Raw genomic sequence first — 247,631 nt, 5'->3', positions numbered from 1 at the left:
CATCAAATTACCAACCAACTCCATCTTCCTTAATTTCTCTGGATCAACTAGGTGTTATTATTTATCTAGACTTTTATGGGGCAAAATTCTTTTAAAATCTATTTCATCATGTCACTAAGAATTGGTCGTAGGTAGGTAGCCCAGCTTAATATTATATTACAAACGTAACCTTTCTAGATTTTACTGGGGGCATTGTAAGCAAATAACTACATTTGACATCTTTGATGAGAGCCTTTAATTGATTATTGTTTTTGGTCAAAAGATTTTGCAGAAACTGGGTAATCAACACAAGGTTTTCAAAATAACTCCTACTGTTGGTATGCTATTTTTCTTCTGGCTTCTAAATTGATTCAAATTCCTGTTGTTATTTATTTATAGCATTTCTGAGCTGTTCCTCGTTAAAGGACATTCTGAAGCAATTTATTTTTCCATTGTTTTTAAATAAGTGCAGCTTTCTTTGGACCAGTGGTATTTTAAAATGTGGAAAATGACTTTGGCTGAAAAATGAATGCAGCAGCAAAAGCTTTGAAGAATGATCATTATTAGCTATAGGAACAAAGTTATTCCTAATAGACCACCTTCTTCTTTGCAAATGTTGTTCTGGGTAAAAATATTGAACGTGCATGTTTAAAATATTTATATTTTTCCTTAAGATCATATATTGTATGTCTTCTTGTGCATTATATATTATGCATATATACATATGTATATATTATGCATATATATTATGCATATTTTGTTGAGGACATCCCTGCTTATTGTTCTTTATTTTCCTTTTAAATTCTCATACTGATAGAAGCAGAGATGTGCGGTGAGATTCAGGGCCGGTCAGGCAAGCGTGAAATCCCCGCCGAAGCCCCGGCGCCGCATCCGCCATAGAGCGGGACCTGGACCCACTATATGGTGGATGCGGCGCTGGGACTTTAAAGCCCTGCCGCCGGGGCTTTAAAGTGCCGGCAGGGCCCTGAAGTGGAGGCCTGCTCATCTTGCCAGCCGGCATGCGCATGCTCCATGAGGGAGAAGAAGGTGAGCGCTCAGGTCCTCCCCGGGGAGCGGCTGTGGCGACTCCTGCACTCCCCTGGCTGAGGAAGCGCTCACTTGGCTGTGGTCGCGGCGGCAGCTCTTGGCACCCGTTGGCCGAGCGAGAGGGGAAGGAAGTTTGGGAAGCGTGGCCTCTTCCCTAGCATGGCCCTCCAGCTGCATGAGGCGGGGGCAGGGAGGAGGGTAGGTGGGAGACTGCCACTCTGGGCTCTCCTCCACCTGCACTCACTCACTTACACACTCCCTCACTCCCTCACACACACACACACACACACACACATCGAGCACACCCAAAAAACCCAGGCGTGCACCTCTGGCTGCCCTCAGTCATCCCAGTTTCTCACTTTCGCACTCCACGCAAGCAGGCAGGCAGGCAGGCAGGCAAGCAAGCAGGCAGGCAGCCCCTCCCTCCCTCCCTGCCCTTTGCGGTAGGCAGCCACGCCATCCAAGCGCCTACAGAGGGCCACCCACAACTTGACACGTGCCTGAGGGCCAAAAAGGCAGCACGCCATTCCCTCCGGCCAGCACTCCACTTACCTTCCGCTCGGGCGGTGGGGAGGATGCTGCATTTTCAGCCCCGAGAGTCAAAGCCCTGTTGCTCCGAAGCCTCCAGGAGCGCCGGCTCCTTTGCAAAAAAATAAACCGAGCGGCGTGAGGGAAGGCGGTCCCTCGAGCCTGAAGTTTGCTCAAAGAACTGATTCCTCCCGGACTCGGCTCTCATGCGGCCTCTTCTGACAAGAGCGAGCATCTTCCTTCTCCCCCACTCCTCTCTCCTCTGAAGCGCGCCCTCCGAAATAACCCACCCAACGTAAGCATGCTCAACTGCAAGGCATGATTCGCTGCTCCCAGATGAGGAGGCGGGAGAATCACGTGCCTCCTTTGCATACGAAATTTTTCACTTTTTAACCCTTGCTTAACTCTTAAAAGGCGAAAAATTCCTTATGCAAAGGAGGCCCGTAGTTCTCTCACCTCCTCCTATAGTTAATACTAAGCAGACTCCAAGTCACTGTGACTTGGAGTCTGGCAGCAACTACCTTGGCTTTAATTATTTTTAAAAAAATATTTAAAATTCTTTCCTTTTTTTCAGGAGACTGGTGAGGCCCTGCCTCCCTACCTCTAGTGACTGCACGTCCCTGGATAGAAGAGAATATTTGTAGCTCATGATTGAACTGTGAGGTTCTTGGTGCTCTGCCCTGTTCTATTTTTGTCTTGATGTATTTTCAATATGTTTTACAAATATTTTCAAAGTTTGCAAATGGACGAATATCCAATCACATTGCACTTGTGTCAGAAGCACTGAGGTGCTTCTGGTAGAAAGGATTAGCCAGTGACATCACCATTGCCCAGAGAATACCCAATAGGGGGCTCTTTTCATGTCCCCTGCAGGAGCTGGAGCAAAGTATGGGAACTCAACCCTGCTTCATCATGGCAGCATTCATGTCTCGAACACAGTCTTGCTAACCTCCAACTCAGTCTCCTAGTCATGTGAGCCACTGTGCTCGTACAAATTTCCAGTGAATGGCAAATGCAACATACAAGCATATATGTAGTACAATTTAGTTCCAGAATTTTATTTCTGCAATTGATTAATTGATTATCACTTTTCCTCTCCAGAAGCCCAAAATGATGGATGACATATATCCTTTGGGGTTAAAATCCCTCCCCCCCCAGGAGATGCACAGGCTGAGTCTGAGGGAGGGGTGAAAGATGTCATAAGTCATGAGTCACTGAGTGTCCACAATAGATCTAAGTCCAGCCCACCTTGAATGACTTCTTATCTCCCACTCATTCCCTTGACTGTTAGTTGGTCGGATTCTTGTAGAGAGCTTAAGCTTGCAATACATCTTTATACTCATTTGAACTGCCTGAATTTCCTGATTTCCCCAGCACTTGACACCCCATGCTCTGCATTATAGATGATTATTGCCCCCTTTTACATTTGAGCCATTGAATTGTACAGTGATTTATCACATTGAGTCCAAGACTGAACAGGGATTAAAACCCAATTCTCTCAAGTGCCTCAATAAAACTGATATTTAATTGCAGTCTGTTTGAAATGTGCCTGTTGTGTTTGCAGCCCGTCTTTCTTCCGAGCAACTGTTAGTTTGCCAAGAAACTATGTGAAGCAGTCTTTCCCAAGCTTCGCAGAACTCCTAGCTGCCATGAAAATACTTCCTGTACATCATGGCTGGGGCTGGGTGGTTAGGTTAGGAAAGGACTAATACAAACAATTGACTTGGATATGAATATGTGTGTGTTGTCTGAGAGCAGTCTTAGTCAGTACCATCTTAAGGCAAAAGCTGTACACACACTGTTGTTGCTGCCCTGCCTGTGGTTTTCAAATGAGCCTTGCAATGAATGCCTTCTTCTTCCTTTTCTCCTGGTTGGACTCACTGTTTACTAGTCAAGGAGTCCAGGATTGCCTGTTTGTTTGTCTGCTAAGGTGGCACTAAATGCTCTTTTAGGCTGCTGGCCCATCAACAACAGAGCTGTTGTTTCATGCTTGAGCTTGCCTACTGCAATGTGCTGCACACCCTAGAAGATATTCAGTTGCTTACATCAAGATTGCAGTTCTGTAACTTGCTCCTCATGGCCCTTCTTTTTTTTAACAATTATTTGGAAGCTTCTATTATCTTCAAAGCTCCAACTGCTTGTGTGGGGAGGACCAGAGGATCAGAGCACGTCAAATATATTCTTTACCAGCAAAAGCCGTGTTGATTGGCTTTCTTAATTCTCTTTAGGGTGCTGTGGTTACATTTAAAAATTAATCTCTACAGCTAAATTGATTGCTGGGTACATGTCTTTTCATATACATCTAGATGTACAGTCATGCATGCACTCCCTGCTTCCATCCTGCAAAAGTTGGTTCTCACACTGATAAGAAGCCTAGTAGACAAATATCTCCTGCTTTATGTTAAAAGGAAAAACCTTCCCAACCTAAATTGCTTACATGTAGGTTTCTCATTTGAAAGCACAGTGCTTTCTGGAATTCTGCTGCTGCTAGTTGAGCTGTCTTCCTAATAAATATTACTAACCAGAGCTTTGAGAGACCTATTTTTTTTTAGGATTACCGTATATACTCGAGTATAAGCCGAGTTTTTCAGCCCACTTTTTGGGCTGAAAAAAGCCGGCTCGGCTTATACTCGAGTCTACAACTGGATCCGGCAGTGCTGTTGCCTGTTGGAGGAGGAGGGGATTCCTTCCTGCGAGACCCCGTCCAGAAAAATGCGGGGAGCGGCAGCGGAGCCCCGGGGCTGCTTCTGCTCCATCCGCTGGACTGTTTCCTCGCCTGCCCGCCCGCCCGCTCATTCATTCCGTTTCCTAGCCTGCCTGGCCACTTATTCGTTTCGTTTCCCTCCCCTGCCTGCCCCCTCGTTCATTCCATTTCCTAGCCTGCCAGGGGAAGGATACTATGAAATCCCCCAAATCCTCCCCACTCCAGGGGAAGGATACTATGAAATCTACATTTCCTTCCCACTCCAGGGGAAGGATACTATGAAATCCCCCAAATCCTCCCCACTCCAGGGGAAGGATACTATGAAATCTACATTTCCTCCCCACTCCAGGGGAAGGATACTATGAAATCCCCCAAATCCTCCCCACTCCAGGGATAGGATACTATGAAATCCACATTCCCTCCCCACTCCAGGGGAAGGATACTATGAAATCCCCCAAATCCTCCCCACTCCAGGGGAAGGATACTATGAAATCCACATTCCCTCCCCACTCCAGGGGAAGGATACTATGAAATCCCCCAAATCCTCCCCACTCCAGGGATAGGATACTATGAAATCCACATTCCCTCCCCACTCCAGGGGAAGGATACTATGAAATCCCCCAAATCCTCCCCACTCCAGGGGAAGGATACTATGAAATCCCCCAAATCCTCCCCACTCCAGGGGAAGGATACTATGAAATCCACATTCCCTCCCCACTCCAGGGGTAGGATACTATGAAATCCCCCAAATCCTCCCCACTCCAGGGGAAGGATACTATGAAATCCACATTCCCTCCCCACTCCAGGGGTAGGATACTATGAAATCCCCCAAATCCTCCCCACTCCAGGGGTAGGATACTATGAAATCCCCCAAATCCTCCCCACTCCAGGGGAAGGATACTATGAAATCCACATTCCCTCCCCACTCCAGGGGTAGGATACTATGAAATCCCCCAAATCCTCCCCACTCCAGGGGAAGGATACTATGAAATCCACATTCCCTCCCCACTCCAGGGGTAGGATACTATGAAATCCCCCAAATCCTCCCCACTCCAGGGGTAGGATACTATGAAATCCACATTCCCTCCCCACTCCAGGGGTAGGATACTATGAAATCCCCCAAATCCTCCCCACTCCAGGGGAAGGATACTATGAAATCCACATTCCCTCCCCACTACAGGGGTAGGATACTATGAAATCCCCCAAATCCTCCCCACTCCAGGGGAAGGATACTATGAAATCCCCCAAATCCTCCCCACTCCAGGGGAAGGATACTATGAAATCCCCCAAATCCTCCCCACTCCAGGGGAAGGATACTATGAAATCCACATTCCCTCCCCACTCCAGGGGTAGGATACTATGAAATCCCCCAAATCCTCCCCACTCCAGGGGAAGGATACTATGAAATCCACATTCCCTCCCCACTCCAGGGGTAGGATACTATGAAATCCCCCAAATCCTCCCCACTCCAGGGGTAGGATACTATGAAATCCACATTCCCTCCCCACTCCAGGGGTAGGATACTATGAAATCCCCCAAATCCTCCCCACTCCAGGGGAAGGATACTATGAAATCCACATTCCCTCCCCACTACAGGGGTAGGATACTATGAAATCCCCCAAATCCTCCCCACTCCAGGGATAGGATACTATGAAATCTACATTTCCTCCCCACTCCAGGGGTAGGATACTGCAAAATCCCCAATTCCTCCCCACTCCAGGGGAGGAAATAAATATTCAAAAACATTATTGGTATCTATTTTTATTTTTGAAATTTACCGGTAGCTGCTGCATTTCCCATCCTAGGCTTATACTCGAGTCAATAACTTTTCCAGGTTTTTGTGGTAAAATTAGGTGCCTCGGCTTATATTCGGGTCGGCCTATACTCGAGTATATACGGTAGCTGTTTCCAGTCCAAGCTGCTGCAAAAGAAATCTTGTGCACTCCCCTCTGGTGCTTTTGAACAAGACCCCTGGGAGGAAGGAGAAAACAACAAGGCTCCATTCCTCCTAGGATCTGCCTTGGCACATCACTGATTCTGATCAGCAGAAAAGCAATTGAGACATGTTGCAATACTTACGTGAACATGTATGAATTCTAGAATCAGTTGCAGAAGGCCTGTTCATAGATTTGCTACTAAATTCCTCAGCATTCTCCGAACAAGGGTATCTTTATGATGGCATTAGTAGCATGATGATGAGTTTTGCAAGATAGCAAAGAGATCCAAACACATGGAGGGGGAGTATTGCAGCAATACGGAGAAACTTTATGTTTGCAGCTACGGAAACCTTTCTAATTTTATCGCTGCATTCGGATACAGAATTATTAGGAAAAGGGATATCAGTTCCCCCTCTATTTGGAAGCGGGCAAAATGTAAAAACTATGAAAATAGACCATACACTATGAACCACTACCAAATTGAAATACAACTGAGGAATCTCAGATTTGCACGACTCAGCCATTATTGGCGCATTGACAGCGGTTACTGCATTGATAGAACAATTGTTTCCCAGTCAAAAGAAAGGATTGTTCTATTCAATTCTCTGGTCAGAACTTAGTGCCAAAATGCATATTGCATTTTTTAGAAGGTACAGGCAAATGGGAAGTGTTCAGAGAGAACTTGAAATATCAGGTATATGGAAAACAGATCCTATTGGAAAAGTAAGGAGTCATTGGAAAGGCTTAGCTTATAAAAGACTATGAAATGATGAATATTAGAGGAACCTTCTTGACTGTAAATATTTTTCAATGGTGGGGAGTAAACACTGTGTGTTGATGGCTTTCCTTCATTGGAAGTCTATGGGCAGAGTTTGGATAGCCACCTGTGGAGTTTGTTCTAATTCAGAACTAGTTTTTACTAGAGGGGAGAATCAACTGTGATTCTCCAAACAGGCTACATCCTACAGGGGAATAAGATCCCTGTGGACCAAGCAAATCTTCCTTCCCAAACTGTCAGGCCTATGAAGCATTTTGCTTGTTTTCTGTTCTAGTTGTGCAAGCAAAATAGGAATGACATCTCGAAAGGCGAATGCCTTGATGATGTGAGGGTGGCTTGAGGGTGTGCTTTCTCGTTTCTGAAAATGAGATGTTTACAGCATTTTTAGACCCGAAACAATCTCAGTTTACAAAAAGGCCACCTGGACAGGATGTCATCATTGTTCTGGGATTTAAGCAGAAACATAACACAACCCCAAAAACGAACGTTTATTCATTTGAATATTTGTTTTTTTGCAGTAGCTTTGTTGAACACATTGTCAAATGCTTTGGGTTTTTGTTTCTCCTGAGTGCTTGTACTTTACTTTGATTCCCTTGCTGGTGATGATGAAACACTGGCTCCTCCTGGGTAAGTAATTGTATTCTCAGAGAATGAAACTTGTTAACATTTTAATAAGGTACTCCATCTATTTATAGAATGGTGAAGGTAAGCAAGAAAACAAAAACAATAGTTAGACTGCATCAAAATATTTCATCTTGACTGTAGTAGCTTCAGAGTTCCTAGGCTTCTATAGCCTCCCCTCAAAACAAAAGTATGTAAAGAATACACAGTGGGTATATAAGAGTTCTCATTAGTATTCATGTTTTTTGGTGAGCAACTGAAATAAAGATATTTCGCCACTTGCTGTAAGCAATTAGTTCTTCAGTTGCTCCTGATCCATTGATCTAGACATGATGAAGCAAGGTTTCAGCCTCTATTCTGCCCTGAACTTTAGCAAAAGGACCAAAGGCAGTCTGCTTAAATAAGAATAGATTACAGAAAGTCAAGTGGTAAGTCTTCTCACATTAGAGAAAAAGCTTCCAAAAAGGAAGCTTTTGTTAGTCTCTCCAGAGTAAAAAGTTATGATGCTGAACTGGTTATGTTGCCACTTAAGCTCTGCCTTCACCATCTTAGTGTCACGCCTGCAGCCATATTTTCTTATGGATCTCAGGCCTTCTATTATTCTACTATGCATTTTCTATTGTAGAGAAAATGGGAGGGGGAGATTGTACGGAGTTAGTGATATGTAGTCATAACAAAATTCTTTCTAGAAAGCCAAGGTCATCCTTTGTCTCTGCACCCGAACAGAACTGGATAGGTGGAAGCTGCCAGCATGGCAGCAGAAGATTGTACCATGTGATGGACTTGTGAGTGTGCGGGCAAGATCTTGAACTTTCAAGGTTTTCCCAGATGTGCCAACCTGGCTGTTTTAATAAATTGGAATTTTGAGCAATGCTTTGCCTTGGACTCTGATTTATTTTTAGATGCTATTTGGAACCCTGACACTTAGCATGCCCTGGAATTTGCAGTCAATAAGGATCCAATAATCACTCCAGCTAAACTAAGAATTAAATTACAGCTCTCTTTGTTGCAAAGTTTCCTTTGCAACAAACAATAGAGAAACACATCCCTAGTCATCTTTGGAAGGGTTTGAAGGTTTAAACCATAATTATCAAGTTTTGTAAGACCAGAATCTATTTTGGATATCCATTACTTGACATATGGGAATTGTTTTTAAAGAAAGGGAAGGCTAAGGCATTGGTTCCCAATCTTTTCTTCACCACGGACCCCCTTCAAATATCTTTTGTAGCCATGGGCCGTGGGCATGGACCCCCAAGACTTAAGATTTAAGTCATAACATTTCTTCAAGCCTTTGAGGACCCTCCTGTGACAACATTGTGCCCCCCCCCCCAGTGGTCTGCAGATCACATTTTGAGAACTACTGAGCTAGTGGATTTAAATGTCTGTGGAGGTTCTCAGGCCTCAGCCAGGATAGAGAGGACCATTGGTTTGAACGAGGTGTAAAAGGATCCATATATGTTAGAGTTGAACATCCATCCTTCAACAGAGGGGGAGGAATAAGACACCATCTACAGAATCTCCAGTCTAAAATGTAGTCTTTGCAGCAGTTCTAAGAAGATTCCATAAGCAATTGCACCCTGATTCAAGTGACCCTGAGGGCACAGATAAACCCACATGGTCTCAATAACTCTCAGAAAGAGTTCTAACAACCAGATGACTGCAAAGAAATACAATCCTACCACCACCACACCACCCATCATGTCAAAAACCTATCCTTCCATTTTCTCACCATCACAACAAGCAGGAGTTCATGGCTTCCATGACAGCCATGGGCTTGGCCCAAGTAATCCGGGGCCCGACTCACTCGGCGGGTCACACGCTCGACCTCGTATTCCTCTCGGAGCAGTGGAGTTGTGATCTTGGTTTGAGGGGTAGGGAAATCTTACCCTGTCATGGTCGGACCACTACCTACTGAGGCTTGACTTTCGGAGACCACACCCTCACTGTAGGGAGGAGGAACCGATTAGGTGGTTCCACCCCAGGCGCCTTATGGACCCTTTGGCTTTCAGACGGCGCTTGGCGTTGTCCCTGATACCCTCGCCCACAGTCCAGCGGAGACTCTGGTTGCTGCTTGGAATTCAGCAGCGTCAGAGGCTCTTAACCGGATTGCGCCTTTACGGCCGATCCGAGGCAGTGGATCCAGGAGGGCTCCTTGGTTTACTGAGGAACTCCGGGAGATGAAGTGCCAAAAGAGATGCCTAGAGCAACGATGGAGATCCAGTAAGTCCGAGTCAGACCGAGCACTATTAAGATCCTGCATCAGAGTCTACCTTCAGGCAATCAGGACGTCAAAAAGAACACACATTGCCACTCTGATAGCTTCCGCTGAGTCGTGCCCAGCCGCCTTGTTCGGGATAACCCGTTCCCTCCTGAACAGGAGGGATACGAGCGATCCTTTGCAAGGCAGAGCTGAGGAATACGTCCAATTTCTCACGGATAAAGTTGCTCGGCTTCGGGCGGACCTGGACTCTAATTGCGCAGAGCCAGCCAAGGCACCAGGGGAGAATCTGGAGCGACATCTCTGGATTGATTTTCAACTTGTTACTCCTGAGGAAGTGGACAAGGCCATGGGAGCTGTGAGTGCCTCCACATGTGTGCTGGACCCGTGCCCCTCCTTGCTGGTGGCTAACAGCAGGGAGGTGACACGGGGCTGGATCCAGGTGGTTGTTATCGCCTCTCTTCGGGAGGGGTTCTTTCCCCCCGCTTTAAAGGTGGCGGTGGTGAGACCCCTCCTGAAGAAGTCATCTTTGGATCCAGCCGTTTTAAATAACTACCGTCCAGTCTCCAACCTCTCCTTTGTGGGGAAGGTTGTTGAGAAGGTGGTGGCCTCTCAGCTCCGGCGGTCCTTGGAGGAAACCGATTATCTAGATCCCTCTCAGTAGGGATTTAGGCCTGACTACAGCACGGAAACCGCTTTGGTTGCGCTGACCGATGATCTCTGGAGAGCCAGGGACGGGGGTCATGCCTCTGTCCTAGTGCTCCTTGACCTCTCAGCGGCCTTCGATACCATCGACCATGGTATCCTTCTGCAACGACTGCGAGAGGTGGGGGTGGGAGGCACCGTCCTACGGTGGTTCTCCTCTTACCTCTCAGACAGGTTGCAGTCGGCGTTGGTCGGAGGGCAGAGATCGACCCCTAGGCCCCTGAATTATGGGGTGCCGCAGGGTTCGGTCCTGTCCCCCCTCCTGTTTAATATGTACATGAAGCCGCTGGGTGAGATCATTCGAGGGCACGGGATAAAATATCATCAGTATGCGGACGATACGCAATTGTATCTGTCCGCCCCGTGCCAAGTCAGCGAAGCGGTTGACGTGATGTGTCAGTGCCTCGAGGCTGTTAGGGTCTGGATGGGGGTTAACAAGCTTGCACTCAATCCGGATAAGACCGAGTGGCTGGTGTGTTTCCCTCCCACTAATTGGCCAAGTATTCCATCTCTCAGGCTGGGGGGCCGAACAGTACGCCCCTCAGACAGGGTTCGCAATTTGGGAGTCCTCCTGGACCCACAGCTGACTTTTGAACATCATTTGTCGGCTGTGACCAGGGGGGCATTTGCCCAGGTTCGCCTGGTGCACCAGTTGCGTCCCTACCTGAACCGGGAGGCTCTCACAACAGTCACTCGTGCCCTTGTGACCTCAAGACTGGACTACTGCAACGTGCTCTACATGGGGCAGCCCTTGAAGAGCATTCGGAGACTTCAGCTTGTCCAGAATGCAGCCGCGCGAGTTATTGTGGGTGTACCTCGGTACACCCACGTTACACCTATCCTCCGCGAGCTGCACTGGCTGCCTATTGGTCTTCGGATACACTTCAAGGCGCTAGTCGTCACTTATAAAGCCCTTCATGGTATTGGACCTGGGTACTTGAGAGACCGCCTACTGCCAATTACCTCCAATAGACCGATTAGATCCCACAGATTAGGCCTCCTCCGAATTCCATCTACTGGCCAATGCCGACTGGCGACCACTCGGAGGAGGGCCTTCTCTGTGGCTGCTTCGGCCCTTTGGAACGAGCTCCCCGTGGAGATTCGGACCCTCGCCACCCTCCAGGCCTTCCGCAAAGCCCTTAAAACCTGGCTGTTCCGACAGGCCTGGGGCTAATGAGTTTTTTGTCCCCTCTCGAATGGTATGGTTGTTGAGTGTTTTAAATTGTAGTATTGTTTTGTTCGTGTTCTTTTTTCTTATTTGTACCCCTCCCTGACTTGGTTGTGAGCCACCCTGAGTCCCCTCCGAGGAATAGGGCGGCATAGAAATATAATAAACTCAACTCAACTCAACAACTGATGACGTTCCCAGGATGAGAAGCAAAATGTTTTCTTCTTCCTCCTTTCGAAAAAAGCATCTTTGAGACAACAAAGAGATTTAAATGACAGAAAGGTAACAAGTGAATGTTAGGAAAAAGCATCCTGAAAGTGGGAACTATCTAAGAATTCCCTAGAAAGATTGTGGATACATTTAATCAATGTATTGGTTAAATACATTTAACCAATGTATTCAAGTAACATCAGGCAGCCATTAACCTTAGGAATTTGGATTCAGGTGTTGAATCTGATAGCTGAAATATTCCTATGCAAATTTTTGACTCTATTCTATGAAGTTTTTCAAGTTTGACTCTCCTGTGATTTCTGTTGAGAAATGCACTGGAATGGGAAATTTAACAATTCTTGAAGATGCCATCCAAAACATCTGAAAATTGTGGAAGAGCTTGTGTTGGACTCCACCGCCCAGCATTTAGTCAACCTTGTGATGTAGCAGGAGTTGAATCTGATACTTGGCCAAACAGGCTGGTGTATGGAAGAACTATGTGTATCCAATGTTTTTCTTTCTTTTTCATTTTAAGGGGATATCCAGCCAGAGAGGTCAAGTTTTATGAAGAAGGCTATAGTCTGCTTGGATGATGATGTTATACAAATGATTATTGGCTTTGGTTTTTGCAGCGGTTGTAAAAATAGAAACAGCCTGTATATGGTAATTCTAGAGTTCCAGCAAATGTTCAGGAATTAAATTAAATTAAAGCTCTCTTTAAATGACTGCTGGCAGTGTTGACTTTAGCAACCATGTTAGTTGCCACTTTCTGGCACACACACCACACACTCAAAAAAGGGCCAGGTTGTATCAGAACCTGATGTGGGTTGAAATGTTCTTCTATAGCAACATGTACACAGAAAACTCACCACAGGCTGAAAAACAGCATGGCCTAGCTGACTAATTACAAGTTCCCTGCATAGAAGTGGGTCATGTAACTAAGCCCACATTTCTCATGATTTTTAAGAGAGGAAAACATCTGTACTCAATTTAGGGTGAAGAGAAAGAATGTAACTGAGATGATCGTTGTTAAATGTGTGTGTTTGTTATTATTCAAGCAATAATGGGATCACACATACTAAACTATGGTTTGATTCACCATGTTTTATTGAGTAAAGCAAAATAGCCTGGCTTTGTACCACATGGAAAACCATGAATAGAATAGAATTCTTTATTGGCCAAGTGTGATTGGACACACAAGAAATTTGTCTTTGGTACATATGCTCTCAGTGTACATAAAGAAAAATAAAATAGAATACATTCATCAAGAATCATAAGATACAACACTTAGTGATAGTCATAGGTTGCTAATAAGTAATCAAATTTTACTAGGAAACAAATAAAATAATATAAAATTTAAAGATACAAGCAACTTGGTTATAGTCATAAGTGGAAAGAGATAGGTACTAGGAAAGAGATGGGTACCAGGAAGGAAGAGAAGAATAATAGTAATACAGTCTTAGTAATTTGACAGTGTTGTAGGGATTAGTTGTTAAGCAGAGTGATGGCATTCAGGAAAAAACTGTCATTGTGTCTAGTTGTCCTGGTGTGCAGTGCCCTATAGCGTTATTTTGAGGGTAGAAGTTGAAACAATTTATGTCCAGGATATGAGGGGTCAGTAGATATTTTCTCAGCCCTCTTTTTGACTTGTGCAATATACAGGTTCTTGATGGAAGGCAGGTTAGTAGCAATTTTTCTGCAGTTCTAATGATCCATTGAAGTCTGGGTCTGTCTTGTTTGGTTGTGTCTGTCTTGTTTGGTGAATGTGGCTAGGTTAATCCAAAGTATTAACTTAGAACAAAACAAACCACATTATGTTTTGTAAATCAAAAGAACATGTTGTGTCCCTATGCTTAAAAGGTAAAGGTTCCCCTTGCACATATGTGCTAGTCGTTCCTGACTCTAGGGGGCGGTGCTCATCTCTGTTTCAAAGCCAAAGAACCAGCATTGTCTGAAGATGTCTCTGTGGTCATGTGGCCAGCATGACTAAACGTCGAAGGCGCACAGAACACTGTTACCTCCCTATCAAATAGGTGCCTATTTTTCTACTTGCATTTTTCCGTGCTTTCGAACTGCTAGGTTAACAGAAGCTGGGACATGTAACAGGAGCTCACTCTGTTACATGGCACTAGGGATTCAAACCGCCCGAACTGCCAACCTTTCTGATCGACAAGCTCAGTGTTTTAGCTACTGAGCCACTGCGTCCCTATGCTTAGACCATTACACTCTTGTTCTTCTCTCAGCCTTTGTCTTTCCCCCTCCCTCCCACTAACTTGAGAGAGAGAGAAAGAGGATAAAAAGAGATTTGGTTGGGCAACAAAAGGCAGAGTATTTTTATTTGTGATGGCAGAATTGCCTTAAGGATATGTTAGAATGTTAGCTATGTAAAATCTCAATGATTGCAGTGGAGTGTCTTGGTTCTACAGACCCTCTGTATATCTTGTCATGCTCACTTATCTCCTTTTACTCCTGGGTATTTCCAGCACAGCTTGTTGTCAAGTTTCAGTTATTATGAAGCGAAATACAAGCTAATACCTGGGGAAGAAATGGTGAATTGAAGCGGAGGTGACAACCGCACTGAAGTAGATGGATGAGTGCTTCAGGATTCTCTCTGGACACACCCACAAGTGCCCCCACAAGTGCCCCAGATAGTTGTTTCTTGAGAGGAGTGGTGACTGCAAGACAGTGATTTTTGGAAGTTTTAGAGCTCTGGGAGATGAGGAAATGCCATCTTAGCCCAAATAGCACTCCGGGCTTTTATGGACCTAGGATTTGCATGCTTTCTTTTCTAATCACGTTTCAGAATTGCTTATTAACTGCTTAACTGAACCTTTGGACCATCCGATTTTACATACTGCATGAGTTTCCTTCAGTCAATGAAAAAATTTTTAAATACAAATTGAAGAACTTATCTCTCTCTCCCCCCCCCCCCCTGCAATAAACAGCAAAAGAAGTCTACCTACAAGAATCTCTGGAATAGCCAGATTTTAATGGCTTAAAAAAAAGTATAGGCTGGCTGCTACTTTGATCTCAATAGAAATGCTGTTCCAGAGAAGACGAAAACTGCAGCTGTAAAGGCCATTCTCCACCGTCCCAGGAGATGACATTCCTAAATGGAAGGAATATACAGAAAAACAACCTTCCTGATCTTATTGTATGGGCAGAAACCCCTTTCGGAAGGAGATCTGGGAGTAATCCAGATCCTAAGCCACAAAGGGCTCTAGAGGTTATAATCAACACCTTGAATTGTACCCAGTTAATGGCTCACTTTAGTTTCTGTTGCTTTCTGATATCTGAGCAGTTGCTTATCCATAAGTCATGTCCTTTAATCAGTTGCAAGAAGTGAACAAACCACCTCTAGCTGATCTACTGTATATGATAGAGAAGATAAATATTTGCTTCTGATTTCTTCACTGATCCATGCAATGTGATCTATGTAATATGTATTCAAAACATAACTGTGTTAAATTACCATCAATTTCCCTGCTGTATAATTTAGACTGAGGTTTAAACAATAACAAAATGGTGCCATCTGCTGGGTACTGCAGCAGACTTTTAATTGTTTAATTGTTTCTGAGATGTTTTTGATGAGTACAGACGCACTGCAGCAACCCAGAATATTCAAAAAAGGAGACAGACTGCCTAACCAACATTTCTCAACAAAATAGATACCTACACAACTTTATCAAAAATTATTTGATCACTGAACTCAATATGGTACAACCAACACAAGCTATGAAAGGGATTTATTGATTGATCAATTAAACCAACTTATATAGCCACCCAACTCACACATAAGTGGTTCTGGGCAGCTTACAACATTTAAAAATCCACCATATAATGGAAACCCATAAAAAAAATCAACTCATCCCTGGCAGCAACAATACAATCAAATCATGACTTGATTGTTCCATATCCATTTGTAGACTCCAGGCCCACTGATGAAACCACATTTTAGGGTCTTCTGGAAAAGCAATAGGGTAGGGTCTAATTGTACTGTACTGTACCTCGTGGGAATGATGTTCCATAGAAAAGGGCCACCCTATTAGATGTACATTCTTAACTGATGGGACTGTAACATACTGTTAAAATAACATGACCATATATCAACAGTGTCTCAGAAACAACCAACATACTATTACAACCAAGTGGCATTATCATAGCACACAAACTTAATAAAGTCCTCCAAAACATATATATCTCATATATTTATAATTACCAAGGAGGAAACTACATCCCCACCAAAACTAGCAGGACAAGCTATTGTACATAAACAAGGAGCAAAGCTCACACTCACTCGTAGTAATGATGTTACTTAGTTGAATAATAAAACATCTGCAAATAAACAACCAAGCTCAGACTCCACAGTTCAACCCCTAGCTATAAATATTATCTTCTATTGTAATATGGATTGTCTCTAATTGTAGTATCTTTCTCCCCTTAAAATATGCAAGCCACTATGCGATTTCTAATGAGCCCTTCTCTCGTAAAATTAAATTCAGATAAAGTGTGAAATGCTTTCACCATATTTATTAATGTGAACATGCACTATGCCTAAATGTTACAGTTTGTTTTGGGCTGCAACTATAGTGGTGTTTACCACAACAGTGCCATCCAAGACTTGATCCTTGTACTTTTTTATATATTTCATTATCTATTTATATGGGAGGATTTTGCTAGGTAGGGTAGTAATTTGGATAGAAGAAAATATTTTTGCTCCAGGTATGGGGTCTTTGGTGCTCTCTGAGCTTGGTGGTGGGTTTTTTGGGGGGACATTTCATTACCAAACTAGGTAACACCATAGTGTTAGAAGGGAGTGGAGGCTTGCTCTCATTTTATATGCTAGTGGCTTGTCCTATCAGTGTTAATGAGATAGTTGGTAGTTCCTTCATTAGGATGTTGTTAACTGTTAGCTTGTTTGTTCTGTGTTTGATGGTTCCTTGATTGGGGTTTTCTTTACTTCTTGATTGTTGTTCTGTTGTTAATGTTGGTGCTGATCTCTGCTCAACTGGATGTTGATTGCTAGTGAGGTGATGATTTGATCTTTTTGTTTCCTTTTTGGCTTTCTGATTGTCTCTTTTGAGTACTATGTAGAAGTTGTTTATCTCTGTGTGCCTGTTAATGGGAAATTAGAGTGGCAGGCTTCCAGGAATTCTCTAGCGTTTTTGGACCTGCTTTTGTCTAGAATGCTCACAGTTTCCCCGTTTCACAGCACATGAACATGCTTAAACATAGTTTTCAAATGTAGTCCCACGGCAACTGGAGGAGGGCAGATTGGGCAATCCTAGACTAGAAGATACTGCAATATCATTACTAATTTGTTCCACAAAATAGCTCAATAGGGCAAATGAACCCAGTAATAGCAGAACATTTACTTTCTGGCTAAGAAGACTTGAATTCAGAACCGTTTTATCAATATAAATCAATTATTTATTCTGTGCAGGATGTGCTAACAAATGTGGCCTCAGGGAGGCTCACTAAGAAAAGAAATGCTGCCATGTAGGAAGAAATCAGGCAGTTCTTGCTAGGTTAGTGATAAGCCTGCAAATGAAGTTGCAGGCAAAAATACCAGTTAAATAGACTATGTATTTGTCACAGTTGTACCCGCCAAGGACTGAATTATTTCAGACAAACAAAGCCAGCTGTTTCTTTTTCATTGCAAACCGGTTGGGTCTCCAGAATAGTTGTAGAGCCAGTGTATGTATTATTGCACCAACTGGATCATCATTGCTTGGGGAAAAAGAAAAAAGCCCAGTTATGCACTGCTAATTCATAGAGATTTATGTTGTACTGTACACTATATGCACATGGCTGATTTCCTATAGCAGAAGAAAGGAGAGAGAGAGAGACAGAGAGAGAGAGAGAGAGAGAGAGAGAAAAGAAAGAAAGAAAGAAAGAAAGAAGAAAGACAGAAAGAAAGAAGAGAGGGAGAGAGAAGGAGGGTACACACGAGAACCCCAAATCATTTGGGTTTTCCTGATGAATAAATGGTGAAAGAGGTGAGACTTTTGGAAAAGGGGCAGACTTTGTGAATGTTTCTTCATGTGGCTGTCATTGTAGGGCTGATACAAAAAATTACCATATGAGCTGAAATTGTGTTCCTGTGGACAAGGGACCATTGGAACAATAGCTCACATCTTACTATACAGCATCTTCTATAGGACTCACGGACCTGATTCATAATCCCTTAACCAATAAAATATCTGGGAAATACTTTTTTTTAATGTGCAACTACTGTTATCAAATCAGTATGAAGTAGTTTCTCTGAATGTGGCCAAATTCCGCTATGCTGTATGTAAAATTAGGCAAACTGGTTAATTCACCACCAAACACAAATATTATTCTGTCTGTCTTTTATTTTTATTTTTTACTGCTATTATTACGTTTTATTGCTTTTATCTGCTGGTCTGTGACTGCAATAAAAATTGACTGCAGGAAATAACAGGAGGAATATCTGCTAGATCTACAACCCTGAGTTTCCGAAGGAAAGACCAACCAGAATCTAACAAATAAATAAATAAACTACAGCAAGGTCAAACCAAACTATTTACAGACTAGATGACAAACATCTATTGGTCTTCAGGCTAATAGTTTCCCACCCCTGGATATATAAATGTTTGAGAAATTGCCAAAAGATCAATATAACCATTAGTTAAATAAGATTAGAGTTTTTTTAGGATTTGTTTTTATCTTGTTACTATCCTGGTCTAAAATGTTTTGCCCTGTTTTTTTTTTTTAAATAGCTGACGCCATAGTTGATATTCATCATCCCCAGGGTGGCTGTTGGCCAGGAAAGCACTAAAACATCCCATGTTTTGTTTTGAATTTTTGATTTAGTCTCTTTCTGCTTTTCAGCTAAGAATCAGAGAAAGCAAGTGTGATCTATCATGTTTGGTGGGTGATGGGAAAAGCATTCTGCATATTGATCACTCATCCTTTCAAGGAATTGCATTTCATTGTCATTACTCATCCAGAAAACAATATAGCCAAAGTGTCCTTGAAATGTTTCCTGATTTAATTCAAGCTGCTTTATGAAGTTTATCAGAAACACGGTAATCAAAATAAAAAGATAAATACATGTTCATTATTTATCTCTTGGAGCAAGAGGCAGGAGAGATTGAAAGCCTGGATTGGTTTGATCCATCTGTTGCTACTACCTTGCTTGCAAAGCTGATTCTATGAGAGAGTGTTCAGATTAATGCTGGATTTTAGATATACAAGCATTGGAAAAAAACAACCGACTCTGAGATACATTATCATGCGCTTAGGATGGCATCAGTTTGGACGTGGCCGGCAGTGCTGACCTTTTGTAATTTGATTTAAACAGCTTATCAGCGGTGGATTTATTCCTTCCATGCTTTCTGCTTTGTCAATTTCTCGCACTTTAAACACTGAGAAGATTTCTGCTTTAATAATTAATGCCGCTTATCGGTGAAAGTCATTGGATGGTATAAGTGACTGACTATGGACGGAGATTCCAGAAGGCAGGCGAGTCTCGAAGTATTTTGTATAAGTAAGTGGAAATTGTTCATGAAGCTGTGTGTGGCCAAATTATACCTCCTGCTACCTACATGGTCTGCTCCTGAAAGCCACTCTCTGCCCACACAACTCATGCTGTCTTGCTTCACCTGGATCAGAAGTGTCAAACTCAATTTCATTGAGGGCCACATCAGGCCCTTGTGTTTGACCTCGGGAGAGCAAGGTGGGTGTGAACAGGGTCAGCATGGCCAGCTTGACATCATTCGTGTCGGGGACAGCCCATCCCAGGTTCAGTTTTTGGCACCCTGTCAGCAAAAACAGAGCCTGGGAGGGCTGCACGTGCAGCCCTCCTGAACTCTGTTTTTGCTGGCAGAGTGCTGCAGGAGGCTATTGCAGCCAAACATGGAGCTCAATAGGGCTGTGCATGGCCCACCAGAGCCCCATTTTCACTGGCAGAGCCACCATGGGCCAATCCTTCACTGTTTCCAGGGTAGCCAGATCTAAGCACCCCATAGGTAAGGTGACTAGATTTTCAGATTGGTAAAAAGGGACACCATTGACCCCGGGGGAGGGGGGGGCTGACTAAAAATTTTATATTTTGTCAAAAGCTCACAAAAGGCGATTAATGACCCCAGGACACTGAAACCATCATAAATACGAATCTGTTGCCAAACAAAATTTTGATCACGTGACCATTAGGATGCTGCAATGGTTGCTAAGTGTGAAAAATGGTCGCAACGGTCGCTAAGTGTGAAAAATGGTCATCAGTCACTTTTTTCAATGCCATTGTAACTTTGGTCACTAAACGTTTTCCCCCTCCTTGAGACATCTCACTTCTTCCTTCCTTCATTCCTCTTGCTTATCTACCTTCACCTTATCCGTCTTCTGCTCTTTCCCTCTCTTCCTTCCTTTCTCCTTCCATCCTCTCTTCTTTCCTCACTCACTCCCTTTCTCCTTTTCTCTTCCTTCCTCCTTCCATTCTTTCAGCTTCCTTTCTTTTGCCTATCTACCTTCTCTGTCTTTCTGCTCTTTCCATCTCTCTCTTCCCCTTCGCTTCTGTTCCTTCCTCCTTCCATCCTTTCACCTTCCCTCCTTCCTATTTCTTCCTTCTTCCTTCCTTCTGCCTATCTACCTTCACCTTCTCTGTCTTCCTGCTCTTCCCCTGTCTTCCCCTTTCATCCCTCCCTCCCTTCTTTCCTTTCTAGTTCCATCTTTTCTTCTTTCCTCTCTCCCTCCCTTTTTCTTTCTTCCTTCCTTCCTCCTTCCTCTTGCCTATCAACTTCATCCTCTTTGTCTTTCTGCTCTCTCCCTCTCTTCCCCTTCTCTTCCTACCTCCTTCCCTCTTTTCTCCCTCCCTTCTTCTTTTTCTTCCTTCCTTTCTTCTTCCATCTTCCTCCTTCTCCTTCCTCCTTCTTCCTTCTATTCTTTCTCCTTCCTTCCATCTTTTCTCCTTCCATCTCCCCCCTTCCTCTTTTCCTTCCCCCCTCCCTCCTTCCTCTCCTTCCCACTCTCTCCTTGGGAGGGGACAAAACCCAAGGGCTAACGGGATTGGGGGCGGGGGGCGGGCAACAGAGACCAAATAAAGTCAGAAAATTTTATTAAAACTTTCCTATTTGTTGGATCGCATTGCTGCGAACTTATAAACCAAATCAGGGGAATTTTTTGCAACCGAGGGTACTGCAAGGAAAGCGGGGAGGGAGGCAGCCCTGCCATTTCCCCAGTTTTGCAAGGAATGAGAAACGGTGCTTTAATCCGAAGCAAAGGATGACTGCAATCGGAACCGCAGACAGGGAAAGAAAGGAAGAAAGATCCTTGTAGCACAAAACCCACCTTTGCATAGTTGTGAGAACATAGGTAAAACAAAACAAAAAAGCACAGCGTCCCTCCGCCCTCTGAATGGGACTCAGCGTGACTCCGATTTGAATACAAGGACTCGGAGCCGGGCAGGGAGATAAGCACCTTCATTTGCATTCTCTGCGACCATGATGCTTTGCGAGGAACAATCTCAACGGCTCCCCGTGACTTTTTGCAGATTTTTCCTTTTGTGCTTTAAAAAAAACGGGACTTTTTAAAAATGCCACAGAATGAACTGTCAGCCTGACAAAATGCAACCCCTTCCTTCGTCCTCCTCCTCCTCCGACACTAACAGCTGTGGGCTCAGAAATCGGAGCGAAAAGCCAGTCCTCCATCTCTTCCCTCTTCCTGGATTCACTCCAAAGTTTTTAAAATCCCCCTTCTGTGCATAAATACTCCTTCAGCTTCTCTCTCTCTCCCTCCCTCCCTCCCTCTCTCTCTCTGTCATTCTCTCTGTGTGTCTGTCTCTCTCTGTCTCTCTCTCTGTCTCCTCCTTCCCTGTATGTGTGTGTGTTTCTCACTCTGTGTGTGTGTGTGTCTCTGTCTCTGTCTGTAAGCCGCTGTCGCGCCTGTCGTCCTGGATCAGGCTGAGCTGCCTGTCCTTCAACACCTCCCGGGGGTGCACATCCATCGTAAAATCCATTGGGTCGTTCAAAGTAGCGGGGCTCAGCAGGACCTTGGCTGAATGCATGCAAATGCTCAAGTCCGCTGCTTGCCGCTCCTCAACTAGTTGCAAAGTTCTCTCCAGAGATTCTGGCAGGCGGAGGCAGCACTTGCCTCTCGAGCTTTGGCGAAGGGGATTTTTTCTGCGGGACGGAGCCTGGGCGGCAGGGAATTTCCCCGCCGAAGTAGAAGGCGAGGCTTTCAAACTAGTCTGATCCTGAGAGAAAAAGAAAAAAACCAAAAAACCCCCCACACAGTGGCTCCTCACTTGTGATAAACAAGTATAAATAATTTCTTTATCTTTTCACTTCTTCCTAATTAACAGGTATAAAATTCTCCATCCCACATCTCAACTCTTAACTACTGTATAGGCAAATCAAATAAGTAGCCTCCTATCCAAACATCACAAATAGTTAAAAAGAGCCCCAAAATAATAGCATTAATTAATAAATGTAAAACTTATCATTCCACATCTCATCTCTTACCTGTAAAGTATAAACTAATTCACAAGGCATTAAATGGTCCCGGCATCCTATTATAAACAAAAGGCTAAATTGAACACGATTAAAGGGACAATATCTCATTTAAAGAGAGCAAGCTCACAAAAATCCCTTACTTTAAAAAAAAAGACAATTAGATACTAAACCAATTTAGATGCTGTCAGATTAGGATACATAAAGTAAATGCAGGGGAAAAGGCTTAAATGCTATATCACCTATTGGCAAATCCAATACACAATATTTTTCCAGATCAGATGTCAACAAGATGTCATCCAAAAATTGCTTAACTTATTATGCTCCCAATACTGAATTTTTGTTTCTTTCCCACAAAACATTTTTTATTTTTGCTCTCAAAGTCTATTAAGCTACTAGCTAAAATCAAATATTCAGCTACTAGCTAAAATCAAATGTTTTCAGAGTCCTTAATCTGTTTAAACTTTCTATAAACTTTGTCTTGCTTTTTCCTGTTTATTTTAAATTCTTAAAGCTTTTTACAGAAACTTTCATTTTCTTATATTAAGGTTTAAGGATACTCCCTACAGTGTCTCCAGCCTTGCCATTTTGAGGGTATCTAACCTCTTTGAAGTAGTTAATAGGCAATTTCAGAAAAGTGATTAGTGAAGAAAGTACAAACTTGGTGTCCTTTGAAAGACTCTGGTTGCAGCTGGATATCATATAGCAGTGGCAAATTCTCTCAGTTCCCAGTTCTCCCACCTTCTGGTAACTGTCTTACAATCTTCTCTTGAGGAACAGCCATATGGGGCATATCCTGGGCAATGTCATGTCCTCTCTTTGCCCAGAAAAGGTTGAAGGAGCCAATCTGTTCATCAGCTCCCTGTTCTTAACTGTAATTGTTGGCTTTACTTATGTGGAGCTGTCTTCAATCTGCTATTCTTCCCTGGAAGAACCATTGCTGTTTTTAGAGCCATTGCAAAGATGCTTTCCATATTGTCTTGTTGCCACTTTTGCATAAAACCCATATGCACAATGACTCAGAATTAAAGCTTCTTTCCAAATAGAAGATCAAGGCATCAAGGCAAGGCTGCATTCAGAAGGTACCTCCTGGGAATTCCTGTGTTGCTGACTATTAAGCCACAAAGCATCAAATAAAAAAAAAGGAGATTCTTTGGGTAAATCTAGTTCCCCATATTGAGGGAAGTGGGCCTAGTGCCTAGGGAGGTTGGTTGTTCCCTTACCTCCCCCCCCTCTTTTTTCTTAGTTGAATGTTGACTGAAATTCAGGATCACAGATAAGTCTAAATTGGTTTTTAAATATAGTATTCATATACACACAGAGGTCTGCTCATGCATGCTAAATTGGAGAGTGAAGAGATTTTAGGGCTGTGACTTAGCACGTCATGCTGAGTATTAGCATCATGCGGAAACCAGGTCATTATGACTTCTTTTCAACCAAAAATGGCTGTCCAAATCTGGCTGCAATGCAGCAAAACATTCCCATGGGTATCTATTTCTCCATCAGATTTTTCACAGAATTCTCTGCTAAAGAAGCAAAGTTACCTTTCTACCTTTTATAACCCAGTCCCAGCATAGCTCATTTCCCTCGCTGTTAACCGATAGCATCTTCTAGACCAGTGGTTCTCAACCTTCCCAATGCTGTGACCCTTTAATACAGTTCCACATGTTGTGGTGACCCCCATCCATCAAATAGGTGTCTTGGTTCCTAAGACCATCAAAAATATGTGTTTTCTGAAGGTCTTAGGCGACCCCTATGAAAGGGTCATTCGACCCCCAAAGGGGTCCCGACCCACAGGTTGAAAACCACTGTTCTAGAGACCTCCAACCATCGGTGTGCCAAAATAGCATGAATGAGAAACAGGCTTTAGATCACATCAACAATACAGTGAAGATGCTCTAAGTCACTAGAAGAAAAATGGCCTTTAGACTAGTGGTGATGCCTCTCGGCTATCACAAGCTTAACAGCTGCTTCCAAGACAGGAACTATCATTCTGAACCCTCAAAAGAAATAGAGACCATACATCATATTAATACTGTACCAGGTTTAATAACATAGTAGTTTATCAGGTAATCAGTCAGAAGCCCATTCCTAAGATCCCCTTCTTCTGTACAGGGTGAAAGAAAGTGAAATAAGTGGCCAGAACAGAGGATAGACAGTATATGATGTCTTATAATATATTTGGGAGATTTCTTTTACCTCTGAAGAGCTCAGGGCATTTCTTGTCCAGATAACCATTCTGTGAAGTAGTTGAGGTCAAAATGTCAAGTTGGTGAGCTCAAGGAGAGACAAGCAGTTGGAGTAAAGAGTTTTCTGACAAAGTAAAATTTCAGCTGTGATCTTCTCAGTCTTAGGTGATTGCTCTAAAAAGTGCAACACAATGGGATTAGTTAGAGGAGCTGAGTTTACAGTACATGTGTGCAGTGCACTCTTGAGTGCTATAAAAACACTGCATGATTCCTCCTGATGGAAACTGTTTAAGGATGATGATGATGATGATGATGATGATGACGACGACGACGACGATGATATCCATTCAGTTGTGTCCAACTCTTGGCGATTCTATGAGCCAGGTCTTTCCACATCTTCCGATTTTGTACTGCTTCTTTGAGTTTTTCTAATGCTCTGGCTGGTCTCAACTTTGATGATGTCACAATGTCAGACTACCATTCTCAATCAAGTCTCTTTCATAAGTTTGGTACAGAATAGACAGGAGGATTCTGATGCATCTGGATCATCAGAAAGGACTAATTGCTGTGTATTCATTTATTTTCACAGTTGATTAACTGAAGAATTGAAGAAGTGTTCACTGGCATCCTTATATTTTTGGTATGACATACATACAGTATAAGCATCTTGGGAGGTGGGATGTTAACTCTAAAATACTGTTGAAAAGATGAGCACAAGAGGCTCAGTCAGCTGGTGTATTAAGGAGACTTGGACAAAGTTCTTAAGTCTCCTTCAACTAGTCTTGACTTCTGATGATTTCATAGACATGTCTGTGTAGTTTCCCAGTAGCAATGCAAAAAAGGTTTACTAATAACATGTTACTGGATAGTTTCTCAACTTCCCAGTGTAGTCTATAGTCCTGGGATTGCCCGTGAGGCTCACATCCAAGGGCTAATCAGGTCTAACTTGCTTAGATTTCAAGTCCAGATTAGTTCAGCCAGGTATTAACACCTGCTGAGATATCAGTGCATTTAGACCATAAAATACAGAATAACAGAGTTGGAAGGAACTTTGGAGGTCTTCTACTCCAACCGCTGCTGAAGCAGGAGACCCTATATCATTTATATTGATTGACAGCAGTGCATTTTCTGATTGACAGTAATGCTTTAGAGCAGTGTTTCTCAAGCTTGGCAACTTTAAGATGTGTAGATTTCAGCTCCTAAAATGCTGCATGGGGAATTCTAGGAGCTGAAATTCACATATCTTAAAGTTGAGAAATATTGCCTTAGAGATTTAGACAAAATTTATCCAATAATCTACTTCCTTACTGTTTCTACAGGGGATCTTCTTGTGGAATTTTCTTGAGGGAAAGCAAGTGTTCTGCTCTCTAGCCTTTCCCCCAATGGAGGTACGCACAAGCACACACATGTACATCTATGTGTGTGTATTGCAAAGTTTGAATTCCTATATGGATTACTATTTTCTGACTGTGATGGAGAGTTCTATAGCAAAACTTTTATCTGAAAGTTCACTTGATTGAAATCGGCAAGGTGTATATATATATATGTATGTATGTATGTAGGTGTGTATGTGTATGTGTACGTGTACATTTACGTGTACGTGTACGTGTACGTGTATGTGTATGTGTGTGTGTATATATATATATATATATATATATATATCTATATATATCAAGATAATGGCCATGACAGTAGTTGAAGCTCCCTCTGTTTTTTTTTAAAGTGTGATGCAAATAAAACCTTTGATCACACTGTTGTGGTTATCATCTTGGCTTTTTTTGAGCAGAGCCTGTAGATGCTCTTGGAAATGATATTATAGAATATGATGGTCATAAAAAAGAGGAGTTTTAATGGATTTGCCATAGACCAGAGCCAGTTCAGTGTAGTGGTAAAGGCCAGGAGTGGGCTTCAAAAATTTTAGCCAGGGGTTCCCTGCCACGTTGCTGGGCATGGCCATGATGGGTGTGGCCTAGTCGGCCTCCTGTAGCACAACAGGGGAGGGTTTGCCCTTCCTGGGCTCTGGAGGTTTTCTTTGAGCCTCCTGGAGGATGAAAGCCAGCCTCCCCAGGCTCCGGAGGGCCTCTGGAGGCTGGAAACAGGTCTGTTTCCGGCCTTCCTGAACTTCCAGTAGGGCCATTTTTTGCCATCCCTGAGCCTCTGCGTGCAGCCTGCACTTACCTGCATCCAAAACGGGTTGCATGGGGACTCCTGGGAGGGCTGGGTGGGCGGGGCCAGCCAGAAGTGGGATTTGGGAGTTCTCCAAACTGCACAGAATCTTAGCTAGAGGTTCTCCTGAATCCCTGAAAACCCCCAGCAGCTGACTCCTGGTGAAGGCCCCAATGAATGAATTCTAGTCCTTCTTTGGACATTGTCTGTTTTGCAAGATAGTCTAGGCAAGAAGCACATCCACAAATGCAACTTCTAACTTTATTGCAAGATTACATTAACAGCGTCTGAAAATAACCCTTTCTCCTTGTTTTTACAATCCAAACTAGAGAGGGTCCCTTCTGAGAAGTTTGTCAACCCTTATTCCTTCTGTGGCTCACCTGACATTTCTCTAACTGTTGTCTGTTATGTCTGTTCATCCTGCATCCTGATGTGATTCCTACATATCACTACAGGCATGAAGCCAGCTGTTCCTCTCCCTCAGCCCTAGGAAGCAGGCAATGGCAAACCACTTCTGAAATATTGCCAATAAAACTACAGAGACTTGTGCAAACAGTCACCAGGCACACAGGACTGTGAAAGACAAGATGACCTTTCAAGAATCTAGGAAATGGATATACTGTATTTATTGATTCACTCATTTATTAAATGTTTTTCAGTCTAGACAGATTCCATTAACCGGATACCCATCATATGTAATTGTCAACATTCAGCTCAAGAATTTCAAATAAAATTCCAGGTTCATTCAGGTTGCGAAAATCTTACGCTTTATTGAATACACTGCATGGTAACATTACAGCAAAACTAACTCCGAGGTTCCCGAACACCAGTTCATAGAATTCATAATAATTTCCCCAGCCCAACCCCCAACCTCTGATATAGTCCATGTAATCAAGTTCACTTTGTTATGGGAACCGTCTGCTTCTGTTCCACACCTATTATGATGTCCTTGAAAAGGTTTCAGGTCTTCAGTGGAATTGTAGAGGTTTTGTTTCTCTATTTAACTCATTCTAAAGCAACCTCCCCCTACTCTAATGGCAAGTTGAAACAAAAGGCATGTAGCTGCCAAATTTCACTCTTGACAGTAATAAACTACTTTGCTCCTGATGCATAGCCATACCTGTCCCCTGGACCTTTATAAAACATTCCCTTGCCATTCAGAAAAACTCCACAGACAGACATTGTGGAAACACAATAGTGTTGGAGAAACACACTTCCTTTGCTGCCTTCAATAATAATGTGATTGCCTTGCTCAGTCTTATTCATATCTCTGCACTCATGACAGTGTTTGATTTTGCCACTTCAAAATTATTAGCACCTGCCACTAGAGTGGTAAATGACTCTCAGATAAGCCAATCTTTCCCAGCCTGGCACCCTCTAGATCTATTGGGTTATCCTCCCACCATCTTCCCTCAGTATAATAATTCTAAGAGCAGCAGTTTCAACGAATATGAAGGTTGCCAGGTTGAAGAAGGCTGGCATTCATCATTTTCTAGCTAATCTTTTTTTGAATGCACATGGCACTAAATTCTGGAAGAGTGAGTGTTAATAGAGAAAAATCTGGTTGCCTTTACTGATAACAGATACAAAACTAGAGTGGTTGGTGTCAGCTGAAGAACTGATGGATATGGAATCAGAAGGACAGGTCAATGCTTAGATGATATGTCTAAGACTGCTACAGAGAGATCCTTGATCCATAAAGCTCTCAGAATCGATATTATATTATTACAATGAACCTCATCTTCAGCTTGATTTCTTTACTTTTAATCAGAAGCCCACTTTGTCATTGTTGGAACATTAGTTCAGCTGTCACATCTAAAGAAACCTGGCTGCAAACCAGATTGGCCCATGGATCAACTTCTTTGATGTGACCTCAGCACTTCCAAAGGTACCTTCGAGGTTGCTTACAGTAGCTCCTTCATGTGCTTTATCTTCCAGTAAATTGCATTGCTTCATAAGGTACAGACTAGATTGGTGTAAATGGATGATTGTGACTGATCAGGTCACAGCTGTCATGTCCAATGCCAAACTAAAATTGGAGAATCAGGGGGAAAAATATGCGGTTGCTCATTTGCTCTGCTATTCCTCTGTGTATATTTGTAGAGTGAATATATTGCTTTATGGAGACAAGCATTTCATCAAAACACAGGATCTGGAAAAGACCTGTGATTTCAGGGTCTTATTTTAAGATTAATTATGAACATCAAGATAAGGGTAAGTAACTAACTAACTATGTAGTGTCCAAAATTTGCTTTCATTTTATTTGAAAGGACAAGAGCTGTAGTGGATGAAGCAATGATAAATAGTGGCATTGTCTATGTTAGGCATATAGTTGGGCTCATGGTTTTCTTTTATTCTCCATGGATTTTTTTGGGAGAAGTTGTTAGCTTTAACTTCTTTTTAACATCTACATCCCAGCTTATTTTAGGGCATTCAATGACTTCTTGAATGATTCTGTCTCAAAATTCTGTACTACCCAGACTTATTCTGTGAGATGTATGGCATCTAATTTCAACAAATAAAATAAATAAAAATAAAATAAAAAAATGGGACGTTATAGAGCTGATTTTCACCAACTATATTTGAAATGGTTTCCAAAGGTGCAAAGGGAAATGGTCTCAAAATCTGCTAATCTATGATGTCATTAATCATCAACAGACTGAAAAGTGGGAATTGGATTCAGTTTTGCTTTATTGAGAACCGAGGGCTGGTCTTTTATCAGAAATCAAGCCGTCACATGAGAATAATTTCAATTTATTTTATAGATAAGTGGCTGTGCATACGTCTTTAGTCTTTTCTGTGTGTGGAATCCAGGTACCCTTTTGTCGAGGCAGTATTTCAGGTTAATTTTTTCCTCAACAGTTCTTCCACAACTTTGGGTTGTGGCATGAACAATATGTAGAAAATATGGCTCTACAAGCAGCATATCAACCTTTGGATAATCCTAACAGCATCTTTGGAGAGGAACAAAGTCCTCTTCCTGTTCCCATTTAGCCTCACTTCCAAACTTTTAACAGGCATACAGAAATTTTATGTCCTTTATTTTTTTCCACAGTGTTCTTTCACTTAGAATGCCATTATAAAACCACTCAAAATATTGCATAAAAATGCTCTCTTTTCCTGCAGTCTAAGGTTACCTTTCAATAGTAAACTTCAGATTTGGAGGCGGGGTCTGATTAATTTCATGGGTCCTTGGTTTCTATCCTCCACAGTAAGGATTTATTCTGAGTTTAGATGAACAAAAAGGAAGGAGCCAAGAAAATCATAGGTAATACAAGCAATAATAATACAAGCTATAATATCTAATAGATATTAGGTACAAATGTTACCTTCTGTTCTAAAAACATCCCACCTTCAACACCTTTAATAGTCTTTGATGGACTCTACTACTTGGTTGTTAGTAAGACTAGTGAAGGGGTCAGTATTAAAGCTTGAAAATACTATATGCAGCAGCCGGGATTCAGAAGGAGTGACTTCTGATTGCTACACCATGGAAGGCCTGGATGGTCAAGGAAGACGAGTGCTGTCATAAACCCTTTCTAGCTAGGATGCTGTGCAGCCCCTATCTCCCTTTCGCCAGCACACACAGTTCCCTTTACCTGCATTGATTCTACTCAATTTCACACCATAATCAGGCAGAAAACATAGAAACTAAAAAGAGGCTTAACAAAATTACAAAGCAAAGGGAAGCACACTCCTTCCAAAACCCAGCAAACTAGAGAAAATCCTGTCTCTTTTGCATGCATGATTTTCATTTATTTACTTCCTTATTTCAACATATTGCTCCATTCAACATATTACTTATTGCTCCATTTTCAAAACACGATATTGAAGATATAACACAGTAGGGCTAATGTTAATAGGACGTGTATCATTTGGGGGAAAGCATATAATAATCAATAGTCCCCAAGTGGTTTCTTTCTTGGCTCTTTGAAAATGCAGTTGAGAGGTGGAGTAGGCTGTTTCAAAGAGGGAGGGGGACATCACTTGACTACAGGGTCTCCATAAATGACATTTCCTTAGCAATGGGATCCTCAATAATCTTTCTATCACAGATTTAACTAGATGGGCAGATTCAACTCAGAGAGGTGGCCATAGAAATCTTGGCACTGAGTCATATTGAGCTGATAGGTGATAACCAGCATCTTAAATTGCACTTGGAAGCCAACTGCAGGTTGTTCAGCTGTTGGATGTGTCTTATTAGATATGCAAACTTTGGTATATACCTAGCTGTTGTGGCCCAGCAGGAGCCGTTAGAGCTGCCGCCAGACTCCGACAGTGAGGGGTCTTATGAGTTGACCTTGGAGGAGGTGGGGGTCAGAACACCTAGCTATCTGGGTTATTGCATGCTGAACTTTTTGAATAGCCTATTAAGGCAACCTCATATCAAACAAATTGCCCCATGCTAAGCTGACTAAGCTGAGTTGCAGTGTGTAAAACCAGACCTGATCCAGGAATGACTGTGTGCAACTTATGTACAAGATATGCTTGTGCAAAGGCCTTTTTGGCCACAACCATACTGCTTAGCCAGAAGTCCAAGTGGACATCCAGATTGTAGGCTAGCTCCACTCAGTAGAGAATAAACCCATGCTGACTAAAATGGCATCTCTCTGGACAAAGTAGACTTCCAAACCCACAACACTTTATGTTGCTAACATTCAATCTAAGTTTGTGTTTCTCATCCAGGTGGCTCCATTTTCACATGTTCAGCTCATGATGGAGATCTATAGCAATACAGTATCACCAGCATATTGATAGTGCCTCACCCCATGCTGATAGATGATCTTGCCCAGTAGATAGTTAAGAGCAGTAGGGAGAGAACTGAAGCTTGTGGCACCCTATACCACAAAGCTGAAGGGCTTGACATCTTGTTGCGATGTTGAGACTCTAGAAAGTGTGCAGAGAAGAGCAACAAAGATGATTAGGGGACTGGAGGCTAAAACATATGAAGAACGGTTGCAGGAACTGGTTATGTCTAGTCCTAATGAAAAGAAGGACTAGGGGAGACATGATAGCAGTGTTCCAATATCTCAGGAGTGGCCACAAAGAAGAGGGAGTCAGGCTATTCTCCAAAGCACCCGAGGACAAGAAGCATTGGGTAGAAACTAATCAAGGGGGTTGTACTAGAAGACCTCCAAGGTTTCTTCCGACTATTCTATTCTATTCTATTCTATTCTATTCTATTCTATTCTATTCTATTCTATTCTATTCTATTCTATTCTTTATACCCATAACGTGGCAGTCAAGAGTAGGCACACAGGAAGGAGAGCCATTACTAAGTAGTTATACCCTCAACCCACAACTATTTCAACCAGTGCACAAAGATATCACACTTAATGGTATTGAAAGCAAACGAGAGGTCCAGCAGGATCAGAAGTATTGCATTTCTCCATCCCATTCCTATCAAAGGCCAGCAAAAAAGTGACCAGTAGGTATGGTCCCATACTTAGGCCTGAATCTTAATTGAAAAGGGCTCAAATAATCCATTTCATCCAGGGCTCTCTGCAGCTGCAGTCCAACCACTGTCTCAGCAAAGTTTCCTAAAATGGGGAGATTTGAGTCTGGCCAGTAATTATCCAAAGTAGCTGGGTTGAGTAATAGCTTCTTGAGAAGTGAGCAGACCATTGCTTCTTTCAAGGCAGAGGCCAGTACCCCTCACTCAGGAGCTGAAATATAATCTGTGGGTGACATTCCAAACAGCACAATGAATCCTGTCAATTTCCTCAAACTAATGTTAGATAATCTTGTAAATCTAGTCCTGAGATACCTCAGCTGGACCTGTCAGCCAGTGTTCAGCTGTGACTGAATATGAGAGAATATTTCTTCAAATGCCAAGCATGTTTTTCATCATAATCTTCCAGTTCGGTTTTACCCTAGGACTTTAAACATGACCCTATCCTACTACTAAAGGCATATTACGGCCAAAAAAGGCATCATAACTCTAACTTACAGCCTGAGTGGACAGCTTTTTTTGTGCCTGAGGGCTTTATTTGTTCTTTCTCTTTTAAACTTGAGAGTTGCACTCTACCATTATAACATTGTAGTGAAAGCTCCATCTCAGTGGGTGAGGCACTGGTGCAATCATGCACATGGCTAGGGGAAAAATAAATCTAAAGGAAGACAGCCTCCAAAAACACATCAAAAGAGTCACGTTAAAAAAATGTTCTTAGAAATTCTAAAATGTGTACAGTAGGGGGAAAAAAAACCTCTCCTTAACCTGAGGATAAACTGGGTCACCAGAATTTGGCAGTCTAAGGAGATGGGCAGGAGAAGCTTGCTGACAGCCCAGCCCTCCTTACCAGACAGTTCTTTGTAGCTGTTCTTCCAGCGGTGGTATTCAGCCAGTTCTGACAGGTTCTGGAGAACCGGTAGCGGAAATTTTGAGTAGTTCGGAGAACTGGCAAATAGTCTGGCCCCACCCCCGCTCCCTCCCAGCTGATCTTTTGTTGCCCTGAACAGGAGAACGGAGCTGAAAGCAGGTTAGTGGGGTGGGGAGGGAATGGGGATTTTGCAGTAACCTTCCCCTGCCATTCCCACAAAGCCACACCCACAAAGCCACGACCACAGAACCTGTAGTAATTTTTTTTTAATCCCACCACTGTTTTCTTCAGAGGTTTCATTGCTAGAGTGCCTTCTGCTGTCTATACAGTAGGAAAAGCAGCTTCTGAATCTCCCCACTGTCTAATTCAATTACATTTCCTTTTCTATAAGAGCTACAGGTTAGAAAGGCTAATCAGATTACCTGCCAGAAGCACCACCCTCATTCATTTGGAAGGATGATTTGGTAGAATGAATTAGGCATAGTCATGAATGAGACCACTTTATGGCAACTCTTTTCCCTTCCCAAACTCCCATTTATTATTTTATAATAAGCAATTACAGATCTGTGAAAAGATGTTAAAGTTGTACTTTTCCTCCAATGAACTGAGAGATCATTTTTTTTTTTTGGTCATTATGCCCCACAGCCTGGAATTCTTTTCAGGGGCAGCAATTGTCCTACACCCCACAAACCTGCAATTTCTTTGGAGTCCATCTAAAGTCTGGCTCAGTTTTTGGCTAAGAAACCAAATCCCCCTAATCAGTTGGGTTGATACCTTTTATTCAAAGCATCAAAACTAAGGAAAATTAAGTACCATTTCAATGTTTTGGACTGTTAACTTTAATGAAAAGAAAGAATGGAAAGTTTAAGATACTCAGGCACTGAGGAGAATTCAACAGGAACTTTATTGTAAAACCAAAAGTATTGTAGAACAACGAACAGGGACGGTGCCCGCCTGACAGCTTTATACTTGACAGCTGTCAGGTGGGGAACCAATCAGCGTCACACAATTCTCCCACCGGCCGGCAGCCGCGTCAGAGCCAATCAGCTGGCTTCTGGCTCTAGCCGCGGCTGCCAGCTGTGTCGGGAGGACACAACACTACTTTCCCCCAGATTGCGCATGCGTAATCATCTGGATACTGAGGTCTTCTGCGCACACGCTGGGAACGCCTTGGTAGAGGAGTGTCCGTCGTTGTCATCGGAGGTCTGTTGCTGTGACGCAGCAGCGATGTAGGTCCGGCCCCCGGACAAGTGCGAATGTTCAAAGGTAAGTATTCCTCCGGGATGACTGGGAGGTGCGCAGCGGGAAAAACGGTTTGAGACTGGTGAGCCGCGTTTGGCTGTGATTGGTGAGTTGAGGGGCTATCTGACGGGCAGGCCCCAGCTGTGGGGGTGGTGATGGCGAGGCTGACCGTGAAACACCCGCGGGGCGGCACCATGGGTGTTTCATGGTGGCGTAGCTGGTTTATATTGTGCCGCCATAGTCTTCCGTCGTTGAGCTGGACCCTGTAAGAGCCGGGCCCAGTTAGTTCTGTTATGACCCCCGGCAGCCACCTAGGGTCTCCGGAGTAATTTTGTGTGAAGACCCCCTCACCCACCAGAAAAGACCTAGGGGGCCCGGGGCAGGCGGCAGGGGCAAAGGAGGGATGCAGGCAGTTGAGGGTTGTGCGGAGGATTTCGGCCGGACATTTGCCGGAGGCCGGAGGCCTGTGCAGGGAGGTATGTCCGGAGATGGGCCGGCCAAGGAAGGTGGGAGAGATGGGCAAGGGCCTCCTTGGCCGAGCGTACGGCGCGCTCCGCCATGCCATTGCCCGCAGGGTGGTAGGGGGCCACCAGGGCATGGCGAATGCCCAGGCTGGCGAGGTATGAGTGGAAGGGAGTAGAGGTGAATTGAGGACTGTTGTCCGTGACGATGACGTCTGGGATGCCGTGGGTTGTAAAAAGGGCATCTAGAATTTGGATGGTGGAGCCGGACATGGTGGACTGCATGGGGAAGATGTCAACCCATTTAGAAAGCACGTCCACCACGAGGAGGAAGGTATGGCTGTCAACGGGGCCGAAAAAGTCAAGGTGGAGGCGGCTCCACGGGGCAGAAGGGGCTTCCCATTCCCAGGCCGGGAGGGAGGAGCCGGGTGGACAGCCTGGCATGGCGGGCACCGCTGGACCCAGGCAGCAATGTTGGCATCCATGGAGGGCCACCAGACGTAGCTGCGACTGAGACCTTTCATTCACACTATGCCAGGGTGACCCTCATGGAGGCGGCGGAGCACTTGCTGGCGAAGGGCCGTGGGGATGACGACCCTGGAGCCCCAGAGTAGGCAGTCCTGAAGGATGGAGAGTTCATCCCGGCGGCAGAAAAATGGCAGGAACTCGGCAAGGTGAGTGTCCGCCGTCCAGCCCCAGCGAACAGCATCCAGGACTCTCTGGAGGAGGGAGTCAGACCAGGAAGCATGGGCGATGTCTGACGAGGAGAGAGGAAGGGCGAGCTCATCGGTCAGCGAGACAACAGTGGCTGCAGGAGCGGGATCCAAGACAGGAATGGGCAGCGGGCAGCGGCTAAGGGTGTCCGCATGACCCATGTGTTTGCTGGGGAGGTAGAGAAGGGAGTAGGTGTAGGAGGCGAGGAACTCCGACCATCGGCCCATGCGGGGCGAGAGGATAGGAGGGGTGGGCCGGTCCCCACAAAGAATGCCCAGAAGGGGCTTGTGGCCAATCAGAAGGGTGAAGGGGCGGCCGTAAAGGTAGTGATGGAAGCGTTTTACCCCTGCAACGGCCGCAAGGGCCTCCTTGTCCAGCTGGCTGTAGTTGCGCTCAGTCCTGGACAAGGTGCGGGAGTAAAAGGCAATTGGGGCTTCAGAGCCGTCAGGATACGAGTGGCTCAGGACAGCCCTGACACCGAAAGGGGAGACGTTGCAGGCGAGGAGTAGGGGAAGGTGCTTGTCATATTGGATGAGCACGGGGGCAGCTGTCAAGAGGGATTTGATAGCCGCGAGCGCATGCGCCTCACGGTCCATCCAAATCCAAGGGGCGGAGGCATCCAGCAGCCGTGAAGGGGCTCTGCAATGGAAGCCTTATGAGGGGGGGAAGGAGGTGTAAAAGTTAAGGAGACCCAGGAATGCCTGGAGCGCCACCTTGGAGGAAGGGGTGGGGGCGGAGACAATGGTGTCGATTTTGGCAGGAGTAGGGTGGATTCCTTTGGAATCTATGAGGTAACCTAAGAATTCTACAGAGGGTATGCCCAGCTGACACTTAGAGCGCTTTAAGTGGAGGCCAGCGGCTTGGAAACATTTTAGCACCCCCTGCAGGGTTTTGACGAGTCCTGATTGATCAGCTGTGGCAATCAGGACATCGTCAAAATAGGGCGCGACCCCAGGGATGCCATGGAGCAAGCACTTGAGAGTGTCCCAGGACATTATCGAGCGGGCAGAGCCAGTGTTCAGTTCCATCGTGCATGGCCGGCCAGCGAGGAAGGCACGGAGATGCATCTTACCCCGGCCCCCAAAAGAAGAGGAAGCAGAGTCGAGCAGCCAGTCAGTAAGCGGACCCTCCAGGTCAGAGATGGCGTAGCACCCCAGGCGGGTGGCTGAAGAAACCGAGGCAGGTCGGCGGCCAGCAGCAGCAGCAGGAGAGGAGGAGGAGCCCTCAGGTTTCGAGGGTCGGCAGGAACCGAGAGGCAGATGGCCGCAATGTGGCCCTTCTTCCTGCACTTGTGGCAAAGGGCTGCGTGGAAGTGGCAAGAGGCTCGTGAGTGGCGGCCGCCGCAGCTGAGGCAAGCACCGGCATCCCGAAGGGCCAGCATCTTGAGGCGGTTGACTGAGGGCTCGAATTCAACTCGGAAGTCGTCAGCCGCCATCTGGCAGTGGACAGCGGAGTGAGGCAGCGAGGGCAAAGCAGACGGGGGAAACCTCCGAACATCCGGGGTGGACTGGCCAGCCATCTCGTAGGCGCGGGCTTTGTCCACTGCGATCTTCATGGTCAGCTCGGCGTGGGACAGGAAATCTGAACCCACGCCAGAAATGTTATTTGAAAAAACATACCAGAATTGAGCCTCCCTAATTCTCTGGAATCTAAAGCAGGGAGGTGGAAAACGTTCAGACTTCCAAGATTCTTGTTACTGTTATAATAAAAAATAATATTAGTGATCCTGATATTGGCTTGTTGGTCTATACTACTTGAAGGGTTGACACTCTGAGGCCAGTGGTATGCTGGTAAATGTTTAAGAACTGGCTCTGTCTACTTCATGATTGCCACACTCCATTGATGCCATGCTGCTTGCCCAAGAACAATTGATTGGCATGGTAGACATAAAGGATCAGTTTTGCTCTTCTCTCAACCTATCCATGAAATTCCGGAAAAATTAACAAATCACTTGCATGGATTAGTGTGAGCTGTCTCTAGCATACTGCTGGTTCACAGTAGTTTATTGATTTTCTATTCTTTGATTGACTTTCTTTATCTATCTATCTATCTATCTATCTATCTATCTATCTATCTATCTATCTATCATCTATCTATCTATCTATCTATCTATCTATCTATCATCTATCTATCTATCTATCTATCTATCTGTCTATCATCTATCTACTCTGTGTGTGTGTGTGTGTGTGTGTGTATCTTGTATCTAATATCCAGATAAAATGTCAAAGAATAGAAAATCAATAAATGACTCTGAACCAGCAGTATGCTAGAGCCAGCTCACACTGATTTATGCAAGTAATATGCCAGTCGTCTTCTTTTTATGTTCTGATTTTATAGCATTTTAATCTTTTCTTTAAAATTTTCTAATTTGTTGATATTTTATTATGTTTTACAGTAAATCTATTTGCCCATAAGGGGAAAAAAAAATAAAGACCAGAAAAAAACCCCTCACTTCCTTTTGGTTATTACAATAAATACAATCAAATCAAATCAAATCAAATATTACAGCAACCATTTTGCAGAGACGTATGGTGTTCCGAGCAAAATCTGTTTTCTCTTTCGTTGTGTAGAATTTATTCTCCATTCAGCCAGTTGAATTCAACAGTGTACAGATGGAGATACTCATTCTCATTCTGCTCATCTAGGACTTATAAGCTTCAGTGGTTTGTTAGAAAATATTTTTCTCACAGATGTCCCTGATTTCCAATTTGGTATAATGTCCATATGTGACCAAACTACCTGCTGCTATGCTGTTTATCTACCATGGTGCAGCCATTCCTGATATTGAACTAATGCAATTCTTCCCAAGGTATTAGCCTAGCATTTACTGGGCTAGTTGTCCTCTCTTTTTTTTTTTTCTCGTCAAAGATTCTTTTATTACATTTTCATTTTCCTTTATACAATCACTTAAATACTGTGCAGTTTAAAAAAAAAGAAGAAGCAATAAACAACTCATAACACTTCTATCCTACATACACCCTTCCTTCTACCCCTCCAACTTTCATTTCTCCCTTCCAACAATCCCCTCTTCTACTTCCCCTCCCCCTCAGCCATTCCTTTCTCCCCTTCCCACCATCTCACCCTCCTTACATTCCCTTCTCACTCCCTCTTAATTCCCCCCTCTTCTTTCCCTCTACACCTTGCTTCGGTGTATTTCTAGTATTCATTGGTCTATTTGTTTTGTACTAAAACAAAAGAAAAATAAAAGGAAAAGAAAGAAGAAAAGAAAAAAAAAGGAAAAAAAAGCAACAGTATCCAAGTGCATTCATTATTCTGAAAATTGAGTCTATATTTCCACCCTCCCCCCCCCACCCCCTGAACCCCCCTCCCTGACCCCCTTCCGACTTCCCAGGTCCCATTCCCGGCATCGTTCTTTATCAAGCAAAGTCTGGAGTATATTGAAACCAAATAGATTAGAAGTTACAAAATAATAATAATAATAAAAAAATAAAGAACAAAAAAGAAAAGAATAATAAAAAGAAAAAAAAGGGGGGAAACCCCCCCCCAAGAAAGAGAAGTCAATATACTCTCTAACATTAAACTCAGCTTCTCATTATTTTTAAAATCTTAAACAATGTCTTTACCTGCTTCCGCATATAAATTCTAAACCTCCCATCCTGCCTTTACCCGTGTCCGCATATATATTTTATCCTCATCCATTGCTCCTCTCATATTTACTCCACCCTCGTGTAGACTCTCCAGATAATCTTTCTTAACCTTGTATTCAAATAACAATTTATACAAAAATCAGCTTACATTCTGGATCAAGGTAATCTAATTGAACTTTCACTACCCTTCCATCTACCCCACGCCACCCGACTCCATTCATCCCAAACCACAATCCAAGAAAACTATGATCTCCGCTCTCCTCGCCCCAAAGAATAGATCATGCGCAGTTTAAATTAAGATTCAAACAAGTCTTATATAAGTCCCATACAATATATGTCCAAATTCAGCACTGCTTCTTTCAGTCTCAATATCTCTTCATCGGTATACAGCTTTGTCATTTTATACCAGACAGGAGTCCTGAAATTTTATTCAAATTAAAGATTTAAGAAGTATTTTAAAGGCATAGCTGGATCTTTATTCTTTACTCTTCTGCCCTTCCGGAAGGGGAAAGCAACACCCTCCGCCTTGTAGCCACGTGTCCCGCTGCTTATCTTCTCCTTCTCCTTGTCTTTCTCCAAGTCCGGGTGAATCAGGAAGTCCCGCCTTCAGAGTTTTGTAGTAAAAATCTCGGGCTTCGCAAACAGAATTGAGACGATATTTTTGGTTCTCAAATGTGACTGTGATACCAGATGGCACTTCCCATTTATATTGTATCTGAGAATCTCTGAGTTTTTCAGTTAAGAAAGTGTAGTCTCTCCTTGCTCTTAATATTTGAGATGGTATTTCTTTAAAAACAATCAAGTCCTGTCCATCGATTCGCAGCCTGTTATTGTAGAACTTCTGTATTATCGCATTTCTGGATTCTCTTGTGGTGAAATATATAATTATGTCCCTTGGAAGCTGTTGTTGTTTTGCTACACACGAGTTCTGGCAATAAATTTTTTGAATCTGCCAATCAAAGTTAAATCCCGGACTTCCCACCGAACGTCTGAAAGCCTCAAAAAAGGTCTGTTTCAAATTCTCCTGTTCCTTTTCACACAATCCTCTGACTCTTATTGCAAACGCAGTCTTATTGTAATTTATCATAACGAGTTGTTTTTGAGCATTTTCAACTTCCTGTTGTAACGTTTGAATTTTAGATGTCAAATTAGAATTAGTTTTTTCCAAAAGTTCCAATTTGTCCTCCATTTCAGAAACATAGTCTGTCATAACAGTCATAACTCTGATCGTATCTTCCCTTGTTTGAGCAATCTTGGCGTCCAGTTTATCATATAAGTCTGATAAAAGTTGTTTAATTTCCTGTCTGAACTCTTTAAGGGTTTCAAAAAGAAATTCTTGCGTTAAGAGATCTCCAGTAGAGGGCGTGGGAGGCAAGGGCAGCGATTTTGTAACAATTTCTTGAGATGTATTATTAAGGAAACGCTTAGACTGCTTCGATTTGGGAGCCATTATAAAAAACGCACAAACAAATAAGCAAACAAACAAAGTCTCTGCTCCCCTCGGTTTTAAATGGGATACTATTTATAGACTTTTAACAGTTAATAAGGAGAAGTCTTCAGGAGAATAGAGCTGATTGAGTGTGTCATATATCAAACGCAGAAGCTATAAAATCGCCATCTTGTAACGCAGCTGGATAAGAAAGCCTTTTACAAAATTGAAGCTGGTATTTTGAATAGTAATAAGAAAAAAATTTACAACTTCAAGTTAATATTTGGTTTTGAGGCCATTTCAAAATTTATCTGCCTGCAGTTAATAAAACTCTATTGCCTGAATATGCAGCTTTAAGTAAAGAGGCTGAGTTCCCCTTTTATTTTGAAGTTAAGGCTTGGCAAAACTTTCAGTGAGTAAACATTGTAACAAGACCGTTCAGCAGATTCATCACCATTTAACTTCCAGATAAGCAAAGTTAATGAAGGAGTAAAATTTTTGTAGAAATGAAACTAATTAAAAAGCTTCTGCTGGCCTATTGTGAAACCAAAACATATGATAAGCAATCTCTTTTGTTTTGAATTCTTGTGAATTCTTGTGAGAATTAACAAAAAGTGTTCATTATTACCGGAGAAACCAGCCTGCTCGGCGCCATTTTAAAAGCCTCTAAGTAAATAATTTTTCGGAGGAGAAAAAGAAAAGAAGCTAAAATGTTGATAAACAATTATTGTCCACGGAAAGGGATTCAGCTCGTGATAAGATTAAATCAAACAAAACTTTGAACTGAGTGGGGGAGACCTACTTTGTCCTGCACAAGGCAGTTTGAAATTCCCAGCACGGACAGCCGTTCTGCCTTGGGCTAGCCCCCCTTTCCCTGCAAGCACAAAAGCTGCAAAAATCAAAGAGCATTTGCCAGCAAAACAATTTCTTCTTTCCTTCTTGCCTGAAGGATAAGAAAACCTGATAAGACGTCAGATGGAAGATCCTCTAAACAGGTACGTAGCCAGGAATTCGGAGGCAGCTGATTTTTTTGCTGCCACCACCAGCAGGCTCCTCCCAGGAAGTCCGCTAGTTGTCCTCTCTTGTTATCAACTTTGTAGGCTAGGCTGAGTAAGAATAAGAAAACCAGAGAGTAATTTTCTGGATCTCGTCCATAAGTTGCTCCTAGTAGCTAGCTAGCTGTCAGGGAGTCTTCAGACCCAAGACCTACATCTGTTACAGTCCTAGATATGAGAGATTTAACATCACTCTTCTGGGGCCAAATCTCTGCAGTGACTCCGTTCAAACAAAATGAAGAAGAAATGACCCATGCACAAATCAAATAACACCTTAAGTCAGTATTTCTCAACCTTGGCAATTTTAAGATGTGTGGACTTCAAGTATGACTGGTAGGGAATTTAGGGAGTTGAAATCCACAACATGTTAAACTTGCTAAGGTTGAGAAACATTGCCTAAGTAAACCACAGAAAAGTATATTGCTAATTTAAAGAAAAACACACACACACACACACACACACACATATTATATATATATATATATATATATATATATATATATATATATATATATATATATATATATATATATATATATAATTAAAAAGAAATTATGAAGTAATTTGTGTAGATTCCAAAAGAGCATAATCACAGGATACCCATCAAACAGTTGTTCCTGTAATTATTAGCTAGATACAAAGTCAAGTCTCATAACATCACTTAGTAGAAACTAATTAATCACTTAGCTTTTCTAGCATACTGTTTTGAGCTACAACAATTATTAGGTGCAGATTTTTAAAAACATATAATTTGTTGTTACTTAGTACTGCGGAAAAAATGAACTCGTGTCTTCACTGATGAAGAATATTGATTTTCAACAAGGGACCAGATCTGTTTCCCATTCAGTAAAAGTAACATCTTCAGACAATGTTCATGAAGATAATGAGGAAGCTTTTAAATACATGAATTACTAAACTTGCATGTAGATGCAAATGAACAGATTTTAAAGCATGAATCAATCGTATTTATTAGAAAAGATTATGAAAATAATTCAAGAATATTAACATCTTCCACCATAAAATATGCTATGTCTTTTTTTGACTGCTTTTTGACAATGATGTAATTGCTAAGAGAATTTTGGCAGAAGGCACTGTTGAAGAAAATCTGAGCAGGTGGAGAAATTCCATCCCTCGGAGGACCGTTTCGGACTTCTGCAAGCAAAAAGTCCTGTTTAAAATGTCAAGGTGGCATGTGCGGCTGATCAAAACTTCATCTTGCGTATTTGTGATATTGATGCATGTAAAAAGCAGAGATACTTGATTGCATGGTTCTAACTTTCAATCTTGGCTTTCAGAACCTTCCCTTGGATCCAAATGTTATGCAAGTAGATAGCATGATAGTTTGATCTGGATTGTTCTCCTAACTTCTCTTCCATTTGAATTCTGGTAAACCACAACAAACACAAGGAAGAAGTGTGTATTCTTTTAAGGGTTTAAACACCCCTTTTAAGCATTTAAACATTATTTCATGTTCATCTTGCCATAAGAAGGTTTGTGGAAGCTTCCATTTCCATGTTCGGGCTTATGCAAATGGTAATATTTGGATTCTCACATGTAGCCAATTAAGTTGCTTTCAAGTCACATTTTAGCTGACTTGCATTAATAAGCCATAATTAAAATTATTTTGCAATTTCCAGAAAGTGAACTTTTTTTTAACCCAAATGAATTTCCCATAATTTGGGGATTTTTAACCTACTGGAGGCAATATTAGTAGACTCTCTTCAATACTCTTACCTCTGGGCAGATTTATTCCTATAGAAATCATATGGTTCTTCTTTGATCTCCTGGGGGGGGGGGTCGTGTTAAGCTTGTTCCTTTGTGAAAACACCTTTTTATCCCAGCATTCGAATGCATCTATTTAACATCTGGATCTTGATCCTGCTGCTTCAGCAGTAGAATCTCAAATTCTTCTGATAGATTATGAAACCCAGGTCTAAATTATCACCTGTAAAAGCTGGTGCTAAATAGCAGCCTGTATTAGGGTAAATCTCATAGCAAGAGCATGCTGACATTGTTACAATTAATGGCCCAGTGCTTTACAATGCACTGGAAATTAATGTATTAATTGAGCTGTTGAAGAGATTGAAGGAGGTGGAGTTTATTATTCTGGAACATTCTGGAGCAGACATCTCCTTTATAGAAGGATTACATTCTCACATTAGAAGCGGAAGCCATGCTAGTTCTTTATACTTTAAAGATTTCTTTTGTTCAAGCAGTTCTCAGATGCATACATACAGGTATGTATGACTGACAACCATTTGATTAGTGAACATTCAGAGTTGAACTGAAAAAAACCCCCAGTTTTTACACTTATGACTGTTGCAGAATCCCCATGATCTTGTGATCAAAATTCAGGTGCTTGGCAACTGGCATATAATTATGACAGCTGCACCGTCTGGGGTCATATGGGGTTGTGTTTTGTAATCTTCCCAGCCAGCCTTTGACAAGCAAAGTCAACAAGGGAAGCCAGATTCACTTAACAGCGGCAAGATTCACTTAACAACTGCAATGATGTGCTTAATGACTGTGGCAAAGAGGTCATAAAATTGGGCAAAACTCATTTAACAACTGCCTCAATTAGCAATGGACATTTTGGGCTCAGCTGTGGTCATAATTCAAAAACTACCTGTACCAATGCGCTTATTTTGGGTAGAAAAGCAGAAAGGGGGAGGGGAATCTCGAGACATTTGTATGTTGCAGCAGAAAAAGAAGATCATGTTATGGTATGTATCTACTGTGAGGCATTGGTATTCCTCCTGCACTTTAAGCTCAAGGTCACTATCCTTCCTTTCTTCCAGTCTCTTTTCTCTACTGCCTTGAATGCCATTTTGCTCCAGTAAACAAAAAAAGGGACACAATTATATTAATATACTGCCAAAATCATACACATAAGGCAACAGGCAAGTTATCAAAGTACAGCTTGTCGATCAGAAAGGTCGGCAATTTGGTGGTTCAAATCCCTAGTACAGGTCTCCTACATGAGCAGGGGGTTGGACTAAATGACCTCCAAGGCGCCTTTCAACTCTTTTACTGTTATTATTATCTTATTTTCCACCTTGGCTGGAGAAAAGTGGATGAAGAATACAAGAAACTAAAGTTTTGCCTCAATATCTCTTCCTGAACTGAGGGCTGAGGCGTTTCAGATTGCTGCATATCTTGCGCTGATGGCCAATGAAAAGGACTCAGACAGACTCCAAGCAGCATGATTATCCTTCTTTACAGCTATAAGGATCAGTAGATTAGGCACCGTTTTTTTGAATCTGAAATGTTTAGACTTCAAAATGGAGTTGCTTTGCATTTGAAAGAGATGTTTCTGACACACCAGAAACGTTCTGAAACTGTTCTGGTCACTCTGAAAATATTCCTCCCCCCCCCTTCCCATTTTGGATTTGAATCAATGGTGAAATTCAAATTTGTTTACTATTTGTTCTGTGGGTGTGGCTTGGTGGGCGTGATGTGGCTTGGTGGGTGTGGCTTGGTGGGTGTGGCAAGGGAAGGATACTGCAAAATCTCCATTCCCACCCCACTCTGGGGCGAACCAGAGGTGGCATTTGCTAGTTCTCCGAACTACTCAAAATTTCCACTACCGGTTCTCCAGAACCTGGCAGAACCTGTGGGATTTTACCCCTGATCTTAATCTATGTTTTTGATCTAAGGCAACATTTTAAAATTTAAAGCAAAGTGCTCTTAAGAGTTTTGAAATTGGAATATCTGGGACACCACTGTTACTTAATAGATCCACCACCTTACTCTGCTTTGGAGATCAAAATCTCTCTCTCACTCCATATTATTCGTCTTAATATTATTGTTACAGAATGTTTCTTAAAATCTCCTTTCTACTACTCTTTGCATCATCATCATCATCATCATCATCATCATCATCATCATCATCATTATTATACAATTGTACCACAGCGGCCAGTTGTTTCGCCGGATTTGGCATTGGTTACTAGTCGGGCCCCACCCAGGGGCCTAGGACGTCGTAACGTATTTTTGTAATATGCATGCAGATCCAAGCAGTGCGGCTTTTTGCATTTGACTGATGGTGATTTTGTCAATTTTTAACTGTTTTAAATGTAATTCCAGTGCTTTTGGAATAGCACCCAGTGTGCCAATTACCACTGGAATTACCACTGCTGGTTTGTGCCATAGTCGTTGAATTTCGATTTTTAAGTCCTGGTATTTTGCTATTTTTTCATGTTCCTTCTCGGCGACCCTGCTATCACCTGGTATTGCAATGTCTATGATTGTGACCTTGTTTTTCTCAACCAGTGTGATGTCTGGTGTATTATGCGCCAGTATTTTGTCTGTTTGTATGTGAAAATCCCACAAGATCTTGACCATCTGATTTTCGGTGACTTTTTCAGGCTGATGTTCCCACCAGTTTGTTGCTGTTTTAATATTATAATTTTTGCACAAATTCCAATGGATCATTTGTGCTACTGAATTGTGCCGCAATTTATAATCAGTCTGTGTGATTTTTTTACAACAGCTGAGTATGTGATCAACAGTTTCATCAGCTTCTTTGTAAAGTCTGCATTTGGTATCATCAGAGGATTTTTCGATTTTGGCCTTAATGGCATTTGTGCGGATAGCTTGTTCTTGCGCAGCCAGGATTAGTGACTCTGTTTCTTTCTTTAATGTATCTGTTGTTAACCATAACCAAGTTTGTTCACTGTCCACTTTATCTTTTATTTTTTTCCAGAAATTGGCCATGCAGTGCTTTGTTCTGCCAACTCTCCATTCTTGATTTTATCACATCTTTTCTGTATTCTTGTTTCATCTGTTGGGCCTTCAGTAGTTTTTTGTTCTTTACTTCAATTAATAGATGTTCTTGACTTTCTTTTAAATAATCAGTCAGTGCATGTTTTTCTTCTTCAACTGTTTGCTTCACTTGTAATAATCCTCTGCCCCCTGATTTTCGGGGCAGTATAGTCTATCAGTATCACCACGTGGATGTAAACTGTAGTGCATTGTCATTAGTTTCCTGGTTTTTCGGTCCAAAATGTCCAAATCAGCTTGTGTCCAGTTAACTATACCAGCTGTGTATCTTATAACTGGTATTGCCCAGGTATTTATGGCCTTGATTGTATTTCCACCATTCAATTTAGATTTCAAAATTTTCCTAACTCTGTTGGTGTACTCTCGCCTGACAATAGTTTTTACTTCTCCATGCTTGATATTATCCAACTGCAGAATGCCTAAGTATTTGTAGGCTTCATTTTAATTGCATTTAATTAGTTGGCCATTGGGCATTTCAATTCCCTCACATGCAGTGATTTTGCCTCTTTTTATGGATACAGTGGCACATTTTTCCATGCCAAACTGCATTGAAATATCAGTGCTGAATACTCAGACTGTGTTTGTCAATGATTGGATTTCTATTTCTGACTTTCCATAGAGTTTCAAATCATCCATATATAGTAAATGCGAAATTTTTTCAGCTTCTTTGGCTGTTTGGTAGCCTAATTTAATTTTTTTTAAGATTACTGATAGTGGGATCATTGCGATGATGAAGAGAAGAGGTGAAAGTGAATCACCCTGGAAAATTCCTCGCTTGATATTAACCATTCCGTAGATCTCATTCCCTACTGCCAACTCAGTTCTCCATTGTTTTATCGCCTTTTCAGTAAAGGATGTAATATTTTTGCTAATGCCAGTTGTTTCTAAGCATTTTATGATCCAACTATGTGGCAGTGAGTCAAATGCCTTTTTGTAATCAATCCAGACCATATTCAAGTTCGTTTTTCTGTTCTTACAATTTTCTAATATCATTTTATCAATTAGGAGCTGATCTTTTGTGCCCCTTCCTTCTTTTGTTGCCTTTTTGCTCTACTGGCAAGATGTTGTTTGTTTCCAAATAATTCATCATGTTATCTGCAATAATGCCTTGAAGGTTGTTGGCAAGCATGTTATTGGTCTGTAGTTTTCAGGTGTTGTTCCTTTAGTTGCATCTTTCTGAATCAAGTATGTTTTCCAGTTGTCAACCATTCATCAATTTGGCCCTTTTGTAAAATTTCATTCAGTTGCCTGGCCAATATTGCATGTAAACTGGTCAGATATTTGAACCAGAAACCATGTAATTGGTCCTTTCCAGGTGCTCTCCAATTCTTTACCTTTTTTACTCGATTTTTGACCATCTCAGTTGTTATTTCTAATACTTGCATTTGTTTGTTGCCAATGCTTTTCTCAAAGTTATGTATCCACTTTGCTTCCTTATTGTAGTCCTTTGCATTTTCCCACAATTCTCTCCAGAATTCAACTGTGGCCTGCTTTTCTGTTTTTTCACTTTTGGTGTCACCATTCACATTAAGACTTTGATAAAAACGCCGTTGGTCTGATCGAAATTGCTGATTTTGTTTATATTGGATGATTCGTGCCTCATATCTTTCAATTTTTCTAGCTGTTGCTGTTATCTGCTGTTTTACAATCTCTACAGCTTCATTGATGTTTCTTGTATCCAATCTATATCTTCTGATTAGCCGATCTATGATTTTGTTGTTTTTAAGCCGTTGCTCATGCATGTTCTTTAAGTTACTAGCATCTGCCCTTAATTTTTGATTTTTTGTTCTAAACGGATTTTCCACTTTGGCTTTGATGCTTTTTCTGTTGTGTGACTAGGTACTTTAATTTTAATGCCTAGTTCATTAGTGACTATTACAGCTGCGCTGTACATTAACTGGTTTGTTTCCAAGATGGATCCCGGTTCAATTGTTGAAAACACTGCATTAACCATTTTCATGACAGGGGCCAAAATTTTCTTAGGCACAGTTTTTAGTGATGGTAAACGTTGCCTTTCCTCATTAAGCAGAAAATGCTCCATGATCTTATCCTTCAATTCTTTTTGTTTTTGAGTTAGTTCATCAGTTGGTTCAGTGATAACTGGTTCTAGTGGTGGTGGTGTTATTTCCTCCCCGAGAGCTTCTTCTGGGAGTTCTACTATAATGTCTTTAGTTGTGTCTTGAATATCAGTTATTTCTGCTTGTGATATTGTTTTTTTTGGTTTTGCAATTTGCCTAAATTTCCTCAAGTTCAACTTCACTAAACACTTTATTCTATATAATAAATCGCCTTTGATCTGCTAGTCGTTGTTCACTAATATTTGAATCTGGATATTGTTCTTTCCATAATTTATACATTCGCTTTAAATAACCTCTTTTTTCTGGCTCTGAGTTGTAGTAACAGGCCATTATGGCACGGTTTTCATCTGCACTATATTTTTGTCGTTTTGTTGGCTGGTCCACTTGTAGCCCACTTGTCGACGGATGTCCAGGGACCCCAACATCCGCCGTGGCCCTTGTTAACCCGCGCGACGACTGATGCAGTATAAGATTTTTATTCATTTCTTTCACCATATTGTATGGGTTGGCAGGGTTTTTTTTATGGGGCCAGTTGCCAACCTGACCCCAACCCTCCTCCTTTCTCATCCGGGCTTGGGACCAGCAATGGCGGAGTTGTTGTTGTTGTTGTTGTTGTTGTTGTTATTATTATTATTTTGTAATCCAGTCTTAATTTGATTTTGAAGTCAGGATTGATCTTTTTCATCGCTTTGGCTTGGTTGCAGATATAGGAAATTGAGTTGTTGGTAATTTGGAACCTTTCTCTGTGTCATTTATCATTTTTTAATTCTTGCGCACCTGTCTTATACTTGGCATAAAGTAGTAATCACTGGTTTGGCTAATGGGGTGTCCATCACAAGTGAATCAGTCGCCAAGTATGCTGCTAATGATGTTTCCTCAAGCCAGTTATTAGGCTGCTCTAATAAAAGACTGGTCTCAGCACTGTCCTTCTCTCAGATAGCTTGAGGCTTGATTTTTGCTAATAGTCACAGATATTTGGGACTAGTTTGAAGCCTATGTGTTGGAGCAGCTGTGCTAGCCTGCCTTAAACAGAATGCATCTTAAATACATTGTCTGAAGCTCTCTAATCTTATCTTACAGCTTCTGTGACAGTTAAGAGGGTGGAACAGGGTAGTGAGTCATTGGAATTCCAGATAGGTAGTCTTGGAGTAAAGATAGTTAACCATGTTGATGAATTTTTGCCCTTCCCATTGACCAGGAGTCTGATGTTTGCTCATATGTTGAGGTGGCAAGGCTAAAGTTCAGGCCTCAGCAGGCCATGAAAAGTTCCTAAGGAAACCACTAGCTTATGGTTTAGGCATGTTACCAGAACTGCAGAAGGTGTGCTTGACTATATTTATAATTTCTATATGTCTATATCTTATCCGTTGTGTACCAGCTTCCTCTTATGAAACTAAGTGAAAGCAAAGAAATGTATAAATATCTGCTTCACACTGTGTTCAGAGTTACTCCATCTTTTGGAGGACCAGCTTTTGTTCAGATGAATAAACACATTTTTTTTGATAATCAAGGTAAACCTAGACTCTGTCTTTTATTTTACAGAGCCACACCTTTCAATCTGCACGACACTCCTAATTTGCTTCTTGTCAATCCTGGATTTATTTTTAAATAGAATAGAATAGAATAGAATTCTTTATTGGCCAAGTGTGATTGGACACACAAGGAATTTGTCTTTGGTAAATATGCTCTCAGTGTACATAAAAAAACAAGATACGTTCGTCAAGAATCATAAGGTACAACACTTAATGATAGTCATGGGGTACAAATAAGCAATCAGGAAACTTTCAGTATCAATATAAATCATAAGGATAAAAGCAACAAAGTTACAGTCATGCAGCCATAAATGGGAGGAGCTGGGTGACAGGAACAATGAGAAAACTAATAGTAATAATAATGCAGCCTTAGTGAATATTATTATCAAATAAGCCATTTTTTTGTACAACTCTCACACCATACAGAACAAGGGAATGTGATTGCTATTTGTGACCTTCCCAGCCAGCTTTAACAAACAAAACCAATGGGGGAAGCTGGATGTGCTTAATGACCACATAATTCATTTAAAAACTGCAGTGATTTGCTTAAGAACTGTAACAAAAGGGTTGCAAAAATCAGTTCCTCTGCTCTGATTTAAAAAACTAGCTTGGGAGTAACAGTTGCATGAAAAAAAATGAAGTTATTTTTTTTTAAAAGAAACTTTTCTTCAAATGGTTCTCCAATCAATATCATATTGAAAGAAATGTCAGTGTAGCACTTAGTGTTATTTATGTTATAAAAACCAAGTTAAGTTATTTTAGCAATATCTAGGTTCCACTTTGTATTTCTTTTCAAACCACAAATTGGGAAAGCTGATGTAAGATTCCACTCAAAACGAAGGCTAGTCCTCGACTTACAACAGTTCATTTAGAGACGCTTCAAAGTTACAGTGGCACTTGAAAAATTGACTTATGACCATTTTTCGCATGTGACTAACATTTGGGTGCTTAGCAACTGGTTCATATTTATGACAGTTGCAGCATCTCCATAGTCATGTGATCAAAATTTGGACACTTGCAACTGACTCATATTTATGATAGTTGCAGTTTCCTGAATCATCTGATCTCCTTTTGCGACCTTCTGACAAGTAAAGTTAATGGGGAAGCCAGATTCACTTAACAACCATGTTACTAGCTTAACAACTGCAGTGATTCACTTAACAACTGTGGCAAGAAAATGGGGCAAAAGTCATTTAACAACTGTTTAGCTGAGCAACAGACATTTTAGATTCGATTGTGGTTGTAAGTTAATGACTACCTGTACTTTCTAACTATTCTTCTCATCCTCCATTCATTCTATCTATCTTGGATTGATAGGTGTCCTTCCTTTCTAAGGCAAGGAAAACTATAGCAGTCACCTCCTACTCATAGCAATGTAACTTTTAATTGCCCCATCATCTTTGAAACAAATTGCATGAAGCTGAACATGGACATAAGAGACCCAAATTGATTTTAAGTTTCTGAAAGAAGCTGGCTGCTTTATTCAGCAGGCTCAACAAGGGTTGAATGACCCAATCAAAGAAGATGCTAATACCATTAGTTTAATTTCCTGCATTCTTTTATTGTCTGATTTCAGAAGACCTTTCCTTTCCATAATTTGATTCAGGTGTCAACATGATAAATGTCAAATATGACCTCATATCATTTCAATTTTTATTCTCTTCATGATTACTTCCTTTCTCATCCTATCTATTCATGTACTCTATTTCAGTTCCTTCTCCTCTGTTTTACAGCCAAATGAGCTTCTTCAGCCTTCCCATAATTTCATAAACCCTCTCCTTTTCTTGTACGGCCATGTTTTTGTTTTACAGCTAAGACACTCATTTGTACTTGAGAATCACTTTGCATAGGGCTGTTTTTCTAAAAGGAAACAGACATTTCTCTTTCTGCTTTTTAAAGAACATAGTTCACTTTCAGGTAGCATTGAAGAAGTTACTTAGCTTGGGTTATGAAACATCTGCACCAGGAATCCCTCATTGTGTATCTTTAAAAAAAAATCTATGAAGCTTCTTCTTAGAACATTTTATATGTTTTGTACAATTCTCTTTATTGCTCATACTCCTCCTTGGTTCTTGGTTTAAGATTATTAGCTTTGAATATTTTTAGTCCTAAGCTGGTGAGTCAGTTATACTGGAAATATGTGCTGGCAACAGAGGTAGCTAGTGAACAAAGAAGTTATCCAGAAAATTCTGGACTCATGGTCACAATTCAGGTTATCTCTGGTCTCAAGACCCCATTATCAGTCTTCATAATGAGCCACTGTGTAAAAAAAATCTGTTATAGAGATAGTGGTTAGTGAAAGGTTCTTCCTTCTACTCTCGTAAAATTAATGTTTGGGAATGAATCAGTCTTGCTGAATAGTGAGCAATTCAGATCAAACGAGAGCAAGCTCTTTCTTACACAGCCATAGCTAAGCTATAGGATTTGCTATGACAAGAAGACCACCCATTTAGATCACTTTAAAAGAGAAATTCATTAGTTCAACCAATCTATGGAAGATAAAGTTATCAAAGGCTTCTAATCGTAGTGCCAGCATTAGGGACATCAGATCCAAACAGCAAAAATATAGATGTCGGTGGATGGTAGCAAAGATATTTAGAAATTCTGCTGCCATCTAGTGGTCACCTGAAATTTTCCTGCCAGATATGGATGGGTTAATCCAATGTTGGAAACAGTTACCTCTAGAAATCTTTCTTAACTCCATCTAGAGGCGTTTGGGGACTGAACCTAAGGCCTTTCATGTGCAAGTCAGATGCTCTTTCACAGAGCTACAGCTTCTCTTCCCCTGATATCTAAAGCAGGGCTTGAAAAGTAATACATTCTTTTTTTGTTCACAATAACTTTCCCTGCAATGAATGAATCCTTCTACTCTTCTCTTCTTCTCCCTAAACACTCTGCTAACTCTGGCAGCTTCTTGCCAGCTTGCTTCATACAATTAAATCCAGCCCTCACTGAATTAAATTCTCTGCGCCACTGAATTATATTAACTGGGCTTAAAAGCTGAAAAATCCAGTACTCCTTCCCACTGGTATGCATGAAATGAAAGTAAACTTAGATCAGGTTGTTTGAATTAGAAACCTGTTCCATTTTTATTTTGGTAGGTGCATTAGTCCAGGTGGTAACAGTTCCTAGCCTAAAGTATTAAGATGGATATTGCATAGATCGGAAGATCTGAACATGACCCTGGTCCTATAGCGCAACTCTTTTAAAGTATAAAAAAGAGACCAATGTCTTTCATACACTTGCTTCGACTGGTATTTGAAAAATATCTGCGCTTTATTACTGACTGTTCTTTGAAAATCCAAGAGCCTGATGGAATAATCCTCCCACTGGGAACCGTGTGATACAAAAGTGGAGAACTAGCAGGGCAGAACAGAAGAATTGTCTTGCTGGTTGGCTTTCATCACCTCCCCCTCCTTCCCATTGCAAGCAAAGGGATGAGGAATTAATTGTGTACAGCAATTCCATGGCTAGGAGAAGTTTTCTTCCATGTGGGAAGAGTCTGCCAAAAGAATTCTTCCCCTCTCGGCTCTCTTTTTGCTCTGACATCAGAAAAGCAGAAGGTCCAGGGAGACATGGGACAAAAATCCTAAAAGATGATGATTCCGCGTATCCCTTGTTTAGGCTTAGCATGGTATCTATAGGGAAATGATGGTTAACCTTTTCGACACTGAGTGCTGAAACTGGAGTGTGCGCGCATGCCGGCGCCATAGCCCCGGGACCCAGAAGAGAGCAGCTGTCCAGTGTGCATGCGCATGGCAGCCAGCTACATTTCCACGTTCCGCACATGTATGTGCGCCAGCCAGCTGGTCTTCATGCAAAGACAGCTGGCTGGCATGCATGCACGCGATGGAACCTGGAAGAGCAGCTGCTGACAGCATGCATGCCCACAGAGAGGGCTCTGCATGCCACTTCTGGCTATAGGGCTTGAAAGAAACAGCTCCAGATCAAAGCAATTGGACAATAAATATGCAGGCCAGCAATAATACTCATAAACATATAATACTGTTAGAATTTATGGCCCAACTCACTATAGTTAAAGCAGTGAAGCCATATTAATAAATAGCAACTCATAAATGCTACAGAGTAATATTCTATCTAATGAAAGGTGACCAGACATCCCGATTTTGGTGGGACAGTCACAATTTATAACAATTTGTCCCGTGTCCTGGGGTGTTTTAAAAAAGTCCCGATTTTCTGGCTTCATGTTGAAAGCCCAGTGGATTTGCTTAAGAAATCCTAACCGGGGCAAGACAAAAGACACTCTGTCTAACCTCTCTCTATGTCTCAGTACTTTCATTGAAGATAAAACGTTAAAGCAAGAAAATGGACCCCCCCGCCCATTTTACTTACTTTTATAAGAAAAGATGACCCAGTACCATAGAGCTCCAGGAAATACTTGGCTAGAGAAGTAGCGAGTGTTCCTTCCTGGATTTCCCAGAGGGGAGGGGCACGGAGGTTGGAGGTCGGCTCGTGTGGGAAAAATGGTGAAATATTTTTCTTTTATTTTTTTAATGTATTTTAAACTAATATTTTATTTATTGTGCATAGGATTTTTTAAAATAGTTTTATTCTGTGTGGATTCTTTTTTAAAATTGTCTTAGACTATTTAAAAAAAGATTCTATCCAAAATAAATTGAAGTGAAACCATTTTTAAAATTCTATGCACAATACTTTGAAATATATTGTGCATAGAATTTTTAAAAATAGTTTTACTTCAATTTATTCTGTGTGGAATAGTTTGACATGTTTTACTTCAATTTATTCTGTGTGGATTCTTTTTTTAAATTGTCTTAGACTATTTAAAAAAAGATTCTATCCAAAATACAAAATACCAGCTGCAGTTATTCACTTAAGAACTGTGGCAAAAAAGGTGGTATAGTGACCAAAGTTACAATGGCATTGAAAAAAGTGACTGATGACCATTTTTCACACTTAGTGACCATTTTCACACTTAGCAACCGTTGCAGCATCCTCATGGTCACGTGATCAAAATTTTGATGCTTGGCAACAGTTACAATTTATATTTGTAAATTGTAGTTATGTTGAAATAAAAAAATATTACAATACTATTTTTGCGTTGTATGAAAATTTTTGTTGCTCCATATAAATTTTTAATCACCCCCCCCCCCGGGTCAAAGGTGTCCCTCTTTACCAATCTGAAAATCTGGTCACCTTAATCTAATGAGATATTGCATTGATCTATAGCAGCAAATTGCACTTTTTATTGTTAAGTAATACTGTGCTTTTGCGTTTGTGAAGTAATTTAAAACTTCCAGAGATTTTTCTAATGCTGATTGAACAGAAGCAGTTTTGAACTGAAGTTTTAGTTATTTAGCATATCCATTGGGAACATTGTTCTGTGGAGTCCTTGGTGCTCTCTGAGCTTAGTTGTTTGCTTGCACACATTTAATTGCCCAATTAGGTAACATTATCAGTGCTAGTGAGTGTAGGGTTTGCTCCTTGTTTGCATAGATTAGTATGCTTTGCCAATGTCAATGGGGATTGTGGTTTTCTCCTTGGTAGCTCCTTGATTAGGGTATTGTTTTCTGCTTGCTTGTTTGATATTAATCTCTGCTTATTTGGGTGTTGGCTGCTCAAGAGTTTGTGTTTTGGTTTGTATGTTTCCTTGGTTTTTTGTTATTTCTGTTGAATAGTGTGTAAATGTGGTTTATCTCTATATATCTATTGATGGCTGTTTTATCTGAGTACCTAGCTTCCAGGAATTCCTTAGTGTTTTTGGATTTAGCTTGGTCTAGCATGATCACAGTTTCCTAGTCAAAACTATGATTGAGTGAAATTATGCGCTACAAAATTAAGGAGTTTTCATCATGTCTTTTGCCTTCTAGTTGATATTCATGGAGGCACTCTACTAGTGTTTTGCGTATCTCTCCATGCAGACTGGTTGTATGTTGTAGAGCAACAGTCTTCAATTGTTTCAGTGGAGTTGGGGGGAGGAGAGGGAATGGCTGCCCACAAGCAATGGGTAAGCACATGTGTGTCCTCACCTGCCCGCTGTAATTGGGCCAACTGCAGCTGCGGCCCAGTTCTGAATGGATTACGGCCTGGTAGTAGTCCATGGCCCAGAGGTTGGGGACCCCTGTTGTAGAAAAGACTTATTTTTTCTTCTTGGGCTACTAGACATTTTGACTTACTTAAGATATTTTGTAGGGCTTTAATTGGTTTGTGTGCTAGAGTGATGCTCTATGGTTGTAATATTCTTTTAGTTTATGAGATTTTTTAAATGTATGGGCCTGTTATAATTTCACAGCTTATGTTGGTTCTGCTGTAGTGGGTTGATGGTTAGATAGTTTTTGATAAAATTACATGGGTGTCCATTTTGTGGTTTAGACCTCTCTGACAGGTTGCAGTCGGTGTTGGTCAGGCGACAGAGGTCGACCCCTAGGCCCCTTAAATGTGGGGTGCCGCAGGGTTCGGTCCTGTCCCCCCTCCTATTTAACCTCTACATAAAGCCGCTGGGTGAGATCATTCGACAGCACGGGGTTAAGTAGCATCAGTATGCTGATGATACACAATTTTATCTCTCTGCCCCATGCCAGCTCAGAATAGTGGCTGACGTGATGCGCCGGTGCCTGGAGGCTGTTAGGATCTGGATGGGGGTAAACAAACTCGTGCTCAATCCTGACAAGACTGAGTGACTGTGGATATTCCCCCTGAAAAACAGCCCAGATAGTCCATCCTTGATCCTGGGGGGCAAAAACTTATACCCCTCAGAGAGGGCACGCAATTTGGGGGTCCTCCTGGATTCACAGCTGACACTGGAATGCCATCTGTCGGCTGTGACCAGGGGAGCCTTTGCCCAGGTTCGCCTGGTGCATCAATTGCGGCCCTACGTGGATCGGGAGGCATTCCAGACTGTCACTCACGCCCTAGTCACCTCAAGGCTGGATTACTACCACGCGCTCTACATGGGACTACCCTTGAAAAGCATTCGGAGACTGCAACTAGTCCAGAATGCAGCCACGCAAGCGATATTGGGTGTACCTAGGTACACCCATGTTACACCTATCCTCCATGAGCTGCACTGGCTACCTATTGGTCTCTGGATGCAATTCAAGGTGTTGGTTATTACCTTTAAAGCCCTGCATGGCTTAGGACCAGCATACCTGTGAGACTGCCTACTGCCACACTCCTCCCAATGGCCGGTAAGATCCCACAGGGTGGGCCTCCCTCAGATGCCGTCAGCCAGACAATGTCGGCTGGCGGCTCCCTGGAGGAGAGCCTTCTCTGTGGTTGCCCCGACCCTTTGGAACGAACTACCCTCAGAAATCCGGACCTCACCCATTCTCGTGGCCTTCAGAAAAGCTGTCAAAACCTGGCTATTCCGGCAGGCTTGGGGCTGTTGACCTCATTGTTGAGGTCCAGCCCCGACTGAAATGAATGTATCTGTGTTGTTTTTTTAACTTGTCTATTTTATTTTTTCTTTTCTTTTCTTTTCTTTCCTCTTTCTGTAAGCCACCCAGAGTCCTCCGGGATTGGGCGGCCTATAAATAAAATTAAACTTGAAACTTGTAACTAGACAGTCTGTCTCCTCTTTATGGGGTTGTGGCTTGTTGCAGTGCATTCTAAGTTATTTGTTCATTGTTTCCCTTTGGCTTTGTTTCATTGAATATTGCCAACATAGGTTCAATCACGGCTCCAGGTCCATAAAAATAGGCACAACTGTTTGAATTAGAATATGTTTTGCCAATAGGGCTATGTTTGTCCAGGGTGGGATGGAAGTAAGTAAGTAAGTAAGTAAGTAAGTAAGTAAGTTCCAGAGTTGAGTGGGTTTAGCTTTATTACAATTCATATGCAACCACCTTTGAATGTCTTCATAATTCAGATCAATATATTTTAATAAGATATATATTTATATTTAACGTGTAATTTTTAAAAATATATGCCTCTGACTTCTAATGTATCTGTCAACAAATTAATTTTCATGCGTACCTTGTACTTTGTCCTGTTCCTACCTAATTTTTGGAATATAATTCCTGACACACCAGTCAAACCTCAACTGTCCTTTGTTGGATGACATCTCTTTAGTGCCAGCATAGACCCTCATTCATAGAAGAGGAGGTCAGTGGGGTTCATCAGTGCTCATCCTGACCTACACCCTATATAGTTCTATGCTTGCTAAATAGTGGGAGGGAGGGAGGTTCTCCTTCTTTAGCCACTGAAACTTGCTAAGTGAATTTGGGTCAGTTCAGTCTGCCTCAGAAGGTGTTCTGGTAAGGAGAAGGTAGAGGAAAAACTAGTCCTTAAGGAAAAGAAAGTTTAAATCTATTAATAAAGAATGGCACTACATCAATAAGTTCATTCAAACAGGGCAAAGGCCTAGTGTACATACATACACAAATGTTTGCACAGGTTTAAGGGTCATCAACCTTTGGTTGGCTAAGTCTAAACTTATGATTTGGGCAGAGATCAACAGCTGCAAAGTGTAGAGGGTGCTCCATGTCAGAACTCAATAATAACCAGGATTGAACGCAAACATTCAAGGGACAAGTCTTTCCGAGTTCTGATTAACAAATATATTTTTTAAAATTGAATTGATTACCAAAATTTTTTAATGAGTATAGTTATTTTGAAATATAAAGATAATACAACTGTTAATTATTTGTTGCTTTGCAGTGATCTTCTGCAATCTTTTTTGACAGTCCAGATATGGTACTCCTCATCTAGTGATTCATTTCACTCTCTGAACACTGTAAATTTAGATTGTCTAGACCAGTGATGGTGAACCTTTTCGGCACCGAGTGCCCAAACCGGAAAGTGTGTGTACATGTGCGCATGCACCAGAATGCACCAGAATGCTGAAAATCCAAAGATAAGCTGGCCAGTGTGCATGCATGGGCCAGCCACCTGGTCTTCAGGTTTCCAGTGTGCACATGTGCACAAGCCAGCTGGTCTTCACATGCACCAGAGTGCTGGAAACCCAAAAAACCAGGTCGCTGCTGCATGCATGCTGGAATACCAAAAGATCAGGTGGCTGGCATACACATGTGCACTGTCCAGCTGATCTTTGGGTTTCCAGTGCTCTGGCGCATGCAAAGACCAGCTGTGCATGTGCCGGAAACCAGAAGAGCAGCTGGCAACAGCGCATGTGCCTATAGAGAGGGCTCTGCGTGCCACCTTTGGCACGTGTGCCATAGGTTCACCATCACGGGTCTAGATACTTAATCCTATATTCAAGAAACTACTTACACCAGAAGCTCACAGACACAAAATGCCAATAAAGTTGCTTTACTATGGATAATACAATTGTATACAAACAAAACATCTCCCTAATGATGGTAGATAGATAGATAGATAGATAGATAGATAGATAGATAGATAGATAGATAGATAGATAGATAGATAGATAGATGATAGATAGATAGATGGATGGATGGATGGATGGATGGATGGATGGATGGATGGATGGATAGATGATAGATGGATAGGTAGATAATAGTTAAGGTTTTTAATCCTTTTTCTTCTATCCTTTTTTTTATTCAATGGGTATTTTCTTCCCAGATTCGAAACTGGGAACATCTGATCAACACCTGATCATTTCTTACCGGAGGGAATGTTTTAACATGAGATTTGCTGTGTCCCACCCAGCCCACCAGCTCCATCCTTGCCTCTAAACATTAGAGCTCTGTTTACGATGTTCCTCATACAAACCTGCATGAATATTAAACTCTGGTTGGTGCGGGTTCCTGCTTTAGATCCTGTTTACAAGGAGGGTGTCAGTTGCACTGGAGTATGAAATCTACTCTCTTTGGTAGTGTTAGTTGAGTGAACATCGATCTAAGTTGACTTATTTCCATATATGCCTCTCTATTTTCAGGAAGAAAAGCAAGACTTTAAATCATGGCATTTGCAGAAATGTGATTTTCTGCAATATTTCTTTTCATGGAGAAAGAAGAAATCACATTTAATCCTGATCCACACTTTTTATTTAAACATTGCAGAAACACATTTGTAATAAACATAAAGTGACCTCTAGGTGGCAGCAGCTTAATATGAATGTTAGGATTTGCAAAATGGGAGAAAACAAAGCTGTTTTCCTTCAAGTGAAGTTCTGATTTTTTTTTTCTGTCCTGAGGAGGGTAGGGATGTGTGTTTATGAAGTTTCAAGATTTCTAATGTAGGATCTCAGATAATAAAGAAGAGAAGCCATAGGTATATGAGGGTTTCTAAATGTGATGAGCCCTGTTACAAATTTCAGGTTGGAGGCCCCAAAGGGGGTGGGGGGAGAACAAGTTCATAGCAAAGTTTTTGTTACAGTGAATTAAACTGCAAAACAAAATTTGCACCAAAACAGTCCCTTTAAACACTTGTTTGTTATTTTGCAATTGACAAAATAAATAGATGGGAGAAAGATAGTAGAGGTACTGTTTGGAGCTCTTTTACATTACAGAACTTGAAGTGAGCGGTTTCTTAACATGTTGGATTAGTACCCAGTTGCTGATTGTTTGTCATGCTAGTTGTGAGTTATGGGAGATGTGCTTTGAAACCTCTGCCTTATAATGCATTGAATATCTCTGGATAAGGCCATGAAATGGGTATGGGGAATTTTTTTTTTAATCATTCATTCCTGCTTTCCTTTAAAATGTACACATTTCCTCCTTAGCAATGACACCAGTATTAGGGAATGAAATAGCACTAGAACAGCTATTTGGAGATGGGTTGAACCAAAAAATAAATAAATAAGTTGCATCTACAAGCTCTTCCAACATACAATGAGAATGTCCTACCAAACCCCTCTTTACAGCTCCTATCATAGAAGAAATTATGAGAAGGGTTGCAATGAGTCTTCTACCATCACACTGGGGGAGGGGGAAACCCCTATTCACAGAGCATCTCTCTGGTCATAAAGAGAGAGGCCAAGAATCCAACAGTCATGGATAAGATTGCTCAGTTAAAAAAAGAATTCATTGGATCTTGCTATGAATCCCATACTCTAGCCTTGAATAATCTTGTGACAGATACTTCTGCAAATCTATATCAATGCAATCTTGTTTATTTTTAAGCAAAATATTAGGAATATTTACTATGCACATCTATTGAATAAAAATTAGTTTGAGTTGAATTCATTTGCTGACTGATGACTACCTGGATAGAGCCAAGTTGTTTTCTTTGGTAAAAATACAAATGTGTTTTACCATAGTTTTGTTCGATGAGATCTTTTTAAGCTTCCCAGCCATGGGATTCTCTGTTGCTTTTCCATCCAAGTACCTGCCAAGCCAAACCCTGCTTAGATTTTTTTTTAAACTAATGTGGCTAGAAGCTGCCATCAAAGGTTGTTTATGCAGAATGCACAAAGTCCCTAAGCCTGTTAAATTGTTATAATGATAGTGACATAAACCAGAGTTTAATCTTATATACATTACATGCAAAGATAGAAACAGAGCTGGAACAGTGTCCCTGCACCTTTTCTATTCCGCAGTAATGTTTAATAATGCACGGGAGAGCAGAGTATGAAAATCTGCAGCATTTTGCACTACTAAACGTAATGAGAGAGGAAAAGATAGAAGAACAGAGGCAGAAGACATAGGACTGATGTTTTCAGTCACCAGATCCAGTCATGTCTTTAGAACCGGATTTTACTACATTTCTACAGCATCTGGCAGCATACAGATGAGAGTGGTAGTCACCAATCTATCGCCTTGTTATATGGCCAACTTAATACCTTAAAATCCAATTCATGTGTTAATTTTCTAATGGGAAGTGACTTCCAGTTATCTTCATCTGTCAAAATTCTATGCAAGAGACAATCATACTTAATTAATATCCATATGACTCTCCTGCTGTCTTGGACAAACTGATGTATCCCCAAAAACTGGGCAGGGAAGGCATTTGAAGACTATTCGGCTCATGTAATAATAGTTTATGTGCCTTTCCTCCTCAAAAGCAACCTATCAAAATTTGGGGATAATATTAAGAAAATGCACAAGTGAACTCACTGTTTCTCTGTGCTATGAACCAGTCAGTTATAAATAGAATTTTCCAATTACCCTGGTAAGATCCATACATTTTGATACCTTCCTTTTTAGCAGTTCTTCTTCGCCTTTGGAATAAAGACACTTAAGAAGAATTTTAGACCTGAAACTTACAATAATGTTTGTAAGTTCTCTGACTGGCAGCCAATAAATATTACTTCTACTTGCATTCTAAAGCTTGTTGTGTAGAACATTGTGGGCTGATTTATTTTATCAGCAGCTTTCTTCCTTTCCTCTGCCACTTCAACTAATTCTTATTAAATAGGCACTTACAGGTTAATCCTCCCAATTGCATAGAATCAGCCTTAGGGGACACAGAAATGTATTTATCGTATCAGTGTAGCAGGTTTTCTACAATAATGCTGGGGTTATTCTATTTTAACTTCTGCCTTCTGATAATCACTTGCCTAAAGACCTTCATAGCGAGGTAAAATATGAATAGAGGGAGCTCTTCTTGATCCAAGCATGATGTTTTGTCCACTATCAACACTTGACCTCAAGAGACAGTAGTTGTGTGGCAGGGAGAAAGCCAATGCTCTCTCTCTTCAGAAAGGCACAAATGACGCTTTTCGATTGGCTATTTATTCACCTTAGAAATTTAATCATTGATTCTGCTGAAAATCTCTAATTAAAATCTGCACAGTGTCTTTGCATTCTGGGCTTAACTCACCTTTAATGTCCTCATAGGCTTGGATTAGAGCATGATCTTGGCACTCAAATGTGACAGATGTACATTGCTTTGTGGCACTGTTATAAAAAGGCTCAACAATCAGGTATAATCAGCTAGGTTGGAGGTTAACCTCTCTGCTCTAATTGAAGTCATTCTTGTAATGAATAGAAAGGTTTCTTCTCATCATTACCACAGGACCTAGAGAAAAGGGAGAAATCATTCCATGCCCCCTCTACTTTTGAGGGAAGAAGCTACTTTCCTTCTAGTAAAGCCTGTTTAAATCAGCAGTTAATTGAAAGATTATCTTCCTTTTGAAAATGGGAATGGTGTTCATATAAAAACCCTGTATAATAATAGCTTTGCTGCAGTGACTCATGTGTGTCACAGAGGAGGGAGGGATAGGAATTGTAGCTGTTGAATTCACGCTGGCTCAGAAGTATCTTCAGAACAAGAAGAGGGAGAATGACGCTTCTTCTGTCTTATGTTTTTCTGGGAAGATCAGAAAAACTTCCAGGATCGATCTGTCTCTATTCTGGCTTGCTACCATAACAGGATCCCACATCACATATGAGGCAGGCATTCTTTTCTGGCATCTGAAGGAGGTTGCAGAGGGTGGACCTGCAGTATGCCTAAACCAGATTAAAGTTCCTGCAAGGTTTCCATTTTAGACGAGATTACAGACATGCATTCTCTGAGATGCCAAATACTTAGAGCAGAGATGGTCCACCCACAACCTACGAGTCCCTCCCCAGTGCCCTGTAATTATGCCACTAAAATTAATCAGGAAAATGAATAAATTTAAGGAGTACAATTCAGGAGAGTTTAGAGTGGGGGTGATCTCACATTTTCATTTCCACCATAAAGTATTGTAGGGAAGAGGCAAAACTTGTCCCTGCCCCCGACATCATTAAGTCCAGATCTTTATTGTTCTCTTCGCCAAGGTCAGGAAGCTGTGTTGCAGCCCCCAGTTGCCTAGTTCTATAAAGTGTTGCTCAACACTGCTATAAGCTGCATAATTATCCATCATCTGTGTTGCTTCTAGTTCTTTCTTATGACCCAATGGTTTAAACTGCTCCAGAAAACTAAAAAGAAAAATATGTATCCCTATAAATATTCCTGGCTCATTGGCTTTTTGCCTTTTGTTTTCCTTTGGTTTAGATTTCTTTTCAGTTGGAGGCTAACGGCTTGATCTCACTGTGGCCTTGGTGCCAACTTCATAAGGATGGATTTGGCAATCATCACAGTTAGTGCCATTTTCCTTAATTTTGTTCAACCAAAGAAAAATGAATATTTTGTCCCTGCCTCAAAGATTGGAGTAAGAATTGACATTTACTTTTCAGTCCAATGAAGGTAAAGGACATTTCCCTGATTTAATTCAACATTTTTTTCTGTTTATTTCAGTATTTTAGTGACTTTCAAGAGAACCCTGAAACTATTTAGGCTATTGAAACCTACCTCTTATACAGTTCAGGAATCCAAATTAAAGCATCCTTGATAAATTGATAAATATCTACCATCTTTGAAGACAACCAAGGAACAATTAATTATGCAATTATGCTCAAGTAAATGTTGGGACTTTTGGATAAAAGCCATGGTATGCTAAACATCCCTTTTGCAGCAGGATTGCATTATGATAGAGATCAACATGAGATGCAAGATCTTGCTCACCAAAATTCTCTACAGAGTAAGGAGAGATGCTGAGACAGCCCCTGTGTAGTCAACACAGCTGTTTCTTATGAGAAGACTGCAGGAACTGCTGTTTTACAGTAAACGTATGAACTGGATATCTGGGAGTTGAGGGAAGGACCTTCTTTGCTCACAGTCACGAACACAGCCTTTTTTAAGACATAAACTTGGCCAAGCTTCACTTGTTAATCACTTTCTATTAAGACCCTTTGGAATATCAAGTATTATTGCAGTCACCAGATGAGTCGCCTTCTCCTTAGAGAAAATAATTTTAAATAGTATTTTAAAAATTGGGAGAAATATTATTTTTTTGATTAAAAAGTGAAAGAATGCCTAGAATATTGATTTTTGAAAGTTAATAATGGTTTAAAATCCTAGATGGAGTTGAAGCCATATGGTAATTTTAAATTAATTAGAAGGTTTTTTCCCATAGGAAATTGTAATTGTTTGGGTTTGTTTAAGTGAAAACAAGATAGACTGAGACTTGAAAGTTGGATATTAGAGGAAACTAGAGGACTAATTGTATTAAAGAGGACAATTGAATAAACAATGAAGCAAATCAATTCTTGGGACTATTTGAAGGGCTTAAGGAGCATCATTCTTAAAAGTACAGAGAAGGAATGTACATTGGCTTATTTGATCAAGGTTAAGATTGATAATTAGTTATCCTTACTGAGCTTTTCTTGATAAGGATTGAATGGTGTGGTATTTGGATTCTGTTTTTGGTTTACAAATGAAATATGGGATGAAGAGAATGTATGTTGTAACTTAAGGGACGGTGATAAATTACTTAAATTGTACTTATTGTGATAAGGGAGAAGTTATTTCTGTCTCTCTTTTCTTTTTTACCATCTCTTTTCTTGAGGCATGCTTGACAATTGAGAAAGCCAAAGCAGGTTAAGAAGTAAGCCTCAAGACATACTTTCTAAAAAAGGAAAAGTGTCACATAAGGGAAGAGATGGGAAAAAGAAGAAAAATAAAATAAGTTACAATTTCATATCATAATAAGCTAGGATGGAAGCACTTCAGGTAACACGACAGTATGGCTGCCAGTCAGGTAACATTTGGGAAGAACCAAAGGCAGTCATTCTCTCAAGAGAACAAAATCTCTTGTCATATTTTAGGCATTTTTATTACCTACATTTTGCTGGATTCTTTCTGCTCCTGTGGAATCTAAATCTATAGTTAAATCTGTCACCTGCATTCATGTCAAATATTAGCTTACCTTGTCAATGTTGATTGAGCTATTGTCAGTATTAATGATTGTTCCATAAGAATGCAAAATTTCTGCTTGCCTGTCTCCTACTAATCCAGTTGCATAATTTCGTATATGGAATCTCTGGAGGTTGTCTTTGCTTCAGAAGGAATAGGAGACAATTAAAAGATAATTTCCCCCTATGTGTCACTTTTTCTTTTTCAGAAAGTTTATTTCAAGGCTTTCTTCCTAACCTCTAAGGTCCCTCTGAGGACCTTATTCATTGTTTTTCAGTAATGGAAAAAAGTGGGTGGACAGAAGGATGAGATTTCTGAGGTTAGGTTCCCCACCCCTCTCCCCTCAAGATTGGAGCTTTTGCTTTGAGATTGATCCCAAAAAATGGGATACATTTCATATATATAGATCAAGGGCAAATGTTGAAGTCCGATATAAATGCATTGTGGGGTTCACTATAGCAGTGTGCTACTTTCTCATTCTGGAGTTTACGCAGCAGGATTAGTCAAAATGGTGGAAATGGAAACCTAAGCAGGGATTCAGTCATGACTTCCAAGTACTCACAGGAGCTCAGCCCCAGGCCAGATGGCTTGATACAACCAAGCTTTCAGTCACAATGTGTACCTCAGACTGCTCCAAATAAAAGCCAGAAAGTATGGAAACAAGATTCAGAGATTGTTTCAGTAAAAAATCTCCTACCCAGAGATTTCAAATAGGCTGCAATTCTGTCCAGATGGCTAGCAACACTCTCTCCATAATTCTGGCTTAATTTCCATGCCAAATTTTGTTAGAGTTTATACTGATGGCATGGGAGGGGGAATTGAATCAATAAATAAAAGGGTAAGAATAGTTATAGTTCATACTAATTTATTGTAGGAACTTATCAAGAGCTAATGAATGACATCATCAGAATAACCTATCAAGACTGATGTGTCACAAACATCAGAAAACCTACTGGATATAGTAGTAGGTCCTAAGTCATGAGAAAAGACATTATTAGGTCATGGAGCTCTGCTGAATATGACCACATTTTGATGTTTCACTTTGATGAAAACCACTGATCAACTCTTATTTTAACTTAATACTATATACTATAATTACAGTCATGGTTGCTACACCTGGGTGTTCATTTAGAGTAAACTCTCCCTACTCTGATGTTTCCTCACAGTTTATTGCAAAGGATCGCAATTGCAGGCTTATGACAAATGGTGACATCATTACTTCTCAGTAGTTTAGAGCCAACAGCTGGCTTCTTCATTAAACATATAAATAGTTTATTTGGAGGTTGTTCTTTGAGAGGAGATTTTGAAGAGCAAAAAAAAAAAAAAAGCAGAGATTGTGGGCTCCCTGTTCAACTCACATATCTGGGTTCATTCTTCTGTTGTGTGGATTGGAATAAAACATATGTCTACTATATAGCAGATTAGAATGATTGTGAATTATGTCGGGCCGCAGGGCAGTTTGATAAAGGTGTGGTGATTTTAAATCAGCCAGGGCCAGGAACCTTCTTCCTTTCATTTTACCCATTGCATTTTGTTTATGGGCCTTCACTTTGTTAGATAATTCTGCCCCCTCCTCAGAATTTATATCTTAACACCGCTACCTTCTCCTGGTCTAATAATCTCTCCAATAACTTCTATAGCAATATTTATCTCTTTTGTTCTTCCTATTATAATCAGTTGCTCCTGCCTGTGGTAATTTTTAAATCTTTTCAGGGCACGTTTGCTTAACCAGCTGGCAGCTACTTGGCTTTTGCTGTGAGAATATAGACTTCTAAAATGGCAGTTTCCCAAATCATGCCATTCACTAGCAGTCTTTTGTACCATTTGCCCCCCCCCCCCAATTATGGACAGTGACCCTTGTGTGTTTGTGTGAAGTAAATCAGTCTGATGAAAGCAATCTTATATCACTGCACCATTAAGTCCCATGGCTTGAGATGTTCCATACACACCTACAAGGGCAAACTTACAACATAATAGGTTCAGGCTGCTTTTGTCATTTTGATGAAAGCAGCAATAGCCTACCAGTAGGATATTTGTCTATTTTAACAGTTGTTGTCTATCCCAACAACTCTGGGCAGTGCATAAGTTAAAAATGAAGCCACTATAATAAAACAGATAAAGATGATAGTGTTCAGGGGCCAACTTTACCCAACTCATTAATGCAATTTCACTTCAAGGCACATATCTTACCTAATTAGACTCTCAAAAAAACCAGCCTTGGTCTTTAAGACCTGTTTTCAGCGCAGCAGAATCAGGTTGAACCTCCAGTGGGGTACCTGCCCTTTTCTAGAGGGTGGGTACTGGCAACAGAGAATGCAAGATTCAAGGGAGCCATCAGATGATACTGTTGAATTGTTGTACTATGAGGCGTATAGCTTTTACAGATGGACAGAGTCAAGAAGACAGGTGTTCTCTTAATAGTCAGTCTAAAGTCATGAAGGACTTTGCAGATACAACAAGTATACTGAATTGCACCCAAGCTTACTACTAATCAATGTAGCTTGCTCAGCCAAGTTGCTATATAACTGCTCATGCTTCTATCTTCTGGACCAGATGCAGTTCCTGAGTAGTCTTCAATGACATCCCCCTATAGAGTTGACTGCAATAGTCCATGGATGGCTTAACCAAGACATTAATGACTGCGAGAAAGGATTCTCAGTCACTGAAGGAGTACAGTTATATCAGCTGAACATGGCAAAAGGCCCTCGTGACCATAGCTGCCATCTCTTCTTTGAGAGGAACTCTGAGTCCAGGAAGTCCTACTAATTATATATCAGTTCTGTCCTGGGAAATATAACTCTATTTAGAACTACAGATAGGATTCTGACAGACCTTCCTTGGGGGTACCTAAGACCTGATTCGAAGTCTCAACAGTCACCCCCTCCCCTCACATGACTACACTTCAGGCATTCAGCAGCTAGGTTGCCTTTACGACCTATTGCCATCATGTCATCATGTAACCACCTTTTTCAATGGGTTTTTGGCAAAATTCCACCCACAGTGAACTATTGATTCATTTAATGATTGCAGCAATTGCTTTACACGATCACATTTTTAAAAGAGGCAACACTGATGGAAAATCAACCATGGAATTAGATTTGTCCTTTCTCACCTTCATCTTGCAACTTCATTCCTGCATATGATCTCAAATTCTGTTCTGAAGGTTGGCAGGAACCTTCAGAGTAGATGATGATGATGATGATGATGATGATGATGATGATGATGATGATGATGTGAAAGGCTACAAAAATGATAGAAGAAGAGTAGAAATTATTCCTGCCATCAAACCATACCATTGGATTCTGTCCCACGTTTTTATCCGTTGTGTGACATCACTGTCATTGTTCTGTTTGTGGAATTTTGGATACAGCTCAGTAGAAGCTTCCATTCCATGGACTGGAACAATAAGCGCTGTTGCCTCTGTCTTATATTTTCACCCAACCCACTCTACTCAGACAGCAAAATTCTCTTTTACAAACTTAGTTGCTGCATAGAAGAATATTTGTGTCCACAATACTGAATATAAGCATTTGAGTTAATTGATGCATTGACCATTTTTACCAGCAAAGGTAAATGCTATTGTTGTATTAGATCAAACAATATTAATACAATAAATTGCTGTCATTTTTAAAATAAATAATTGGAAATTGAAACCATCACTCTTTTGATGATACCATACTTTTTAAAAATAGTGATGAGGCACAACTGAGTTAATGGTAAAAAGCACAATTGCCTTTGCTTGCTGCAATCAGTGCTTTATTCATAATTTTACAATAGGTGTATTTTTTATTGTTTGTTAGAAAGGGGTAAGAAATTGAACATCAAGAAAATTACTTAAGAATTGGCTACAATCTCTAACGTAATAATAACTGGCTGAAGGATCAACCATTTGGGAGAGAAGTAAGTAACATATACAATATAAAAAGGGCCAGGGTTTAAAAAGGAAGGAAAAAAATAAGTCTGCAACTAGGAATCTACTGTGCCATATGAACAAATTGACTGTAAGGTGAGGGATAAAAAATGAAGGCTTAGAACAAAAGCTTCAGAAAAAAATAAAGTGTCTGGCCTTCCATTTTGCCTGTAAGAAACAAAAATAAAGTGAACAAAATTATAACTATATGAATAATAGAACACCAGAGATTTAATTGAGTATAAATTCTGCTACAGTTATATGAATTATATCAACAGGAATATTACATTCTAAATGCACTGAATAAGCCCAAGAAATCAGCACACACAAAGAACACACAGAGGCATCTAGTAAAGTGTATCCCTTTTGAAGCCTCTGAAAGTCATTGTACATCCAAAACCATGCCTAAAATTTGGTTCCTGACCCGTCAGTGTTTTTTACTGTTGTTTTTGGTTTCATTTTAGTAGGGAGATGAAGTGATAGAGGGCATAATTAAGATGTTTCAATGACTCTACAGTAGGGGTGTCAAACTCATGGTGTCACATTGTCATCATATAAAGTATTGTGCCTTTCCCCCCCTTTGCTAAAATGGGGGGGGGGGCGTGGCCGGTGTGTGATCCATCTGGGCCATGGGGCATGAGTTTGATACCCCTGCTCTAGAGGGACCTTAAATGCACACAAATTTGATCATATGAAATAGCCAGCGCAAATGTATATGAGGCTTAGGGCAGAAGGACAAAGATGCATTAGAACAGTGGTTCCTAACGTGGGTCTCACGCCCCACAGGGGGGAAATTTGAACTTAATGGTCTTTTGAAGTTAATGGCCTTTTAAGGCTTCCTCCACTTGAGTAAAGTTCACTTTTTGAGTAAAGTAAGAATTATATGTCATTGGGGGGGGGGGGACACCAGGATTTTAGAGATGGCTTGATGGGGCATGGCCATAAAAGGGTTGGGAACCACTGCATTAGAATGAGTAAGATTAGACTAGTACGTTTGGACAAGTGGGATTACTAGAGAGTATTTCATTTTGGTTTAGTCACTAGGAAAAGATGTGAAATTGGGAAATTTTGTCTTGGATCTGTTTTTGTTTAGTGCACTATGTTTTTTTTAGATAGGCACAGAAGGAAGACACAGCTGCACCATGAATTTAAATAGATTCCCTCCCCCCCCCAATTAGATTCCATAATAATGCTACATCATGGTGCAAAGTCTGTTTTGTAAATGATAGGGAAGAAACACATGTTGGAGAGATAATGGAAGTGGATTCTTAGGCATCAACTACAAATTCAGCTCAGCCATCACATCATTTGTCCATGAACAATATCTGTCCCTCCTTATCTCAAAACTATACAATGTGTGTGCCTTCTCGTTGTATTTGCAGGTTAAAAAAAAACCACACTCAATCTGGCTGCCATTATTTCTCATCTTCACCGCTAGCCCCTGTTGTGGGTTGATGGACGTCATGATGGATTATTACAAAGTTTTGGACATTCCCCAAAGTGCCTCCACGAATGATATTAAACGAGCGTAAGATAAGTCCTTCAAATCATCTTTTTCCTCACACAATCCCAGCTAACCAAACATGACATTTCTTGCTTCCTTGTGAATTTGGCTCATGGGACCAAATAACAGTAACTGGTTCCTTTTTGAAGTTTTGTTCTCGTTATTTGTCATTTATGTCTATGGCAATGATGGGAAAAAGAACATTACAGTGATAGGTTTTTTCCATGGATAATTTAGTCAGAAATCTGATCATAGTCTCACCCCTATTATTAGGAGTTATTCTCTCTCTCATGTGAATAATGAGAAGCTGTCTGGAATAATGATATAAAAAATATTATTTGTTTCCAATATATGTGGATGTTTGTATGGAGGGCTGGATCAGTACAAACCAATATATTTCATTGTCTGCCTTGGAAAAACAATATTCATTCTGGAAATTTTTGGTATGGATTCTTAAAAACAGGAAAAAATTATTACTTAGATTTACTGTCATCTAGCATTCATAGCTATTGTATGCCTCATCTCCTGATTTATGTAATTCTTAATGCAAATAGCCTGAAAACCTTTTTTTAAAATGTCTTTTACCCATTTTCCAATCTTTTTTGTGTATATTTATTCAATGCAAGCTTTTCAATGCAAAATTTCCCAATCTGCATTCTTTTTCTATTCCTGTGCTACTTGTGTCATGACAAAATTCAGTGGAAATATTCAAATTTGCTCCCAACATAATTCATGATGGAATTTTTGTATATCCTAGCTGGTTGATTGCTAACATTGTTGCAGTTCTTTAGTTGATTGGTAATTAAAACTTGTTATACTTACGTGAAACTATGCAGGTACCGGAGTAAAGTGCTCAGATGGCATCCAGATAAGAATCCGGAGAACAGAAAAGAAGCTGAGCAGAAATTCAAGGAGATTGTTGAAGCTTACAAAGTCCTTTCAGATAGTAAGAACCTTAGTTCCTCTCTGATGCCCTTCTCTTTTTGGGTCTTTGAAGAGATTCAGCAGCTCACTCTAATTTATTTTTGATCAACTAATCCAAATACAAAACATCTAGGGCAGGGGTCCCCAAAGTTGGCAACTTTAAGACTTGTGGACTTCAACTGCCAGAACTGTCTGGAGAATTTTAGGAGTTGAAGTCCTCAAGTTTGAAGACCTCTGATCTAGGGCATAGATGGTGACTGACACTGGAATGAATTTAGATGAAAATAGAAATAAAAAATAGAAATATATACCCCCCTCCAACATTACATTCATTACATCAGTGAAGACTCAATCATCCAGGCCAAAGGTGTCTAAAGGTTGAATGATGGCAACTGGACGATGATTGGCAACACATTTGTGGGATAAAACCCTGAAATTGTATAGCAAGAATTAGTACAAATCTGTAGAGATTCTCAGTCATCCAGGTCATGGTTGTCTCAAAGGTGTTTTTTCAGGAGGCAACTGACTTCCTTGTTTTCCCTTGAAGATGTTTAGCTTCTCATCCAAGAAGCTTCTTCAGCTCTGACTGGATCCTTCTTTTCCCCACCATCCTTCCATTTCCCACCATCCAGTCAGAGCTGAAGAAGCTTCTTGGATGAGAAGTGAAACGTATCATCCAAAAACAAGAAAGTCCAGTTGCCTCCTGAAAAAGCACCTTTAGAACAAGAGTTGGTACATTCCAACAACACTCTGACTCTCGGCCTAACTAATTTTGCTCTGACTGAAGTTACTTGGATGAGCAATGAAGTGTCTCAAGATTAACAAAGTTTGGTCCAGTTGCCATGATTCAGCCTTTAGACATTCCATAAATTAGTTCTCCTCCTAATTCTATATAGTGCAACTTTGATTCTGTATGATGCAACTTTGATTTCCTCTAAATGCATATGAATAGCTGACTTTCTGTTCATGTAATCAAGATGCTTCAAAGACAAAGGATCTGTTTCTTCCGTTTATATTCTGCACGTATTGTAGGCTTGTTGACCCATTTGATCTCTCTTGGTTTTCCTTTTAATGGATTAAATAAGCGAGCTTCCATCAGTGGAATATAATTCTCTTGTTTCTTTCCTTCCCTTTGTAACTCTTTGCATGGCTTCCAGATTAGCTCTGGAGGCTCGGTTGGAGGTGGAATGAGGTGGGCAGTTCCCTCAGAACAATTTTTAGTGCAGGCTGCACAGGGAAGAGAAAAAAATTGTACCGGCTCCATTCTGCCATTATTGGAAGTATGCAATTGAATTTTACTCTTACGAGGTCTTTTTTTGTGTAGCTGTCTATCTGAAACATGCATCTGCTATTACTGGTTTTATAAGCCTTCTTATATTATTTCTTTATGGCATATCATTTGAGCTATTATTTAAAGGTGGGGATCAGAAGCAATAACCTTGAAATTATTCAAACCTAGTGATATGGAGTCAGATTTAAATTCCCATAGGTTGATGTCTCTTTATTCCAGAAAATACTCGTATCCATGTGATGGAAATAGCAAAGATACTCCAAAGGAACAAGTAAGTAACCTAGAGAAAGACATAAGGGTCTTTTAAATCAACTCAATTATTTCATCAAGGGCTTGATACTTTTCATAATAATGAATATACACCATTGACTTCTTATACCTATGATATTCAGTAAGAAAATAGAGACTAGATGGTTTAAAAGACTTCGGAGCAGTGGTGAAATTCAATTTTTTTGTGCTACCAGTTCCGTGGGCATGGCGTGGTGGGCATGGCAGGGAAAGGATACTGCAAATCCCTATTCCCTCCTACTCCCGGGGAAGGATACTGTAAAATCTCCATTCCCACCCCACTCTGGGGTCAGCCAGAGGTGGTATTTGCTGGTTCTCCGAACTACTCAAAATTTCCGTTACTGGTTCTCCAGAACCTGTCAGAACCTGCTGAATTTCACCTCTGCTTCAGAGGGAACCAAAATCTGTTCCCCCCTATTTAAATGTGAACTACTATCACTTATAAAACAGCAATAAGAAAAAAAAATATGTGTGCACTCTAGCTAGGAATTTTGAAGATTACCACCTGATAGATGAGATATCAGCTTGGAGCAAGGCCTGTGTTAGAAGTGGGGGTCATCCAAATTATGGCTTAATATTTGAAATTGACAGATAAATTGATACTTTTGATTCAAAGCAGTAAAACAAGTAGTTAAGATATAATCCCAATAGTTTGTTTGCTCAATATTGGGCTCAATGTTTGTTCCTCAATATTGGCAAACATGGTAGTAGAGAATGTATAGCTGAGTTTTATTTAGTTTAATTTTTAATCTAAGCAAGAGTAGACTGGAGGGTTCCCCCCCCCACTCCACTGCTTTGCAAACATGATTATCAAAAACGAGCTATTCTGCGCAAATGGAAGGAATCAATCTCTGAGCAAAGATCTCTACTGATTGCTTTTCTTAATATCCACATAGATCATTGAAAAAGAAAATGCAACAGTTTGGATGATATTATTTCTCGTTAAAGTCATTTTTTTTCACCCAGCCCTCACTGTATACATACGTAATGGTGTCATTTTGTCTTATTTTCTCTCCTTAGAAAAAATGAGAATGAGAAACATTTATTTGATCAGGATGGCATCAAATATTCTTCACAAGACAGCGTTCTTCTTCTGGTAATATTACATGTAAACCCAATCTACCCCCCCCCTTTTCACAATTAATTTGGAATACTCAACTTTATACTTCTTTCCACAGTAAATTAGTCAGACCTTCTTTTTTAATAGCCAAATTTGAAGGATTTTGACTGAACTGGAAATGTAGTTTAACAGAAAACAAAACAGATATAATGATATAAAATAAAAATAAATATTTTCCATCATGTGTAGACAAAGTTTTATGTTGGTTTCCTGGTTGATGAATTTGGCCATTGGGCATTTAATTCTTTATTAGTAAATTTATATCATGATTCCATCTTAACTAAATAACACTGGATGGCTTATAAAACACTTAAATAAAACTCGGTGTCAAAGCCATAGGAACACCAATTAAAATAATTGAGGCTCTTCCCATAACTGTCTAATTACACAACAATAAAACATATATACAGGCTCCACTAATCTCCTGTTCCAGGGGTCTTCACGCTTGTAAGAGATGAAAGAGATGCCTAGAGCGATTCTGGAGGGCTAGTAACTCCGAATCCGACTGAACACAACTAAGAGCCTTTATTAGGACTTATTTAGTGGCGATACGGGTGGCAAAATGTGCTCATTTTTCCGGTCTTATTGCGTCCGCAGAATCTCGCCCAGCTGCCCTGTTTAGGATAACCCGCTCCCTCCTGAAAGGGAGGGACGTGGGGGAACCTTATAGGGAAGGGCTGAGGGAATTTGCTCAGTTTCTGTCGGACAACGTCACTCAGATTCGGACGGACTTGACTCCACTTGGACAGTACCAGCGGAGATGCTGAGGGAGGGTCTTGATCAGATTTCTTGGAGTGAGTTCCAGCTTGTCACTCCTGAGGAAGTGGACAAGGCCATGGAGCAATGAGTGCCTCCACCTGCTTGCTGGACCCGTGCCCCTCCTGGTTGGTCTCAACCAGCAGGGAGGTAACACGAAGCTGGCTCCAGAGGATTGCGAAACACCTCTCTGCAGGAGGGATCTTTCCAGCAACCTTTGAAGGAAGCGGTGGTAAAGACCCCTCCTTAAGAAGACTTCTCTGGACCCAGCTATCCTCAAAACTATCATCCAGTCTCCAACCTCCCTTTTTTAGGGAAGGGTGTTGAGAAGGTGGTGGCCTTCCAACTCCGATGGACCTTGGATGAAGCAGATTATCTAGATCCCTTTCAGTCTGGCTTCAGGCCTGGTTATTGCACCGAAACCACCTTGGTTCGGTCTCAAAAACTATCATCCAAGTCTCCAACCTCCCTTTTTTAGGGAAGGTTTGTTGAGAAGGTGATGGCCTTCCAACTCCGATGGACCTTGGATGAAGGAGATTATCTAGATCCCTTCAGTCTGGTTTCAGGCCTGGTTATTGCAACCGAAACAGCCTTGGTCGTGCTGACCAATGATCTCTGGCGGGCCAGGGATAGAGGACATTCCTCTATCCTGGTGCTCCTTGACCTCTCAGCGGCCTTCGATACCATCGACCATGGTATCCTTCTGCGACGGCTAGGAGAGGTGGGAGTGGGAGGCACCATGTACGGAGGTTCTCCTCTTACCTCTCAGGCAGGTCACAGTCGGTGTTTGTTGGAGGACAGAGGTCGACCCCTAGGCCCCTTAAATATGGGGTGCCACAGGGCTCGGTCTTGTCCTCCCTCCTATTTAATATCTACATGAAGCCGCTGGGTGAGATCATTCACTGGCACGGGATTAAATACCATCAATATGTGGATGATACCCAGTGTATCTCTCCGCCACGTGCCAACTCAGTGTAGCAGTGGAAGTGATGTGCCAGTGCTGGAAGCTGTCAAGGCCTGGATGGGAGGTGAACAAGCTTGCACTTGGATGTGTGCCCCCCCAAGGATAGTCCAGATACTCCATCTTTAAGCCTGGGGGTGAAACTTTACACCCCTCAGAGAGGGTCCACAACTTGGGTGTCCTCCTGGACCCGCAGCTGACACTAGAACATCATTTGTCCAGCTGTGACCAGGGGGACTTTTGCCCAGGTTCGCCTGGTGCACCAGTTGCAGCCTACCTGGACCGGGAGGCATTCAAATGGTCACCCATGCTCTCGTCACCTCAAGACTTGAGTACTGTAACACGCTCTACATGGCGCTGCCCCTGAAAAGTGTTCGGAGACTACAACTGGTCCAGAATGCAGCCACGCAAGCGATATTGGATGTAGCGAGATACACCCATGTTACACCTATCCTCCGCAAGCTGCACTGGCTCCCTATCGGTCTCCGAACGTACTTCAAGGTGATGGTTATCACTTTTAAAGCCCTACATGGCCTAGGACCCAGATATCTACGAGACCGCTTCTGCCACATACCTCCCAGCGGCCGATAAGATCACACAGGATGGGCCTTCTCCACGTGCCATCGACCAGACAATGTCGTCTGGCAGTTCCTCGGGGGAGGGCCTTCTCTGTAGCTGCCCCGGCCCTATGGAACAATCTACCCCCAGAGATCCGGGACCCTTCCCCTTTCTTGGCCTTCTGAAAGGCCACTAAAACCTGGCTATTCCGGCAGGCCTGGGCTGTTGACCTCATGAATGAGGTCCAGCCCCGCCTAGATTGAGTGCATGATGTGTTTTTTTTAAACCTGCTTTTCTTCTCTTTTTTTAAAATTTTTTTATTCTTATAGAGATTATTTCTGTAAACTGCCCGGAGTCCTTCGGGATTGGGCGGCATATAAATTCATTAAATTTGAATTTGAATTTATATGATGAGATACCATGGCAACAGAAATAAAATGGAGGGAATCAGATTATTTTACTGGGCCACCAGAAGGAAAGCAGAATGGAAAATAATTCTAATCTTCATTTATTTAATGGTGGGAGAAAATAGACAAAACAAATAGAGAAGTCTGCAGGACAAAGAATTTGTGAAGATGTTTGGACCTTGATGGTAATAGCATTGTTTAAAGAGAAAAGCAAATGCATTTAGAAATTATTCATCATACAAATATGCCCTCTCTGTTTCAGATTTTTCTGTATCATTCTTCAGTGCTCCTAAAAGATTCCATCACTTTTCTATCATGACCGCTGTCATCAATGGCAAAAAGATCACAACCAAAAGGTAAGATGCCAAAAGTAGATGCCTTTCTATGATTCCTTCACCTGATACTTAGATCTCTCTGTACAGAAATGTTAATGTCTTATTCCTGTCTGAAAAACTTTATACACCAACAGTCTAATACAAAATTAGGACTGATGGAGAAGATCTGCATTTCCTTCGACCAGTTATCATTCATTTTGATAAAAAGAGAACTAAGAAACGTTTCAACGGGGAACAAAATTTTGGATAATTTTTTCTCCTTAGATATCAATGATTTTAATTAACAGCCTTGCCAAGAGAATAATATGTGGGTGAAGGTATTGCCTTTTATTGTACAGTTAGCATTTCAGTTATCGATAGCTCCATTGGTTTCCCATGTTTCAAGGGAAGCCCAAGGGAGGACTTCATGGAGACTCCCAAACTGGGCATTTTTCAGTTGTGATGCCACTGCTTCTTCGAGAAATATGTAGAAATGTCTGCCCCATTTCTCCACTTGAAAGCTGGGTAAGAATTTGTGTCCAAAACTACTTCCCCCCTGATATACATCTTGATAGTAGTCAAATAACAGATATTGTCTTCTACACATTGTGAAATGTGAAAAGTGGTGCTATATCGATAAGCACTTTTATTTTCTTTTGTCATTTTAATAGTTATATTAATTCACTGTACATCTAGCTTCTCTCTTTTTCCTTGTAGAATGGGGGCAAAAAAGTTAGAGTTGTGAAGTCTGAGAATTTGATTTTAAAATATTGAGAGGGAATATTATTGATATATTTGAGACAACAAATATGGGTTAGCAACATTACTTCTCAGTCACACTTATGCCAAAACAATTTAATACTTTTTAAAAAATGCAGGATTAGATTTTTAGGAAAGCACCCACTTGCAGAAAAGTTTTAACATTACAATTCTAATGGGGATTTTTTGAAGGATCATTATCTTCTTCCCAAATAAACTGGAACTTAAAAGAAATTCTTGAAGTGTGGATGTTCAAATCTTTCCTGAGGAGAATTCTTGTATATAGTTAAATTGTTGCTATATAGACATACCAGGAGCTCACATTCTGGAGGAAAATTGATTTTAAGTAAAGGTTTCTTTGAGTTAAATTCAACCATTGTTGACATTTGGATGTATCCTATAACCCTTATATTCTTTGCTAGTTTCCCATCAAAGTATACTAACAGGTCTGCCCCTGCCTGCCTTCTCAAAATCAGCCAAGATCTGTTAGATCAGTGATTCCTAGTAAACAGTTAATAACTCAGACTGTCAAACTGCATAACAAACAAGACCTATTAAGTTACTTTGAAGTATAAGCAAGAAATTATAAGTGCCTTTCCTAGAGCATTATATAAGAATATAATGAAGTAACTGACTAATACCTCTCCTTTCAGGCATCTTGAGAATGAAAGCAAGTACTTGGAAGTTGAAGAAAATGGGAAGACAGTATCTATCCATGTTAATGGTAATTTTGAATGGATCAGATGACACTTTCTTCTTTCCCCTGTGAAATATTGTTTTTAGAGTTCATGAGAATTCTTGAAGGCACCTGATTTTTCAAGAAAGCACTTTGTGTGCCTTAATAAAAATTGTGACCTCAAGACATTTCTGTCTCAGGGAGGGCAGAGAGGTAGGCAGGCAGATAACAAACAAATGTCAGCCATCTCTTCCTATAGAATTCAAGATGAATTGGAGGAACTTAGCTTTCTTTTTTCTGCATTGTAGGCCTGAAGGGATCCAAACAGCCAACAACTAAAATAGGTGAATAGAATTCTCCCCAAAGAAAGTAAAATCCAGAGGGAAAAACACTAGAAATGAAAAAAGAACCAATTTGCACTGGGTTTTATACTCTAAATGTATCCTATTGCAACATTACGCTGTATTTCCAATTTGTCTGCGACAGCAGAAATCAAGAAAGAAGGTTAATCAAAGGCACTGTTTATAATGAAATGAACTGCTTTCTGCAATACAAGCAAAAGTAATTGGTTAAATATTATTATACCACTTTCAATGAAAGGCATTAATTCTTATTATCTGTCCTACAGCTCTTTTAATGGTCTGTCTGTTAGGTTTTGTTTTGGAGCATTGTACAAATCCAGTTAATGTGGCTTGTGTACCATAAATTATGGCTTAGTAAATTGTGGACATTTAGCAAATTGTAATTTATTAAACGAACTATGGTTAAATATGGTCTCAAGGGTCCAGGGCTGGACCTGAGTAGTACTGAAGCAACCACGCTTAGGAACTGTTAAGCCAACAGAACTTTTATTCAGTCCGAAACTTGGTACTCAATGAGTTCGATGCAAAGTCTGTTGTAAAGTCTGTTGTATACCCTGTAGTGTTAGCCAAACTAACCATTAAGAGTTTTCTTTTTCTCTTACTGAATTTTAGCTATATGCATCCATATTTCATCTATATGGAATAGATTCTAGAAGTTATAAGACTATAATATAAATGATTCAACATTGATTTTGGGGGAAATTCTCTTCATTTGAGTAGCATTACTACCCTCTTGTATGTGTGGTTTGATTCAGCAACTGACATTAGTAGCTTACTGGGTATTTTGACAACCATTGACCAACCATTGGCTGAACAGCTGCTAGTTATTTATATCTTATAAAATATGTTAAATTTTGATGTTAACATAATAGGAGTTTTGCTGCAAATTATTTATGCCAGCTGTTATAAACACAGACTGTTATGCCTACATACTGATGGACAGTAAATTCTACTAAGTAGAAATTATTATTTTAAGAGATGTAATTGTAACCTAAGGGAACCTGATTATGAATATACATACTTGCTCCAGAGTGTTGTCATGTGTGAGGGAATAAATAAGAACATAATAGAACTAGATCAAGATATTTGGCTTGGTTGTCCAATATACAAGACATGATTCATTTGCTTACCATTTACAGATGCTAATTTGATTCCCCAGGAGAATAACTTCTCAGTACTAGAGTATGAGAGCATCTTCCACAGCATCTGATCATTCTCTCTTTCTGGGGAAAAGGGGCCAATCATGTGCACATACTATTAGCTCTTTGAATGCTAATATGTTCTGCAAGTAGTGTTCCGAGTGATATTGGCTTGTCACCAACTGTTAGTCAAGGCTACCTTACAAGTCTGTAGGGAGGATAAAGACCAGACATGCCACTTAGAGCTCCTCAAAGCAGGAAGAACAAATTATAAAACAAAATACAAACAGAATGGATCATTTTATGATTTTCAAATTACCTTTTTCCTGATGTTTCCAGCAGAAAGCGTAAATAAAATAAGCTAGACATTCATTTTTTCCTCTCAATCAGTGACTAGAAAGTTTAAAAAAATCTTCTATCCACAAATACTGAGTCATGAATTAAGGACGAGGTCTTAATCATACACCTATTTCTATAGCTGAGTAATTGAATTCTGCTTCTTGCAGGGATTCCAGTTTATGACAGAGAATTTAATGGATCAGTAGGAAGCTTGGCTTCGGATTGCAGGCTGGACAAGGGACGCTATCGTCCACACAGGCGACGTTTCTGGACTTATGAAAAACGGCAGTGGGCCGATGAATGGCGGCAGTGGGCAAGTAAATGGCGGGACTGGGCTGAAGAGTGCCGTGATTGGGCTGAAGGAAAGAACAAGGCAAAAATCAGGATAATACTGAGCATCACCAGGCAAATGCAACAGAACATCCAAAAGCTAGTCAAGAGCATTTCAAGTCAGACAAGAATTGTCCTAGGCCCGGAGGAAACCTTCATGGATTTCCCATGCCAGGGGAGGGGAAATGTGATTCAAAGAAGGCCATAGCAAAACAAATAAACGGTTGCCTCAATCAGAAGAGGAACACTTCAAGCCAGATACAGGATACTTTGTTTTTCCAAAACCAGGTGAGAAAAATCCTCAGATGGATGAAGGGCGTCCTAAGTCAAGCAAGAGGCAACCCAAAGCAGAGGAAGGGAACATTGTGCGAAATGTTGATATTGCAAAGTCAGGGGATGGACCTGCAAATCAGGATGAGGGACATCACAGAACAAAATATGGGAAAGCCAAGGTCAGAAGATGGTCAGGCTAGGCCAGGGAAGGGCATCTTGGATTACAGAAGTCAGACCAGGAATGTCCTAGTCCTAAAAATTCAGATCCCAAGGGCAATGCCCCTCCTAGGAAACACATTTCTGAATGCAATTCTCAGGCTGAGACAGGTGAACCCCACTCTGAGAAACAAGAGCCACAGTCTGAAGGTAACAAGAGCCATGCTGTGAACCTTGAAAAGAAAAATCTAAAGGATGACAAATTGGAAGTGGAAGTCCAGAAAGATGGGATTCCATTAGAGTCTGAATCAGAGAAGAGAATCAAACTAATATTCAAGAGATAAAGTATTCTCTTGATCCCAACAGGCTTGTGAAGGACAAATGTATGGCTATAGTGCCACAAGGTTGTCCATGAAAAGGAAAGAGCTCCAAATTCAGACAAGAAAACTATATGTCAAAAGAAACAAGCCTCAGGCTAGGACCAAAATATCCTACAGCTTTAGGAGGAACAAATCTCAGGGAGGAAAACAAAGGATTCCTGATGGGTATAATAGAAGAGAGTTGGATGGAAGATTCTACTTTAATGAACACATAGAGACAATTCCGGTTGGAAAGAAGTCACCTGCAGCTAATAGATATCTTTTCACAAGTAGAAAGAAAGCCCCCTTACCACCCCTCCCAAAAGGTGAAACTCCTTCCCAGGCAAAAAAGAGGCTGCCAAGAAGAAGGGCATATCCATTATCTGAATGCAGAGTGAAAAGCTCCATTCTACCTCTGAAGCCAGACAGCCTTCGAGCACACATGGCCAACAGCAAAGGAAGATGACGAAATTGCATTGGGTCTGTGGACATCTTCCAAGTATTCAGGGTCGGAAGTTTGGAACGAATCAGTTCCCAATTATGAGTCGTTGACCATTTGATGGATGCAATCAAGCTAGCACTGAACAAGGGCGATTTCTATGGCTCACAACTTGTGAATATCCAGTTTTCTGCATTCCTACCAGGTGATGCAGAATACTACATTGTTGGGCTTCAACAGAAGGGAGAGTTCTGAGAGTTCATGGTCAGTGAAGGAGGTATTTTTCCCCCAATAAGGAATTTAACATACTTCTTATTGTTCTCTAATATGTGTATGATATTGGATGAGATACAGGAATTACTCTGGATATATTTATTCAGACCAAATTTGCTCTAGATTTCTGCATTCAGTCTTTTGTATCAACATTCCAAAATCAAAATATATTTTGACTTCTTATGCTTTTGTTCAGTTTACATTGCCTGATGTATCCCTAAGCAAAATACCTGTTTGTATGTTTTAGAGGAGAAAGACAGGAATTTACATGCTATGCCTATCTGAAGCTTCAGTGCAACTGTAATTCAAATTTAATCTTTGGACCAAATCCTTGGATATATCAAATTGAGTCAGAGGTGTTCAAATAAAAAACAAATGGACTTTGATCCAATTGTAAATTTGAGTCAACTTGGTTTTGAATCAACTTACATATTTGAAGTGTACTGGGCATTGGTTGATTTAGATATTACTAATAAGGTGACCATAAATTATGTTTTTCTAACAATGGATTGAATACATAGTATATCCTGAATGTATCCCACTAGATCTATTGAGATTGACTCATGTCATTACCACATAGCTTTCCAGTAGAAGCCACAATGATGTCATAAGCATGACTACTATATCACTTAATAACTCAGGTTATGTTGTTTACATCTGTTTGCATATGTTGTTATGTTGATCTTGATGACATGGCATAGATGATGTCATAGCATAGATGATGTATAGTATGCACAATGATGTCATGGTGTGCATGACGTCTTGCTCCCCTTTAGATACACATGAATCGTTATGAAGCCTAATTATGAAATACAGTATATGTCCTCATTGCATAACCAATGCAGTTTATCTGCAACTCAGCTAGATATCATTAAAATATAGAATATCTATGTATTCTACACTTAAAAAGTTAGGAAGATTTTTTTTTTGCTTGAGAATGCCTTATTAAATCATATCTTGGCTAAAATTTAGCAGTGCTTCATAAATATATTGTTTTTCAGGCTGAATTAAGTTCCTAAGCTATCAGTTGCAATCCCCAGAATAACTAATACAATAAGATCAATAGAATATTTCATTTCAAATGAGTTTGATGCATTGGATATATCATCCATTTTCCTGGCAATTACATGGAAGGTTCTTTTTGCCTTTTATCTCTGTCATTTAAAAACCTGCTATTTGGTAATGATTTCTACTCAAATACTAATCAGGTCAAACCTTGCTAAAAATAAATAAATTAGATAAGATGATGTAGATGCTGGCATTTGGCCAATATCAGTATTAAGATAAATGTGGTAGTATGTAAGAACAACCATGTCTTTCAATGATCATACATAAAAGGCTTTTTGAAATGTGAGCCAGTTAAATTTAAGAGCTTTTATTTGCTAAGTAATTTTTTGCTATGCAAATGCCTCATGATTTGTAGCAGCGTTTCTCATTTCTGCTTTAATGCTCTATATCACCATCACATGATTACATAAAAACATTATAAATGAGATGCAGCAAACCAGTTTAAAAATGTAATGCTTGTCAGCAGTCTTGCTTGCTATATATTATGCCTTGAACTTTTATGTGAAATTCACATTTCCTTTGGAGCAAGCAATGTTATCCAAAAAACAACAAGGAAGAGGGAGCAAAAAAAAGCTACAAGACAAGAGAAAAGGAAATATAGATAAATCTTATTTACACAAACACAATTTCTCTATACTTCTCCATATAGCAATAGCAATAGCAGTAGACTTATATACCGCTTCATAGGGCTTTCAGCCCTCTCTAAGCGGTTTACAGAGAGTCAGCATATTGCCCCCAACAATCTGGGTCCTCATTTTACCCACCTCGGAAGGATGGAAGGCTGAGTCAACCCTGAGCAGGTGAGATTTGAACCGCTGAACTGCTGATCTAGCAGTAGCCTGCAATGCTGCATTTAACCACTGCGCCACCTTGGCTCTTGAATATCTTGACTACACATTATCCATATTTCTATCATATCTACAAAGGGTTTTTTATTCTTAAACTTCTCACTTCTTACTTTTTAAGAATCTCATTAACTCCATCGAACCATGACTTTCTTAGTCCTCCCCTTTCTCTCAACCCATTTACTTTTCCTTTATATATTTGTTCTGTAATTTGATTCTCCTACTTTCTATTTGCCAAAACTCCTCAACATTTTTCTATACTGATCCCTCAATTTTTGTTCAATCCCAATTCAATGAGTACCCATTCATTCTTGATTCTGTTTCTTCTAGTTTTAACACCTACTGCATTCAGCTTACTGTTTTTCATGAGAAATAGTTTTAACTTCCATATAACAAAGAAGGCAATGGTATAATAAAATATTGCTTATAAAATATATAAACTTTTCTGTATAAATGATGAACACATTATTGCCAAAATATATAAACATTTACTGAAATTTGAAATAGAAGAACAAAAGAATGTATGATTAAATGGACTAAAAAGTTGGTTACAATATACAAATTGAACAATGGGAAGATATGGGGTTGAAAGGATTGAAATTTTCTTTTATAACATTATAGAGACATTTTATAAAATGATGTATCAGTGATATATGTCTTGATTCTATTACATTTATTTATTATTTATTGTTTTTTTATTTATGCTTTTGAGTCATTGTTGACTCCCTCCAATTTTCTTAATAAAGTTTTTCAGAAGTGATTTGCCATTACCTGCTTCCTAGGGCTGATGGGGAATGTCCGGCCCATGGCCACTCAGATAGCTCTTTGTGCATGAGACAGGACTAGAACTCATTGTATCCCAGTTCTAGACTAGTACCTTAATCACTACACTAAACTGGTGTAATTTAGTAGCTGGCAGAAATAAGAAAGGAGGGCAGAGGAGAAAGTTTGCAGAATGAGTTAGATCAGATACTAATAATTGAAAATGTTAGTTAGAATTATAACAGACTCAGAGGTATTTTTCAGCCTTAACATTATGCTGTCTGCTTTAGGAATCTCCCTGAATAACTCTGTTGCACTGCATATTTATACATAATTATTTATATTGAATATTTAAAATTAAATACAATATACATATAATGTACTGGACTACAATGTGCTTTATCTTTCACACACACACACAATCCTCAGGAAAAGAGGCAATTCCTGAAATTTCATACTCAGAAGAATACAGAATGAGCTTCACTTTGTATCTTACAGTGGAGGTTAACTGTCCTTATCTAAGTGCTATTGTACTATCAGGAGGAGGAGGAGAGAGGGAAGTGGAGAAAAAAGAATCTTAAAAGAATACCAAGATCCTAGCACTAGTCAATCTCATGAGAATTTCACAGCAATTTTGAGACATTTTTGAGGAATATACTAATATTCCACTTCTTTCATGATATAGGCATTATTTCACATCATCTATCTGATATCACGTAGACTTGTCATCTACTTGACATCATTATTGAGTAATAGTTTTATATGTAATTTATTCCTTAATTTTAAGCAAGTGTGGTTATTCCAAGGTTCTTCCTGTTGCATTGTATTATGCTACATTGAATGTGAAAAGCCGATTTGGGGACCATTATTTCTATTTTCTTCTAATATCTTATTTAGTTTAGGGGTAGAATAGAATAGAACAGAACAGAACAGAATAGAATAACAAAGTTGGAAGGACCATTGGGGTTTTCTAGTCCACCCCCCTGCCTAGGCAGGAAACCCTACACCATTTCAGACTAATGGTTATCCAATCTCTTCTTAAAAACTTCCAGTGTTGGAGCATTCACAGCTTCTGGAGGCAAGTTGATCCACTGATTAATTTCTCTTCAGTTCAAAGTTGCTTTTCTCCTTGATTAGTTTCCACCAATTGCTTTTCCCCTCAGGTGCTTTGGAGAATAGTTTGATTCCCTCTTCTTTGTGGCAACCCCTGAGATATTGGAACATTACTATCATGTCTCCCCTAGTCCTTCTTTCATTAACACTGGACATACCCAGTTCTTGCAACCATTCTTCATATGTTTATCTTTAATGATTTGTTTATTCGTTCGTTATTAAGACATCACTTTTTAAAGGTCTTAATATAATAATCAATATTATTATTGCCACAGAGAAGGCCCTCGGGGGAGGCTGCTCCGGCCCTCTGGAACGATCTCCCCGTGGAGATTCGGACCCTCACCACCCTTCAGGCTTTCCGCAAAGCTATCAAGACCTGGCTGTTCCGGCAGGCCTGAGGCTGATGAGTTCCCAGTCCCACTTGAATTGTTGTGACTGTTGCGTTGTTTTTAAGCTGTTTTTTGTCTTTGTCTTTGTCGGTTTTTTGTATTTCCCCCCTCCCCACCTTGTTTGTTAGCCGCCCTGAGTCCCTCGGGAATAGGGCAGCATACAAGTGTAATAAACATTGAACATTGAACCACAAACCTATCTGGCTTATTAAGTGGATGGTTGAGCAGGGGATTATTAAATGGACAAAACTCACATTCCAGATGAAGCTATACATTTGCTTTTACCTGTCACAAATCAGTTAATGATAATTTATTTGTTTTTTGTGGGTTTCTCCCCCTCCTTCTAGCATGGAAAGTATAAGAAATTTGCCCTTGCTGTTCTTCTGATGTTATTACATTTTATTATATGGAGTAAATAAATATTAATGCAGGCACATTATTAAAACTTATTATGTAGAGTAAATAACTTTTTAAATGTGAGTAAATAAGTCTTAATATAGATGCTTTTAGATATCTTCAGAGTCCTCTTTTCCTTTTTTTTTCCAAAATGCAAACAGGACAAAAGAATTGATATCTTAGTACAGAGAATAAATTTTGTTTGAGTTTCTAAATACAAGTGCTCCAGGAAAGAAATGGCGAACCAAAGAGGATTTTCATAAGCGGAGCTGATGAAAAGGGTGGAATAAAGAGCTAGTGAGTCAACTGGCTCTTCATAATTCCTCTCCAGACAAAGAAAAGTATTAAAATGGCCCATAAATGTTACAGACTGTTGCTCCTCGTGAGGCAACCATAAGACAGAGTCTCTGGAGGATTTAGAACTCTGAAGATGAGGACGTACCCGTAGTTATCTTGGCCAAATTGCACTTGGGACCTTTAAGGTCATTGGGCTTGCATATTTTGAAAGTAGTTACAGTTTCAAAAATTGCTTGTTTTCAGCTACAGGGATTTTTGGATCAACATAAAATTGGGTGAATTTGAATCCTTAGTGACTTGGATAATTTTCTCATATTCTCCATTTTATCTAGCAACTTCATCAAAAAGGATCTGATCACAATAGGGGAAATAATATAAGGTAAGCCGTATCGATTGATAATTGCTCTTAGAAAGAACAGGAAGCTCCTGTTCGTATTGTATTGTGTAAATGTGGTGTACGCCTAAGTTTTGTGTGTGTGTATTTTACATGTTTGTTAATAAAAACAAAAAACAAAAAAGGGTCTGATCATTCAGCCTAATATAGCACAACCAACACAAGCTGTGCAAAGGATAACAGTAACCTACATCAAAAGCAAGCTATTACAACCACAAGGCATCACCATAGCATACAAATCAATTAAAACCCTCCAAAACATCCTAAGTAAACTAAAAGACCCAGCAGCTCCAGAAGAAAAAACAGGAGCCCTCTACAACATGCAGTGTAAAACTGCAGCAGCCATTGTGTAGAACAAATAGGCAGAAGACCAACAGAACACATAGATGAACACCAACTAGCAGTCAGAAGATATGATGAAAACTAATTTCACAACACATGGACAGACTCAACCATAGTTTCAATTGGGAAACTCTGACCAGCCTAGATCAAGTCATGTCCAAAAATGTTGAAGAATTCCTGGAAGCCTGGCACTCTGACAAATCGTATCAACAGGCATATAGCATAAACAACTTCTATATACTATTCAAAAGAAACAATATCATAACACATCTTACCAGAAATCAACACCATGATGAGCAGAGATTAGCACCAAGAACAACATTAGACTAACAATGAAAAAGCAAAGTAATACCCCAATCAAGGAAGTGACAAACAAGCTAACAGTAAACAACCCAACCAAAGAATCTCCAAGATCACTCCCAACCACTCAGAGAGGGCAAGACACTAGAATATAAAATGAGAGGAAATTTCACTCCCTTCTAGCACTGATAATGTTACTTAGCTTGGGTAATGAAACATCTATAAGAAAGCAACCAAGCTCAGACAGCAGCAAGGACTCCTCAATTCTATGATAATACATAAATGTAATTAGCAACAAATTAAAATTATGCAATGTTATGGTAGTTTCACAAATGTATGATCCCCCCCGCAATTATCTAGTCACTGGGATACTATGAAGCTATTTTAATAGTCTTACTATGTTTGGGAAGTATTTTGGGCGAGGACATTCAACAGGAAAAGAATTAACTTTCCCTTCTCCTAGAACTTTCGCTGGAAATGTTCCACTGTTAAGTGGGGGATATTTAAAACATTCCGATTGGAGTCTAGAGAAGGAGAAAAGTACAATATATATATTAAAAGTGTGGAAACTGTGGCCTTTCAAACTTTCTTGAAGATCAATTGTCAACATCCTTTATCATTGGTAACCTGGGGCAGCTAAAGGTTCTGGTTTAACAACATCTGAAGAATCACATCTTCTCGTACCTGATCTATAGAATTTACTCTGAAATGATTTCTCTTATGTTTAATAGTGAAACAGTAAAAAAATTTTAATGCAGTCTTTGATAAAACCATTGTTTATCTTTAAAATTGCAGTTCTCCTCCCCATTCAACTTTCCCTTTAGCGTGGTATCTGATTTTCCTTTTGCAGTCCTTTATTGATTGTGCCAAGGTGCTTTGTATTTAAAAATGGCTTAAATGTGTGTAGTGTTACTAAATAAAAAGCAGTAAAAGGAAAACAAATTGAAAAGGTGGAAACATAGTCTATTTTGTTACATGAACTTTAAACAATATTCAAAAGTAATAGCTCAAACTTGCTAAATCGATTTTATGTTTTAAGGTCAGAAAGAAGCCTGACTGTTCTTTTTTAAATAAAGGTTCTTTTGGCAATTATAATTGTGTTGAATTTTTATCAGGGAAAAACACAAACTGAACAACAATAAGAACATTACCATCATTACTGTAACAGTAATAATGAGAGCAATGCCATTGATACCAATAACCATATTAATTCCCAGGTCAACATAAAAAATGTAGAATTCTAAAATAATATAATCTGACTTTACCAAGTCTTAACAGTTTTTCTTACCGTTTGTTACAATGTAGTTTTGTAATAGAATAACTCTGAGAGAACCCAATTTAATAATAATAACACCCCACACTTAACTATAGGATGCAACTTCAGTGCAAGTCCAAAACATCTGAGCATCATTTGAACACTATCGGACTGACAAAATCACCATCAGTCAATTGCATAAGGCAGCTTTACTTGAACTGTTTACATCCTTTGACGATACCATCTAACAACAATAATTACTACAATTGTAGTTTACAGTGTTACACCAGTGACCAGAACAAATAAAAGCACTCAGTATATATACATTTAAAACTTCTTGTATAAAATAATAATAACAGCTAAAATCTATAATAAAAATTCAGTGTCAATTATACATGGTCTGACTATGCGATAGTTGCAATCTCTAAATTCTGTGGCCCATTGTGGCTCAATGCTAAAAGGGAAGTGACTAAGCAGTGCAAAGGGTTTGCCACAATTGTTATGTAACATCGCTATGGTGGGGGAGACATGTGTTTGCGACTTGTGTAACAAAAACATCCCCCTATTCCAAATTCTTGAGAAGGATTCACTAAGTGGATAAAAATGCCAAGGAGCAATCGTGTGACAATATGAAAGTCAAGTGGACCACAGCCTGGTGTCCATCCTTCATTTTTTGGACTGTTTTGTGAAATGGAGCCAACAAAATGAAATGTGTCAAAGTTTAGAAGTTCTACAGAATTCAATAAACTAAGACTTCATTGAATATTAAAATTCATGAAATTCATATGAATTTCATTCATATTTCTGATTTGTTTATCATATTACAAAATCATTCATGGATAAAATATCCATTTAAAGTATAAGACGGACACTTATTTTAATGTAACCGAATATGAAAAATTAATTGATATTTCAGCTTGTACGTACCAAGTAACTTATAAGAAACTGCCACTTTTGGTATATTATCAAAGAAGAATATCCACAATGATCTGAAAAGGCTGTCAAAATACTCTCCTTTTTCCAGGTAATATCTATGTAAAGGCAGACTGTATTCTTCAGTTAAAGTCAGAGGTGGGTTCCTCCTGGTTTGGCTGAATTAGTAGTGGTGGCAGCAGGAGGCTCCACCCACCCACCCACCCAGATGCTTCTGTGCATGGGCATTGCAAAGGAGCGAACCGGTAATAAAACCGGTACAAACTCACTACTGGCTAAAGTAACATATTGCAATAGATCAAAAGCAGATATGAGAATTCAACCATCTTCTATTAAGCAGATATTGAAGATGTTTGCAAAAATATAAAGCGATGTAGAATGGATTTCATGTTACAAATAAACAAGCCAATGTAATTGGTAACTCGCTTTGCTTTTTTTTTTTTTTTATAAAAAAAAACTTTTTGATTCCCTCCCTCTAGTACTGAATGTGAGACAAAAAGAGAATGTTGAGTTGAGTGGCTTTAGATAATGTAGAAAAATTTCAAAGTAGTGAAAAATTGGCAGAAACAACAACTCAAACAGTGTTTTGGAATTACTTGCAATAGTTGCTGAAAGCTATTAAAAATAAAATGTTTGAAATATGCTGCTGTTTAAGAGTATCATCTGTGATCCATCAGACATCATTTTTTTGTTATATTTCACTATACTGTATTATTCATATTTATATCTCTCCCTGTTAGCCCTGAAACATTTTCCTAACCACCTTCTTAAATTTTGAAACTAATAGTGTCTATCCAGAGGGCAAATGGCATCATATGCATCAAGGCATTATTGCAGAAGTGTTGTCATTTTTGTGTTTGCAACAGCTACATCCCCAACTGTGCCACAATAAGATGATTTCATTCTGGCTTGTTCTGGATCCCTATGGTGCCACCATTTTTCTACTCCCCATTAGGTTTACTTTGTACTATGTCATAATATGGTTTGCTTTTTAAAAAATTATTATGCTATATGACTCCAGCTACTGCAGATTATAAATCATAATTTTATGACTTAGTACGACATGTAAACTCATCCAGCTTTATATCATGTGTTTCCCCAGTAAATTGTGGTTGTTAAATAAGCCACTGTTTAGCATTGTATGATCCTGGCCATTGTGTCAGCCCTTCATCTGAAGGAGAAGGGATGATAAGTAGCCTTAGAAACGATAATTTGATAGGCATTGAGTTGAAGCCAAGATGACATCCCATTTATATCATGACCTCACTGTGCAAATTATGCAAGTAATGTAATAAAATTAGCAACCTCATGATATTATCTTGGAAATAAAATTTGTATCATTTGTCTTATGACATCATGACACTGTTTCCCCACCCATGGACAGTCATGAGTAACTTATAAGACTACACATAATCTTATATTAAGGTGACCAGATTTTCAGATTGGTAAAGAGGGACACCATTGACCGGTGGGGGGGGGGGGGGCTTGATTAAAAATTTTATATTTTGTCGAAAGGTCACAAAAGGCAATTACATGACCCCAGGACACTGAAACCATCATAAATACGAATCTGTTGCCAAACATCAAAATTTTGATCACGTGACCATGAGATTAGATTAGATTAGATTGCTTTTATTTATAGGCCGCCCTTTTCCCTGAGGGGACTCAGGGCGGCTTACAACCTATAGGGAGGGGATACACGTAATGACATATACAGACAATACACAATTAAAATAGAAGCAACATTCATTCATCATTCGGGTGGGGACGGATCCCAATCTTTAATCCCAGGCCTGGCGGGATAGCCAGATCTTAAGGGCTGTGCGGAAGGTCTGGAGGGTGGTGAGGGTACGAATCTCCATGGGGAGGTCGTTCCAAAGGGTCGGAGCTACTACTGAAAAGGCTCTCCTCCGCATAGTTGCCAGTCGGCACTGGCTGGCAGATGGAACTCGGAGGAGGCCTAATCTGTGTGATCTAATCGGTCACGAGGAGGTAATTGGCAGGAGGCGGTCTCTCAAGTACCCAGATCCACTACCATGAAGGGCTTTATGGGTGGTAAGTAGCACCTTGAAGCGCACCCGGAGATCAACAGGTAGCCAGCGCAGCTCGCGGAGGATAGGTGTTATGTGGGCGAACCGAGGAGCACCCACAATCACTCGCGCGGCCGCATTCTGGACTAGCTGAAGTTGCCGGATGCTCTTCAAGGGCAGCCCCATGTAGAGCATGTTGCAGTATTCCAGCCTAGAGGTCACAAGGGCACGAGTGACTGTTGTGAGAGCCTCCTGGTTCAGGTAGGGTCGCAACTGGCGCACCAGGCGAACCTGGGCAAATGCCCCCCTGGTCACAGCCGACAGATGGTGATCGAAGGTCAGCTGTGGGTCCAGGAGGACTCCCAAGTTGCGAACCCTGTCTGAGGGATATAATATTTGGCCCCCCAGCCTGAGTGATGGAACACTAGCCAAATTATTGGGAGGGAAACACAACAGCCACTCGGTCTTCTCCGGGTTGAGTACAAGCTTGTTAGTCCTCATCCAGTCCCTAACGGCTTCAAGACCCCGGTTCATCACGTCCATCGCTTCACTGAGTTGGCACGGGGCGGACAAATACAACTGCGTATCGTCCGCGTATTGGTGGTATCTTATCCCGTGCCTCCGAATGATCTTGCCTAACGGTTTCATGTAGATGTTAAATAGTAGGGGGGACAGGACCGACCCCTGCGGCACCCCATATGTTAGGGGCCTAGGGGTCGATCTCTGCCCCCCAATCAACACCGACTGCGACCTGTCCGAGAGGTAGGAGGAGAACCACTGCAAAACAGTGCCTCCCACCCCCACCTCCCGCAGTCGTCGCAGAAGGATACCATGGTCGATGGTATCAAAAGCCGCCGAGAGGTCAAGGAGAACCAAGATGGAGGCATGGCCTCCATCCCTGGCTCTCCAGAGATCATCGGTCAATGCGACCAAAGCGGTTTCTGTGCTGTAACCAGGCCTGAAGCCGGACTGGAATGGGTCAAGTTAACTTGCTTCCTCCAAGGACCGCTGAAGCTGGGAGGCCACCACCTTCTCAACAACCTTCCCAACAAAGGGGAGGTTGGAGACTGGATGATAATTGTTAAGATTAGGTGGATACTGCAACGGTCGCTAAGTGTGAAAATGGTCGCTAAGTGTGAAAAATGGTCATCAGTCACTTTTTTCATTGCCATTGTAACTTTGGTCACTAAATGAACTGTTTGAAAGTTAAGGCTAGCTTGCATTATAATGCCTTATGCTAGCTTACATTTTCAAGAGAGAGAAGCTAAACTCCTTGTTAGAATTGAAATAGAAATGAGTAGAGTAGAGTAGAGTAAAGTAGAATAGAATAGTTTATTAGCCAAGTGTGATTGGACACACAAGGAATTTGTCTTTGGTAAATATGCTCTCAGTGTACATAAAGAAAAATAAAATAGTAGGATAGTGGGATCCTTGCTGCACCAAGCTCAGAAAGCAGGAGATCCCACCATCTCCCAAGCTGGGAGGAGGTGTGTGAGGTGAGGGATCCTAGGTGCACCAAGCTCTTTCTGAAAGAGGAGGTGTGTGAGGTGGGATCCTAGGTGCACCAAGCTCTTTCTGAAAGAGGAGGTGTGTGAGGTGGGGAATCCTAGGTGCACCAAGCTCTTTCTGAAAGAGGAGGTGGGGGATCCTAGGTGCACCAAGCTCTTTCTGAAAGAGGAGGTGTGTGAGGTGGGGAATCCTAGGTGCACCAAGCTCTTTCTGAAAGAGGAGGTGTGTGAGGTGGGATCCTAGGTGCACCAAGCTCTTTCTGAAAGAGGAGGTGTGTGAGGTGGGATCCTAAGTGCACCAAGCTCTTTCTGAAAGAGGAGGTGTGTGAGGTGGGATCCTAGGCAGATGTCACACAAGGGCCCTTCAAAGACTAAATGTTTTTTTTTTACTGGTGGGGAATTAAAACTCCCCTTTTCCTCAATGGGAAATCATATTCAGACAAAGAAAATTATTAAAAATATCCTTTCCTTTCTGAAGCCTGGCTCTTTCTCTGCACCTATATTGGGAGGGGGGGGAATAGGGGAAATGCAAGCAGTGAGGCCAGCCTGCCCCCTTCCTGTCTCCAACCCACCCCCTTCCCAACGGGACAAGAAGGTTGAGGGCTGGTCTTGCAAATGGGGATCAGCGCACTCGCTGCCTCCCCCTCCCCCGGGAGGAGCTCTGTAGTGGGACAGACGAATGGAGGGGAGATCACCCCTTCCTCCTCCAAGCCCCCAAACCCCATCTTCCCTGGTCTGCACCCCTGTGCCCAGGCTCCTTTGGGTTTGGGGGTAATCCGAATGGGTGGACCCGGGGTGGAGGCCTCCCGGTGCAGCAATGATCTTCCGCAGCTCCGGAGCAAACCTTTGCCTTCCCCGCCCAGGATTGCAAGGCAGCAGCCACCCCCACTCCCAGCCGGCCAACCCTCGCCCATACCATGAGCGGCGGGACCCACGCAGTTCCTCTCCTCCTCGGCACCATCCTGTGGGTGTGCGAGTGCTGGGTGCAAACTCTGAATGGCCGGCAGGCCTGGAAGGCTGCTGGCAGGGCTCGGCCGCCATTCAGCGACACATGTTTCGCTGAATGGCGGCCGAGGGGCACGCTAAACTGCCGGCATGACTTTGAAGGGCTGGCTTGCCTTCCGCGTGGGCCGACATGGAAGGCAAGCCAGGCCTTCAAAGTCATGCCGGCACTTTAGCATGCCCCTCAGCCGCCATTCAGTGAAACATGTTTCGCTGAATGGCGGCCGACTTCTAAACTGCTGGCATGACTTTGAAGGGCTGGCTTGCCTTCTGCGCGGGCCGACGTGAAGGCAAGCCAGCCCTTCAAAGTTATGCTGGCACTTTAGCATGCCGGCAGGCAGGGCTGGAGCGAGCGAGTGAGCGTGCTCCGTCCCGGTGGGTGCATGAGTGGAGCACTTTTCCAGCGCTCCTGTGTCTGGAGAGCTCCGTCTTCATATGAGCTCAAGATCCGCCGCTTGCGCTCCCTTGCTCTGCCCCGCCACCCGCCTTCCCTATCTAGGGGCTCCTCCAGCAGAAGTAGCAGAGTCGCATCGAGCGCTGCTCTGCCTTCCTCTGCGCTCTTCCCGCCCGGACGCCCAAAGCCTCCTAGCCTGCCCGGCCCGGGGCGAGTCAGCTGCAGTGCAGTGGGCGGCGATCCCACCACCATCCGCCCGCTCACTTGCCCTGCCCGTCCCTTACTCTGAGTTTGGAGAAGAAGCGGCGGCCCCAGGTGGCTCTTTTCATGGAGGCTTTTCCACGGCTTGTCCGGAAGTGGGGCTGGAAAGGCGAGCTTGCTCCCCCGCCCATCCACCCACTCACTCGCTACGCTACACCGCCTATGCGAGCAGCAGCAGATGGACGGGGGAGCGAGTCGAAGAAGGCGCCAAAATTAAGCAGGATCTTTTGGGAATGGCCCAGGACGCGGGAAAAATTATGAGAAGGCATGCCTGTCCCGCCAAATGTGGGACGTCTGGTCACCCTAGAGAAGGCGTGCCTGTCCCGCCAAATGCGGGATGTCTGGTCACCCTATCTTATATTTGTCCCTTGTTTCTGCTTGTCTCTTGATCTGGACAAGATTTCTCAAATGTGAATAGGTGATAATGTTTGCAAATAACAGTAGATAGTGTCTTATTTAGAAACAGGAATAGGAGATAGTACATTTGGACAGAAAGAAGTTTCTTTTTCTGTCACGTGGACTTACTAAATGTCTGCTTCCCAGCAGGTGATTCTTGGAGTGATGCAGTGATTCATTCATTCAAGCTGAAGCAATTTGGACAATTTAAACCAAGTAGTGAGCTAGGCCTAATTAAGCTACCCAGATGTAAACCCATCCCTATTTAAACACTACAACCACTGTAACTAATGCATTTTTAAAGTGCCTTTCTTAGAAACAGCATTTAAAAAAGCTTTGATCAATAGACTACTCTTAAATCTAAATGGTAACTCTCTAGGCTTTTTCAGAAATTGCTAGAGAAGCTAAGAATAAATAACTTCAGTTAATCGTATGGTTAAATACTCTAGCTGAGGAAAGGACAGTTGAATGGAATGAGCACACACGCATCCAGAGGTTGCATGTGGGTTTTTTTTAGGTCACTAGAAGTAAAATATTAACAAGTCTTGGAACAGAGACAGTCAGGATGTCTAAGAGAAAAATCTTATTTTGGAAGCCCCCACAGCTGGATTTGCAAGGTGCAAAGGAAATTATAGAAATGTCCGAGAAGGAAAGCAGAGCAAAGAAAGGAAAGCAGAAGAAAGAGGTGAGTACCAGTAATTTGGATCCATTATCCTCACCACTGTCTGTTCTATCTATAATCTGATGTGTGTCTTTTTTTTAAACAAAGGACTGTATTTGAGGAACACTGAATCCTTTCCTGGCATGTGATCCAATCATGGACTCCTTAGAAAAATAAATAAAAGCACACAGGTCTCCAGACCACTGCGGTCTTCCAAGCCTCATTTGTGCATGTTAAGTGTTTGTACGGGTGAGAAAATGGCTGAGATGAATTTTTCAGGAGACAGAAAAGGACTTTAAAGGAGGTAGAGAAACAGATAAAATGTTTCTGGGCAGACCCACAACTTGAGTAAAGAAGGAAAGGATATTGGCAACAGCCACTGAGATTTTCTTTCCACCATCTGATAATTTTGTGGCACTAATTGAGGGCACATTGAGCATTGTACATTTGACTGCATAACTTTTTCTGTGTTGAGAGTCACATTGGCTTTGGATTCTACTCTGACAGCCAGACCTCCAAAATTAGTTAGTGAGTCTAGGACTAAAAGTAAACTTGATTTCATTTTATTTATACCTTATGCCTAATTGACCTTAAATAAAATTAACATACAATTATTCTCTTGTAACATTGAATAATATGCTCCTCCTTATCCCATTAAACATGAGAGCATGGTAATCTAAATTTGAAAGTCTTTGAGGACTGCATCTAATGTCTGGGGGTGGGTGGGTGTTGGCTGTCTATCTCTGCCTCACAGCCATCCAATGCCCAGCTAGATTTTAGTATTTAAATTATTTCCTTTTCCCTTAGTTCCTTATTATTATTACTATAATTCCTCATCTCTTTGCTTGTTAAATAAATCCTAATGTTTGTACTTCATATTGTCTTGCGTGCTTTCTCTCATCAGTTTTTAAAGGAGCTGGAGCAATGTGTGTTATTTTGGGCACAAAAGTCCCTTCCTATTATTGTGAAATTGCAACAGGTAGCTGGCAGGAAGAGTTACATAAATATTTCTTATTTTTACTTCTGTGGTATAAATTAATATCTACAAAGTCTATGCTAACCTTTCAGTGCCTATAATTTTATCAAATAAGATTGCTCATTTCCTATACAGTAAAAGGGCTGAATGTAACACACATTCTTCATCTATGTAAGTGACTTTTACCACTGAAAATTAAAGTTTGCATATGATTATGGTCAAACTCTTATATCCACCATGAAGTATTGGATTATGTTATACGTGGATACAATGGAAATATAAAACACATTGCTTTGGATCAACAGGAAAAAAAAGAACTTTGAGTCAGTCATCTCATTTCGATTTTAAATGTCATAGTGATTTTTGATGCAACCTGTTGGCTAGATGTGACATTTTAGCTGAGTTCTGTATTCCTGAGGTTATTTTAAGATTCTATTTAATTTTATACTCCAATTAAATATTTTTAGTCCCATTAATGGGCTTACTCCCATATAGGAGCTAATTATGAAATTTGTTTCTATCCTTTCAAAATGAGTTGCTGTTCAGTAATGTTTCCACATAAAAATGCTAACAATACTGTTTGTTTTTTTAAAAAAGGGGAATTAAAAAGGGAAAAGTTAGTTCAATATTGTTCAATTCTTCTGCTGCTGGGACTTCCTGGGAGGAGCCTACTGGTGGTGGCAGCAAAAAATCAGCTGCCTCCGAATTCCTGGCTACGTACCTGTTTAGAGGATCTTCCATCTGACGTCTTATCAGGTTTTCTTATCCTTCAGGCAAGAAGGAAAGAAGAAACTGTTTTGCTGGCAAATGCTCTTCGATTTTTGCAGCTTTTGTGCTTGCAAGGAAAGGGGGGCTAGCCCAAGGCAGAACGGCTGTCCGTGCTGGGAACTTCAAACTGCCTTGTGCAGGACAAAGTAGGTCTCCCCCACTCTGCTCAAAGTTTTGTTTGATTTAACCTTATCACGAGCTGAATCCGTTTACTGCGTGGACAATAATTGTTTATCAACATTTTAGCTTCTTTTCTTTTTCTCCTCCGAAAAATTATTTACTCAGAGGCTTTTAAAATGGCGCCGAGCAGGCTGGTTTCTCCAGTAATAACGAACACTTTTTGCTAATCCTCACAAGAATTCAAAACAAAAGAGATTGCTTATCATATGTTTTGGTTTCACAATAGAAGAATTTTACTCCTTCATTAACCTTGCTTATCTGGAAGTTAAATGGTGATGAATCTGCTGAACGGTCTTGTTACAATGTTTACTCACTGAAAGTTTTGCCAAGCCTTAAACTTCAAATAAAAGCCTCTTTACTTAAAGCTGTATATTCAGGCAATAGAGTTTTATTAACTGCAGGCAGATAAATTTTGAAATGGCCTCAAAACCAAATATTAACTTGAAGTCGTCACCCTCTACTTCCAGGGGCACATTCTCAGTGCCTGGCACAAAGCTGCAGCCTCCGCTTCCTACGCCCCCTGCTGGGGATGTGTTAACGAAAGAATTTTTCCTGAGTAATCTAAGCGAGGCTCTTAATGCACAGACAATTAAAATGGAAGATAAATTTAGAGATAATAGAGAGGAGAGAAAAGAGGAAATAAAAGAAATGAAAGAAGAAATTAAAAGTGAAATAAAGGACTTAAACAGGAGCTGTATGAGAAATTGAGGCTAAGGTTGATAAAATTAGAGACGATATGCTGAGTCTTGTAACTGTATTAACAGAACATATTTCTGGAGTGGAAGATACTCTAGAGGTTCTTAATGATGCCAATGCTAACTTGACATTGAAAACAGAGGTGGTGGAACAAAAAGTGGAAAATGCTGAAAAAGAAATTATTATGATACAGTACCGACAAATGGAGTTCGCATTAAGAGTAAGGGGGCTGCGTGAGGAGAAACAGGAGAACCTGAAACAGATCCTATCGGAAGCTTTTGACCGCCTGATGGGAAGACCAGGGACCAACCAAGACTGGCAAATTGACAAAGCTTACCGCGTTAACTCCTGGCTGGCAAAGCAGAAGCAGCTTCCTCGAGACATCGTTATATATTTTACTACAAGAGAGCTTAGAAATATGGTACTGCAAGCGTCTTATAACACTAAGCTTCAAATTGGCGGTCAAGACCTGGCTGTTTTGAAAGAGATACCACCTCAAATGTTAAGAGCCAGGAGAGACTACGCTTTTTTGGTCGAAGAACTCAGAAATCGTCAGATACAGTATAGATGGGATGCACCATTCGGCATCATATTTACATTTGACAAGCAAAGGTACCGCCTCAACTCTGTATGGAAAGCCCGAGATTTTTATTATAATATATTGAAGGCCGGACACCCTGCACCATCTGGACCTAGAGAAAGACCACAAGAAGGACAGGATAGACAGCAAACTACACAACCACCAGACAAGATGGAGCATCTCTCTTCTCTAGAAGTGCACGGTGCTATGGAACCAAGACCTAGCCGCATGACTACTAGACGTATGGAGAAACAAGCTAAAAAGCAACAGCATCAACAATCATCGGCTATCGATCAAGGAACTACAATAACAAATCTGGAAGCAGTGGGAGGAGCTAGACCTAAGGTTAAACAGGCCGTGCAGGAAGCTCTAAAAATGCTTCAACCAACCAAAGATGACAACTAAGATTTTAACATGGAATGTCAACGGACTGAACTCTCCACAGAAGAGGAAGAAAATATTTCATTATCTCAAACAGTTTAAGAACGATGTAATTTGTTTGCAAGAAACTCATATCAAGTCAACTGATCAAAAATATTTGATCAACTCAAAACTTGGTCAACATTTTGCAGCTTCTGCTATGGAAAAGAAGAATGGTATAGTTGTATACTTAAGAAAAGATATGAAAGCTGAATTAATAGAAGCAGATCCCTTCGGAAGATATATTGCTTTAGACTTAATCTTAGAAGGGAAAAAGACATTACTTTTGGGAATTTATGCTCCCAATCAACAGCAAGATAGATTCTATAGAAATCTTCATGCTAAATTAGTACAGTGGGACTATAGTTCCTGTATACTATTGGGTGACTGGAATGGAGTGATAGACACTAAGAGAGATAAGAAGATTTCCCGCCTAAATACCAAGATGCGAGCAAAGTTACCCAAATCTTTCTTTGACATTATGGATGATTTTGAATTGAGAGATATTTGGCGAGAAAGAAATGCAGAGGAATATGACTTCACTTTCTTCTCGGACAGGCATCAATCCCTCTCAAGGATTGATTTTATTCTAACCACTAATGATTGCTTTCTAGGGTCAAGAAAACAAAGATTGCAGCTAGGGTCCTTTCGGACCATAACCCAGTTTGGATGGAGTTGGGAAGGGTAGTGCAGGCAAGAAGGTCTTGGAGATTGAATGAAAACTTATTTAGATATGAAAAGTATATTAATGATTGTAAAAAATTACTATCTGAATATTTTGTTTTGAATATGAATAAGGGTACATCTATGGAATTTGTATGGGACGCAAGCAAAGCGTATATGAGAGGAGTTTTGATGAATATAAATAAAACACATAGAAATAAGCAAGGGTTAAACGAACAGAACTGGAAGAGGAAATTAAGAGAAAAGAGCTGGAGTTAACAATGAACCCAGACGATACAAAGGTTAAGGAAGCTATTAACATATTAAAATCTCAATTTGACATGTTGATCTCTGACCAGGTAGCTACTAATTTATTATATGCAAAACACAATACTTTTTGTAATGCAAACAAACCTGGCAGATGGTTAGCTTATCAGATTAGGAAAAAAAGGAAAACTCGAAATATATCTAAACTGATTTACAGAGGGAAGGAGGTGTTTCAACAGGAAGAGATTCAAAAGGCTTTCTGGGAATTTTTTACAGAACTGTATAAAGGGGATAAAATTAATGGTTTAGACATAGATAAATATTTAGACAAAGAGAAAATACCTTCAGTTAGAGAAGAACACAGGCAAAAATTGAATCAACCAATAACCTCGGGGGAAATCCTGCAGGTAATTAAGCAATTAAAGTCAGGGAAAGCACCAGGTACAGATGGCTTGACAGCGGTTTACTATAAAAACTTACAGTTAGAAATGGTAGAACCTCTTAGAGAATTATTTAATATGATTCAAACGGAAGGTAAAGTCCCTCCATCTTGGAAGACAGCGTTTATATCTTTGATACCCAAAGAAGATCAAGATACTACTCAACCCAAAAATTATAGACCTATTTCATTACTGAATGTAGATTATAAATTTTTACTAAAATATTAGCAAATAGGTTAATGTTGGTCACTCAACAATTGATACATACGGACCAAACAGGTTTTATACAAGGGAGACAGATGAAAAGTAATGTTAGATTAATTATTAATGCATTAGAATATTTGGGAAAGAACAACCAGATCCCTGCTGCGTTTATATTTTGGATGCTGAGAAGGCCTTTGATCGAGTTAACTGGCAATTTCTGTTGAAGATACTGCAAAAAATGCAGATAGGAGATAATTTTTTACAGTCAATTAAAGCAATATACCAACAGCAAACAGCACAAATCATAGTCAATGGAAGTTTAACAGACTCTTTTCAAATTGGAAAAGGTACAAGACAGGGCTGTCCTTTGTCCCCATTATTGTTTATTATAACTTTGGAAGTATTGTTGAATAAAATACGGGGCTTGGATGGTTTAAAAGGGATCAAGATTAGGCAGCAAGAATATAGAGTCCGCGCTTTTGCGGATGATTTGGTCATAATATTGGAACAACCGCAGGAATCCAGTATGGTTTTAATGAATACGATTAATCAATATGGTCAAGTGTCGGGCTTTAAAATAAACTTAGGAAAAACCAAAATATTAGCTATAAATATGAATATTAAACAAAAGGAAGAATTAGGAGTGATGCTAGGATGTGAGGTAGTTAAAAAAGTCAAATATCTTGGAGTTAACATTTTAACTTCAAATGGGAAATTATATAAGCATAATTATGAACCACTTTGGCATAGCATACAGACAGAGATGAAAAAATGGGAGAAATTGCACTTATCTTTGCTGGGTAGGATAGCGGCAGTGAAAATGAACATTTTACCAAAATTTTTATTTCTTTTCCAAATGTTACCTATACTTAAAAAAGATGCGAACCTTTTAGAATGGCAGAAGGGTATCAACAAATTTGTGTGGGCAGGAAAGAAGCCGAGGGTAAAGATGAAAATAATGCAAGATGTACGTGAGAGAGGAGGATTGAAACTACCTAATTTAAAACTATATTATGATGCAGTGGCATTATCTGTAATTAGTGATTGGATTCATTTAAACCAATGATAGAATATTGAATATTGAGGGACACGATCTGGTATTTGGTTGGCATGCTTACCTGTTATTCAACAAAAAATTGGATAAGAATTTTAAAAGTCATATTTTAAGAAATGCTTTATTGCGGGTTTGGAAGAAATACCAATATAAATTAAATGACAAGATACCCATGTGGGCAATTCCTAGACACGCAATTGAAAATATGAATACAGCACAAAAACAGGACAGAATTACTTACAGACAGCTTCTTACCTCGGAAAGGGGGGTATTACAATTAAAATCTTTAGAGGTATTAAAAGAGGAGAAGGTAGTTCAAACATGGTTCCAGTATGGGCAATTACAGGCTAGGTGGAAAATAGATCAAAAAATTGGTTTTATTCAAGTTGAGGATAATCTGTTTAAACAAATAAGAGATCAAAGCTTAATGCATATAAAGAGGATATATAATGTATTAATACAGATGGATTCGGAAACAGAATTAGTTAAAGATTGTATGATAAAATGGGCTCAAAATATTGAGGAACCAATAATGTTGGATACATGGGAAAGAATCTGGGTAAGAAATGTGAAATTTACACAAGCTCAAAATCTGAGAGAAAATTTTTACAAGATGTTCTATAGATGGCATTTAGATCCTAAAAAGCTGGCTTCTATGTATCCGAATGTACAGCCTAAATGTTGGAGGTGTGGTTCTCTCTATTATAACTGAAAAAAACCAAGCAGGTCCTTTAAAACACTGTAACCTTTATTCAGTAGCTGAAGGAGTGTAACAAAACTCGCAACAATGTATTAAATGAAAGCCGGCTAGGCGGCTGCAGGAACAGCTGAAACAATATAGCAATCAGCAAGGTTGTTGCTCTAACAAGACAGTTAACTGTTTAAACGGCTTGCCTTTTATACTGCAAGCACCTGGCTCGTGTTACAGCTCGCGCGGATGACAGCTCGGCAACTGACAGGCGCGTCTGATTGGCTAAGACGCGCCTGGCTGCTTCCGAGCTGTCATTCGTAACAGCGAGGACTTTCTTCAATACACAACACTTCTTCCCCCCCAGCTGTGCGCAAGCACGCGTAGTCTTTTAAATAAGCAGGGGAACGACGGATTCGCTCAGACTGCCTTAATTCTATTGCAGGCGGATCCTGGCAACGATGTCCTTGTGGTAATTGTGGAGGAATTGCATAACTAAAAGGTGAAGTGTGTGGATGAGACATGGTGGCAGATGATGCTGGAGGGGCATGAGGCTGGTAGTCTGCCTCTGAGGGGTTTGGGCTATGTATATAAGGATCTGGAACCCTTGGAATGGGAGGAGCATTTACACCGGCTAGATTTTGTTGAACTTGCAGTTGAAACCCTTGAACATCCGCTTGAGAAGCTACGGCTGCTGTCTTCCGTTTCCTCAATTGATCCAGGTGTCTTCGCCATGAGGATCCATCGGATAAGTCAACCCTATAGGAAACGGGTCCTGTTATTTGTGATATAACTGCTGGAACCCATCTCAAGTCCCCTCCATAATTTCTAGCCCAAACTAGATCCCCCAGTTGGAAAGAACGGGATGGGGTTGGAGGCCCCAGGTTGCCAGACTGAATTCCTGAATAGACGGGATGCAATCTATCCAGGGTGGTCCGCAGGCGCCTGCCATCAACATCTCCGCGGGGCTCTTCTGTGTCAGAGGGCAAGGTGTGGAATGCTGTGCCAATAAGTAAGCATCCACCCTAGCCTGCCAGTCACCACGGTTTAGCCGGCCCAAAGCCTCCTTGGCCGATCTAACCGCCCTTTCCGCTCGGCCATTGCTTGCCGGGTGGTAAGGGGCAACCAGCGCATGTCGTACCCCTAGTTCGGCCAGGAAAGTTTGAAAAGTTGTGGCTGTAAATTGCGGGCCGTTGTCAGACACCACTGTGTCTGGCAACCCATGGGTTGCGAACAACCGTCGCAAAGCTCGCACCGTGCTGTCAGATGTGGTGGAGTGCATTAGCAATACTTCCACCCATCGAGAGTACGCATCCACAACTATAAGGAAAACCTGCCCATGGAATGGACCAGCGAAATCAATATGTAACCTAGACCAAAGCCCTCGAGGCATCTCCCATTCCCGGGAGGGAGAGGAAGGAGGAGAAGGCCGGGACTGTTGGCATGTCTCACATTTGGCAACCCAGGCTTCAATGTCGGCATCTAACCCTGGCCACCAAACAAAACTGCGAGCAAGAGCTTTCATTCTACTGACCCCAGGATGACTTTCATGAAGGCGTTGCAAAATCTGTTGTTGCAGGACCGTTGGGATGACCACACGGTCGCCCCACAACAGGCAGCCGGAATGAATTGAAAGCTCTGCTTGTCTGTTTTTAAAATGTTTGAATTGAGGTGGTAATGTACCAGAAGGCCAACCTCTCAGGACCCAATTAAGAAGTTTTGCCAAAGTAGGGTCAGACCGAGAGTGGGCTGCTATGTCTGTAGCAGACAAAGGCAATTCTAGCTCTGCAATTGCCAAAACTGAAAGGCAAGGAACTGGTTTAACTTCCTTCAATGGAAGTGGGCAGCGACTCAGGGCATCTGCATGCCCTATCTGCTTGCCCGGACGGTATCGTAAGGCGTAGGAGTACGCCGCTAAGAATTCCGTCCATCGTGTCATTCTTGGGGATAGAATAGGAGGGGTCAGCTTATCACCTGCCAAAAGCCCAAGGAGTGGCTTATGGTCTGTAAACAAGGTGAAATGCCGCCCGTATAAGTAATCGTGGAATTTTTTAATTCCTGACACTGCAGCTAGAGCCTCCTTGTCAAGTTGGCTGTAATTCCTTTCTGCTGATGACAGTGTCCGGGAGTAAAAAGCTATGGGAGCTTCTGAACCATTGGGCAGGACATGGCTCAGAACGGCTCCCAAACCCACGGGCGAGGCATCACATGCTAGAGTCAGAGGCATCTTGTCACTGTATTGGACTAAGACTGCATCTGACGTCAGCAGGGATTTGACAGCTGCGAACGCTTGTGCTTCGCGGCTGCCCCATTGCCAAGGCGCTGATCGGTCCAGCAACCGATGCAGGGGCTCGGCCAGTGATGCCTTGTGTGGAATGAAAGGTGCATAAAAATTTAAAAGCCCCAGGAACGATTGTAGCTGCGCCTTGGAAGTTGGAGCAGGTGCGTCCCTGATAGCTGCCAATTTTGAAGGGGTAGGGTGAATTCCCTGGGCGTCAATTGTGAAGCCCAGAAATTCCACTTGGGGAACAGCAAAGAAACACTTGCTGCGTTTCAATTTAAGTCCCGCGCCCCTGAAACGGTCGAGGACTTTCCTTAGAACTTTGATGAGGTCTGATCGGCTGTTTGCAGCGATCAGGACGTCATCAAAATATGGTACCACTCCTGGAAGCCCATGGAGCAACCGCTCCATGAGACTCTGGAAAATCCCCGGGGCAACGGATACGCCAAATTGTAGGTGGCGACAACGGAAAGCCCCCCGGTGGGTGACGATGGTTTGGGCAGCCGCCGCATCATCATCCACAGGAAGCTGCTGGTAGGCTTGCGCCATATCCAGTTTGGCAAAAATACAACCCTGCCCCAGGGAATGGAGCAGATGTTGTACAACAGGGACTGGATATGGGTTTGCTTGCAAGGCGAGGTTGATGGTGGATTTGTAGTCGGCACAGACCCTAATGGAGCTGTCGGGCTTCACTGGAATGACAATTGGGGTCTCCCACGGTGAATGGTCGACTGGCTCCAGTATGCCTTGTGCCACGAGCTTGTCGAGCTCGGCTTCAACCTTGGGCCTTAAAGCAAAAGGCACCCTGCGGGCCTTCAGTCTGATGGGAGCAACCTGGGGATCCAAGTTGAGAGAGATAGGGTTACCCTTGTACCGGCCCAGTTGGCCATCAAAAATGTCAGCGTAATCTGACAAAACTAATGCCACATCAGCAGAAGTGTTTGTCATGGAATGAATTCCATGTATTGAGAGACCCAGTGGGCTGAACCAATCCAAACCTAGAATGGATGGCAAGGGCTTAAGCACAATTAAAACAGGCAAAGTTGTACAATGCTGCCCATAAGAAACTCTGACATTATAGGAACCAACAATAGAAATGCTAGACCCCTGATAGTCCTTTAAGATAGAGTCAGGAGGAGAAAGGTGACAGCGTTTAACATGGGGGCACAAAAGAGAAAATTTGTCCCAAGATAACAAGGATTTGGAAGCTCCAGAGTCTACTTCCATGTTGCAAGGTTGACCTTCGATCAATGGAGTGACAATTATCTTGTTCGTACCCTCTGAGGAAGAATTGATGGAGACATCAGGAAGCAGCAGGCCAGCTTGCTTGACGTTGAAGCAATTATCCTGTCGCTGAGCAGACGCGCGGGGCTGAGGACTTCTGTTTGAAGCAGCTGTCCCATAAGGAGGTGGAGGAGCAGACGATGCAGCTGTAGCAGGCTGAGCAGCTCTACAAACTTTGGCCAAATGTCCTTTTTTTCCGCAACGGCGGCACTCTGCAGCCTTAAAGGGGCAGGCAGCCCTGGCATGCGGACCACCGCAGCTAAAACAGGCATTTGAATTAGAAAGTGGACGGCTGATAGACTGCTGCTGACGCGGTTGCTGTCTGCGGGGCTGTGCCCCAATCCTGTCCACCTGTAAATTAAGTAAATAGTCTGGAAGAGGGGCAAGCTCATCAATTAAATGGTGATGTACGTTGGCTGTTGTAGTGGAGGAGGAACCAAGGCAGTGAGGCTTGACCCGTTGGTAAACTGCCAGCAACTGTCATCTGCGCGAGGTAACGTTCTATCTCGCTGGATGACGAATCTGCCAACTCCGCAGCGCGAGCCTCATCTATGGCATAAACTAACGTGACTTTAGGCTTGCCCAAAAGCCGGCGTCTGAGGAAAATGTCTTTTAATCCACAGACAAATTGTTCTGCAAGATTAGCCTCTAAGTCAGGAAAATCGCACTGTGCTGCAGCAACTCTTAAAGCTTGCAAAAACTGGTTGACATTCTCTGCAGGCTTTTGGACGCGCCTGCGGTAAGCAAAACGTCTTGCTATTTGGGAGGGGGTAGGGGCATAGTAAGCCTGAAGCCCATCTGTGAGCTCTTGCCAGGAGAGGTCATAAACCGCTCTTGGGGCGGCAAAAGACCTTGCGGTGGCAAACATTTCCGGACCGCAAGCTGTAAGAAAAAATCCGCACTTTCGCGCTTGAGAATAACCCTGGCGGTTATTTGCGATCAGAAAGCACTCAAACCTTTCCAGGAATGCTTCCCAAGTCTCACCTCCGACTCCAAAAGGTGCAAAAGTAGGCATACCAGCCATGACGGTGAGGAGAACTCTAAACAACTGAGAGACAGCTCGGCAACTGACAGGCGCGTCTGATTGGCTAAGACGTGCCTGGCTGCTTCCGAGCGGTCATTCGTAACAGCGAGGACTTTCTTCAATACACAACACTTCTTCCCCCCCAGCTGTGCGCAAGCACGCGTAGTCTTTAAATAAGCAGGGGAACGACGGATTCGCTCAGACTGCCTTAATTCTATTGCAGGCGGATCCTGGCAACGATGTCCTTGTGGTAATTGTGGAGGAATTGCATAACTAAAAGGTGAAGTGTGTGGATGAGACATGGTGGCAGATGATGCTGGAGGGGCATGAGGCTGGTAGTCTGCCTCTGAGGGGTTTGGGCTATGTATATAAGGATCTGGAACCCTTGGAATGGGAGGAGCATTTACACCGGCTAGATTTTGTTGAACTTGCAGTTGAAACCCTTGAACATCCGCTTGAGAAGCTACGGCTGCTGTCTTCCGTTTCCTCAATTGATCCAGGTGTCTTCGCCATGAGGATCCATCGGATAAGTCAACCTATAGGAAACGGGTCCTGTATTTGTGATATAACTGCTGGAACCCATCTCAAGTCCCCTCCATAATTTCTAGCCCAAACTAGATCCCCCAGTTGGAAAGAACGGGATGGGGTTGGAGGCGCGTCTGATTGGCTAAGACGCGCCTGGCTGCTTCCGAGCTGTCATTCGTAACAGCGAGGACTTTCTTCAATACACAACACTCTCGATGCTACATATTATCATATATGGTGGACCTGCCAAAAGGTTAAGGCATTTTGGATAAAAATATGGTGGTCATGCAAAATGTTTTTAAAAGAAGGATAAAGTTTAGTCCTCAGTTATTTTACTAGGTATATGTACTGACTTTACAGTGGTAGAGACCAATTTGATTCTGCACCTGATAACTGCAGCAAGACTGTTGGTGGCGCAATATTGGAAGAAGGAAGACTTGCCTACAATCCAAGAATGGACATTGAAAGTAACAAACTTAGCTGAAATGGCTAAAATATCGGCATATCTCAAGATCATTCAAATGAGATATATAAACGAGACTGGAAAAAATGGATTGACTATATACAAAATAAATACGGGACTAAGAAATTCCAGTTAGCCTATGCTTAAGATCAGAAATGATTTAAACTGTTAAAAGTCAGTCAGTAAGAAGAAGCTAAGGTCAATCTAGAATGTCATTAATTCTTTATTTCTTTTTTCTCAATAGATTTTAGACTGTGTTAGTTAAAAATCCATACCGTGTACGGGTTCTGGGAAGTCGGGGGGGGGGAAAGGAGGAGGGGGGGTGGGGGGTGGAGGGAGGGAGGGGTACACACAACAAAAAAAATTGTACTTCAATGTTTTAATGATTGACAAATGATGACATATTTGTGTTTTTTTTTTTAAAGAAAAATAAAAAAGTTCTGTTCAATTCTTCTGCTGCTGGGCCATTTTAAATATACATTATTTAGCCAGGTTTCATTTCCTTTGGAATGCGATAACTGGTGGTTTATTAACACTCCATAATGTGCAAATGTAAATACAAAGTGTGCATTAAGCACTTTGCTCTGTATCAGACCTTCTACTGCAGGGGTGTCAAACTTGTGGCCTGCGGGCCGGATGCATCACGAGCAGGCCACACCCATGCCTGGTTTAGCGAAGGGGAAAAAGTCATGAAACGTCACGTGACTTTGCCGTGACGACGCAAGTTTGATGCCCCTGTTCTATTTGAAACAAGGGCCTTCCAGTAAGCTCCTTCCCTGTTTGTCTGCATAATTCTAAATTACTCTTCAAACATAGGCATTTGGATTTTCCAGGAATAGATGATGTCTAATTGGGTCACCCTCTGCTATTCAGCCATTAATAATTGCCACTGCATAAACAGAAGAAATATGTCAGCTTTAAATTTTGCAAAACCAATGTGACTATTTTAACAAAAGGTACACATTTGTTGCAGTAATACAGGAAATCATCCATAATGGTACAATACAAAATTTAAAGAAACCGTGTAACATTCTTTGTCTAAATTTTTAGAGCCTTCCTTGCTATTCATGGGGAGAAAAAAACTAACCCAATAATGTCATCAAGTAATCTAATTCATCAATCAAAATGTATTTACAGTAAAGTGACCAGATTTTAAAATTGGTTAAGTGGGACACCATTGACCGGGGGGAGGCGGTGAATTCTTGATTAAAAATTTTGCTGCCCGGTGCTGTGGCTGAGGTGAAGCTGCCAAAACTCCCGCTGGCACCCCCGCCCATGGCAGCGGCAATGCCGCCTCCCTCCCCCTCCACTCAGACACCTGAGCTGAGCACCGCGTTACCCCTGCCGCAGCCTCCTCCTCCTCTGCCGTGCTTTTGAGAAGCCATGGGGCCTTTTTTTTTCTGCTCACGCCACCTCCGCAACCTTCCTACTGGCTCCCGCGGCCTCATGGCTCCTCAAAAGCACGGTGGAGGAGGAGGAGGAAGCAGGGGTAATGCGGTGCCCAGCTCAGGTACTCCGAGTGGAGGGGGAGGCGCCGCTGTCACGGGCGGGGGTGCCAGCGGGAGCTTGGCGCCTTCACCTCAGCCGCAGCACCAGGTGGCAAAAATTTTAATCACTAACACCCCCCTCCCATTCCATTCCCAGGCAGAATAAGAGAGCTTGGCCAGTCATCAGAAGGCGTTTTGAGAAGGAGAAAAGCAGGCAAGGAAAACTTCTCAAGAAATTCCAGAAGTAGCTGCTTCTCCTCTGAGCTGGAGGGAGGGGAGGAGAAGGAAGGAAGGAAGGAGAGAAGGTGGAAGGAGGAAGAGAGGGAGAAAAGGAAGGAAGAAAGGAAGGAAAGATGGGAGGGAAGGAAAGAGAGGAGGGAGGTGAAAGGGAGGAAGGGGAAAGGGAGGAAGGGAAGAGAAGGGCACCTTTTATTGTCCTCATCTTGTAAAAGCCCTGCAGGCTGCGACCCCGGGCTCGGCTCCTTCCCCAGCCATGGCCCACCTGCTCTGACAGCCCCGCTTCCTTCCGAAGCAAAGCTCCCAGGCGTCGGCTGCCTCTTTGTCGGAAGATGAGGCAGAGCTGCCCTGATCAAAGCCGTTTCAAGCAGGGCAGGGGGAGCAGGACGGGGGAAGCCAGCGGGCTTGTTGCAATTGCCGTGGCGGGCTGCAATGCCCTACCTTGTGCAGGGACCTCTGCTCCAGGTGCGTACGTGCAAAGTGTGGGGCCCGAGCTGGGAGGGGCATCGCATCAGGGCCAAGAGCACTCAACCCACCTCCCAATCTGCACCCCCTCGGGGATGGAGCAGCCACAAAAACCAAAGTCACCCTTACTTTACAGTGCAAACCAAACACAATAAAGGAACTTGCAAATTGTTCAATACAATTTGAATACAATACAATACAATAACTATAAAAAGAATTTTAAAGTTGCAGCTAACCAGTGGTGGGTTCGAACAAGTCTGAACCGGTAGAGGTTAGTGGCCTGGGTTGCTGGAACTGGCAGCGACCAGACCTGCCATGCCCTGAACTGGTTCTCCAGTGCTATGGTGCACCATCTTGTTTTTTGCTTTGCACATGCGCAGAACAATTTTTATTGCACTGCACATGTGTGCGCCGTGGCACGGCATGGCCACAAGCAAACCAGCAGTAGTGACTGCCGGAACCCACCCCTGCAGCTAACAATAGCAAGGGGGAGAAGCCCAGACATTATCTTTCTTCTGGTTGATACCTTTCCAGAAACTTCTAGGAAAGTAACATCATTCTTATTGATAGATATAATTATTGGGAAATGTTAAGAGATGGGGGAAAAAATGGCCGAAAGCTGGTTTTTGGGTGGCAGGGGAGTGGAGGAAAGTCAGGTATATAATAGCAGATAGGATGAAATATACATTTGCCACAGATCTGCATCCAATATATATGTACAAGAAATGTAACTTGCCAGCAACTATAACTACTAAAATCACCTCTTCCACACTATTTATTAAAAGTACAGGAGTCCAGTTTAGTTTTATCTTCTAATGTCAACACAACATCTGCATAAGTGTAATTCTAGACACCAGATTTCACTGAAACTTTTCAAATTTAAAACCAGTATAATTGCCCTTTTCAACCTTTCAATAACCCAAAAATGTTCTAGTTTCTGTACTGAAGTCTAATATATGCTAATAATCTACTACTTGGAAACAATGTGCAAGTTCATTTATAAAATCGTGCCTTCCTTTGTGCAATCTAATTTACCATTGCACACATTACTGCAGTCAGTTATAGTAGATTAAATATAAAGCATAGAAACTGACCTCACATTTTTAAAACAAAAACATAATGTGCCACACTATGACATATAATATTAATAAAGCATACTAAGATAATTCTAGATAGGTGGAATGTTCATTGCTCACATTAAAAAGATCAGCATACAAATACTATAAATCTGAAAACAACATATAATACTACCTGTCTATTATGAAATCCCAAATGGGGCATAAATTTCTACCAAGATTGAGTGCCTTAATTGTGCTAAACAATAGACAATGTATAAATCAAGCAATGGCACAAATCTATGCCGCTGCTGGAAATGCCGAATTTTTAATCTAATAGGAGATATGAAATATAGAATTCAAATTCTGGGCCTAAAATTCCTTAGAAGCATGGGTGAAATTGAGCAGGTTCTGACAGGTTTCTGGAGCACAGGTAACAGAAATTTTGAGTAGTTCGGAGAACCGGTAGTGGAAATTTTGAGTAGTTCAGAGAACTGGCAAATGCCACCTCTGGCTGGTACCAGAGTGAGGTGGGAATGAAGATTTTGCAGTATCCTTCCCCTGGAGTAGGGTGACCAGACGTCCCGCGTTTGGTGGGACAGGCACGCCTTTTCATAAATTTTCCCGCGTCCCACGCCGTTCTTAAAAAAAACACGCTTTTTTGGCGCTCGCAGCTCCCTCGCTCCCCCGCCTATCAGCTGCTAGCTCGCTGGGCTGGCTCATCATTCCGTTATATCCTACAAATTTAGCCAGCCCAGCCTGCCGCTCACTGATTGGATTGGCCTGGACTGCAGCCAATCAGTGAGATGGCTGGGATGGAAAATTTTCAACACGCTGCATGCTGAAAATTTTCCATCCCAACCAGCTCACTGATTGGCTGGACTCCGCTTAGCTGAGCACGCCTGCGCGAGTCTCCATTTTCATTTCATCTTTGGGGGGTTGCAGCTGTGCTTACTCACTGGTGAGTAATCATGTTATAGATTGGTACCGGTGGGAATCGGGAGGCGCTGGGGGGGGAGACAGCCCTCCTCTCCTCCTTCTCCCCCTTTGCGGAGTTCATTTCACCTACCTCGCGTCACAGCCAGCCCCTGTGCTGCGCTGCCACGGGCGGCAGAAGCTCTGGAACCGAGTGGAAGTTCTCTGCACGAGTGAAACAGCTGCGCCACTCGCGCATAGAACTTCCACTCGGTCACAGAACTCACGGAGCTTCTGCCGGCGTGGTGGCGCCTGTGCTGCACGGTTCCCAGCAACCACGCTGCGAGTCCGCGAGGCGTGGTCGTGTCCCGCCACCCTCCCCTGCGGTCTCCTGCGGCAGCGGCTGTTTCAGTCGTGCAGAGATCTTCACTCGGTCCGGGGCTTCTGCCGCCTGGAACAGAGTGGAAGTTTCTCTGCGCGAGTGTGAAACGGGCGCCCGCCGCGGCATCCATTTCAGTCACGCAGAGAACTTCCACTCCGCCCAGCAGAAGCCCCGGACCCGAGTGGAAGTTTTCTGCGCGAGGTGAAAGGGCGCCCTCCCGCCTCGATCTCCTGCCGCGGCGCCCGTTTCAGTCGTGCAGAGAAATTCCACTCCGTTCCGGGGCTGCCGCAGCCCGGCAGAAGCCCGAACCAAGTGGAAGTTCTCTGCACGAAGTGAAACGGCACGCCGCCGCCTGCTCTCCTGCCGCAGCGTCCGTTTCAGCTCGCTTCCCTCGTCCGGCTCGATTGCTGGAAGCAGAGTAACAAATGGGTGCGTCGCTCCGCCATCAGGCCCTGACAGCCACCCCAGCCGGTGGCTACCGGGCCTCGCTGGAGTCAATTGCAAAACGCGTTCAGCGCTCTGAGGGACTGAGGCATCTTGGGAAATGCAGTTTCCTATCAGAAAGAATTGAGTAGCTGCGAATTTGTAACAACAACAGAAGATAATAACTTGTGCTTCGCAGGTTACAAAAATCTCGTTTGATTTGCACACTGTTTTTTAAAAGTTAGATAAAGAAATTATGCTGTGAAAAGCGACTAGAAAGCCCCCTCCCCTTCCTGTGTGCGAGAAAGGGAAGGAGAGGAAGGAAGGAGGGAGGGGGGAAGGAAAGAAGAAGGGAGGGGGGGAGAGAAGATGGAAGGAGAAAGAGGATGGAAGGAGAAAGACTGGAAGGAGAAGGAGGAAGATGGAAGAAGAAAGGAAGAAAAAGAAGAAGGGAGGGAGAGAAAAGAGGGAAGGATAGATAGGAAGACAAAGAAGAAGGGAGGGAAAGAGCAGAAAGACAAAGAGGATGAAGTTGATAGGCAAGAGGAAGAGGAAGGAAGGAAAAAGGAAAAGAGGGAGAGTGGGAAAGAAGAAAAGATGGAACTAGAAAGGAAAGAAGGGAGGGAGGGAGGAAAGGGGAAGACAGGGAAAGAGCAGAAAGACAGAGAAGGTGAAGGTAGATAGGCAGAAGGAAGGAAGAAGGAAGAAATAGGAAAGGAAGGAAAGGAGGAAGGAACAGAAGCGAAAAGGAGAGAGAAATGGAAAGAGCAGAAAGACAGAGAAGGTAGATAGGCAAAAGAAATGAAGCTGAAAGAATGGAAGGAGGAAGAGAAAAGGAGGAAGGAGGAGTGTGTGAGGAAAGAAGAGAGGATGGAAGGAGAAGGAAGAAGAGAGGGGAAAGAGCAGGAAGACGGATAAGGTGAGGTAGATAAGCAAGAGGAATGAAAAGGAAGAAGTGAGGTGTCTTGAGGAGGGGGGAAAACATTAGTGACCAAAGTTACAATGGTATTGAAAAAATGTGACTGATGACCATTTTTCACACTTAGCGACCGTTGCGACCATTTTTCACACTTAGTGATCGTTTGCAGGCATCCTCATGGTCACGTGATCAAAATTTTGTTTGGCAACAGATTCGTATTATGCTGGTTTCAGTGTCCTGGGGTGACCTTTTGACAAAAAATCAAAAATTTAATCAAGCCCCCCCCCTAAGGTTTTTTTAACTTACGATCACAATTGAGCCAAATTTCTGTTGCTAAATGTGACAGTTGTTAAATGAGTTTTCCCCGATTTTACCACTCGTCTTGCCACAGTTGTTAAATGAATCACTGTAATTGTTGAGACAGTAACATGTTGTCTCTGGCTTCCCCATTGATTTTCTGGTCAGAAGGATTGCAAAAAAGGATCATATTACCGCAGGACACTGCTACTGCCATAAATATGAACCAGTTTTCAAGCATCTGAATTTTGTTCATGTGACCCTGGGAATGCTGCAATGGTCGTAAGTGTGAAAAATGTTATAAAGTCACTTTTTTCAGTGCCGTTGTAACTTTGAACACTGAACAAAAGGTTGTAAGTCAAGGACTTTTGTAAATAAATAGCACAGAATTATTACCAGAATTCAAGAGACTAGAAATTAAACTCCTATTCGAGTTGCAAGTATGAGTCCTAACATGATGCACGATTGTTCTTTTGACTTTTTTCAAAACTCAACATGGTAAAAAATCCCGACAGAAGTCATTGACCTGAAGGGATATTTTTTCCCCCTCTAGGACTATCTTCCATGTAGATTGAATTTGTCTTCTACAATTAAAGTGGTTGGAAAAAATATAATTTTAGCAAGGCTGAAGAAAAGGGACTCAACACATGTTTCTACTGAAAACGGTCCTGGCAATACCACATTCAGCATATTCATGGCATCAATAAGAATAAAATGCAGAATTTGGAATACGTCACCTCCATATTCTATAGGAGCATATTTGGACTCCACCAGCACTTTTGCCTTATAAATCTTAAATATGGCAAAGACATAGTATTCCCTCTACTGTGGAAACTGTTATTGTATTTTCTAGACACAATAACACAAGGGCTATTCAATGCTCCTTTTCCAATCAATGTTTGGAAGATTACCAAACATTCTAAGAACTTTAGTTATTCAATTGGATTCACATTTATAGGGATCTCCTTTATATTTTTTGATTTCCCACTCCCCACCAAAACCTTATTTTTTTAAAAAAGTAGTTTGCACTTAGATGTTCAACTTCTCAATAGATACTTAGCTTTTGCTGTGATCTTTTGTATTCATTGATGCTATGAAGAAGATAGCTACCATCATGAGTCCAGTAAAACACGAACCTGGGTCTGCTGACTAGCACAAAGCAAATAGTGATCTGGATCAATAAGCCATTTCTTTAAAAATTGAAGTTATAAATGAAAAATAAAATTACTACAGAGTAACCGAAAAACAGAGTTGGGAGGACATTGGAGGTCTTCTAGTGTAACCCTCTGCTCAAGTAGGAAGTCTACATCATTTCAGACAAATGATTGTCCAATCTCTTTCTAAAAACCTCCAGTGTTGGAGCATCCACAACTTCTGGAAGCAAGTCGTTTCACTGATTAATTGTTCTGACTGTCTGGAGATTTCTCCTTAATTCTACGTTGCTTCTCTCCTTGATTAGTTTCCATGAATTGCTTTTTGTCCTGCCTTCAAGTGCTTTGGAGAATAAGTTGACTCCCTCTTCTTTGTGGCAGATGCTCCTTCATTACCCATTTCTATATGGGGTGAATCTGAAAGAAGTCCTGTCAATGGGAGTGACTCTTAAGTAATGGTTTCATGGAACCAATGAATCACCAATAATATGGGACAGGTCAATGGAAACTAATTCAAGTTTCTTCCAAAATCTGAGGATCATAATGAAAGCTATTTTGAAATTAACAAATACTGCAAAGAGAATCCTAATACTATCCTTATTAAAAGAAAAATCTCTTTTAATAAGGTGATGCCTAACTGACAACCCGAAGTTGCTTAATCTGTCGCTCTCCCCAACTGTTTGTTCACTTGCTGAAATACATTCATTATCTACTCGATGTAGAAATGTGCAATAGGAATGTACAATTATGCTATAATTAGTTTTGGGTCTGTATTATGCTGGTTCATCTCGTCTCTTCTTTGTGTAAAATTGAATCATTAGTGCCTTTTATTGACTGATATAGGTCAGAGATGCTGCCAGGGCAGATGCATGCCAATTCATATGGCCTACTGATAGTTTGTGAGGTGGATGGAAGACAATATCTCAAAATCTATTTAAGCAATGGTACCGAAATGCCAATCAAGAAGCTCACCTGAACCAACCCCAGCATGTGCAGCCCGAATCCTCCACATAAATAGATCAGAAGTGTATCTCCACTTATATTAAAGTGTATTAAAGCTTGGCATTGGTCAAAAGCCTGAGCAAAAATCTGTCATTATTGTGGAATGGAGTTGGAGAAGATCTAAATTTCTGAAATTTCCTTTCTAGCGCTCAAGGATGTAATTTTAATAACTACACAAATATAACTCTAATAATCTTGGGACATGAGTACCACCAAAACAAATCTTGAACTCATCCTACATGCTACCTGAGCACGTAGTAGACAAGCTTGACATTTCATAACTGCCTGAGTGGGATAAATAGAAAGGTTATATGATGTACATATTGCTACAATTGTCTATCATTACTTTGCCCGCTCACTTGATGCCTGCCTAATCAGCAGTGTGTGCAGGAGGTTGCTGCTTTCATCAGCATGACAAACGCAATGCCAGGGCAATTTATGCCACTTTTGTAGACATGACTTTAGTTTGATTTCCTTGAATATAGAATAGAAACTTCTATGAGGGAATTTCTGTTGCTAAAAAGATGGGCTATTGCACAAGATAGGGCAGTGATGTTTGTTCCTTTTTTGGGAGGACTTCTGTGTTGGTAGAAAGGAAGAGAATTCTGGCCATGCCCAATCTGCTTTCAAAGACAGGGATAAAAACAAATGATATATGGAAGTTTTCAGGATATCAGCATTAGTATACTCATCCGTTATTCAATGCTTCCTGTAATCTTTCAATAGTTCTGCCCCAGACAAATTTCTAGAACCACAGCAAGGGTTTCTAGGCCCAAATGTTAAGAATGCTGCATTTAGTTTGTTGAAGAAAACTCTTGGGAGAAATCCTGGAATAGTATTTTTAAATCAAAAATCCCGAGTTTGGGTCCCATATTAATTGTAAATTCATCAGCCAAGACAATCTCAATCTTACATGGGAAAAGACCCGAATACAACAAGACCAGCATACCTACACCTGGTGAAAATCTACAGAAACATACATACACACACACACACACACTATATATATATATATATATATAATATATATATATATATATATAGATATATATATATATTATATATCCATATATGTATATATCCATATATATATGGAGATAGATAGATGATAGATGATAGATGCTAGATGATAGATAGATGATAGATGATAGATGATAGATGATAGATGATAGATGATAGATGATAGATGAGATAGATGATAGATAGATGATAGATAGATAGATAGATAGATAGATAGATAGAATGTTGAGTTGAGAAGGACTGTTTTAGATAATTCAAAACATACTTCATTCATCCCCCCCCCCCTGAAAATAGTCATAACTCCATAAAGAGATTTGCAGATATGAACTGGAATCAAAATATAAGGCCATTCTGAAGCCATATGTTAAATTTAACACTAAAATAACCCACCAATTCCTTGCATTTCTGCATTGCAATACACAACCTGTGGCACCTCTGGCAGTGATAGGGTCAAGAATGCAATTTTTTAACTAGAAATGCCTACACTAATGTTCTAGTATAGTCAATGATTTAACACTAGCTTTAGTGGTATGATATTCTTTTCCAAGAGGCTAATCAAGTAGGCATTGCTAGCTATTTATTATGTATTTATTTATGTATGTATGTATGTATGTATGTATGTATTTATTTATTTATTATTTATTTATTTAATTTATTTATTTATTTATTTATTTTTATTTTAATGTACCCCATCTCACTGATACAGTGACTCCAGGCAGTTTACAATATCATAAAGAGTTAAAAGTAGTACATGAAAATGAAAATTTGAAGAATTAAATAGAAAAAGCTATTACCCAAGTTGATATGCAAGCATGGGATGAGGATCTTCTGTATCTTGTTAGACACCCCTAACATAGCAGTTTTCCATCAGGGACAAGCTGTTTCCCAGGCTGTTCTGGAAGGCCCGGAGTGTGAGAGCAGATCTCACCAATGAGAGTATATTCCCAGAGTGTGGGGGTGAAGGCCATAGCAGAAAAGGCTTTGCTCTAGAATCCCACCAGCAGAAATTCTTTGTCAGATGGCATACGAAATAGGCCATTTCTGCTGGAGCCAGTGGGACAGGCTAGTCCCATCGGAGTGAGACAGCTCCTCAAATACCTCCCCCAATAAGCTATTAATAACAGCTTATTGACCCATGGAAATTTATCCCCCATGTTCTGTGACCGGAATTGTTTTATTAAAAACACGAGGAACTGAAGGATTTAGGGCTTCTGTCTCTCCCATGCTCCTTCCTGTTTGTTTGTTTTCTATCTTTTCCCCTTGTTGGTCATGATAATAATGATGAGGAAAGGTGAATCAATCAACAATTATTTTTTTCAGGGCAAGCAAAAATGAAAGACGAGGTGATCATCAAAGCTGCATGAAAGCATAGACAAGGATATCCTATGTTGAAAGGAATGGAGGACTGACCAGCTTCCGGAATTTTCTCTGAAATACTGTAGCCAGGTTTTCTTTACTCAGATTATAGCCTATTGAGAATAATACCTTTAGGTGGAATATATTTCCTTCCCCATGCAGCACAGCTGCACTGTCTTTCAGAAGCACCCACAAAACATAAAGAGAGTGACAACAATTTATCTCTGCAAGGGCTCTTGAAGAGAGTCATTTTCTACTCTAGTTGCAGCATAGGTGCTTTTAATGAGAAGAAGCTATAATTAAAAGAGATTAGAGAAGAATACAAGAAGCTCTTTGTATTTTATATTGTAAATATTGGACAGAGTTGGTGAGATCTGGAGATGTGGACATAGAACAGGAAAAAAAAACTTCACAATGCATCTTTGCTCAGAGATCTAATGATTTTTTTTTTTAGGTAGTGGTGTGGTTTGGTTCAGCCAGCTCCTTTTAAATAGACAGAGAAAGTCTTTGCTCCCTAGCAGCTAAGCCTACCATTAGCAAAAAGACGGCCTAAAGATAACATGTTCCCACATCTAATTATAACTTGTGCGTTGCAAATTATCATGGAGGATGCAGTTTGATTGACATGACCTGAGCATACGAGATCACTTGAAGTATGTTTATAGTGATACAAAAATTGCACAAATGTTGCTCAGAGGGGTTGGGGGGGGGGAGAGAGCCCTGGTGATTTTGCTGATTTAAGGACCGCTTGCCTCCATTCAAATTAATTTTGCTCCTCGTCATTCAAAGTAAGATCATCTGCCTGCCTCAGCATGACCGAAAGGTGCCAATCAGGGTTAACATAAAACTGACTAAACTCCAAACCTCATAGTTGGATGTCTTCCCAGCCAACTCACCATGACAGCAAGGAGTTATATGAGACATATTTTTTTTTAAAAAGAAAACAATAGCAGGATGGACCTCTCTGAGAAAGGAGACCCTAAGAAGGCTTTATTCCTTCTGTTTCTGCAGGATCTGATCCTCCAAAAAGCATTAGCCCTCCTGAGAAAATATCTTCGGTATGTATCTGGTGGGCTTTGTTTTCATTATTTCTTTTAACTTCAGGAAAATGTCTGCTATTTTGTCACTGCGGTGTCCTGGACTCAGAATTAACTAGAATTGATATTAGCATTAAAATTAAGGATGAATGTTTCCTTGATTAATCTATTAAAAAGAAATCTTTTTTTTAATGTAAAAAAAAGTGAAGGTGGGGAAATAGAATTGGGGACTTCTTTGGAATAATCGCTCTACTGCCAAAAAATTGCACTTTAGAAATTTGCATTCTAGACATTTTCAGATGGGAAATACATTCCAAGAATTCTAATTTTTTTTGAAGTATGAAAGAGCTCTAGAGGGGAAAGTTGATGAGATCCTAAGTCATTATATTCCACAGTGGAAAATCCAACCCCAGACAGCTGCACCACAGAGGCATTTTAAGTTAGTGCTACGTTCATATTTTTGCTGCTGTCATTAATGGTGTTTGTTTTTTGAGGTTGAATTTTCAGACCTTTCTAAATCCTGATTATGAAAAAATGAATAGCTTTAGCCTTAAGGTATATTTGTATTAGTCTTGATCCAGCACCAATAATTTGATATTGTGCCTTCAGATAGTGAAGGAGCAATTTATGGAAGCTTCTTCTAACCTGTACCCCAATACCTTTGGAGGATATGAAGCGGGGGAAGACTAATTTATACATAGCTGCAAGAAGGAGAAAGGGAACAGAGTTGCGGTTATGGAATGATGATTCCCCAGTAAAAGAAATAACTATGTAAAGGAGATTTCCTTTTCAAACAATAGAGAAGGGAATAGCTATAACCTTTAAAGAAACAAATAAAATAAATGTTAAATAGATTTGTAAAAAGCAAAAAGGTTGAGAAGAGATAGGGCATTGTTTCAGATAGAGAAGGAATAAGCTGGCTGATTTCAGTCTTAATTAAAATGGGATGCAGTTCTCAGTGAAAGTTTATAGCCTGAAGTAGTATAGCAGGGAACCATTCTGCCTCTCAATTAAAAACATTAATAATATTTAAAAACTGTAATATTTTAAAGGGGAAAAAACCTGGTAGGCAAAGAAGCATTCTCATGCCAAGGAGTTTTAATTGTTCTGGGAAAATGCAAATAACTCCTAAATGTGTGCTTCACAGAAGAAATTGAGTGCTGCCCAGTTTTGTGTAATAAATGAGTAGCTTTAGCTACTCATTGTACCTACAAATGAATATTTTTAAAAACCCTTAATTTAAAGCTTGATTAGATCAAGCTTTTTCATTCCACATAGTTTGTTAGTTGCATCTTTATGGATTAATGGAGGAAAGCATTAAATCAGCTATTGGTGTGAATATGTGGATCAATGCTGGAATTATCTCAAAGAATAGATAATCAAGTGTTTGTACTGCTTTTCCTAAGACCAATATCCATGGTCTATTGAAAGACACCATAAACTAAGAATAATTGCATTATTGAAACAATATTTAACTGCTATTTTCTCACATTAAAGTTTCCCCCTCTAATTCTCTTTATGAATGAGACTACAATGCACATCCATACATGCATGTAATAATATTTGTGAATAAAGTCAAATATATGTAATGGTTGAATGGCTTGTGAGGTTTCTTATCAGTTATGAAATGCTCAAAAAAATTGTACTGCAATTTTTACTTCAATGTTGTATTTGAAACCTCTGCCAAATGTGATTATTCCATAAAACAGGTATGCCAGAGGAACTAGTGGAAATAAAAATGGGCAAGCAAGCCAAGACACTGCAATCTTCCAGCGTTGCAAGCAAAATCAGAGAGCAATTCTGTACCAGAATCATAAGAATGCCTTTTGCAAATTAATAAAGCAAGAATAATTTTCAATCAAGAGTATAGCAATATTCTGGATTATTAGGATTTTTTTCCTGTTATTACAAGTCTGTCTTCTCAGTCCTGTATTTAATCTGTAATCAGAGCTAAGAGAAAGCAATGCCAAAGGATATATAAAAGGACCCTTCCTACAGCTTCTTTACCAACTCATTATTTTCTTTACACGAAGAATTTGTAATTGGACTTTGAAATGTAATTGCTTTATGGAGCGGTTTCCTCATCTGAGGTATGAATGCTTTGTTTGATTAGGAGAAATCCATTCAGCTTGTCCGTCCAGTTTTTATTTTCAGTTCTATTTTTCATGCTTCTAAATCCCACTGTCATTCTGAACTTCATGCTTCACGCATTACTGTATAGTTAATACATTTTGTAAGCTAAAGCTAAAATGGATGGACATGTCAAAAAGGATATATATGTAAAACAGAAATTGAATAAAGATACAAAAACAGGAAATAAATATTAAACAAATCAAGCTTTTCCATGATGCTTGAGAAGCATCTGCATATTTGGGGGAGGAACAGGGCTTGAGGAACTAAAGGTATGATGTTAGCAATAATTCAGAACTTGGCTATAAAGGAAAATCTTACCTATCAAATAGAACAATACTTTGTCTACATCTGACAGTATGGCAGCATTGGGACCATTAATTACTATAGAAAACATAACACAATAACACATGTATGACTATCTCAGTGTTACCCAGTTGCTAGTTTTAACCTGGGATGTTTTTATATCTCCCTTCTAATTTTATTGATGGCAAAGTATTAAAACCCATAGTAAAATTTATCCAGTGACTATAAAGGATATGCTGTTTTCTATGTTAATGTACTGTATGTAAGCAAAACTATACAGATTTTCAGGTTGAAATAATATTATTATTCAGTCGATTTTTAAAAAGATGAAATGAGCCCAAATAGGATGCCAAATGGGAGTTAGGGTTCAGCAGCTAGCTATGATATGAAACAATCTTAACATTGCATTCATCCAATATCATTCAGTTTTGATAGCATAATAGTACGCAACCTATAATACAAATAGTCTTTATAGATGCTCTAATGAATGTGTGGAAGAGAATAACTTTGTAGCAGCAAATTCCAGCCTCTGAATCTTCATAATTTGACGTGTATGCAACTGATATGGAAAACAGGAGTGGGTAGGAAATATCTTTCATTTCCATTTCACTGAAGACTTACACAATTCACATCTCCCAAATTAACCTATGAAGCAAAACTCAATTATATTTTGATAGGATATGCAATACAATACTCCAGCCATAAAACTTGGAAAAATGTGTATACGTTACTGAACAGAATATATAGTACACTATCTGGTTTGAAATTATTTCCTCAAATATTTATATTGGAAAAATTTGTATATAAATGGCATGTATGAGAAATGCATAATACACATGGCCATGTGTGCGGTGTGTGTGCGCGTGCATGTGTGTGTGTGAGAGAGTGTCTGTCTGTCTGTCTGTTTGTCTGTTTGTGTATACATTAATATGTTTGTAAGCTGGTGAGGAAATGGAGTAAAAGAAGCTAAGATGAGAAATGAAACAAAGAAACTTGAAATGGACAGGTTCATCAATCCCTAATGGAGAGCTTGTATCGACATATGTAGGTGTCCTTTCATATATGCTCAAGATCTCTAATCCTCCCTCACTTGCCAACCAGGTTTCCTGAATGCACAGAAAGAGTCAGATTGGCATGTGCATTGTATATTTGGCATTCTCTATGTACAATCAAATCCATTTAGGTTGAAACAGACTTTTGATGCTATGAGTCACCTTCCTCAACTCACCCATGTCCCTGTTCCTTCAGAGAAGTGTCCTTGAGTTACTCTAAGAGGCCTATCGTGTTTCTTCAGGGGGTTTTTTGTTGACAAATTGTAAATGTATATCTGACTCCCCTTTAAATAACCCCTTCGTGGCAGTCTCATCTCTTCTTGGCACTGGAAGACTGAGAATTTCTCACTGTCAAATGGGTTTTTCTCTCTTTGCAGATTCTGTTGCTCCTGCATGTCACGGGGTGGCACTGCAAAAATGTTGTGGAAGTGCACTAGGGAAAGTGTCAGGCTGCTTTGTTTTCTTATAGTGCAGTGAAGCCTCACAAATGTGAGGGCAAAATGAAGGCTGGACTGTGAAAGCAATAATATGGCCATTATGTACTTAAGCATGCGGTTAGCCTTTGGTGTTTGATGCTCGGATCCTCCTGACACTGAAATTGTTAGATTCCTGTTTCCCATATTTTCTCTGCTGACACAATTACTCTGCACATGCTGGAGGAAGAAAAATAACACCCCTGAGGGGATTTGTTTCTTGATTACACCAAAAACCTCGATTAATCATAGAAATTTTATAGAAACCTGTGGACATTCACTAAGCTCATCCAAGTCACAAAAAACTTTTTTATCTATAGCTTTGGATGAGAAAACAATTATGTTTTGCCTTTATATATTTGCTTTTTCTATTTACTTTTAAAATTCTATTTGATACTGTTTATATACCTACTGTCAGTGGTGGGTTCCGGCTGGTACACCCTGGTACGGGTACCGGTGCCTGCTGGGAGCTGCAGGCAACATTCCAGCCCACCCGCCCGCTCTCCTTATCTCTGTTTGAGCTGACTGGGGCATTTGCGCATGCGCATGCAGCCTACGGCACCTGTGCAACACTCCACCAGGCAGCTGGAGTGTCGCAAGTCGGTGGTGTGCATGCGTGCGCAGCGCGCACGCAGGTGGTGACCTCCCGGCCTCGTTGCAGCATACAGGTTGCGACGGGATCTGGAACCCACAACTGCATACTGTATATGTGTGCGTGTATTTATATGCTTACATACATACACAGACGAACATATGTAATATTTGTATAATATTTTCAAGCTTCTTAAATTCTATTTGACATTGACTTAATGTGCTGAATTTCACTCTTTGAAGCATGAGTTTACTGACATTTTAAGTGTTTTCTTGAACTATTTGTTCACAGGCATACTTGTCTTTTTTCATTTTGTTGTACAAATAGATGTTTTGGTTTCAAAACCTGCTTTCTATGAGCACCGTTGTACCAACTGTGCAAATGATGAAGTGACACACATATATAGTACATAACCCAACCTCTTTCTGCTTGGCTTCTTTAGGGAATATGTGGCACCCACTATCCTCTCAGCATCGCTTTCATTGTAGTGAATGAATTTTGTGAGCGTTTCTCCTACTATGGAATGAAAGGTAGGTTTTTACAGCCTTTGCTCAGATGCTTTTTCCATTTATTTAGATGGAAGAAAAGCAGGGAGCAATTAATGGTTGGAAATGGAGGGTGGGGGAGAATGTTTTGCTTGATTTCTCACCCAAGATCTCAGTCAGATTTATAAATCTTAATGGTCTGTGCTAAATGTAAATGCTAATGTAATAGACAGAAGGATCATAAATATAGAATGTTGGCGGCAAAATAAAGGTTGTTTTAAAGAATGCCCTGCAGAAGATGGAAACAGAACTGAGGTCTGAGGAAAAAACTGTTGGCCTAGCCAGACTTTCTCAACCATGACCTTTTCCAGATGTTGGGTATTCAGTTCCCAGAAGTCTTCAGCCATCATATTATTGCTCAGAATTCTGGGCATGAAAATCCCCTTATCTAGTGCTACCAGATCTAGATTGCAAAAATGCAGAAGATTACCAGATGGTTAAAAGGCATTAGAATTTTCTATATCTGTTTGCTCTCATCTAATGGTTGTCCAGAGAGTCCAAACCGGCTGACCCATCACACATCTGGAAGGATGCCTGGACTGAGAAAGCTGTCTTAATAACTAATTTCCCCAACTTTTCTCCTGTGGCAGGCTCTATGATGTTATCTTTGGGATGATGGCCAACATTCAGAAGGGGCACTTTGTTCATCACTCTATTTTTCTGACACTGATAAACTTTGTTTCTTCTGTTACTGTTAAAGGCACAAAGGTATTACCGAGTGGCAATAGATAGAGAATCATAGACATAACCCTGGAGAAAACCTGTGGCAGTTAGCAAAACATGACTTAAGTGCAGAAAAGAAAGAACATGTCAGAAACAAACTTGAATGGAGTCCGATTTAACTCTTTTTGATGTAAGACAAATGGAGGAACAGTTAGGTCAGATTTTTGAGATTTTACTACTATATCAATAAAGTAGATTTCTACTGTTTCCTGTAGAATCTGTTTGCTGATGTAGTGTACCTGAAAGTGTGGACACAATACTAGCAACAACCTGCTATAGTATTGTAAACTGGACCTAAATACTATCATACATTTTGGAGGCCTGGATGGACATAGAAAGGAGAAATCCACTCTCTGAAATATCCCTATGTGTGTTTTATGCGTGGTATCAGTTAAGAGCCCAGGGCAGAGATGGTGGGGAAGCTATGCTCAACCAGGATACTCTGATGACATTCAGAAGCACTGCTTCAGAAAACTGAATGTGAGACCTTGTTTATAAAGTTGAGCTCTCAGGAACCCTTGGGACTCTTACTACTGTACTAGTTTCTTTGTTAAATTGCAATATCCCTGTCTGAACTCCTTGAATGTGACTAGATAGGTGGTGGAGTTCTCCAGGCTTAAGATTGTATGGGATTCCTCCCAGATTTACAGCACCTATTTGAGGAACAGGTAGTAATCATGATCAAGAGTGCTTTTGTACAACTTTTGTTGTATGCAGTTGTGCCCTTTCTTGGACCAAGATGTACTGCTCATGGTCACTCATAGTTGAATTGCCTCTCAAGAAGACTACTGCAATATGTTCCATGTGGGAGCTCTCCTTGAAGAACATACAGAAGCTACAACTGGTCCAGAATTCATTGGCATCAGGATGCCCTGTTGCATCTCTGTTCCATGAGATGTATTAACTTCCAGTGTGATTTAAAGTGCAAATTAAGGTGGTAGTTGTCACCTATCATGCCTTTCATGTCAAAAGGCCAGGGTATTTTTGTCTGTGTGTTCAACTAAATCAGAGAAGTTTGCTTTGAGTTCCAGGCAAAGAAAGTTATCTAGCAGGATCCAGATAATAGACCATTTCTGCCATAATGTGGAATCCTATACCCTTTAGATTGACTCTGACCTGACCAACTTTTCAGAAAGGTCTAAATATTTGGATGTGTTTCTGGCTTAGAGGTCAAGCAGTTGTTCAAAGCCAATGAGATTTTACTTTGTTGTTGATTGACCATTGTCCTTAGTTGCTACTGTAGGCCTTTTGTGCTGTTATTCATTTATGTTTACTTTGTATTGTGTTTTTATGCATTGTTAGTCTCCTGGAGTCATTTCAAGAAGATGCTCAATTATATAAATATTTGAATAAATATTTGTGATATCCATTATCTTGTATTTTTCTTATTTGTTTCTTCCTGCAGCTGTCCTAACTTTGTATTTTCTCTACTTCCTGCATTGGGATGAAACAACTTCTACATCTGTATACCATGCTTTCTCAAGTCTGTGTTACTTCACACCAGTCATTGGTGCCTTCATTGCTGACTCCTGGCTGGGAAAATACAAGTAAGAATAAAATATGCTGTCTATGCATATAGATTTTCCCTTTCTTATAGGCTATACAATTGTCAAAAATTCAGGATTAATCATGAGGGAAGAGAAACTGCCAATCTGAAGAGGAACCATACATAAAAGTTCCCGGGGGTGGGATTCAATTTTTTTTACTATTGGTTCTGTGGGCTTGGCTTGGAAGGCGTGGCTTGGTGGGGTTAAGTGACCGAGTGGGCATGGCCAACTCGACATCACAGAACCGGCAGAAAAGGCAGCTACTGTGGCCTATCCCTTCATGATTGTCCCTGGGCTCTGGGCCCTGAACCAAGGCAAAGGGTGAGCGGGTGGCATGATTACCTTTGGTGAGCTTAGCATAGCGGCCGAGGTGCGGAGGCAACTGGCAAGGTGATTAGCTGGGCCGCATGGCAAAGGCAACATATATAGGGCTGGGATGGGCAGGGCGAGTGTTGAGTGGGTGGTTGGGGTGAGCATTGAGTGGGGGTTGGGGAGATGAGCGGGGGTTGGAGCGAGCATCGAGTGGGCGGGCAAGGCCAGGGGCAGCTAGAGGTCATTACTGGTTCAGCGAACCAGGTCAAATGTCCCCTACTGGTTCTCCTGGAAACCAGCTGAATACCACCTCTGGAACTGTAGTGCTTTACCTCACACTTCTGGTTAGCAATAGCTCTTTTCTCCAACATTTAGAAGACTAACAGAGAAAAAAGGGTTGTAATTTTGGTAGATATCCCAGCAGCAGAAAAATGCTTGTCTCTTCCCTATCAGGAACCACAGACATGTTTTTGGCTTTCTGATTATAAATGCACCTGCCTTTGGCTGATAATGTTTACCCACTTTTCTTTTTCTTTTTCCTCTGCAGAACAATCATTTATCTCTCCATTGTTTACGTTATTGGGCATGTGATCAAATCAGTGGGGGCAATACCAAGTGTGGGAAACCAGATTGCTCATGTGTAAGTAATGAGAAAATGGGCCTGCTGTGTTTTGATAATGTTACTATTAATTAACTTGTATTAATGAGTGGCGCATTCAAATGTACCTTGTTGTGAGCATTGTATGACTCTGTCAGACCCTTTTGCTATCTGGGAATAATAGGTTTTATCTCTGTGAGGTCTGGATATCATAGGCTTGACAGCTGCAGGTGCCTACCTTTTGAAAATTTGACAGTCTTGATTCTTAGGATGCAAAGTTTTTTCCAGACTTGACTTCATGTGCTTCAATGGTGAGAGCACTGCTTGGAATTCACCACTCTGCTGCTGATTAGTCTCTATCTATGACTGAGGGACCCTTGACCATTGCCATTCTGCATGATAAGGGTAATTTTGTTTACTGTTGCAGAGCAAACACATACAAATATAAAGTGAACCACAGTGTTTTCAAGTGTGCTCATTTCTCAGAAATGAAGAGTCTGTGCAGTCACCTTAGGATTCTATAAATCCAGCTTTGTAATGTTGCTGCAAAATTAGTTGTGTTATATTTTGATTCTTGCCCTACTAATCAGGTTGCCTCTAAATATTTGACTAGAGTCACCTAATCTCTTGCCATTGGCCATTTTGGCTGAGATTGATAGAAACTGAAGTCCAAAGTACTTGGACACAACAGGTAGCTTAATACTATTTGAGTTGGAGAAATCAATGCAAGGAGTTTTTGTTCTTGCAATTGATGAAAAATCATAAACATGGAAAGCTATATTGAAATAAATGTTCTTTATGTGATGTGAAGTGCACATTTTATCATGGAGATCATGATCTGGCTGGTGAGCATATGGCATAAAGTGCTACACAGACCAACTTTTGATTATTTATTATAAATACATTACACAAAAAAGATGTTGGAACTTTGAAAAAAGTGCAAAGAAAGCATCTAAGATAATTAAAGCCAGAAGACTAAAACATGAAGAACGGTTCAGGATTTAGAAAATAAGGACTATGGGTGACATGATAGCAGTATTCCAGTATTTGAGAGGCTGCCACAAAGAGGAGTGGACCAACTTATTTTCCAAAGCACCAGAAGGCAAGAAACAATGGATGGAAACTGATCAAGGAGAGAAGCAACATAGGAATAAGGAGGAATTTCCCGACAGTGGGAACAATTAATGGAACGGCTTTCCTCCAGAAGTTGTGGGTGCTTAATCACTGGAGGGATTTTAAGAAGGAACTGGACAGCCACTGTCTGAAATGGTAAAGGATCTCCTGCTTGAGCAGGGAGTTGGTCTAGAAGATTTCCAAGGTGCTTTCCAGCTCTATTCTGATCGTCTTATTGTTGGAACTTATATACAATCCCAAGACAATATAAAAAGTATTTTCCATAAATGTTTGAATTGGCTATATTCAAAATGAATGCTAGGTAACCTAGGTGTGGAATCACAAAGCAGAATATTCTCTGGTATCAAAAAGTTCTACCTAACAATGCTAAAAGAACCTGCGGAAAAATGTTATTTCTGATGTATTGAACTTGTTTTCCGCAGACATGAAGCTATAGTCATAAAGAATTCATAGTCCTAAGGGAACGGAATTATTTCAACCCAAATCTCAACAACCTCAGATCTTGCCATCTTAGCTTCATCAACATGCCACACCCCTCTATAAAGGTTCTTTGCATTGAGGAATAGGTGGGGTTTTTTTGAGTAAAACAAGAGATTGCAACAATAAGGCAATAAAAAACCTTAAATGGCACAGACAGCTTGGCAATTTTTGTTTTCTCAGATGTATTATTTCCCAGATTAATTCTTTATTCAAGGAAACATAAGAATCAATCAATCAATTCTAATCACATTTATTTGATATTATTGTTATATATTTTATAATTTTTAATTGTCTACACCATTCAGATAGTTTCAATTATTGGGCAGTTTAAGATACAAATAAGTGATAAAAAAATTATATAGCAATAACACGAATTCAAATCCCACCTAATAAGTTAACCTAGTTAATAACTTCAGCTTTCAAAAGGTTGTGTAAAGAAATAAAAAATATACAGCTTCCTTAAACTCATTGAAAAGCACATATTTCTTAGCAATTGTGTTCCATAGTCTTATTCCAGAATGATTAAGTGTGATTTTGCTGCATTGAGCTGGGAATTTATTTGCATTTCATATTTGCTAGTGAGAAGGAAGTTCCAGATGATTTAGTCCTGGATTCACTTTCAAATTCCCAATAACCATTCTTCTAGAATGTTGAGAATCTAGAATATTGCTCTTGAATATGCTATACATATTGGTACTGGTACACAATATCTGGGGGCATTTGTTAGCACTCACTGCCCCATCAGCATTGCCAGAGCAGATATCTTTTTCACAACCCCTGTCTCCACCCCCACCAATACTACTGGGCCTCATTGGTGATACAGTTACAACAGCCAGCCATTCCTTTGCATACCTTTGAGAGGAGTGTACGTAATGCCAAATGCAGCATAAAAGTCAAATTGTAGTTAGATCATGGTCTATTCCTGCAGAGTTTGCAGCCTACTCACTGGGAGGAGATACAACAACGCTGGAGATTCTGTCATTTCCCCTTTTTAATAGAAAAATGTCTCCTATTGTCATTAGCTGGTGATGCCATCATAATGAGTCATAAACTGAGTCTACGCTTCAAGAATTTACACCTGAGTGGAGTAGCTCAGTGCTATGATACAAAAGGCAATAAGCTACAGATCCAACCAAAATTGTGATCTCATTTCAACTTCTCTTCTGACATGTTTTTGAGACTAAAGATTTATAAGACATCACTGATCCATCTTATAAGACATTACTGATCCAACTTGATTTTTGCTTATTTTTTGGTCCGTTAGATAGAAATGGGAAAGGATAACTTCCCTGCATGGTTCCTAGTGCAGGATTTGGGCTTGTCACAGCATGCTGCTTAAGAGTCCTTACAAACATGCTTCAAAAGACTCTGTTATGGCAGCTCTGCCCCCCAAGACTTCCCCTGCTCTTCTCCCAAGTCTTTTTATGGTGTTGAAACTTTCTCCTATTTGAAGGGTTTTGTCAATGACGGCCTCTCTCTGATTGCTCTTGGAACGGGAGGAATCAAACCCTGTGTGGCAGCATTCGGTGGAGACCAGTTTGAAGAAAAACATGTAAGAATTGTGTTTCTTTTCTTCCATGCCATTTCTTTATCTTTACGTGGCACTATATGTATTTTACATCTTTTTTTTTTTTGCAATGAAATGATCAATGGACCAGAGTTTCCATGTCAAGGGTAATTTGGAAAGTTCATTTAGAAACATTTGCTCATCCTCCTTTGTATGTGCAAAAGATACAAAAGCAGTTGTCTTATTCAGTCTTGATGCCTTGTACAGTCTTGATGTCCTGTTGATAGATAATAGAAAGATAAACAAATACCTTACACTTCTATCCATTATTGGACAAAACTGGTAGCAATTCTACTAATACCACTTGGAGGCTCAAACTGCAACAGACTATGTAGACTCTGGTAGTTGCCAGTAGGAAGGTGTTACACCTGTTTTTTGGCTTTTTGGTGCAATTTAATGTGCTGGTATTAATCTGTAGGGCTGGCACCAAATTACCTCCAGGATTATGTGAATGTCCCTGTTTAAATTTATATCAAATGTAAAGAAACCAAGAAACACTATGCAGGCAAAAACGAGCGCTTGAACTAAGCAAATCAGCAGCTTCCTAAGCTTTTAAGCCTTGCTTTTTTCTTGGCACATATCTATTGAATAGCAATAGCTTTTCAGAAATAGCTTTTCTATCACTCCAGTAGTTCTTCACATAGGAGAAGAATTCTAGATAGCCTGTCCCTCCCCTTTCTTTCTCTGTTTCTGTGCATGCCTAAACAATTTGTACAGCCATCTATCTCAAGTATTCACACATAAACATTTATACATATATGTCCACGAGTATATATGTATATGTTTACATATCAGAGGTGGTATTCAGCAGGTTCTGGTCAGTTCTGGAGAACCAGTAGCAGAAATTTTGAGTAGTTCAGAGAACTGGTAAATACCACCTCTGACTGGCCTCGCCCCCATCTATTCTCTGCCTCCCGAGTCTCAGCTGATCAGGAGGGAATGGAGATTTTACAATATCCTTCCCCTGCCACACCCACCAAGGCATGCCCACCAAGCCACACCCACCAAGCCATACCATGCCCACCAAGCCATGCTCACAGATCCAGTAGTAAAATTTTTTTAATCTCATCACTGATACACAAGTGTTCCTGTGCATGTTTTCATTGCACCCAAGTCCAAAATATCTTAAGGAGTGTACAATAATAGGATAAAAAACACAAAGAGACTCCAAACTCAGAAAATCCAGATCTCAAGATATTAAAGGAGCAACTCAGTTATAAACAGTAGCCGTTACTGTTACATCTCATAAATAACCTTAAAATTAAATTCAAAGTTTGAACAAGCTGCATGGAAGATCAATAAAAATCCAGGTGTACTAGCATATATTTTTATCTTGCCTTTATCATTTTTATAAATAATTCAAGGCAGAGAAGATACCTAATACATCCCTTCCTCTTCCTATTTTCACAATATCAACCCAGTGAGATGGGATTGGGAGCTGAGAGAGAGTGTGACTGGCCCAAAGTCACCCAGCTGGCTTTCATGCCTAAAGTAGAACTAGAACTACTAGTCTCTTGGTTTTAATCTAGTTCCCTTAACCACTAGACATCAAATGCTGGAATTACTCTAGTGCAAACTTCTCAAGATGTGCAAGAAAACCAGATAATTATCCTTAAGAGTAACTCTTTAGTATCTTTTTAGAAAACCTCTAAAGTGGAGAACCCACAAAACTCCACTATTGGGTGCCTTCAAGAAACCTTTTCCTTATATTTAAAACTATATAATCTATATTATATATATATATATATATATATATATATATATATATATATATATATATATTATATATATATATATATATATATATATATATATATATTCTGGTCCTAATGTTCTGTGGCAATACAAATATAAATCTGACCATCCTCCATATGACACTGTTTTATAGCTATCTCTGAACAGGAAATTCAGAAGAAAGTGTTAAAAAGAAAGCATGTTAGACAAATTAGGAACCTTGTATTAATTACGCACAGTAACAACACCTGAGGGTTGAATCATTCTCATAAGTGTAACATTTATGAACAATAATATTATTTTTGTAATCATCCTTTAATTAATACATAATTGGATGTGATTATAATAGCAACAGCTCTTTTTTTTAAATGCTTCACAAATTTCCTTCACGTTATCACTGATCTTCTCTGAGTGGTTAAATATTACCTTTTTTGACTATGCAGTTTGCTAATTGATTGCTAAAAGCTAATCCTTAAGCAGCCTCATAGACCTTTGAATGTTTTCAACCAAATTCCCAAACTCTGAGTGAAGAAACAGTTCCCCTTTTGGCAGATCAATATCATATTGCCCCTGCCCGAACCAACTATTCTTAACTAAAATGCACCAAGTTTAATCTTTTTATATTGGCAAAAAGATTACAAGGAATTTATATTTTTTTTGTTTAGAAATTAGAACGTGGTGGTACCCTTTCTTACTAGAATACTAAAATGTAATATTAATTCAATTTATTAGTCAGAAAATTTACGATATTACCAGGGTCATTCTAATTCTCTTCAGGTCAAGAAATGTAAGTGCATTAGATAAATATGAAGGCTCTACCCTGGAGAAGAGGAGACATTTGTCACTCATCCAATTTCTACAAATATAGTAAGATTAGAATGAATTGGGAAGCATCCTTCCCTGAGTTGGTTCCCAAGACAAGTTGTGTTAAAATGAAGGCATTTCATATGGGTAGTTCACCTTTCTCCAACCTTCTAAATTAGATTGCAAGAAAGGGAAGCCAATATATGTGAAAGTCACAATTGGGGAAAGGCTCTAAGGGTTGCATGACATCTAGAGACAACCTAGTTAAGAAAGGCTGTTGATACAGAAGGAGAGTGATCTAAAGCAGTTACCCATAACCCAATATCTGGCTTTGGCTGTCCTAGCTAATGCCTTCAAGATGTATTGTATTTCAATTCTCACAATCCATATAATGCAGTCTGAGATTTTATGGAAATCAGCCAAGAAGGTACCAGAAAAAAAAGCAGCGAGGGATAAAGAAATGAAAACTGAAATAATAGTATAACAGCAAGATAACTATCTTTTCCAAACTCCTGTCTCCATCCCTACACATCTTGCTAGGGGACGATAAAAATTCAGTTGAGTAAATTCAAAGGACACCCAATTGGATAAATTTTAATATGGGTTGCATATGGTTAACATTAGCTTCAATTGCTGACCTGGTCTTTATGCAGATGAGCGGAATCATCACATGGAATTTTAACTCTCCTTGTTTCAGAGAATATGGGGATAAATTTAAACTTTATATGCCAAGTCATCATTCATCCTGTTATTCATATGGAGAGTCATGTGAAACTTCTATGCATTTGTTCCTGTTCACTCCAGCTTGGTCAGATAATTTAAATATAAATCTATGACTCCCCTGCTCTATGCAAATGATTAAATGCAAACCACTCACTGAAGCATGAGAATATCACATCATATTCTTGCATGCACAACAATAACTATTTGTGCAGCATTAGGATTATTTTCCATGGCACAATATAGCCTCAATTTAATTCAGTTAGGCAAACAACTACAAAAATCCAGCGAACATTTCTTCTGACATCACTTTTAGTATGCTCAATTTTTTTCCCAAGAGGTATATCAGATATTTATAATTCAACTCCTACAGTCCAAAAAGATTCATACATGTAGGGAAGCAAAATGAAGGTTGGTACTAGGGCAACTGAAAGTGACTTCAGTGTAATTACATCTGCTTAGAAATGCATACTGGAAATGTCTAATATCCGCACTCATTTGAAGCTTAATGAGATGCCTAGCAAATCAACAAGACAGTGCAGCAAGAATCACCCTTTCAAAAGTTCAGTAGTTATTGTTGAAGTTACAGGTTCCTTCATGTTGTGTGGACCTCAAGCACAAGCATCTTCAAGCAGCTACATTCTAAGAATCTGAAGGGATTTGATAATCCCTTGAGTCAGCCTTAGAAAACAGGTAAGCAAGGAAAGCATATAATTAAAACTTTAGGAGATAACCGAAAGCAAGTATAAATCCCGTGAATTGCCGTCAGTCAGCTTAGTCTCAACCACCATGGGGCAGCTGCTAAAAAATAACAACTGCAAACGGTGTTTACCCAGGCATGAGTATGAATGTAAGCAACCACTGCCTGACTATTCATAAGGTGTTTAGAATCCTGACTTTGGGGTTGACCTGTGTGGTGCTATCAGTGGTACCTTTTTGGGCATCATCTACCTGGAAGGGCTAAATCAGGGCTGTCAAACTCCCGGCCCATGGGCCGGATGCGTTATGCACTGGCCATGCCCATGCCCAGTTTTGCGAAGGGGAAAAATGTCCCGATACGTTTCATGATGCCGCCATGAAGCCGTGAGTTGACACCCCTGGGCTAAAGGATAGGTGAACTGTAGGTAAAATGTTGAAACCAGACAGATTCTGGAAAAAGATATTAGCAATAGTATTTGCTTCCTAGCATCAGAGAATCACAATGAGACAAACACTTTTTAGAGTACTTCAGTTTATTTTCTTCCTATACTTGTCTATTTCTTCATGTACATGTAGTAAACCCCAACCAAATAAAACTAAATTATACTTGCTATATTTAGTTAGGCACTAAAGTTACAGTATACACTAATTATGGTCTATGCCTCTGACAGCTGGTCCCTCCCCCACCACTATATTTGAGCTAGTCACAGCACACTTAGTTTTCAAGCTTATTTGTTCTTCCAAAAGGAAATTGGTCTAATTTGGAGATCTCCATTTCTAACCGGCTCATTTCTTTTGGACAAAGACAGGCTGTATACCCAATAATACTTCTGCAAACCACAGAAGTATTGGTTGGTATTTTAGATGAACAAGTAAGAGCAGCAGTAAAATGTGGCAATTTAGCCTTGCTTTCTAATGACAGTCTCTTGCTCTAGGTTTTGGAGACTAAGACAACCATATTTTCCAGCAAGGGACCAGGAGAGCATTCTACTCCTGCCCCTCCAGTCTCTCATCGCTTATTGTCAAAATGGCATTCATAGCTGCTGAATATGCTTACTCCACATTTTGATTGTTTTTTTTCACCGGGTCTTAAAGAAATAATTGCATTTTGCTGATGCCAGCATTCCTCTGTGCTAGCTAATAGCTTACACTTGTACCTAATGACCCTGTTTTGGTTCCAGTCTTGTAGCACTCCTCTCCCCAAGTATGACATTGAAGTCAGTGATTGTAATGAAAGTAGCCTGTTAATATCATAATGTAAAAATAGTTGTAAATTTATTCAGTAAAAGAAGAAGTAGCAACAAACCCACTTTAATAAGAACCATTCAGTTTCTTTCTAAAATCATCCAATGAAGGAACCTGCTAGGGAAACAACAAAAAAGGATTCTATAGGCTGTACTGGTGATTAATATCCTTGTAACTAGGTACAGGTGTAGCAGAAAGAGAAGGAAGAGAATTTGAGTAAGAAAGTTATCATTAGTCAGTTCATGTCACATGAACACAGGTAGTTCTTCAACTTTTGCTGATCAGTTCTACTGGAAAGTCTACTTTGTACTCCCAAAATGCTACAGATCAGTGATGGTGAAGCTTTTCAGCACCGAGTGCCCAAACTGGAATGCACATGCATGTGTGAACACCGGAGCATCAGAAATCCGGAGACCAGCTGGCCAGTGTGTGCATGCCTGTTTTTTGGCTGTTTTTAGGCCGTTTTCAGGTCCATTTTCTGGCTGTTTTGGGGGCCATTTTCAGTCCATTTTTGGCTGTTGTCAGGCTGTTTTCGGATTAGGGTTTGGGTTAGGGAAAACAGCATGAAAACACCCTGAAAAATGGTCTGAAAATTGCTTGACAGCGATTTATACTAGAGCTGTCAAGCAGGGCAACCAATAAGATCACAGAAACAGCCCGCGCTCAACCAGCTGCTCCTTAACCAATCAGCGTGGCTCAGCTGTTGCCGGCTGTCAGTCGTATGTTGAGGACTTGCGGCCAGTTGTAAGTTGATGACTTAAGACCGATCACAAGTCGAGGGACATAACACTCCTCCCCCCCAGTGAGGGTGCATGCGTGAATATGGCGCAAGCGAAGTCACTTAAGTAGGCGGACCGATGTTGGACCTGCCCAGAATGCCGCATTAGTGGTGGTGCAGGTGAAGAGGCAGGACATGCCTGTGGTAGCTCCTCCCCCATGGGAGTGGTGCTCTGGGTGACCCTCCCCAACAGGCGGTGGCGGCTGAAAGGGTACGTCCAATAACAGTGGCGGCTCGGCTTAAGGCTGGTAGCTGGCTGGTGGTCGGCAGGCGGCAGCATCATAGAAGAGGCCTGACTTGGGGAAGGCCTCGGTTGTTAGGCGGCACCTCAGTTGGTCCACGTGTTGCCGCCATTCATGCTCATCCGGAAGCTGACCCTATAATAACAGGGGCCAGTTATTTGGGTGATGGTGGCAGGCACCCACCTAGGGTCCCCAATGTAGTTCCTTGCATAGACTAAATCCCCCTCCTGGAAAATTCTAGGAGGGCCCCATGCTCCTCAGGATGTGGGCAACATATTGGGGATGTAACCTGTCAAGGGTAGTCCGTAGGCGGTGGCCCATCAACAGCTCTGCAGGGCTTTTGTGGGAGATGAGGCAGAAGGTTGAATGCTGACCTAGGAGGCAGGCCATGACCTTGTCTGGCCAACCCCCATGGCCCATTCCACCCAAATGTGCAGACCACACATTTACCCGGCCATTACAGGCTGGATGGTAGGGTGCGGTGAGGGCATGGTGGATGCCCAAGCCGGCCAGAATTCCTGGAAGGTTTGCGGCTGTGAATTGGGTGCCCTTGTTGGACACTACTGTGTCCGGAATGCCATGGGTGGGTGGCAAAAAGGTGCTGCAGCTTCCAGATACTGGCCTCGGCGGTGGTGGATGACATGATGAAGAGCTATACTCACTTTGAGTAGACATCCACCTCCGTCAAAGGAGGATGCGCATGTGCGGGATGGAATATGGCTGCCAAGCGTTACCGCTTAGGCATTCGAAATAACAAACGAACACAAATGCAAGGGCTTGAGACTTTAGTTACTGTAATAGGAGACATGGGGAGGAGATCAACTATCCGACATCGCAGAGAAGTGGTCAACTGGGAGGGGGTTGCTCTCGGGCAGCCCCTGGGTGGCAACTTCAGCCTCAGCGTTCCTGCACCAGCTGGTGGTAGCGACGGCGGCGGCACTGTACAGGCAACAATGACAACAGCAGTGTTACGAGGGCGGTGAGCGAGCGTCTTACTTTCATTTTTGCTGTCGGCTTTTGCTGCCGAGGGGAGATGCCTGGATTACATCTCGCCCGAAGAAGGGAGTGGTGAGCATGGGATAATAGGTATTGGGACTGGGCTTCCTGCCGCCGCCGCAGTTCCCTTAGATTCCCCCCCTCTCCCTCTTTTCAGACTTCTCTCGCTGTGCTGTTCCCGCTTGCAAGGTTTTATTCCACCTATTTCCTTGTCTGGTGTGTGGCGACCGGCGCGCCCAGTATCATCTGTAGTTTCCTTGGAGGTGCCCTTTCTGACAGCCCCATCTTTCCAACCGCCCTACCCCCGGCATTGAAAATTTGGATGGACGGTGCACCTGGGGGTTGGAACTTTCCCCTCAGCGACCGCCATTTTCGGCCCCGATTTATTTCACCTTCTCCTCTCCTGGTTTGCCTCTCAAAAAATACCATCATTGCAATGATCATAAAGACTATCCTGCATGCTGGCAACCCTATAGCCTGTTGTGTTGTGCGCATAACGATGAGAGGAAGCGCGAGAAGCGGGGAGGACGCAGCTGTGACTTTAACCACCTTCTTGAACTGGCTTGAACTGGTGTTTACATTCTCCCCCCCCCCCACTGGATCAGCTTTGGCCACTCTCAGACTCTGGACCTCCTGCCCCCCTCCCCTTTTGCATTTTACACTTTCCGGACCTACGAGGGAGGAGAGGGACTGGAAATCCCCCCCTCCCATACCAACACCAGCTTTGGCTCCGACCTGCACAAATCCGCTTGGGCGGAAACTAAGAACTGTGCAATTTTACCGGGATGAAGTATGTGTGTATGGTATGAATGATGATGAATGTGCCCACTTTTAATTTAAATTAATTAATTTTATATATTATGTTTGTAACTTTGTAATTTTTAAATGATCATAGTGGGGTTTGAATGAGAGAATGGTTGTAGTATATATGAGAGGGCCAGGAACACAGCCTGGGGCCCCTTCCACTGAGTGCATAAGCAGAAGTGGTAGGGGGCCCAGGGTTACTCCTGGCCCTAGAATGACTGATAGGTGTGGCCTGCCGAGGAATACGGGGGCCATGGGAGGGAGAGGGGGGTCTACGGGAATGGGGATTGGTTGGAGCATCCCGGTCATGGTTGGGAAAGGCAGGTATGACAGGGGCTACAGGGCTAGCCATTCCCAGGGAAGAAGGGCTCGCTACGTTACAGGGATCCCTTGTTCCAGCCCTGTAAGCTCAACTCCAGGACCTGGTGACAGAGAAGCCAGGTTGTTGCTGCTAAATGCCAGATCTGTGATCCATAAAGTTCCCCTCATCCGGGACTTAATACTTGACAAGGGGGCAGACCTTGCATGTATACTGAAACCTGGCTGGGCCATGAGGGAGGAGTTCCCCCTCTCAGAAATGTGCCCAGAAGGGTTCCAGGTGCTCCATCAATCCTGACGTCAGAAAGGGGTGGGGGAGTGGCAGTTATTATCCAAAGATCATTAGTTCCTCGCAGGATCCCTGCTCCAGAGACTGTGGGGTGTGAGTCTCTGCTCTTGAAGTTGGACCTAGAGGTTCAAGTGGGCTTGTTTTTGACGTACCTACCTCCCAGCTGCGTCTCAACAGCCCTGCCTGCCCTCCTAGAGTCAGTAGCCAAGTTGGCAGTTGAGTTCCCCAAACTGATAGTACTGGGGGACTTCAACTTGCCATCACTGGGCGAATGCTCAGTGCGCATGAGTTCATGGCTTCCATGACAACCATGGACTTGACCCAAGTAATTCAGGGTCCAACCCATAGAGCGGGGCACACACTTGACGTTGTGTTTCTCTCGGGGCAGTGGAAATGTGATCTTGAATTAAGGGGGATAGAGACCTTACCCTTGTCATGGTCAGATCACTTCCTGTTGAGGCTTGATTTTTGGAAGCTACTCCCCCTCCGCAAGGAGATGGAGCCAATTAAATGGTTCCGCCCCAGGCGCCTGATGGACCCATTGAGGTTTCAGACGGAGCTTGGGGAGATACCCAACTCTCTTGCCCACACTCCAACAGAAGCCTTGGTTGCCAGCTGGAATGCATCGGCGACTAGGGCTCTGGATCAGATTGCGCCTTTGCGGCCTCTCTGTGGCAGTGGATCCAGGAGGGCACCTTGGTTCACCGAGGAACTCCGGGAGATGAAGCGCCAAAAGAGACGCCTAGAGCGACGTTGGAGGGCTAGCAACTCCAAATCCAACCAAACACTACTAAGAGCCTTTATTAGGACTTATTTAGTTGAGATACAGGAGGCAAAATGTGCACATTTTTCCGCTCTTATTGCGTCCGCAGAATCATGCCCAGCCTCCCTGTTTAGGATAACCCACTCCCTCCTAAAAGGGAGGATATGGGGAATCCTTACAGGGACGGGCTGAGGAGTTTGTCCAGTTTCTGTCGGACAAAATCACTCGGATTCGGACAGACCTAGACTCCAGTTGGACAGTACCAATTGAAGTACCAAGGGAAGGTCTTGCTCAGATTTCCTGGAATGAGTTCCAGCTTGTCACCCCTGAGGAAATGGACAAGGCCATGGGAGCGATGAGTGCCTCCACCTGTTTGCTGGATCCGTGCCCCTCCTCTCGACCAGCCGGGAGGTAACGCAAGGCTGGCTCCAGAGAATTACCAACTCGTCTCTGCAGGAGGGATTTTTCCCTCACTCCTTGAAGGAAGCAGTGGTAAGACCCCTCCTTAAGAAGGCATCTCTGGACCCAGCCATTCTCAACAACTATCGGCCGGTCTCCAACCTCCCTTTTTAGGGAAGTTTGTTGAGAAGGTGGTGGCCCTGCAACTCCGACGGATCTTGGATGAAGCAGATTATCTGGATCCCTTTCAGTCTGGATTCAGGCATGGATACTCCACTGAAACCACTTTGGTCGCACTGATCGATGATCTCTGGCAGGCCAGGATGGAGGACATTCCTCTATCCTTGTGCTCCTTGAACTCTCAGCGGCCTTTGATACCATTGACCATGGTATCCTTCTGCGATGGCTGGAAGAGGTGGGAATGGGAGGCACCATCTTGCGGTGGTTCTCCTCTTACCTCTCCGACAGGTTGCAGTCAGTGTTGGTTGGGGGACAGAGGTCTACCCCTAAGCCCCTTAAAAATGGGGTGACACAGGGCTTGGTCTTGTCCCCCCTCCTATTTAACATCTACATGAAGCTACTGGGTGAGATAATTCGTCGCACGGGATCAAATACCACCAATATGCGGACGATACCCAGTTGTCTCTGTCTGCCCCATGCCAACTCAGTGTAGCGGTAGAAGTGATGTGCCAGTGCCTGGAAGCTGTTAGGATCTGGATGGGGGGTGAACAAACTCGCACTCAATCCTGACAAGACCGAGTGCCTATGGATGTTGCCTCCCAAGGACAGTTCGATCAGTCCATTCGATATGCCTAGGGGGGGGAAATCTACTCCCCTTAGCGAAGGCCCGCAACTTGGGAGTCCTCCTGGACCCACAGCTGACATTAGAGCATCATCTGTCGGCTGTGACCAGGAGGGCCTTTGCCCAGGTTTGCCTGGTGCAACCGGTTGCGGCCCTACTGGATCGGGAGGCACTTCACACGGTCATTCACGCCCTTGTTACCTCGAGGCTTGACTACTGTGACGCGCTCTACATGGGGCTGCTCCTGAAAAGTGTTCAGAGACTACAATTAGTCCAGAATGCAGCTGCGTGAGCAATATTGGGTGTACCAATGTACACCCATATCACACCTATCCTCCGTGAGCTGCACTGGCTTCCCATTGGTCTCCGGACGCAATTCAAGGTGCTGGTTATCACCTTTAAAGCCCTACATGGCCTAGGACCCAGATACCTGCGGGACCGTCTTCTGCCACATACTTCCCAATGACCGATAAGATCGCACAGGGAAGGCCTTCTCTGGCTGCCGTCAGCCAGACAATGTCGACTGGCAACTGCCTGGGGGAGGGCCTCCTCTGTTGCCGCTCTGACCCTCTGGAATAAACTGCCCCCAGAGATCCGGATCCTACCCACTGTCATGGCCTTCTGTAAGGCTCTTAAAACCTGGCTATTCTGGCAGGCCCGGGCTGTTGAACTCATGTTTGAGTTCTGGCCCCGATTAGACTGGGTGTATGTTGTGGTCTTTTTAACTATGTTTTTGTGTTTTTAAACTTCTATTTTTATTGTATTGTTGTAAGCCACCCGGAGTCCTCCGGGATTGGCCTATAAATTTATTAAACATTAAACATTCAAACATCAGGAAATTCTGGCCATGGAAAGGCTCAGCCAAATCTACATGGAGCCTAGACCAGGGTCCCCGGGGTAGGTCCCACTCTCTAACAGGCACCATGGGGGGGGGGGGGGGCTGGGCGGGACTCTTGACAACTGGTACAGTGACCGACCCAGGTCGCTATAGCCTCATCCAACTTGGGTCAGCAGACATAGCTACGCGCTAAAGCCTTCATATGAACTATGCCTGGGTGGCCCTGGTGGAGGCACTCCGAAACCTGGGTTTGCAAGGAGGGGGAATTATAACATGGTCTTCCCAGAGTAGACACTTGCCCTGGAGGGAGAGCTCCAGCTGGCGCATCTTAAAAGGCCAGCTTCCCCTGGGATCCAGCTTCCCCAATGGCCACCCCCTCTGCACCCAGGTGAGGACCTGGGAGAGAGTGGGGTCCGTCAGTGAGTGGGACATGACATCAGAGGCCGAGAGCGGCAGGTCTAGTGACTATGGCTAAAACAGTGGAGGTCAGAGAGGGGTCCGTGACAGGGAGAGGTAACGGGCAGCAGCTAAGGGCATCAGCATGTCCTAGCTGCTTCCCTGGGTGGTAATAAGAATATGCCACCAAGAATTCATCCATCTGGACATCCAAGGGGAAAGGATGGGTGTGGTTGGATGATAACCGGCCAGAAGCCCAAGGAGAGGCTTGTGGTCGGTAATCAAGGTGAAGTACCACCCGTAAAGGTAATCATGGAACTTTTAAATCCTGGACACTGCAGCCAGAGCCTCCTTGTTGATCTGGCTGTAATTCTGTTGGGTGGAAGGGAGTGTCCTGGAGTAAAAAGCAATGGGGGCTTCTGAGTCATCGGGGAGACATGGCTCAGGACAGCCCCCACACCATAGGGGGAGGCATCACAAGCCAACGTCAGCAACAGCCTGTCATTGTACTGAACTAGGACAGCTGCTGATGTAAGCATGGCTTTGACAGCCACAAGCACATGCGCTTCACAGCTGCCCCAGCACCAGTCTGTCGATCGGTCGAGCAACTGATGGAGCGGCTGGGCAAGTGATGCCTTGTGGGGAATGAAAGGGGCATAGAAATGGAGTAGGCCGAGGAATGCCTGCAGCTCCTCCTTACAGGTAGGAGTGGGGACGTCCCTAATTGCGGCAAGTTTGGAGGGGGTGGGGTGGATGCCCTGGGCATCCACTAAGAAGCCCAGGAATTCCACCAAAAACACATTTGCTGCGTTTCAATTTGAGGCCCCCGCCCCTAAAATGGAGTAGGACCTTCTGAAGTAGTTTGATGAGCCTTGATCAACTGCTAGCAGCAATCAGGACATCATTGAAGTATGGAACCACACCCGGGAGCCCATGGAGCAGCTGCTCCATCAGGCTCTGGAAGATCCCCGCCGAATTGTAATCTATGGCAGTGGAAAGCACCCCTGTGGGTGACGATGGTCTGGGCTGTGGCTGTCTCATCATCCACTGGGAGCTGTTGATAGGCTTGGGCCATATCCAGTTTGATGAAGATGCAGCCCTGCCCCATGGAATGGAGCAGGTGCTGCACTACTGGAACTGGATATGGGTTTGCCTGGAGGCCTCTATTGATCATTGACTTATAGTCGGCACAGATCCTTATAGAGCCATCGGCCTTAATGGGGACCCCATTTAGCATGGTCAACGGGCTCAAGGATGCCCTGCGCCAACAATTTGTCGAGCTCCGCATCAATGAGAGGCCTCAAGGCAAACGACAGCCGCTAGGCCTTGAGCCTAATGGGGGCAACCCAGGGAAGTGATTTAGTCCATGACAATTATAGCGAAGATAGTGGGAGAGAGAAGGCTACCCCACCAAAATCCCTGCAAGGAGCTCCAAATGAAGGGAAAATGGCACTGCAAGCAAGCCCAGTTTTCTCATCCCCAAACTGAGCCCAAGGTCTATTAGGGGGGGGAGGAGGCCAGAGAAACCACCTGGGGGAAGAGGGAGACCGCATGAAGGCATTGGAGGTTCGTCCCAAATTCCGTCCTGCCCCAGTGGGAGAGGAATCATCCTCTTCGTTGGAGGAAAGTGAAACCGAAACACATGACAATCGTCTAGTAAGCTCCCGATTGGGGCCCATGACTATCCCAGTGAATCTTAAAGTGCCCTCTACTGGAAAATATGCTGGCTCTTTTAGATTCGGGTTGCACACATTGCATCGTTAGCCCCAAAGTAGTGGAAAAATTGGGCCTAAGACTAAAAACCTTGAAGGTCCCTATTGCTTTTTGCCAGTTGGATGGCTCGATAGCTGGAGGGAGTCCGGCCCATTTTGTGACTGAGCCAATAGACATGTGGATGGGAACTCACCAAGAGTCAATAAGTTTTATTGTGGCCCCAGGAATGGATCGGCCTCTTATATTGGGCTTACCCTGGCTGCGTAAATGGAATCCACACATCAATTGGAAGAAAGGGTGGATACGCATCCGATCTGCTACACCCCCTGAAGGAGAGGGGGAGGGTCCCAAGTGGAGTAAAGGAAAGGGGGAGGCTCTCAAGTGGAGTAACTGTTCTGCTACACCCCCTAAAGGAGAGGGGGGCTCCCAAACAGTGTAACGTTGACTCCAAACTAGCAGCCAGGGAACAAGAAAAAATTGAAGGGGAGGAGAAAATCCCAAAAGAATATTAGGACCTGAAAGATGTTTTCAGTGAAAAATTATCTGATAAATTGCCCTCCCACCGTGCCACTGATTGCAGCATTGATATCCTTCCCGGAGTCAAACTTCCAAAACCTCAGATTTATTCAATGACCCCTCGTGAAATGGATGAGTTAAGAAAGTTTATTGACAAAAATTTGCAGAGAGGTTTCATTGAGCCTGCTAGGCCCCGGGTGGCTGCCCCTGTTACGTTCAGAAAAAAGAAAGATGGCTCCTTCTGCTTGGTGGCCAATTATAAAAATCTGAACGCTAACTCTATTCAGAATCTCTACCCGTTGCCACTAATGAAGGACATGCTAGCCTAGTTGAGTAAAGGAAGAATTTTCACAAAATTAGACCTGCGAGAAGCCTATTACAGAGTCAGAATTAAGGAGGGTGATGAGTGGAAGACTGCGTTCAACTGCCCTCTTGGTTGTTTTCAATTCCAGGTACTGCCATTTGGTCTACAGAGGGCGCCATCTGTTTTCATGCAATTGATTAATGATGTTTTGCATGACCACCTCTACAAAGGCATGATGGTCTATCTTGATGACATCCTTATTTACACAGAAACACATGAAGAACACGTGAAACTGGTCCGCTCAGTGCTAAAAAAACTCAGGGCAGCAGAGCTATATGCAAAATTGTCTTAAGTGTGAATTTCATCAGGAAAAAATTGACTACCTTGGGTATCGCATCTCCCACGATGGCATCGAGATGGACCCCGCAAAGGTCCAAGCTGTCACTGAGTGGGCACCCTCCCCGCACCCGCAAACAATTGCAAAATTTTTGGGGATTTGCGAATTTTTATCGTCAATTTATTTCCTCGTTCGCCAGCATCACCCTCCCTATTACGAACCTCCTGAAATCAAAAGGGGAGGCCAAACCTAGACCAGGAAAGCCCTTAAATGGACTATGGAGTGTCAAGCCTCATTTGAAAAACTTAAACGACTATTTGCAGCTGAACCTGTTTTGAAACACCCAGACATGGATTCGCCATTTGTGGTCCAGGCGGATGCAAGTGACATTGCAGTGGGGGCAGTATTGCTACAAACAAATGCTGATGGAAAGCTACAACATTGTGCTTACACCTCTCGAAAGCAGACTGAGACAGAGAGACGATGGGCTATATGGGAAAAGGAGGCTTTTGCAGTCAGGTGGGCTTTGATGACCTGGCGACATTTCTTGGAGGGAGCAAAACACCCTTTTGAAGTGTGGACTGACCATAAGAATTTGGAGGCATTAAAGATCCCCCCGAAAATTATCCCCCAAACAGATGAGATGGGCACAACATTTTAACAGGTTCAATTTCACTTTAAAGTATATCCCAGGGGGGAAGAACTTTATGGCAGATGCTCTATCTAGACTCCCTCAATACAACAGCTCAAAGCTCAGAGTAGTTCACCCAGTCATCCCAGCAAAGAATCTCGCTGCTCCGGTGGTCACCAGAAGCCACAGCAGTTCAAATTTTGAGGTCACGAAGGACCTTGTCTCCAAATTCAAGGAAAACCTTGAGTCCGATGAGTGGTTTAAACAGCATTCCAATGAGTGTACCATGAAAGACGGTCTACCTTGGATAGGGGCTAAATTGTATGTTCCTGCTGCCATTAGAACTTTGGTTCTGCAACAGGCCCATGACTCACGCATGGCAGGCCATTTTGGATTTGTGAAAACTCTGCATCTCATTAAAAGACCATTTCGGTGGCCGTCATTGAAGAAGGACATTGAGTCCTATGTGGCCAGTTGCCCCACATGTGCTGCTGCGAAGCGCCCACCAGGGCCTCCTCCAGGGCGTGGCCCATCTGGAGGCACCATGGAAAGAAATATCTATAGATTTCATTGTTGAATTACCTGAAAGTCAAGGAAATACTGTGATTTGGGTCATTACAGACTTGTTTTCCAAACAAGTTCATTTTGTTCCATGTTTCAAAATCCCGTTGGCTAAATCGTTGGCTAAAATATTTATTACACATGTATATCGCCTGCATGGTGTACCAGACCGCATTATCTCTGATAGGGGGGTTCAGTTCACCTCCTTATTTTGGAAGGAGTTTTTAAAGTTGATTGGCTCCGCCCAGGGGCTAAGCTCTGCCCACCATCCGCAGACTAACGGAGCTTGTGAAAGGACTAATTCTGTTTTGGAACAGTACCTCTGGTGTTTCATTAATTATCAGCAAGATAATTGGGTTGAGTTGTTACCTCATGCTGAAGTGGCCTACAACAACTCGGTGCACAGCAGCACTGGTTTTACACGATTTAAAGTAGTGTTTGGCCATGATTTTGTACCTATTCCAGAGGTGCCACGAGAAAAACCACAAGTCCCCTTCAGAATGGAGTGACCAACTCTGCAAAATCTGGCCTTTGGCTTACAAGGCATTGGATGCTGCTCATTGGGCACACAAGAAACAACCTGACAAGAAGAGGACTAAGCAAAGGGAATTAAATATTGGAGACCATGTGTATTTGTCTACCAAATTTCTCCAAACCACCCAGAAGTCTAAGAAACTGGGTCCTAAGTACGTTGATCCATTTCCTATTGTAAAGATTATCAACCCTGTCTCGGTGCGACTGGAACTGCCAAAATACCTTCACCGTGTTTACCCAGTGTTTCATGTCAACCTTTTGAAGCCGGAACACACTTCCTCTCTGCGAGTTCCTCTACCTGCACCACCTGCCCCTCTTTTCATTGAGGGAGAGCAACATTTTGAGGTTAAGGAGATATTGGACTCTCAGAAACATAGAAATCGAATTCAGTATCTCGTTTCCTGGAAGCATTTCCCCCCCTCTCATGCTGAATGGGTCGATAAGTCCCACGTGAGGGCTCTTCGCCCTTAGCAGAAATTCTATTCTGCCTATCCCGACAAGCCTTGACCTGGATTGGCGTGGACATTTTTCACCTTCCCTTGTTCCTGTTTTCTGTTGTTTGTGTGTTAGTTTGTTCTTTTTTCTGCAGGGATGATTTCCTTTCCTGATGGAGGGCCGGATGTCAGCAGCCCATCCCTAGGGGGCCATAACAAAAAAATTCTGGTAATTCTTCTGTTCCTGACCTTGATATGTATTCAGTATTCAAATTTTTTGCACCTCTTTTTTCTTCCTAACCCCACATAACCGATTGGGGCTCACTTTTGGGCACAAAAGGATCAGTTTCCATTTCTACCTTATTTTCGCAATAATCAGATTTGCTACCTTGTTTTTCAGTGACTGTGTGAAAACTAACTCTCATAATCCTCTCACATTCTCAAGGCAGAGTATCAACAAGCTCCCCCGCCCTCCGGTTAGTTGATAGGCATGGCATTTTCATTTCATTCTGCATGGTTTCATTACTAAGATTAAATGTATGTGGATCCTGTTTAAGGATTATATATTTACCTATTGGTAGGTCTTAGTCTGAAGGAATGCCTCCACCCCAAAATTGTCACTGACTTGTAATGCAAATTTTTAATAAACGACTTTCTTAACTCTCCATTTCTTCTGTTCCTCCTCATTTTTTTCAAGCATGGATTAGCATAACAATTTCTTTAATTTTCCCCATTTCCAAAAAGATCAAAAAATGTGAGTGGTATGAAAACCATATTTTCTTTTCAGGAAGGAGCAGAGCACATAAAGCAATCTACTTACACATTGCCTAGTAATCAGATCTTTTCTATATAATAGAAGCTGGTGTGCATTAATATAATTCAAACTATTTTACAGTGTCAATGGATTTCTGGTGTGATAAACCACAATGAGTGTTTAATTCCTTTATGCTATTTAAATAATTAGGTAATTCTATTCATCTTCATTCAGACAAGGAACATATTCCATGTGGAAAAATAAGAATAAGCCATTTGGCCTTGCTTTCTGATTCCTTCTAAATTAACTAAGTAAATCATTGGAACTGTCTTTCCTCAACTGTGCTGCTGAATTGATCAGTCCATATTATAAACTGAGATACCTCATAAAAATCTGGCTATTTTCATCATCATTATTCTATTGGTGCAAAATCAATATCTTATTTATATTTCATCACAAGTTGTTCAAATGCAACTCATATTTTCATTGGTAGTACTTTCATCTTACAGTTTACATATTCCATCCTGAAGATGACCAAAAGGAAATTAATGAAAGGGCTACTGTCCATACATTCCTTCACACTTAGAACAAACTCCCCTTTGAGTCTAAAACATTTTGTAGCTAAAATAGCATCATCCATAAATAGAAGATGAAATTATGAAGCTCCAAGGAATTACAATATTTCTAATTCAAATATTTAAAGGAAAATGCTTATAGCATTTCCTTCATCTTCAAATACTACTAAGGATCTTTAATGGGATGGAATTTTACTAGCTCCTTATCTTTCTTCCTTCTGATGAATTCAAGGAGCTATGGTATGTCAGACTTGTTTCATTGATATTTTATTTTTACAACTGAACAGAATGTTGGATGTGTATGTGTATGTATGTGTGTGTATGTATGTGTATCCTCAGAATATCTATGTGTCCATCAAAAGATTAAAATTAAACAGAATTGGACCAAATTTAATAAGGTGGGAAAAGCTAGCAAAAGACTATCAGGTTCAAAAATGATGAAAGAAAATGATGAAAACAATAAAAAAAGAAAGAAAAAAAGATGAAGAGTGCTAACGACCAGATGATTGCAAAGAAATACAATCCTTCGCCCCCCCTTCTTATCAGATCCTTCCATTCCCCCCACCATCCAGTCTCAATTGTCAGTACCTATCCTTCTACACATACACCCCACCAGCAGAACTAATGAAGCTTTTTGGATCAGAAGCAAAACATTTTCTTCTTCTTCGTCAAGAAAAAAACAGTCCAGCTGCCCTTTGAAGAAAAAAAAAGCACCTTTGAGACAACCATGATCTGGATGACTGAGAATCTCTACAAAGAGATGAAGAGAAAAACATTCCCGGTAGAAAAAAATACATCTATGGGAAAGGAATTGGGCAATGGCTTGTAATACTGCAAATAATTCGATTTTAAGCCTGCCTTGCTACTCTATCCTGGTTACATGACCCAAGACAGATCCCTTATGAAGAAATCCAGCAGTCCCATTCTGCAGATTTTCTCATTCTTATTTGCTTACAGAAAGGTGTGGCTTTGCAGCTTCCACTCAAAGTGAAGAGGGATATTTTTCTCTCTCTTTTCTGCATGAAAACATCTGCAATGAAATAATGATAAAGCTGGAGGGCAGAGAACTGATTGACAGATGATTTTTGTACATGCCCCTTGGTCAACTAGTAGGGACATTGTCAGTTCATGCAAAAGACTGAGCATTGAAAGACAGCAGTGTTGATGGGGGTGCAAAAATGCTGGAAGGTTTGTGGGTGATGCCAGTGGTTGTGCGAAAGTGCTTTAAATGTCACAAAAAGGATACAGAAATGAAAAGAAAATTAGAACTGAGAGGGTATAAAATTTGGTATTCTAAAAGAGAACCTTGCCAGTCAGTCTACTGACTAACCAGCTCAAACACATATACATTGAATACAATAAAATAATAAAATAAAATAATATTGCACATAGCAATTAAAATGATTACAACACAGTATAATAAAATACAATAGAAATTGAATAAAATACAACTGCACCCAACAGGACAGATATGGTGCAATATTTTGATGTTGCAGATTCCAACTATTAATTAACACATTAGCAATATTTCTTCTTCCTCCTGATAGTATAACTAAAAACAAATTAATCCTTTAAATGCCTCTGGCAAAAATAGTGTTTGTTTTCACAAGTTCCACTGAAATAAATGAACTGAATTGAAATAATAATTCCATGCAAATGGATTTATGAATGAGATGTTATTGATTCAAAATAGCCAGTCCACTATTCAAGAGATTACAGCTGTGGTTGATAATGTCTTATCAATTATAGTTTCCCAGCAACAGTTGATTTTTTTTTCTTATTACTATATTTATGAAGATATAATGAGTTCTCAAGGACTGACAGGTTAGACTGATTCAATTAAAAAACATGCACTTGAATGAGTAGCTCTTAATCTCCTTGCAAATCCATTCACCATGCAGCATTGCTTCTAGTTACTTCTGTGTGTGTGTGTGTGTGTGTGTGCTTGTGTGTGTATGAATATCTACATATACACATACACATGTTGAATATCCAGCCCCACGGTAACTATGAATGTTGATGTATTTTAAATTGTTGTTTGTCTTATTTATTCCCTTTCCCCTTTTTATTGTAAGCCGCCCGGAGTCTCCGGGAGTGGGCGGCATACAAGACTAATAAACAAACAACATACACATTTACATACATATGTACCCATGCCTCTATCTTAACTCAGCTTTTAAAAATGTAATCAGTGGTGGGATTCAATTTTTTTTACTGCTGGTTCTGTGAGCGTGCCTTAGTGGGTGTGGCATGGCTTGGTGGGCATGGCATGGTTTGGTGGGCATGGCTCGAAGGGCATGGCAGGGGGAGGATACTGTAAAATCTCCATTCCCACACCACTCTAGAGGAAGGATACTGAAAAATCCCCATTCCCTCCTGATCAGCTGGGAGTCAGCAGAGAATAGATGGGGGCAGTCAGAAGTAGTATTTACTGGTTCTCCGAACTACTCAAAATTTCCACTGGTCCGAATCTGATGAATACCACCTCTGAACATAATATCATGTTAATTTTAAATATTTTTAATTTTATGTCAATTTTTGAGATGTTAGTATTTCATATCATTTCCATGATTCAATGTGACTGTTGGAATCCTTTTTTTATGAAACCCATGCTTATCTTTTAAGATGTGCTATAATATCAGACTGTTGTGATCTTGTCTTGTTTTAGGTCCAGGAAAGAAACAAGTTCTTCTCTGTTTTCTATCTTGCCATCAATGCAGGAAGCTTGATCTCCACTTTCATTACTCCTGTGCTAAGAGGTCAGTGTCAGTTTACAATGACCATGGGAAATGGAATTTAAAATTCACTCTTGGGAAACAAGATCAACTAAAATGCCACAGATGCGTTGAGCTCATAATGATTAGATGCATCCCCACAGCGCCCATCTGCTTCTAACTTCTAACTTCTCTTCTGAGTAAAGAAATTAAATGCTCTTTTGGAATAGCTTCACTAAACCATCTCAATTATCCCTAATTGTTTCCGAAGAACAGCATTTGTTATAAAAATTTTTTTTTAGAAAATTGTAATTTTGGAATATATTCAGGAATATAACATCAACATACAACTTCCATCATTTTAAAAGGGAATGATTGCCACTGGAATCGTGGTATTTTGATGGTTGTACTTGTCTTTTTCCTCTTTCATCAACCTTAAGAAAATAATACAGAAGTTATCAGGCTCTCTTTCAAGCAACAACCCAACTCCAGATGAACATAGTATGTTCATGGTCTAAAATCCCAAGAATAAAGTTTACCTTTATACTTCACAGAGCAGTTCAACAACATGTGTATAAATATATTTTTATTATTTTCCCTGTGAACCTCTTTAACAGCAGGATGGAAGACCTGAGGGCCTACTAGCCTTTTGTGTTTGTTCTAGTATACAGTAGAAAAAACAGAGCTATTCAGCTGGGCTAATATGGATTGGCTTTTTGTTCCACACATTATGGTGGGGGGAGGAGGAATACAGGCTTCTTACATCTACATAGATCATTGTTGAGAAAAATAAAAACAGTGGCATATTTTGGGTGGAATGAAGACATAGGATTTTAAAATGTCTTTCTAAAAGAAAAAGAAAAAGAAAATAACCCTTATTTTCTCAGAAATTTGGCAGTGGTATGTGACCTTTCAGGTTTCAGTACCGAGCAGCTTCAAATACCTCCTGCTGTGTAGATCAGAAGTAAACTGTTTGTAGAGCAGAACACTTCCTGCTTTGACTGTAAAATTTTTGGCTCATCTTCTGGAAATAAAAATAAAAAAGCTCATATCAGGCATAAAACTGAACTTCAGACAGAGATGCTACACAGTAATCGTGATCAATATTTTATTAGCAATATTCTACCCGGTTGGTTGTGCAGCTGCGTCAGGATTTTGTTTTCATTTCTACTATTTTCTGTTGTGCAGAATATTTAATGGGGGTGGTAAAATCCAAGCTTTGTGGCGAATATGCCTCAATACAGCCTGGGTGTGTGCATGTGCATGCATGTATTGTACCATACTGCACAAGTAAAGACCAGCATGTGGGATTATTTCAGGCCATTTTCTCGTAGCTTGCAAAACAGGCTCCAACTTCAAAGCCTAATTTAGCTGTTCTTCCCCTTTTCCACCTCACAAATCCCTTTAGTAAAGTATATCCATGCGCCCAGTGTTGCTATTAGGTAAGCCTTCCTATAAACAAAATTGTGGTGCTTTCAGATCAAGTAGAGTCTTAGTGTTGGCTCAAATTTGGATGTCATTTTCCAGCAGCATAATTTACTTTCTTGACTCATTTCCCTGCCCTGTGTTCCGATACTTGCAGAATTGGATTGTATTTTTCAAAAATTACTGGACTAAGTCTTGCTTGATATAAGATATCAGGATTTTCAAAATGGAGATCCACCAGCAGGAAGATGAAGATAGAGTAGGTGTCAAAGAACAGCACTTGCTCTCCCCTGGATCCGGTCATATCACACAGAATATTCAGAGTGAATTTGTAACCTATTGTCAGGTGATCAAAGAATTATTCCAATTCTTCCAAAGAATTCAAATTCCAATTCTCTTCATCCTAGTCTGGCTCCTTAGTCTGATAAAATTTTTTCTGTTCTCAGATTTTATTTAATTACACCTTTTGTCAGTGCCTCCTATAATGCAATAGTCTAATTTGCTGAGAACATGGCAAGAGCCGTGATTAGACTGCAGTATTGCAGCCTAACTCACTGCTTACTTCCAGGAGTTTGATTCTGATTCAGCCTTCCATCCTTCCAAGGTGGGTAAAATGAGGACCCAGATTTTTGGGGCCAATATGCTGACTCTGTAAACTGTTTAGAGAGGGTTGTAAAGCACTATGAAGCAGTACATAAATCAAAGTGTTATTGCTAAGTGCTAGAGAAATCTGTGCACAGTCCAGAATAATAATCTAAAGAATCATCATCATCATCCATTGTATGCTGCAATGGTATTTTGAAATTACTTCAATTGCAGGTTCAACAGCAAGAATCTTTAAATCACTAATATTTACAACAGGTTCCATAAAAGTCAAAGAAGTTAAATTCAGGATGCCACTTGGTATGGTCAAAGCTGAAATCAGTTCCAGTTGCATAGCGGTGGATTAATAGGAGAGTGCCAAAATGTGCACTGTGCGTCGTACATCCAAACACTTCCTCTTTGTACAATATAGCAGTGGAGGGAAACGATGGAACAATCTTAATGTGTTTAAAGAATAACTTGTTTCTCATTTTCTTAGGGGGTGTGCAATGCTTTGGAGGGGACTGCTACGCTCTGGCTTTCGGGGTTCCCGCTGCTTTAATGATCGTAGCTCTTGGTGAGTAGCAGGTATAAAAGAGAGTCTGAAAGAGCCAAGAAAGGGAAGGGTGATCACTGGTCCTGCAAACAACTTAAAAGAGACAATGTTTCTTCTGTGTACCAAGGAACAAATCTATGTGACATCCCCCCCTCCCCCAAAAGCTCCCTTTGTTTGTTTCTCCTGTACTGGAATTGCAAGGCAGAAATAAGGAGCCCAGAAGCTCTTTGTCTTCAAACAGCAGGGAAGTTCAATAGAAGTCCAATCGTTTCCATTCTGAAGAGGCCTTTCTACAGATCTGTGATATATTTGGTCCCCACGAGTAACCACACATTTTTAACACACCCCAAAGGGGCTGCTTTTATTGGCAGCTTCAAAATAGATCTGGGTTAACAGCTTATTTTATAAAATGAAAATTACTTTTCCATCTTGTTCAAAGCATTGTCCAAAGACAAAGAAGGGCAGCATATGGGTTACAGGCCACATACAGTTTCCTGGTTATATTTTCCTCGCCTGCCAAGATCATGTCATTGAAATTCATCAATAAAAATTCAGCATGATTTTAAGGTTGTTTTTTAAAGACCCGCTCCCCAAACAGAGGCATAAATGAACCTATTTCAGTGAAAATATACGCATGAATGCTCTCATAAATGAAAAAAGTCCAATATTTTGTCTTTATGGTGTAACTTTTTGTTTTTGAGTATTTTAGTAACGTTTTTATAAGATAATAATACAAAAAGAAACAAAAGTTAGAAAGGCAAAAGAAGGAAGAGTGGTGCAGAAAGAAAGAAAGAAAGAAAGAAAGAGGAAGGAAGGAAGGAAGGAAGGAAGGAAAGAAGGAAGGAGAAAAACAGAGTAGTGTTTTCCAATTTTTTTCAGCACAGTAGAGTACACTCCTTAGTCTGAGAAATTTTTTTTCTGTTCTCAGATTTTATTTAATTACACGTTTTGTCAGTGTCTCCTATAATGCAATAGTCTGATTTGCTGAGAACATGGCAAGAGCCGTGATTAGACTGCAGTATTGCAGCCTAACTCATTGCTCACTTCCAGGAGTCTGATTCTGATTCAGCCTTCCATCCTTCCAAGGTGGGTAAAATGAGGACCCAGATTGTTGGGGCCAGAAAGTTACAGCCACAACCTTTTGCTTTACATTTTTAAACATTGCAAGCATCTCAATAACAACAAAATCATTCTAATCCCTAAAACTTAAAATCAAAGTTTTAGTTTTCAGTTTTGAGCAAACTGTCCAGAAGTGGTTTCCAAGTAGAAACAAAGCTACACAGGTTCTTCTCTTTAATTAAAACAGTCGGTGTTGCCATGTCTGCCAACTACATCATCTTTACCGCCCATTCTTCCATTGTGAGAATTACTGTGTCGCTGATCTTTATGCTGTATCTCCAGATCATCCCGTAGCTCATGCAGCCTTCTTAAACTAGCATTTTGAGGCCGAAGACAACATAAAACAAAAATCCCATAGGGAATAAAAGGCTGATCATTGACTTACATGGCTTGAAAATAATTTCTCACTGGGGTTTTTCCAGTTCTAATTACAGTAAATATGATACAGTTTATTTAGTTTTTTTAAAAAAAACATGCTGCCTTTGTCTCTGTTAAAGAACTCATTTTCCCCCCATCCATGAGCTCATGTGGAGCACTTCTTTTCAAGCCACTCCTGGATCAGCTCCATACACCTGTGACCTCCATGCCAATGTTTCTCTTGGAAAGCTGAGCCGATTTACTTCCTGCTGAACTGCAGTGCAGGACAAACTGCTCTGAAGGTGGTTTTCAGCTCAGTGTGCTGGAGCTTGGGAAGGCTTCATTTCTCTTGCCAGCTCTTGAGCTTCAAATATCCTAGCAGGGAATGCCTCTTGCTGCTAATGACAGACCTGAGATACATTATGTCTTGGCAGGGGCATTCTGTGTCTATATAGGTACACTGGCTAGTGCCAATCCTAGCATAATGGAAGCAAAGTTGCATCATTTAGGAAGCAATACCAGTGAGCTGTATTCGGTGTCAGATTCTACCTGCTATCTAGTAAATGGCAAAGTTCTGGAATCGGGATGCTTCCACCCCAAGGATGCACTTGGTCAAGGCTTGATCACACCTAAATCTGGGTCTGTCCCTTACTTTCATGCCACTTAAGGCTCTATGTACTCCAGAGCCTTAATCTATATGGAAACCAAACCAGTGCTTTTTATCAGGCATTAGCTGGGAGAGGGAGTCACTAGATGCCCCATCCTCTCCCTATGTTCTGATCTAGGTTTCCTGAGACAGTAAAAAGCACATGCTTAGTCCCAAAAGCCCTCTTTTTATTTAAACGGCTGTGAATTATGTTCATTCACAGTCCGTCACAGATGTTGTCACTTTGAACAGCCACTAACCGAACTGTTATAAGTCGAGGATTACTGGTACTTAATTGTTCTTCAGGAAAGTTTGTACTCAGGTTTGCTCAACTCCACAGAGGAAGCCAAGAAGAGTGTGAATTGGACTGGGAGAGAATTTCCCCCTTTTCACTCCTTTTCTGCTGACACTTAGTTAAGCTGTTATTTGTGCTTCTTTTTCTCTACACAGGAGTGAGGCCTGTGGTCAGCAAGATAAAGTCAAATCACATAAGCAAATAAGCTCAGAGTGAGTCAAGGGACAGCTGAGAAAGGTGAAAATGAAACTGCTGCTGAAAACAGCCTGCTATCTTCTTCTGCCACGGCTGTCTCATTTTCAGGGCAAATTGTCATTCTGTTTAAGAATTCATTCCAACAACGTACATAGCATTCATGGCTACCTAGGTTTATTCACTATCTGAAGTGGCCTAATAGCAGAATTGGCCCTGAACAGTTATCAGCCGTTAAAAATCAAGACATACAAGCAACAGCCATCCTGGTCTCCTGTTATTTGTCCACAAAGGGATATTATAGACCCGTGATGGTGACACACGGACCAGAATTGGCACGCAGAGCCCTCTTTGTGGACATGCACGCCGATGGCCCAGCTCAGCCAGCTGGTCATCGGATTTTGGATGCTCTGGCGCGCACATGTGCACCTTCCGGTTTGGGGATTCTGTGCCAAAAAGGTTGCCATCACTGTTATATACTATGTTGATTGTTTTCAGAGACATGCAAGTTGCTCTAGTTGAACAACAGTTCACAGTTACAAAGGTGATGAAAAAGTAACTTTACAACTGATTCTCACATTTGTGACCTTCATAGATTCTGACTTTATTTCTATAACCCACCCAGAGTCACTTTGAGTTGGGCAGCCATGTAATTTTTTTCTTAATAAATAAATAAGTCAGTTTAAGAAAGGAAAACTAACATCATACGTAAAGTCACAGATTTATTTTGCAACCATTTCATTTAACAACAAAGTTGTTTATGGTTCCAACTGTGGTTTGCTATCTGTGTTATTTCAGGGTTGCACATTTCTCTTTTTTGTCATGGTTGTTATTCATTGAGTGTCCTCTGTATATTTTCCTATTTTAAAAAACAGATGCCCAAATGCTCACCATGAAATTGGCTTCCAGGAAAAACACCTCAAGCCCTCTTTTGTCTGAGTTGACATAAAGTTCCAAAGTATATTCTTTGTATTCAAAAGATCTAGATCTGTTTTCTAATCTTCCAGACTGCATTAAGAAAGGTATTATTTTGAATTTCTGAAGAACCAGTTGGTGTAGACGAGGCTTCCCAGATTCTTCAGCTCTTCAGCTCGTCAACCCCTTCATGAAGTTTCAGACTGTTCATTGATACTCTCCCGCAAACATTTATCCTATAAAAATAATTTAAAACTACTTTAATTAGAAGTACTAATAGTAACAACAACATTGACCCTTTGGATAGTCCCATATACCTTTGAGGGTTGATCCTGACATTTTGAAGAAAACTAGTGTAGAAAGAATGGCTAGTGATTAATCTGAGCAGATTTCAGCATCTCCATGTTTCTATCAAGCTATACGGTTTGCAGTGCACTAGAAAAAGGATTTTGCCAGTTGATAGATGGCTTAGCAACGTTAGTAGTGGAAAGTTGCTGATGCTACAGAAATGTTATTGCTATTTCTCTCCCTTCCCCATCTTTCAAATGCCCCAAAGCTCCTGTTTAATAAGACATCAGTTTTGCTCTTAGTATTATTTTTAATTGGATGTCATCTGATAAGTAGAACATAGAAACAGTCAAGGGAAACATTGCTAGCAAATGCTGTCATTCCTTTTTAAAGTCTACCAATTAGTGAAATAGTTTTTATTGGATTGGGGTGGTAAACAAGCCCCATCAAGCAAGCACATAAATAAATAGACAAATAAATTGGCAAATAAGGCAATCTTTCAGTAGTAATGGAGTGAGTATACACTATAGGATTTCAAATAACACAATGTAAACCTGAACATGCCTTTTGGGGTTGGTTCGTACTAGTTCTCTCTAATATTGTGTCAAATACTTACTAAGGCAAAGAAATACAGATAGTCCTTGACTTACGACAATTGAAGCCAATATTTCTGTTGCTAAGTGAAACATTTGTAAAGTGAATTTTGCCCCATTTTACAATCTTTTCTTCCACAGTTGTTAACTGAATCACTGCAGTTATTAAATTGGAAATACAGATGTTGAATGAATCTGGCTTTCCCCATTGACTTTGCTTGTAAGGAGGTAGCAAAACATGATCCCGTGACCACAGGACTCGGCCACTGTCATAAATATGACAGTGGCATAAATATGGGTCAGTTTCCACATATCCAAATTTTGATCATGTGGCCATGGGGATGCTGCGATGGTCATAAGTGTAAAAATGGTCATAAGTCACTTTTTTCAGTGCCGTTGTAACTTTGAACAGTCACAGAATGAACTGTTGTAAGTCAAGGATTAGCTGTATTTAGAACAGGAAAAAGGTTTTTGAGGCAGGAAATCAGAATAGCAAGAAGACTAGTGAAAATTAATGCCCCACCTTGTGGAATAATTTCTTAATTGCTATTGGTAAGTTATTGTTATATAAATTATATACTCCTATTTCTTTACTGAAATTACATTTTTTTTCTAGTTGTGTTTATCACTGGAAACAAACTTTACAAAAAGACCCCACCGCAAGGAAATATCTTATTGAAAGTTTGCAAGTGCATTGTAGTAAGTACTATATGCTTTCCTTTTTTATGTACAAAATGTAAAAAAGAAAACTTTCTATTGCATGATCACATATTTTAGGATTAAAAACACAACCATATTGAAAAAAAATCTTATTGCTTTTACAATGAAATCCTATACATGCCTACTAAAGCCAATGGGACATACTCCTGAAATATAGTGATAGGATTAGGATTCTGAGAACTGAGTTAAACAACTTGCTGATTATGGCTTTATACATTTATTCAAGAATTAAAACAATTTTTTGAGCCAAGAAGCAATTGTATTCCTTTACTGTCTGCAAATGTTCTAGTATGCCTTAGTAGTCATATTCCATGGTAATTGATAAGAAAGATGTGGGTGTATCTTAAGACTTTTGTTGTATTTATTTATCATTTACAGTCTTTAGTATTTATTTAAAATGACAGGTGTATCGGCAGAGAATCAGAGAGATGATCTTGAGCAGGGGTGTCAATCTTACATCATCACGCAGCGTCATTTGACATATTGGGTGTTTTTCCCCCTTCGCTAAACTGGGCGTAGGTGTGGCTAGCATGCAATGCATTAGGCCCAGGGGCCAGGAGTTTGACAGTCCTGATCTTGAGGGAAACAGGAAAGAAGCTTTACATAAGTTCCAAGAAGGTCACATCATTTGTCAAATCCTGGGGAACAAGACAATGTTTAGAAGGAGACAGGAGCTGACGTCACAACGACACAACGTGCAATCTCGGAGCTCCGAGATCACAGTCAATACTTTTGCTGCTGGACGGTCCTTTTGGACCTAAACCATCCCGAAGAGATGGTGACAGGGAAGAGTATGTCTTGCTGATCTCAGGGACACCACAAAGTCCCTGATTGATCCAAGAGAATCTCTTCTTGCCGGCGACAGAAGCGCAGCCAAAAGCTGCTGAAGTTGGGACAACTGCGGAATGGAAGGAAAGCGGAAAGAGAAAGTGTGTCCATCTGGTGAGGAAATCTTATTGTTATAAAAGAGACTCACCCCCCCCCCCAAATTAAAGCTAAATTAAATTTGAAAACAGAAGAAAATTACTGGTGAAATTAAGCTACATTGGAAAGTGTGTTATCTTTTTTTTAATTTTCTTTTATGGATGGAATTTTTGCAAATATTTCCTATTTTTTAAAGTGAACGGATTAATTTTTCTCCTTCTACTTCTTTTTTTGCCTATGGATTAAAATCTTTTTCTTTATTTTTATAATACTGGTTTGGATGGTTTTGTTTTTCTATTTTGCTTCACTTAAGAACTTTGTTTCTTTTAAGGCTGGAATATAAAGAAAATATAAAAGGAATACCAAGACGGTTGTAATATCAGAGGGAAAGGAAGTAACACTGCCACTTGGAGGCTGGAGGCTTGAGTCCTGGAAACATTGCCCTTTCTTTTTTCGCTTTGATCATTTTGACTTTGCACTTCAAGATTCTTTAGCTTGTTTATAGAGAGTGATAAGGGGAAGAGCATGGGTTGTTGATACAGGTGCTCTTTTGGAGCTTCATTGGCAGCTGGAGAGAAGTGAAAACAAAGCCTTGCTTTGAAATGTTATAAATGAACTTGCGTCAATCCTAATAAAAAGTTTTGAATGCTAGAGTGGCAGTGTTTACCAGTTGGAAGAATGGCACAACATCAAAAAGAAACCTTAACAAAAGATTATGTTTGAAATTCAAAAATTATTAGAAGTAACAGAAAAAATTGAGAAGAGATTGGAAAATATAGATTGTAAAACAGTAAAATTTGATGGAAAAATTGAAGATGTTCATCAAATGGAAAAAGTGGAGGTTAGAGTCCTAAAAACCAAAAGGAAAAATGAACAAAGAGACAAGATAATTGTTGATACCAACAGTGAACTGAGCATGGTTGGAAATTGAAAAAAGGTAATATGGAAAGGGGAGATAGATGGATAGGAGATCTACCCCAGATTTCAAGGTATAGAAGAAGAAAAAAGAAGAACTGATGTATCTAAGGAGAGAAATTTTGTCCGAAGCCTTATTGATAACCAAAGATAAGTTGATTAAAGAAGCAGATGGAGGGTTTCAAGATTATATAAGATATGCTACAAGCAATAGGTTGCGAAGATAGCAATAGCAATAGCAATAGCAGTAGACTTATATACCGCTTCATAGGCCTTTCAGGCCTCTCTAAGCGGTTTACAGAGAGTCAGCATATTGCCCCCAACAATCTGGGTCCTCATTTTACCCACCTCGGAAGGATGGAAGGCTGAGTCAACCCTGAGCCGGTGAGATTTGAACCGCTGACCTGCTGATCTAGCAGTAGCCTGCAGTGCTGCATTTAACCACTGCGCCACCTTGGCTCAGAGAAGTCCATACAAATCTTATTAAGGAAACAACCAGAAGACTAATCCCACAAATGGCAAAAGACATAAGACTGCACTATTACTGGAAAGATACAGGTTGATATATGAAAGCTTATAATAAAAAATTGGTCAAATTTAGTTAAATTTAGAGCATTATGTAAAAAATGATAATGTATACATATGTATTGGTTTGATAAGAGGAAAGTTGATATAAATTGCAAATGGTGACTACGAAAGGAAGTTTAGAAATTCTATTATGTATGAAAGCTTATAATAAAAAATTAAGTCAAATTTAGTTAAAAATAATGTATATATATATGTACTGATTTGATAAAAGGAAATTGGATATAAATTGTAAGCAATGATTAAGAAAGGAGGTCTAGAAACTTTGTTATTAAATATAATCAATTTTTTATTTAGAACATGTCATAAAGATGTAATGCTACTGGATGATATTGGAAACAGTTAACAGAATTCAATTATGTGGTTTTTCTTAAAATGTTGTAATATTTTATATAAAAGGACGTAAAAACAATTATAGTCAAATAAAGGTTGAGGTATGATGATAGTAATATATATAAATATATTTGATTTAAAACACATAACTTGATATGAATTGTAGGTGATGACTGTGGAAGGGATGCACGGAAGTTTTTTTGTAACCAATTGACACACTTTCTACAATTTGTAATGGAAGATGGTTTTGTGGTGTTTTTTGTGTTTTGTTTGTCTGTGTTTATTCAAAAATAAAAGAAATTCTTTTTAAAAAGTTAATGTTTAGAAGAAGCTTAGGCAGACTCCTCCCTAATTCACTGGGATATAAAGAGGAAAGGAAGGCAGAATCAGCCTGGAAAAGCTGTTATCATAGCTTATCTCAATAAAGTTCCGTTCTAGTCTGTTTCCTGATATGCGCCATCCCAAAGGGCATATAGTATCTTCTGTTCCAATCTGCCTGCCCAACTATCTAGGATTACAATTTTCAGCATCATCAATTGGAATAGACTTCAGCCACACTAGGGTTTATTACCAATTTGTTAAAAAAATGTGATTGAAGTGGAGATATTTTTAAAGTTTATTAAAATAAATAAATAAAACCAATTAATATGATTATTATACCTAGTTGCATGCATGTGTGCAAAAGTATACTGGCCCAGTTTATAAAAGACTAGCATCTTTCCTGAATTCAGTTGTGGAATGGGAAGCTAGGGAGGTTTCAGATCATTATAGTAGATCTCTTGGACAATGCAAGAATATCACATTTCACCAATGAGAATGCTCCTACCCTGTCCTGCAGCCAATGAAACCATCACTTTCTCTTTCATCAGATCAGTTTAGAGGGCTAAAAGAAAAAAATTGCAGGAGATATTGTGGAGACAGCCTTACATTATAGTAAATCTGCCACTTGTTTTCTCAGCAAGTTCTCAATTTTGCATTCTGCTGAGATGTGGTAGGAAATCAAAATGGCAGAACCCAGGTACACAATGTGTCAAACTTGTGGCCCACGGGCTGGATTAGTTACGTGCTGACCGTGTCCACCCCGGTTTTAGTGAAGGGGGGAAAGTCATGATACGTCCTGTGACAGCAACGTGACGCTGCAAGTTTGACACCCCTGCTGCAGCTGGATTTCCTAGTTTTGCCTGTCACCAATGCCTGATAAGGCTTTCACAGTCTTTCATTAGAGGAAAAGGCCTTGAGTAAGTAACAGAAGGAAGTCTCTTAAAGCTGGAGTTTGAACTCCACCTCTATAATATGGAGTTAATTAGTACACTCAAAGAAGCAGTTAAGTTGTTTTTCCCCAAGTGATACATATACTGAAATTATTTTCAGGTCAACACATGGAGGTCAGGACCATGGCTGGCACATATGAATTCATTCATATACTTTGATTATTCCTTCATTGTAGTCATCTGCATAGGTTTTTAATGACTTCATTATAGTCACTTGCATGGGGTTTTTATATTAAAACTCCAAGGTCAGTACCCAATTTCATCAAGGTGTGAGACATAATCCCAGTAATTATTCAGCTGTTCCATTTGTTCATGTGATAATTTTGGTCAATTGCTTTCTATGTACTGGAGTTACACCAGAGAATTTGGGTTATAATATTTGGTATATTGGTTCCTTCCCATCCTTCATCCTCTTCAGAATTACTGTACTGCGGCACTGAGGTCATAACAACAGTTTACACTGCAAAGCACTTGGGGCTTTTTAGAGTGAGGAGGAAAAAAGATTACTCAAGGATGTGATTTCATCAACATTAATAAAATTCTGAATAGTGCAGAGGATGAAAAAAATGTCCACTCCCCACTTCTATTTGTAATAGAACTCAAAGTCATTCATGAAATTGATTGGTTCTATATTCATTACAGGCAAAAGGAAATATTTTCTCATACAATAGTTATTGGATGATTATTATATGAAGTTAATTAACATGATACAGGGATGCTATTAACTTAAGATAGCTACATTTTAACGAATTGATATCTTAATAGAAGATGGGTCATTTTGGTTGCTGTTCTTATTTACCTATAGAGACTTGTGAGATATGCAGTTGATTAATCATCACAACTAAAAGGAACCATGGAAGATTATGGAACTGGCAGTTCAACATGTCCAAATAGGACCAGGTTGGGCAAATTTAGAGTAGATATGAGAATGAAGCATAATCATATGTTTTTCATGAATATTTGCTTCATTACTAACAAAAAACTGGATTGTGAATCTTCTATGAATTTAGTATGCCTCCATGTTCAGGATAGAATCCTTTTGTTTATAATTCCTGATTCATATTTTTATAAAGCATATCTCTATGGTAAGGCCTCATATTAGTTTACTCACTCTGTCAAAATAGGTCCATAAATAGCTATACTGCCTGATTTGAGGGTGGATGGGTTTCACCTCCCAGGAAACAAATTCGAAGGAACACCTTATAATTTATATTTGTTTGGGCGCTATTGATGGATGTTGAATCCAGGATTCTATATATAATTGTCTCTCAAATAATGACGCTGTCAGCATTCCAAGTAATGCACTCATAGAAAACAGATCTCAGAGTCAGGTAGATTCCTCAAAGAAGAAATTTCTTGGATATATCATATTGGCACAACTGGTGAAAACCGACTCTGAAAGTTCCCAAAGTTTTCACCTAATTAAAGAGAAAGTTTTCCTCCTTTCCCTAAGTCATTAGTCACATGGTCCAATAGAAGTTCTGGCCAGTTGCTTGGTTACTTTGCTCCATCTCTTCCAGCCACCTGCTAGAATGATCTTGGTTCCCACAAGAAAACTTTTTGTTTTGACTGCAAAACCCCAGTTGACTATTTCCATCCCCCTCCCATCTAATGGCAACCCTGAAGCCTCAAAGATGCCTCCAGCCAGGTTTGCTTCAAGGTTGACAGCTACATCTTCTGAAAGATGGCCAATAAAACAACAGGAAAAGTAGAATTTCATTTAAGACATATTTATAAAACCAGAAACAAGATGAAATACAAATCAATGCAATAGACTTTAGCATTGGGGTAGTAGAAACAATACTTATATTGGATAAACTCTAATCCATATATCTCCTTTAATTATTCTCATTCTTCTTCAGTTTGCTTTGAGAAACCGGATCAGAAATCGTTCACCAGAGATACCCAAAAGAGAACATTGGCTAGACTGGGCATCAGAAAAATATCCTGTAAGTAAACATTTGCATTTCAATACATTGTACATACAAGTTGTAGGTTTCTTATTAAAATTAAACACAAAACACTATCAGTGATGGCTCCTACTAACTTAACATTTAGATCTGGCGGAAGAACAGTCATCCTAAGTAACATTCAAGTGTTAGATCCCCTTGAGATCTGTAATGTATTAACTTTCTCTTCTTTCTTTAGCTAGAGAGAGGAGCAAAATCTGTGAGAAATGCAAAAATTTCCCATTGAAGAAAAAACAACTCCACTTTAGATACTATTCCTACCAGCATATCTGGGATGTAATACTCAATTTCGCCATCAGAGTTATGTTTGTGCCAGCTTTATATTTTCCTCTCTACACACTGGAGAACCAAAACTTGCATTGCCTGTTTATCTAATTTCAAACTTTCAAACTTTAATGGTATTTGTATGCCGCCTCTCCCTAGGGACTCTGGGCGGCTCACAGCAAATAAAAACAGCAAATAAAACGTTTAAACATTTAAAATTACAAAATTAAAATCAACAAAGCATCCATTTCATCAAATGGGGCTGGAATACTCAACAGCCCCAGGCCTGCCGGAACAGCCAGGTCTTAGTCGCTTTACGGAAGGCCGGGAGGGTGGTGAGGGTCTGGATCTCAGCAGGAAGCTCGTTCCACAAGGCCGGTGCAGCTACAGAGAAGGCCCTCCCTCGGGAAGCCGCCAACCGGCATTGTCCGGTCGACGGCACCCGGAGGAGGTCCAACCTGTGTGATCTTATTGGTCATTGGGAGGTAAATGGCAGGAGGCGGTCTCTCAGGTAGCCAGGTCCAATACCATGTAGGGCTTTAAAAGTAACGACTAGCACCTTGAAGCGAGTCCGGAGACCGATAGGAAGCCAGTGCAGCTCGCGAAGGATAGGTGTAACATGGGTGTACCTCACCATTATCGCTCGCGCAGCTGCATTCTGGACCAGCTGTAGTCTTCGGACACTCTTCAGTGGCAGCCCATGTAGAGCGCGCTACAGTAATCCAGTCTTGAGGTGACGAGGGTGTGAGTGACCATTCAAAGTGCCTCCCGGTCCAGATAGGGCCGCAACTGGTGCACCAAGCGAACCTGGGCAAAGGCCCCCCTGGTCACAGCCGACAAATGGTGTTCTAACGTCAGCTGTGGGTTCAGGAGGACACCCAGATTGCGAGCCCTCTCCGAGGGGTGGATAATTTCACCCCCCAGGCTCAGAGGTGGAATATCAGGACCGTTCTTGAGAGGCAACATCAATAGCCACTCGGTCTTGTCTGGACTGAGTGCAAGCTTGTTTGCTCCCATCCAGACCCTGACAGCCTTCAGGCACTGGCACATCATTTCAACTGCTTCACTGAGTTGGCACGGGGCGGACAGATACAATTGTGCATCATCCGCGTATTGATGATATTTAATCCCGTGCCGGCGTATGATCTCACCCAGCGGCTTCATGTAGATATTGAACAGGAGGGGGGACAGGACTGAACCCTGCGGCACCCCATATTTGAGGGGCCTAGGGGTCGATCTCTGTCCCCCGACCAACACCGACTGTGACCTGTCCGAGAGGTAGGAGGAGAACCACCGTAGAATGGTGCCTCCCACTCCCACCTCCCATAACCGTTGCAGAAGGATACCATGGTCGATGGTATCGAAGGCCACTGAGAGGTCAAGAAGCACTAGGATAGAGCAATGACCTCTATCCCTGGCCCGCCAGAGATCATCGGTCAGTGCGACCAAAGCAGTTTCGGTGCCGTAACCAGGCCTGAAACCCGACTGAAAGGGATCCAGATAATCTGTTTCATCGAAGGTTCATCGGAGTTGAAAGGCCACCACCTTCTCAACAACCGTCCCCACGAATGGGAGGTTGGAGACTGGACGATAGTTGTTCAAAATGGCTGGATCCAGGGAAGGTTTCTTGAGGAGGGGTCTCACCACCGCATCCTTTAAGGGGTGCGGGAAGGATCCCTCCCGAAGAGAGGTGTTAATAATCCCCTGGAGCCAAACTTACTTGCCTAAAATTTCTAAATCATCTGGGATCAGTCAACTCAGGCTACCTCTCAGAGTGTTTGACTTGTTCTCTTACCACCGTTGCACTTAACAGAATTTTAAGCAGAGCCAAAATTGTTTCACATTTGAGTGGAAATGCTCAGAAACCTATAGGCAATAGACTACACAAAAACATGTGTTTTTTTTAAATCCTAGGAGAAAATAATGGCAAGCTGTTTCCATATGGCTGCCATGAAAACCAGAGCAATTTTGTTTCTTGTTACAAGTAAACTATTTCCATTCACAGTCTCATACTTTCCAATCTCTTTTTCTTTAACAACATTAAATGCCAGCAGTGAATGGATAATTTTCTGCCCAGTGACTGGAGACCAGTTTCCTATTCTCTATGATAGCTTCTTACTCATACCTACGCAAATGTGTACTCTCTCTATCTCTCTCTCTCTCCCCTCTCTCTCTCTCTCTCTCACACACACACAGTTTCATCACTAGCATACACACAACCATATTACTCACCCTCTTAAATTCTTTTTTGAGACTGATGGTCAGATGAAGTTTCACTTTTCAGTTACTTAAAGATGGTTACAAATTAAGGAACTAAAGTTTAGTAAGGGATTACAAATTTTAGCATTCTAATCCCAGGCAAGAGCAAGGAGAGAAAGAAATGGGATGTGGGAAAATATCTCTAACAAAGTTTCCAAGCTGAAATAGCTTCCTTTCTTCCGATTTTATTTATTCATTTATTCAATCGCTAAGGCTGCCCATTTGTTAAACCATGCCGAGTAGCTTATAAAATGATTATAACATCATCAAAGTTTGGAAAAAGAAAAGGAAAAATCAAATCAGTCACAACAATAAAAACACTACACTAGAGGAAAATAGCTTCCAGAAGTCTCACCGTTTAATCTAGAATAACAGAGTTGAAAGGGACCTTGGAGGTCTTCTAGTCCAATCCCCTACTTACGCAGAAAACCCTACACCACTTCAGACAAATGGTTTATTGTATCACACCCACCCCCAATCTCTCAGAGGCAAGGCCAAGTAGAGAAGGAAGGCCAAAGAAAGTGGAAACACATTGGCTGATTTATCCCCCCCCCCAAGATCAAAAGCCTTCCTCTCTTATTCTGCATGTCTCCCTTTTCAAAATGTCTTTGGGAGTTACAACACCTTGTAATTCATGCCATATTAGTGTACAGAAGTTAATTCCAGAATAAATGTGTGATGTCTTTACAGGTTGCCATAAGTACTTCTTGGAAGTATTTTAATTCATCCAGCTTTCTGTATATTCATATTGCTTATGCTAGAATTGTTCCCACTTAAGATGACTATGCTGTTATGCAGATGCAGTTATTCAACACTGGTCTGCATGTGCTGACACCTTCCTCTTTTTTTGTCATTCAACTTCTGTGTCTTGTACCTCAACATCCAAACAGACTTTGAACACCAAGCTACATTATTTATGATGTATTTGTGTTTCCTTCCATAGAACCAGTTGATCACTGAAGTAAAAATGGTGACACGGGTCCTTTTCCTCTTTCTCCCATTACCAATGTTCTGGGCACTCTTTGATCAACAGGTAATACACATCTATACTAAGCAACATTTTACACATTACCTCTGATTTTTGAAACTCAAAAGCTGGGTACATCCTATTATGCTGTACCACAGTGCACTAAATTGGATTATGTTTTTCATACTTCAATGTGTTGTGGGAATCCGGACATCTTAGTGTGCTGTATGAACTGGTCATCATTTTAAAGCATTCAGTGGGTTATTTATTTCTTTGTAGCAGCAACTATGTTTTCTTAATTCAGCTTTAAGTTTTCAGAGTTACCTGAATCCAACTAGTAAATTACTATCATGGCTGACTTCCACTAAAACATATATCTGTGTCAGTAGCATTGAGATTCTTTGTTTTATTGGAAGATTTATTTTAATTTTGAAGGACAGTTGCCATGGAGCTGACCATTTAATTCAAACAATGTAAATGTCCACACTAATCCTTATGATGGGCATGAAAGCCAGCTAAGTGACTTTGGGCCAGTTACTCTTTCTCAACTTCACTCACCTCACATGGTAGTGGTTGTGTGGAAAATATAAGGAGGAAAGGTGTATTGGCTATGTTCACCACCTTGAGTTATTTATAAAAATATTAAAGGCAGGATACAAAAAATTAATGGAGAAATGTAAATATATCCTTTACATTAAATGTATTTATTAGATTGATTCAGAAAGAGAATTGCACTTATTGCTGCTCCCATATCACTAATTTTTGCCCTGATGATAGATTAAAATTGATTTCATCTTCAAACTAAGAATCATTTTCTGTTAGCAAATTATGTACACAGTACTTCTATGAAAGATAGTACATGAACATGTGAACACTGATAACCAAATAATGCCATGGCCAAAAAATTAAAAGAGAAATAAATGATCAAAGAACCAATCTAGTTAATTGAGACAGAAAAGCATTGGCCTGTATAAGTAACTTTAATTCCTAATTATTGCATCTATATCAAGAATTGGGTAATGTGTGAAAAATACTGTTCTTCCATTATCTATTGTGTAAAGGTTGGTCGTATAGATAAAGAGAGAATGTATAATATTTTAGCTGTTTGCAATAACTCTTTCAGATAAAGATGTGAATTTAAGATATATTTTCATGTTCAAATATGATGTAGAAAAACTATCATTTTAAAGATATTTTAATTACTTTTATTAGCTTAGCATTTTTAAATATATTTAAAATTCTGTTTATATATATTTTTATCACAGCAAACAGGAAAATTGAAGATACAGAAAAAGACAGCGATAAATTCTTCTTAATCATACTCATTAATTCAATAAAACTCACTTAAAATTTAAAAACCACATTGAAAATGCATTCTTTTGACATGTTATTTTAACAAGTAACTCAGAAATCTACTACTTATACATTTATCCATTACTATTTATTCTTTCTAGTCATAAAAGCAATTATGTGTAATCTCAGGTAGGTCTCCTACAGTTCATGGTGTTTCATGAATAGAATAGATATTTGAGATAGGGTTCATACTGGCCACTGCCAGTAATTATGAATTATGGAAGTTTGTAGACCAGAAATTTGCAACAGCTTTTATTTTCCTTTCCCCTCCATAGGGTTCCAGGTGGACTGTACAAGCAACTAAAATGAATGCTGACTTTGTAAGTGGTATTTCTTGCTTTAAACTTTTAAGCAAAAGTAGTTGTACAAAATAAAGCAATATAACATGAAACAGGAGACAAAGGATATTCCAAGATTTATAATATGTCTCGGCTTAGTTGGATCCCAAGATTTCTTAAAACACAATTATGGATGTTACAGTTGCATCATCATCATCATCATCATCATCCTTACAGTTATTGTTATTATCACTATTAGCAAATCATTAAATTTAGCTTGAGCAAAAACTGTAGCCCAATGACAATAGGTCACTTTCAACACATATATTTCAAGATGTCCCTAGTTCCTTAGTTCCCACTAAGAAAAGAATATCAATTAATGGAACTATTAGTAAGCTATTATTGACTCATACTAGCCTAACGTTTTCAATTATTCTTTCAGAATAATCATTCTGAAAGAAAAATTGGTTCTATAGTCCTTCTTGCCAGCATTGGATTTGAATTTGAATTTGAATTTACTTTATTTGTATGCCGCCCTTTTCCCTGAGGGGACTCAGGGCGGCTCACAATTCAAGGGAGAGGGGGGAAAAACAAACAAAGTTACAGAACAAAAAGACCATACACAGCTAAAAACACAACAATCATACCATTCGGAGTGGGGCTGCAAGTCTTTAGCCCCAAGCCTGTCGGAACAGCCAGGTTTTAAGGGCTGTGCGGAAGGCCTGGAGGGTGGTGAGGGTACGAATCTCCATGGGGAGTTCGTTCCACAGGGTCGGAGCAGCCACAGAGAAGGCCCTCCTCCGGGTAGTCACCAGTCGGCACTGGGCGGCTGATGGAATTCGGAGGAGGCCTAGTCTGTGGGATCTTATTGGTCTAGTGGAGGTAATTGGCAGCAGGCGGTCTCTCAAGTATCCAGATCCAATACCATGAAGGGCTTTGTAGGTGACAACTAGCACCTTGAAGCGAATCCGGAGATCAACAGGCAGCCAGTGCAGCTCGCGGAGGATAGGTGTTACGTGGGTGAAACAAGGCGCACCCACGATCGCTCGCGCGGCTGCATTCTGGACAAGCTGAAGTCGCCGAATACTCTTCAAGGGCAGCCCCATGTAGAGCACGTTGCAGTACTCCAGCCTAGAGGTCACAAGGGCACGAGTGACTGTTGTGAGAGCCTCCCGGTTCAGGTAGGGACGCAACTGGTGTACCAGACGAACCTGGGCAAATGCCCCCCTGGTCACAGCTGACAAATGGTGTTCAAAAGTCAGCTGTGGGTCCAGGAGGACTCCCAAGTTGCGGACCCTATCTGAGGGGCGTACAATTTGACCCCCCAGCCTGAGAGATGGAACACTTGGCCAATTAGTGGGAGGGAAGCACAGCAGCCACTCGGTCTTATCTGGATTGAGAACAAGCTTGTTAACCCCCATCCAGTCCCTAACAGCCTCCAGGCCCTGGCTCATCACGTCCATCGCTTCATTGAGTTGGCACGGGGCGGACAGATACAGCTGTGTATCGTCCGCATACTGGTGATATTTTATCCCGTGCTGTCGAATGATCTCACCCAGCGGTTTCATGTAGATATTAAAGAGGAGGGGGGACAGGACCGAACCCTGCGGCACCCCATATGTTAGGGGCCTAGGGGTCGATCTCTGCCCTCCAACTAACACTGACTGCGACCTGTCCGAGAGGTAAGAGGAGAACCATTGTAAGACAGTGCCTCCCACCCCCACCTCCCGCAGTCATCGCAGAAGGATACCATGGTCGATGGTATCGAAAGCCGCAGAGAGGTCAAGGAGTACTAGGATGGAGGCATGATCTCCATCCCTGGCTCTCCAGAGATCATCGATCAACGCGACCAAAGCGGTTTCCGTGCTGTAGCCAGGCCTGAAACCAGACTGGAAGGGATCTAGATAACTGGTTTCCTCCAAGGACCGCTGGAGCTGAAAGGCCACCACCTTCCCAACAACCTTCCCCACAAAGGGGAGGTTGGAGACTGGACGCTAGTTGTTTAGGACGGCTGGATCCAAAGATGGTTTCTTCAGGAGGGGTCTCACCACCGCCGCCTTTAATGGAGATTTAGAATATAGAATCCCTTACTTCTGGGGTATATTAGATTAGATAAGGCTGGATCATTGTATGGACTTAATCTAAAAAAAACATGTTATGTCTTCAGGTTTATATTCATTTCTTCATGGAATTATAGATTTGTTATAGCTATAATATTCTGATGTGATCAGTTAAATTGAGAAGTGCCTTGAATTTCATAGCTAAGTGGGAATCTGAATAATTTTCTCCTCAATGTACAGGTAGTCCTCAACTTACAAAAGTTTGTATAGTGATCATTCAAAGTTATAACTGCACTGAAAAAAGTGGCCTATGACCATTTTTCACACTTATGGCCATTATAGCATCCCAATGGTTACATGATCAAAATTCAGGTGCTTGGCAACTGATTTGTATTTATGATGGTTGCAGTGTGCCAGGGTCACATGATTCCCTTTTGTGAGTTCTGACAACCAGATTCACTTAACAACCATGATGCTAACTTAACAACAACAGTGATTCACTTAACAAATGTGGCAAGAAAAGTCCTAAAATGGGGCAAAACTCACTTAACAGATATAAATTTTGGGCTCAATTATGGTTGTAATACCTATATTATCTTCCCTAATTCTCAGAGAAACAATGTTAGAAAGAGAAAGATGTTGATTGTTGGGGATACCTACATGTGAATGAATGATTTTTCTTTTCTGTGGATATATGGGATCATCAGCTATAATCTTAGTGTGAGAATGAGCTGATTGCTTCTGTACTAAAAGAGACATGAAAGGCTTGTAATTTATAAGAAAGATTTGAATTGAGCTCTGGAAGAATCATGAATAGCTCACTCATATCAAGTCCCCTGTCCCTAAGATAATTTTCTATTCACTAGCTCACATCCAGATTACAAAGACAACACAACTCAGGATATTAGACAAGCAAGATTCAGGTCAATGTCCCTATGGAACAATATTGAAGCATCACATCAGTGCTCATTATGCACCATGTCATTCAGAACAGAATGGAGACCTGTTTTTAAAACAAGCATTGCTTCTCTGTGATTAACAACAACAACAACAACAACAACAACAACACTGTTTAGAGATATAATTACTAAAGAAATAATATGTTCTGCCATGAGATCTCCATTATATCCTGCCAGAGATTTGCTTCAAAAGCATTGGTCTTTTCAGTCAATGAGAAAGTGAACTCAAGCATAAAAATAAATCTTTAGCTATAGAGGGAACGCTTAAGTCCTCCACCTCCCATCCTATATGTTAGTAACTTGCATCAATAATGCCAGTTCTGCCATTGTTGCCTTTATTAACTCTTTTCCTATGTTGTTGTCTTCTAGGAAGGATTTGTCCTTCAACCTGACCAAATGCAGGTAAGCTGAAGCTGTAAGCTGTCTGTTCTCCCACTGAATTCTCTGATAACATTGCAATGATTTCATGGGGAAAAAATATCTGGGGGTGGGGTGGGGGAAGGAGTACACCCTTACAGACTGTATCCTGGAATTCAGTCACCGACCATTGGGAATGGTATGACAACTGTAGATAATCATAAATTACGGTTATGAAAAGATGTTTTCAAAATTGCATTATCCCATTCATTTTCCTTAATGAACATGTTGCCATTTTGTTTTTGTTTTTACCTTGTCATTCTTCTAAACTGGGGTTTCTTAAAGTGTGGTCCTAGCACCTCTCAGTGTGCCCCAGGACTCACAGGGGTCTGTGAAATAAACATTATTTGCCAACCCATGGCAAATAATACAATATCAAAACCCCGTCAAACAATCTGAAAAGCAATAGTTAAGAGCAAATGTGCCCACGTTGCTGTTTGGGGTGATTCTAGGTGGCCTACATTGTATAATAAAAATAGAGATATAAAAATCATTATAAATATAAAAACCAATTAAAATTACAAAATATTAAATACATAGTAAAAAAATAATGAATTTAGAGCAGAGTTTAATATGATAAATACTGAAAACTATAACCCACAGAAACAAAGGCTCTTTTTGGATATTTCATAATTTTTAAAAGTGGGATGGAGTACTGAAGCACTATTCTAACCACTATTCTAAAGCACTATTCTAAACCACTATTCTAAAGCACTATTCTATTCTAAGAAAATGGAAGTGGATCAATGATATCTCCAAATACCCTAGATTTATACATAATTCATGGGATGCTGTAAAAACAATGACAATTACACAACTCTGACAGATGATCATCTAGCATCTGTGTGAGGATCTCTGGTGAAGGAGAACTTATCACATTGCATGGCAGCTTGTTCTACTGACTTGTTCCTCTAGTTTATACCATCAGGAAGTTTCTCTTTGTTTTACTCTAAACCAGGAGAATATAGGTTTAAATTAGGAGTTGTGAATGTGAGTTTAAACAACTTGCCTATATTTTTCCTATTCGTGTCAGAAAATCAGTAATTTATATTGAATATGATATTGAGATATGGCTATATACAAGTGAGCATGTATCAAAGGAGTTCTTGATAAAGGTCTACGAATTATGGAATTCTGATGGATCTTAATTTAGTTAATATTTAGCCTTAGTTAAGTATCACTCAAGAGAACAAGTGTGATGTAGTGATTAAGGCACCAAGACTTACTTGGGGACAGGTCCTCATTGAGAAAATTGCCAATAATTGAAAGTGCTTTGATAGTAAATTATCTACATCTGTCTGTCTGTCTGTCTGTCTGTCTGTCTGTCTGTCTCAGCAAACTGGATTTGAGGAGGAACAGGTTATTTGAAATCAGTGTAGGTGCTCCTAGCTGCTCTGAGTGGCTGCATGCATTTGGAATCATCTGTCCCCTTTCAAATATGGATGGCTGCACATTGCTACTGTGCATCTATATGTGTAAATTGTTTCCTCAGAATAAGTTCTCCCTGAGTCCCATAAGCACCACGGTCAGCAGGGATGGTAACACAATTTGCAAGTTGTCATTGCAATTCGACCCCCTCCCTTTTTTTACATGTGTCAAGGTTCCCTAATATCTGTTGCCAGTGAGTTTTATTCCCTACTAAATTACTTTAGGATTGTAATGGCAAACTAATAACCTCCTGCAATTTTTGATATTCCAGTTCTTAAATCCTCTCTTGATCCTTGTCTTCATTCCTGTCTTTGATTTTGGATTATATCCCTTGGTAAACCTGTGCAGACTTAATTTCACGTAAGTACCTAAGGGGAAAAATTTTTATTTGATTCAGCCCAGAGGGGGTATTCAGGAAGTTCTGACCAGTTCTGGAGAACTGGTAGGATAAATTTTGAGTAGTTCGGAGAATTGGTAAATACCACCACTGACTGGCCCCACCCCCATCTATTCTCTGCTTCCCAAGTCCCAGTTGATCGGGAGGGAATGTGGATTTTGCAGTATCCTTCCCCTGGAGTGGGGTGGGAATGGAGATTTTATGGTATCCTTCCCTGGAGTGGGGTGGGACTGTAGATTTTACAGTATCCTTCCCCTGTCACGCCCACTAAGTCACAACCACCAAGCCATGCCCACAGAACCAGTAGTAAAAAAATTTGAATCCCACCACTGGTTCAGCCGATGCCCTCTGAACATATTGGATTACAGGTTCTATCATCCCCAGCAAAAACATGGCCCCAATTGGTTACTGTTGAAGAGATCTTGTCCAATCCAATGAGGCTTCCAGACTGGGGAGGGTAGAGTAGTGTCTCCTTTCTTAAAACATAGAGAGCAAATTCACGCATACTTGTACATTGTGAATATTCTAAACTTATTAGTTATCAAACCGGAATGTATAAGAAGCAGAACGAGAATATACTTTTAACTTCTGCAAGGTTTATGTACAGCTTCTCCACAATTAAAAACAAAACAAAACCAAGCAGGCTATTTTGCAGGTTTTAGATCACCAGATTCACACAATCTGCCAAGAGAAGATGATTTGCTTATTTTACAAAAATATTATATTATGCTTTGTAAACAATGGTGAGTGGCTTCTGTATGCTATGTGAACCTATCAGGGGTGGGTTCCTGCCAATTCTAACCTCTTCTATAGAAGAGGTTCCACAAATTTACAGTGCCATTTAGAACCGGTTTCAGCTCCCTCCCCCCGCTCATCCACACATCATCAAGATGAAGAGTCAGAGGAGGAATTCTGGGAGTTGAAGTCCACAAGTCTTAAAGTTGTCAAGTGTCGGCCTCTGTTTTGCTGCTTGCTTTTCGGCTGCCATTGAAACAGGGAGGGAGGGCGGGCATAGTAATTGGGTGAGGGAAATAATCTGTGCAGGAGGACTGTTAATTGAGAGTTGTTCTCACTATTTGTTTGCGCATGTGAAGAGGGGAAGTTTCCCGCCATGGCCAACTGTCTGGCATACCAACCTGATGATGATTTTTGAAGATGTCTCCCACCTGACAGCCAGGGAGATATATGATTGGACTATGGATTGGGGTACCAGGGGGAGGGGAATGAATCATGTATTGATATCTCATCTCATGCTTTCGCACCTTTTGCTCAGATCCAGCTTTGTGTAGCTTCTAATGACTTATAATCAGTAAAAGTACTCTTAATTCCACAAAATGGAGTTGAGTGGTTTCTTTCTTGGTTATTAAGTGAAGGAGTCATGACATTAAGCTGGATCTCACCTCGCACCCATCCCGGAGCTGACACCTTCCGAGGGGGGTGCACCCAAAACCTGAAGGATGTCCCACCAAGGTAGTGATCAAAAGGAAGATATGGGAGCAGCTGCATGCCCTTCGGAGACGGAGGCTGACCTGCAGTTGGAAGAACGATCTGTTCGACCCAGGTGGACTTTGGGAGTGGGATGGAAAGAGGATTCTGAAGAACCTTTGACTAGGATTACTATGAGGAGACCCAGAAAACCAGTGGCTGACTGGTGAGATCCCGAGGAGGAAAATCTTATGATGTCCCAAGCCATGAAACTTTTCGAAGGGGCATGGGAGTGACACTGGGTTCGTGAGAGAGAAATGGAGAGAGAAATTGAGACAGAGACAGAGAAAAGATATATCTTGCCTGACCTGAGAGAGACTGGAGGGGCCGAAGGGGGAGTTGAACAAGATGACTCAGCGCCAACCCCGATCACTGCAGCTAGAAACATTCCAAGAGGGGGGGGGCGCAAAAGCCAAATGCCTAAGGTTCCTCCTTCAAGTGTAATATATGGAGGAGACCCAAAAGAGCTAGGTCTTTTCCTTGTTCAAGCATGGAACTACATGCAAATGTATGGTGATGAACTGGGTTCTGATGAAGTCAAGGTAAAGGTTATTATGATGGCTTTGGAAAAAAAGGCGGCAGATTGGATGGTGGGGTTGCACAACGCTGATTCCCCACTTTTGAGAGACTTTAATGGGTTTATGGCCGCTTTGAGGAAACACTTTGATGATCCCCTCACAGAGCGAAGACTCTTACCCAGCGGAAACGGCCAGTAGTTGATTATGTACAAGAATTTCGGGAGCTGTCAGCTTTTATGAGGGGATGGTCTGAAGAAGCACTGTTAGACCATTTCGCTGATGGGTTAAACAAAGAGATTTACCAGCATTGTGTGAATAGGAAACCTCCCTGTAGATTGCAGCCCTGGTATGAAGCGGCCACTGATGTAGAAATTGACCTGGCCAGGCTGAATTACCAAGGGGAATGTGAGGGCGGAAAATCCCCCCTGCCAACCCCCCCCCCAGGAGTCCCAAAAGGAGGGAAAGGGGGATCTGCAAGCAAGCCAAAACCCTTCGTGTGTTTCCGCTGTGGGAAGGAGGGGCATCGTGCCGTTAATTGCCTAGTCAAGATGACCCAAAAGCCTTCCCCCACTCGGAGAGAGAAGAGGCTGGAAAAACCTCCAGGCAAGAGAAAAGAACTTGCCTTGAAAGGGGAGGAAACTTCTCAGCGTTTCAACCCTGTGGAAGGAGGGGAGGAAACCCCCAGTTCTTCGGAAGGAAGTGACTCAGATGATGAACACTGGGTAAGTTCCCATTCGGGACCCATGACTATTCCAGTTGAGCTTAGAGTGCCCTCTTCTGGCGCACGAGAGAAAATTCTAGCTCTTTTAGATTCCGGTTGTACACAATGCATTATGAGCCCGGAAATAGTAGAGAGATTGGGATTGAAGCTAAAAACTTTGAAAATCCCAATCACTTTTTGCCAACTGGATAGCTCTATTGCGGGAGGGAGCCCTGCTCACTTTGTTACTGAGCCTATTGAAATGTGGATGGGAACCCACCAAGAAACAATAAGTTTTATTGCAGCTCCAGGAATGGACTGACCCCTTATATTGGGATTGCCCTGGCTACGTAGATGGAACCCACACATAAATTGGAGGAAGGGTTGGTTACGCATCCAGTCTGCTACACCCCTGAAAAGGAAGAAGGGGTTCCAGAACCAAATAAGTCAGACCCCAATCTAGCAGCCAGAGGACAAGAAAAAATTGAAGGGGAGGAGAAAATCCCAAAAGAATACTGGGACCTGAAAGATGTTTTCAGTGAAAAATCTTTAGATAAGTTACCCCCACATAGACCCACCGATTGCAGCATTGACATTCTCCCTGGAGTAAAACTCCCTAAGCCTCTGATTTACTCAATGACCCCTAGGGAAATGGACGAAATGAGAAAATTCATTGACAAAAATTTTGAAAGGGGTTTCATTGAACCAGCTAGACCCCGAGTGGCTGCTCCAGTCTTATTCAGAGAAAAGAAAGATGGTTCCTTTCATTTGTGTGTGAATTTTAAAAACCTGAATGGGGTATGTGTCCAAAATCTCTACCCTTTACCATTAATAAAGGACATACTGGCCCAGCTGGGTAAAGGGAGGATTTTCACAAAGTTAGATCTATGAGAGGCCTACTACCAGGTCAGAATTAGAGAGGGGGATGAGTGGAAAACTGCGTTTAATTGCCCTCTTGGTTGTTTTCAATTTCGAGTTATGCCATTTGGACTGCAGGGGGCGCCAGCTGTTTTCATGCAATTAATTAATGAGGTTTTACATGATCACCTTTACAAAGGCGTGATGGTCTATTTGGATGATATCCTTATTTACACGGAAACACGTGAAGAACATGTGAAGCTGGTTCGCACAGTACTCAAAAAGCTTCGTGCAGGGGAACTGTATGCTAAATTATCTAAATGCGAATTTCATCAGGATATAGCATCTCCCATGAAGGAATAGAAATGGACCCAGCAAAGGTCTAGGCCAGTGATGGCGAACCTATGACACGCGTGTCAGTGCTGACACGCGTAGCCATTTCGGGTGACACGCACATGCTCCCCAAACTTGTTTCAGCGGCAGCTCTCAGCCTGGGCGGCAGCGTCACGCAGGCTGTGGAAGGAGGAGGAGGAGGAGGAGGGAACCAACCAAAGAGAGGCTTTTACCGGGTCTGCGCCCCACAGCCAGGATCGTCCTTGCGCCTCAAGCCGCGTTTCTTCCTGCAAAGCCCTTCGGGCAACCCGAGAGTTCTGCTTGACGCCAGAAGGGCTTTGCAGGAAGAAACGCGGCTTGAGGCGCCAGGACGGTCCTGGCTGTGGGGCGCAGACTCGGTAAAAGCCTCTCTTTGGTTGGTTCCCTCCTCCTCCTCCTCCTCCTCCTCCTCCTCCTCCTCCTCCTCCTTCCACAGCCTGCGTGACGCTGCCGCCCAGGCTGAGAGCTGCCGCTGCCGCTGCTGCACAACTGAGGGAGGGAGAGGGAAAGCAGAGGTAGCCTCAAATTCCACCGTTGGGACAGGGGAAAGGGCTTGTCCCTCAAGAGTGGGGGGGGATAGAGGTGGGAAGAAGGGGCCCGGCCTGTCCCCAGCGCCCCCCACAGACGGATTACGGATCGAACGCTTCTCTCTCTGCAGCCTTTTTCTGCAAGTCCCAGCTACTCAGCGGGGCGTCATCATTTCCGGGGGGTTGCAGTTTTCCAGCTCAGATATCAGGATCCGCTGGGATTAAGTGGGAGAAAACGCCGCTGGCCGAGCGGAACAAACACATCCAAAGGTTAATCTTATTTACGAAAACACAACTTCCAAAAGTCGATCGTGGCCTCCGTCAAGAAGCTCTTCCCCCACCCCCCACCCATTCTGGGGTCTTGGTGTCCCTCGGCTAAGATCCACCCCGGAAAGCAGAACGGGGGCAGCCCTCCTGTAATTCTGGCTGGGTTAAAGAGCAGGGATGGAGGAGCCATATCACACCTTCATTCAAAGGGTGGGGAGGGGGAGGCCCGATAAAGTCCTTCCCTTGGGGTGTCTGAAGTCCCAGCTGAAGCAGCCGAAGGAAAAAGGATAAGCATCCCTCGCTGCCCAATGGCGCTTGGGGTAACCCCGCTGGGCAGAGCCAGTCGAGGCTCATCCTGCAAATGAGGGTTTCCTTTGGGGAGGGCCAGGTGGTTTCAAGCACCCCAAACAGCCAATCTCTCTCTCTCCGTCCCCCTTCCTTTGCTCCTGGGGCTGCAGAACTTTCCATGGGCTCAACAGTAATTGAGTAAAATTCTAAGCCACTGCAGTAGCTGCTTTTTGGTTTTATTTTTTTTTATATTTATCAGTCTCTCTTTTAGTTGAAGAGTTGAAGTCCACAAGGCTTAAAGCTGTCAGGTTTGAAGACCCCTGGGGTTTTTTTCCTAAAGGGTTAGGGGTGCAAGGTTCTTGTAACTTGACAGCTTTAAGACTTGCACGCTTCAATGCCAGAGTTTCTGAGCCAACATTTTGGTTGCTAAGCAGGACCGTTGGTAAGTGATACTGATAATAATATCAAGGGCAACATACGAAATCGACTGATGAACAAAGAAGTTACTAAGCAGTTATGTTAAATAATTTGTTTTTGGTTTATTAAATACAATTATATTGCAATTATATATTTTTGTAGTTTAAACTATAAATTGCGCAAAATTATGTTTTTGTCGAAGTGACACACAACGCGAGTTATGCTCGATTTTTTGCCGATTTTTGACACACCACGCCAAAAAGGTTGCCCATCACTGGTCTAGGCAGTCACCGAATGGGCAGCCCCCCACACATGCAAACAATTGCAAAGTTTCTTAGGTTTTGCTAATTTCTATCGTCAATTTATTCCTTCTTTTGCCAAGATTGCCCTGCCTATTACAAACCTCCTAAAATCAAAGGGGGAGGCAAAACCCAGACCGGGTAAACCCTTGAACTGAACTATGGAATGCCAAGCTGCGTTCGAGAAATTAAAACGCCTTTTTGCAGCTGAACCAGTTCTGAAACACCCAGACATGGATTCACCTTCTGTGGTCCAGGCAGATGCTAGTGATGTTGCAGTGGTGGGCAGTGCTACTTCAGACGAATGCACATGGGAAGTTGCAACCCTGCGCTTATACCTCTCGAAAACTAACGGAGACTGAGAGACGATGGGCTATTTGGGAAAAGGAGGCTTTTGCTGTCAGATGGGCCCTGATGACATGGTGACATTTTTTGGAGGGGGCAAAACACCCTTTTGAGGTGTGGACTGATCACAAAAACTTAGAGGCATTAAAAAAAAACCGAAAACTTTCCCCCCAAACAAATGAGATGGGCACAACACTTCAATAGATTCAATTTCACTTTGAAATATATCCCAGGAGGGGGGGAAATTATGGCTGATGCTTTGTCCAGACTTCTTCAATATAACAGTTCAAAGCTTAGTGTTGTCCAACCTGTCATGCCAATGAGAAGCCTCGCCGCTCCAGTTGTCACCAGAAGCCAAACCACTTCCAATTTGGAAGTCACACAAGACTCAAGGAAGCCCTTGAGGTTGATGAATGGTTTCACCAACATACAGATGAATGCACCTTGAAGGATGGCCTGGCTTGGATTGGAGCTAAATTCTATGTTCCCACAACTTTTAGAGCCATAGTCCTTCAACGTGCTCACGACTCATGCATGGCTGGACATTTTGGTTTTGTAAAAACCCTACATCTCATCAAAAGACAATTTTGGTGGCCCTCATTAAAGAGAGACATTGAATCTTATGTAGCTAGTTGCCCCACTTGTGCTGCGGCAAAACAACCACCAGGAAAGCCTCAAGGATTGCTCCAAGCAGTGGCCCGTCCTGAGGCACCATGGAAGGAGATCTCTATGGATTTCATTGTTGAATTACCAGAAAGTCAAGGAAATACGGTGATTTGGGTGGTTACCAATTTGTTCTCCAAGCAGGTTCATTTTGTTCCTTGTTCCAAAATCCCTTCCACTAAATCCCTAGCTAAGTTGTTCATTACACATGTCTATGGTCTACATGGGGTACCGGATCGCATCATCTCGGATAGGGGGGTCCAATTTACCTCCTTGTTTTGGAAAGAGTTTTTGAAGTTGATAGGCTCCGCCCAGGGCTTAAGCTCTGTCCACCACCCTCAAACTAATGGGGCCTGTGAGAGGACTAATTCGGTACTGGAACAGTATCTCCAATGTTTCATCAATTACCAACAGGATAATTGGGTGGAATTGTTACCTCATGCTGAGGTGGCGTATAACAACTCGGTGCACAGCAGCACGGAGTTTACGCCCTTCAAAGTGGTGTACGGACATGATTTTGTGTCTATCCCTAAAATACCTCAAGAGAAACCGCAAGTACTGTCCCTTTCCGAGTGGAGTGACCAGCTCCGGGAAATGTGGCCTTTGGCTTACCGGGCTTTGGATGCGGCACATCAAGCACATAAAAAACAAGCGAATAAAAAGAGGGCAAAGGCAAGGGAATATAAAGTTGGTGATCGTGTATATTTATCCACCAAATTTCTCCGGACCTCTCAAAAGTTTAAGAAATTGGGCCCAAAGTATGTTGGGCCGTTCTCGATTACCAAGCTCATCAACCCGGTGTCTGTACATCTGGAATTGCCTAAATATCTCAACCGTGTTTACCCAGTATTTCATGTCAATCTTCTGAAGCCTGAACACAATACTCCGTTGCGTGGTCCTTTGGCAGCTCCACCTGTCCCGCTCCTGATTGAGGGTGAACAGCATTTTGAGATTAAAGAAATGTTGGGCTCTAGGAAACTTAGAAACCGTGTTCAATATCTTGTGGCCTGGAAGCATTTCCCGCCCTCTCATGCTGAATGGGTCGATAAGTCCCATGTGCGGGCTCCTCGACTTCTCCGTAAATTCTACTCTGCCTACCCAGACAAGCCTTGACCTCGATTGATTTCTCTTTTCTTTCCCTGTCCCTTTTTTCTTCTATGTTATGTTGTTCATCTGTTTATATGTGTTCTTTCGTTTCTGCAGTAGTGATCGTCCTTTTTTTTCTGGAGGAGGGCCGGATGTCAGCCTCTGTTTTGCTGCTTGCTTTTCGGCTGCTATTGAAACGGGGAGGGAGGGCATGGTAATTGGGTGAGGGAAATAATCTGTGCAGGAGGACTGTTAATTGGGAGTTGTTCTCACCATTCGTTTGCTCATGTGAAGAGGGGGAGTTTCCCGCCATGGCCAACTGTCCAGCATACCAACCTGATGATGATTTTTGAAGATGTCTCCCACCTGACAGCCGGGGAGATATATGATTGGACTATGGATTGGGGTACCAGGGGGAGGGGAATGAATCATGTATTGATACGCTTTTGCACCTTTTGCTCAGATCCAGCTTTGCGTAGCTTCTAATTACTTATAATCAGTAAAAGTACTCTTAATTCCGCAAAATGGAGTTGAGTGGTTTCTTTCTTGGTTATTAAGTGAAGAAGTCGTGGCATCAAGTTTGAACACCACTGGGTTTTTTTTCTAAAGGGTTAGGGTGTGAGGGTCTTGTGACTTGACAGCTTTAAAACTTGCGTGCTTCAAATGCCAGAGTTTCTGAGCCAACATTTTGGTTGCTAAGCAAGAGCATTGTTAAGTGAGTTTCACCACATTTTACAAGTTGGCCATGCCCACCTAGTCACATGACTGGCAAGCCACTCCCACCTGGTCACATGGCTGGCAAGCCACTCCCACAAATCAGGCCACACCTACAGAAGAGATTCTAAAAAAATTTGAAACCCACCACTGGAACCTATCCAATTGTAGCTTAGTCAACAAATAACAAGATTAAGGAAATCATGGTTTATATGAACCCCAGTTATTCTTTTCCAACTCTGAATGCAAGCATTATTTTAATTGTCTGCACAACAGGCCAGGATATTTTTCTTCAAGGGCAGGAAGTTTTCATTAATTAAAACATCCTTTTAATATGCCCTTTACCAGTTCTGAGATATTCACCTGCAAATTCCCTCATTTGACTCTTTTCATCATGACAGAACTATTTGAAGATGTGCACTTTATTTCTAATGTCCTTTCAGCTCAATAATCCCACACATTTTTTTCTGTCTCACTTCTCACTTTGCAAGCTGGACATAGATCATCAGTTTTGCTTTCCTCCACTTCACACATTAACTAAATGCCAACTCAGTTCCCTCCTCAAAGAGCTAAGAGGAGAGTTTAATGGGAATCTTGCAAGCAGAGAGCATTCTTTAACAAAATAGCAAATCCATTTGAATAGACCTTGAATATGTTCATATATATTATAGAAACATTCATATCAAGGATTGCTGGATTCAGCTGAATCAAATGCATGTGGCTTAAGTGCTGTGATCTCAGACTTGGAGGGCAGCTGTACATTATTCTAATTAAGTTGTATTTATTTACTTTCAGGCCCATTAAAAAGATGGCAACTGGCATGATCCTGGCCAGTCTGGCATTTGCAGCTGCAGCTATTGTGGAACTCAAGATAGAGGTACGGGTAAAGTAGTGTCCATGGGCACAGTGGTGGGATTCAAATAATTTAACAATTGGTTCTTGCCCTAATTATTTTTTCCAACAACCAGTTCAGCAAACTGTTCAGAAAGTTAACAACCGGTTTTTTCCGAAGTGGTGCGAACTGACTGAATCCCACCACTGCACAGGGTCAGAGATGCAAATGTTCTACATTTATGTATCATTGGCTATTTTTCTGCTTTGCACTATGTTATTAATTGCTCATCAATGTGCTAAAAAGACAGAGGGTTCTTTATTTGGAAATGAGGTTGAAGGGTAAAGAAACTAGCATCTCTGTGGACTCTAACCAACCCAGTGAAATCTTAATCACTAATAATTTCTCCTCACATGATCATGCATTTTGTTTTGCTGTTGACACACTCTTTTCTCTTAATTAGGAAAATGCTATGCCTATTCCAGTTCCCAAAGAAAGCTACATTCAGGTCCTGAATTTAGCAGACAGCGATGTTGAACTGACCATTGAGGGATATGACTTGTTCCGGCAGCCAATTAAACCTTTTCAGGTGATCTGGAGTATTATATGTTTATTTTCTCTTTATCCCAGCAGCATCTAGTACAAATATTTTTGTTTATTTCAAAAGACAATGCCATGCAATCATTCTCAATTCTGGTTTTATTGTGATTATCGCAGGTTAGTGTTTGATGCTGTAGATCAAGGTTCCCTAAAATGACCAGTATTGACATGCAAGAATCATTGGGACTATCTAAAGGAGTCTTTAAATGCCCAGGAGTCACAAAGACCCAGTAAATGGCTCAACTGTCAATATTATTGTTACTATTGATGTTGTTGTTTGTAGTATTATTAGCAATAACAATAGCAGTTAGACTTATATACCGCTTCATAGGGCTTTCAGCCCTCTCTAAGTGGTTTACAGAGTCAGCATATTGCCCCCAACAACAATCCGGGTCCTCATTTTACCCACCTCGGAAGGATGGAAGGCTGAGTCAACCTGAGCCGGTGAGATTTGAACAGCCAAACTGCAGAACTGCAGTCAGCTGAAATAGCCTGCAGTGCTGCATTTAACCACTGCACCACCTCGGCTCTTAAAGTATTGAAGTATTATTTATTAAATTATTTTAATAAATATATGTTTGTGGGTCAATGAACAATGTGAAACTTCCTGAAGGGATCAATGAACTGAAGAGTTTGGGAAATCCTGTTCTAGATAGACTTCTTGCATAAATAGCTTCATATATGTGATTTTTGTCCTTCTCCTTCTCCTTTGATTATAATATCTGGGTGACTATTCATTTAGGTAGGAGAACAAGCAGAGTAGAATTGCCTAGAAACTGACTCCACTTCCACATTAGCAGTTGAGTCTGAAGCTGAGGTTCCTTGTCAATTGAGCTCTCCTTTCCCCCCCCTGAGGAATCATTTGGCATTGCTGACAAATTGTTGCCTTACAAGTTTCTCTTTTTCAGGATTTACCTTCTTTTCTATAAAATGCAGTTTTAGAGACAGTCAGTCCTCTGTGTGAGTGAACACTTTAAAGCTGAAGTGGACATCCCTACCAGCTTACTCTCATTACTTATATGCCTAATGCCCCATTCCTCCCCCCACCTACCTGACAAGAATCCTGATAAACAGCAGTGAACTATCCAGCATACACAAGCAGTCTTCCCTAACTCAGGGACCAATCCCTCCACTCATCATTATATTTACCAGCGTTACTGAGGAAGGAAAGGTTTTCACCTCATCTGTCCATGACCTCTGTAGCCCAGATACTGTTTTCTTTCTGCCCAGAGGGAAATAGAGAGCTTAATCAGAATTACAGCAGGGAGAAAAGCGAGGACCTCTCCTACCATCTACCTGGGATAGGCAGATCTGGATGGTTGATGATGTTACAACTATCATCGCAGGATGGAAGCTGTTCCAAGTAAAGCTGCCTTCTGCAATTGACTGATGGTGAATTTGTCAATGCCAATGATGTTCAAGTGGGTGCTCCAGTTGCTTTGGGATTGCACCCAAGGTACCTATTACTATTGGTACTATCCTTGGTTGCCTTTGCCACAGTCGTTCTATTTCTATTTGTAGGTCTTTGTATTTCATTATTGTCTCCAGTTCTTTCGCTTCTATTCTGTTGTCTCCAGGCACTGAAACATCCACTATCCAGACTTTTTTGTCTTTCTTATTGATAATTGTTACGTCTGGGATTCTATCTGGCAGGTGCCTGTCGTTCTAATTATAAAGTCACAGAGCAATTTAACTTCTTTATTTTTGATGATGATGATGATGATGATGATTAAATATGCTGTGATCTACTGAGAAATATTTATTTCATGGAAACTACAAATATAGGCCACTATCTCAGGATTCCTCATATCATCATGTACATGGGTACCGCACTGATCTAGTGAAATTCAAAACTTATTTTTAATAGAAAAATGCAAAAGTGTGTTTGAAAATTTATTCTTCATTACTAAATGAAAAAAAAACTGCACTGCAGATATAGATTAAAAACCTTTTTCTTTTGCTCAGGACCCTGCTGAATACTCCAGATTAATTCTCAATAGCGATCAACAACTTCTTCATTTTAAGATACAGCACCAAGGATTATCCTCCACATTTAATCAATTCGATCAATGAAAAGTCAGTGAACAGCTTAATTATCTACAAGAGTGGAGGAAACCTAACAATCAATATAGTAAGTTGGAAATCAAATGGGGCCAAAGTCAGATATTTGAGAATACAGGCAAATCTACTCTGTATTAATATTACCTAACTATTCATAGCAAAACCCACCAATCTTGGTGAGTAATACTTAGCTATACTAGCTTAAGTTTGGTTTATCTACTACATGATTCTAGTCTTCTAGAATTAGTCACTAGTCACTTCAAATAGTCACTAGTCTTCTAGCCTTCTAGAAAACTTTTATAAATGTTTTTCTCAGGGAGCCTGAAAAATAGTTGTGTTGTGTTTAGCATGCTGTCCATTTTCTTACAATCTTGGTTTTTTTTATTTCTAATTATTTTTAATAATTGTTTGTATTTGTTTTTGGTTGTTTGTTGTATGCCATCCCAAATCACATTTATTAGATGGGAGGCTATAAAGTACAAGTTTTTGAAGTAAACAAAGATTAAAGCATATTCAGTGTCATAAAATCCACAATATTCCTAAACAAAGATGGAGGGTTACATGAGATATTTTAGAGGAAGCTAGCACTATCTTATGATCAGACGTTTAAGTACATCTTTTACAAAAGTAGCATAATACTATCACTAAGACATAACCAATGTTCATTTGGTAGGTGAAGATAAATTATGAGTAATCTTTTTGCATTTAAAATAGTCTTAAAACTTCCAAACAGTGAGGACAATTAACCAGTGGAACAGCTTTGCCTCCAGAATTGTAGGTGCTCCATCACTGGAAATTTTTTAAGAAGAGGCTGGACAGTTACTTGTCTGAAATAGTATAGTATCTCCTGCTTGAGCAGGGGGTTAGACTAGAATATTCCAAGGTCCCTTCCAGCTCTATTCTTATTGATTGATTGATTAATTAATTAATTGTATCTTCTTTCATTTCTGAGCTACTGGACATAATTTAACTGTGAGATATGACATTGGGAAATTGAAATAAAGCCAGTTGGAGGGGGAAAGCCTAGAAAAATAATACTAATAATGTTTTCTCCAAAAGAACTTCTCAGAATTGCAAAAAAATCTTTAAATTGGTGAAGCAATATAACCAATATAGGCAATATTAGTGATATGTTTGTTTATTAATATTCTTACTAGAAATTCCAAAAAGATCATTATCAGAATAACTAGACTTATCTTGTCAACTGAGAGTAACAAAACATCAATGCAAAGGATAGTTCTAGTTTTATAAATAAATCATCTCTTTCACAAACAGCCATATTCCTTGTATTAAAGCCAATCGTCATTTCAGCAAATTAAATACTTCTGTTCACATCCAGTTTAATTAACACTGTTGACACACGAACTTTATGTTGACAGAATAGATCAGATGATTTAAGAAAACCTTTTGCTTTTAATATATAAGCAGCAAAACAGAGCCAAAATCATGACAACAATGACAATTGAGACCGTGATGGTCCATCAGTAAGCAACGCGGCCATAAAACATGACATCATACGATACATTGCTTGCAATGGAAATTCTGGAATTTCTGACTGCAGTTTTAATGACCATGAGTCATTAAGTGAGGATGTCATGTGGTCACCATTTGTGACCCCCTGCTGCCTTCCCCATTGACACTGCTTGTAAGAAGATAGCAGAGAAGGTCGCAAATGGTGAACATGTGACCACAGGATGCTGCTACACTAAGTGTCATTCGTTCAGCCCTGTTGTAAGTTTGAATAGTCACTGACATTGTGGTTGTTAAACAGGATGACCTGGCACTGAATCATGTCAGAGGATTACCTTGTGTTACAGCTTAGAGGGTTATGGAAACTCAGCCCAACTTTTATCCGCTTTTGTCAGTATAAATAGGACTAATTCAGAACAGAGTAATACATATTGGCAGAACAAGTTCCTATTGCAGGTAGAAAGTAGAGGATTTGGGGCACATGGGAAAAGTATCTCACTTACTACATGCACTAAAGAGCCTGACAGCCTTTGATCTCTCTTACAGGTCTTTCTAATGGACCTCAAGCCACTTACAATTTGATGTAAAGCTTCTTGAAAACTTTTCTCTCCATTACTAGGTTCATATTCTGGACTCATGTTTTTCATTACGGATTCTTTGGTAGTTAAGGAAGTTTTCATCTAGGCAGAAATTGTATATTGATTTTCTCTCTCTTTGGTTTTAGATTGAGGACATGCAGAAAAAGCCATCAGAAGGAATGGCAGCAGTGAGGTGTGGACTGGCTTTGAATATTGGGGAAGGGATTTTAGATATGACGCCTCGGTTTAACAGAAATGATTTGCTCCTCTCAGTCAGAAGTTGGGCTTCATCAGTGCATTTTAAGAGACACAAAATATAATTAGGTGGTAGTTTTATTTATCATGGCTATATTCTTTGGCATAACACCCAACAAGTTGGCACAGTAAGGAAAGAATATCCTTGTGTTGCTCAAGTGCAGGCTAGGCCATCATCTGCTGGGAACGGTTTAACTTGATTCTTATAGAGGATTGGATTCAGTATCTTAGTTGAATGGCCCATCTAGAATGGCCTTCTATGTTTACGTATACAAATGGTCAAAGAGGAATCTATAACTTGCTATCTGCAGATCTTAGCAGCACAGCCAGCATGGTGAGAATTATTAAGCGCTGCAGTATAATATTTCAAGGGCCACACATTTCAAGGGCAGGAAATACAACATTGTAATGATTGCCAGCAATGCTTGAAACAGCTCTGAGTAGAGGTAGCAATATGCACTGAACAATCAGGGCAACAATCTGTCAAACATCTGTACAGCATGTCAATGCACTCATACCAGCTTCTATATCTATACCCTGTACCCCTTGATCAGTAGTGGGATTCAGCCAGTTTACACCACTTCAGGAGAACTGGTTGTTAACTTTCTGAGCAGTTTGGTTGAACTGATTGTGGGGGAAAAAACATTAGGACAGAGAACTGGTTGTTAAATTTAACTGGTTGTTAAATTATTTGAATCCCACCAAAGTTCTGGAGAATTTCAGGCCTTCTGGAGAAGATATTCAATAAACCAGCTTCATATCTTTGTTATAGATAATTATATAGATGCAGTTTTCATAGGTTGAACTTGGTTTTTATGTTTGAAAACAGCTATGAACCACCCCCAGCTCTGATTTTGCCACTGAACAGACAAAGTAAGAATTTAGAAGGCCACTTCAAAACTCCTATCCCATCAAAATAATACACTTTACATGCCAGTCCTAAAGAAAGAGAAACAAGAAAGCCCCGATACATCATGTGACACTGCCGTGATGAGTTGAGTTTGACACCCCTGATCTAGAGCAAGGGTATCCAATGTTCACAACTTTAAGGTCATGCTAGCTGGGAAATTCTGGGAGTTGAAGTTCACAAGTCTTAAAGTTGCCAAGATTGGAGACTGCTGATCCAGAGTCAGTTTTTCTCCAGGATCAGAATGTTATCAGCAGAAGTCCTTCCTTGAGACCTTGACCAATGACAACTAAAAGGCTTCGCAAAAGTATTTCCTGGGCATACCAAAGATTTAGAGATTCTCTGCATAATTCATTTGTGTTTAACATTATTGATGAGGACAATAACTGGGAGGAAATAACATAGGATCAGGGATTGGAGGAGGGGAAAGAGAAAGAGGAGATAATTTTATTCTCTCCCTCTCTTCTTGTAAAAAACACCCAGTAGTTTGGGGTTTTTTTTTTTTTTTTGGAAGTTCTGATCTTGAAATTTAGTTATCTATCTCAAAAGCCAAAATTGATCTAGGGAGCCATTGTCTGAATAAAAAGTGCATAAACCTTGCTTAATCCATATTTTCTTTCCATTGTTAGTCTTGACATCATTATTCTAAAATCCAGCATCCACTTCTAGATTAGCAGAGATGTCACTGTGCTACAAAATAAACAATATCTGATGTTTAGAAATGGGCAGTTCCAATTAGAAGCCATTAAGTTGTTTCTTTTTGTTTGTTTGTTTATTTTAATTGCAAAAGGAAGAACTTGCCCACAATCCGACAGAGTCCTTGGTCGCTGCTTGGAATGCTGCGGTGAATGAGGCGCTGGACCGGATTGCTACTTTGTGGCCTCTCCGCGGCAGTGGATCCAGGAGGGCACCTTGGTTACTGAGGAACTCGGGAGATGAAGCGCCAAAAGAGAGGCCTAGAGTGACGCTGGAGGGCTAGTAACTCTGAATCCGACCGAACACTATTAAGAGCCTTTATTAGGACTTATTTAGTGGCGATACGGGCGGCAAAAATGTGTGCATTTTTCCACTCTTATTGCGTCCGTAGAATCTCACCCAGCCACCCTGTTTAGGGTAACCCGCTCCCCCTTGAAGGGGAACCCTTACAGGGAAGGGCTGAGGAGTTCACTCAGTTTCTGTCGGACAAAATCACTCAGATTCGGGCAGACCTGGACTCCACTTGGGCAGTACCAGTGGAGATGCCAAGGGATGAGTCTTGATCAGACTTCCTGGGATGAGTTTCGAGCTTGTCACCCCTGAGGAAGTGGGCAAGGCCATGGGAGCGATGAGTGCCTCCACCTGTTTACTGGACCCGTGCCCCTCCTGGCTGGTCTCAACCAGCAGGGAGGTAACACGAGGCTGGCTCCAGATGGTTACGAACGTTCTTTACAGGAGGGATCTTTCCCACAACCTTTGAAGGAAGCGGTGGTAAGACCCCTCCTTAAGAAGCCTTCTCTGGACCCAGCTATTCTTGAAAACTAGCATCCTGTCTCCAACCTTCCTTTTTGGGGAAGGTTGTCGATGAAGGTGGTGGCCCTTCAACTCCGATGGACCTTGGATGAAGCAGATTATCTAGATTCCTTTTCAGTCTGGTTTCAGGCCTGGGTACAGCACCGAAACCGCTTTGGTCGCACTGACCGATGATCTCTGGCGGGCCAGGGATGGAGGACATTCCTCTATCCTGGTGCTTCTTGACCTCTCAGCGGCCTTCGATACCATCGACCATTGGTATCCTGCGACCATTGGAAGAGGTGGAGTGGGAGGCACCGTTTTACGGTGGTTTTCCTCTTACCTCTCCGACAGGTCACAGTCGGTGTTGGTTGGGGGGCAAAGGTTGACCCTAGGCCCCTTAAATATGGTGTGCCCCAGGGTTTTGGTCCTGCCCCCACTCCTATTCAAACATCTACATGAAGCCACTGGGTGAGATCATTCGTCAGCACGGGGTGTTAAATACCATAAATATGCGGACGATATGCAATTGTATCTTTCCGCCCATGCCAGCTCAAGTAGCAGTGGAGTGATGTGCGATGCCTGGAAGCTGTCAGGATCTGGATGGGAGTGAACAAACTTGCACTCAATCTGACAAGACTGAGTGGCTTGGATGTTGGCCACGAAGGACAGTCCAGATAGTCCATCCTTAATCCTGAGAGTTGCGAATTACACCCCTCAGAGAGGGTCGCAATGGGGGTCCTCCTGGCTCCACAGCTGACATGGCACACCATCTGTTGGCTGTGACCAGGGGGGCCTTTGCCCAGGTTCGCCTGGTGCATCAGTTGCAGCCCTATTGGATTTTGGAGGCATTCAAACGGTCACTCACGCCCTTGTCACTCAAGACTAGACTACTGTAATGCGCTCTACATGGGGCTGCCCCTGAAAAGCTTTCGGAGACTACAATTAGTTCAGAACGCAGCCGTGCGAGCGATATTGGGTGTACGAAGATACACCCATGTTACACCTATCCTCCGCGAGCTGCACTGGCTTCCTATTGGTCTCCGATCGCAATTCAAGGTGCTGGTCATTACCTTTAAAGCCTTACATGGCTTAGGACCAGGATATCTGCGAGACCGCCTACTGCCGCATACCTCCCTACGGCCGGTGAGATTGCACAGGGTGGGCCTCCTTCAGGTACCGTCAGCCAAGCAGTGTCGGCTGGCAGCTCCCCGGAGGAGGGCCTTCTCTGTGGCCGCTCCGACCCTATGGAATGAACTACCCCCAGAGATCCGGACCCTACCCACTCTCATGGCCTTCTGAAAAGCCGTTAAAACCTGGCTATTCCGGCAGGCTTGAGGCTGTTGACCTCGTTACTGAGGTCCAGCCCCCGATTGGGTGCATTATGATGTTTTTAAATTGTTTTCTTTTATGTTTTTACTAATTACTTTCTTTTGTTTGTAAGCCGCCCGGAGTCCTCCGGGATTGGGCGGCCTATAAATCCATTAAATATATAATAATAACAACAACAACACAACAACTCCGCCGTTGCCCGTCCCAAGCCCGGATGAGAAAGGAGGAGGGTTGGCAACCTGGCCCCATAAAAAAAAAAACGCCCACCCATACAATATGGTGAAAGAAACGAATAAAAATTTATACTGCATCAGTCGTCGCGCGGGTTAACAAGGGCCACGGCGGATGTTGGGGTCCCTGGACATCCGTCGACAAGTGGGCTACAAGTGGACCAGCCAACAAAACAACAAAATAATTGCAGGTGAAAACCGTGACATAATGGCCTGTTACTACAACTCAGAGCCAGAAAAAGAGGCTATTTAAAGCGAATGTATGAATTATGGAAACAACAATATCCAAATTCAAATGTTAGTGAACAACGACTAGCAGATCAAAGGCGATTTATTATACGGAATAAAGTGTTTAGTGAAGTTGAACATGAGGAAATTCAGGCAAATTGCAAAACCCAAAAAACAATATCACAAGCGGAAATAACTGATATTCAAGACACAACTAAAGACACTATAGTAGAACTCCCAGAAGAAGCTCTCAGGGAGGAAATAACATCACCACCACTAGAACCAGTTATCACTGAACCAACTGATGAACTAACTAAAAAACAAAAAGAATTGAAGGATAAGATCATGGAGCATTTTCTGCTTAATGGGGAAAGGCAATGTTTACCATCACTAAAACTGTGCCTAAGAAAATTTTGGCCTCTATCATGAAAATGGTTAATGCAGTGTTTTCAACAATTGAATCGGGATCCATCTTGGAAACGAACGAGTTAATGTACAGCACAGCTGTAATAGTCACTAATGAACTAGGCATTAAAATCAAAGTACCTAGTCACACAACAGAAAAGCATCAAAGCCAAAGTGGAAAATCTGATTAGAACAAAAAGTCAAAAAATTAAGGGCAGATGCTAGTAACTTAAAGAACATGCATGAGCAACGGTTTAAAAACAACAAAATCATAGATCGGCTAATCAGAAGATATAAATTGGATACAAGAAACATCAATGAAGCTGTAGAGATTGTAAAACAGCAGATAACAGCAACAGCTAGAAAAATTGAAAGATATGAGGCACGAATCATCCAATATAAACAAAATCAGCAATTTCGATCAGAACAACGGTGTTTTTATCAAAGTCTTAATGTGAATGGTGACACCAAAGTGAAAAACCAGAAAAGCAGGCCACAGTTGAATTCTGGAAAGAATTGTGGGAAAATGCAAAGGACTACAATAAGGAAGCAAAGTGGATACATGACTTTGAGAAAAGCATTGGCAACAAACAAATGCAAGTATTAGAAATAACAACTGAGATGGTCAAAAATCAGTAAAAAAGGTAAAGAATTGGACATCACCTGGAAAGGACCAATTACATGGTTTCTGGCTCAAATATCTGACCAGTTTACATGCAATTTGGCCAGGCAACTGAATGTAATTTTACAAAAGGGCCAAATTGATGAATGGTTGACAACTGGAAAAACATACTTGATTCAGAAAGATGCAACTAAAGGAACAACACCTGAAAACTACAGACCAATAACATGCTTGCCAACAACCTTCAAATTACTCACAGGCCTTATTGCAGGTAATATGATGGATTATTTGGAAACAAACAACATCTTGCCAGTAGAGCAAAAGGCAACAAAAGAAGGAACAGGGGCACAAAAGATCAGCTCCTAATTGATAAAATGATATTAGAAAATTGTAAGAACAGAAAAACGAACTTGAATATGGTCTGGATTGATTACAAAAAGGCATTTGACTCACTGCCACATAGTTGGATCATAAAATGCTTAGAAACAACTGGCATTAGAAAAATATTACATCCTTTACTGAAAAGGTGATGAAACAATGGAGAACTGAGTTGGCAGTAGGGAATAAGATCTACGGAATGGTTAATATCAAGCGAGGAATTTTCCAGGGTGATTCACTTTCACCTCTTCTCTTCATCATCGCAATGATCCCACTATCAGTAATCTTAAAAAAAATGAAATTAGGCTACCAAACAGCCAAAGAAGCTGAAAAAATTTCGCATTTGCTATATATGGATGATTTGAAACTCTATGGAAAGTCAGAAATAGAAATCCAATCATTGACAAACACAGTCCAAGTATTCAGCACCGATATTTTAATGCAGTTTGGCATGGAAAAATGCGCCACTGTATCCATAAAAAGGGGCAAAATCACTGCATGTGAGGGAATTGAAATGCCCAATGGCCAACTAATTAAATGCAACGAAAATGAAGCTTATAAATACTTAGGCATTCTGCAGTTGGATAACATCAAGCATGGAGAAGTAAAAACTATTGTCAGGCGAGAGTACACCAACAGAGTTAGGAAAATTTTGAAATCTAAATTGAATGGTGGAAATACTATCAAGGCCGTAAATACCTGGGCAATACCAGTTATAATAGACAGCTGGTATAGTTAACTGGACACAAGCTGATTTGGACATTTTGGACCAAAAAAACAGGAAACTAATGACAATGCACTACAGTTTACATCCACATGGTGATACTAATAGACTATACTGCCCCGAAAATCAGGTGGCAGAGGATTATTACAAGTGAAGCAAACAGTTGAAGAAGAAAACATGCACTGGCTGATTATTTAAAAGAAAGTCAAGAACATCTATTAATCGAAGTAAAGAACAAAAATCTACTGAAGGCCCAACAGACGAAACAAGAATACAGAAAAGATGTGATAAAATCAAGAATGAGAGTTGGCAGAACAAAGCACTGCATGGCCAATTTCTGGAAAAAATAAAAGATAAAGTGGACAGTGAACAAACTTGGTTATGGTTAACAACAGGTACATTAAAAAGAAATAGAGTCACTAATCCTGGCTGCGCAAGAATAAGCTATCCGCACAAATGCCATTAAGGCCAAAATCGAAAAATCCTCTGATGATGCCAAATGCAGACTTTGCAAAGAAGCTGATGAAACTGTTGATCACATACTCAGCTGCTGTAAAAAATCACGCAGACTGATTATAAATTGCGGCACAATTCAGTAGCACAAATGATCCATTGGAATTTGTGCAAAAATTATAATATTAAAACAGCAACAAACTGGTGAGAACATCAGCCTGAAAAAGTCACCGAAAATCAGATGGTCAAGATCTTGTGGCATTTCCGTATACAAACGGACAAAATACTGGCGCATAATATACCAGACATCACACTGGTTGAGAAAAATAAGGTCACAATCATGGATATTGCAATACCAGGTGATAGCAGGGTCGCCGAGAAGGAACATGAAAAAATCGCAAAATACCAGGACTTAAAAATCGAAATTCAACGACTATGGCACAAACCAGCAGCAGTAATTCCAGTGGTAATTGGCACACTGGGTGCTATTCCAAAAGCACTGGAATTACATTTAAAACAGTTAAAAATTGACAAAATCACCATCAGTCAAATGCAAAAAGCCGCACTGCTTGGATCTGCACGCATATTACGAAAATACGTTACGACGTCCTAGGCCCCTGGGTGGGGCCCGACTAGTAACCAATGCCAAATCCGGCGAAACAACTGGCCGCTGTGATACAATTGTATTATAATAATAACTATACCTTTTGCAGGAGCAGAGCACAATTTGCTATCATTACCCATTTGCTGATGCTTGTTCACTCATATGGAAAAAGAAGATAACATCATTCTTCTTGTAGAAGGAAGAAAGAGAAAGGGGGAGGGAAGAATTCCATTTTACACAAGGTTCAACAACTAGGTTGAGGCCTTTGTACTTAACCCCACTTTGGAGATTTGGAATCCATAAGAAAATTTCATTAAATTCTGCCAGCAAGTGACTCATCGCTCCATTATAACACACACTGACCAACATCTGATTTATAAGGTCTCTTCTCTTTCCAGGTCTGTTTTCTCTCTATATATATGATCTTTTAATTGGCAAAAGGAATAGAACCTATGAACTGGAGAGGAATCTGACATAAGCAGAATTTTCAGGCAGCCCCTCTCTGCTCAAGATCATGGGAATTGGCTGAGCATTACACCGGAGCACTTTGATGGCCTGTCAGTGCAACAACATCATTTAATTGCATCTCTGCCATGCCTTCTCCATGCTGTGCTTTCTCAATATGTTGGGTTTCAAGTTTGATAATCCATTGGCCATACTGGATGGGGAATTACAGAATGTGAAGCCCAAATCCATATGGTCCGGAGGACAATAATTTAGGGGAAGTTACTTTATCAAGTGGGGTATTACTGCAAAATATAAGTCAGAACTAATAGGAACCCTCTTCCCCCAATAAACTAAATTTAAAGGGATCAGCTGCATAGGGCTTAAGGTTATACATTCGTTACAGGTAGTCCTCCACTTATGACCACAATTGAGCCCAAAATTTCTGTTGTTAAATAACATTTATTAAGTAATAGTAAGGGAGAAAAATAAAAAGAAAGGAGTCAAAGAAAAATCAAAAAGTGCAAGAATAGGAAAAAAGTTGAAGAAAAATAGAAAAGAAAGCAAACGAAGGAGTAGCTTCTGATATTCTTCATAGCAAAGTTCAGATATATTTTGAACTCTCTTTCCAAAGTCACATCATATTAGTCTTCTTTCTATAATCTATTCTGTCTAATCATCAAAACCATATATAACAAGGTCAATTTTTTTCATTTTTACACAAAAGCCCACAAGAGCTTCCAGTCACCAATTCTGTCAAGAGGTTGAGTAGTTATGAGTTCTTAATATATTGATTAATCTTTCATTCATGCCCCCTCAAAATTCTTGGATTTTTTTTTTATCCCAGTTGAATCTTCTGGTGTTGAGCATAACTCTTAAATCAGGAGAATGGAACTCCTTTCTAACAGAGTAAATGTTGATTTCATGACTAGGAAAGAATAATTACATAATGATTAGAGAAAAGTCATAAAGGAAAATCATGTTTAGTCTTCTCTGTCTCTCTGTCTTTCTCTCTCTCTCTCTCCCTCCTTCTCTCTTTCTCTCCCCCCCCCTTCTCTCCCCCTCCCTGTCTCTCTCTCCTGCTCCCCTCTCTCTTTCTCTCTCTCTCCCTCTTCCCCCACCCATAGTTTTTTCCTTAATTAATGTTTTTCTGAATGTTTTTAAATGAGAGTACAAACAATTTTCACTTTCTTCCAAGGAAGGGCATTATACTGCATTATCTTAAGGGTATATAATACCTATATAAGGATAGGAAAAACACATATCAGTTTGTGGACTTTTGGTTAGCAATTTTAATTCTCAAAACTGGAGGTGTGAAGCCCTCTCTAACTGCATGCTTCTGGCCAACTATTGGATGCTTTCTTTTGCTTTATTCCTTTTCTGTCATGATGAAATCAAGTTTATTTACAGGTTCATTAATACCTTGGAATGGGATGTTGGCATCACGCTTGATGAGGAGGAGTTCACCACTGTTAACAAAAGTTATGGTGTTTCAGATTACAGGATCCTGCCAAGGGGAAGGTGAGTGTGAGAGATTTTGAGAGATAAAAATGAATAAGAGAATTATAGACATTGAAATAATGAAAGGGAAAAGAGTTCATTCACAGTTTACATCATAAACAGTAGCTCAGTCCAGGCTACAAAAAGCCTGGAAAGAAAAGATTCAGAGACTGGTGCCTTAATGAACTCTCTAAGAGGGCTGAGGGTTTGTACTTCACTTTCCAAGATTACCCTTACCCTTAATCCTTGTATTAAATCTCCTTATTCAAGTCTGTGTGTTTCTTGCTTCCTTGTTCATGTCCTGTAAAATGCTACTTGATAGTGGGATTCTATGAAAATTCCTATGAATTTTTCCCAACTCTAATAAAAGTTCTATTTTGTGACTGGTATTGTATCCTGGACTTCAATTAATATACAACAGAAATGGGGAAATTTATATTTAAGAGCTCTTTCTTGGAAGCGCAATTCAAGTAGGGTGACCAGACGTCCCGCATCTGGTGGGACAGGCACGACTTTTCATCATTTTTACCACGTCCCGCCCGGTTCTCAAAAACCCCTGTTTTATTTTGGTGCTCGCTGGCTCCCCCGCCCATCATCAGCCGCCGCTAGCTCGCTCGTTCCGTTCCCCCATCTATTCTATCTACACTAAAAATCTAAGCCAGCCCAGCCTGCCGCTCACTGATTGGCCTGGACTCCAGCCAATCAGTGAGCTGGCTGGGATGGAAAACACGGCATGCTTAAAGTTTTCCATCCCAGCCAGCTCACTGATTGGCTGGAGTCCGCTTAGCACGCCGCATGAGTCGCAGGAGTCTCCATTTCATTTCGCCTTTGCGGCTGTTTGCTTTGTTTTGCTGCTTCACTGGTGAGTAAACCGGGAATTAGTAACCTGCGCGGGGTTAGTGAAACAGCCCAGCCGCCCTCCTCCCCTTCCCTGTGTGCGAGAAAGGTGCCCGCTCGCCAAGTGCCGCCATGCTGGTTCCTTTGTGCCCCTCCCACCCCTCTGCCTCCTCAGACCTCCACGCAAGAGCAGCGAAGCGAACAAGCGGCCACGGCCATTGTTTTAAACGAGGCTCCACTCGCTGCTCATCCCCTCCGAGCTGGGAAAGGGGCGCTTTGGCAGGGCTTCCGCAGCACCCCCAAGGACCGTCGCGTGAGGTCGTCGTCGTCGTCGGCTGCTGCTGCTGAGGGCCTTTAGTAACCTGCGCGGGGTTAGTGAAACAGCTGCCGCCGCCCTCCTCCCCTTCCCTGTGTGCGAGAAGGCGCCTGCTCGCCAGCGCGTGCCAGCCCGCTCACCCTTGGGCTCCGGGGGCAGCACCTTCCCAGCTCCGCCGCTGCCGCGCTGCTTCCTTCACACCCTGCGGAGTTTTCCCTGTGTCTCCCAGGTCGCGCCCATCCTGTGTGCGAGAAACTCCGCAGGGCGCAGGGAAGGTGCTAAGGAGGCTGTGCCCAGAACCCAAGGGGTGGGCGGACTGGCAAGCAGGCGCCTTTCCCTGTGTCTCCCAGGTTGCGCCCGTCCTGTGTGCGAGAAAGCCGTCCGGGGTGGCTTTCCCAGCCTCCTTTCTGTGCCCCTGCCCCGGTTCCACCTCCTCCGGCTGGCGGCCAACGGGAGGGAAAGGCGGGAGAAGAGCAAAGGCGACGATGGCGCTGCTCTTCTCCACCCTCCGCTCGCTCCTCCGTGCCCACCCCAGCCTCCCGTTCACCCCGGATCCAGCCACCTAAGCAGATCCCTCGCTGTCCGGGGCTTTGCCCAGCCTCCTTTCTCTGCCCGCGCCCCGGTTCCACCTCCTCCAGCTGGCAGCCAATGGGAGGGAAAGGCGGGAGAAGAGCGAAGGTGACGTTGGCGCTGCTCTTCTCCGCACTCCGCTCGCACCTCCATGCCCACCCCAGCCTCCCGTTCACCCTGGATCCAGCCACCTAAGCAGATCTCTCGCCGAGCGGCTCTTGCAGGATATCCTCTAAGGAAAGACTTGGCTCGCAAACTGTCTTCAGAGCTGCGCAGGGCCGAGCCCGGTTCTCGCCCTTACTTAAGACAGCGGGCCCGTCCTCGCTTGCGGCAGCCGTCTAAATTTTGGTAACCGGCCGGACAGGCGGCAGAGCTTCCCGCTGTTGCAAGATAAGCGCGCAGCTTCCTTGGGGAAGCAGCGCTCACCGCCTCCTGCCCGCAAAGGGCTTGTTTGCTCTCTTCGGAGGATGCTCCCTTTTCAGGGCAGGGATTCCTCCCTCTCTCTCTCACACACACAAACACACACTCAATCATACTCTCTTTCACACACACAAACACCCCACTCACTGTCAACTTCCTTTCTCTCTCTCACACACAAACACACTCAGTCATTCTCTGTCTCACATACACACACCACTCACAATCACTCTCACTCTTCCTTTCTCTCTCTCCTTCACACACCCCCCCATTCTTAAGAGACTTTGTCCAGTGTATCTCAATTAGGGGTGGGGATGTTTTAAAGCTGGCCCTTGCAAGATTATTATTTTTTTGGAACAGAGAACTGCCTGAATACAATCTGTATCATTCACTGGAACCAGAGGTTTACTCTTCCAAGCTTTGGGACTTGTGCTGGAGAGCCCATCCTTAGGGAACTCTCTCTATTGAATGTGTGTATTGAGGCAGAGGGCTGTCTGTTTTCTTTTTTCCACTGAATTGGTGAAAATTACTTTGTAAACTTAAAAAAGAAAAGAAAATGGGCTGAAGGAAGAGAGAACACTTTGAGTTAAGATGAGCCACAAGATTTTAGGGAAACAAGACAGGGAAAGAGCAGAAAGACAAGAAGGTGAAGGTAGATAGGCAGAAGGAAGGAAGAAGGAAGAAATAGGAGGAGGGAAGGTGAAAGGATGGAAGGAGAAGGAACAGAACGAAGAGGAGAGAAATGGAAAGAGCAGAAAGCAGAGAAGGTAGATAGGCAAAAGAAATGAAGCTGAAAGAATGGAAGGAGGAAGGAGAGAAAAGGAGAAGGGAGTGATGAGGAAAGAAGAGAGATGGAAGGAGAAGGAAGGAAGAGAGGGAAAGAGCAAAGACGGATAGGTGAAGATATAGCAAGAGGAATGAAGGAAGAAGTGAGTGTCTCGAGGAGGGGGAAAACATTTAGTGACCAAAGTTACAATGGCATTGAAAAAAGTGACTGATGACCATTTTTCACACTTAGTGACTGTTGCAGCATCCTCATGGTCACGTGATCAAATTTTGGCAATAGATTCATATTTATGCTGTTTAGTGTCCTGGGGTGACCTTTGACAAAATAAAAATTTTAAATCAAGCCCCCCCCCCCCCCCCCCCGTCAAAGGTGTCCCTCTTTACCAATCTGAAAATCTGGTCACCTTAAGTTCAAGCAAAGTAAAAGTTTGTGGGAATAATTCCTTGAGGACTGGAGGAAAGTCAGCAGCCTAGACATCAATCTGAGAAATGAAATCCAAAGGAATGAATCCAAAGGAGGATGGAGGTGAAGCTAGTATCTCCAAAGGAACATTCCTTAGTTGTCTGGAAAGTAAAGGCACATGAGAGAAGAGGTTCTTTCAGGCTTTGCAGATTCTGTTACTATAACCTTACAAAAGGTGGCATTAGTACTCATGGTTTTGGTTTCTTGTCTGAAAAAGAGATGACATCCTTCTTTCCTTTTTTCTATATCCCAAATATCATGCTGTAGGAAAGGGACAGATAGTTCTTACTACAAGTCTAACTGCTTGCAGAAAAATTTTAATTTCACCCAAGGCCTGCATGAAGCCCAGGTTGCCTATTCCTGCTTGTGTCTGTGTGTGTGTGTGTGTTGTGTGTTTGTGTGTGTGTGTGTGAGAGAGAGAGAGACAGAGACAGAGAGAGACAGAGACAGAGAGAGGAGAGACAGAGACAGAGACAGAGAGACAGAGAGAGATCAATTTTCAGATGAATGGAACAGTTAAGACAGAAATAATGTGGCCTTGCAAAATCTAATTTACAGTGATTCCTTGTAATTTTTTATTAGAACATTCCCATTGCATCTCTATATGCAAATTATTTTTTTCTATCTAAGACCATGTTCTTTGTAGATAACAGAAGGACAGGAAGTAACCTGATATCTATTACGTTATTACTATGCATGCATTATTTCCTTTCTGAAATGTATAAATATGAGTGTATTTCTTTGCCTGCAGAAGTGTGTCACTTTTGAAGGAGAACTCCTCCAGTATTTATGTCTCAAAAAACAGAGCAGTGAGCCTTGATTATTTGCTTATGATCCTCCATTTGCTTCACACTAGAAAAATTATTTTGGTTCTGTCTGACCATATCTATTTAATTCAGACTCATTTTTATAATGAATGAATGGCTAGGGAAAAGAGTCCTGGGAGAAGCTGTACATGTAATAGGTCTTGCTCCACCAAGGCATAGTCTTATTTTACTTGTGCATTGACCTTGATAAATGCTGGGTAAAGATAAAATAATTGGGTGGATAATGGGAAGTCTCAAACATCATTTCCCAAAAGTCCTCTTGTTTTTATGCATCGGACCCTTTTTCCTACTTAGTAAATTGCTTGCTAGTTATTACTCAAGATAGATAGTAACCATCTATCTTCCAGGAGGATACTTTTCCCTGGTATCCCCCACCCTAATCCTGGCATGTGAGATAGATAGGGACCCTATACCTCATAATTTCCTTAGGACATCCAGGTTCAAGTCCATCCTCAACTACAGAAGCTCACTGAATATGTGTGTGTGTGTGTGTGTATTTATACACACACACAGACACACACACAGACACACAAATATATATAAGTATCTCTAGTTGTTCGGGTTTTCTCCCGCGTAGAATTGGAGATGTCTTGGCGACGTTTCGACGAATGTGACTTCGTCGAAACGTCGCCAAGACATCTCCAATTCTACGCGGGAGAAAACCCGAACACTAGAGACCTACATACTAACACCCGCGAAAACCTCAGAAAACATAGAGCCACAGGCTCTTATCCGTTTCTCAGTGAAGCCAGGTGAAAGGTTCTATTAGATTTTTTTTTTTTAGATACCTTTAATAGATACCTTTCACCTGGCTTCGCTGATAAGGTAAGAGCCTGTGGCCTAATGGCTAAGAAGTCTGCCTAGTATGTAATATAGCCCAGGTTCAAATCCCCGTAAGGGTATGGCTAGCTGATGAGAGCTAATAGCTTGAAATAGATCTATACTAGTCTCCCTTTATTTATTTATCAGCACAAATAAACAAACACAAATATAACAAGGCAACAGTAAAAAATATTGGGTTTCTGTCGTGATGGACTCTTGTGACGAGCCGATTGACAGATGATGGAAGCAGTTAGCTTCCTCCCATAATTGGGGCTTACCGGTTGTAAAATCTAATTATAGATATATTATATATATATAGGCTTCCTTAATCAACAATGGATACATGGAATATCCACCACTTACATTGCACAAAAGTATTCAGCATGGTTAGAAAGGACAGGAAGAGACCCTCATAAGTTCAGCCCCACACATATTCATTTAAAAGAATTATTCAATAATACACAATAATCTCTAATAAGTCAGCACTGTCCAGGTACACTGTATTAGATAAATGTTCTGCCCTCCAAATAAAACAGCAGTTTCATGTCTCATTTAGAATCATTTTTTCCTCACATGATTTCCTCCAATATGTCAACTGTTTTACATAATTTAGTCTTTCATTCACAAGTGGTAAAGATTATGAAGACTGGGCGGGGAGGATGGGGGGAGAGACTTTAGGCTACAATTTACTGCTTCTATTTGCCCTATCAAAAGAAAAAGTTTAGGCTGTACAGGAAAGGATGTAGGGTATTCTATTCTTTGCAGGAAGATACAGGGCTAGATTTTCTAGCTGATTATGTTTGTCATTATATCATTCTATAGCTGAAAAGGGAAAACAAGAGAGATTGTGCTGGGAGAAGCATTAGGAGAGATGCACAGATGTTTGCTAAACAAAGTATATCAGCAGAGGCTACAATTGTCCTTCAAAACTGTTGCCCAGTGTCATTTATAAATCCAATAAACAAACAAACACAAATATTTATCATTGTTGCTCTCCATTTAGGTCTACTAACCAGAAAGCTCTCTATCTGAACCTAGGACCACTTCCTTGCAGAACAATGAACTACATTCTGTTCAGTGGTGGGTTCCGGATCCCATTGCAACTGATATGGTGCAATGGGCCCGGATGTCCACCACTTGAATGTGTGCAGCGCGCGCGCACATGTGCATGCATACTTACCCTCCGCAAAGCTCCACAACACCTCTGCGATGCTCCAGCTGTTCGGTGGAGTGTCGGGCAGACGGTGTATGCTCCATGCGCATGCACAGAAGCCCCAAAAATTTCAAATACTGGTAAGCAGCACAAGCGGGCGTGTGGGCCTCTGGAGCACTGTACCAGAATGGTACCTGGTGCTCTGGCAGGCACCGGTATGGTCGTAACCCACCACCGGTCGTAACCTACCACTGATTCTGTTCCTTTTTCTGAGAGAATATGTGACTGATGTACCTACCCAGATGCTGAAGACTCTGCTACATTGATAGGGGACCTGTTACTCTTCCAAAGTTCAATTAAAATTTCTTTCAGTCCCATACAGTATGCAGACTAGCCAGTGGGCTGGAATAACACTAGAAAATAGAGGATTTTTATGTTTTTAATCTTTTTAATATTTTAATTGCTTTTATATAAGCCGCCTGGAGTCCTTCGGGATTGGGCGGCATACAAATCTATTAAAATTGCAAATTGCAAATTTTATGTCACTGGGATCCCAGGAAATAAATAGTTAAACAATAATGGCAATTTAGAGTACAGTGTAAAATAGATTTTGATCGATAACCTGGTTCCTAAGAAATTTGTACATACTTACTATAGACTGAACAATTATTCATTGTTCCCCATCATCTTAAAGATATTTTTAATGGCTCTGCCTAGGAGAAGCTAACCAGGAACTACTGTTTTTCCTTTCTATATTAGGTACAACAATGCAAATTTCCAAATGAGAGCAGAAATATCTGCCCTGAAGCTTGGCCTTCTAGATTTTGGAGCTTCATACACAGTTGTCCTAACACAAGTAAGTTGTCTTTTGAATATATGCCTTTTCTATTTCTATTGAGTCAGCTACTGAAATAAATCTATTTTGTTTTCTCCCAAAAAAAACCCATAGGGATAAGATTAGGCTGCAAACAAATGAGACCTTCATATTACAAGCATTATCCAAAGATTTTTACGTCAATACAACAATTGATATACCAAAAGTTAGGAACTTCTAAATCCCACAGAAATCAGAATGAAACAGGCAATATACATATAATTCTCCTGTTGTCATCATTAAAAGTTTGGATAAAATTCTAAGGACATTTTCTTGAGAATGCATCAAATGCAGTTCGAGTAGATCATCTGTCATAGATGAGCAAATGTATAGATTCATTGGCTCCAGCCTTATTGTTTTAAATATTTCATTTTATGGCTCAACACTCTCAAGAGAAATCACAATGATCACTCCCACTGTTATGTTCAGAATATTCTGAGAAAATTCATTACTGCATTGCTTTGCCTTCATTTTTCGTTTTCATCATTGGACGTCTGACAATTTCTGCCTCTTGTGCTGTGTCATTGTAAGATCAAATGGATGGGCCCCACAGCAAGCATTGGGAAGGCCTGGATGATAGCTTGAACAGGACCTTTCCAAAGTTGGCAGCAACCATGAACAATATCAATTTATTTACATGATGCCTAAACTTTCCCTGCCATTAATAGGGAAGGTATTCATTTTTATTCATTTAGTTGCTTTGTTGATTGAACTGAATAATGTGGACTAGAAAAAGGAATGGGATACTGAGGCTATGATCCTTTATCTATCTGGGATCAAAACCCACTGAGCACAGCACAGGAGGATTATTTTCTGGATAAATATGCTCTAGATTGAGTTACAAACCTTTCAGTTTATGGAAAAATAAACAGCTTGATGAACAGATGACTGGATAAACACATGGGTGGCTAGATATAATAGTGTCTTTCTTTTAATAGAAAACTCAATTCTGACTTCAAACAGATGACTATAAAAAAGGGAAAGGTGAGCAAAGGCTACTTGGCAAAAATTAAACTTCCTCCTCGAAATCTTGTAGGCCTGACAAAGATTGTCTTCTGTCTATATTTTTTAATAATATTTGATGTTTTATTATTTGTCCTCTAAAGCCTTCTAAACTGCTTCCAACTTCTCAGAAGAGAATTCGAGTCTGGTCAATCTCATCTTCTAAGTTGAAAATCAGCCCCGGTGATTTATTTGCACACTTATTCATTATTGATAGAATTTACTATTGAGGTTTGGCGAACAGAACCTTTTATTTCAATAAATGTTTGCCAAGACCACAGAAGCAACCACCAAAATCATGTATAAAATTAGGCAATCTGACATTCTATATGAAGACTATACACTCAGGATTGAAGCACAATGGCTTAGGTGTGTGTGTGTGTGTGTGTGTGTGTGTGTGTGTGTGTGTTAAGGATATTCTGTCTCCGCTGTTGTTCAATATCTACTCTGAGTTAATCTTCAATGAAGCACTGGAAACCTCGATGCTGGAATCAAAGTAAACGGGTTGTTCAGATCAACAATTTAAGATATGCTGATGATACAGTTCTGCTTGCCAGTAAGCATGAAGACCTTCAGATCCTCTCAACAGAGTCACACAAATATCTACGGCTTGAAGCTTAATACCTCAAAAACCAAGCTCATGGTGGTCAGCAAGAACCCATTAATTTACCACCGATAACTTTGGAAGGAATTCCACTAGAAAAAAATTGGAAAGGATCACCTACCCTCGGTTCTAATTTACATGAAAGTTGGGACATGAACACTGAAATAAAGAGAAGGATAGAGAAAAGCACAAACAGCATTCTTCAAAATGAAAAAGGTCTTCTGCAGCCACAACTTAAGCCTAAGATTGAAAATCAGGATTGTCAGATGTTACATCTAACACGCCACTTGAGAAAGCCAAGGCAAATAATCAAACAATTAAAAAGTGAAAGTTATAATATTTTGGACAGGTGAGCAACACCCGGAAAAATATGGCATCCTTCACTTATTCCTCCAGGGAAAGATCGAAGACAAATGAGATCCAGGCAGAAGAAGAACATCATGACTTCAAATCTAAGGGACTGGTTTGGACAAAACTTAGCAGCACTTTTCATTCGGCTGTTGATAAAAATAAGCTCATCAACATGATTTACCAATGTCCCGATGACGAATATGGCACAAGAAGCAGCAGCTAAATATTGCTATTTAGATATTCCGAGTAGACTTGAACCAAGCCCTGCGGTCTATTGTTGATAGCTTATTGTTGGATTCCTAAGTAAATCTACTGATTAACCCCCTATTGAAATTAATCAAAATTTAAAAGAAAGTCTTGAAGAAAAGTCTTGATATGAAGACTATCCGTACTTTGAAAAATGACCTTGGGGTTCAGTGGAATTTGTATCTAACAAGAGCATCAAGGAAAACATTATTGAATCAGCTAAAGAAACCTAAGCCAAATGACGATCAATACAGCCTTGGGGCATCAATTGAATGAAGACATATTTTTTGACTGGCTGGATTCTCCTGTCAATCAATTTCACTTCAGGTTTCTGAAAGCTAGTATTATGCAAGAGGGAGAAATATTTCTCTATACACTTTCTATAAAGAACGCCTTCTCCAATAAACTCAATTCACTCACTTTTATTTCCCCTAAGCTCTGAAGCTCTAAAAGCTTGTCTTTCATATAGAGAAGTAGAACTCTCAAATTGCAAAAATTAGATATTTCATACAGAAATTGTTCCCTTGTTGGGCATTAGATTTCTAATACTTTACAGAAGCTGCAGTGGGAACACATATTATACACATGTGACCTATAAAAGGTTGTTGGATTCTAACTTCTATCAATGATAAAGGATAATAGGGACATCTGAGAGAAAACGTATCCTATTCTGGTGTGTTCATTATTCATTCATAGTAACTATTTGTGTTAGATATTGAAACAACTTTACCTGCAAATATCATATTCTGCATTGGGCAAAAATTTAAGAACTTTTAAGTAATTGCATATTACTTTTGTAAAGTTATCTGCATTACAACCCAGAGGAAAAGGGAATCTAGATTACAAGACTGTGATTAACCAAGAGTTCATTAGCATATCTCAGGATGGTAAAACACTGCCACTGATGCTATCCGATTTGGCCCATTTTAATTTTCTCTTGGTAATATTTCATTCATTATATATCTATTCTTATCATTTACAAGATCACTGATTTGTCCAAAGCTGCCTGCTATAATTAATTGCACTCAGCTGTAGATCTATTGTACTTTATGAAGTATGCACAAGGAAGCAGAATGATGCATAATGGTGTAGCAGTTTGGATAACCCATAGAATGTGAATGATTAGAAGTGTTACTTCAAAGGACCAATCTTTTTGCCAGCTCCAAATTTCTTTGAAAGATTCCTGACATTTTTCCATAGCCCAATGAGTAATGTAATTACTGTTCACCTATTTAGCTTTTAAGAGAAACCTTGTTGTCTCTCCCTATATGGTGATTAAGGACATCTCATAAACAGGGCCACATTTTGCCAGTAAAAATGGAGTTTGCTAATGCTTTATTGACATTTGAAATAATGACTTTATTTCAGTCCAATCAGTAAGTTCATAATTCTTAAATGGGCCCAAGAGGACAGCCCTGCTATAATTTTAAGAATGAAAGCTTTTCCCCATTGTATTCTAACTTCTGCATTAACTTGGACTTGCTAATCCATCACCAACATGTCTATTTTTCCTCCCAATCAGACTTCTACAGAGACACTCCAAGCATGGAAGATAGAAGATATTCCAGCTAACAATGTCCATATTTCATGGCAGATTCCACAGTATCTGTTAATATCAGCTGGGGAAGTGATGTTCTCCATTACAGGCCTTGCTTTTTCTTACTCCCAGGTACAGTTCTTAGGACTTCATACAAGGAAGACATCCTGAATAAATAATAGTCCTTAGTAAATAAGAGGCCAAGATGGAAGGTTGCAAAAGGTTATCTGCCAAAACCAAATCCAAAGAGATTAAATGGCAAGGTCAGTGCAGTTTGCACCTCAGTCCAGACCCCATTTAATCTTGGTAATCAGTATATAAGTATGCCTGAGATTATGGCTTAGGGCAGTGTTTCTCAACTTTAGCAACTTGAAGCTGAGTGGACTTCAACTCCCAGAATTCCCCAGTCGCCTTTATAACTGCCAAGAATAAGAAGCACTGATCTAGGAATCATAATGCTCACGTCTCTGTCCAATATTCTTTCTGTGAACAAGACTGCCCTCATCAGATGTGTCGCTCTTATTGAAGGTTGGGGCAGAGAATCCCTGGGCCAGCCATCTGGTGACTCTGCCAGCATCTTATGGGGTGGAGGAAGCAGTCAATCAATCTGCTTTTTGCTGATGTCTTCATCAGCGCAACTGGAGATGCTTAATTATAACTAGTATGGCATGTTACATGCTCTAAGGATACCTCCAACGAATTTAATGCTAAAAATGATATTTATTTCATACTTCTAAAAACAAAGGATTTGAAGTTAATTGTATATATGAAAAACATTTCATAAAACACAGTTGTGACCCCCGAGGTTAGAAATTGGTCCTATTCATTCAATATACTTAACCATGTTAAATGTATTGTGGAAGCACCACCTAAGCCTATCTGCAATTTATTTTTAGTCTAAACAACTGAATGGCTAGTTGGGGTTAAAATAATTCCCACCTTTCAAAACAGGTAATTTGAATTACTTTCTAGAAAATTACTGTAACTCTCTTAGTTTTGAGATGAATTTTCAGAGATGTCCTGCAAATTAGGACTTTTCTAGGCATCCTCTCTGATTCTTTTTTATTTAATTTAAGAGCTAAAATCCTGCAGTGGTTAGAATGTAGTACTACAGATTACTTCTGCTGCCTGCCAGCTACCTGAAATTTGGCAGTTCGAATCTCACCAGGCTCAAGGTTGATTCAGCCTTCCATCCTTCTGAGGTTGGTAAAATGATTGTTGAGGGCAATATGCTGACTCTGTAAACCGCTTAGAGAGGTCTGTAAAGCACTGTGAAGCAGTATATAAGTGCTATTGCTATTTCTCATCCTGTGACGCAACACTAGGATGCTGGTGAAATGAGATTAAAAAAGGACAAGAGTGGGACACTTTTTCCCAGTTCTGGGGTTACCAACTTTGCAGATTTACAATTTTTTCCTGTAAAAACAAACAAATGAATACATTAAAAGACCAAATATTCTCCCAGAATATACTGCCGGTACACAAAAGTAAGAAGGTGCCTGGACTTACTTGCATTATCAAACCTGGCCATGATGGAACTTATTCTGTGGAAGGCATGTGAGGGACACTGAAGAATGGCTGCAGGTTTGGACTCTGGCTAGTCTAAAGAAAAGAAGAAATAAGGGTGACATGACAGCAATATTCCAGTATTTGAGGGGCTGCCACAAAGAAGAGGGGGTCAAATTATTCTCCAAAGCACCAGAGGGCAGGACAAGAAACAATGGTTAAAAACTAATCAATGAGAGAAGCAACCTGGAATTAAGGAGAAACTTCCTAACAGGGAATACAATTAACCAGCGGAACAGCTTGCTTCCAGAAATCGTGCTCCATCACTGCATGTTTTTAAGAGTCTAGACAGCCACTTATCTGAAAGACTTCCAGTGTTCTTTCCAGCCTATTCTATTCTATTCTATTCTATTCTATTCTATTCTAATTTGCCCCGAGAAAGTGAGTTGCTTTACAATACTCTCATCTTCCATATCGCATCCATTGCTCCATTTAAATAACTCAGGGCAGGTTTAATTAGCTTGCTTGCCCACATTACGTATCTGTGTTTCTTTTTAATAGAGTAGATTTTTTCTTAGATGTTACAGTTTAGGCCTTCATTTTCTTCCAGCTAGACTTCTGCCAATATTCACTTTATCTTTTTTCTAGTCCTCTTAGTTATTTTTTTTTCTCAGGGCTATCCTTTCAATTTATCTTGCCCCTAAGCACAATATAGCCACAATACACAATACAGCCATTTAGTAACTACTTCAGTTAGCGACCATTTGTGGATACAAAGGTAATAAATGGTAATAAACAGTTGCAAAAAATAATTTTCTGTCTAATTTTCTGCACCCAAATGGGTGTAAATGTGCTTAAGCCCGAATTTTTTATGACTGACAAAAAAGCATGCTGGAGTAAAAGTAATATTGGCATGACTGCACAAGAAAACTTGATCTGAATGAGATGAGGTGATCTTTGCAGCATCTCTCTCAGTCATGTGGATTGCTTAAGCACTATTTTTCTGAATGACAAACTTACCAGTGAGGAGTGGCTTTATAAAGCAGCATTAATTGTGTGCAAACATGGTAATTTGCTGGTGCTCAGTTTGATATCCAAATAAGGTATTGTTTAAAAAAGAAGAGGAGGAGGTGATATTATTTCTACAGATCATAAAAGATGAACATTTGAATAAATAAACCAAGATCTGGTTCAAAAATGGCAAATTATATTCTGAAGTATAAATGAGGTCAAACAGATGGAAATTTCAAGTCCAATAGGAACAATGGCCTCTTGGGATAACCTTGTATCTCCAGGAATCAGGAGAAATATTAGCAACTGTCACAATAGATGATTTACCATTTATTACACAATTGGAAAAACTAATCTGTGTTATGCTAAGTAATCCTCACTAATCCTTTCAACTTAAAAATTTAGTAATATGCAAGGCTTATAACCACATGGCAGGAAAGATAATTGGGAGCAGGTTTTTGTTGGGCCATGTGCTCTTTCTCTCAAATGTTCCCTTAGTCACAATGTTTCATTGTGCTGACATACTTGTGGATCAGTTTGCACAGATGTCAGGGGAAAAGAGGCAGGGGCAGAGTAAAAGCTTTACCTATCCCATATTTGATCCAGGTATCTCCAACCATTTTAAAAATGAGTCAGGAGATGAGAGAAACAAACCAACTCCGCATGAGACCCCTGAAAGCTGCTGTTAGTCTGAATAGTGCTGGGATAGCTAAGCCAAAATATGGGCCTGTTTTGATGTACTTTATTTATCTTAGACATCCAGTTTTACCCTGGGACAATGAAAAAGCAAGATGAAACATTGATTCAGAGACTATATGAGATTTCCCCAATTCTAGGATTTTTTTTTAAATTTCACGTATTTTCAAAGACTTTTGTTCCAATTCCTATGAAATTATAAAGAGAATCCTCATTGGACATAAGTAGGGGAATACTGCTTAGGTGAACAGAGGAGAGAGAAACAATATTTTGAGTCCCAAAATCCCCATCTTCTCAGGTTGCCATATTCTGATAATGATTTGAAATGAATTTACCCACATATCTTCATCCCTCAATAAGTGTAGCACCAAACAGTGATGTTCAAGGATATGCTGTATAAGTGAGCCATCATTCTCCTGGTTAGTATGAACAGATCAGCTAACAATGTTCCAGAATGGCAATTGTTCCCCCACTGAATCCACTGGTATATTTGACTGCAGGAATTATTGAATGCTGAAAGGGCCACAGGCTCAGAACCACAATGTGTTCCTCTTTGACAAAGGAGGTGGGCTAGTCCCAGGGTAGTACTGAATGGGAATATTGAACATCAATTTTCCAAAAAATTAAGAATGTTTTATGCCTTCTCCTTTTCAGGCTCCTGTTAGTATGAAATCTGTGCTGCAAGCTGGATGGTTGTTAACTGTGGCCTTTGGAAATATTATTGTGCTCATTGTTGCCCAATCTGCACCTCTGGTACAGGTATGGCTAGCATATATTACTCAATTCCTTGAAATACAGAAATACATTTATCACATTTTCTCTCTTGCAACAGGAAATACGAGTAGGCCAGGAGGTTGACCCAAGATCACTTAGTGAGTTTCATAACTGAACAAAGATGTTAATCCATTTCCCTCAGATCCACAGTTACATTGATACACTTCATTGTTCCTTCATGTCCTTTTCAACAATGCATTTCATCAGTATCCAGAGTCTTCCTACCTTTCCTACAAACTGATACATGTTATACTCACTAGCTTGATTATTTCAAGAGGGATAGCCAACATGTCAAACGAAGTTCCTTATTTTTGTGACTGTGTTACAAGGAATGAAAAAGATTCCCTTGCCCAAGCATCTCTTCCTTCACTCCATCTTAAAATACAGGCGCAAACACTTTGGCTATTTTACCAAGATTCTCATAAAACACACTGAGTTGCAAATTAGCCAACCATATTTTAGATGTACATGTTACATAAAACCAACTCATGAGATTAACTGTTTAATATGTTGTGTGAACCCAAGCATATGGATCAACTGAATGAGCCATAGCTAAATTAATCACAGATTAATGTGTTTTGCCTTTCGTAGGACCCTATCCATGTTTGTCACAGGACTACTGTACTATAAAACTGGGGCATTGAGTTGGTAAGAACAGAGTTAACATTGATATAGTGCATGCACACATCCACGTAACTGTCAAATCAGTATTCTAGAACATAGGCAGGTAATAGTAGAAGTGCACACAATGGAAATCAAATTCTTACAAGGATAACCAAATTAAAATTGCCAGGCAGAAAGACTGATTGTCTACACTAAAAAGCATGATGAAGACACTTGACTTCCAAGATACGTCGTAAATGCAGAATTAACTTTGTAAGTAACTTATACTGAGAGGAAGAAAGGCATCACAATTGTGGGTGATTAACCTGCACAGATGAGAGAGAAAGGCCATTGAACAAATGAGTAATTAACTAATTAAGCAGCAATGCAGATGTTACAATAGGATGCTGTTAGTGCCACTTAGTTGTACCCACTTTCACAAAATCATAGTTAAAAAAAAACTTGGGCCAGGGTTGACTGTCCATCCACCCATCTCGTACCAGTAATAATGGGCATTTATTGGTTAAAAAAAGAACACTTCATATACATGAAACTAAAAACAAGAGAAGAAATTGATCTAGACTTCTAAGAGCCAATTTATATGTTTGTCAAGGCCATCAAATTTCTCCTAAATTGCAGAATCAGATTCTTATACAATCATTTTTCAGCATTTTGCAGAGTGAGCACTCCATACACACTAGATTTTCACCCATTTCTGGATATATGCGACCCTTGAAAGGGACAGCCATCCCAGCATGAAATTCTATTGTCTGATGAGAACTGCTAAACTCGTTTGCATTTCTAGTTATGGCTACCACAACTGGATGCAAAAGTCAGGAAACCACTCGAGAGCAGAAAAGCTAATGCTAAAATATCTCTTTGCTGCTGTCTAGTGTTCAACTGAATATTTGTTGGCTAAATATAACAGCCCTAAATTATCCCCAAAATATCCTTGATCTTTGACATTGTTTCATGTGATTTCATGTGAAAGAAACTATTATTGCCCACCTGAAACTGTTTCTCCTATTTAATAGCATACCCCAGTGTTTCCCAAACTTTTGACATATGTGTACCCCTTCTATAATTTTCGTAACACTGAGTACCCCTCATAAAAAACATATGCTTTAATAAAAATCAAAATATATTTATTTTTTCTTTTTTTGGTACATACGCAAAATAAACGAAAGTTATATTATAAAGAACATTTATTTGATTCAATGAGAAGGATGAAATTGTTTACGTTGAGATGACAGATTATCATAATTTGGTTCCCTGGTTGTTAATTTTAATCTGAGATGCGGTTCCACGTCCAATAGTCTGTTCCTTTTTTTCGACTTAATGTCTACAAATGCAGAAAAAGCAACTTCGCATAAATATGAAGTTGGAAAAGGCAAGATGTATTTCAGGACTTTTTCTGTTAAAACCGGATACACATGTTGCATTTGTAACCAGAATGATGTTAAAGTACACCCCTTATGTTTATTTCTCAAGAATCCATCCGTACCCCCACCAAACTCTTCCCGTACCCCTGGGGGTACGCGTACCACACTTTGGGAAACACTGGCATACCCTAACCATTTGGGAGTTACGTGTGATGCAAAGCAATCATCATGTGATGATCGTTTCATAGACCTGGGGAACAGAGGAGGGAGCAAAACCATGTCCTAAAATATTCCTTAGTGGTTTCAGCAAAAAACACAAAACTCCACTTAATTCACTAGATATAAGTAGAGCTGAGAAGCTTTGGCAGTCTTTCAAGGTTCTGTTACATCAACCTACTCGCTATAAAGATCATTCCAGAATTCGAAATGATTTCCCCCCCTAAATTTGCCAGCTCCAATGATCATCATATACAGTATTGTGAAATAACGGTATCTGTATTATTTGTGTCAGTTACCTGGTTCACCCAGGATTTTAAAGCATAATGTGGTTTGTTTGGTTTTCATACAGAGTATTGTGTGAACCTAGCTGTTGCAATTTATAATTTAGCATGTTCTGATAATCCAGCCAATTCTACACTTATTTAATGAATAATGATTTAAACAAACCCACAGTTTAATAAGTTTTATTAATAAGATCAACAGTTAAACATGGGGGTTATATATTAAGAACATTGCTAGCTATTCCTCCAGCCAATTTTGCTAAGGTATTCCAGAATATGGAAAATATGAAATTCAGCAAAGTATTTTATACTTGAGGCTCATCCTAATCTCTTTCTTGTCCCAACATCAGAGTTTACTTTTATTTTAATTTATAAAGCAGGAGTAAACAGTGTTGGTCTTAATATTCCAATCTTTTCATGTTCTGTGTCAAAGTAGTGTTTTTCAATCTCTGCAAGCACAATCAATACTCTACAATCCACTTGATATGCTTCATTTGTTATAGGCAATGCCTTGATAGTTTGCTTCTCTGGTCACTGCCCTCTTCAGCCATTTTATTGCTGAACCAGAGAAATGGTGAATTATTCTTTCCTCAGTTTACTGGTGAACTGGTGAAACAGTCCCTTCCTTCCTTCCTTCCTTCCTTCTTTCCTTCCTTCCTTCCTTCCTTCCTTCCTTCCTTCCTTCCATCCTTCCTTTCTGTTTCTTTAACCCATCCACTGATAAAATGGTTGGCCTTTCCTTTCCTTTTAAGCATCGTATCTAAATGACTTAAAAGGAAGGCAGCGCAGGAAGGATAGAAGGCTGCTATGGATGGTGCAGAAAAGGAAGGCTGAAAGAAAAAAAGTGGGAGAAGGAAATGTGTATATGTGGGCGAGCTCTTGTTTGCATATTATTGCTTATGCTTATTTACATTAAATAAGCCCCTTTCAGTTTTTAATAATTGTGATCAGAGGGGACTAGATTAGTTCTAAAAAGATGGTTGATGACCACTTGAGGTTATCTGAGATACAGATCATCCATCTTGGGTCAATTATTGTCTAAAGAGGAGCAAAGTAATTTATGTCAGTGTTGGGACAATTCCTTAGTTCAAGTGGTCCTTAATTGCTTTCAGGAATAATCTTTATAGCTAATATGCATCAGATGAAAATGAGCGAGATGGAAAATAAGGGTTTCTAGTACAGCCATTGGAGAGGTGATGCTTAGGGGGTACTCTTTCAAAATGTAGGCTAGCATATAGACACATATGTTCAAATATGTGTATCATCTGCTTTTAGCATTAATCTGCAAATGCTGAAATGTTCTTCTAGTCAGATTTTCCATGCTGCTAAGCTCCAAGTTAATGAACTGTGTCAGAACTCTAGCATCATCAGAATCAAATAAACCTCACCACATCAACTTGTTCTACAAAATATTTACTAAAACTAAACAAGTTAATAAGGACTCATTTTACAGGATAAGGAAAGGGATTGAGCTCGACAGATTATCCTGCCAAGACATGTCATGATGTTAAATGTTCTGCATGAAGGAATATTCTCAGCAATCAAGTTTGGAAAAAAAGTTTAAGGAGTTACACATTTGAATTGCATATTCTGATCCTGAAAATAATCTGCATTATTTATTATTTATTTAGTTGGTTTATTTGTTTGCATCCATTTTACAAATAATTCAAGGAGGCTAGCATATCCAACACACCTTCCACTTCTTATTTTCCCCACAACAGCAACAACCCTGTGAGTTGAGTTGAGATGAGACACAATGAAAACCCAGCAAAATGGAGTTATACTGTTGAAGTTATATAGGCTTGACTGTATAAAGTGCTTGAACTTAAAGGAGGACTCTGACCAGCAATCCCAGATAAATTACTTTTGATTGTTTTATAGTGCAAAAAATTAATTACAGTATCGTTTACTAACAACATACTACAGGCATTGTTCTATATGTACAGAATTTCATTATAATCATTCCAGGGATACATGTATGTTTCCCCACAACCCAAATTATCACGTTCTGAGCCACCAGTACCAGGAAACAGCAAGATGCTGATTAAATCTCCCAGATAGTTCGTAGGCAGACTTCCCCCTTCTATACAACTTACAAGTTCAGGCAAATGTGTCAGAAGCTGAATATGTTTGCATTGTATTATCAGAATAAGAGCAGGATATAAATCTTGAAATCAGATAAATAATGGAAGTAATGTTTTTTTAATCTTTTTTCTCCCCAGTGGGCTGAATTTATCCTTTTTGCCATGCTCCTTTTTATCGTCTTTGTTATTTTCTCCATCATGGGATATTTCTACATTAGCACAGATCCAGAAGAACTTGCTGATAAAGGGAATGAACATGAAACATCAAGCAATAAAAACATGATTGGCCTTGTTACCAGGAAAACAGAGCTATAAAGGGGCTGCAAACACTGGAGTTAAGTCTGAGAGGCTTTTTAAAAATAAGATAGTGATTTGACAGATTTCTTTCTGATGTTATGATCTCATCGGATATATTCAGAGGGAATGAACAAACTAAATTATTGTTCCCCTGCATGTCAGCTGAATAAATGTATCCAAATTCCTGGAATGGTGCCTTCTTCAAAAGTAATTATAAAGTAGTTTTAGCTATTCTGCCTCCATCAGGCACTAGGAGTTTTATATGTAAAGCACAATTATGTCTGTCTGTCTGTCTGTCTCTCTCTCTCTCTCTCTCTCTCTCTCACACACACACACACACACACACACACGTCTGTCTGTCTGTCTGTCTGTCTGTCTGTCTATCTATCTACCTACCTACCTACCTACCTACCTACCTACCTACCTACCTACCTACCTACCTATCTCTATTCCACAAATGATTCTTCAAATAAAATTAAATAAAACTTATTTACAATTAAATGTGTATATTACTACATTGTAAATCATATAAATCCAGTGTAGAATTGTAGGTTGAGACAATCTTTTCAAACTTTAATCCATTTTAAAATACTTTCATTACTTACTTGAAATAATGCTTTGATTATTTATTTTTAGTTGTAATATAAATGTGTAAATCCTTAAAGTATGATAGATTTCCTATACAGAAATTATATGAAACCGCATGCTAACTTCATGTGGGATAATTGATGTTCATCTATGTCACTTCATATCAAACTTGCTGTCACAAAGATAGTTGGATGAGATTCAATCAATCACTAAGACAGAGTACCTCTGTATCAGAAAGGGCAGGAATTAAACAGAACAAAAATAGAATAAATTTAGATGGTTGGAGAGATCTCTAAACACAGTTCTATGATAGCAGAACTGATGTGAAAGTTAAATACCAATAATATGGATGACTTTCACATAAGAATGATGGCCATTCAACATTTCCTCTTTTTGTCAGCTTCCCTATTTTTCATTCTTTTGTTTTGAACATTTTTGATGGAATCCTTTTTGCAGTTCTTAGCATCCTTTGCCAACTACAAATCATTTTAAAGATTTAACTTTTTTAACATCCTCTCTGGGCTACTAAATGTACCATTCCCTGGGGATCTGTCACTTATTCCATTTTCACGATGCCTTTAATCCCCTTTCTTGCTCTCTTGATTGAATGAGGGCTACCTATATGTTTATTACATACTGTGTGAACACACTGTCTGTCTATTATTGTTTTGCATTGTTTCCAAAGGTTCTTTCTCATTCCCAGATTCAGAAATTTTCTCCCTATCCCGAGTCTCTGCCTTCCTCCTCCTCCTCCTCCTCCTCCTCCTCCTCCTCCTCCTCCTCCTCCTCCTCCTCCTCCTCCTCCTCCTCCTCCGTAACCACAGTGATCCCTTCCCATCCCAGAATGAGTAATCAGACAATCTAAATTGGGTCTCCATTTCCCATAACCAGGAGAGGAAGGCTCCCTTCTTATCTTATGTCAAGAGAGTGGAATAAGGTTCTAGATATCATAGGGATTAAGGTAGATATCCTTCCTCTCAGCAGTCTGTAGTATTAAAGATATACAGTGTATGAATATCAGTAGCAGCTTCTAACCCCTCAACCCTTTCCAGGGAATTAGTCTGCTCCTTCTGTGTCCAGCATTGCAACATGTTCCCTTCAAATTGGAAAAGAGTCTATGGCGCACAATGGATACTAGGAACAGTTTCATCGAGGATCGCAGTTTCAAATGAAAAACTACCAGGCTAATGTCAGCAGCTAGAGGGAGGGAACCCCCAGAATCAATTAGCGGTGGCTTGAAGATGCACACATACGCTGTACTGAAAAGCATATGCTAAAACAATGCAGTGGTATGAAAACGAGCCATTTTCACCAAAAGATGCATAACAATCAAAATAGCAGTGAACCCTTTAACATTTCAGAACTCTATACTAAAATCTAAAGACATAGTATCTCATGACACTGTAGGAAAAGGAGAAAACTGTGGTAACTATACCAATAATAGCTCTGGGTATTACTGGCTTCACCTGTCAGCTACTGTGAAAAAAAATAAAATGCAGGTGGTCCTCGACTTATGACCACAATTGAGCCCAACATTACTGTTGCTAAATGAAACAGTTGTTAAGTGAATTTTGCCTCATTTTGCAACCTTTCTTGCAACAGTTGTTAAGTGAATCACAGCAGTTGTTAAGTTAGTACTTCAGTTGTTAAGTAAATCTGGCTTCCGCAATGATTTTGCTTGTCAGAAGGTCGTAAAAGGTGATCACATGACTCTGGGACACTGCAGTCATCATACACACATATGAGTAAGTTGCCAAGCATCCAAATTTTGATCACATGACCATGGGGACACTGCATCTAACGTATGAAAAACAGTCATAAGTCAGTCACTTTTTTAGGGATGTTGTAACTTTGAATAGTCTTTAAATGAACTATTGTAAGTCAAAGATTACCTGTATTTGCTTTTACATTTGCTCTGATGTGATGTTATCAATAATCTTGAAAAAAAGATGTATGCTTATTTAAGCCTTGCTTTTAATATATTAAGACTGGCTGTCCTTGATGTCTTCAGACTTTTTTCTCATTCTTTTTTAATTTGAGGAGAGGCTGCTGCTGGCTTACAAATGGATGGTCCAACTCTTCTGGTTCTACATTGTTCTGCAAATGTCCCTCCAGATTCCCAGGCTCAAAAAATTCCCTCAAATCTCTGACTATTTTAACCACATGTTCTCTACCAACTTTATTCTCTTGGCTTTCTAAGAAGGTGCAGATCTTTCTGACATAACCAGAGGTGGTATTCAGCAGTTCTGACCAGTTCTGGAGAGCCAGTAGCTGAAATTTTGAATGGTTCGGAGAACCAGTAAATACCACCTCTGACTGGCCCCTCCTTCATCTATTCTCTGCCTCCCAAGTCCCAGCTGATTGGGAGGGAATGGGGATTTTGCAGTAACCTTTCCCTGGAGTGGGGAGTAAATGGAGATTGTACAGTATTGCTCCCCTGTCATGCCCACCAAGCCATGCCACACCCATCAAGCCACACCCACAGAACCGGTAATAAAAAATTTTGAATCCCACAACTGGATGTAACATATAATTTTTGTTTGTTCTTTTACCTGCCTTTCTTTTCAGCATATAAAGTGCATCCTTCAGTTGCAATATGTTGGAAGATATTCACTAAATCTCTGTCGTATCTATATGTATGTCATACTTTTCTTCCTATATCAAATTCATTCTGTTTATTTCCCATTCTCAGAACATTAGTATACATACAGTAAAGGCAAGGATTTTTATTAGCCAATTTTCTTCCTGATTTTTTTTTACTGAGTAATTTAATAGTCCTCATTAAAGCAACACTCTTTCTACAGTTCTCAAGTCATTATTTGAGGTCCTTGCTTCAGGGTTTTCAGCTCCAACTCCCTCAGGATTAATATTGAAGCCTTCCTATTAAAGCTCACCATCTTTTCACCAAAAATATTTTAACCTGATCTATAAATTATTGTTCAATCAGGGCATATTATGATTGGGGCATAAGAGTTCCAAAGATTTTCAATTCTTCAGGCTGATTCTTCAGAACAGATAAGAGTATAAATGGATTCTTTTTGCTCTTAGAGTTAATTAGGAATGTATCTTTTTTTTCTGTACAAAACCTACAAGTACAGCTTTTAGTGGTGCTTCGGTATAATTGTCAAAGTTTTCTGTGTGTACAATGGTAATCCTGTAATTATCAGCTCAGCTATAATATGTATCATTGATGAGTAAAGGGCTTTTTTTTTCTTTTTTACATCTTTGTGGTTCAAAAATGCATGCTTTGGTCTACATCAGGTATGACTGGTTGTCTAATGAGAAATCTCATGAAAATGAGAGAGAGAACAAGATAAAAGAGAACAGGACTTGTGGAAAATTGCCCAGTGCGGACTGTATTCTCCCCATTAATTCATTTGGAACAGTTTATACATGTAATACAATAGCAGAGTTGGAAGGGACCTTGGAGGTCTTCTAGTCCAACCCCCTGTCTAGGCAGGAAACCCTATACCATTTCAGACAAATGGCTATCCAACATCTTCTTAAAGACTTCCAGTGTTGGGGCATTCACAACTTTTGGAGGCAAGTTTTTCCACTGATTAATTGTTCTACTACTTGACTCCAAAGTAGTTTATTCTAAATCAAAGCTGAAAAAACTTGCAATCCTCTAAATGTTCCTGAATGGGAATTCTTATTGTTGTTGGGGCTTCTGGGAATTGGAGTTCTCCACTATCTGGAAAAGTATAGAATTCCAGCCCTGTAGTACATCCAGTGCTTCTCATATGATTTCTCTGCCCCAAGTATTTTATGCATTTATTTTAGGTTTTTTTAAAAAATCCCTATTTTATTTTTGTAAATAACTCAAGTCAGTGAACATATCTAACACTCCTTCCCCCTGCTATTTCCCTCATGACAACAACCTGTGAGCTGAGTTGAGCTGAGAGCTAGTGACTGGCCCAAAGTCACCCAGCCGGTTTTCATGCTTAACCCTAACCAGAATTCACCATTTCTTGGCTTCTAGGCTGATGGCTTAACCAGTAAACCAAAGAGGCTCTGTATTTTTAAAAAAGTTGCCCTTCAAGTTTTTAGTGCCAACCTTCTTCATCATAAGGTCTGATGGAACCATATTGTCTCTGAGGTATGACTTCTCTACAGGAATCCAAAGAACCTCATGTAAAATTTATTGAAAGTATATTTTGAATATTTAAATGATATGAAGAAAATGTGAAGTATCTTCATTTATATTTAACTATGAAAAGACTCTCAGATTAAGCAAATTGTAATATAGCAACGGCAGTGGTGGGTTTCAAAAATTGTTCGAACTTACTCTGTGGGTGTGGCCTCCTTTGTGGGAGTGGCTTGCCATCCATGTGACCGGATGGGAGTGGCTTGCCGCCCATGTGACCGGATATGAAGATGCCGATGACACTTGTCAGAACCACCTTAAATTACCTCACACACAGCACTGGCATGCATAGGAATATGATGTAAACTTGTATTTTAAAAGGCATCTTTGGTTTGCGTTAAAACAACTTCAACACACGCAATGTTCTGATTGCACCACAAACGCAGTAGTCATCCTTACCTTTCACAGAGGCACTGAGTTTTATAAATATGAGCATGCTAGTGTAGAATAATCATATCCAAGGACCAGTGGTGGGTTTCAAAAATTTTTGAAACCCCTTCTGTAGCTGTGACCTGCTTTCCGGGTCCACTGGTGGAACCTCTTCTAACCGGATCGGTAGATTTGACGAACCGGTTCTACCAAATAGGTGTGAACTGGTAGGAACCCACCTCTGAGCAATGGAAGCATGATGGGGGATTAAAATATTATTTTGATGTGCTTTGACCATATCAGTAGATTTTTATCATTAGGATTTTAAAGAATATTTTGAGATTACAGACAGAGTTAGCACTGAACATGTTATTTATTAGGTCAATACTATGTCTCTTTAACATTAATAATACCTACAATTTCAAAACCATAGTTTTAAAAAATTGGGAAAAAAATTGGTTTCTGGCCATAGGTGCCTATGAAGGCAGACGTGGGCAGAGTGATAAAATGTGCATCATAACACCACAATGCTAGTTTCCATTTGATATTAGAACACACATTTTATCATTTGGCATCATCAGACACCCTAGCCTTTCTCCTTCTCTCCAACTTCCCATTATACTAGCAATAGCACTTAGACTTATATACCGCTTCTTAGTGCTTTTACAGCCCTCTCTAAGCAGTTTACAGATATTTCCCCCAACAATCTGGGTCCTCATTTAACTCACCTCAGAAGGATGGAAGGCTGAGTCAACTTTGAGTTGGTGAGATTTGAACTGCTGAACTGCAGCTAGCAGTACTACACTCTAACCACTGTGCCACCTTGGCTCTTGTGATATAAGTCCTCCACAATGGATTGTGAAAACAACAGTAGGTAACACAGTGAGCCAATTTGGGGAAATGGTGTAAGGCACCAGGCTGGAGAATAGGAGCCCTGGTGGCACAGTTGTAAAAATGCAGTATTGCAGGCAAAACTCTGCCCACAGCCTGCAGTTTGATCCTGCCTTCCATCCTTCCAGGGTTGGTAAAATGAGGATTCAGATTGTTGGGGGCAATATGCTGACTCTGTAAACTGCTTAGAGAGGGCTATAAAGCAACGGGCATACCGGAGCCTGCCCGCCCTCACTCCTTACCTGTCATTTAAAGCCTCGGCACTTCCACGCACAAGCATGGTGCATACAGCGCCTGCTTGGTGCTCCATCAAGCAGCTGGAGCGTTGCAGAGGCTTGCGGGGCCATCACTGGCAGGTAAGATGCAAGTGCACATGCTGCACACGTTGATGTGGCGGATGCCGGGCCCCGTTGCAACTGTACCGGTTGCAACGGGATCCAGAACCCACTACTAGTGAGTTTGTACAAAAATTGGTACGTTACAAATTGAAATGGCAATGTCCAGTTAATTATCCATTTTACTGAATGTTTTGAGAAAATTAAGGAACCATCCAACAAAATGTTGCTATGAATATAAACTGAGCATATGCTAACAGCATATAAACTGAGGCAACAGAAGGAAATGATTCAGTTCGCATCAGCTGCCAAGTTTATTATCATAGAATGCTGGAAAATTAAAATGCAATTTTCGTTGCATTAATATGTAGGACATTTTTTTCTGGCTGAACAATTAACAGAACAATAAAGCCAAGGCTTGACTTAGGATCATACATGAATCCAGCCATTCAGTCAAACCCTTAATCGAATGGCTGATGGTACTGAGACACTTTAAGAAAAGTTCTGCTCACAGCAGAAACTGCAAAGTTTTGGTTTGAACCATGAGTGCTAGGATATAGGAAATAATCAGCTGTTTTTCCCTGGGCATGTAAGAGAGAATGATCTTGTAGCACAGTGTTTCTGGACCACTTTAAGACATACAGATGAAACTCGAAAAATTAGAATATCATGCAAAAGTTCATTTATTTCAGTAATGCAATTTAAAAGGTGAAACTAATATATGAGATAGACTCATTACATGCAAAGCAAGATAGTTCAAGCCGTGATTTGTCATAATTGTGATGATTATGGCTTACAGCTCATGAAAACCTCAAATCCACAATCTCAGAAAAGTAGAATATTGTGAAAATTGTGAATATTCTAGGCTCAAAGTGTCTCACTCTAATCAGCTAATTAAGCCATAACACCTGCAAAGAGTTCCTGAGCCTTTAAATACCTTTAGTGCGCATGCTCTGGGGAAGATGGCTGCCTGAGCTTGCTGCTCAGGCTCGGAGAGGGAAGAAACAATCAAAATTCTAATCCTCTGCTGAAGCCAGACCTATTGAAAATGAAGGCTGTGTTAGAGGGAGCCAAGAGGATCCCGGAAAGCCGTTTACTTAGAAGAACGCTGCTCTGAATGGCTCCGAGTGGCTCCGAACGGCTCTGAACGGCTCCGAAGGGCCCTCTGGCGATGCGGTTTCCTGCAGGCGGCTTTCCAGCTGACGGCAACTCCAGCGCCGAGCCCAAATCACCACGGCCTCGGTTTATTAACACAGGGCGCCGCTGAGCTGCATTGGGACCCGGATTTCACCTACTGGGTTCCTCAGCCTCAGAGGGGTTGGTGAGTTGGGACTGGGCGGCTGGCTTCTTTATCGCCGCCACTGATTGCCCCCCCCTTTGCCATCGCGGCCCTTCTGCCTCTTTATCACCACCACTGCGGACTTTTCGCTTCCTTTATCCATACTCCGGCTGCTGTGATCCTGGCTTCTTTAAACATCAAAGCCGGCTTCCCGCTGCTGTTTGCCGCTGCCACCCGCTATCATCTTGGGCTTGCCTTTTTAAGCGATGTGGGCTTGGCTTTTGGGCGGCGTGTTCTCCGATCGCCCTCACCCTCTGGCTGCCCCCGCTTTCGTCCTCAGGGATTTTTCTGCTTATCATTCTAACTGTTGCTGCGGCCATGGAGACCTCTGGCCATGCTGATAGTTCTATGTGTGATCCCGTGTTATACAACCTCCATAGAAGGATAGGACAGGGGACGAGGAGAACGTGGACAGGAAGCCTGCTCTCCCCCCAACTGGCGTCAACCCCCTCAGCCATTTTAGACTCTCAGACTTCATGTACTTTTCTGGACTCTGCAGGGGAGAAGATCAATAGCATGGAGCCCCCCACTCCCAAACTTTTACCAACTTCACCTATTTTAAATTTGCGCCAACCGCTTTTGCGGGTCAAGAACTGCACTTATCTTGCTTGTTGAGGGAATGTTGTATGAATGGGTGAGAGCGTGTTCCCACTTTTAACTTTTATATTTGATTAACCTTTTATATTTTTATATTGTTACTCTGTATTTTAACTATTGTAGCGGGGGTGTATGAGGAGAGTGGCTGTGTGTTGTGTATGATAGGATCAGGTGGGCGACCTGAAACCCCCTCTACTGAGTGCAGATGCAGAAGTGGATGGGGGCCCAGATTCACCCCCCATCCTAGTATGAATGCTGAGCGTGGCCTGTCGGGAAGAATGGGGGCTATGGGAGGTGGGTGGGGGTCTACGGCGATGGGGGAGGGTCAGAGCATTTCGGTTACGACTGGGAGGGGCAGATATGATGGGAGCTGTAGGGCTGGCCATTACCGGGGAAGAAGGACTCACTACCTTACAGCGATTCCTTGTTCCGGCCTTAGTGGCTCAACTCAAGAGCCTGGTGGCAGAGGAGATCAGGGCCCTCATCTCAGGTTGCTGCTGCTAAATGCCAGGTCTGTAGTAAATAAAGCTCTCCTTGTCCGGGACTTAATTTTAGACGAGGAGGCAGACCTGGCATATATACTGAAACCTAGCTGGGCCAAGAGGCAGGAGTCCCCCTCTCGGAAATGTGCCCAGATGGGTTCCAGGTGCTACACCAACCGCGACACCAGTAAAGGGGTGTGGGAGTGGCAGTTATTATCCGAAGGTCATTAGCTCCTCGCAGGAGCCCTGCCCCAGAGATTGTGGGGTGTGAGTCTCTTCTCCTGAAGTTGGACCTAGGGGTTCAATTGGGCTTGTTTTGACGTACCTACCTCCCAGCTGTGTCACAATGGCCCTGCCTGCGCTCCTAGAGGTGATAGCCGGGTTGGTGGTGTAGTTTCCCCAGACTGATGGTACTGGGGGACTTTAACCTGCCATCCCTGGGTGAACACTCTGATGGAGCACAGGAGTTCATGGCTTCCATGACAACCATGGACTTGACCCAAGTAGTTCAGGGTCCAACCCATAGAGCAGGACACACACTCGACCTTGCATTTCTCTCGGGGCAGTGGAGATGTGATCTTGAATTAAGGGGAATAGAGATCTCACCCTTGTCATGGTCAGATCACTTGACCATGCCTTTGGGATGCTACTCCCCCATTGCAGGGAGGTGGAGCCGATTAAGTGGTTCCGCCCCAGGTGCCTGATGGATCCAGAAGGATTTCAGAAGGAGCTTGGAGGGATACCTGACTCCCTTGCCCACAACCCGACAGAGGCTTTAGTCGCGGCCTGGAATGTTGCAGCGGCTGAGGCTCTGGGTCGGATTGCGCCTTTGCAGCCTCTCCGCGGCAGTGGATCCAGGAGGGCACCTTGGTTCACCAAGGAACTCCGGGAGATGAAGCGCCAAAAGAGATGCCTAGAGTGATGCTGGAGGGCCAGTAACTCCGAATCTGACCGAACACTATTAAGAGCCTTTATTAGGATTCATTTAGTGGCGATACGGCAAAATGTACATATTTTTCCGCTCTTATTGCATCCGCGGAATCCCGCCCAGCCACCCTGTTTAGGGCAACCCACTCCTTCCTAAAAGGAGGAGGCGGGGGAACCCCTGCAGGGAAGAGCTGAGGAGTTCACTCAGTTTCTGTCGGATAAAATCACTCAGATTCGGGGGGACCTGGACTCTACTTGGGCAGCACCACCTGAGATGCCGAGGGAGGGTCTTAGTCAGATTTGCTGGGATGAGTTCGAGTTTGTCACCCCTGAGGAAGTGGACAAGGCCATGGGAGCGATGAGTGCCTCCACCTGTTTCTTGGACCCGTGCCCCTTCTGGCTGGTCTCAACCAGCAGGGAGGTAACACGAGGCTGGCTCCAGATGATTACGAATGCATCTTTACAGGAGGGGTCTTTCCCGCAGCCACTTAAGGAATCAGTGGTAAGGCCCCTCCTTAAGAAGCCTTCTCTGGACCCAGCTATTCTTAAGAACTATCGTCCTGTCTCCAACCTTCATTTTCTGGGAAAGGTTGTTGAGAAGGTGGTGGCGCTTCAACTACGACGGACCTTGAATGAAGCAGATTTTCTAGACTCCTTTCAGTCTCGCTTCAGACCTGGATACAGCACAGAAACCGCTTTGGTCACACTGACCTATGATCTCTGGCGGGCCAGGGATAGAGGACATTCCTCTATCCTGGTGCTTCTTGACCTCTCAGCGGCTTTCAATACCATCGACCATGGTATCCTTCTGCGACGGTTACAGGAGGTGGGAGTGGGAGGCACTGTTCTACGGTGGTTCTCCTCTTACCTCTCTGACAGGTCGCAGTCGGTGTTGGTCGGGCGACAGAGGTCGACCCCTAGGCCACTTAAATATGGTGTGCCGCAGGGTTTGGTCCTGTCCCCCCTCCTATTTAATATCTACATGAAACCGCTGGGCAAGATCATTCGACAGCACAGGGTTAAGTATCATCAGTATGCTGATGATACACAATTATATCTCTCTGCCCCGTGCCAGCTCAGTGTAGCGGCGGACGTGATGTGTCGGTCCTGGAGGCTGTTAGGATCTGGATGGGGGCAGTGACGTGCGGTCAGCTTTAGCCCTGATCAGGCACTTTTTAGACTTGTGGACTTCAACTCCCAGAATTCCACAGCCAGGCATGCTCAGTTCCAATTTAAAGCGACAGCATTTCCCCCCCTTGCAAAATAAGTTTTCCCATTCTTTTTCTTCTCCCTCCCCCTCCTTCCTCCCTATCTCCCTCCCTCCCCCCTCTCTCAAACAGACACACGCACACAGAGAACTTCGATCCCTCTCTTATTCACTCACTCTCAAACACAAACACAGAAGTTGGATTGGATATATTTTCCAAAGGCTTGAAAGCAGCTCTTCTGCCATACCCCCCCGCTTCCCATGCTGCCTTCTGATCAAACTTTTTGAATTCCTCCCCCCTCCCCACACACACCTTTTCCAGCTGTTTCAGAGACGATTTCAACTCTGCTTCTCCCAGCCCTGCCCTGCCCTCCTGAAAAGCCAGAGCTCTGAAGTCAGACTGAGCTAGTCACTCCCAGAGAACTCTAAAAAGCCTCTAAAAATGCCCTCTACAGGAGGCGAGAGAATATGTGCCTCATTTGCATAAGAAATTCTTTGCTTGTTAACCCTTGCTTAACTCTTAAAAGGCAAAAAATTTCTTATGCAAAAGAGGCCCCTCGTTCTCTGGCCTCCTGCTAGTTAATACTGAGAGCAGACACCAAGCCACTGTGACTTGAAATCTGGTAGCAACTACCCTGGCTTTAATTATTTTGAGAAAATTATTTAAAATCCTTTCCTTTCCCTGAGGAGACTGGTGAGGCCCTGCCTCCCTTGCCTCTAATGACTGCATGTCCCTGGATGGGGGTAAACAAATTCATGCTCAATCCCGACAAGACTGAGTGGCTATGGATGTTCCCCCCGAAGGACAGCCCAGATAGTCCATCCTTGATCCTGGGGGGCAAAAATTTACACCCCTCAGAGAGGGCACGCAATTTGCGGGTCCTCCTGGATTCACAGCTGACACTGGAAAACCATCTGTCAGCTGTGACCAGGGGAGCCTTTGCCCAGGTTCGCCTGGTGCATCAATTGCGGCCCTACTTGGATAGGGAGGCACTCCAGACCATCACTCATGCCCTAGTCACCTCAAGGCTGGATTACTGCAACGCGCCCCACATGGGGCTACCCTTGAAAAGCGTTCGGAGACTGCAACTAGTCCAGAATGCAGCCACACGAGCGATATTGGATGTACCTAGGTACACCCATGTCACACCTATCCTCCGCGAGCTGCACTGGCTACCTATTGGTCTCCAGACGCAATTCAAGGTGTTGGTTATTACCTTTAAAGCCCTGCATGGCTTAGGACCAGCATACCTGCGAGACCGCCTACTGCCACACTCCTCCCAATGACCGGTAAGATCCCACAGGGTGGGCCTCCTTCAGATGCCGTCAGCCAGACAATGTCAGCTGGCGGCTCCCAGGAGGAAAGCCTTCTCTGTGGCTGCCCCGACCCTTTGGAATGAACTACCCCCAGAAATCTGTACCTCATCCACTCTCATGGCCTTCAGAAAAGCTGTCAAGACCTGGCTATTCCGGCAATGTTGACCTCATTGTTGAGGTCCAGCTCCGACTGAAATGAATGTATCTGTGTTGTTTTCTTAACTTGTCTATTTTCTTTTCTTTTCTTTCCCCTCTCTGTAAGCCACCCGGAGTCCTCTGGGATTGGGCGGCCTATAAATAAAATTAAACTTCAAAGTTCAAATAGTCTCTCAGTCTGGTTCAGTAGGAATCACAATCATGGGAAAGACTGCTGACCTGACAGTTGTGCAGAAAACCATCATTGACACTCTCTATAAGGAGGGAAAGCCTCAAAAGGTAATTGCAAAAGAAGTTGGATGTTCCCAAAGTGCTGTATCAAAGCACATTAATAAAAAGTTATGTGGAAGGGAAAAGTGTGGAAGAAAAAGGTGCACAAGCAGCAGTGATGATGAGCTGAGGTGGCGCAGTGGTTAGGGTGCAGTACTGCAGGCTACTTCAGCTGACTGTTATCTGCAGTTCAGCGGTTCTAATCTCACCGGCTCAAGGTTGACTCAACCTTCCATCCTTCCAAGGTGGGTGAAATGAGGACCCAGACTGGGGGGGGGGGGGCGATATGCTGACCCTGTAAACTGCTTAGAGAGGGCTGAAAGCCCAATGAAGCAGAATATAAGTCTAACTGCTATTGCTATTGCTATCCTGAAGAGGATTGTCAGGAAAAGGCCATTCAAAAGTGTTGGGGACTTTCACAAGGAGTGGACTGAGGCTGGAGTCAGTGCATCAAGAGCCACCACACACAGATGGATCCTGGACATGGGCTTCAAATGTCGTCTTCCCCTTGTCAAGCCACTCCTGAACAACAAACAACGTCAGAAGCGTCTTACCTGGGCTAAAGAAAAACAGACCTGGTCTGTTACTCAGTGGTCCAAAGTCCCTTTTCTGATGAGAGCAACATTTGCATCTCATTTGAAAACTAAAGACCCAGAGTTTGGAGGAAGAATGGAGAGGCACACAATGCAAGATGCTTGAAGTCCAGTGTGAAGTTTCCAAAGTCTGTGTTGATTTGGGGAGCCATGTCATCTGCTGGTGTTGGTCCACTGTGCTTCATTAAGTCCAGGGTCAATGCAGCCATCTACCAGGAAGTTTTGGAGCACTTCATGCTTCTTTCCGCAGACGAGCTTTATGGGGATGCTGACTTCATTTTCCATTTTGCATGTAATGAGTCTATCTCATATATTAGTTTCACCTTTTAAGTAGCATTACTGAAATAAATGAACTTTTGCACGATATTCTAATTTTTTGAGTTTCACCTGTACTATGGACTACAACTCCAAGAATAGCTAACTGGGGAATTCTGGGAGCTGAAGTCCACATATCTTAAAGCGGCCCAGCTTCAGAAACAGTGCTGTAGCTGATAGAAGCATTTTGGTCATAGGAATGATTGCATAGAAAAGGCACAAGATACTTGGGAACACACTTGATTACTGATAACTATAATACTCTAGTGCAAGGTTTCCCAACCTTGGCAACTTGAAGATGTCTGGACTTCAACTCCCAGAATTCCCCAGCCAGCAGTTGCCGAGGTTGGGAAACACTGCTCTAATGAATTACAACCAGTGGTGGGATTCAAATTTTTTTACTACCGGTTTTGGTGGTGTGGCTTTGTGGGCATGGTGTAGCTTTGTGCGCATGGCTTTGTGGGCATGGCAGGGAAGGATACTGCAAAATCCCCATTCCCTCCCAACCCCACTAACCTGCTTTCCAGCTCCATTCTCCTATTCAGGGCAACAAAAGAAGATCAGCTGCGAGGCTAGGAGGCAGCGGAGGTGGGGCCAACCTATCTGTTGGTTCTCCAAACTACTCAAAATTTCTGCTACCGGTTCTCCAGAACCTGTCAGAACTGGCTGAGTATCACCTCTGATTATAACTATCTTGTGTTTTGATTGAGAGTAAGCCATGTGGGCAAAAGTATGAAAGGGAACATTGAAATAAGGTTGGATATTTGGTTCCTTGGATCCTGTTTCATTACTATCCTGAGCATGGCGATTATAAATTAGTCCAAAAAGACAGAATTATTGTATTTTTCAATTTTTAATGCACATGATAGCCATTAAGTACCAGGCACATTCTCCAAGGAATAGATGTGTTTCTCCTACATTCTGCTTTATGATAAATACAAATTAGCTCTGTCACAGCTGAATTGCAGGCATCTGCTGATTTCTGAGCTGCTTTGAAATTGAACCACAAATAGACAATTAGGTCTCTTATTCTTCCAAACTTCTCTGCCTAAAGAAACAGATGAATTCCAGCATGGGTAAGCACTAGCAGTCATGATTTTAAATTACTGTAATTTTAAAATTTTTATAAGCCTTCAATTTGGATACTTGGCACTGAAACATATATGGCATCAAGTGGATAAAAATGATTGGGAAGTTTTATTTAGCAATGAAATTGCCAAGGATTTAACAACTTTATCCACAGACAGCAATATTTCCGAAACAATGAGATATTATTTAAAATCACAAACTGTATTTTCTAAACACATTTTCTTTATCAATGCATACAAAACACACACATAATACGCAAAGCCAAAAATATAAAAGAGAATAAGGTTAGCACAGATTGCCGTTCATTCAGAGCTTTAATTAAAGGAATCTTGTTCCAAGATCCTAAAAAAAATAATTTGATGTGTGACATGAGTCTTTATTTTCAGTTCACATTGCCAGATAGCCTTTGCCTCAATTTTTGTATGTCATTATAGAAGAAGAATTAGTAGCAGGCCTATAAAAATAAGAACCAGAAATTGGATTCTGACTAATCATATTCAACACATTACAAAATACTTCCAGTTTAAAAGTCAATGTTTCTATAAGTGTCTGAGGCATTAAACTATGATAGATAGGATTATTATTTTTTTGTAAAACCTGACCACATATCATGCTAAGTCACCATGTAATTTGTTTGGGTTGAACTTAGTATACTATGTGAACCAAGTCATGGTGGTTTGTAAGCTATGGCTTACAGTTTAGCTTTCTCCCCAGAATTTTAAATTATACTGCTTCTTCTAGGACAGTGATGGCAAACCTTTTTGTAAAGGTGTTCCAAAATTGTGCATGCGTGCACCTGCCCACACCCACAATGGAATGCGCCCCACCCACCTGGGCATGAATGCATGACCCCCACGCATGCATACTCGCAACCCCCCCCCCATGCAGATGCTTTCCTTTTTAAAAAAAAAAATATATATATTTTATTCATTTTCACATTCCATTTTGCAATCACTTATATACAGGGTATTTGCTATAAGAAAAGAAAAAGATAAAAAAGGAAAACACAACTCATCATTCACAACCCCACCTGACACTTCCATCCTCCATACACCCCATCTACCCCCTCCAACTTTCCTTTCTCCCTCTAACACTCCCCTCCTACTTCCCTTTCCCCTCAAACCTTCCTTCTCCCCTTACTCCCAACACGCCCTCCTTACATTCCCCTTACTCCTTCCTTACTCCTCCCTCTTCTTTCCCTCTACCTCCCTCCTTGGTGTATGCCTTTATTCAAGTGTTGTTTAATCTGATAAAGAGTAAAATAAACCAAGGGAAAAAAAAATATAAAGAAAGAAAAGAGAAAGAAAAAAAAAAAGGAAAAAAAAACAACCGTATATAAGTACATTCTTGTTCTTATTGAGACTATGTTAACACCCACCCACCCACCCCCCATGAATCCCCATCCCTAATCCCCCCGACTTCCCAGGGCCCACACCTGGCACTGCCTTCTGTCTAAAGTATCTTGTATACGTATGGATTAAAAATAAAAGTAATATATTAAAGGAAAGAGAAACAAGAAAAAAGAAAGGAAAAAAAAGAGAAAAGAGAAAAAAGAAAAAAGAAAAAAAAAGGAAAAAGAACTCTTTGTGTTGAACTCAGCCCCCCATCTTTATCTATGCCTAAATAGTATAAGTCATTCTATCTATATTTTATTCTCGTCTCTTACTTCTTTGTTATTTACCCCAACCTCCTGTAGACTCTCCCGTTCCTCTTCCTTAGCCTTATATTCAGATAAACATTTATACAGATTTGTGTAGGCATCAATATACAGTCTAACCAAAAATAGTCCCTTCCGGTAAAGTTTAAGCAACGTGGATCATGCCACATATTCAAATATTACTTTACAGAGGAATAATCAAACTTTCCCTTCTAATAGAATTTAAACAGCATAGATAATCTTTCTTAACCTCATTTTCAAACAGTAATTCAAAATAATCTAACCAAACTTTCCCTTCTTAGTAAAGTTTAAGCAGCGTGGATCAAGATGCTTTCCTGAAGCCTGGGGAGGGTGAAAAATGGCCCAATGGAAGATTGGGAACGAACTTCCAGTTGGGCCATTAAGCCTGTTTTTCACCCTCCCCAGCCATTGGAGCCTTTCCCGAAGCCTGAGGAGGGCGAAAACAGTCTCCTTTGGCCCTCTGGAAGGCCAAAAATCAGCTGGCTGGCACACCTGCGTGCCAGAGATGATAGCTCATGTGCCAGAAAATATGGCTTCACATGCTATCTGTGGCCCGCGTGCCATAGGTTCGCCATCACGGTTCTAGGATAAAGGATTAGAGGATGGGAGAGATATCGATGGGAGGGAGGTAGAAATGTCCCTAGAATCAACGGTGGAGATTTGGGGAGTTGTAACTAATACTTCTGGTGGGGACCAGGTTTGGGAAGCCTGATCCAAGAGGTTTGCCCCTCTCCAACTATGTGACTGTCCATCCCATTTGACTGTCAGTCCCCTCTCTTTCCACTGAAAGAAATAGTCCTCAAAATGAGGATCCTTCTCAGTTGGAAAGGGACTACTATCCCACAACTTAATGGATCACACAAAAGACATGTATTTATAGGAGCTCTGAGGTAGAAAGTTAGCTCTAGCTGGACTGTCCACTTCATCCTTTGTTCTGAGAAATCCTCAAGACCAGGGGTCAGCAACCTGTGGCTCTGGAACTTCATGTGGCTCTTTGATCCCTCTGCTGCGGCTCCCTGTTGCTGGTTGGCTCCACAATTGATAGGGCTTTCAGTTAGGACAGGTAGAGGAAAAAGGACATTGCACTAGGAGGAGACTATGATGGGGGAACCGACTTCTGGTTGGCTCCAGAAATGAACAGGGGGGGAGGGCTTTCAGTTAGGACCTTTGTGGTTCTTTGAGTGTTTAAGGTTGCCGACCCTTGTTCAAGACACTGAACAGCCAACTGCTCTGAAGAAGTGTCCTCAATTCAGTGCCTCATTTTAAGAGGTCAGCAGAGACCAGAATCCAATACTTTCCTTTGAGAGGTCTTCAGTATGTTCCTATATGGGCAAAGTGATGGTAGATTAGATTCACCTACAACCACCACACTTCTGATGCCTGATTTCAAGTACCTTCTCAGTGATGAAAAGGGGTGGTAGAGAAGAGTGTTTCAGAGAGCAGGTCCTCTTCAGCTGACCTGCCTTTCCCTAATAAATTGCACCTCATGTCAGTTACAATATCCACTCATGTAAGGTCTTTTGGCATTTATAAAGTGAAGTCCAAGGACAGTTAAATTGTCCTTGGACTCCACTTTTTAAAAGCCAAAAGAATTTTTCCTACATGAGTGAATATAGTACAGATTTATTGCAATCATCAATAACAGAGGTGACAGCATTTTACACTGAAAGGGTTTACAATATCCCAGATTTGCTAGGTCAAGATGGACAGCACCATTTTTAATTTATGAAGTGTATCACCTCTGTACATACATGGAAAATGAGAAACCTTTCCTTGATGATGTCCTTTAAAGGTACAAAATTAGCTTTGTTGCAAAAAAACCCCACATACCTGTTCTCCTGGCTGCAATTCTTGCTGGTTATATATAAATGAAATGGCTAAACTTTTGCAAAAACAAAAACTAAAAAATACTAAGAACTTTTTGACTATTGGAGGATCAGACCAGTGATGGGTTTCATTTTATTTTTCTACTGGTTCACTTATGCACACTCGCACGCTTGTGCAACACTTCTGCGCATACTTAGAAGCGTCCAGGCAGGTGGGCAGAGCCTCCCACCCCCACCACTACCTGTTCACCCAGTCTGGGCCAAACTGGCAGAAACCCACCTCTGGATCAGACTGACACCCCTCCCCCGCCCCCCATAAATGTTTGCCAAATATTGGCAATGTCAATTTCACCATGGCATATTAATTAAGAGAAAATATGAGTGTGTTTTAGCACATTAAAAAATGTGCAGCACAGACCAAAGCATGCCATCCACAGAATTCCAAAACATGATTTGACCAAAGACATTCCAAAACAGAAGCAATAAGGAAGCAATTTCCACTTACAATCCAGATCCAAGACACCAGTTATAGACTAGCTACCTCTGCCCCCTGAACCACACCATAAATTTATATCAGCATCATCATAATGTGCACTGGGCAGGCAAAAGTAGACAGCTCAACATGTCTTCCTGTTCTGTAGATTTATATCTGGCTTCATTTTTTTTATCTTGATGTAAAGTACTTCAGTGGTGGAGCACACTTTCTGCATGTAGAAAATCCTAGGCTGAGTCATTGTGCTTTCCTGCAGGGAAAAAAGAATCTCAGACAATAGCTCCTTTCTTGAGATAATGAGAAGACACTAATGATAAGTACACAATTCTAGTTGGACAAGCAATAGCACCTGCTATGAGATAACTCAGGGTGGGTTCCTGCCAGTTCTGACCTCTTCTATAGAAGAGGTTCCACAAATCTACAGTGCCATTTAGAACCAGTTCCAGCTTCCTCCCCCCGCCCGTCCATCCGTCATCAAGATGAAAAGCGAGAGGAGGAATTCTGGGAGTTGAAGTCCACAAGTCTTAAAGCTGTCAAGTTTGAACACTCCTGGGTTTTTTTTCCATAAAGGGTTAGGGGTACAAAGGTCTTATAACTTGACAGCTTTAAGACTTGTGTGCTTCAAATGCCAGAGTTTCTGAGCCAACATTTTGGTTGCTAAGCAAGAGCGTTGTTAAGTGAGTTTCACCACATTTTACAAGTTGGCCACGCCCACCCAATCACATGGCTGGTAAGCCACTTCCACGTGGTCACATGGCCAGCAAGCCACTCCCACAAAGCAGGCCACTCCTACAGAAGAAGTTCTAAAAAATTTTGAAACCCATCACTGTATCAACTGCACTGTACTTTTTTTCCCTACTAGTACATTTTTCTCAAATTCATAGGAACCCCGCTGGAAAATTTCAAGTCACATCATGCAATTAAAGTTCCCCTTGTCTTCCTTTTGATAAATAAGAAGAAAAGCCAGAGCATTTCTTGACCTCAAAGTGACTCTTGGATCTTTTTAAGTTGCCTTGTACTGAAATATTTGACAGCTGTGATTTCCCCTCTCCCCTCAACCCAAATCTCCACTGGCAGGATAAATTTGCACTCTCTGTGTATCCTTATTATAGCAAGTTAAGGTAGTGGTTTTAATTTCATCTGGTAGTTAGTTGTTTCTGGTTTCCAAAGATTTGGTGTTTATTCCCTCTGATTCATTCCCCTTTGCTATGTAGAGTAGCAGCTTTCTCTTCATATTTAGATGAATTTGGAAACTTTGCCGAACAAAGCACATCATGCATCAGAGTGCCTGGAGACCTCTAGAAGACCAATAGGGCTGAGTGTGATGGCAAGCCTCTCCTCTTTTTATGGACTATGAGCACTATATTCAATACAGACACACCCACAAATACATGTACATCAGGGGTGGGTTCTGGCAGCTGCTTCTGGTTCACTCGTGGGCGCACCTCGCAGGTGCTTGTTGCGTGCTATACGCACATGCACAGTGCAATAAACATTTCTCTGTGCATGTGCAGAAGCAAAAAAGATGCGGCACCTGGGGAGTTGCCCAGAGAACCAGTTTGGGGGCATGGCAGGCCTGGGTCACTGCCAGTTCCAGTGCCCAGGCCGCCAAACCACTACCAGTTCAGCCAAACTGGTCCAAACTGGTAGGAACCCACCACTGATATGCACATACACATTCACATGCATGTGCACACACAGACACACAGATCAATACAGAGGCTCATTACACAGGTCTGCGACTAAAAAGCTGTTTTATTATTTACAACTAATTTCCATGTATTTTGGTGTGCTGAAAACAAATAAAATATTGAAAAAACTCCTAGACGTTATGATTTGCCACAACATGCAAAATTGTCTTCAAATTTATCAATTTTTTATTTTTTTATTTTTTTATATTATGGGTTTTTAACTAAATTTAAAGTTCAAATTACTATTAATTAATTTACATAAGTGCATTTAAGATATAAAATGCCAAAAAAACCTTAATGGGGTTTGTCCGAGTTATGTAAAAAAATATAGCACAGTAAATCTGATGTTCAGCAATATATACATAAGCTAAGCAAGTTTTAAGTTGTGCTTCTAATGGTAGAAGGGGTTAATCTTTCCTGAAGAATCCAGTGGGAGGGAGACACAGGGCAGATAGCAGCATCTCCGGTCAGTGCAGAGGGCGTGGCCAGCACTGTGATGTCTCATGTACAGACACAGAGCTGCTCTCTCTTGCATGCCACACTTGTGCACGAATCATCATCAGTTCTTGGTTCTAGGCTGTTCACGCTTTTTCATCACAATTCATGTTAGCTTGTCACTCTTCAACCGTTATGTTATGGCTCCGTGAAAGTGTATTAATTTGCCAGACAGTTTCTGTTTCATCTGTGGTGAATATACAGTGTTGAAGCAACAGCAGAATATTACAGACTTTGTGAAAAAAGTATAATTTGCGTATTTTGGACTAAAAATTGGAGCTCAAGATAAAGTTTGGGTGCTCTATAAAGTGTGCAAACTGTGTGTTGAGGACCTCCAAAACAGGTTGAAGGGTAAGAAAAAATCTTTCTGTTATGGGATTCCTATGGTATGGCGAGAGCAAAGAACCATAGTGATGATTGTTACTTTTGTTCATTCGATGTGAAAGGGTTTAATTCCAAATGGAAGTATTCCATTTCATACCCCAATCTTCACTCAGCAATTCTTCCCATCCCCCATGGCACAGATATACCATTATCCAAGCCCCCTGCTACCTTGGAAGAGATATCTAGCTCCGATGAAGGTGAAGTCATACCTGAACCTGATGACGAATCAAGTTCTGACTTTGAAGATGATACAAGACCAAAATTGTTTTCTCAGGAGGAGATGAATGATTTGGTAAGAGACTTGAATCTTCCCAAAGATGCCGCTGAGTTACTCGGATCAAGACTGAAAAGCAGCAATTTATTGTGGAGTGTTATCTTCATGGTTCAGACATCGTGAAAAGGAGTTTGTTCCTTACTTCGCCCAGGAAAACAAGTTGGTTTATTGCATCGATGTCAAAGGTCTGATGGGTCAATTTAAAATCCAATATGATTCAGAGCAATGGCGTCTTTTTATAGATTTTTCAAAAAGAAGTCTCAAAGCAGTTTTGTTCCACAACAGTTTTTACGCTTCCATACCTGTAGGTCATTCCGTACACTTGAAGAAAACCTACGAGAACTTAGAATTGGTTCTTTGTAAACTTAAATATGAAGACTATGGTTGGCAAGTGTGTGGGGACTTGAAGGTCTTGTGCATGCTGCTCGGGCAACAAGCTGGGTATACCAAATGCCCTTGTTTTCTGTATCTATGGGACAGTCGAGACTAACAAAATCACTGGACCAAGAAAAGTTGGCAGCCGAGGGTGCTAATAGTCGGTGAAAAAAATGTCTTCCAAGAAACTTTGTGTCAGCCTCTGTTTTGCTGCTTGCTTTCGACTGCCATTGAAATGGGGAGGGAGAGCATGGTATTTGGGTGAGGGAAATATTCTGTACAGGAGGACTGTTAATTGGGAGTTGTTCTCACCATTCATTTGCGCATGTGGAAGGAGGGGAGTTTCCCACTAAGGCCAACTGTCCGGCATACCAACCTGATGATGATTTTTGAGGATGTCTCCCACCTGACAGTTGTGGAGATATGGGATTGGACTATGGACTGGGGTTACCAAGGGGAGGGGAATGGGTCATGTATCGATATCAAATGCTTTTGCGCGCTTTTGCTCAGATCCAGCTTTGCTTAGCTTCTATTTACTTATAATCAGTAAAAGTACTCTTAATTCTGCAAAATGGAGTTGAATGGTTTCTTTCTTGATTACTAAGTGAAGTAGCAATTGATACTTTGGTACCTTCCCATAAAGTTTTTCAACCACCTCTCCACATAAAATTGGGATTGATGAAGCAATTCGTAAAATCACTTCCAAGAGATGGGGAATGCTTCAAATACTTGGTCACCAAGTTTCCATGCCTGTTGGAGGCAAAATTGAAGGAAGGTCTGTTTGTCGGACCAGACATTAGAAGGCTTATAGTTGATCAAGAGTTTGTCAATGCCATGACGGATCCTCAAAAAAAAAAAGGGTGGATTGTATTTAAAGAAGTCGTACAGAAATTTTTAGGCAATAACAAAGATCCTCACTACAAAAAGATTGTCGGAAGAATGCTGAAAGCATTTCAAACTTTAGGTTGCCTGATGAATTTGAAAGTGCATTTCCTCCAGTCCCACCTTGACTACTTTCTGAAAATTTGGGAGCTGTGAGGAACAAGGTGAACGACTCCACCAAGACATTAAAGAGATGGAAAGGAGATACCAGGTAAAATGGAGCATTACAATGATGGCAGACTACTGTTGGATGCTTCAGAGACACATTCCAGATGCTACTCACAAGCGTAAATGCACCAAGAGGAGCCTCACATGGAAGAAGAATCGAGTTTAGTGTCTGTGGGTGAGCATATTTCAGTTCAAAAAGGATTTTCATGAAAATATTGTAATAAAACTTTAATTTTAGAAGTCTATTTCCATTTATTTTGAGGTATTGCCTTATTTAACATAGTTACCTAAATTGTCAGGAAACGTGATGTCCTATGACAAAATGGAGATCATTTTCGGATTCAGCACACCAAAAAACATAAAAATTACATGGAATAACCAAAACAGTTCTCAATTATTATTATTTTTTTGCAGACCTGTGTTATCTGTAGATCTATAAACTTCCCCTGGCTACTTACATATAAAAACAATTTCTCCAAGGGGAGGGGTAGGATTTGTCAGAGATATGGATAGATAGAGAAATAATTTATTTCCAGATGGTATATATTCTTTCCAATGTAAGTTTTTTCAAGCATTTGCTCCGTCTACTTTTGAATCATTTTGTGATTTTTTAAAGAGTACATATTATTATCTTACTCTCCCAAAGGCCCAAATGGATACACCAAAATACAATAATGTAAAATGTGAAGTATATTTCTGAGCCAAGAGTTCCACTGCAAAACCTGAACAAATACAGAAACTGAAGGACAATTGTGTTAGAGTCTAATTGTCCAGAAAGTGTGAATAATTTAATTCAGATAAAAATGCAAACTGCAGGAAATTTTCAAGCTGCCTTTGAGCTCATTCATATGATGTTCTAATATTCTGTGTATGCCATCTCTAATCTCTTGACTTTTCCAAATTGTTCTTTCTTACTATATGATGATCATAGTCAGCACCAATCTTTCTAATGTGGCGCTGTTAAATGTACTATGTTGTCAGTTCTCTACACATTGGGTAGATCCTTATGCTACCCAGATTATTTAAAGTCATGCTCTGGCTGGTTGATTACTCATGCAGAATGTAAGTTTGCATTCAAGATTTGTCTCGCTTGAGTGGCAGCATTTGCCCCAAATTTAGCTCATAATTTCTCTCTCTCTATCGTTCTGTTTTCTTCTTGCACTGTCTCCTAGATAAAGCTGTCAATGGCTGTCCATCTTTCCCATCCTGGTTTCCCATTATGGCTCCCTTGAGTTCTGTCAAGCTATGTTCATGGTACTTTAAGCAGAATAAGCTGAGTAAATCTGTACAGCCACACTTCCTTGCATAGACACCCTTTAAATCAAACAGACAGATTAAATTAGGCTCCCCTGATAGATGGATTCGATGAGCCAATTTGGACAAAGGTGGGGTATTTAGACTAGTATTCCAAAGAAATCAGGGTATTTGTTTAGAATTAAGACAATAGAAATCTTTCAAGATACAACTCAAATGTATCTTCTGCTTTTTATGATTTTTTTCTCTCTCTTCCCCCTCACTTGAAGAAGAGTTTCCTTTCAGTATATTAGAATTAAACTAAATGTTCATTACATGCATGATTACACTTTACATTTACGTTAATAATGGTGAATATCATCCAGAGAGAGAGAGGACTAGCCATTTCTTCTATGACAGTCTTGATTACCTTCAGGCCGGAGTTAATAATAGCATAATGGGAATTGACATCTTGACCATGCTTGGGATTCCTTAGGATACGAATGATGCCTGGTAGCAGACAGGATCAGGACACAATGGCATTTCCCTGCCTGGGACCATCCAATTAAGGGGTTAAATGTGGTCAATTGCCCTATGTCACTTGTTTATGAAGACAATACTCCATTAGCACAGGATTAAGCAGCAACAGAGGTGTCATGGGCCATGCAAGGACTAGGACATGCCTCTGTTTTATCCCTTGCTTTTAGAGAACAACATCTCCCTTCCATTTTATTCTCAGCATTTCAGACAGCATGGTGATCTGAACATGAATTTATTTTGTGTTCCATCTGAGATGTTTCTTCCTTTCCCTTCCCCTCTTTATGAGAAGAAGTGTGCCACTGACAATGGCCAAGGAGTAATCGAATGGCATCTTGCCTTGTGTGCCGAGCATACTACTTCAGGTTTTCCTTCTTCAGTGCATTATTGATGTGACAGTTGGAAAACGTTTAAGAAAGCAAATGAACAGGTTCACCTTTTCTTCTTCCTGGGTTTGTAGTTTCAATCTTCTTGACAGCTCGAGCTGCAATTAGTAGTGATCTCACTTAAAGCGTTATTTGAACATGGGCAGTCATGTCTTATATATCCACAATTGCAGATGGAATAAGCCCTCTGGATAAACTAAATTAAAGCCAAGGTCCCTGCTGATGACGAGGTTCTTAATTCATCCCTACTTAAAGTCTTCTTAGGTTCAATGTTTTCTCCACTCCAGGTACAAAGAAGTAGTCTGGTCCCATAATGACTTGAGTAGAATTCTTTTATCTGACTATTCCCAAACTGTCTTTGTGTTTTGCATGTATGAAATACATGAAACTTCAGTATAGTGTAATGGTTAAGCTGTTGGATAATTCCACCCTGTCAATGATAGACAATGGATTCTGAATGGGGAAAAAACAATACAAAAAGAAAACCAGAATGCATTAGTGTTTCTTACTTATTTGGTTAGAAAATGCACTCTTGGTTCCCTCCCCCAATAACCGATTGGGGAGCCCCTCCAAAGCACAGCATCGTCTTGCCACTTTGCATTTTTCCAGTAGGGCAAGTTGATTGTAACCACCATATTCCACAATATTGAAAGCAAAGTCCACATTTCTTCTTACAAAAAGAAATAATTTGTCAACCCTGGTAGAAGACTGGATCAGCCCTTCCATTTTGCCTACCATAGACAGAGACTGTCCCCCTTTTCTTGTAATCGAAACACATGTCAGGAGATGGGGATAACTTTGATCTGAGTGGGTTTGTACCTTGTCCTTTAATTACTTGGTCAATCAGATTATCAAGGCCAGGGGTGGGAAATAGATTGAGTCCCTAAATTAGATCAGGGTCCCTTGCTTAATTTGGACTGCAACTATACTGAAAGGATAAAAAATAGTAACAAATTCATAATCTAACCCAAATGCACAAACGTATTACAGATAGTAAGAAAAACCCACTTGGCTCAGATCTGTTTTCTATTCAAACAGATTATGTGTCCATTTGCGTCCATTGTATCTTCTGATTGGCAGAGATCATTCTCATTAAGTGGTACTCAATTCTTTTAAGTAGTGATATTGTCAACGTTCCGACTGATGAACCCAAACAAGCAGGCACTGTTAAGACGATCCAATCTCTTAATGCAAAGATTTATTGAGTACATCATTTTGTTACAGACTGAAGCAAAACCCGCTCTGGGGAATTCTCAGGCAACTCACTATAATTAAAGTATAGACTCCTCCCTCCCCACCATTTGTGTTGGTCACATTGTCCAATTAAGTGTCCAGGTTTTGTTGTGGGAAGATCTGGTGGATACCAGCTGAAACGTCCTTGATTCTCAAGAGTCGGTTTCTTGTTATCGTCTGGAATGCACATTCCAATCTCTCCCTCCCTTCCACCTGGTCTGTTGGCAAGCTGCCAAGCAGTGAAAAATGAAAGCAGTTTGACAGATATCCTGGATTCAACCTCTTCATTATGCATTGAGCTAGTCTTTGTTTGGAAGTGTACTAGAAACAACAGGTAGTCCTCAACCTACATCTATTCATTTAATGACCATTTGA

General features: G+C 41.2%; 2 protein-coding genes across 2 annotated transcripts; both read left to right on the top strand.

Moving 5' to 3' along the window:
* The first annotated feature begins 70,877 nt into the window (after positions 1-70,877).
* On the top strand, positions 70,878-81,912 carry LOC116503077 (chaperone protein DnaJ-like). The gene is made up of 8 exons (XM_032209239.1): positions 70,878-70,939; positions 71,752-71,861; positions 73,350-73,401; positions 77,505-77,576; positions 78,947-79,017; positions 80,977-81,126; positions 81,428-81,591; positions 81,730-81,912. Exons 1-8 carry the CDS (start codon positions 70,878-70,880, stop codon positions 81,910-81,912), a joined length of 864 nt encoding a protein of 287 aa, XP_032065130.1.
* Positions 81,913-96,865: 14,953 nt separating this feature from the next.
* Positions 96,866-221,164, top strand: SLC15A2 (solute carrier family 15 member 2). The gene is given in 24 exon segments (XM_032216114.1): positions 96,866-97,009; positions 126,240-126,327; positions 128,471-128,612; positions 129,472-129,564; positions 132,590-132,600; positions 132,603-132,688; positions 153,558-153,648; positions 156,110-156,187; positions 161,188-161,270; positions 167,182-167,268; positions 170,756-170,845; positions 172,408-172,452; positions 175,799-175,831; positions 177,546-177,634; positions 187,006-187,087; positions 187,506-187,631; positions 189,608-189,706; positions 189,708-189,773; positions 191,898-191,944; positions 201,232-201,342; positions 208,272-208,368; positions 212,112-212,258; positions 215,994-216,098; positions 220,821-221,164. Coding segments are annotated over 24 exon segments (2,193 nt in total). The 5' UTR covers positions 96,866-96,889; the 3' UTR covers positions 220,998-221,164.
* The last annotated feature ends 26,467 nt before the right edge of the window (positions 221,165-247,631 follow it).

This window comes from Thamnophis elegans, chromosome 1, assembly GCF_009769535.1.
Source record: "Thamnophis elegans isolate rThaEle1 chromosome 1, rThaEle1.pri, whole genome shotgun sequence".
NCBI lineage: Eukaryota > Metazoa > Chordata > Lepidosauria > Squamata > Colubridae > Thamnophis > Thamnophis elegans.
The sequence above is the reverse complement of the archived record's forward strand: the minus strand, read 5'-3'. Positions and strand labels throughout refer to the sequence as shown.

Excerpts from the sequence above, each read along its gene's own strand:
- LOC116503077 (XM_032209239.1), top strand. The coding sequence starts at position 70,878 with ATGGATTATTACAAAGTTTTGGACATTCCCCAAAGTGCCTCCACGAAT. Across the intron at positions 77,577-78,946 it reads AAAAAGATCACAACCAAAAG|GCATCTTGAGAATGAAAGCA; the intron begins GTAAGATGCCAA and ends CTCTCCTTTCAG. Across the intron at positions 81,127-81,427 it reads TGAATGGCGGCAGTGGGCAA|GTGAGAAAAATCCTCAGATG; the intron begins GTAAATGGCGGG and ends TTCCAAAACCAG.